The sequence below is a fragment of the Chiloscyllium punctatum genome, chromosome 7 (genome assembly GCF_047496795.1).
Source record: "Chiloscyllium punctatum isolate Juve2018m chromosome 7, sChiPun1.3, whole genome shotgun sequence".
NCBI classification, from domain to species: Eukaryota; Metazoa; Chordata; class Chondrichthyes; order Orectolobiformes; family Hemiscylliidae; genus Chiloscyllium; species Chiloscyllium punctatum.
In genome coordinates, this window is record NC_092745.1 from 61,079,891 (window position 1) to 61,301,904 (window position 222,014).

Sequence of the window (222,014 nt, forward strand, 5' to 3'; positions counted from 1 at the left end):
GAAATTACAAATGGATCTTGATCAATGGGCCAAAGAGTGGCAACTGGAGTTCACATTTATCCAAATTAAAGTTTTTTTTCCATTTTGGTAAGGCGAACAAGGACAGAATTTATACAGTTAATGGTAGGCCCTGGGGAAAGCTGTTGAAGAGAGACACCCAAGGATTCGGACACATAATTCATAATTTGCATCCCGCATACGAGTAGTTAAGGTGTTTAGCACACTTGCCTTCCTCGAGTATGAGTTGCGACATCATGTTGCAGTTGTACAAAATGTTGGGTGAGCAATAATGTGTACAATTCTCTTTACCCTGCCAAAGGATGGATGTTACCGGTACTGGAGGGGGTGAGTTAAAAAAAAAAATAGCCTGGGACCTTTTCCACTGGAGCAAAGAAGGTTGGGTGTAACCATATAGAGGTTTATAAATCATGAGGGGCACAGTAAGATGAAAAAGAAAGGTCTTTTCCCTAAGGTGGGGGAATTTAAGACATAGGGTGGATATTTTTAAGGTGAGAGGAGAAAGATTTAAAAAGGACATGAGATACAATTTAAAAAAAAAACTGGTTAGTGTGTGGAATGAATTGCCAGATGAAGTGGTGGATGTAGGTATTACTTAGTGTTTAGTGTTTAGAGACATTTGGATAAGTAAATGAATAAGTAATGATTTGGAGGAGCCAGTGTTGGATTGGGGTGGACAAAGTTAAAAATCACAACACAAGATTATAGTTCAGCAGGTGGTTGTGGAGCAGGATTGTAAGACATAATTTAAAGCAAAAAGTTACAGTGTCATGTAGCTGAAATATATTAAAGTTAGATTAAGTCTTGCACCTTTTCGAGTGGTTTTGCTAGTTTCGGTTCATTTAATATGTAAATCCCAGAACTCTTTTTAAGTCACATTCTCAAAATAACTTCAGGTTTTCTAACAAAATGTGTAATCTCAGCTCAGACAACGCATTAAAGGTGTGAGATTAAAGTCTGTGTCCCAATTTTGAGTCAGACTGGTTCTATTTCTCAAGTGGGATTTACAGAATCTTACATGGATTGACTGTAGGTTATGCAGTTTTTGAGCAAAATGAAATATAATTCTGCAAATACAGATTCACCCCATAAACTTGTGTGCACATGCAGGAGTGACTGTGTGTGAGAGATGGGGTGTAGGCCTGTGAGAGGGTGATGTGTGGGTGTGAGTATGGGGGTACATGTGGGAGTGTATAGTGCAGTGGGATCACTAATATAATGTGACATGAACCCAAGGTCCCGTTGAGGCCATCCGCATGGGTTCCGAACTTGGCTATCAGCCTCTGTTCAGCCACTCTGCATTGTTGCTTGTCCCGAAGTCCACCTTCGAAGATGGTCACCCAAAGGTCAGAGGCAGAATATCCCAGACCGTTGAAGTGTTCCCTGACTGGAAGGGAACACCCTTGCTTGATGATTGTTGGGTGGTACCCATTCATTCGTTGTCATAGTGTCTGCTTGGTCTCACCAATGTCTCTTGCCTCAGGATATCCTTGCCTGCAGCGACAACACAAAGTGGCCAAGCAGAGGCTGATAGCCAAGTCTGGTAACCATGAGGAAGGCCTCAACCAGGGCCTTGGATTCATGTCACACTTTTGGTGACTCCACTAAACAAACAAACAAACACACACACACACCCACCCTTCTCATGAACAAGCTCTCTCTCGTACGTGCACACATACACCCCCACACACCCCTCACAGCCTTACAACCTATCACATTCACACCCAGACTTTACCAAGCTCTCATACACAAGTTTATGAGGTGAATCTGATTTGCTGAATTATATTTTATGCTCAAAAAATGTATATCCTATGTCAATCCATATAAGATTCAGTAAATCCCACATTAGAAATACAACCAGTCTGATTCAAGATTGGGACACAGAGACTTTAACCTCACACCATTAATACATTGTCTGAGCTGAGATCAAACATTTTGTTCGAAAACCTGAAGTTATCTTGAGAATGTGACTTAAAAGGGGTTCTGGGATTTACATATTAATGAACCAAAACTAGCAAAACCATTCTAGAAGATGCAAGACTTAGTCTAAATTTAATATATTTCAGCCGCATAACACTGTAACCTCTTGCTGTAAATTCTGTGACTTACGATCCTGCTCCACAACCATCTGAAGAAGCAGTGCTTCCAAATAAACCTGTTGGACTATAACCTGGTGTTGTGTGATCGTTAACTATGAATAGGTAAGGTATGGAGGGATGTGGGCCAAATGCAGGCAGGTGGGATGAGTTGGACCAAAAGGTCTGTTTCTTTGTTGTATGACTTCTGGAGTTTTAAAAAAATGTCATTACCTATAACTTTAAACTTACATTGCTAGACAAGGCTGTATCTTCATTAGAGACCGAGAAAAGCTCCAGAGTGTTAAATATCTGTAACAAAATAATATAGACACAAGAACAAGCGTTAGGAGCAATATAATATGCTGAAGAATTGGATCAGTTAGAATCGGGATACTTCATGGATGCAAAAATGCATAGTGAAGAGGGCCATATGCAAAAAATAAAAACCCTGAAATTATTGATTGAGCCAGAAAAAGTGATGTTCACATTTATTTCATTGGCAGAGAGTGAGACAAGAGTGGTACTAAATGAAATGAAATGTAAAAACAGTTGGAATAGATGGGTATCTAGAATTAATGAAAGAATATTGCAGCAATTTTTATTAAATGCTGCAAACCTATCAGAAGAATGACCAGAAGCTGCACACAAAGGTGTTAGATGTGCCAAAATCAGCAAATATTCAAATATTTACAGAAGGAAAATACATTGAACAGGTGCTAGAATTTGAATCTTTAGAAAGCAAGTGTGAAGAAAACAGGAATATGAAAGGCTGTAAGAAAAGTCAGCTGCTATCCAGAAAGTGAATAAAAACCCTTGAGAGATACTTGTAAAGAACTTTGTGAGAGATATTTGTTATAGATGCAACTTTTACCTTCCAGAAAGAGATTAACTTGCTAAAGAGCTTTAAAATACAGTTTTAGCGGAGAACTGGTAGCAACAAATTAGAACGGTCTGCTGCCTCCCCAGTGCCAGATTCAAGGATCTCTAGGAGAGAATGCAGAATGTTCTCAAAAAGGAGAGGGGGACCAGCAGGAAGTCATTGTACACATTGGAACTAACAACATAGGAAGGGAAAAGTATGACATTCTGAAGGGAGAATATAGAAAGTTAGGCAGGAATTTAAAAAGGAGGCCTTTAAGGATAGTAATATCTGGATTATTCCCGGTGCTACGAGCCAAGTGAGGATAGGTATAGGAGGACAGATCAGATGAATGTGTCGCTGAGGTGCTGGTGCAGGGGAGAAGGGTTCACATTTTTGGATCACTGCAATCTCTTGTGTGTTAGAAATGACCTGTATAAGGAGGACAGATTATACCTGAATTGGAAAGGGGCTTGGCAGGATTTAAACTAAGGTGGGAGTTGGGAGCTGGGAGCTGGGAGCCAGGGAGATGGTGAGAATAAAAATCAATCTGAGACTGTTACAGTTGAGAAAAGAGGTCATCAAACAGTCAGGGCAGGCAGGAACAAAGAGAACAAGGTGGGATTGATAAATTAAACTGCATTTATTTCAATGCAAGAGGCCGAACAGGGAAAGCAAATGAACTCAGGGCATGGTTAGGAATACGCTTCTGTAATTGCTATGATATCCCAGTCCCATGTTTCAGGGATAGACAGGACTGTCAGCTTAATGTTCCAGGATACAAATGCTATGAGGAGGATAGAAAGGGAGGCAAGAGAGGAGGGGAAGTGGTGTTTTTGATAAAGGATAGCATTTATGGCTGCACTTGGGGAGGATATTCCTGGAAATACATCCAGGGAAGTTATTTGGGTGGAACTGAAATATAAGAAAGGGATGATCACCTTATTGGGATTGTATTATAGACCATCTAATAGTCAGAGGAAAATTGAGAAACAAATTTGTAAGGAGATCTCAGTTATCTGTAAGAAAAATAGGGTGATTATGGTAGGGATTTTAACTTTCCAAAAATAGACTGGGCCTGCCATAGTGTTAAGGGTTTAGATGGAGAGGAATTTTCTACGTGTGTACAAGACAATTTTCTGATTCAATATGTAGATGTACCTACAAAGGAAGGTGCAAAACCTAACCTACTCTTGGAAATAAGGCAGGGCAGGTTTCTCTTGGTTTTAAAATAGAAAAGGATAGATCGGATCTAAAAGTTTAAGTTCTAAATTGGAAGGAGGCCAATTTTGACGGTATTAGGCAAGAACTTTCAAAAACAGAGTGTGGGCAGATGTTCGCAGGTAAAGGGAAAATGAGATAACAAGAGTCCAGAGACAGAGTATTCCTGTTAGGGTGAAACGAAAGACTGGTAGGTATAGGGAATGCTAGATGACTAGAGAAGTTGAGGTTTTGGTTAAGAAAAAGGAGGAAGCAGATGTCAGGTACAGAGCAGAGATCAAGCAAATCCTGAGTGTGTAAAGGCAATAGAGGGAAATCAGGAGGGCAGAAAGGGGACATGAGATAGCTTTGGTAAATATGGTTAAGGAAATCCAAAGGGATTCTATAAATAGATTAAGGACAAAATGGTAACTAGGGAGAAAATAGTGCCAAAGATCAACAAGACAGTCTACGCGTGGAGCTGCAGGAGGATGGGTGAAGATACTAAACAGGTATTTTGCATCAGTGTTTACTGTGGAGAAGAAGAACAAAGAAGATATAGAACTGTAGGGAAATTGGTGACATCTTGAAAAATGTTCATATTACAGAGATAGTCGTGCTGGATCTCTTAGAACGCATAAAAGGTGGATAAGTCCCCAGGGCCTGATCAGATATATCCTAGAAGTCTGTGGGAAGATGGAGGAGAGATTGCTAGGCCTCTTACTGAGATATTTGTATCATCGATAGTCACAGGTGAGGTGCCGGAAGACTGGAGGTTGGCAAACGTGGTGCCACTGTTTAAGAAGGGTGGTAAAGACAAGCCAGAGAACAATAGACCAGTGAGCCTGACATTGGTGGTGGGCAAGTTGTTGGAGGGAATCCCGAGGGACAGGATGTACATGTATTTGGAAAGGCAAGGACTGGTTAAGGATAGTCAACATGGCTTTGTGCGTGGGAAATAATGTTTCACAAACTTGATTGAGTTTTTTCAAGAAGTAACGAAGCGGATTGATGAGGGCAGAGCAGTGCATGTGATCTATATGGACTTCAGTAAGGCACTCAAGAAGATTCCTCATGGTAGTCTGGTTAGCAAGGTTAGATCACATGGAATACAGTGAGAAGCCGCCATTTGGATACAGAACTGGCAAAGTTAGAAGACAGAGGGTGGTGGAGGAGGATTGCTTTCAGACTGGAGGCCTGTGACCAGTGCTGGATCCACTGCTTTTCATCATTTATATAAATGCTTTGCATGTGAACGTAGAAGGTATAGTTAGTAAGTTTGCAGATGACACCAAAATTGGAGGTGTAGTAACAGCAAAGGAGGTCATCTCAGACAATAATGGGATTTTGACCAGATGGGCCAATGGGTTGACGAGTGGCATATGGAGTTTAATTTAGATAAACATGAGATGCTGCATTTTGGAAAGGTAAATCAGAGCAGGACTGATATATTTAATGGTAAGGTCCTAGGGAGTGTTAACAAAGAGACCTTGAAATGCAGGTTCATAGTTCCCTGAAAGTGGAGTCGCAGGTACATAGGATAGTGAAGGTGGCATTTGGTATATTTTCCTTTATTGGTCAGAGTATTGAGTACAGGAGTTGGGAGGTCATGTTGTGGCTGTACAGGACATTGGTTAGGCCACTTTTGCAATATTGTGTGCAATTCTAGTCTCCTTCCTATCGGAAAGGTGTTGTGAAACTTGAAAGGGTTTGGAAAAGCTTTACAAGGATGTTGCCAGGGTTGGAGGATTTGAGCTATAGGGAGGGGCTGAACAGGCTGGGGTTTTTTTTCCCTGGAGCGTTGGAGGCTGAGGGGTGACCGTATAGAGGTTTATAGAATGAGGGGATGGATAAGATAAATAGACAAGGTCTTTTCCCTGGGATGGGGGAGTCCAGAACTAGAGGGCATAGGTTTAGGGTGAGAGGGAAAAAATTTAAAAAGGGACCTAAGGGGCAACTTTTTCACACAGAGGGTGGTGCATGTATGGAATGAGCTGCCATAGTACAATGAGTACAATTACAACATTCAAAATGCATCTGAATGGGTATAAGAATAGGAAGGGTTTAGAGGGATATGGCAAATGGGACTAGATTAGGTTAGGATATCACAGACGAGTTGGACCGAAGGATCTGTTTTAATGCTGTACATCTCTATGATTATGAACTGAAAGTTGGTTTGACAAGACAAGTCAGATCCTAAAATGTGACTTGGCTTGATAGACCACAAGTTTTATTCTGCTTTTCTTTCACTGAAGATCAATTACTGAACCAATTCAAAACAGAATGTCAGTTTGCTTTCAGCAAAAGAATATTAATGTTATTATACTAAGGAAAACAAACTATGTTGCACAATACAAAAATCATTTGAATAGGTCACAAGACAGCTTTTACCCCAGCCCCTCCCACAAACTCCAGTACACAGTCACCCTGTCTCGACTGTGAAACCCCTTGTTCAGCTGGCATTCACACAATATTTAGGTAATGTCTGTTCTTGAGTGATGACACAAGGCAAAGTGACATGAAGATTATAAGTCAAGGGCCTGTCATTACTCAAAGCACATGTATGATAACAGTAATTTTAAACAAATCACTTAATGTGAGAATGCATTTTCTTTTTTTTAACATTACCGAAAATAAAGCAAGTTTATACAACTAACCAGTCCATGCCAGTGTAATGTTGCATTCTAGCTTCCTCCCATCCATCATCAACTCTGCACAAAACCTTCATTTTTTTTTCCCTTCATATCCTTCTTGGGCTTTTCCCCCAACTACACACTATGGTACCAAGTTCTTACCTCTCTGAGTAAAGATGTTTCTTCAGTATTCTCCATTTCCTGGATGATCATGACCTATTAATTTGTTCTTCCGCTGCCAATGGGGACACTGAGGTTCATTTGATCTGAAGTAATTGCTCTATTTCTTTGTCCACAAATGCTGCCAGACCTAAGGAAAGACAGATCCACTTGATTCTGATTCATATACAGCAATTAATTTATTTAACACATCTTTTGTTTATTTACTTCTTGCACTTGCACTCCCCCTTTACCTTCCATCAACCTTTTATCTTTTAATCTTCCCTGCCTTCCATAGAGCTTCCATCCTACTTCATTTATTTTGCTGGAAACCTGTTACACTTAAAACTTTGCAGTTCTGATTGAAATCATCAATCTGGTGGCGTTGACCGTATTTCGCTCGACATGGATGCTAATGAGTGTTACCAGCGTTTCTTATTTTTCATTCAGGTTTCCAACATGCGCACAACATTGAGCTTTAGAGTTAATTTATTTCTATGTTCACAGGAATGGCAAGGAAGAGGGATTTCAGTTACTTGGACAGCTTGGACAAACTGGGCTTGATCTCCTGAGAGAAAGTTGACATGAGATCTGACAGAAGTGTTCAAAATCATGATGGATCAAGACAGAATAGATAGAAGAACAGAATATCAAATACCCCTTTCACCAAACTGTTCAATTTGGTGGAAGGGACATTGATTGAAATTAGCAAAAAAAAAAGGTTCTTTGTGCAGCATGGGGTTAAGATCGGCAATTCACATTTCAATGTTTGGTGAAGGCAGATTCAGTTTATGTAGAGGGAAAAGGGAAGGTAGTAAGAAGAGAAGAATTACCTCCTATCTATATATAAAAAAGATTATGGTTCTAATTCTCTCCGTTTTAAGAAAAGAATTAAACTGTGAATTGCATCTCTATCCTGGTTTTAGTTTCAATGAAAAGGTTGGTTTGTGCATTAGAAAACAAGAACTGGCTTTGATGGGCCAAACATCTTTTAATCTATCATTGTAACTGTCTCCTCTCATCAAAACCTTTCATAATTGTAAAGAATTCTACAGGGATGTGTCTCAATCTCAACCCCTGTTCTTCCCACCCCCCCCCCCCACACACACACACACACACACACACACTAAACTTATCTGTCACAACTTTATAATTCAGAAAAGAGTGAAGTAGCCCATTCAGTCTTTTGAGACTGAAAGTGTGGTGCTGGAAAAGCATAGCTGGTCAGACAGCATCCGAGGAGGAGAGTCAATGTTTCAAGCATAAGCATAAGCTCTTCATCAGCTCTCCTAACAAAGAGTTTATGCTTGAAATGTTGATTTTGAAATTTTAATGAAATAAATATGGTTTTATATTTTAAAGTTATTTAAAGTTCTGTTCACAATTTTAAATTTCTTTTGAACGATTTCATTAAAACATTTTTACCTGAAGACTTAAACCTCTACAGACAACCTCCCAAATTGAATAAGATAGTATTTCCCAAAGTTTTTTCCAATGATCATTTTTAATACTTTAGACTTCATGTAACACCAGAGTAAACATTAGGGTGTATGTGAGTTGTTGAGCATGATTGATGAGGGATAGCCTTCAGCTTACTGAGCAGTAAGCAGAGTGTGATAGCTAATGTTTAAACTGCACTTTTTAAAAGTATCAACTTTTCAGACTTTTGTTGCAATAGTTACACCTCAAAGAGCTGTCGATTAGGCTCCACCTGCGGTTAGGAAAAAAGCCTGAGTATTTCAAGTCTAAAGCTTGAAACTGGCAACCCTACACATACAGGTGGCTCTCTTATAATGCCATAGTTGCATTCCAGTGAAAGCCTGCTTAATATAAAATCGCTTAGTATAAATAAAGGAGCCTATGGAAAAAGTGGGGTTAGGGGCAGACCAGCAAAAAACATCACTCAAAAGTCTAACACAAAGTACAGCACAAGCTAAGTGAAAGTTGAGATCATATTTATTATGAAAAGTAAATTTAACAAATACATTTTAAAAATGTAAGAAAGCTGCTGCCTGTACAGTACCTCTCTAAGAAAGCCGCACTGTTGACAGCTGACATTGGTGCAAGTGCAGAACGGCAGGAAGACCGGCGCTGACATCGCGCATGTGCAGAGCAAGCACGCGAACTGATCCCTGCTGGAATTGTGCTAGTACAAACAAAGCTAAGTGTTCTCGAAAATACTGCTCCTAATTCTTAGCAACGTTATAGCCAAATTGCGCTGCCAAAATGTGCTCTATTCCACAATTACCTGTACCAGAAAAAGACTTGCAGCATTCCACAGGGCAGCAGGCTGAATAAATCAAAGAAAATTACAAAGAAATTTTAATTGATCTTAGATGTTTTCATCTCAAAGTAGAGAAGGATGAGAAACTTGGTCAGTATCTACCAAGGTGGGTTCCAGCTACCTTCACAAGATAGAGGAGCTAACAAAAGGGGGAGTGATGAAGAAAGTGACAACTTTACAAAGTGGATTAGCAGGATAGTAGCTGTGAAAAAAAAAGGCCTGACAAGCATCGAGTGTGCATTGGTCCAAATTATCTCAAAGCTTTGACAATATCTCACTACCCCCCGTCAGCCTCATTGAGGCTGCAAAGGAAACTTGCTGGTGCCATCTGATGTTTGCTGTAAGATACTACATGATGCATTGTGCAAGCAGCTGATGTATTAATTTCATTTGTGCTTTACATTCTCTTTTGTTGCTGTCATAATTTGTATGCTTTTCCTTTTCATATATGACCAACCTCAATTAGACCAAATCACTTTGTACAGAAGCATAAGTTTATAAAATCATTCAGGATGGAAACAGACCCTTTGGTCCAACCAGTCCATACTGAACATAATCCCAAACTAAACTAGTCCCAGCTGCTATCCCCTGGTCCATATCGCTCAAAACTTTTCCTATTTCATGTATCTATCCAAATGTCTATTAAATGTTGTAATTGTTCACATATCCACCACTTTCTCAAAGTTCATTCCACACACGAAACACCCAGTGTAAAGAATTTGCCTCATGTCTTTTTTAAATCTCGCTCCTCTCAACTTAAAAATGTGCCCCCAGTCTAGAAATTCTCCATCCGAGGGAAAAAGACAACTACCATCAACACTAGAGCAGAAAATGAGGTTAGCTGGAAGCAGTTTTCAGTAACCTTCAGGAGGCAAGGTTACACATGCTGTACATTTCCACTGCACCTGAAGTGTATCGATGCATCCACAGCATTCGATAATTAGGCTACTGGAGTAAAAGCAATCATGGATGATCTGCTAGTCTATGGATGTGGAGATGCAATGGAAGAAGCCAGATCAGATGAACCTCAAAGTGAAGAAAAAGATGCCATCAAAGATAACGAATGTAGGGTGTTATGGCAGAATGGTAGTGTCCCGACCTGGACCAGATGGCATGGGTTCAAGTAACATCTGTCCCAGAGGTGTTATAATATGATGATTGAAAATAATTTTCTTTGGAGGTCACAGAAGTCCAATCAATCATATATTGAGTAAAGGACTTTGCCTTGATCCAGATAAATCAAGAGCTGCAAGAGAGATGTCGAAACCAACAGATTTTAAAGCAGAGCAAGTTGTAGTTTTTGTTAGCTACCTCACAAATTAAACAAGAACTTTGCTAGAGGGTGAACCTCTACACGTGCTTACTGTAAACAGTAGAATAAAAAATAAAATACTGTGGATGCTGGAAATTTGAAACAAAACCACAAGTGTTGGAAAAAATTCAGCAGATCTGGCAGCATCTACAGAGAGAAAAACAGAATCAGTGTTGAGTTCAGTGACCCTTCAGAGTCTTTATTTCTGACAAAGTGTCACTTTTTCTCAATACAGATGCTGCCAAATCTGAGTTTCTCCAGCACTGATTTTATACTGCAAACTCTGTCCAGTGGTATTGGCACACAGATGAACCAGTTGTCACTTGCATCAACACCACCAATGATAACACTACCAGTGCTGAGGTACTCTGATGTCTATGATGAAGTCAGCTTGCCACGTGATGCCAGTGAGTCACAACCTGGGAGGATTCCTCTCACAGCAGGGACAGCTAGGTTATTAGCACAAACCAAACAATCTTCCTCAGGGCTGGAGAAGGAACATCATCCCAGGGATAAGCAGATACCAGACAAAACGCAAACAACTCACGTGTGCCATTAGAATACCTGAATGCTTTGAAGATTATGATGGAATGAATGTGCAGCAATGGTCAAAAATGGAACTAGCTAGAATGAAATTTGCAAACCATTGTGCAAGCAACCTTTTTAGTCTTCGAAAAGGGATAGTTTACAGAAATGCACTTGAATGCTGTGAATCCATAGGCACATGCTATTTGATATTGCTGCTTTCTGTTTAAAGAGAAAATGTCATGAAAATCTGCACAAGAAACACACACAAAACATTTTAAATTGGAATATTGTTCCGGGGTCTGATGAATGACCAGACATCCTGAGACTGTAGACTTCATGGAGATCAGAATTCCACCCATGTTACACCACATAACCATGCTGGAAAAGCTACTAAGTACTTTATGCTTGCAATCATGTTTGTACTTAGCCAAGTCAGGTGTATGACCAGTGGATGAATTCTAAGCTGCCAATTGCTTCTTGTACACTGAAGGAAAATTGAATTTTACAATAACATGTCAAATATGATCTGTAACAGAATTACATTGTTTTCAACAAAAGTCTAGAAACAGACATTTATTTGCAAGAGGACTACCGCATTAATCCAAAATGAACATTATAGAAATAGCCCTGGGTTTCACTTTGATAACCAAACATAACATGCTAATTGTATGTTTTGTGAAAGCTGCAAAGGAAACTTGCTGGTGCCATCTGATGTTTGCTGTAAGATACTACATGATGCATTGTGCAAGCAGCTGATGTATTAATTTCATTTGTGCTTTACATTCTCTTTTGTTGCTGTCATAATTTGTATGCTTTTCCTTTTCATATATGACCAACCTCAATTAGACCAAATCACTTTGTACAGAAGCATGAATTTAAAAATATTAATGGGTAAATGCTGGAAATGCAGGGTTTAATCAACATCCGAAAGAAAGCTTGTTAACAAGAATGAATGGAAATATGAACACACACTTTCACGACTTACACAGAGGTTAAAAAAAAAGCTAGAGAACTGACTAATCTTAGGGCAAGGCATCTAATAAAAACAAAGAGGATGAGTAGAAAGTATTGATTAAATGATGCCTGGAGCTCAGAAGTAATATGCCAAAAGGGAGCTCACAGGTAAAAATAAATTAACATTAGGAGAGCTGCGATTTCAATAGTGTTAAGGAAAAGGAGGTTTATAAAGTGGATATCCAGAGAGGTTGAAGGCCTGGTGTGAAGGGGTTGATCAAATATTTTCTTGAATCGTTTCCAGGAGATCAAAATATGTAAAAAGATCCTCCAGATATCGTAACAGTTTCACATGTTCAGCAAAAGCAAGCATCCACTGAAATTCCACAGCTCTAAATGGAAGAAATCCTTCACTGCTTAATGTGTTAAGCAATTGAAACAATGAACTCCAAGGGCAAGCTTCCATGTTGTAAGCTAATAGTTTGTTTAGCATTGCCTGGTGTAGCTCAAGCTCTCCACTTTGACATGCTACATTTGCTAGGCGAAAGTGAGGACTGCAGATACTGGAGATCAGAGTCAAGATTGGAGTGGTGCTGGAAAAGCACAGCAGGTTAGGCAACATCTGAGGAGCAGGAAAATCGACGTTTCCTTGATTCCTGATGAAGGCTTTTGCCAGAAATGTCGATTTTCCTGCTCCTCGGATGCTGCCTAACCTGCTGTGCTTTTCCAGCACCGCTCCAATCTTGACTCTGATGCTACATTTGCTGCACAGGAACATGGAGATGAAAAGGTGCACCATTACAGAGGAACTTCTATTGTCCAAAGGACAGGAGCAGGGAGTATGTCATTCGGTTAATCGAATACCAGATAACAGTTTAGCCAAGCATCAGGACCTTGCTATCTTGTTCAGATAATCTGAAATTCGAATAACTGAATGCCAGATAATTGAGATTCCACTGTATATTTAATTTCAGGTCCCACTTTTCAGCCAGCTGACCTCTTTGTTTCTGCTCACATCCACCAATGCCATGTTGTCAAGTAAAGCGGAAATCACATTGAGCAGCTTTAGCAGGCAGAACAGTTTGTTCGAATAAAAGCAAAATACTGTGGATTCCAGAATTTCCAATTTAATTGGAAATGCAGGTGGTTTAGTGGTGGAGGATAAAGAAGGAATGTAAAATGGGTGATCTGATGTTGGGGGATCAAAAAAACTTTGGTGGTGTGTAAAAGCATCTCTGGATATATTAAGAAAAGGAGAAAACATAGACAAAAACTGCAGTCCTAAGGAAGGGTCACTGAACCCAAAATGTTAACTGGTTTCTCTGCACAGATGCTGCCAAACCTGCTGAGCTTTTCCAAAAGTTTGTTTTTATTTCTGAATTCCTGCATCAGTAATTCTTCCCAATTTAAAAAAAATGCAGATGCTTTGGAAATCTGAAACAGAATGCTGGAGAAACTCAGGAGGTGTGGCAGCAATCTGTGGAAATAGAAAGAGTTAATATTGAGCAATTTTGCAATGAAGCACAATGCAAGCTCAAGGAACAATTCCTCATTTTCTGTCTGGACGCGATCTCAATATGGAATTCAATAATTTCAGAAACTGATCACAATATCTGTTCTCTATTTTTCTTAGGTTCTCTCTCTCCACTTGTGTGTTTAATTTGCTCTTAGTAGAGGATCCATTCTTTCCCTCTCACACTTTAATTTACAGCTACTTTACATCTCTTATTCTCTTTTGCCACTATTAACAACTCCTCTTGCACTTGGGCTCTGCCTCTGCCAAAAATATTTAAAAACTTCAAACACCTTTCAGATTTACTAAGTTTTTCCAGCATTCTATGTTTGAACCATAATTGCCATGTAAATTCTAGGTGTTAAGAAATACAATGCAGATTATTACAGATTGTATTACTTTTCAAATGTTGTATAGTAACATTTTGTTCAAAAATGCTTGTTCAAAACAGTGGAATCTTGTCTGCCAAGGGTGACATAGGCAAATAGTTCTCCCTCAACACTAAGCAGCAACATCTCTTGCTAGTGTGTTGCAATTGCTGTGGCCACCCTTGTTGTCTAAGCTTTTGATCCCTTCATTTATATCCCTAACAGTTCTTGTGTTGAAGGACATTTGGCTATTCTGGAAAATTTGTAAGCAGTAATCATTGGTACATGTAGTAGTCTGTTGGACTTGACGTGGTGCATTTGTAGAGTCTTCTCACTCAGATCTCTCTTGTATTTAGCATGTGGACCACTTCGCTTCAAAGACATCGTAGTGATGCCAACCTCAAATAAGTCATCAGTTTTCCAGGTTTCACAGGTTGAGTGCTTGATATTGTAGGTGGAGGCTCAATGTAAGTTCCACTTCATTCCAGCATTCTTTGGAATTTGCACAAAGTACCTTTTCAGTGAAGCTGAGGAACTGTTGGCTTTTATCTGAGCAGACATTATGGCCGACTTAGATAAGATCATGGCATTTCTTTCTGCTCAGAGGGGCGCAGCTAGACAGTGCCGATGCCTGATCTCGTGTGTCTTCTGTGTCAGAATAATTCATGACAATGCGTTAGTTGCATATTGCTCATTGTAGCAGCAAATCGCAGGCAGACTGTCTATTCTCGTTAACCCATTCATAGCCATTACATCTGAACAGAAGGGCCTTGCCTCATTGTCCATGCCCAAGCTTGCACTGAAATCCCCCAGATGTTCTAACTTAGGTATTTTATCGATAATGGCTTCAAGCCCTTTCTAGGCCTGGTATTTTGCCTCTGTAGTGATGCACAGTTACATAATGAAGAACACATCTTATGAACCTTATTTTTGAGGAAGAGATTCCTATAAATGAGTGTATTGAGTTTCAAACAGAAAAGACTCTCACTGCCTATGAAATCCTTCCCTGCTAGATGAATATGTAATAATTTTCTTTCAGCAAACTATGGTCAGTAAAACAGGTCTTTTGTACGGAAGTTATGCCTATATTCAGCTTCTCAAGTTCTCTAATAATTTTGTGCTGCCAATTGCCCATCAATTCATGTACGTTGTACTTACGTTCCAGCTCAAAGAATTGGCATTTTTTTTGTTTCTGTTTTCTGGTGCCATGGATTCCAACACTGGTTGAATAATGATTCGAAACTCGAGAACCTGTTGAAACAGATGGCCTATAGCAGGTCAGCAGCTGCCCAATGTAAAGTAGCTGGTGGCTGACAAGTGCAATACCATTGTCCTTCTCACCATTGGAGGTGCATAGCATCTGTTCTTAATGCCAATCACGTTGGGCTTATCATAGCTACTGTATTCCCTGTTGATACTCTACAGTCAAACTGCAATGTTCTCTCCAAGCTGCAGACTGGGCCAAATTTACAGAAGCACTGGGTCTCGCAAACATCAGATTCAACTTTTCAATCACCATAGTGAGTCCAAAGAAATTCAAAACATAATGTTTAGCGTCAGCTTGGATGTCGAATAGCCGGAAGCTAGAATAGCACATTCAATTAGCAGTTCAATTCCACTCCAGAAGTTCTGTCAGTATTTACTCCCTTACCCTTTAGCTCTTCTGAGGTATCTACAAAGCAATAGAGCTATTAAACCATAAGTGGGAGTTTAGTTAAATGCCAGGGTGTGCCCATACTGCTTGTCTAGGTGCCAAACCTCCTGAGTGTTGTCTTTAAAGTTTTATCCTTGGGGTGAGGGGCCCAGTCTCGTGTCACTACGAGGAGGAAGATTTGAGGACTTACTGTTGGAGAGGTTGTGTATTGATAAGGACTTGTTCATGTGCCTCTTTTTTTTCCACATTACTGCTGACGAGTAGGATAGGCTGAAAAAAAGCAAACCAGCAAATAAAAGCAGAAAGCATACTAACACTCTTCACTTATACACAAGATACATAAACATTGACTTGTTGGACACAGTTTACAAAAGTAACTCTCAGTCTGAAGTAAAAAAAAGAATCACTTAGAGATAAGGGGAGATGAACATTTCCAAGAATGAAAAGTAAATCAGCAGGAAGGTCCTGAAATGATCACAGAGCAGCAGTAAGTCTGAAATCACAGATATTGAAGATGATCGAAGAGAAGATACAATCAGGATTGGAAAGCTCCGAGAATTGAAGAAGACCCTGACTGATTTATACAATCACAAAGAATCTGCAAAAAGAGGTTAACTGACTGGGCAAAATATTGGCAGAATACAGAGATTATGAGTAGAATTAATTATTTTTCGAGAAGCAAATTTTTTAAATGCAGAGAAACTAATTAAAAACTGAGGCTGTAACAAGCAACACAAAGGGGACTTGTGCACAGGCATACCTAGATTTCGAGAGGACATTTGACAAAGTAGCAACAGACTATGACACTGATGTCCTTAAAATGCAGGATAGAACATGTAAATATAGTTTTACTTTCCTTTAGCAGATTGCACATTTAACATGGTAATTTCCCTTCAATGCAACATTAAAACATTTATATAGAACTTAGTATTCCATACTTGACAGTTTGTTTGGAATAATTCACTGTCAAACCCAATTTACTTTTAAGTGTTACATAAAGACTTTGATTCACTCCAGCTAAGAGCATTTATTATACAATGGCAGCACACACTCTTCAAAATGTCAGTCATCAGTATGCAGCAACTTACATTACACAGTGAATTTCAAAGCAAATGTTGGAGTAGAATTAAGTGGACAATATTCCTAAGTATCACAGATCCACCTCTATTAAGGTTTCCTCACAAAAGATTTGTTCATATTTATAATGATATACAGAAAGCAGATTTAATCAGTGACTGCAATTAGTATTGAGAACATATTCTAATGATAATCATAAAAAAGCCACAAGAAAATAACGAGAGACAAGATGGAGTGAAACAGAATTGTTTTTTTTGTTAACAGTGACAGTGTAACAGTGGAACCAGGATTTCTCAAAAACACTTTCATAACTTCAATGCAACTGATCCTGTTAGTTTTTAAAAAAAAAGTAGAAAATATTTTGAGGTCAAAACACAATGAACCTATATTCACTACAAAGCCATAAAGGTACCTGTAATTAGTTGTATGCAGAGCAACACAAACACAATCTTTTTTCCCATCTAGAGCATATTTTTGGGCCAATTTTCCTTTTCTTTATCTCTCATTCTTGTAAGATTGGATTTTACAATCTTATCAGCATGCACCAACTTCCAACTTGTTTGCTGATGCATTGCATTTTTAACACGAGAGCAGTGGAGCCAACAGTTTGCTGCAAAACATTAAAATCCAGCAATAACCAGTTGGGCTGAATAGCTTGTTTCACATTCTTTGTGGTGATCCTTTCCACCAGCCTTGTCTCATTCCTTAATTTCTGTTCTGCAAAGATTTACTTAGTATCTATTAAACAAGGTTGCACTATTTGCTTTAATGAATTTTACCGGTAATTTATTGTGCAACTGGCACTCCCTCAAACAGATTACACTTACACTCACTTCCCATCTGATTCATTGAATCCAGCATTTGACTATTTTCAGTCAACATATTCTTCTATGATGACAAATCACACAGTTCCAATGAGATGTAGAAGTCTCTGACCCAACATAATACCCTGTGCAAACAGGGCTTTCAAGCAATGAAGATTATGGAAAGACTTCTGGATGTTAGTAGAGTACATGCTATGGTGCACTCTGCTACATAGCTTCAAAAACTTTCATGAAACTAAATGACTGCTGCCAGTAAAGTTCAGAATATGAGGAAAGAGCGAATTACAGAAAAATGTAATTAACATTTTACACAAAAATGCTTTCAAACAACTCATATTTCCTTCACATTTGCTTCAAAATAATAGCAGCAGTTGAGAAATTAGGTTACTTCCTTACAATATTTTCCAAAAAGAGATGCTTCAACAAAACAACAAAAAAAAATCACTGAATCAGAACCTTTGATCAAATATTGACACAAAACATTCTTAAGCACAGCATGTTTAATACTACAAGTTCAAAATATATTTGATTTAAATGTGCATATTTCCCCACCAAAACATTTGGAGGGACATAACAGGTAATTTGGGAGGCAGCTACCAGAAATGCCAGGATAGACAGTTTAACAACTGACATTTATCAGCTCCCATGAGTTTTTTTTATTAACAATTTGTTTGATTAGAAATGATTTTTCTTTTATCACAGCTACCTCAGTTAACTACTCAGTCTCAATAAAAAAATCTGCTAATATTAATTATTCTCTCAATGCAATCAGCTCTACTGAACATGAGTGTCTAGTAGTTACATGTTCAAAATGTGATTTTGGAGAAGATTTGTAGCTCAGGTTTTGGATCGGATTGTAAATTTGCTCGCTCAGCAGGTAGATTTGTTCTCAAGATGTTTTGTCACTGTGCTAGGTAACATCAGTGAGCCTCTGAAGAAGCGCTGGTGTTCTGTCCCACTTGCTACTTATCTGTCTTGGTCTGTTGTGGTGGGTGATATCATTTCCAGTTCTTTTTCTGAGAGGTTGGTAAATAGGGTCCAAAACAATAAGTTTGTTAATGGAGTTCCTGTTTGAATGCCAGGCTTCTAGGAATTCTTGTGCATGTCTTTGTTTAGCCTGTCCCAGGATGAATGTGTTATCTCACTCAAACTAATGTCCGTCTCCGTCTGTGCGTATGGATACTAATGATAGTTGGGCATGTCTTTTGGTGGCTAGTTCATGCTCTCACATTCTGATGACTAGCTTCCTGCCCATTTGTCCAATGTAATGTTTGTTGCAGTCCTTGCTGGGTATTTTGTATATGACATTTGTTCTCCTAGTTGTTGATATGGAGTCCTCTAAATTCATCATGAGCTGTTTCAGTGTGGTGGTGGGTTAGTGGGAGTCAATGATGCCTAGGGGCTGGAGTAGTCTAAAGACATCTCTGACATGATGACCAATGTATGGCAGGGTGGCTCGTATTCTTGGTGTATTGTGTGGGAACCGGTGGACTGCATTTATCGGGTGCCCGTTGTTCCTGAATACATTGTACAGGTGTGTTTTCTCGGCTTCTTGTAGTTCCCTTCAGAGTCGAGAAAAATCACCTGCACAACGTATCCAGGAACAACGGGCATCCGATAAGCACAGTCCACAGATTCCCACACAAGACAACACAACACGCCCAGAAGTACTAGCCACCCTGCCATACATTAAAGACATCTTGGAGATGACGACCAGACTACTCCGGCTCCCAGGTAACAAATCTGCCACCACGCTGAAACAGCTTCTGATGAATTTAGAGGACCCCATACCAACAACCAGGAGAACAAACATCATATGCAAAATACCCTGCAAGGGCTGCAACAAACATTACATCGGACAGACGGGCAGCAAACTAGCCATCGGGATATGAGAGCACCAACTAGCCACCAAACGACATGCCCAACTATCAGTACTATCTATACACACAGAGAGGGACACCAGTTCAAGTGAGACAACATATTCATCCTGGGACAGGCTAAACAAAGACATGCACAGGAATTCCTAGAGGCCTGGCATTCAAACTGGGGCTCCACTAACATACATATTGATTTGGACCCCATTTACCAACCTCTCAGAAACAGAATGGAAAATGATATCACAGCAGACCAAGGCAGATAAGTAGCAAAAGGGACAGAACACCAGCCCTTCATCAGAGGCTCACTGATGATGTCATCAAGCAAGGTGACGAAACATCTGAGAACTCAGCAAGCAAACTTACAACCTGACACGTTCAAAATCTTCAAACTTGCCCAGTACAGAGGTCCATTTCTGTGCAAAGTTGACTGATCTCAGTCTGGACGTCAAAATCAATAAATGCAATTTGCTTACATTCTCCCAGATAGACACGTAGACAGGTCTGGGGTGAATGGAGTATTCACACCAAATGAGCGCAATGCCACCTGCTGTAGAATCACAGATTTATCACAAACTGCAAGACTTTGAAGTCCCACTGATTACCTTCAGCGCAGCACGGATAAAGGGCATGTAAGACCATAGTCAATTCCCTATGATCCTCAGAAGAGGCAAGAAATGATGAGGGAAAGGGGGAAAGAGAGAAATGAGGAAATATGATTTGGTATTTTCAAAGTTGAAAGTTCAAGATTCTACACAAACTTTAAACAACACTTAACATTTCCCTTTTAAAAAGTGAATATGTTTTATTAAAGACAAAATGAGCACTAAGGGCAACATTATTAGAATTGAAACATCTTCTGGAAATAAAATAATGCAAGTAGTTTTGAATTTCATCAAAACCAAGATCAAATGAATCATGTCAAATCAATTCTTTTGCTTCTAATGGTGGTATTCAAAATGAGAGCTTTTTGATTTTGGTGCACTTGTCGCCGAGTATCCTGTTTATTAATAAATAAAATTAACAATGTAATGACTTGACTTTCTACCACCAGCCCTTTACTTTCCAAGACTAGTAATATTTTGCTGTAATGGATTCTGGTTTTTCAATTGAAGTTCCCCACCAAAATCAAGTCTGGGCATACCTTTGTATTTACTACAGGAAATATCACCAGCATGCTGAATACAAAATAAAAATGACTGAATTCCATCAAATGCAACTGCAATATTCACAGATTCCCAGTTTGCGTTGATTGGAACTTTTACAATGGTTACTCCAATAAATACAGGCAACTGTGAGACTGCAAAAGGATGTTTCACCATAATGCTACAAACAGACTAACCTATTCTATAAAACAATGCACAATTGATGAGATCCAGGCTTATTTACTTAAAGCAGAGGAAGAGGAATAGGTCATTTGGATCTTCTAATCTGTTCCACCATTCAATAACATTGTGGCTGATCTAATTGTGGCCTTAATTCCATAATCCTGCCCCAATAATCTCAGTTTAACATATATCAAAAAGTTGTCTTTAAATTCATCTTGAATATGTTCAGTGTTCTACCCTCACTGTTCTGAGATAGAGAATACTAAAAGTTAACACCCTCCCCCACCCCATAAGAGATGCCTAATTTTCATTTTAACATGGGAGCCTCCTTATTTTGAAACTCTCCTGTTTCCCAATTTCTCACTGAAAGAACCATCCTTTCAGCATCTACCCTGTAAAGTCCTACCGAATCTCATGGTTAAATAAGATCACCACTCATTCTGCTAGATGCCAATGAGTATGGAAATCTGTCTTTTTACACAAGGTAATCTCTTCAGCGTAGGAGTCAAACTACTGAACTGCTTTGAAGTGCCTCCACTCCAAGTACATATTGCTATGTATAGAAAACCAAAACTGTACATGGTACCCTATCAGTCTTACCGATATCCTGCATGGTTTAGAAAGACTTTGCCATTTTTATACTCCAGCCCCTTTGCAGGAAGGCCAAAACTCTGCATCCTTATACATGAACATTCTGTGATGTATCCCAGATCTCACTGTTGTCTTTTCTAAGTTAAATATTCTGCTTTTCCATTCTCCCCAAAGTAGTAAATATTCTCATATTTAACAAATTGTTTGCGCACACAGTCAATTCACCTCTTTGCCTTACATTAAATTCAGGATTATGTCATCCTTAATTTCACAATGCAAAGTAAATGCATAAGCTAACTGTCTTCACCATTTTTCACACATTTGATTTTCTAGATTTAGAAGCTTCATTTGTCTCCTTTCTGCAGTTCGGAAGCTAAGTTTCTCTGCATTCATTTACTTTCAGCATTTGTATTTATTTTCTGATTTGCGCTTCCTAATTTATTAGTCTGTATTCCTGTTCAATAATTCATAATTTATTTCCTTTTACACTGTTCAAATTAATAGAACATTTGTTCAGTACAGTTGTTGTATAATACTTGCAGAGGAATGCAGTTAGAGTTTTAATTTCAAATGCATTACTTTGGAGTCCACCATACAGGCAAGATTTTGTTCACTTTTCATTCCTTTTCCACGCTGGTTCCTTTGGAGAAATTTTGTCATATGGTCTTGTCAGGGCTGGTGCTACTTTGCATCCTTGGTGATACCATCTGTGTATTCAACATGGATGATGCTCTCCACCTAATACCAACAGATTTTCCAAAGTTACAAAAGGTTTTTAAAGAAGGCGAGTGCTTGAAAACCTGTGCACAAATAAATAATGGACTGAAGATTCAGGATTAGCATTAGAACCGTGAATACAGAAAAACACACATGTCCTGAGATTAAAGCATGAAAATATTTTTCACAAGTGATTAATGAGGCTGTGATTGTAATGTTATATTCCTATTCTGAATGTTTGCAGTTATCAATTTATTGATAATTTTGACTCCACATTACAAATTGCACTTTCCCATGCAAAAGTCTCCCTATTCCAGTTAGGATTGATAAGGACATTCCTGAGTATTTAATTGTAAAATTTTACACTTCGGGTAAGAAATCTTAATGCGTGAGAACGGAATACTTCTAGTCTCAGGCACCCAGTTTAAACTCTTGTCAGGCTACAGGTAAAAGACAAAATGGTTTAATACAACACCTTAGCATGGTCTCTCAAATATCTCAAAAGATATCACATTATAAAGCATTCCAATTACATTACAGAAGAAATGAGAGCACAAGTATCATATTCGGTCCACCTAGACAGTTCTATGAGTCAATAAAATTATGGCCATGACTCAATTTCCTTTCCTGGCCCATAACCCTCAATTGTCTTGTCAACCAAAAATCTAATTCCTTCTTAAGTATATTCAATGACTCAGCAACCATTGTTCAATGGAAGACATTTCCAAAGATTCACAATGCTTGGAAGAATTTCCTCATGTCCATCTTAAATAGAAGATCCCTTTAAAGTTGTGTCCCAAAACACCTCAGAGTAGATGTTTCAAAAGGATCACCAACTGAACTGGAATATTCATGTAAATTCTATGGCGACAAGGGCAACATTCCCTCCACCACAAATAGTAGCAGCAGTATAAACAATCTATAGGATGCAATGCAGAAATTCACCCAAGATCCAGTCAGCATCTTCCAAACCCATAAACATTACAATCTAGAAGGACAAAGGCATTTGATACATACACTCTCTGCAAGTTTCCCTCCAAGCTACTCATAGACTGTCTTTCTTATCAGCATTACTGGTCAAAATCCTGGAATTCCTTTTCTAATGGCACTGTATCCCTACAGCAAATGGACTGCATCAGTTCAAGGCTGCAGCTCACTGACACCTTCTCAAAGGCAACTAGGGATGGGCAATAAATGCTGGCCGACTAGAGACACCCATATCTTATGAATAATTTTATTTTTAAAAAATCACCTCAACTCCAATGAGAAAAGGCCTCTTCCTTTCCCTGAAAAGGAATCCTGTCATTTTAGGAATCAGCCAAGTGAATCCTTTCCAAACTGCTTCCAATGCAATTATCTCTCTCAAAGTCCATCGTATTACTCCAGATGTAGCCTTACTGAGTCCCATACAGTTATTAATAAAAGTTTCCCTATTTTATTACAAGGGAATGGAGTGAAAAGGGTAACATTTCATTTGGCATCCTAAGTTCATGATGTAATTGCGCAGATTTGGGATTCATTTATAGGACAACCAGCTCCTTCTGTACCATGAGTTTCTGAATTTTCTTTCCAATTAAGTAATATCGTTTTTCTGTTCTTTCAACCAAATTATACCCCACTTGCCAAATGTTGGCTCACTATCTATATTGCTTTGTAGAGTCTGTCCTCTTCATAATTGCCTATTTTCATGTCTTCAGCTACTGGTCATTAATATGGATTGTAAATAGCTGAAGATCCAGCACTGATCCCTGTAGCATCAGTTTGCTAACTGTAAAATGGCCCATTTATCCTGACACCTTGCAGCCTATGAACTATCCAATTCTATATCTATGCTAATGCCATGGGCTCTTATCCTGTACATTAATATTTTATGTCATACCTTATCAAACTTATCAAATTCAAATTTACAAAACAAACTGGTTCTATTTTATCACACTGCTTGCTATTTCCTCAAAGAAATCTGAAATTAGTCAAGTATAATTTTCCTTTCACAAAACCATCTGTCTGAACATATTACTATTTTCTAAATATTCTGTCTCTTTAATAACAGACTTGAACATTTTCTTCACGGTAAACACTGCTAGCTGGACTATAGTTTCATTTTTTGTCTTCCTACTTTCTTAAATTGAGGTGTTATGATTGCAGTTTGCACTCTGCTGTGACTGTTGTTGAATCCAGGAAATTTTGGAAAATTGCAATCAATGCATTCACTATCTCTGCTGCCATTTAATACTCTAGAATACAGGCCATCAGGTCCAGGAAACTCATCAGCTTTCAGCTCCAATATATTACCCTTGCATCTAATGATCTGTTGGCTTTACATTCACTCCCTTTTCTTTCTTGATTTTCAACCATTCTTGGGAATTTTGTGTGTTTCCACAGTGAAGTCTGGTACAAAGTACCTGGTCAACGCTTCCATTATTGCTCTTTTCCGCCAGTACTAATTCCCCAATCTTGTGGGGGAACCAGAGATATTCCTTTTCTTTTTATATACTTGCAGAAATTATTATATTTTTAGCTAGCTTTTTCCACATTCTCAATTCTCCCAAAATTAAAAAAAAAATTCCTTTGTTATCTGGTCTGTACCAATGTGTGATCTTTATTTCCCTTCTCATCTCATATCCATTCAGAATACCAACATTGTCTCCAGTTCAGACAATTTACGCTACTGTTCCAACTTCTTACAAGTCAAGGCAAGACTTCAGAAACTCATTTCAACATAACCATGTTTTGATCATTAGCCTTGGTCTACATTCAAGCCCAGCTACTTGGGTAAAAGTGCATTTGTGCTGAGTTGGTCCACTGTGCACTCTCCCCACCTTCCTATTTTCATAACAAATTCCTTTTGCCCTTTTCAGGTGAAAATTCCAGAGCTTTTTCTAATGATTGAAGGAATCTTCCTTATATGATCATCACATCTTAAACAAACAGCTGTTTCCTGCTACTGCGTTCCACTTTCCTACACCGAATAGGAGGGATAGTATTTCAATAGAAACTCTTAACTTTGCCAAAATCTTAAGAGGAAGAACTTGTTTTTAAAAGGAAAAAAAAATATTTACCTCTTGCACCAATCATTTAGGCAGCAAGTGTCAACGAGTTAGCAGAAAAGAATCAAAATTAAGTTTTATGTTTATATTTATTACAGCGTTGGAGAAAAGAACCGTTTCATTCAAAACCAACCCAATGAAGACAATAATTTAGCGAATTTGTAAAATTACATTTGCCAGACTTGTCTTTTTTTCTCAGTTTAAAATGCACGATTTGCTGAAGACCGAAATCTACAGTAAAACACCAAAATTTCATCAGTATGTTCCAATCTGACTGCAAATAGGAGATTTACATACTTGTTCAGCAACTCTACAGCTAAACACAGTTAGAATGATTTTAAACACATCTAAAAAGGCAATTCATTTAGAAAGATCTTGCTATTCCCCCAACCCCCACCACCCCCCAAAAAACAAAAACAAAGTATGGTAACATCCCATAACCTGCAGTCAGCACAATAAACACAGTTGACGTTCCTGAAAACTCTGTAAAGGGGTGCAGAAAAAACATCCCTCAATAAAACATTAGCAACAAATATTGAACACAAAACTACAATGTAGAATTTTTTTTCTTTTTTATAACCAGACTACAAGGTAAGAAACACAGAACAGCTACAATGTTATCAAGAATCAGCACAAGGGTTGTCCAGGCAAGATAATATTTTACATAACTTGATACACATTGTATAGAAGTGGGTTTAAACAAAAGACCATCTACAGGTAGTGTAACTGTACAGAGATCCCAGCACGATTGTAGTGCCACTAAAACTGTTTATTATCCTCTCAATCACGTGTCTGCAGTTGTCTCTTTCTTGCGTACAAAGTTTTCCTCTGGATCGATAAAGGTAACAGAGGATGGAACCAATCCAGATTCGAGGTGTGAATGTACGTGTGGGCGCGGGGAAGGAATAGCGGGAGTTGGGGAAAAGATATACGATCCTCTCAATCTGCAACCCACTGCACAAATCATCGTTCAGCTACACAGGTATGGAACAAGCCACTGATTAACACCTTGCAACTGGAGAGGAGGGCTCACAGAAGCAAGAAAAAAAAATCTGTGCCACCAAAAAAAAGGTCTTCGAAAGTAAACCACATTGTGTAAACGTCCCAGATAAAATGGCTACAATATGGACAACATCGGATCTTATACCTAGACTAGCGCCTTATTCAGTTCAGCACAAAAATACACGGGTTCAAAGGATGAAGCAGAGGAGGTCTGTTCGGGTGCTAGAGGCGTTTACATTTTTTTTTCTTTGTTTCAAAAAGATGCGATGTGTAACGTACAGTCCTTCCAGGAGAAGGGTTTTTATGTCTTGAATTTTTTTTTTTGTCCTTCATGTTTATGGAATAAAAGAAGTTCAGCCTTTTTATTGCGTGAAACTCAAAATTGGGGTTTTGCCCCCAGTTCCTCGTCAACACGTTGAACTGCTTCTTGCATACGTTCTTTAATCTTCCAGAGGGCAGCCGTTTCATCATTCTGGTCCTGGAGAAGGGGGAAGGGGAAAAATCACACGCTCATCGTCATGCTGGGGGAATACTGAAAGAAAGTGACAAAGATTACATGGGTTGGAACCATACAACTTCCACCAGACCAATTCAGAAAATCTGGGTTCTACTAAACATGGCAGATCTGCAAATATAGTTGGCTGTTCAGCCATAAGCAATCATTCAATCCCCACCACCATGGAGGGAATTTAAAGACAGATTCCCCTCTCCTTCATACTGACAGAAAGCTGAGCAATCAAGTTATGGGTCTCCAATAACTGTAGGAGTTCCAAGCCAGGGGCATGAGTATAATTTAACCTTCATATAACCACCGCCCCCAGCCCCTCCCATTCTCTAATGTTTACCTCCTACCCTCTCCAACAGAATCAGAGCTCCACGCAAGAACAAGCTCGAGTTCAACAATTTAGTAAACATTTATGAAAGAATTGGATCTTCCATTCGGAAGAAAAAAAATTGTATCTTCAATTCAAGATCTTTTCTTGCAAACTGACTGCTGTGGGAATTTACTGATTGCTACTTTGAGATAAGTAATTCCCACCTTATTCACCTCAGCACACTACTGCATTTTGTGATCCCTGTAAAATCCTCACTGCAAAAAGGGAAAATGACCAGCACTTGGGAATTAAAATAAATGTCTTTTGTTAAAAATTGATTTTGCCCATCTCCATTTTCCTGTCCTTAATCTTTCTTCCCAAGGGTAATGACTCATTTTGTGCTTGGTTTCAAGTTCTGATAGTTCTTCAGCATTTCAGACTCTTATTAGAAACTAGGGATTCTTTTCATTAGAACACAATGTTTAGGTGGAAATTTTACAGAAGTCTTCAACAGGACAGTTTTGATCAAATAAAAGATTACAAATATTTTCAGCAAGTGAAAGAACACAATAGTTGAAACTATCTATTTTTATGGATTCTAATAATCATGGCTGACTTGAAAACAGAATTTGCTGACTATCACCAGAAGGGTGATGAGAAAGGACACTTTGTAAGAGAAAAAGAGAGTATATGGGGAATGATGTTTGCAGAGAGCAAACATGCTTAATGGACCATATAGTCTTGTTCTGTTCTGTAAAATACTCCAATCTTTTTAAATGGCGATAAAGTGTCACAGAAGCCTAATCCTATTCTTCCTTAATGACCAGACTGGTGTACTTTCTCTCCTTCAGCATGGAATTCTGGGGCAGATTGTAGCTGAGGTATCAGAAGCAGAGCTGAATCTCTGCACAAACTGAAATTTAAATCCAAAGCTATCCCACTCTCAATTGGTCAGTTTTCTGTTTCCAGTTGGAGGAATTTTGTGTTGGGCACACAGATAAAAAATGTTGAAGGAGACAAATGTTTTGCAATTACAATTGTCTCTATCACAGACAGTTTTATACAAAGCAGGTACAACTAACCATCAAACAACTGGTCATCTTGTAATTTTGAATAAATGTATTGTAACAAATATGCCAGTAAGGAAATTGAGTGATACAAAGAATTTCATTCTTTGAAATTATACAAAGCAAAATCTGCCATGGTTACTTGTAATATAAGCATTCTTCTCTGACCTTCACAGATACTCACATTATCATTTTGGAAGGAGTGGAGAAAATTGCCTCCTAATTCACCGTCATCCCTTGGAGTGCCTGGAGGATTAGTAATGCTGCTCATGTTGTTGGGAGAGTTCTGAAAATTAAAGAAATGATTTCCACTGTTAATAAAATTAGGGCAGTTCTCCCTGTAACGATACAATTAGTTTATCATGTATAGCAAGCAAAGCCAAACTACACTGCTTCAAAATCATAACTTGGAATTTAAATGGATGATGCTGCCTGGACAAATTTGAAATTTATACCTTCATCATGGTATGTGTGGCTCCCACCCCACTGTTTTCGATGTATGAGGTTGATTCGACTTTAATCTTAAGCATGGTACATCAGCTCACAGAGAGAGTGATGCAACTCAAAATTCTGGAAGGGCACCTATTTTTGAAAATGATTATTGGTAGGTCAGTCAATCGCTGGATTACATCTGCAATTCTTAACCCTTGGGTTTTAGTGCATAGAGTTGTTAGTTCCCCATTTCCCAATTGGAATGGTCCAAAGGTACAAAGCAATGTAGAAAATAGTACCAGTAGACCATTTAGCTCTTTGAATTTGTTCTTCCGTTCAGCTAGATTATGACTGACCATTCTCAACATCATTTTTCCAGTAACCATAAGAGAGAGAGAAGTAGGCCATTCAGCCCATCAATTCTATACCACCATTAAAGATCATTGCTGATCTAGCAATCCTCAACTCCACATTCCTACCTTTTCCTTAAAACCCTTGAAATCTCATCCAAAATATACTTAATTGTGGAACCACCACAGTACTCTTAGGTGGACAGAACTCCTAAGATTCACTGGTTTCCGAATGAAGAAATTCCTTAATTCCATTTGTGAATGATCTACCTCATTCTGATACTCAATCCAGTTAATCTAGGCAATCAGAACATTCTTCCAGCATCTATCCCGTTAAACCCTCGAAGAACTTTTCATGATTCAGAAATCAACTCTCATTGTTCCAAACTCTCCAAGAGTACAGGTGCAGTCTGCTGATTCTGTCCTCTCAGGACAGTCCCACCATCCCAGGAACATGTCTGATCAATCATTGTTAATTTCCTTTAAGGCAAGCATTTCCTTTCTGTCAATAAAGAGACCAAATCTGCACAAAATACTTCAATCCTTTTGCAATACAGGCCGAAAAACCCCCAAAAATCTGAAGCAGCAAGAATTGAAATAAGAGCAAAAACCTTTTGGAAAGATTCTGTAATTCAGGTGATTCTCATAAGTGGAAGGACAGGGCTAGCCTTTTGTCAGAACTGGAAGATTAAACTGCACAGAATAGATCATGTGGCCCAAGCAGTCCATGCATAGTTTCTGATTGTTCCATCATTTCTCATCTAACTCTGCTATCATAATTATCTATTCTTTTCTCCCTTACAGGTTTATCTAGTTATCGCTTAAGTGCATCTTTATTATTCGCTTCAACTACTCACTGTGGGAGCTAGTTCTTTATTTTTAACCACTCTTTGATAAAGAAAGTTCTTCTAAATGAACAACAAGATTTATTGTAGACTCATACCGATAACCTCTAGTTATGCATTTACCTACAAGAGCAAACTTTCTCGCTGTACCCACTTTCAATAATTGCCGACAACCCTATTTTAGGTCACCTCTCATCAGTCGGGTCCAGGAGAAAAAACAGAGGCAGCCTGACAATCCATTCAGGATAGGTAAACTGATGCATGTCTAATCTAGTAACATTGCTACCTTTCTTCGCTGCACTCTGTCCAATGCCTCTCTATTTGTTTGATAATATGTCCTTCTCATACTCTATGTTTTCTGATATGAAGCCAATTAGCGATCCACTCCCATCACTTGTCCCCTGACTCTTCATTCATTAATCTATTAGGGGCACCATTTTGAAGGCCTTTGCAAATTCAGGTATGTTACATTTCCTGAATTACCACCACTTCGTCTGTTATCTCCTTAAAATTATTCAGTAAGATAGGGTAAACCTGATTGTCCCATTTTTGAAATCCAGGCTGGCTATTCATGGTTATACTTCTCATTTCTAACTGTTCTTCTATTCTATTTAGTCAGAATTCCTCAGCACAGAAGGAAACTTTTGCAGCCCATCATGTCTGCACCAGTCAAAGACTGCACAAACCCCATTTTCCACTTTTTGGCCCATATCCTGGAGGCTATGGCATATCTATTTACTGCTTCAATGTTAGAGTTTGATTCAACCTTCTAGGCAGTGAATTCTAGACTCTCACATCCAAGTGACAAAATACCTCAACTCTTAGCCTTTTACCTTTTACCTGAAACCCACGCCCTCTGGTTTTTAGACTCCTCTACTAATGGAAAAAGTGCCTTCTGATCCACTCTATGTTCCTCTTAATCTTACACACCTCTATCAGATCCCCTATCAACCCTCACTACTCCAAGGAAAACAACCCCAGCTTATCAAATCTTTCTTCATAGTACAGACCCTTCGGCCGAGGGAGCATCTGGGGTCTGCACTGTGCCATCATATTCTTCCCATAATTTGGTAACCAGAACAGCATACAGTACTCCTGTTGTGGCCTAAACTGCATTTTATACCATTTCAGCATAACCTCCCTATTCTTGTACTCTGTGTCTCAGCTAATAAAGGCAAATATCCCATATGCCTTCTTAACCAATTTACCTACTGCCCTGCTACTTTCAGGGATCTGTGCATATTCACACCAAGATCCCAAAGGTCCTATCTTCCATTCTGCAATCCCTTGCCTTGTTAACCCTCTGCAAGTATATTACCTCATACTTTTCCGGGTTGCATTCCATTTGCCATTGCTATGCTGACCTGACCAGTCCACTGATATCTTCCTACATTTTAAGGCCACCTTCACTATTTACCACCCTACCACATTTCATCTACAACTGTCTTGATCATATCCCCTACATCTTAGTCAAAAATCATTAATGAACTCCAGCAAAGACCTCATTTCAGAGCCCTATGGAAACCCACCGGAAGCAAACTTCCTGTAAGAAAAACAGCCTTCTACCATCACCCTCTTCTTCCTACATCTCAGTTAACTTGTCACTTTTCCTTAGATCCCAGGCGTCTTTCTTCCTTCCTTGACCAATTTGCCTTGAGGGACCTGATCAAAAGCCTTGCTAAAGTCCATATAGACCAATCAAATGCATTACTCACCACCACTCTTGGTTACCCCCTCAAGAAAAGTCCAATTTTTTGAATACCACCCACAAATTCATGTTGGTGAATCCATATCTCTCCAAAGTGTATTCTATCATTCAGAATTCTTTCTAGTAACTTCACCACCACCAAAACTAGCCTGTCTGGCCAATTTCATGGTCGATCCCATCCTCCCTTTTTAAAAATAATGGTACAGCGTTAGCAGTCATCTAGCAACTTTGTTATGGCCAGAGGGGATTAGAAAATCAGCAAGACCTTTGATATTTCCTCCCTTGTCTTCCTTCAACAGCCTGAGATATGACTCATCTGGGCCTACACATCTACGCACTTTTAAAGTTGGTAAGTCCACAAGCACTCTCTCTTTCTCAGTTAATTATTTCTAACATTTCACTGTTCCCCACTGCAATTGGCTACAACCGCATTATCCTTTTCCATTGTGAACACTGATGCAAAGTATTCATTCAGTTCCCCATACATTCCATTTAAAACTTGAAATCCTCATCACACTCTCATTCCAAATTCCATGGTTGTCTACATGGTTCCAAAGAAGCTCAAAGCGGGCTTGTCATTCTGTGTGTCACGTTCTTCTGGCCATAATAATGATTTCAGAAACTTGAGACCTTTACCACAGTTCCCAGTTACTCTCAGTTTGTTTTGGTGATGTAGGGTAGGGGCATCACTGTTTCCAAAGACTGGGGAGATGGTTGTGTAATGTTAGGGATGATCATCCATGATATCTCCCTATTTTTTCCAATCCAACTCCTGCATGACTACAGCTAGCTCCACCTCTTCAGGTTTTCTGCACTTCTTTTCCCCTTTCTACTCTGCTTTATTCATTCATATAGTTTTTGGATACATTGTTTATTTCTCTAAATTTCACTTAATCTCACATCCTTTTGTCACATCATTTTAACCTGTCATTTAATCACTCGCACTCATGGGCAATCACAAAATCTCACATTTTCTATGCCACCTTGGTTTCCCTGACTGTAATCAGACTCAGGGCCCAGTATGTGGTCAGGTGAAAGACAGTCTATCAACTTGGGGTCCTTTTGGGAGATGACTTTCCTTGCACATTTAAAGAAAACTAGATGGTAATTTTATATATATAGTCAGCTGTAAATTACAGGAATGTTCCAATAAACTAATGCATGTTAAAGCGATTGATTTATCACCTTTCGTGAAACAAAATGAGAAATTTGCAGATTAGCTGTTCAATTCACATGCTATATCTAAAAGAAAATAAAGTACTTTTACCAGCTGTTCTGAATAAGTCTGAGGTACTAAACATTATACATTCATGTAGAAGATTAAATTCGTGCAGCCAAACATGAACAATATTGCACAGCATTTATAAAAGTGGAAGTATAATATTTATCTCTTTTTCAGCCACACTGTCCACCAATTCTAGTTGTGATTCCAGAAGCTCATCTCAGTTTATACTGAATAAATTTAAAGCTAGATTTGTACCTTAGGAATACCGTCCATATCTCCTGATCCTACGGATAGTAAAAAGAAACATTTAGTTTAAAATGTGCTTGTCTTTTATCAATCACCATGTCAGATAACACGAGATCATATTGGAAAAATATTGCTGTGAAATCCGTAGGTTTTTGCACCTTACAAAGTTCAAAGATACAATATTTAAATATTCCACACTTCCAAGTAAAGGAATCCACATTCTTCTCTTTTTAGACTATATTACCTTCTTGTCACTAAAGAAGTCTGAAACCTGCTCAGGGACAATGAATTCTATACTGGGTTCAGTTTAAACACTAATTCCATAAACATTATTTCATCATTACTTCTAGGAGGAAGTCAAGTTACCTAATGATCCATTCATGTGATGTGGCTCAATTCCTCCCATTCCACCCATTGGACCCTCAGAACCAGGCCCTAGTGGGAACTGAGGAAAAATAAAAGTTAAAAGAAATGAAAAATACATGCTCACAATTTCTTAGGTTAATGCAGTTGTGACAATTGACAAACCAACTGTTTAAGACAAGAGTTCAAGAGGAGTTTAGCAATGAACAAAACCAACACAAAATTGGAATGATTCGTAATTGCAATGAAAAGACAATACTAAAAAGATTCCCTGTGGGAATTGTTTTCTTTCTTGCAAACTAAACTTACATTTGATCGGCTTCCTCCAGGTGGCACTGGATTAATCATTGTGTACATGTTGTCACTGGAATTCGTTGAATCTGTATTTGAAGATGACAAAAAAGTCAACATAGGTAACGTCGCATTTATAGATACAGAAACACATTTGCATCACGTGTGCAAACAAATCCAAGCTTCTTGGTCTTAAACGTCATTCAAAACCAATGCTTACATTCTTGTAACCTTTATTGAGCTGCAAGTCACTTGGCATTGAAACAGTTTGTTTTGGCTACAGTGTTCATAATATAGTACTTAAAACACAGTAAAAGGTCTATTTGGTCAATTGATCCATACAGGCATCTCTCATCTTTTATCAAATGAACATAGCCTTCTATCCCTTTTGTACTTACCTGCCTTTGATTAAATGCATCTATACCATTCACCAACTACTAGACAGAGTGAGCTCCACATTCTGACCATTCTCCAGGGAAAGAAAATAGTCCTCCTTATACTTATCACCCTTAGTTCTGGTCTCCCCTGTAAGTAGAAATATCCTTGCTGCATCAACCCTCTCAAATTATTTCACAATCTTAAAGACATATCAGATCACCTCTTCGTCTTCTCCACAAATCCCTGCCTTTCAGACTTTCCTGATGAATATAATCTCTTAGCCTATAATATCCCGGTGAGGCTATTGTTTAACCTCCTCTTGTGTCTTTATACCCTTTTATATGTAAAGCAGATTATACAGTATTCTAAATGCTGTCTAACCATGGTTTAATGCAACTTCTCAGTTTGTCAATTCTCTCCATCTATAAACAAACACCATTGCTTTGTCTGCTTTAAAAGAATGATGTTAATTTGCACAACTAATGTTGCCAATGTATGCATTTATACTCTTAACTGGGGACCCTCTTAGCTCAGTGGGTTGGATGGCTGATTTACAACGCAGAATGATGCCAATAGTGTGGGCTCAGTTTCTGCACTGAGGCTACTAGGAAGGACTCTGCTCTTCAATCTCTTCCCTCTCCTGAGGCACAGTGACTCTCAGGTTACACTACCACCAGTCATCTCTCTCTAATGAGAGAGATGCCTTACGGTTTGGTAAGACTCTGACGATTTTACCTTAACCTAATTCACCTATTTTCACCACACAAATGCCCCCCAGGAGACATTGTTGAACTTAGAGCTCACAGATGGTTTAACCTACGATTTCCACCAATTCAGTTATACAACATAATCACCTAGTGGATTAATCTAAAGGTGCTGATAACTAACTTTGTATTGAAGGGGAGTTCAGGATCTTTCTGAAAAAGATCAAGAGCAGTGTTCAACATTTTAATTCCTTTTTCTTTATTATGAGTGTTGATTGTATCCAGTTTTAATTGTTAATGAACCTCAGCTTAAGGCAGAACAGTTAAAGGAACTCAAATCAATGAAACATCAAAGTACAGTACACTGTCAAAAGCCATTCCTTGAGACTTTTAGACCACCTCGTAGTATCTCTTTGAAATCAAAATTACTAAGGAAACAAAATTTGTAAAATGCAACCAGATTTTAAATATCATGGATCAAACTTTGCACTTGCCATTCACTTGTAACATTCATAATACTCATGGTGTTGCAAGTAGGTTACTGGTACAGGACATGAGGGCTGCAGTCTTCCAAGCCACTGTTTTCACAACAGACCCGTGATTAATCAGTAACTCATGGGATCTACTTACTGAAACCAAGTCGTGAGGAGTAATTAACTGAATCTCTTCATAAATTTATTTCACTGAAAGCAACTTAAGCAACTCAGTTAGGGGTTTATCTGATGCATTGGTAATGCCCCTTTGAACCAGAAGGTCAAAATTCAGGTTTCACCTGATCCAAAGTGTCATAACACACCTGAACAGATTGATTTTTTAAAAAATCCACAAGTTAAAAGATGATGTAAAGTCAGGCACTTTACACCAAGAGCTCTGGATGGCACAATCTGGTTAGCGAAGTGGTTCAAACATGTTCCATGGTTATAGAAACTAATAATTGCATACAGTGGTTTTAAAAATAATTTAAATGGTTCTTCAGTGACTCAAGAGAACCATTTCACGTACAATTAATTCAACAGAGTCAAACATATAGCTCAGGAAAAATATTACATTTCGCATAAATGTAACACAGTTCGGAAATGAGTTAAGTGTGATGTAGTGTGTTATTAAGAAAACATTGCTTACGATCAAAAGGTTATTTGATCCAATTGTACAATTAAAAAAGTAATTAAACCATGCAGTAAGTGCTGATGACACAAGTGAGGGTATTAGCTTGGAGTACTTATTAAATCCAACACATGGGGGAACTCATCAATAGAGAAAAATTATAACATTGCTCATACTGTTGGCCTTCTCGGTCAGTGACAAAATTGTGTGATCAGCACATACTGTTTGAACAAAAATACTTCTTCGGTGTTGGGGTAGAATAAGAGCAGACAAGTCTTTGATTTTTTTTTAAGAAAAGGATTACTGACTGGACATTGGTTAGATTAAAGTGTAGTGGGGGTACTTGTACAATTTTTACAAGAAACTTTGACAAGAATTCAGACTAGCATGTATTTGAGATTTTAACAGCAGTATTGAGACACTCATGGGTAAAATGTACCTGCTGGACTTGGCATTATCGGTGTCCCTGGAGGACCTCCACCACCAGGGGGCCCCTATGAACAAAACACACAAATCAGCCTCTCTTGAATTATTAAAGGCAGTACTTTGTATGTTGCTGTATGCTGGTATGAGGATTTGGTGTGTTGCTAAATATTCTCAATACAACATTACAAAGCAGCCTTCTGAAATATAATGAGATTTCTGAGAGACCAAAGGAACTTTGGGGACCATTCCAAATGTCAAATCAAATTTACATGTCTCTTGACTGTAAACGTTGCAGATCAACAATTAGAAATATGGTTGGAACATCTCCCTTTGATTAGTTGTTTTATTTTCGTGAACCCTTACCACAGAGGGAGACTTGTTTAATTTTTGTAACTTTTTTGTTGCAGCTAATACCAAATATACTGCCAAATTCAGTGCTCTGCATAAATTACTCATCAAATTAATAATATTAAATCTCACTATGACAATTTAACAATTAAAGGGTTTTTTAATAAAACATTCATATTTTCAAATATAACTGATGCACAATATTTTATTGTGACAGTTCCTCCAAAATTAAAAAAAGTTATCATTCAAAACTTGTAGTCTTTAGCACATTGTAGCATATTAAAGTAAAAGTCATTATTTAATTGATATGACGTCTACAGTTGGGGTCAGAGGTACACCATCCTTATGCTTTTTCAATACAATCATCTCCTTTAAAACTCAGATCCATGAGAATTTTTCATCAACTGCCCTTCCCTCTGTGACATCTTACAGGAATGAATAGAGTTAAACACCAGGATTACAGTCCAACAGACTTATTTAGAAGCACTAGCTTTCGGAGCACTGCTCTTTCTTCAGGTGGTTGTGAAGCAGAAGATCATGAAACATAGAATTTACAGCAAAAAGATTACAGTGTTGTGCAACTGAAATGATATATTGAACAAAACCTGGATCGTTGTTAAGTCTTTCATCTTTTAGAATGGGTTGTTGGTTTCAGTTAATTAATACGTAGAGGAACCTCAATTATCCAAAGGACACAGGCGGGGAGTATTTCGTTCAGTTAATCGAAATCCAGATAATGTAGCTTAGCCGAGCATTGGGACATCATGATCTTGCCAGATAAACCAATATTCAGTTAATTGAATGCTGGATAATTGAGGTTCCTCTAAATCCCAGAATTTCTTTTAAGTTGCCATCTCAAGATAACTTTTTTATAACAAAAGGTGACAGATCAGACAATGCATTAAAGGTGAGAGGTCAGAGTCTGTATCCCAATCTTGAGTCAGACTAGTTCTATTTCCAAAGTGGAATTTACTAAATATTACATGTATTGACTGCCTGCAGAATGTATCTGCAAATATAATTCTGTAAATACAAATTTACCCCATAGACTTATGTGTGTGCATGAGAGAGAGAGACAGAGAGAGAGAGAGAGAGAGAGAGAGAGAAAATGAGGGAGCGTATGCATGTGAGTGCGAGAGCATGTCAGACAGTGCATGTTTGCACGTGTAAAAGCTTGGTAAAGTTTGTGTGTGGGTGTGATGGAGTATAAGCCTGTGTGTGAGAGAGAATGTACTTGGGATAGGCAACAACGTAAAGTGGCCAAGTAAAGGCTGGTAGCCAAGCTTGGTACCCATAAGGATGGCCTCAACCGGGACCTTGGGTTCATGTCAAACTACATGTGACCCCATTACATTATACACACACATGCACACATACACACTGTTAGATACTCTCACACAGACCCCTCTCATACACACCCCACACTCTCACCCACCTTCTCACAGGCTTATACTCCATCACACCCACACTTTACCAAGCTTTCACACACGCAAACACATACACTCATTCTCTCTCTCTCATGCACACGCGTACACACACACATATATATACATATATACATATAAGTCAATGGGGTGCATTTGTATTTACCGAATTATATTTGCAGATATGTGCTACTTGCTCGAAAGTGCACGATCTGTAGGCAGTAAATACATGTAATATTTCGTAAATTCCACTTTGGAACAGAACCAGTATGACTCAAGATTGGGAGACATACAGACTCTGACCTCTCACCTTCAACGCACTGTCTGAGTGAGATATCACCTTTTGTTCTAAAGTCTTAAGTTACCTCAAGAAGGTGACTTGAATATAGGTCTGTGATTTACACGAGTGAACCAAAACCTGCAACCCATTCTAAAAGATGAAAGACTAACAACCACCTAGGTTTGTTCAATATCATTTCAGCTGCATGAAATTAATCTTTTGCTATAAATTCTGTGTCTTGTACTCCACAACTACCTGAAGGAGCAATCCTCCCAAAGCAAATGTTTCCAATTAAACCTGTTGGACTATAACCTGGTGTTGTGTGATTTTTAACTTTGTCCACCTCACTCCAACACCAGCTCCTCCATATCAGGAATGAATAGACTCAAGACTAAAGACTTAAAATTTCCAACAATAATCTTCAAGTCATCTACAGGAGCCTTTGTATTTTTCAACATCTACAAGCATTTGAACAGTGCAAACATGTTCAAAATAGAAATACATACCCCATATGTCCCAGGAGATGAGGAGGAGTATGGAATCTGCAAGTGAAAACATCAGATTTGTGAGATTTCAGGTCAAATTTACTAAACATCAGTGAAGCCAATCATAAGCTCTCCACAAGGATTATGAACATGGTTGGAGCAAAGCCTTGCATGTTCAATTGCAACCATTTACCTCAAAATCTAAAATAATAGAAGTTTAAAATCGACTTTGTAAATAGAAGGGAATATGTTGCATACAGGTAACAATTTGTTGTTTTAAATCCTCATTTCCATACATTATTTGTCCTAATGACCATTGTTCACATAAACTGGCAAAAATATTGAAAAATATTTAAATGCAGTGAATGAGAGACAATTTCAATACTCACTACAAACAATTTGAGGCAGCAATTAACAGATTAATAAAATTCCTCAAACTCATGGGGACTAAAGTGCTAGATAAGAATGCAAGTATTTCTCAGGCTAAGTCAAAGAACTTAACTGACTACTTTTGATGTGCTATCATTGTACCACAAAGTCTTCCAAAGATGATTTCTTATACTAAATATTCCTTGGAGAATTAATGTTTAGAAGGATCATGGAAAATTATTTCAAGCTTAATGGAAATGCTTGCAATAGATGGTTTAAAAGTGGGCAAAGTTCACTGTGGGCGTTGACGACTTTTAAAACTACTTCCTGTAAATTACATGACTTGCTTTGCTGTAGGTCCTTCCTGAAGCTGGTGCACAATAATGGACTTGAAGAAGTGCTTGTTTTATTTGGTTTTTCAGCTTCCCTCTAAGTCAACAAGTGGCATTGGGGAACAGAAGACAAACTGTCCAAGTGATGCCTCCCATTTCTGAAAATGAAGCCCTCTATTGAGTTCAATGCAAAATCTACTTGCTCTTTTGAAACAATGATTAAAGGAACAGCTCAAGATTACAATTCCGGGGGGAACCAAGATGGAGGCGAACTGATAGGTCTGCTGTGATAGGGCTCTGCACCAAAATCCAAGTAAGATGGGCTTTCACAACCCCCACCCCCCCATTAGTCATCCATAATAAAAAAAAAATCAATAAAACAAAGCAATACAAAATACCTAGAACATTTTAAACTCCGATTCTAGTGTTCTGGGAACAATATGATGAAGAATAAAGGAAAGGGAGCGCGAGACTCGCAGCAAGCAGGGCACTCCCCTACAGTGTCAGGCGCACCCGTGACCGTGGCCCCAACTCCAGTGGTAGCGTGACTGTACCTGTTGGAGCAACAGAATCTAGTCTCCAAGTGAAAATCGAATCGGCGCTTGAACCAATTTCCGCCATGCTACAGAAGCATGAGCAGGGGATCTGGATGCTGGATTAACACATTGAGGCAGTCGGACAAAAGGATCGTGGTGTCAGAGACTGTGGCAAAGACTCCATAGGGACGGATCCGAACACAAGGTCCAGGTTCAGGCCCTGTTGGGCCAGGTCGACGACCCCGAGAATCAAGGTCAAAAGGAAAAACTTACAGATAATCGGGCTCCCGCAACATAAGAAAGGAGAGAGCCTGGTCAACTTCCTGGAGTAGTGGCTACTGCAGCTTCTGGGGTTGAGTGTCGAGTCGGTCCAGGTGCATGTGAAGCGGGCCCATTACATCGCAATGTGCAGGTCTGGGTTGGATTAGCAACCCCGCCCAGTCCTAGTGCAACTCCAGAAGCAGCTGTTAATGGAAACCTCCAGAAGGCTGGGAAAAGACTCTCAGGTTCTGGTACACAAAGGGTCAAAAATTATGTTTTTTCAACACTTCTTTGGGGCTATAATTAAGAGGAGGAAATCTTATGAAGTCAGGAAGAGATTGAAAGATTTGAATATTGAATACTTTGCAAGGTAACCCGGCTTCAACAAGAGGGTCTTTTTACAATTTTGATTCAGCAGAGATAGCAAGGGATATTTTGAACTCTGAAATAAATGGCCTGGGTCAGACAGGCAAAGAGGAGGTATGAACAATGGCATATCCTGTCCTTTCGCATTTGTTGGTCCTAGAGGCCTGGCATTGCTCTGATAGAAAATTCTCCCTTTTCTTTTAGTAATTTTTGTTATTTGTTTGTTTCTTCCTTCTGGGTGAGGGGCGGTTATTTCGTTTATTGAATACAGATGGGGTTGATGTATGGAGGGGGTGAAGGGGAGTCCACTTTTTACTCTCACGTATGTAAATAATAGCTTTTGTTTGTTTCTGCATTGCTTGGGTTTGGGGTGCAGCCAAAGCTGGAAGGAATCAGGATGGCTGCAAAGTTTGGGACACCCCTACGGTTGAGGGGGGTGGGGGGAGAATCGCTGGTGATTTGTTGTTTACATGTTTGTTTGTTTAATTCAAGAGTGGTGGTCAGTTTTTTTTAGATTTGGTAGTATCTGTAGTGGTAGTTTTTCGATTCGATAAATTTTGTGCTTTCTCCACTTGGTGCACCATGAGTAAACTTCTTCCCCTCAGGGGGCCGCGGGCTGCTCTGGGCAGTCATGACTAGTGGTTTGTTTAAGAAAGGGGAACTATTCCCCGATCAAAAGAAAGAAGGTGCTCTCAAATCTCAGAAAGGAAAGGGTTGACATTGCCCTGTTACAGTAAACACGCTGAATAACATTGAATATTTGAAGTTACAGCTGGGAAGATTTAGTAGGGTATTCTTCACCTCCTTCAATTCTAAAAGCAGAGGAGTGGCCGTCACTGGTACAGAGGAACCTCCCATTCCAAATAATAGAGCAAATTAAGGACGAACATGGGCAGTTCGTCATCCTCAAGGCCTTAGTACACCGGGAAGAGTATGGCTTTCTGAATGTCTATTGCCCCCTGGCGCATCCCCTTAAATTCTTAACTGACGCAATCTCCAAACTAACAGCTCGAGGGTTGTGCTGTACAATTATAAGAGAGGACTTCAACAGTCTCATGGACCCTGAGGTAGACAAGATGCCAAAGGGTCTCTCTGGTATCTCCCTGCAAACCAGGCAGCTAGTGAACTTGTGTTGGGGCTGGTGGACATGGAGATGTCTCCACCCGAATGGTCGGGATTTTATCTTTTGCCCCAACCCACACAAGTGCCACACGAGAATTGATAGGTTTTTTTGTTCCATCAACCTGTCTGGATTTAATGCTATCCTGAAGGATTGGGAACATAGCCATTTCGGATCATGCGGCAGTGAATTTGGATGTTAAGATCAGGGGTACCGGAATAGACACTCGGCACTGGTACACGGATTCATTACTTCTGAAGGATAACAAATTTATATAGTAGTCCACAAAGGAGTTTACGACCTTCTGGGACATCAAATCGGGTAAGGCAAGTAACCCATCGATGCTTTGGGAGATCACCAAGGTGAATGTAAGGGGTTTAATTATTTCATACTCAGCAACCAGGAGAAGGCAGAATGAACAGCAGCAACGGATACTGGAAGCCTAGCTGAAAGTAGCCAAATTGACTTATGATGATAGACTATCTGTGAGTAAGTTACAGCAGGTCACACTCTCTGGGATGCTCTGAATTCACTGCTTACCCAGGCAGCAAAGAGGGAGCTCTCCTTTGCAAAGCAAAATTTTATTCGAATATGGGGAAAGCCAGGTAGATTATCTGGCATACCTGGCTAGAAAGAAAAGTGCCCCGCAGTCCATCATGTCTATTGGAAAGAGAACTGGCACTGTCACTTGCGAATCGAGAAAAGATCAATGCTGTACTCTGGAAATTTGTTGTGGAGTTATACCGGTCGGATGGCTGTGAGGATGGAGCTGCAAGAGTAGAATCCTTTTTTGAGAATCTGGATCGCCCAGGTATAAGTACAGAATAAGCCTCCATTTTGAATGTACTCTTAACAATACAAGAGATGCAAGAGGCAGTAAGGCAGCTCCAAAGTGGCAAAGCACCTGGCCCGGACAGAATCTTGAGTGAGTCCTAAAAGGAGTTCATCAACGTATTGATCGAGCCACTATTGGGTACGTACAATCATTCATATAGTCAGGACTGCCTTCCACCCTCTCTGAGGGAGGCCGCTATCTCTCTTATTCTAAAGAAAGGGAGAGATCCAGAGGATTGTCCCTCATGTAGACCTAACTTGCTGCTGAATGTAGATTTTAAAATCCGTCCTAAAAGGCTAGCTCTGAGATTGAAGGTATTGTCCACTACCATAAAGGAAGACCAGATGGGTTTTATCAAGGGTTGTGGCTCTTCCAATAATATAAGGACGGTGTTGAATATAATACAGCAGAGGTCAATTCCATACTTGGTGGTCTCCTGGGACACGTAAAGGTGTTTGATCAGGTGGAATGGCCGTTTTTTTTGGTGTCCTGGAATATTTTGGTCTTGGGACAGTCTTTGCTAGGTGGGTGGCAGTGCTATATAACGACCCAAATGCAGTTGTCCTCACGAATGATGTAGAATCAGACAATTTTAGCATCGGGAGAGGCAGCCGACAGGGGTGTCCCTTCTCACCGCTGCTATTTATCTCATTAATTGAAATGTTGGCGGAGGCTATTTGGAAGGACTCAAATTATGCTAACCCGGAAAAATCTGTACCTTGGCTGATACGAAAGATGAAATTATTCAGCACTTCCTTGGGTTTAAAACTAATTAAAAATAACAGAAGCCATGCCCGGGGGGTGGGGGGAGGAGGGTGGGGTTAGGGAGAATGCCTGACTTGGAGAATGGTACACAATTTCCTTTCCATTGACCACAAAAGGGCTTTCTTTACTTGGGTATTTTTTATAACCCACACTTTCCACCAACTGTACAGAGTTAACTTTGTGCATTTGTTTGATAGGATAGAATAGGATCTGCAACATGGGAGGGGCTACCAATATCATGGTTAGGCTGAATAGCCTTGATTAAAATGAATGTTCTTTTTATCTCTGGGTGGAGGATCTCCCAGACTCACGCGGTACCAAATAAGTACCCTATTGTCCTATGTGAGTGACTGGGCATGTATGGATTAGGCGTTGACATGGCTTAATATTGAGGCCTCTCAGTCAAAGTGCCCCCTCCTTAACTTGCTGTTTATGGACAGGATGAAATCTGTCGCCAAGCATTGTATAAGCCCGATCAAAGCATGGAGAATGATGAGGCAAGGATAATTTACACAAGACCTCACTGTTCACCCCCTTAGTTGGAGCCCCAGGATTTAGGCTGGAGTCAATGGATTCTGGCTTTAAAGCATGGAAAGTTAAGGGAATCTCCTGTTTAGGAGACTTATTTATGTCTTTCGACCAACTAAATCATAAACATGGGCTACCTAGTAGGGACCTCTTGCACTATTTTTAGATGAGGGATTATTTACAGAGATGGACCACACTTATTGCTCAGTCCTATAAGTCTGACATGGAGAGTAGAATGCTCCGGTGTTCGGGCACTTTCTCAATCAGTGCTCTATATCATTTACAGAGAGGGGGCACTTTGGAAGATGTGGAAAGACTCTACAGGGTCTGGAATCAGGAACTAGTAGAAATTTAATTTGAAACATGGGAGGGCATATGGAAGAATGTGAAGAAAATCTCAATATGCAAATAAAGCACAGACTATGTAGCTGAAGATTCTCCACAGGGCCAATAGGCCCCACAGAGTGATTAGCAAAGTTCAAGAAAGGAGCATTACCAGAGTGCCATAAATGTAAAATAAGCACAGGCACCCTTACTCATTGTCTGGTCCTGTCGTAAGATCCATAGGTACTGGGGTGCCATAGTGAGTGAAGTGAAGGGGATCCTGGGAATTGAAATTAGGGTGGACCCAGCACCTCTTCTTTTGGGACTGCTGAACCTGCCTTCACTAGGTGAACATGGAAAGAGACTATTCAACATTCTCAGGTATTGTGCAAGGAAGAACGTTTTAATGAACTGGATCTCAGAAAACACCCCAGGTCTCATGGGCTGGCATAGATTAGTGATAGAGCACGTTCTTACAATTTTCTTGAAACTGTGGTGCACCAGAAAACTGAACTATTTTATGAGACGTGGTGGTCCTTTTTAAATTATATAGACACTGACCTGTCAGCCATATTGACCAGGGCCTTTACACAGCTGTGAAGGCCGGGTTTGGTGGTCCGTGGGCCGGGGTGGGGGGTGTTGGCTTGATAACTATGGGTACATAACTGATGTTCTCGTGGATAGGAGCCTCGGGAGGGGTGTGTCAAGTGGTGTAATTTAATTTAATTTCAGTTAAGTTAACGCAAGGTGATTTTATCTAATTTGATCTAATCTGTTAGGTTAGGCTAGTACAATTTAAGTCAAGTTAAACTAATTTGCTTAGCACATGGTCATTTATTGAATCTTAATGTGGAAAGACTGTTTTGTACTTTGTGATACTTTGGTTTGTTCTGTAAAGTTGTAGGTAGTTTATTGTTTTTTTTGTAATCTAAGATTGTTATACTACTTTTTGTATTTTTATGATTTTGTAAAAAAAACCTTTTTCAATAAAAAGAATTACATTTCTTGAGCAAGTTGTGCCTGCAAGACTTCAGAAACACTCGAGATTAGTTTCTTGACTACATGGGCCAGAGCATCAATAACTATTTTCACCAATGTCCTTTGGGGAAGGAAACTGATTTCCTTTCCAGGTTTAGCCTATATATGTCTCCAGATTCAGAGCTATATGGTTGGCTTACCCTCTGAAATGGTAGAGCTAGCTTTCCGATCACTGTCAAGTATCAAGAAAAGAATGAAACTAGAGGGACAACCTGGCATTAACCTAGACACCGAAAAGGACAATGGCAAACACAGTCCTGTGGACCGCACAAAGTCCTCCATACCAACTTCTCGAGGCTTATGCCAAAGTTGGGAGACCCATCAGCAACAGCCTAACACAGATGGAGTAATACTTTATGGACTATATCCCTATCTCTGCCATCTTCATCACATCAGGACAGATCCACAAGAGATGATCGCACAGTATGTATAATTGGAACAAGAGATGCTCAAGGAGTCCTCCACACTGACCCGAGGGCCAAGACGACTCACGGCATCAGGTCCTACATTGCCAACTACAACTTGTTAAATAACACCCAACACTACTCTCTGGATGATTAATTGGATATTCCTCCACATTGAGCACCACCTGAAGAAAGAATTGATAGAGTACATTTTGTGCTCTTTTCACTGAGTGGGAGACTTCAACATCCATTATTAAAAATGGTACAGTTTGACCTTACTGACCGAGCTCTAAATGGCTGCTGGACTGGGTCTGTGGCAAGTGATGAGGGAACTAACAAGATGGAAATATCTACTTCATCCCCACTTTTTTACCTGTCACATATACATTTGTCCAGAAGGTCATTTATGAGTGACCACTGCACAGTCCTTATGGAGGCAGTCTTGACTTTGCACGGAGAATAGCCTCCATTGAATTAAATGGGACAAATCTTGAACAAATCTAGCAACTCCAAACTGGGCCTCCATGTGACACCACAGGCCATCAGTAGCAGTATTGTATTCAACCACAGTCTGCAATCTCATGGACGGGTATATTCCCCACTCCAATATTCCAAGAGATCAACATTAATTCAGTCAAGAGTGAAGGAGGGTATGTCAGATGACCAGAAGTACCTAAATATGAGCAATGAAACTGGAGAAGCTACAACACAGGACTCCTTACCAAACAGAAGCAGCAGGCAATAGAGGAAAGCGATCCCAAAATCAACAGATCGAATTTGGGGTCATGGTCTTGCCACAGTCAGCTATGATTGATAATGGAGGGACAAACAATTGACAGGAGTGGAGGCCCCTCCAATATCCACAACCATAGTTGAGTCCACCACATCAGCACAAAATACAAAATTAAAGTACTTGCAATCTTCTGCAGGCAGTGCTGACCAGCAGATCCAGCTTGGCCTCCTCCTGAGGGCCCCACCATCATAGATGCCAGTCTTCAACAAATTCAATTCACTCCACACGGTATCAAGAAATGGCAGAAGACAACAGACACTGAAAAGGCAACAGACTGCGACAACAGTCCCCTGGCCAAGCTGTTCCAATACAGCTACAATAGCAGCACTGGCCTGACAAATGGAAAATTGCCTGGACATATATGTTGCACAAAAGCAGGACAAATCCAATCTTGCTAATTACCAGCAGACGAATCTACTTTCAATGATCAAAGTGATGGAAGGGATCAATAGTGCTGTCAAGTGGCACCTGCAAAGGAATAACTTGGTTGCTGATGCTCACTTAGGGTTTCACCAGGACCACTTGGCTCTTGACCTCATTCCAGCCTTGGTCTAAATGTAGACTAAAGAACTAAACTCCAGAAGTGATACGAGAGTGACTGCCCTTGAAATGAAGGCAGCATTAAAATGACAGTCCTAGCAAAATTGGAGCCAACGTGAATTAGGGGGCAAACAGTACCCTGGCTCGAGTCATAACTAGCAAAAAGATGGTGGTTATGGTTATTGATCATCTCAGCTCAGTGACATCTCTGCAAAAATTCCTCAGGGGAATATCACTAACCCAACCATACTCAGCTGCTTCAATGATCTTCTTTTCATCATATGGTCAAATGTTCCCGGATGATTGCACAATTTCAGTACCCTTCTGATAGGTGATGGCTAATTCTTCAAAAATTGAAAATCTAACCATCAACCCTTGACATGCATTACCATTATTGAAAACCCCACTATCATATTTGAGGGTTACCACTAACAAGAACCTAAACTGGACTAGCCATATAAAAGGTATAGCTACAAGAACAGATCAGACACTAGGCATTCTGCAGTAAATAACTCACCTCCTGTCTCACTAACATCTGACAAATATTCACAAAGTACAAGTCAGGAATATGGTAGAATACATCCCAAATGCCTGGTTAAATGCATCTCCCACAACATTCAAGCAGCTTTACACCATCCAGGGCAAAGTAGACTGCTTGACTCCATCCATCAGCTTCACCATCCACCACAGAAACACAATGACAGCAGCTTATACCATATAGAAATGCACTGCAGTAACTCACTAAGGATCCTCTGAAAACATCTTACAAACCCACAAACTCGACCACTTAGAAGGACATAGGTAGTAGATATGAGGATCACAACCAATGAATGTATGCTCCCCTCCAAGCCACTCACCATTTCCTTCATTGTTGCAGGGTGACAATCATGGAATTTCCTTCCTAACAGCATTGCAGGTGACCCTATACCCAAGTACCGCCACAGTTCAAAGAGGCAGCTTCCCACCATCCTCTCCTGGGCAATTAAACACAGGCAATAAATGCTAGCTGAGCCAAGAACATATGTGAATAAATATTGAAAATTTATGTTTCATCCTTTTACACTCAAGAATAATCAATTGGTAAAAGGTTTTTAGAAAGCCAAGCTCTGCAGAAAAATATTTTTTCTTTTTTTAAAAATAACTAATTGTCGCATCTTCATCGAATACATTGTTTTGATAGTAAGCTAATAATTGTATTTATTAAGAAACCTGGTCAATAATCTTTGTTTAAAATCTGTTGCAAGGTATTTAATAGGCTAACTTGGTAACTGACAAATGCATTTTTATGTTGTGACTGATCGTAGTAATGAGTTTTCAGTTGTCACAAAACTGACTAATGAAAATAATGCATCTCTCAAACAGCACTGTGTTAATCATAGACTCTCAGAATCCCTACAATGAGGAAGCAGGCCATTCAGCCCCCTAAATCCATACCGTTTCCCCAAAATCATCCCACCCAGAACCAACCCTCTACATTATCCCTGTGACCCTGCATTTCCTGCGGCTAATCCATCTAGTCTGCACATCCTTGGACACTATGGGCAATTTAGCATGGTCAATCCACCTAATCTGCGAGGAAATTTACACAGACGTGGGTAGAACGTGCAATCACCACACAAGCAGAGGCTGGAATGGAACCTGGGTCCCTTGTGCTGTGAGACAGCCTTGCTAACCACTAAACTGCCCTATGAACAGATCACATATTTTAGCGACGTAGGTTGAAGAATAAACATTGGTCAGGACTAGTGTCATTGACTTAAAAGATTCTATCAGCAAGGGCAGACAGAATGTTTGTTAAATGTCTCATTTGAAAGATGACACCTCCCAATAGTGAAGTGCTGTCATAGTTCAGACTGAAGTGCGTGCCGTGATTTGGGATCCAGTCTCTGGAGTGGAACTCATGTTCATCTAATTGATGCAAGTTGATGCCACATCAATTGTAGCACTTTCAACGTCACTCCTGTTGTCACAAAGTAGCTACATGCTTTATGAAACAATTATTATTGTGCAATGAAGGTGGCTATCAACTGTATCACCTACCACATTTTACCTAATACCACCAAGGATCTACATTCACTTACCCATCAATGGAGTAACTACTTGAAAATGCTTTTTCCTACGGCAATTATTGCAGGGATCATTATCAACACAGACACTGGAGTTATAAAATCACTTATTAAATGCATCTTGCAGCAGGGTGAGAGCACCAGATAATTTAAGGAAAACGAAAACCAGTTCTTCTCATTAACTAAACAATGTTCTAGAGCTGGGATATTCAGAATAAGTACCTCAAAGACATCTGTTAAAGAGACAAGTAACGTTTCGAAGCTCCCAAGCACACAATTCATCATTTGGTTTTATAAATCATTCAGATGTAATCTGATCCTTGTGTGAAGTATGAATCAAGAAAGCTTCATGTGGAGAATGTGTAACGATCAAGTGGTTAAGCATAAGGACATTAATTTAAAACAAGACCCATGAAAATAAGGCAGTCAGTAATGCATCCAAAACAATCCATGAGGAACGGCGTTAATTGAAGAGTGGTTAGATTGTGGAGCACGCCAGAATATGGAATAGTTGAAGTGAATAGTACAGATGCATTTAACCAGAACCTAAAACACACAAAGTGGAGAGCTATGTAAATGCCAAGTGGCCTATTACTGCACATATTCTATGTAAAGGCATTCTGTCACCGCCAACAAAAAGGATAAAACTACAAGAACAATAATTCTGTTGTAACAGGGTCATTGCACTTGCTATATGGCAAGTGTAATAACTCTTGACTAAGAATTAAACTTTCAGTTTTCAATAGCTACAGGGCCTTTACAGGATATTCCAGAGTTTCATGGCAAAGCTCATCAAGCACCCTGGGAAAAGAAAGGCTGGATCAAAGTAACACTCATGCTGTTTCTAAAATCAATAAGGAATTGCCAGTTCAGCCATTTTGGATTTTAACAGCATCTTAAACCCTCTAAGCGTAGTTCTATCTATCTTCCCACTATAGAAGGGATTCATAAGATTCATCAGTTGTATACAGTGAAAAGAATTAGCATTAAATGTCAGAAGCCACAGAAATACATGCAGGATGGAACACTAAGCATGACAACAATTGAAAAAAAAAACAATTTGATAAGAATGAAGGCATCTCTCTTACTATTTGAAGAAATGTGAATGTAATTGATAATAGAAGCAAGGGAACAGAGTCATGACATGTAAGAACTGGAATTAGGATGAGAAAGGTCATACTGTACTGAATGATTACCTCCTACTGGAAAAGTAATCTGTAATAATTTTTCCTGCTGGACTGCCAAACATCTTCATGGTACGTGGAAACTAAAAAATGAAGAGCTCATCGTAATGGGCAGATGCAGGTAACATTTTGTTTGAATACATATTGAATCAATATGAAAAAGTTTCCCTAAGGATTAATAATCAAAATGAATGGCTTTCCCACCAATTCCTTGTTAAAGTTGATGGTCATTGAAAAGTACATGTATTCCGCCGTAGGTTTACGCCATAAAGAGCGGCCTGCATTGGATGGTAATTGCGCAAATCATTGCACAATAATAATTGTTTCATAAAGCATGTAGCTACAAGTCATATTTTTTTTAAATGATTTTTTAAACAGAAAACTCCATATTAGTTGAATACAGAATATATGCAACAGAAAAAGGATACCCCAAATTAAGTCAATTAGGTCGAAACAGAACACACCCTGAGGGCAAACTGATAGCTGCCTTTAAGGTTATGAAGGATTTGATTGGATAGACTTGAGAGAAAATGTTTCCACTTGCACTAATAAATCCACCAGGGTTTGCAGGAGTAACTTATGACAGTGGTCAGAATGCAGAACTCAATGTCACGGATTAGTTAAGACAACTAATGATATAGGTTCATTTAAGGGGAATCCAGATAAATAAACTGGGAAGATACAGAAGGACACAGGATTAGAGAGAGGTGGTAGGAAGCTCACGTGGAGCAGAAACCCTGTTGGGACAAAAGGTCTATTTGTGTACTAAATACTGTACTACTTACTGAGTTAGCATTGGAAGGATTAGGCCATGGTCGCCCAGCTCCTGGACCCCTGCAATGAAAATTTATTATTTACTTCCATTTATTTTCACAATCTATTAACGTACACAACCAGTTCTTACATCATTAGGTCTGCAGTGGTTTCAATAAATCCTTTACGTATCTTTGTCATAAATTAAAATACAGTACACCTACATTTACCCATAATTATATTTGAGTTCCAAACGCTTCAAAGTCAAAAACTTACTTCAATTTTCCTCAGTTAAGAACATGATCATATCGTGTCAAGTGATTAAAACTGACTTTCCCCACTTTTATCAATGACTTATCTGAACACAGAACAGACTTACATGTTCATCCCAGCCATGCCTGGACCTATTGAATTGGGTGGAGGTCTCATTGAACCGCCATAGTTCTGCAATGATAACCAAGGATCAGACTACCATAACGAGAAGAAAACCAGAGAAAGGGATGGAAGGGAAGAAAAACAGAAGGTTAGATAAGTTATTATGCAGGTCCCAAGACTTGTGCTCAAAACAAAACAGTACCAATTGAAATCAACAAGGTCTGACGCAAAAAGATTTTTTGGGCCAATTGCATACTCAACTGAATATTACAATCCCATGGTGACTTGCTTCCATCATCCTATGCCACCCCCACCATCTCTGATCTGAGTAGCAGTGGGGATTAAAGTCAATCACTTACCCAATAAATTCACAAATCACTACAGTAATTTTCCTCTACTCCCATCACTAAATGTTTTGCTTTTTACTGGCCTTGATATTTGATCCCAACAAACATTCACAGCTACTAAAATATTAAACAGTTAGAATTGTGATATGGCATATCAATTGTTTTCAGGCACTGAATTTTCATTCACAACTAGAAATGTTGAGAGAAAAAGTCCTGAGAACTGGCAAGATCACCTATGACATCTACCCAATCATGTGCATGTTTGGAAAATGCAATATTCCAAGGCAATTTAATAGAGAGAATAACAGAACACCAATCTGAAAGTGTTTAGATATGATTAAAGGTTTGGATGCAAAAACAGGTTTTGAAAAGAAAGAGACACAGAGAGAAAATTTCACAAGATTCAATAAATTTGAGCTGTGGTAGGTAAAATCTCTGTCACTAGTCACAGGAGAAGATTGATGAATGAGCGCCAGGGTGGAATCCTGAAGAACATGGGAGGGGAACTAAGTTTAGAGGAGGTTGCAGAGGTAGGATTGAGTGAGTTCAAGGAAGTTGTGAAGATGAGGCTATCAAAACATACATTAGGAATTAGTGCAAGTTTACAAGGACAAACATTCATAGTCATAGAGGTGTACAGCATGAAAACAGACCCTTCGGTCCAACCCATCCATGCTGACCAGATATCACAACCCAATCTAGTCCCACCTGCCAGCACCCGGCCCATATCCCTCCAAACCCTTCCTAAACCATATACCCATCCAAATGCCTCTTAAATGTTGCAATTGTACCAGCCTCCACCACATCCTCTGGCAGCTCATTCCATACACGTACCACCCTCTGCGTGAAAAAGTTGCCCCTTAGGTCTCTTTTATATCTTTCCCCTCACCCTAAACCTATGCCCTCTAGTTCTGGACTCCCCGACCCCAGGGAAAAGACTTTGCCTATTTATCCTATCCATGCCCCTCAATTTTGTAAAACCTCTATAAGGTCACCCCTCAGCCTCCGACGCTCCAGGGAAAACAGACCCAGCCTGTACAGCCTCGATCCTCCAACCCTGGCAATATCCTTGTAAATCTTTTCTGAACCCTTTCAAATTTCACAATATCTTTCTGATAGGAAGGAGACCAGAATTGCACGCAATATTCCAACAGTGGCCTAACCAATGTCCTCTACAGCCGCAACATGACCTCCCAAACTCCTGTACTCAATACTCTGACCAATAAAGGAAAGCATACCAAACGCCGCCTTCACTATCCTATCTACCTGCGACTCCACTTTCAAGGAGCTATGAACCTGCACTCCAAGGTCTCTTTGTTCAGCAACACTCCCTAGGACCTTACCATTAAGTGTATAAGTCCTGCTAAGATTTGCTTTCCCAAAATGCAGCACCTCACATTTATCTGAATTAAACTCCATCTGCCACGTCTCAGTCCATTGGCCCATCTGATCAAGATCCTGTTGTAACCTGAGGTAACTCTCTTCGCTGTCCACTACATCTCCAATTTTGGTGTCATCTGCAAATTTACTAACTGTACCTCTTATGCCCACATCCAAATCATTTATGTAAATGACAAAAAGTAGGGGACCCAGCACCGATCCTAGTGGCACTCCACTGGTCACAGGCCTCCAGTCTGAAAAACAACCCGCCACCACCACCCTCTGTCTTCTACCTTTGAGCCAGTTCTGTATCCAAATGGCTAGTTCTCCCTGTATTCCATGAGATCTAACCTTGCTAATCAGTCTCCAATGGGGAACCTTGTCGAACGCCTTACTGAAGTCCATATAGATCACATCTACTGCTCTGCCCTCATCAATCTTCTTTGTTACTTCTTCAAAAAATTCAATCAAGTTTGTGAGACATAATTTCCCACGCACATAGCCATGTTGACTATCCCGAATCAGTCCTTGCCTTTCCAAATACATGTACATCCTGCCCCTCAGGATCCCCTCCAACAACTTGCCCACCACCGGGGTCAGGCTCACCGGTCTATAGTTCCCTGGCTTGTCTTTACTGCCCTTCTTAAATAGTGGCACCATTCTGCCAACTTTCAGTCTTCTGGCACCTCACCTGTGACTATTGATGATACAAATATCTCAGCAAGAGGCCCAGCAATCACTTCCCTAGCTTCAGAGTTCTCGGGTACACCTGATCAGGTCCTGGGGATTTACCCCCTTTTAACAGTTTCAAGACATCCAGCATTTTCTCCTCTATAATATGGACATTTTGCAAGATGTCACCATCTATTTCCCTACGTTCTATATCTTCCATATCCTTTTCCACAGTAAATACTGATGCACAATACTCATTTAGTATCTCCCCCATTTTCTGTGGCTCCACACAAAGGCCACCATGCTGATCTTTGAGGGGCCCTATTCTCTCCCTAATTACCCTTTTGTCCTTAATATATTTGTAAAAACTCTTTGGATTCTCCTTAATTCTATTTGCCAAAGCTATCTCATGGCCCGTTTTGCTCTCCTGAGTTCCCTCTTAAGTATACTCCTACTTTATTTATACCCTTCTAAGGATTCACTCGATCTATCCTGTCTATATCTTACATATGCTTCCTTCTTTTTCTTAATCAAACTCTTAATTTCTTTAGTCATCCAGCATTCCCTATACCTACCAGACTTCCCTTTCACCCTGACAGGAATACACTTTCTCTGGATTCTTGTTATCTCATTTCTGAAGGCTTCCCATTTTCCAGCCGTCCCTTTACCTGCAAACATCTGCCTCCAATCAGCTTTCTAAAGTTCTTGCCTAATACAGTCAAAAGTGGCCCTTCTCCGATTTAGAACTTCAACTTTTAGATCTGGTCTATCCTTTTCCATCACTATTTTAAAACTAATAGAATTATGGTCGCTGGCCCCAAAGTGCTCCCCCCACTGACTCCTCAGTCACCTGCCCTGCCTTATTTCCCAAGAGTAGGTCAAGTTTTGCACCTTCTCTAGTAGGTACATCCACATACTGAATCAGAAAATTGTCTTGTACACACTTAAGAAATTCCTCTCCATCTAAACCTTTAACACTATGGCAGTCCCAGTCGATGTTTGGAAAGTTAAAGTCCCCTACCATAACTACCCTATTATTCTTACAGATAGCGGAGATCTCCTTACAAGTTTGTTTCTCAATTTCCCTCTGACTATTGGGGGGGGTCTGTAATACAATCCCAATAAGGTTATCATCACTTTCTTATTTCTCAGTTCCACCCAAATAACTTCCCTGGATGTATTTCCAGGAATATCTTCCCTCAGCACAGCTGTAATGCTATCCCTTATCAAAAATGCCACTCCCCCTCCTCTCTTGCCTCCCTTTCTATCCTTCCTGTAGCATTTGTATCCTGGAACATTAAGCTGTCAGTCCTGCCCATCCCTGAGCCATTGTTTCCATAATTGCTATGATATCCCAGTCTCATGTTCCTAACCATGCCGTGAGTTCATCTGCCTTCCCCTTTAGGCCCCTTGCATTGAAATAAATGCAGTTTAATTTATTAGTCCTACCTTGTCCCTGCCTGCCCTGCCTGTTTGACTCACTTCTGTTCTCAGCTGTACCCGTCTCAGATTGATCTCTTTCCTCACTATTTCCCTGGGTCCCACCCCCCCCCCCCCCCACCTTACTAGTTTAAATCCTCCCAAGCAGTTCTAGCAAATTTCCCTGCCAGTATATTAGTCCCCTTCCAATTTTGGTGCAATCCGTCCTTCTTGTACAGGTCATTTCTACCCCAAAAGAGATTCCAATGATCCAAAAATGTGAATCCTTCTCCCATACACCAGCTCCTCAGCCATGCATTCATCTGCTCTATCCTTCTATTCCTGCCCTCACTAGCTTGTAGCACTGGGAGTAATCCAAATATTTACTACCCTTGAGGACCTACTTTTTAAAATTTCTGCCCAACTCTCTGTAATCTCCCTTCAGAGTCTCAATCTTTTCTCTTCCAGTGTCATTGGCTCCAATGTGGACAATGACCTCCTGCTGGCCCCTCTCCCCCGTGAGAACATTCTGCACCCTCTCTGAGACATTCTTGATCCTGGCACGAGAGAAACAACACACCATTCTGCTTTTTCTCTGCTGGCCAGAATAACTTGTTATATCATAGGGTTTGGCATACAGTATTTCGAACATTGGAGTGTAATGAGCACAAGACAAAAGGAAGACAGTCAGCATGATACAACACTAACATAAATAATCAGATACTCTGCTTTGGTGGCAATAGTTGAGGAGTAAATATCTGCCTTGAGAATGCTTGGAATAATGTCACAGCAGCTTTATCAGTCCACCTAAAGGGGTAAATAGGACTTCAAGTTAACATCTCAAAAAAGGCACCGTATGGCATTGAAGGGTCAGCCTAGGTCATGTGCTAAACCTTTTGGTGTGGGAGTCAAAATCATCACTTCTGATTCAAGGATATAACACTACACAGCAAGGCCAGTCTAACAGGGATGTAGTCATTCTTCTTACTATTTTTCTCTAGATTAGAGGTACCGTGAACAATTGTTCCATTTTCAGATCAGCAAAAACAGATTTAACCTTGCAAGTGACCGACATATTCTAAACACAAAATGTAAGAACTAAATCATGGACACAGAGAAATTACAAAACGGGTGGCAGCTAACTGACTGTCAACTGGTGGGCACAAAAATTAACTTGGCATTTCAATACTAACAGAGCAGTACATTCAAAGAGCAGAAACTGAAATGTTGCAGCCTGTGTCCCTTACCTGCTGTCCCATTGGGCCCATTCCTCGTGGGGGAGGATTCATTCTCTGCATTGGTCCACCCATACCAGGGTGCCCTGTAGACGGCAGAAGAAACTATTTACACATCCTGAGCCCATAAATTATTTAAAATCTCAGTGGACTGTAAACACATCTCACCTTGTTGTCGCGTGGGATCCAATGTGTTGGGTAGCAATGGCTGTGCACCTGGAACACCACCTGGGGGCTGAAAACATTAAAACATTACTATATCATAACTCCACTTCCAATTGAGATGTATATGATGGCTTATATACAAGCTGTAAAGTGATAGGAAAGAAAGTTAATAGAGGGTTAAATAGACAACCAAAACATCCCACTCCCAAGTACATTACCACCTCAATTATCTGAATTTAGGATTATCCGAACAAGATCTCAAGGTCCCAATGCTTGGGTAAACAGCGTTACCTGAACATTCGATTATCCGAACAAAATACTCCCTGCCCACGTTGTTTGGATAATTGAGGTTGCCCTGTAGTCAGTACTTCCAGATACACACCTTCCAGTTATCAGCAATACAGAACTGTATATGCCTGCAATATGGAAGTCTAAAAAACCTATAGCTTTGCACAGAAAACTGACGAACAAAGTAACACAAAATATACAGTTACAAAATTACCCCAACTGTACTCCAGTTTTCTTCCAGAAAGCAGATTACTACCACCAGGATATGGTACCATAAGCTACTTGCCACTGTTTGCTACTTTGTCGAAGTCATCTAGACAGTGTCACTGTTTGAACTTTTGGGAAAATTACAAACCAATCCAATCCTGCACTCCCCTAATCTCAAGACAAACATTTTCCATCAATAGACATTGCACCATAACTTGGTATGGGAATTCTTACAGATTTTGTCCCTGCCTGACAGAATCATTTACATTTATAGCACAGGACACCATTTTAGCCTCAGCCAGAACCTCAAAAGTCAGTGAAACACACACACACACACACACACACACACACCTCTTACCGCTCAGATCAATAATCAAGTAGCAACTGCAGAATTACACTTGCCTGGTCCACAAGGCTCAACTCCACACAGAACTATTGGGGGACCTACGTCATACCCTAGCTCCAGTAGAAGAGAACACAATGAAAACAAGCTCATGACAAAACAAACAAAGACTGGTCTTAGGTTTTTAAAATTTAAAAGGTGGCTGAGTATCAAGGATATGACTTGGAAACTATTTTTAAAATAAATGCATATGAACCATTTGTTAGATTAGTGGATGGCATGTGTCTGATCCATTATCAAAAGAAATTTTCTCAACTCCCAAAAAATGATTTGATTTCAAACCATCACAAATCCAAACAAACTGATTAAGGATTAGGAAATCTGGCCAAAATAATTATTTTGGCAGCAAAGCAAACAGTGCATTGTTGCAGAACCATGAACTCAGCAACAATTCTGATTGGGGGCAACTTGTACTCAATGCTTCAAAACATATATATTAAAATCTACATTGAAAACACACATTGCATCACTAAAGATTTCCCCAAATTTGATAGTAAAAAAAAATTTGCATTGGAAAAAGCTTAACATCCAAGTTTTGCATAATCACACAACAAAATAGTGAACTCTACATTTTCAGTTTTCACTTCTGTTGCTATGACCCTATTTGTTTTACTGTATACGCTAGTCACTAGAGTATGCTCACTTCGGTGCAGTGCTGCACAGCAAAGTAATTCTCCTAATGCAGCAGCGCTCATGATACTGCCTGGAGATATTGAAGGCTCACCTCAGTTTCACAAGGCTCAGGAGAAATTTCTACTCAATGTCTCCACAATGTTATACATATTCGACACATGGCCAAACTAGTTATCAAATAATAGACAAAACTGAAATTCAACATTACTGACTTCATATTATGCTCTCCAGCTGGATTACTCCATTTTCTAAACAAAACCAAGCTGCTTTTAAAATTACACATAGGCAACACTAACCTGACCTGGGAAAGCTTGGCAATTGTCTGTTGCGATCTAACTGAAATAGGACATGTATCATTCAGGCAATCCCATTTTACATCCAACAGTTCCCACTATGAATGAGGACAGTGCTCCTAGAGGTAGAAAAGTCAGTGAACATTGCTGCTGCAATGTAACAACTGAATTGACAGTAAACAGTTTTGGCAGTTTTAGATACTGTCAAGGAAAAACCTCTGAAAATATCAAATTCACTACGTAAAAAAAGACAGACCAGGCTTGAAACGCAGCTAATGTTATTTGTACCTTCCTAAGAGTGTGGGGTCTCAGGCAATGATATCATAACTATCAACTAACATCCATCAAAGGAATAACAAATGAGTTTTATGCAACACAGTAATAAAAGCAGCATTTCACTTGGTCACAGGGTATTGGGAGCTTGAGCACATTGCAAGGACTGTGCTCATGCTCTGTAAATAAACCTGCTAACTGAATCTAGAAAAGCTCCCCATGTTAAAAGGATGACAGGGAAGCAAAAAAAAAAGAAACGCATCATCTTTATTTAGTATTTTTAAAAAAACAAAAGTTGAATTAATTTAACATTGTTGAAGGCATTTAAAAATCAATCCAGTAAATGTATTTATTGTTTTCAGTAGCTGGCGAAATTAAAAATATTTCCTGATGGGGTAAAAAATCTTTTGTGAAGTGGCAGGGCAGGAAATGCAGATGGAGACGGAGGAACAAGAGGAAATTACCTGGTTAAAGACATAACAGACCATAACCTGGTAGCAAATGCTCGGATGTTGAAATTGGGAGGTTTCCCACTCTTGAGCATCGAGTTACAGAACAGTAAAGGTGCTTAGTAGCATTCAGTTGTGATGCCACAACCAAAATAAGTCCTCACACTGCCTCAACTCAAAGAAACTGAAGATGCTCTCAAAAGTATTGGTTACAAGTCCCAAGACATACCCACCATGCAAGTAACTAAGGAAAACCATCTCTGTAACCAGACTTCCAGCTCAAATTCCTAAAATGTTTTATTGCTGTGTAGATGCAGTGGCGCATGTTTCAACATATATATTTACTGGAAGCGTAGTCTTTAGGCCACCAAATAATATCATATTGGGGCAGACAATAAACAAAGAAAGAACTAATGCCTGCAAAAATGGTACAGCAATTATCATGGGGGATTTTAATCTACATGTAGATTGGTTGAATCAGTTCGGTCAGGGTAGCCTTGAAGAGGAGTTGGTTGAGTGTATCCATGATAGTTTTCTTGAATAGTATGTAATGGAACTGATGAGGGAGCAAGCCATCCTAGATCTGGTCCTGTGTAATGAGGCAGGAATAATTAATGACCTCATGGTCAGGGATCCTCTTGGAAGGAACCATCACAGTCTGGCTGAATTTAGAATATAGATGGAGAGTGTGAAGATAAAATCCAATACTAGGGTTGTGAGCTTGAATAAGGGGGACTATGATAGAATGAGGGAGGACCTGGCCAAAATAGATTGGAAACAGTGGTGCGACAGTTGATGAGCAGTGGAGGACCTTCTAAAAAATTTTCAAAGTGCTCAGCAAAAGTATATTCCAGTGAGAAGGAAGAACTGTAAGAGGAGGGGTAATCTGCCATGTGTGTCTAAGGAAATAAGGCAGGCGATCAAAGTGAAAGAGAAGGCACACAAAGTGACCAAAACAGCAGGAATCTAGAAAATGGAGAAAACTTCAAAAAGGCCAACAGAAAGCTGCAACAAGAGCTATAAAGAAAAGTAATATAGAACATGCGGAAAAAAAAACCCAGCACAGAATATAAAGACAGATTGCAAAAGTTTCTATAAAATGATAAAGAGTGGCTAAAGTAAATGTTGGTCCTTTAGACGATGAGAAGGGGCATTTAGTTATGGGATATGATGAAATGGCTGAGGAATTGAACAAGTATTTTGCATCAGTCTTCACAGTGGAGGTCACTAATAACATGCCAGTAAGTGACGAAGAGACAAAGGGAGGTGAGGACCTGGAAACAATTATTATTATGGAAGAGGTAGTGTTGGGTAAGCTAATGGAGCTAAAGGATAGATAAGTCTCCTGGCCCTGATGGAATGCATCCCAGGGTACTAAATGAGATGGCAGTAATTTTCCAAAATTTGCTGGACTGTGGGACAGTCCCAGCGGATTAGAAAATAGCAAATGTGATCCCACTGTTTCAAAAAGGCAAGATGACAAAAAAAAAGGGAAGTTATAGACCAGTGAGCTTAACCTCTGTAGTGGGGAAGATGTTTCAGTCTATTATCAAGGAAGAAATAGCAGGGCATCTCGAAAGAAATTGTCCCATTGTACAGACGCAGCATGGGTTCATGAAGGACAGGTCATGCTTTCCAAATCCTTTGGAATTCTATGAAGACATTTCACAAGGTGGACAACAGGGACCCAGTGAATGTGGTGTATCTAGATTTCCAAAAAGCCTTTGACCAGGTGTTGCACATGAGGCTGCTGCATAAGATAAGGATGCATGGTGTTAGGGGTAGAATATTAGCAAGCATACGGGATTGGTTGACTGACAGGAAGCAAAGAGTGAGGATAAATGAGTGTTGCTCTGGCTGGCAATCAGTGACTAGTGGTGTGCCTCAGGGATCGGTGTTGGGACAATAATTATTTACAACTTATATAGATGGTTTGGAGTTGAGGACTGTGTGTACAGTGTCAAAATTTGCTGATGACACTCAGATGACTGGCAGAGCAAAATGTGCAGAGGACTGTGAAACTTTGCAGAGGAACATAGATACATAGAGTGAGTGGACAAAGGTCTGGCAGATGGAATACAATGTTAACAAATGTGAAATCGTACGTTTTGGTAGGAGTAACCACAAAATAGATTACTACTTGAATAGTAAAAGTTGCAGCATGCTGATTTGCAGAAGGACCTGGTGCCCTTGTGCATGAATCACAGAAGGTTGGTCTGCAAGTACAACAAGTGATTAGGAAGGCAAATGGAATTCTGTCCTTCATTGCTAAAGGGGTTGAGTTGAAAAGCAGAGGAGTAATGTTACAGCTGTACACGGTGCTGTTGAGGCCACACCTGGAGTACTGCATGCAGATTTGGTCTCCTTGCTTAAGGAAGGATGTACTGGCAGTGGAGGTTCATGAGGTTGATTTTGGAGTTGAGGGGGTTGGCTTATGAGGAATGGCTGAGTCGATTGGGATTATATTCATTGGAATTTAGAAGAATGAGGAAGGATCTTATAGAAATAAATAAAATTATGAAGGGAATCAATAAAACAGAAATAGAGAGGATGTTTCTACTGGTAGGTGAAACTAGGACAAGAGGGCATGGCCTCAAGATTAGAGGAACCAGGTTTAAAACTGAACTAAGAAGGAACTTCTTCACCCAGAGGCTCGAAGGGCTGAACGGCCTACTCCTGCTCCCAGTTCTTATGTTCTTAAGTGTCCCAGATTTGGAAATTCAGATGGGGAACTAATGACATTAATCTCTAAACTAAACAGCTCCATCTTTACAAATCTGACATTTAAACCAACTGAGGTTATAACTCAATATTTGCACAAGAAATGCAATGAACAAAATTGCACAGTCGGTTTGACAACAAACAACACAGCTCCCGTTTAATACAGTTTTGAATAAAATGGAAACATTTCAATTTTATTTAAATGATAAGTTAGGAATAGCGGATCGCCAAAACTCTGAGGCATCCATAGCTATGGATTTCAAAAATATAAAAGCAATAATCAAAAGAAAAGGGTGGAATAGAGTGAATGTCAACCTTTACATCTTGAGGACCAGAGCACTAGTAAGATAAAGTTCATGATCCACCAAAGTTCTGGTTAGACCACATCTGGAGGAGTATTGTGCAAAGTCTGTCAGCAACTTTGGCTGTGTTTGGCTTGGAAGAAACACAACACATATTGAAATTACTCCCAGAATCCAACAGAGATAAGGACATGGGAACTTGACATGCGTTCCTTTGAGAACAGGTAGTTAAGGGATAATTTGATCCCAAGGTTTAGGATTTGAAATCAAAACAAAATGACAGAACAGATAGAGAGAAACTTTTCTGCCAACAATTGGAGTTTAGGCTAAGAACAACCTGAAAGACAGCCAAGTTATTTAAGAGACAGCCAAGGAATATTTCTGCATGCAAGTGAAACAGAGTGGTGAAAATATCAAATCTATTCTCACAAATATGAGATTATAGCTCAATTGATAATTTTACACTTGAGATTGTTAGGTTTTTGCTAGACAAAACATAAAAGTGTATGTAGTAAAGAATGGTGGATGAAATTAAGTTAGTCCCACTCTTGTGAACTTTTAAAACAGGCAAAAGGGGTTGAATTACCTACTCTTCTTCAAAACTTCCTTTCACTCACTCAGTATTAAACAACCTTAACAAGCCAGTTAGCTAAATACAGTTAACACCATTGTGGCAGTGAGAGAAACAGTTGGTACAGTACCTGGCTTCCCATTCTGATAGGGGGCCTTGGACCTCCTGCGTATCGCGGTGACATAAAAGGCTGCAATTACACAGAATTGGTTAAGTCTCCAATCAGCTAAACTTCTAACAGTATGTTCTTACGTAAATCAAAGTTGAAAACCTGTAAACTCCTGCAATATTAAATAAATTACCAAAGTCAAAGCAAAGTAACCTGGCACTTTGAGGTACAATATCATATCAAACACTTTGAATTCCTTAACTTGTTGTGTGATCAGCACAATTTGCTACCCAAGTGGTATGATTCCGCATAAAAGGCCACGGAGAAAATGAAAATAGAGACCGAGTGATATGACCAGTAGGAATAAATTACTTGAGCTAACCCATGGTTGCATATTGGATCTGGACCAAAATTATGACGACTTTGTGACGTCATTGAAAGGAAAATCATAATTCACTTTTTAAACATGCTTTGCTTTTAACTATCTCAATTTCCCTTGAAGTGCCCTGATGAAAGCACCACAGCGAAGAAAGCTGTCTGACTGGATATTGTACCCTGACACTCAATTTCCCTGATCCTCCCAAAAAAAAGGATGGGGGATTGGGGGTGGTGATGGTGGTGCTTGTAGCTTTAACTTTGAACAACCCTGATTCATATAGTAGCAAACTGGCTGTGATAATTAAACAATGCACTACATTGTCAATTGTCAGGAGTGCTCAAAAACAGTAAAACAGCTCACACATTGATTTCTGGCAAATTAAGGCATCTGCCACTGCTGAGAAGCCACTGCTGCTGAAGCTAAACTTTGGGATGTTCAGATCAGTAAAGTTGCAAAGATCAACAATGAAACCCAGTATCAGTTCAGTTACAAAGAACTTGCCTTACTTTACAAATCTGAAGTGCAAACTAAGCAATTTTACAAATATATTTAAACAGATATTTTCAGACATTTCCTCTCAATAAGTAAAGCTACAATAAATCTAAACAAAACCAAAAAATACTGAAAATCTTAGGCTTTCAAAAAGAAAAGAAAAATCTAATTCAGAAGCTCCCCAAATATGTGAAATATCCACTTATGCACTAAATTCCAGCATACCATTGACCAAGATCGACAATTATATAGTCAACCAATTTTCTTGAATTTTTGTAAACAGACAACCATCTCCCAGAAAGAGAAGGGGAAATTTGCAAACAATGTAGACTTCTCTTGGCCACCTCTTATTGGCTAGTTTGTTGCAGCCAGAGGACAAAGGAAGGAAGAAAAAAAATATCAAATTTGGATTTCTTGCTGGAATAAAGAAAAAAACTATTTGTAATCACCAATAATTTAGGACATTAATTTTTTGCATCATAAAATTGTATTTATATACAGGTCATCAGGAGTATTAATGGCTTCTCGTCTGACTCGTGTTTAAAGGATTCAACACAAGTTAAATGTATACAATTTTGCAGGCTATGATTTCTCAATATGATGGACTCTGACTGAGGAACTTGGTTGGAAAGTGTGTGATGACATTCTTCAACACTGCAGAGTAAGGCGATGTAACAATCTGCAAGAATGCTATGAACAGGAATTGCACATTTTATATCGACACATGTACACACAGACATATACACATACCAATAACATAACTCAGCTGTCAACATTTCAAACACACGCATTTTTGGAACACAGTTACAAAGAAATGACAACGTTCACAGGTCCAGTATCAAGGCAGTGATCTACTCACTAAGGTGAGTACATAAAAAAGTAATTGCAATCACAGAAGGAAAAATTATAGAAAGGCTAATCTGATTATCCCAGGAGTGAACCTTCCTAACTCCCATGGATCATTCTGTCTTGACCAACAGGTCATTACTGTTCAAAAACAAAAAGTATTTGCCCCCTTCTGTCTGCAGTTGCACATGTTCCCATGATGCTAACGTGCCAGACTGACTTAACATAACCAAGTTTAAGACAAGGGTTTCACCCTGCCCAATGGCTCAGTGAATAAATGCACCACACAGGATGATACTGAACCATGTGGACTACTAAGTCCAAGGTTTAGGTTATGGACCATGCCAAGGCAAAGCATCAGTGGGTTGTTTTTGAGGGGTTGCATTTTGGGGGAAGAGGGGGAAAGAGGAGAAAGCGGAGGTGATATTAAAAAGGGGGTTGTGAGGCAAGGTTGGGAGAACTGAGATCAGTCAGCATTCCTGCTTTGCACTGGCTGTTGTGGAGGAGCATGTGCATTCGAAAATAGATGGCAAGGCAGGACAGGGCAGTTCAGAGCTTGACTGTGATGCCTTCCAGAGGCAAACAACCTCTTCACATTCATTAAGGATCAGAATGGCCAATCAGCAGATTATCGGAGAGGAACCAATAATATACAACCACGTCACGTGCATGCCTTCAGGAGAAAGTAGGAGAGCAATGGGGAAGAAAACCTGATCCTTTTTAAAAAGCATGAGGTGTGGGCTGATAAAAGGCAAAAAAAACCCATCTAATTTAAAAGACCTTTAATTGGAAGTTTCACTTCTGGGGACAACCTGATTAGGAGTCTCGTACGCAAGCTGACAGCAAGCAAAGTCAAATCATTAGTCGAATGTTGAAACTCTCGCCCTTTTTGAGTTAAATGAACCCAAGCAATTGCACCAGCTCATTACCTGATTGTGGGGTCCCATCATGTTGTTAGGATTGTGAGGAGGCGGCTGTGTATGTGGCGAGGGCTGAGAACCTGGGGGTCCCTGCGAGAGGTTAGAGAGCAGAGGAGGGGGGTTATAGCGTCAGCGCATCAAGTTGTAGAAGGCTCGGAGAACCGCAGAGCCACTCAAAGATTTTTTTTAAAAAAAGTGTAACAGCTGTTGCAGACCTACCATGTTTGTGCTTTCAACAAGTGTTAGTGTCTAGGCTGCTGCCAGCGACAATGTAGTTTGTTACCACGAGCAATTTTCTTAATTAACAGACATTAATTAGCCATTTAGCATTTCTGCAAAGCAGCTTTACCAAACATGAGTACCACTGTGATAAATAGTACTGATTAGAGGATGCCCTAATTAACAGCAACGAGCAAGAGAGAAAATGAAATTACGCAAATTAAAAGGGAGTGGAAGTTAATGAAGCCGGAATGCATTTGCACCTGTAGTTCTTTTGTGTTGGTGAGAATGGAACGCACTACAGAATTTACATCTCATCATTTCATTAAAAGACTCCTGTTGAAACGCGGTAAATAAAGCTTTTGGACCAATTAGTTCAAGACTGAGCCAACCACTTCCATTTCTCGACTGACAAGGAGCAGCTTCATAGCAAGTCGCTACACTTGCTGGCAGGTTCAACATCTTAAAAAATTCTGCAATTCAAGTTTTACATCTTAAAACTTTTTTGAACAGAAGGGAAAAGAGGTAGAGAAATCAAGACCAAAAAGAATACTCCTCCCTCACCTGGCCAATTAAATTGTTTTCAGCTTGCGCACAACCATGAAGTTGTTAAAAAAAAACATGTTTCACAGAAATGGGAGCAATCAATGACTGCAACCTTCCACCACCTTCAACAAATACCTTAAAATTGCACTGCTTCACGTTAATTCATTAGGAGTACTCCACTAATTAGATGCCTAAAGGAAACCTGTCCCTTCTCCTTACCTCTCCTCCTCCTGGGACATGGTTCCTTGAAGTAAACCTGACATGCTATTTAATCCTACAGCTTGACAACACCCAGTTCTGTCCTGTCCACACTTTCCATCAAGAGTCCTACAAAACACTCATAAGCAAAAGTCTGGCAATCCTCTCCCTTCAAGTTCAGTGTTGCCACTTTTTATCAGTGTACAACTTCTGCCCAAACTGAGGTCAACCACGTCATCAGAGGCCTGCGACAGAGCTTAGCATTTTCCTTATCTGTATGCCTCAGTGTCACAAACACAAGAGGTGGTGCATTTACTCACTGAACCAGGATGTTTGTTTTTTTTAAAAAGTGAATATTTTACTTATTGTAGTGTAATGGGAGAAAGCCCACTTAGAAAGAACAAGGAGGAGTAACATGTTTCCAAAGAAAGGGAACTAGTTATTTGAAGGAAAGACTTCCTAATTAAAAACATCCGGATTAAAAAGTCAATTTCTCTCATCCCACCAAGATAAACAAGTTTGAACCAAACAAACTATAACATACATTGTTTGATATGTAATCCTCTTCAAAGTTCAAATAAAATATTTCTTTCCTACAATATTTATTTTGAGGAATGTACATCTAGTCATTCTTTGAGGCAGATCACAAACCTATTTCTCCATTCTATACACAGTATTGGTTATGCGCCAAGTCAACATATTCATGTAAGGATTCAATGACTGACAGCTCCAATAAACTTGAAGACATATATGCAAGAGCTACTCTCAACATTAACGTATCTCTGCAAGCATTTGAAGAAACCTGTAAGACACGAACTCCCATGAAATCCAAGACCTTGCAAAACCTTTCAATTGGCAGCAATTTCTCAGGCGTGAATCAAAACCTCACACCACTGTGACCCCTTGCACTAATGCTTCTGACAAGTATTTCCCAGATAATGTAACTGCAGATGCAGCATCAAAGTAAACATTTCGACAAACATCACATCCTCCAGAAAACTCACCATGCAGGGGTGGGAGGGCCCAGTTGTCTGCACAACAAAAGCATTTTTAAAAACTCTGGCTCTCCACTTCCTCAAAGCCTCCCTAGAGATGCTGTATTCAAACACTGAGCACCGCACCTCCACAGATCAACGGAGAAACAGGATGCATACGAGACCAGCAGATTTTAGAAGGAATGCAACTGGTTTCAGATTACAAGTGCATTCAAAGAGTTCATAAATTAAAGACAATCTATTTCTAAAGTAAACCTATCCATGTTTCTACAAGTTAAGCCAATTTTCCAGTTTGGAATATTGGAATGGGTGTGTATGTGTGTGTGTGTGGGGGGAAGTTGAAGAGGAAGATTTGGGGGGGGGGGGGGGGGGGGCCATGATCAGCAACATGTTCAGAAAAGTGATGGATTAGTGGAAACTGAACTCATGACCTCACCATTTTGAAACTAGTTCAGAGCCTAATGTTGAACAAAGTACAGCATAATCTTGCCCATGTAGTAGCTGGGGCACATGGCAAAATGTAAACAATGACCCAGCATGCAGCACAATACAGATACGAACCTGCATACATGGTATTACATTGACAATGTAGAAACAGCCCTGCACATGATATTAAACAGACAACACAACGTACATGTAGCCCTGTGTTTGCAGTATTAACTCAATTTGGACATTTGTGTCAGTCTTATTAGGTGCATTATAGTCAGAGTATGGTCAGAGTACAGTTGAAAGGGGGCCCAAGTTTATACCATATCATAAACAGATTGATGCTTACATAAACTCTTAACAATTAAGATCTTGTTCATGTTTAATTATGGCTCTATTTTGAAGAATGTAAAGTACCTGAAAAATCATCAGATATGGATACACAGTGATATAGAATTGCATTCAGTGATTTCATTTTATTTTCATTATTAAATAGAATTTCAGTATGCCCTCCTGCAGACATTCTGTCAAAGCATGTCTAAATCATTGACATTGGTGGCAATAATCAGCATCAGCATATTTTGGTCCTGTGCGCTCTGGGTATTGTGGTACATTTTGCGGCAACTGCAGCACATACAAACTAAAACACAAGAATCACATTAGTAAAAAGTGCAAACACGCATGTGGCAGTGGACTATCAAATCTTTGCGTTGGCAATGGAATAATCTAATCTAACTAACCCATTGTTCCCTTCCTACTGTGCATGCAAGGTGTATATTACTGAATATTGTATGTAATACATCCTTCCACAGACAACACTTTGAAAAAATTCAGATTGGTGCAAAATCTCACCAGGATGGGCACAAATTTAGATATTGTATCTATTGTTCACTTCTTAGCAGTGCATCAAAAACCACTAGGGGGCAGTGTTGGCATATGAGCCTTGCTGCTTTGTTATTCAACATGCTGCAGACTAACTGCTGATGCATAGCAAACACAGCAGTGGACATTGATTTATGAGCAACTTTCCATTTCATCAGTGGAGGTTCAAACTCTGCATGGCTAGTTTTCATAGAAAAGAGAAAATCCGATTGCTGCAGCCTAAAACTTTCCAAATTCCAACAGATATAAATCTCCCATGAATTATTCTATACAAAACATATACCACAAACGTTAGAAATGCCATAACTTCATAGTTTATGATCTTTAAAACAAGGAAAAATTAAATAATTACAGTTACCATGCAAATCTGGAAAATGAGCATTGTCATGATCCAATGGGGGTGGGGGAAGGAAGATAGAGATGATAATACCAATCAACCCCAGTTAGGGTTGGCAGGGGTGGTTCTTTCAGGGCTCCCACTGCTATCACTATTAGTTATGCTATTGGAAGGCGCATTTATGCACATGTCAAGTATATCAACTGAAGGCTTAAATGCCTACAATGCCCTGACACAGAAGAACTCGCTAAGTTTGACTATCTGGGTTCATAAATGACAAGTGGCTTCTTCAGTGATATAATGTAGAACTGCCAATGCTTTGCAGCTCATTGGTGACAGCACATAGGAGACAGCAAAGCCATTTTCAGTGTTCTGTAGTAGCGAGGAACCAACCCACAAATGCATGCAACAGCCAAACTTTTATCCTTGATTCTAAAGATGCTCATAATTCTAAACAAAAACAATTCTCAAAACGAAGCATCAATTCAAAGCCCACAGTGGCTCACAGATTGAATGCACTACCAAACAAGCTGTTAGGTTCATCACATTTGGAATTGGCCAGTTTCTATGCTCTGTTTGTCCCAAGTTGATTGTACATAAGCTGAAACTTTCGTGCAACAACTCACCTTGAGGTAATGATCAAGGCAGAACACTGTCTGCTCTCTAATATCACTATCTAATAGCTATAGAAAGAATGAGAATATAAACTAATTTATTCTGCTGTGACACTACACAAAAGAGAGTCAAGAGGTGAAAAGAAGTTACTCTAGGGCAGAACTTGGTTAAACTATCACACACAAATTAGTTATCAAGGTTCAAAATATTGTCATTTTACAAAAACGTTCTATGGTGAATTGCTGTGTAAATTACAATGAGAACAACCAATGTAAACTTTACATGCTTCAATTATATCTTAGTGTTGCAGCATCTGCACTGGCAGGATGGTGTGAATACATTGCAATGAGTTTACACAAGCAGGTTTCATTATAAATATTGATGGAGATTATATTGAAAAAAGTGCACAAATGCAAAATGCCTAATTATTTCCAGAGAGAAAAATGTTCAAGGTCATGACCTGTACAATCCCCAAATTGTTGAAAAGCTTGTCAACATTTATCACCCAAACTCATATATGGAAACGCCCTGAGTCAATGGAAGAACATTCCTGCATGAATCAGCATCTCTAGAGATGGAAGAATCCAAAATTGCATTCTTTGTTTATCATGTAGTTATAATGAGTAAAACTGCATCCACATGGAAATCTTCTCTCAAGTCATCATTAAAACCACTCTTCACCACTCTTAAATCCTCTGGACAAAAAGTCTTCAGCAAAGTATCCAGCAGCGACAATGGGTGAGGGAAACTAAATTTCCCTCCCCACAAGGAACCTCCCTGCACGTGTTGATTAACTAAAGATGAAGATCAGAACTGTGCAACCATTTTCTTTGCCTACTTCTCCATACTAACAATATAATCCACTGGTTCACGTAGTCCATGAGTGTACAATGTAGACAATTCACACTTAGTATTACACAAATGTGAAGATTATTACCCTATGACAAGTCTATTAATCTCAAGATTTGCTGCAGTATTTAGCATTTGTATGGCACCTTTTATTAATGCAGGATATCCAGAAGTGCCTTCCTTCAATATGGTTTCTTTGGGGCATAATCACACTGGTAAATTTTAATAACATTGTTCATAGTATAGCACTATGTTTCTGATCTCTCTTGGACACTAAAGAATGTTTTACTATTTCTCTAGTTTTAATTTCTCTCGCAGATCCATTGGTTTAAAATTTTAGGAATAATTTTAGTGGGTCCCAGTCTGGGGTTTATGGAATTTCTTACCCCAAGTGAGATTAATACCAATTTACATATTTCCTGTGCTTGCATAATTAACACATCTGCCTGCTGGCTTTGTGCTGAATGTCATTTTTCCTTTTCCATTATGTGGCCCTATTAAACCTGCTCTCTGGTGAGTTGACTGCGTGTTTGTTATAAAATCCTCCTGAGGTTCTGACATGATGCCTATCACAACAAGCAGCATCTATTCCTTCAAACGTCATTTGGCAATGATAAAGGACACAGCTAAAAGCTGTATAAGAGGCTAATTAAAATTTCCAATTTGAGGAAAAAAAAAATCTTTAACAAACTTAACCCAGTCTACACAAGGTGATGTAACGGTTATCACAAAGCATTTTACTTCCTGAATACTCTTGTCTTTTTATTCCGCTCCCGCAGAAGATTTCAAAAAAATATCAGAGTTGAGGAGCTCCAAGCAGAAGGATCACAGAATCTGGGATTCTCATTCTTAAAGCAGTGAAAATTTACGGGAGATTTAAAGAGGCATTCAATACCATAAAGCATTTTGACAGGATTATAGAAGTAAATGTTTCTGCTAATATGAGAGCTAGTAACCAGAGGTCACAGATCTAAGTTACTGGGCTAAAGAATCTCTGGGATAAAGCAATTCTTGCAAATTTCAATATACAGACTAAACGGGTGTGAGATACATGTTGAATTAATAATTTTAAGGCTGTCTGATACTTACGTATGAAGAAAGAAGTTGGTGTGGCTGTGGGGAAGCAAAGAGGGAATTGGATCAATCCAATAATAATTGGAAGAGATCCTTCAAAAGGTCAGCAGGAAGCATGATGGACTGAAACAGCCTCTCAGTACTGTAGGACTGAGACTTTCTCAAGATTCAGACATATGGAGGAACATAATTCCACGGACATTGCTGTTTTTCATCAACTCATCCAAATTTTTGGGGGGAGAGCAAGCAAGAGAGAGATAACAGTGAGAAGTAGCAGTAGTAGTGATGGGAAAGAGGGGAAGTGAACAGCGGAATTTCAGATTATTCAATTTTATGAACAATGAATAGCAAATACAGTCAACTATTCTCATTCCTAATGCTGTTGCTGTGTGTACCAGTTTCAATGAACCAAAGAATTTTCACAACTATTCATGCTCGATATACCCATAATTCCTGAGTGGAAAATTAAAAATCAGCCAACACTGAACCACACACAAGAGTGCACAAACGATCGATTACATACTTCTTCACCACAGACATTAAAACCCTTTGGAATTGACCATACAAGGAGTACATCCCTATACCACAACCAAGATTGCATTTTAAAACTAACAGCCAAAAAATTCAAGGGTTCTTTCTCAGGTTCAGCAGTCACTGTCCCTGATAAAAGATCCTCATGTGGAATTTGTTGAATGAAAATCAGTGCGCAGTCAACTTTAGGTGGATGACTTAAACCTAACTGCACCTTTGGAAAATATTTCTGATTCTTGGAGACAGGATTTATAGACAAAAGAATGAAAAAGCACTTTTAAAAGCTGGAGATTGGCAGTATTTCGGGCATTGTGAATATTCAACTCTGAACATGGGATCATGTATTTTGGGTTTCTCTGCCAGTCTCAAATACATTTCACTTTGGTTTGTGATACATATACTGTAGGGGGTTTGTGGTGCAATGGCAAGTGTCCCTGCCTCTGAGCCAGGAGCTCCCAGTTTTGAGTCCAAATCCAAGACTTGGCCATGGAAAATGTGTTTATTATGGGATTGATTTTCAGTCTGTAAATCCGTTCAATCTGGCTATGACAAGCAGTAACAGAGAGAAAGTCTCCTGGTCAATGATGTTTGAAGCAGAATAGCACCCCACACATCATAGGCTCTAGTGACCAGTTAGAAACCTGTTCTGGAAAGCCTAGCCTATGGAAGTAGCCATAAATGCGTGCTTTGTCTGCCTCATGTGTCACTCCAGGCAAGAAATGCTTCAAAGTTAGAGTCTACATAAATCTTGGAAAGAAATAATGAGTAACACACAACCCACCATCTCCTATGCACATCAACTGGCAGCCAGTGTACCAACCAATCTTAAAATCTACTTGGGTTAGTGGAGGGGTTGTAATCCTTCCTTTAGCCCCAACACTCCGAATTCAAAAAATACAAAGGAAATATGTCTCATACATTAGCTGAAACCTTTTATAAATCTGATTCACTAAGGAAAAATAAATTCAAAACAGTTTCAAGAAAGGATGGTAATCTTTGTACCTGAAAGAATCCTGGAGGAATGGGGCCTCCTGGTATCCCATCATTTGGAGGAATGTTTCCAAGTACAGGACTTGGCGCTGCAGCTGCACTCTGTAAGAAACAAAAACACACCAAGGTTATAATTGACATTTTCTTACCCTCTCAGCCCACCTATAGGCAGATTATCTGCCAAATGCCAAATTTGCAATGCTGGTCCCACTGGGAATCTGTGGCAGCATTGTACCTGGGATTCATTTTCTTTGTTCAAACTTTCAAACGGCAACCTCTTCCCTTCTTTATTTCATCCTTATAATCTTCACATCATGCTTCCAGAATGCTTCTAATTCTTCTGAAGTACACCTCATACCTTCACCGTAAAAGAACAGCCATTCTGGGTGTTTAAATTTGGTTGTCGAATAGCCAGTGGAGACTACAATCAGGAACATCAGAACTGAACCTGTCCATGGGGGAATTTTCCAGTAGGGGTCACTGGAGAGTAATCAGTGGGAACCCAGAGTGATTTTTCACGTCTTAGCACAGAAAAGGGTTCAAATATGGGACATCTGTAGCCTATACAATTCATTACCACACCAAGTGGTCTCCTTACAAAAAGGAAAGAGATAAATTTGAATCTAATTTACCACAGTTCAGTTCTACATTGCTTTGCAAGCTCAACATCCACCGATCCATGAGCATTAAATGACAGTACTTCCATGTGAAGAACTGGTCCTCTCTCTCACACTAAATATCAATTTTTACTCTGATCCTCTTTACAAGCCTCTTGGTGTACTGAAAACAATAGTTTCTTCTCTCCTCACTCAATTGCAGAATATTATTTACCTCCTGAAGACCCTCTCAGATTCCATACATGTTTGACTAGTAACCTGGCTCTTATGTCTCTCCTTGGTCTGATTTGACAAAAGGTAGACGGTCCAGTACTGGGATAGCTCAAAAACAGATTGTAGCTTGGGAGAATGAAGGAACACAGTCAATAATCCGTGAAGTTGCAACTCTAACACATCACTGCCGTGTTTTCTTAATAACTCAATCAAAGAAATTTCATCTATGCCTTCACATTTCACTCGACATCTCTTGGTACCTCGTTCAGCCTGGCAAAAAAAAAGAATTCTCTGTTTTGATTGACCTTGGAATAAACAATAATTATGAGTATGAACAATGTCAGCTTCACAAAGAAAATATGTATTGATGCTCCAGCTGAGAAGTGAATTGGAGGCCCATAATCTGCCCCTCAGCGCAAAAGATACAAAGGAATGACTTTGAAGAGCGGCCAGGGAACTGACTCGTGTGTCCAAACCAACATTTGTCCCACAATCAACACCACCAAAGCAGATGATCTGGCCTGTATCACACTGTTACTTGCAGGAGCTTCTTGTGTACAAGTTGGTTGCTGCATTTCCTAAAATGACAAATGTGTCCAGAGTTCTAAAATTCCTTAATTAGCTGAAACATGATTTGGGTCATCTCGTGGTTGTGAAAGGCAGAATAAAAAAATGTAAGTCGTTCCACCACCCCCACAAAGTGTAAGCACCACTTAACTTCCCTATTTGCACTACAGACAAACTTAGTTTCCACCATTCTCAAATTTCCAGTTTACTTGAGCAATATTAACATGTTGGACCGAAGGGTCTGTTTCCATGCTGTACACCTCTACGACTATGTCACTGGAATGACGTACATATTGCTGGGTGATTGACTCAATGATACAGTTCCATTTCCAACAGGAAACTTACAGCTTATCATCAGATGCTGTCCCGGATCAATCTTCAATCCTAATCCACTGCCTGGACGTACACAAGTAGGAAGGGCATATCAAAGAAAGATTAGCCTTTGGGCTTTGATAACTTCAGCAGTCAAATGACTTTTGGCATGAAGAATGATCACTTGGGTAAGGTTCCCAACATTTGTTGGTAGCACATAGGAAACAGCACCTCTAGCAGACAAGAAAGAAACTGCAGAAAAGAGACTTGCACATGGTCCAATGGCCTGTCATGGGTGACCCCAACAGATGTTGGTGCATATACTTGGGTTCAAGAGGAGAGCTGGTATCATTTTTGCAATAAAATAATTTGAATTTTTTTCTAATCAAGTTACTGTTATCTAATGCACTCAAATTTCACACAAAAGGAAAGTCAATTGCTCTAAAAGAAAAAAAAACCTTTGCTAGCAGCATAATTTTACAACTGGGAGACAGATTTGCTCCTCAATTGACTTTTATTAAATAAAACTAAGCTGGTCAGCAGCATTATTTCTTTTTAAACAATAAAGGAACATGGTAAATGCACTGCAATTATTCTAAATCTGCACAATTTCAATCCATAACTTTTAAATTCAAAAGGGCTTTAAATTCACAATATAAATGCCTCAGTTCTGACGGATTTGATTCATTACCTTTTTATCATTTTTTTCCCCCCAAACTGTTGCTTTGGTTTAGTTCTGATTTTAAACCAAAGCAAACATCAGTAATTTAAAACAGAGACCCAAGTGAACAGAAACAAGTCAGAATAATAAAAACGCATTAGAATTTGGTTTTGGTGGAAGAAGAGAGAGTAACATCAAGAGACCAAATGATGTCATCATATGCGACGGACCAGGGTCATAAGAAACCAAATGCAAGGCGTTTTGCTGGAATAGTGGTGGGCTGGTGGACAAAAGGAGGGGATTTACCAGTTCCATTAAAGATGGCTGGAAACAGCATTTTCTTCATCTATCCATCCATGAGTGATTGCACTCATGTGACCATACTAATCTTTTGAAAAAATGGACCCCACTCTCAGTGGGTGAGATTTCTAAAGGATCATGACCATGACACTTAAATGAAGGAAGAAAAGTTTTTTCTATGTCCAGCGACTCTGGTCATGGACAACTTCAGAATCTATTTCACGGGAATGTCATCCGGGGCTAACAACTTTGATTTCCAAAATCCTAATCAGTGTGCTGCTCGAGAGGTGTGCAACTGTGAAAACAAATCGTAGCAGAAGCATCTATCTTCAGGACAGGTGGGATGAGAATTTGCAGAGGGTAGAAAATAAAAGAATAATGAAATGATTCTGTTCTGACTAACTATGTGCGAAAGAAAGTACAAAACTGGATCACCGTTTACAAAAATACTCAAACCTTGACTGAAGTCAAAAATAGAAGTAATAGTAGATTATGTCTGGTTGATGATCAAAAATAAATTTTTCCTTTCAAAACATTCAACAGTCAAGAATTTAATGTATAATAATTTATAACATTACAAACAGTGCCTAACTGACTGGGATATATTTGCTACAATCTGATTTATTGGTCAAGGGTGTCAGAAGAACAGAGTTCCTTCATCATTATTCAGGAACCCTCACATATTTAAAATATTGAGGGGAGATTGAACTGAACTTGGTCTGTCTCAATAACAATCAACTAAGCTACTAACCAACATTACAGAAGAAATTCAGCCACTCAGACAAGATTCTAATCCTTCATAATGGGGCACTAAGTCAACCAGACACCATCAGGTGGAAGTGAGAGTTTGGGGGATGATAAATATTGTAGAAGCCTAAATTTCACACTGAACCAGTGTAAGATTTTGAAGCTCCAATGCACCCTTACTCACTACTGTATGTGGAGGCAACATTAATGAGTCAACATGACAGTTACAACTGAACTGGCTTCCGCTGCCTCAAATGGATTTCCAAGAAATTGAAGGGCAATTCCTCCAAATACCCTACTGGACGGAAAATCCAATGCACTGACCTTAAACTGAGATTTCACATTTCATACCTTGATACCACATTAACCCTCATACCATAAAACCAGTTGTTCAATGACTCCTTCCCTACCTTCCTCTTGAGGATGACGTGGAGGAGTCGGTGTTGAACTGGGATGGACAAAGTTAAAAAATCACAACACCAGGTTATAGTCCAATAGGTTTATTTGGAAGCGGTAGCTTCCTTCAATCATCTGATCCTGTCCCACAACCACCTAAAGGAGCAGCGCTCCGAAAGCTAGTGCTTCCAAATAAACCTGTTGGACTATAACCTGGTGTTCTGCGATTTTTAACTTCCTTGCGAGGTTGCAGGTCCACATTAAGTGTCTCGGGCACCAACATTTATACTACCTCAAAGTGCTATTTATTCTTCATTTTAGCCTCGACAGGGAGGGCTGGCCATTTAGCAGCATGGAGGTCAGTCAACTATAAGTGTTGCCACGTAGTAGTTATGGCACAATACTGGGGCGACATCATGAAGACTTGACAAGTTAAATTTAATAAGTTTGATATCAGCCAGTATCAAAAGAGGTTCCTATAAATTAAACATGAACCTGCCAAGCATACTCAAAGCTCCACTCTTAAATCCATGCTAAAATAAAATGTATAATAGTTCTTACAGTACAAGGCCTATCAGGACAACTAAAGATAAGGAATGAATGTATTCTTGCCAACACTACAAATGTTTCAAGGAGATAGCAAAGAGAGAAGAATCCTGCCTTATCTTCTTTTTAGTCCAGGAGACCTTTGGCTATTACAGTGACCATACCGCCCAGTGTGTCTCAGAGTCAGTAAAGTTAGTACTGATGAAAGTCAGGACCTTCTGCACGTTTTAGTGTAACTCCATGCACAATACTCATTCTGTGCACCTCCAGAGCTTGAGAGTTTATTTTGTTTTGAAAACATTGTTTCCAAGAGATGAACAAACCCCAAGTGTCCTGCTTTTTATGTTCTTAAGCCATTACAATGCTGAGCATTTTTGATTTTGCGAGCTGGTTTTGCCCCTTCATTCTTGTCTGCGAAACTGCTTTCACTTGTGTGTTCAGTCGCTCCTTATTAAAATTAGTTGTTTTTAGAGGATTCCATTTTAACGTCTGCCCATCCCCCATTACTTCCTTTCAGTGGCTTGCCAGAGCTATGATAATCTCCAGCTGGGTCACACATGCCCTCCATTGCTTAGAGGCAATACAGAAAGGAGCGATACAGCCTCTTGTATAAGCAATAAAACTGTTCAATGCTACCTTTAAAGCATTTCTCAATAATTACAATTTTGTTAACAAGACAAATAGCATTTTAAAAAATCTACACAGGGAATTACTGCATCACTTTTTCCCTTTGCTTTCTTTTACAATCTTACAAAGCAGCCAGTACTTAGGCCATTAAATATTAAACACATTTCAGGAGATTGCAGCAGATACTGGGAGGTAGAATTCCCAACTGGTCAGACAGCGAATTGCCAGAAACTTGAAAAACAGACACACACCAGAACATGCAATTCAGAAAGTCAAGCATTGCAAACTTTGGATTCCTTTTGTGAACCGTCATCTTCATTCCACTCACTGAACATATTTGAGTTTATAAAGGGAAAATATCAGTTTCAGTCTTCACTAATAGCAAACAGTGAAACACTGGCAAAGAAAGTATGAATGCATAACAGAAAAGAAACCTTAACTTACACGTGCAGGAAACATAGTTGGAATGAAGTTAAAACTCCTAATGTTTAAAAGATCAAGTCAATGGTGCCAATCATATAAAATCAGCATAAGGGTTCTTGTGGCACTGTGATAGTGTCTCTATCCCTGGGCCAGGAGGCTTGGGTTCAAGTCCCAGCTGCTCCAGGTGGTGTGTCATTAGACCTTTGAACCAGATTGATTAGAACGCTCTAGAAAGTCAGATTGACCACCAAGGTAGATTGGTAGCCAACACCGAAATCCCCATCAACCCAAACAAATTATCGTCTGCCAACCTCAAAAAGGTACACAATGCAGTGCTGCTCCACGGGCACCCAAACCATCCATCATCCAAGTAGCCATTCTTCACAGCCAGGTAATGGGTTTTGAAAGATTTTGAAAGATATGCAATGTGTGCAGATATAATGGTGGAGGAGGAAAAAAATTACAGTTACAACCAATCACACACTCTCATATAGAATGATATACAACTTTATAGCAAATGTCATTGCAGAATAGCCTGGTTCAAGAACTTCAGCAAATATTTTTCCCTCCTACTCAAACGTTCTAAAGCACCTATTGCACCCCCTATTATCATTATAACTGGCAGTTCAGCAACATTACATTGTTTTTGAACCAGTATTAAACAAAGTTGACCTGTCTTTGTTAAAAAAAATAAATCTGATATCCTGCTTCACAAAAAGTGCATGACTCCCAGGTGGAGTTCACACTAAATTTCATGACTTATTGTTAGATAGCCTGTGACCAGTGGAGTGCCACAAGGATCGGTGCTGGGTCCTCTACTTTTTGTCATTTACATAAATGATTTGGATGCGAGCATAACAGGTACAGTTAGTAAGTTTGCAGATGACAACTAAATTGGAGGTGTAGTGGACAGCAAAGAGGGTTACCTCAGATTACAAGAGGATCTGGACCAGATGGGCCAATGGACTAAGAAGTGGCAGATGGAGTTTAATTCAGATAAATGTGAGGGGCTGCATTTTGGGGAAAGCAAATCTTTGCAGAATGGAAACACTTAATGCTAAGGTGCTAGGGAGTGTTGTTGAACAAAGAGACCTTGGCGTGGAGGTTCATAGATCCTTGAAAGTGGAGTCACAGGTAGATAGGATACTGAAGGCGGCGTTTGGTATGCTTGCCTTTATTGGTCAGAGTATTGAGTACAGGAGTTAGGATGTCATGTTGCGGCTGTACAGGACATTGGTTAGGCCACTGTTGGAAAATTACGTGCAATTCTGGTCTCCTTCCTATCAGAAAGATGTTGTGAAATTTGAAAGGGTTCAGAGAAGATTTGCAAGGATGTTGCCAGGGTTGGAGGATCTGAGCTACAGGGAGAGGCTGAACAGGCTGGGGCTGTTTTCCCTGGAGCGTTGGAGGCTGAGGGGTGACCTTATGGACGTTTACAAAATTATGAGGGGCATGGATAGGGTAAATAGGCAAAGTCTTTTCCCTGGGGTGGGGGAGTCCAGAACTAGAGGGCATAGGTTTAGGGTGAGAGGGGAAAGGTATAAAAGAGACCTAAGGGGCAACTTTTTCACACACAGGGTGGTATGTGTATGGAATGAGCTGCCAGAGGGAGTGGTGGAGGCTGATACAATTGCAACATTTAAGAGACATTTAGATGGGTATATGAATAGGAAGGGTTTGGAGGGATATAGGCCGGGTGCTGGCAAGTGGGGCTAAATTGGGTTGGGATATCTGATCGGCATGGACGGGTTGGACCGAAGGGTCTGTTTCCATGCTATACATCTCTATGACTCTATATGACTGCTTGGGACAGACGTGATGGATCAGACCATCTATTCCTCTCCATCATTCAGAGAAATACTCAAGATTTCCAAACAGACTAATTCAAGCAATGTGGATATCACTGGCTAGGCCAGCACTTATTGTTAAGAGACAACTATATCACTCTGCTTCTTAAGTCACATACAGACTAGACCAGGTAAGAACAACAGCTCGCGAACCAAAAGAACTTTCCCAACAATCAACAATGATTTCATCATCATTAGATTCTAATTTCAGATTTTTATTTAATTCCAATTCCACCATCTGCCTAAGGTGTCTGGCTATTCAGAAAGTGTCTGAGACACTAAACAGAAAGCCAAATGAAAAGATAAAACATTAAATCATTATAAATAGGGTGGCCAAATTTAATACTGTCGTTTCAAAATCATAACCTGCCCTACATAATCCTCAAGACCAACATTTTGCCTGTTCACAGAGTCAGTTTACTGCAGCACATAAGATAAACACATCGCAGCAATTCAAAGAACCATCTCAAGAAGCACCAATGAGATTCTCTGAATCAAAGCAAAAAATGTTGCAATACTTGAAGGATAAGACAACATCTGTGGAAGTGTTAATACACAATGGTGACAAAAGGCCATGTGTCTAAAACATTGACTGTTTCTCCCTCTCCATTTGTGCTGCATGCCCAGCAAGTTGTTGGAAAAACCCATCTGGCTCACTAATGTCTTTTAGGAAGGAAAATGCTGCCTTTATCTGGTCTGAATTACATGTGACTCTCAACAATGTGATTGACTCTTCGTTGCCCTCTGGGCAATATAATGCTAACCTAGCCAGCGACGCCCTCATCTCATGAATAAAATGTCGGGTTTTGGACCACAAGCTATGGGAACGATGGTGGATTGGTCCTGGTGGTAGGAACTGGGGGAGGCACTGCTTCTGACAGCAAGCTCAGCATTTTCCCTATACTTGGCAAATCACGGTGTATTTTGTTTTGGGGAGTGAGAGAGAGAGAGAGAGAGAGAGAGAGAGAGAGAGAGAGAGGGAGGGAGAGAGAGAGAGAGAGAGAGAGAGAGAGAAGGTGAAGGGAGTGAAGAGTATTACAAGCTTGCTATCCATATTCCTCCAACACACAGCAGTTTGAATGCAGACAGCAGAACAGAAATGGGTTCAGTCTGTCATCGATGATGGCTGTAAAACAGGTTTGGTTCTGAAGCGAATTGTTAGGCTGCATTTATAATTTGAATCCACTCTATTTTTGCATTCAGTTCATGTACACAGTACTCAATTACGGGAAGTGCTCAGCTCGCAAAAATCCTAGCCACTAGATCAGCTCTTTTCTCAAACCTTGAAACTGCCATTTGGATTTTATAAACTGGATATTCCCATTTGCAGAGCTCAGCTGGAGAACTGTACTTCATATTAAGGAATACTGAGTACATGGATTAAACGAAGAAATTGAATAGATCCAAATTATAAGTCTGCCCGAAGCAATTCATTTTAAATCCAACCCAAGTTGGAGTTAGTGCATCCCTTGTATACAACAGACTGAGCTTTTCAGATCTGCCTGAGGGAACCATGATAAAACCAGAGAACAAAACTCAGAGGGCGTAAAGAATTGCAGCCCTGAATTTTGCGGCAAATTATTGCCTTGGTCAGGATTCAATTTCTTGAACATTGATGCAAATCTTAGTAAATATTTCAGCCCTTAAACTGGTATTGAAAGTTTCTTTTGTGAAGAAAAACATTGCAAATAAGAACAGAAATGCTGATAATACCAAACAGTGGTCCTTAGGGCAAAGCTATCAATTTGTTCAGCAGCTCATTCACCACCTTAAAGCACCTACTCCCTCCACCACCAACTTAGCATAGCTGCAGTTAAACCTGGGCGATGCAATGCAGGATTCTGAATTATATTGTGCCATGCAACAAACAGGTCACACAAAACAGATGCTCTCTACAAGCTGAGCCTGTGTATAGCTGCACATCCTTAGAAGAACCATGCGATACAACAAAGGGCCACACACAAAGACAAACAAGAGAGAACACGATCTGGGTGCATGACCTACAGGTTGCTTTAGTCTAACAACAGTACCAACCTCCAGTGTCTAGAAGGAGCACCGCTCTGGAAGCTAGTGCTTCCAAATAAACCTGTTGGACTATAACCTGGTGTTGTGTGATTTTTAAGTGTCCACCCCAGTCGAACACTGGCTCCTCCACATCACAGGAGCAGAGCATCCAGCTCTACAAAAAACACCATCAGATCCAAATCTCCCCAGTTAAGAAATGCAATGCCCTGGAAATCTGTCATTGTTATTTCAGAATCACTGGGTCAAAGCCCTCTAATTTCCTTCTTGGTAGCACTGTGGATGCACCTTCATGGACAAATTGAAGGCTTACCAACTCCTGATAGCAACTGGAATGGGAAATAACTTGCTGGTATTGCTCTTGAGCACCAAGTCTTTTGAAATTAAATTTCCACAATTTCCTACCACTCGGGTAAATTTCTGTGTGAAAAACAGATATCAGAGGCATTATTACAATTTAATGTTTTGTTTATATTTTTCCCGCTTTCACTATTTGCAATAAAACAAACATTCAGGGATTACTGCTCCACTAAAACGAATTCCAAATTCCTAGAAGGCTAAAAGAACGATGATGCCAGAGGTTAATATCGATTATATCCCCTAAAATTTACTCAGATTTTTGGATTTCGATTTTCTCTCCTTTTTAATGCTAAAAATCAAGAAACTAAATGCCTTCAAATCAGCGTTCAGAAAATTCACTCACCAGTCCTTCAATTTTATGGTTTCATAAATGTTATTTTTGAAAGTAAACTTAAGAGGAAAGCATTTATCACAGAATAATCCTATTCGCAGAAACTGGATTTTACAAGTAGCAGTACACCTGGCATTGCATTCATCTGATTAAAAGAAAAAAAATCATTGTCTAACAGTACCACAGTAATCCAAGCCAAAGTCACTCAATGAACCCACAAAAGGAAAACAGGGCTTCAGTGGACAGATATCCCTTAGCCACCAATGAATGCAAACACCCTTCAGCACAGTACAGAAGCCATTTGTATCTATTACTTATATTCAGAGAGTGTTTTGTTCCAAGAAAAAGATTAGTTTGACGTAAAAATGTGCATGTCGGGGTGGAAAGTGTTGGTAAAGTGGATGAACTGTTCAACCTCCTCGTGGGAGCACGAGGCAGCGCCGATACAGTCATCGATGTAGCGGAGGAAAAGGTGGGGGGGTGGGGGCAGTGTAGCTGTGGAAGATGGACTGTTCCACATATCCTACGAAGAGGCAGGCATAGCAAGGGCCCATGTGGGTGCCCATGGCTACTCCTTTGGTTTGGAGGAAGTGGGAGGATTGGAAAGAAAAGTTGTTCAGGGTGAGGACCAGTTCAGTCAGTCGAAAGAGGGTGTCGGTGGAAGGGTACTGGCTGGTACGGCGGGAAAGGAAGAAGCGGATGGCTTTAAGTCCTTCGTGATGGGGGATGGAGGTGTACAGGGACTGGATGTCCATGGTGAAGATAAGGTGTTGGGGACCGGGGAAGCGAAAATCATGGAGGAGGTGGAGGGCGTGGGTGGTGTCCCGAACGTAGGTGGGGAGTTCTTGGACTAAGGGGGATAGGACCATGTCGAGGTATGCAGAGAGGAGTTCGGTGGGGCAGGAGCAGGCTGAGACAATGGGTCGGCCAGGGAAGTCAGGTTTGTGGATTTTGGGCAGGAGGTAGAAACGGGCGGTGCGGGGTTGTGGGACTATGAGGTTGGAGGCGGTGGATGGGAGATCTTGAATACGTTGGTTCTGCTCTTCTAAAAAAAGTGTGGTAAGTGTTTCCTTTGCCAGGTCGATGTCGATGGAGGTGAACAGTGCTGTTACGTCGAATGAGATCATTGTTTCGTCTTCCTCTATTTTGATGTTTTTGATTTTTAGGAATTTTAGAAGAGACCATCAGACACCCCCCAACCACCATCAATCACATTACCAACGAAAACATCATGAAGCTAGTGGACCTGTGCCTCACCACCCACTTCACCTTCAACAACATAATCTGCAAACAAACCAACAGCACACCCATGGGGTCTCCGCTATCAGGATTCATACCAGAAGCGGTAATGCAAAGACTAAAACAAACAGCCCTACAACCATCCAACCATCTGGGTCCGCTACGTAGATGACACCTTTGTCATCACAAAACGAAACAAGATAGAAGAGACATTTAACATCAACAACAACACCCTCACAGGCATAAAGCTCACCAAGGAGGAAGAAACCGACGACAAACTCGCATTCTTGGACGTCACAGTCGAAAGAAAGGTCAACGGAGAACTACAAACCTGCGTATACAGAAAACCGACAAACACTGACCAAATACTCAGCTACACCAGCAACCATACCAACACACAGACGAAGCTGTATCAGCACACTATTCCAATGAGCCACCACACACTGCAGCACAGACAAACTTCAAAAAACAGAGAACCACCTATACAATGTATTCAAGAACGACGGATACTCAAAAAATACAGTCCGCAGATTCCTCAAGAACAAACCACGCAAAGCAGACCAAACACAGCCAGAAACCCTAACCACCTTACCATACATCAAAGAAGTTTCAGAAATGACAGCCAGACTACTAAAGACCCCTCTGAATCCTAGTAGCACACAAACCCACCAACACTCTCGAACAAAAACGAACAAACTTAAAAGACCCAGTACAACCCATGGACAAAACCAACGTCGTCTACAAAATTCCATGCAAGGACTGCCACAAACACTACGTAGGACAAACAGGAAGAAAGTTAGCCACCAGGATACACGAACACCAGCTAGCCACAGAAAGGCACGACCCTCTCTCCCTCGTAGCCCTACACACGGATGAAAAAAACCACCATTTCGACTGGGACAACGCGTCTATCCTGGGACAGGCTAAGCAAAGACATGCCAGAGAATTCCGAGAGGCCTGACAATCCAACCACAACGCCATAAACAAACACACAGATCTAGATACCATCTATCAAGCCCACAGAAAACGAACAGGAAATGACATCACCACAAATCCCCGGAACCCCATCCAGGACAAACATATAAATAGAAAGCAAGAGACAATAGCTTCGCTTCACTTGGAGGTCACCACTGATTATGTTACCTAGCCAGGTAATGAAACGTCTGGATATCAAACCTACAGCTCAGCAAGCAAACCTACACCCTAGAGAACATCTTAAAATAATTTAAGACCTTGTAAAATGGGAAATCATAGTTAATTCCAAACCTTTCTTGTACATCCTTGGTTTTCATTTCATCATCAATGATGGAGCAGTGTTACCTGTGCTAAGGTTTTCTCTCTCACTAAAATTCTCCATTTCTCTGCTCTTTTAAGAAATTCCTTAAACCCCATCTCTGATAGAGCTTTTTGGTTGGATGTTCTAATATTTTTGGTCTCTTTGTAGTACAGAAACTGGGTGCTGTTGAAAGAGAGAGAGCACGAGAGAGAGAGAGAGAGAGAGAGAGAGAGAGAGAGAGAGAGAGAGAGAGAGAGAGAGAGAGAGAGAGAGAGAGAGAGAGAATGGTGTCAAACTTTTACACCATGCACCGATGAGGTCAGAAGCTTAAGAATCTGAAATCTCAAAGGAACAACAATTTATACTGCATGAGAAGACAATGTTGATTTACCTCTGAAACAAAGCAGTTAAATAAGCTCCATTTCCTTAATGTGTTAATTGAGAAATCCCACAAATTAATTCTCTATTACTGTCCACCACAAAGCCAATTTAATTTCAGTGGTCAATATACACATTGGAATTCCTACAGTTGTATAGGTTGGCCTTCACTATAATCTTCTAACGCGGGCCCGAGTTGTTTACTCACTGTTCAGGCACAATGCCAAAACGGTGTGCAAAGTTATCCTGTGTGATAATGGCATCCCCTGGTCAGGTTGCTGCATATAATGGGCTGAGAAGCAGCAAGAACTCAAACTCTGTTTCTCTGTCCACAAGTAGCCAAATCTGAATTTCTCTAGCACTTTTGCTTTTTTTAATTTCAGACTTTCAGCATCCACAGTATTTTACTTTTAGCCGAAAAACACTTGGTCTACTTCAGATTATCCAAGCAGGGGAAGGTACCTCGAAATTTGAGCAAAAAGGGAGGAAGCCACTCCATGCTGTCACTCTATATTACTAAAGGTGGCATTCTTCACTAACCAGATGCTGTCATCAACCTTAAAAAAAACCCAGCAAACTACATATCAATGTATAAGGCAATATATGAACTTCAGTGCCTGTGCAATGCCAGGTGTGCAGGACAATGCCCAAAGACTGACAGGTTGTACCATACCCTTGGGTCATTTGCATCAGGCAGAGTACTTGCTGTACTCAACCAGCCTACAAAAGTCTGATGTGTATTTAAACCAAAGCTTGGCTGTTAACTGTTTCCTGGTGTGCTCTCCATCACATCAACCCTTGCAGAGGACCTTTTTCCAACCAATGAGTACCACTTTCTCCAGCAAAATATAAGTTCTTGGTCTCTGAGATTTGATTTTCTTGCAATTCTGTCCTAACACATGGAATAGGAAAAGCTTTAACATTATGCCTCTTTTCCTCAAACAACACTTGAGTTTTAATATTTGCTCATATGATACTAAACAATGTTTTGCCATGATAAACTGGTCTATGAATAAAAGCTGTTATTCAGCACAGAAGAGATAAAATGTACTAAAACAAGGTCAAAAATCTCTACAGGTAGTTCTCCTATAACACGCATTAAACAATTTGGTTGCAATGTGACTAGTGAACAATGGACATTTTTAAATAAGATGAACTTTCGTTTGCTGTTACTCGGTTCCATCCCCAGCATCAGCACAACCTAACCTCAGGATCCTCTGTCTGCAAAATGCAAATTCAATGTGTTCAGCTAAAACAGGAAATACAATCAGCTCTGCAAGCCTTGAAACTGGGAACTGTAGTCTACATTTAGAAGGAAATTTATTTCAAACCAGGGGAGAACCTTTAAGAGGACTAGACTGGACTTCCTTATCAGCATCACATGGTCAGCTGGCTCACGTGTTTTCTGGTGAAGAGCTTCTCGAAAGGTACAGTGCTGTAGTCAGTGATTACATCTACTGTATTATTTCATTTAAATATATAATTTAGGATTTACTTAGACTGTGGTACCATTGATGTTAAGCTAACTACTATATTGTTTTGATTTTTACTGATATTTTTGGTGGTTCACCCGTAACCCTGTTTTTCCCATAGGCCCCATTATTTACATTGAGCGACATTCTATAACATGGTGTTGCCCTGGAACACAACTACCTGTACCATGAAACAAGGTCTGAAACAGTCTCTCTGATGAAATGCAACACTTGTTTTGCTCCAAGGTCACAATCTTTGATTTAGATGTATGGAAGTTCTATTTTAAAAAAAAGATAACCTGCAGAGCTCACTCCCATCATAGGAGTGATAGACAATACTGGCCCCCACATATCAGCTAAACCTACATATATTGGAAGGATGAAGTAATTTCAATCCCTGTGGGAGACAGACATGAATTGTAGGACAAGAGTTCTCATTACACTATAGAAGCCCTCCTGTACATTAAAAAGCAGTCATTCTTTCTGGGTGACATGAGATCTAGAGAGATGGCAAGCTGACTTTGGGAATGCTACAGCAAAAGACCCAGTACAATCTTATACAATGTCCATGCACTCAATTTCCTGCAGAGGTCACTGGATACAGATCAAACAATTCTTAGCTACAATTTCTGTCAAAAGCCCTCAGCAATGTACCTATGACAGTATCTAAAGCCATCATCAGTACTAACAGAAAGAATACACATACCTTTTAGAAAAACTGCTTGAAATTTGCAGTAGATTCTACAATGTTTACAAGCTGTCTTCACAGCCTTTTTTGAAAGGTCGTTCACAAATAATTGACAATTTACATAGAACATAGAACATAGAAGAATACAGCGCAGTACAGGCCCTTCGGCCCTCGATGTTGCGCCGATCAAAGCCCACCTAACCTACACTAACCCACTATCCTCCATATACCTATCCAATGCCCGCTTAAATACCCATAAAGAGGGAGAGTCCACTACTGCTCCTGGCAGGGCATTCCATGAACTTACGACTCGCTGAGTGAAGAACCTACCCCTAACATCAGTCCTATATCTACCCCCCCTTAATTTAAAGCTATGCCCCCTTGGAATAGCTGACTCCATACGTGGAAAAAGGTTCTCACTGTCAACCCTATCTAACCCCCTAATCATCTTGTACATCTCTATCAAGTCACCCCTAAACCTTCTTTTCTCCAATGAAAACAACCCCAAGTGCCTCAGCCTTTCCTCATAGGATCTTCCTACCATACCAGGCAACATCCTGGTAAACTTCCTCTGCACCCGTTCCAGTGCCTCCACATCCTTCCTATAGTATGGCGACCAAAACTGCACACAATATTCCAGATGCGGCCGCACCAGAGTCTTATACAACTGCAGCATAACCTCAGGACTCCGGAACTCAATTCCTCTACCATTAAAACCAGTACGCCATATGCCTTCTTCACTGCACTATTTACCTGGGTGGAAACTTTCAGAGATCTGTGTACATGGACACCAAGATCCCTCTGCTCTTCCACACTCCCAAGTATCCGACCATTAGCCCAGTACCCCATCTTTTTATTACTCTTACCAAAGTGAATCACCTCACACTTAGCTACATTGAACTCCATTTGCCACCTTTCTGCCCAGCTCTGCAGCTTCTCTATATCCCGCTGTAACCTGACACATCCTTCCTCACTGTCTACAACTCCTCCGACTTTCGTATTATCCGCAAACTTGCTCACCCAACCTTCTAACCCTTCCTCCAGGTCATTTATAAAAATGACAAACAGCAATGGTCCCAAAACAGATCCTTGCGGAACACCGCTAGTGACGGCACTCCAAGATGAACCTTTGCCATCAACTACTACCCTCTGTCTTCTTCCAGCCAGCCAATTCCTAATCCAAACCTCCAACTCACCCTCAATGCCATATCTCTGTATTTTCTGCAGTAGCCTACCATGGGGGACCTTATCAAACGCCTTACTAAAATCCATATATACCACATCTACCGCTTTCCCCTCATCTACCTCTTTAGTCACCTTCTCAAAGAATTCAATAAGGTTTGTGAGGCACGACCTGCCCTTCACAAAACCATGCTGACTATCCTTGATCACATTATTCTTATCCAGATGTGCATAAATCCTATCCCTTACAATTCTCTCTAAGACTTTGCCCACAACAGAAGTGAGACTCACTGGCCTATAGTGACTAGGATTATCCCTACTCCCCTTCTTGAACAAGGGAACCACGTTTGCTAGCCTCCAGTCCTCTGGCACTACTCCTGTAGACAAAGAGAACACAAAAATCAAGGCCAATGGCTCTGCAATCTCCTCCCTTGCTTCCCAGAGAATCCTAGGATAAATGCCATCAGGCCCAGGGGACTTATCTATTTTCACCCTTGCCAGAATTTCCAACACCTCTTCTCTACATATCTCAAAGCCATCCATTCTACTTATTCGTGCCTCAGTATTCATATCGACAACAATGTCCTGTTCCTGAGTGAATACTGACGAAAAGCCTCTTCAGCCTCCACACGCAACTTCCCATTTCTATCCTTGATTGGACCTATTCCTACCCTAGTCATTCTTTTATTCCTAACATACCTATAGAAAGCCTTAGGGTTTTCCCTAATCCTACCAACTAAGGACCTTTCATGTCCCCTCCTTGCTGCTCTTAGCTCTCTCTTCAGGTCCTTCCGGGCTACCTTATAACTCTCAATCGCCCCTATTTAACCTTCACGCCTCATCTTTACAAAGGCCGCCCTCTTCCATTTAACAAGGGATTCCAATTCCTTATTAAACCACGGCTCCCTCACACGACCCTTTCCTCCCTGCCTGATAGGTACGTACTTATCAAGGACACTCAATAGTTGCTCCTTGAACAAGTTCCACCTATCAATTACACTCTTGCCTTGGAATCCACACATCCTAAGTCATGCCTCAACGCATCATAATTTCCCTGCCCCCAGCTATAACTCTTGCCCTGTAGTACACACTTATCCCTCTCCATCACTAGAGTAAAAATCACCGAATTGTGGTCACTGTCCCCAAAGTGCTCACCTACCTCTAGTTCTAATACCTGGCCTGGTTCGTTACCCAGAACCAAATCCAGTATGGCCTCACCTCTTGTTGGCTTATCTACATATTGTGTCAGGAAACTCTCCTGCACACATTGCACAAACACTGACCCATCTAACGAACTTGAGCTATAGCTTTCCCAATCAATATCAGGAAAGTTAAAGTCTCCCATAACAATCACCCTATTACTGTCACTCTTCTCCTGAATCATCTTCGCAATCCTTTCTTCAACGATTCTAGGACTATTAGGAGGCCTGTAAAAGACTCCTAACAGGGTGACCTCACCTCTCCTATTCCTAACCTCAGATGGCAAATCTTCGTCCATCTTCCTTTCCACCGCTGTAATACTATCTTTGACAAGCAAAGCCACACCCCCCCCCTCTTTTACCCCCACCTCTGACCCTACTAAAACATTTAAACCCTGGAACCTGCAACAGCCAATCCTGTCCCTGATCTAGCCATGTCTCCGTAATAGCCACAACATCGAAGTCCCAGGTACCAACCCACGCTGCAAGTTCAACTACCTTATTTCGTATATTTCTGGCATTAAAGTACACACACTTCAAGCCACTCTTCTGTTTACAGGCACCCTCCTTTAAGATTGATGCCATATTCCTAACCTCCCTACACTCCAGGTCCTGCACCCTAAAGCTACAGTCTGGGTTCCCATGCCCCTGCAGAGTTAGTTTAAACCCCCCCCAAGTGCACTAGCAAACCTCCCCCCAAGGATACTGGTGGCCCTCAGGTTCAGGTGCAGACCATCCTGTTTATAGAGGTCCCACCTTCCCCAGAAAGAACCCCAGTTATCCAAGTACCGAAATCCCTCCCTCCTGCACCATCCCTGTAGCCACGCATTTAACTGTTCTCTCTCCCTATTCCTCGACTCTCTATCACATGGCACGGGTAACAAACCAGAGACAACAACTCTGTTCGTTCTAACTCTGAGCTTCCAACCTAGCTCCCTAAAAGCCTGTCTAACATCCTCAGCACTCCTCCTACCTACGTCATTGGTGCCAATATGGACCACGACTTCAGGCTGCTCCCCCTCCCCCTTAAGGACCCGGAAAACACGATAATGATTAACAAATCAAAAACGTGTTCATTAAGCTAATCAGAAAATCTCAATCTCAGAAAACACAAAATCCTCCAGAGCTTTTTCAGAAAGAATTCTATAATTCCTATGCATAACAGTTTCTCAAAGCAGACATCTTTTTGGATTATACTACAGTTTTTCCAAGGTCTAATTCACAAAAAGCAAATATTTTTACTGGTAGTCCCTGAATATCTGCCCGTTTAACAGATTCACATGTGCCAAGGCACACAGAGGGTACACTGCTTATGATGTTCAAGATGCATTTGAAACTGATCAACGTGCACACTGATCAATGTATTGAATGTAAATTGGATGAGAGGTCCCCAACCCACTGCAACAAAGCAGAGGCTTAGTCTGCTTCTCCAGTGTCAAAGATTGGGTCCCAACACCTCATGCAAATTACATAAAACAAAGTTACATTTACGTTGTAAATATGGTACATTGCAAAATTATTCCCTGGCACAATCAGCCATCTAATTTTTGAAGTTAGAGTATGTGATTGAATTAGTTGAATTTTGTAGTTTCCCAACTTTCTTCCCTCCTCCTAAAGTCACAGATGGCTCCAGAGATGCAAAGCAACCTTTGTAAAAAAGGAGTATCCTTCAGCTCAACTGCAAATAGAGACATACAAAGACAGACACTAATCGAGTCCACTGGATCATAGCCCAGAAGGCCATTTAGAATTCCTACCAGAGTCAAAAAACTTTTAGTATCCCAAAAAACAACTGTATGGGCTGTCTCATGATGCACTGGTTGCGTCTGAGACAGAAGCTTTGGGCTGGAGTCCCACCCAAGAAATTAATGGACATGGAAGATGCATTCATAACATGGCTAAAGCAGGATGTGTCAAAAAAAAAAAAAACCGTGGTGCTGGAAAAGCAAAGCAGACTCTTCATTCTGCCCGAAACGTCTACTCTCCTGCTCCTCGGATGCTACCTGACCTGCTGCGCATTTCTAGCACCACACTTTTCAACACTGATCTTCAGCAATTGCAGTCCTTATTTTCTCCTAAGCAGGATGTGTACCAATCTTTCCAAAATGTCTATGGCAAATGGTTAGAGAGCAAAAGTCTCCTGGTCACCAATGCTTGATGGGGGGGGGGGGGGGGGGGGGGGGGTGAAGCGTCTCGGTCTAGTGTTCAGTGGCAAACTAGAGTCCCATTTCCAGGGAAATATAACTGTGGGAACAGATGGAAGCATATGATTTGCCTGCTTCCTCCACCACTAAAAGTGGCAAAAGAGAAGAATCACTAAATGCAGAACTGGATGTTAACCCCGAAGCCTTGAACATATTGGCACCTCAACAAGCTGGGTTAACTGAAAAAAAAATTTTCTAAACATTATTTGATTTTGAAGCAGGTAGCAAAACTAAGTGACCCATTAATAAAAGCTAACCAACTTGAAATGCAAATTCAGAGTGCTCCATAAAGATGCTGCAAAGTTTAAATGACACAATTTAACAGTTTTGGGAGTGCAGCGTCTACATGCATTTTTTTCACAGACACAAGTACTTGCGTAACACCATTAATACCATGAAAGTGTTCTAAAGGTACTTCGCAGGAACGTTAAACAAAATTTGAATGCAAACATCATAAAGAAACCTGGAGACAGGCAACTAAAAACGGGGGGAGCAATGCCAGATTGGCAGAATGGCTATTTTATTAATCCAGAAACTCATCTAATATTCTGGGGATTTGGAGTCAAATCCTATCACGGCAAATAGTAGAATCTGAATTCAGTAAAGAATCTGGAATAAAGGGTATTTAATGATAACCATGAATTCATCATCAATTATCTGAAAAACCCATCTGGTTCACTAATATACTTCAGGGAAGGAAATCTGTCATCCTTACCTGGTTTGGCCTACATATGACTCCAGAAATACAGCTATGTAGCTGACTACTAACTGCCTTCTGGGCAATAATTGCTGGTCTAACCATAAGGGAATATAAAAAAAACTTGATCAAAGAAATCATTCCAAAGGAGAATCTTGTCGGGAGCCAGAGAAGGTCATGGAAGAAATTCTAGATTTTACCTCTTCAGCAGCTAAATGCACAATCACCAAAAATGAACAAGCTAAAATCAGAAAAGCTCCAGATGTCAGAGAGAGTCAGCAGGACAGACATCAACCAGAGAAAACCTTATACACACCTTTATAGACTGGTCAGGTCATCAATAATGTCTTTCTATCACATACAGACAAAACTGGGATATTTTAACCAGGTCATTACTGAACTTGTTACTGTATATCCAATCTTAATCTTAGATTTAAAATTTAACAATTGGCAGCATTTGTTACAATAACATTCACTATATCTTTCCCCTCGTAGCTCCTACATGTGCAGCATTAAGCTCGAAATACCACTTTCATTTTTAAGTAATTCATACCTCAGGGATTTCCTATCTCATCAGCACAGTTATGCTTTGACAACAGCTTTGAAAGAGTTCTCTTCTTTGCAACCCCCACTTTAACTCACTAGTAACTTCACCCCAACACCACCTTGAGCCATAAAACAAGTGGCCACTCTGAACATTAAGGAGGGTTCCCCATTTAGCATACCTGCATTGCCAAAAAGGTTGCTTCTTGCCCTGGTTTACTTTTCTGGCCTTGGCAAAGCAGCAACTTGTAGACATCTTTTCTTGATCTACTGGTGATAGGCAGGCAAATGGAGTTAAGACCACAATCATATTAGGTACAATCTTATTTTATGATAGAGCAGCCTCAAGAGCTAAACACAAGACTCCTGCCCCTATTTCTTACGTTCTTAGGAGAGGAATCATCCAAAAAGGTGTGGTGAGGTACAGCTCAGTGATCTCAGAGTATGAGAGAAAACGGTCACTGCACTCTCAGATTATGTCACCAAGGGACAGCATTCTGTTAAGTAACAGGAATCTGTTTTGACAAGGCAAGTGGCAGTGGGTATAGCTAGATGGGGAGGCTACATTGAGGGGAATGGTGTTAACATTCCTCCGCCAGGTTTTGGTTAAGATCGTGCTATCACTACTATCATCCACAATAAGTTAACAAAAGTACACACTGTCAGTGGAAAGGCTGATTGAAGAGGAAGGAAATTGGCAAAAATACAACCCGTTGGATACAAGCTTCAGCAAACAAAGTAGGATGGTGGCACGGTGGCTCAGTGGTTAGCCCTGTTGCCTCAGAATGCCAGGGATTCGGGCTCGATTCCAGCCTCGGGTGACTGTCTATGTGGAGTTTGCACGTTCTCCCTGTGGGTTTCCTCCAACATGGTGCAGGTTAGGTAAATAGGCCATGCTAAATTTCCCATAGTGTTCAGGGATGTATAGGTTGTAGACTAGTCTGGGATAAAATGGAGATTAGGAGGGGAATGGGTTTGGGTTAGTTACTCTTTGGAGGATCGGCGTGGACTTGGTGGGCTGAAGGAACTGTTTCCACACTATCAGGATTCTTTATAATAAAGTTCCAAATGGGGTTACTATTCAACAAGCCAGAGGCAAATTGCATAGTATTTTAAAAAGTCAACAAGTTGGCAGCCCACACAAGCCTCTACTCAAAAACCGAAAGAACTGTGAATGCTGAAATAAAAATAAATTGCTGGAAAAACTCAGCAGGTCTGGCAGCATCTGTGGAGAGAAATCAGAATTAACACTTGAGGTTAAGTGACTTCTCTGAGGAACATTAAACTTTGGATTTCAGTCCAAAGATAGTGCCAGATCTGCTGAGCATTTCCAGCAATTTCTGTTCAAGCCTCTACTCAGTCCGATCATCATACCCTCCCATTTCTTGCATGTTTACTTAGCTTCCCCCGAAATGCATCTATGTTGTTTGCTTTAGCAAATCTGTGAGCTAACAGGCTTGACATTCTCAGAACTTGCGTGGAGTAACAGCTTATTTTCTCCTAAGTTCCCTATTGAACTTATTAGTAACATCCCTGAACACTATGGGAAATTTAGCATGGCCAATTTACCCAACCTGCACCTCGTTGGACTAAACCCACTGGGAGAACATGCAAACTCCACACAGGCAGTCCCATACAAATGCTACCAATACAAATCGAACCTGGATCCCTGGCAGTGTGAGGTAACAGTGCTAACCACTGAGCCACCATGCTACCATCCTACTTTGTTTGCTGATGCTTGTATTCATCATGTCCAATGGGTTGTATTTTTGCCAAATTTCTGAGCTCTGTTCTCCTTTATAATGACGCATTAATAAAATGACCATGCCTTATGATTCAGGACTCAGCGACTGGCAGTGGCACACAGCAATTGAAAGCCTTTTGAGATATAAGCAGCACAGAGCATGATTGAATGTTTTAAAATTACACAAAAATATTCAAGGCTGAGTAGGTCAGATTTTTAACCATTAAAGGAATTAAGAGTAATGGGGATAGACTGGAAAGTGGAGTTGAGGATTATCAAATCAGCCATCTCATTGAAAAATGGAGCAGATTCGATGAGTTGAATGGTCTTCCTCTGCTCCTATATCTTCTGGTCATCTACCACTTCCCCCCACCTCTCCGTAGAAGGGATTGAACTGAACATCAGCAACATGCCTAGTATTCAGTCAATTATGGTGTTTACCACCGTGAAGATTTAGTTCAATCAGGGCTACCAGTAAATGGTGCATGAATAACTCAAATGTTACCTTCCGTAACATAGGTTTTGGAAAACCTCTATCCTATTGTTCTACTTTTCACTAAAAACTTAATGCATTAGTCTTGAATCAAAATAATTCAGTGTCTGCCTTTATCAATAATATCCACAGTGGATGATCAGACCCTACTGTAGCGTTATTGGGTAAACATGGACGTTAACAAGTTATGGTGTCTATAAAATTCTGCTTTTCAATCTAGTAGTTTAACACTTTTGGATGACAAAATAACACCCACACTATCACTATGACACAAACATAGTTCATCTCTTCCATCCAACACACTAGGATTCCTTTACAACTGTTAGAAATTGTACATAATTACATGTAAAGCTCCAACCATTTTATCTCAAGATACGGCCACCTTTATTTGCGTAAGTGGGCATAATAATCACAATAAAAACCTGGCTGCTCAGTTATACCTGGAGGAAGTTTTAAAATGAAACATTTTTCCAAAATTGCGGAATTTCTCCCTCTTTCAGTTTGCTGTCCTACAAGGTACAGCTTTGTGTGTCAGCCACTTTTCAACACTCCACAAACAAGAGATTATCCTTCAAAAGGTGGGCTTAATACTCCAGCCAGTTATGCTGGAAGAGCTTTGTAGCTGCACCCACTTTTCACATTATAGGGCATTTCAACCCGTTACTGGCTTACAAAAGAAGCAAAAAGCATAGAGGTAAGAGAGGTCAATTACTTGTAATGAATCACTGCCGAGGATCTTGGACTTTCTTGGCCCAGTTACCCATAAACTCCATCATAAATATTTCACAATGAAAGTGACCTGCTGCACACCAAAGGAACCTTGGGTGAGTCCGCTAGCCTACTGCCCTGGTGTACAGTTTATACTTGTCAAACAACTAGAAGTCATACATTTTGTAATGATACAAATCAAAAAGATATAATCATTACTGTGCTAAAGTTGTCAGAACACATCAAAACAAGAGGGATTCTGAGCAATTTGCTCCTCCACCTGAATATAATTTAATGTCATTATTTTCACCTTTGACACTAAGCCATTGTCATGAGTGTGATTTTTCCCCTCAACTGAATGTGATTGAGTACAAGCAACAAGTATTGCACTCATATCGTATTCTTGCTGCTGGATTACTACTATCCAATGGTTTGCTAGTTATAACAGACTTACATGTTTTGCATTCTAAAAGGTTTCTCTGGAGAACACATACCTTTGTATGTAAATTAGATAATGAACCCATACAAATGCTACCAATACAAATCGGCTTTAATGAGAATTGTTAGTTAATTTGGTATAACTCCATTTGCTATACTGGGGATCAAAACTGCCTGTGCTGATTGGATTGAAGGCTTCCTTGGCCTCCTGTCTCAAGGAGGCTGGCTAGGATTCTACTGCTTGGGGCTCTTGTGACACAGTGGTAGTGTCCTTGCCTCTAAGCTAGCAGACCCAGATTCAAATTCCACTTGCACCAAAGATGAGAGAAAATATCTCAGCTCTGCTCTTAAAACATGTCAGCCCACATCTCAATTCTGCCAGTATCCTAGTTTAAAACGAGCAATCTCTGAAGCTACTGAAGTTTACTGGCCATGTGAAAGCAATATTCCACAGGTACAGTAGAAGACTTGCTTGCATTTGTGGTTACACCAGAGTTTCCAAGTGGAATAGGAAGTGCTTTATTTTGAATCCAGCGCAATGGTGCATCTTACAAAACCCACCCGGCAGGCTGCTTCCAACTTGGATAAACTTGAAAGAGTCTTGTAGAATACAAGAAATTTTAAATTTTTGCCACCAACCTTTTTCTTTGATGAGCTTAGTGTATTTAAGTAAATTTTAAGTTAGCAATTAAGTAAATTTTGCAAAAACATGAACGGGTACAACATTTGTCCTGGGGCCACTTTTGTTGCGTAAATAAAATTTGTGAACAAAATTAGGTTCAAGCAGATGCAGTGTAAAGCCTGTATTCAAATTATACACTAATTGTGCTAATTGAGATAACAAGCACTGTTGAGCGCTCTACTCCAGTCAACAAGCGGTCTCTAATATTACTGCAGAGACACAAGCTGTTGGCTTTCATGTTATTGTGTTAGCCATTAAATGATTCGGAGTCATTAATTGATTTATTACTGTTGCCTGGAAGTACAGCATTTCCAATAGAGAATGATGTAGGTCGCAACTTCTAGGAGAAAACATGAGATAGAATGGTGTACTTACATTATTTGTAGGACCCCATTCACACAGTCCCATGACACCAGGGTACAAATGAGTGTGTTGATTTGGCTGCATATCCAGAAACCTGCTAACCAGTGTGGCATGCCAGCAGAAGGAACAAGCAGAAATGCCAGTTCTTTGTAGAGGGAAACCTATCAAGGCCTTCACATGTGCCAAAAGATTAATGATGCACTCACATATGCACTATTCAGACCACAACTGAGTATTCTCAATTTTTACTAAATGCTTAAAAGCCCTTATAGTGCAGTTTCTCTGTGCCCCAAACAACCAAATGAAATCAGAGACACATCCTCTCCCCAAACCCTAAAACACACTTATTCTCCCTCCCAATAGAAAAAAGCTGATTTGATTTTGTCTAGCTCCAAATGCATTCCTTAAATGACTCAAGAAAAATATCTTCCTAGCCAATATTTTAAAAACAAAAAAAAATTAGTAAGGTTATTTAGTGTTTCTTAATTCAATCTCTCTGAATGATGCTAAACTATCCCCAATCACGCAGTATTGATTCGTCAATTAGCCTAGAAAGTTTACATCCTAGGAAGTTTACAACTCTATCCAAAAGTCCATTCCATGTGTTGGTTACTGTGTGCAAATAAACGGTATTGGTTCAAATTTAACTGGTCTTTTAGTAGTAAAAGCCTGTGAATCTTTATTCCACTCAATTAGTGTTCAAGTATATTCCAGACTTACCTTTCTAGTTTTATCAGTAACGATCTTATGCACTTAAAGTAACTATGTTAAAGCCTCATTCCAAAACCAGAACTGTCCAGTGTTCTCTGATAGCGCAGTCTTATGGCTCTCTGTAATATTTGTCAGTATAACGTTTTGATCATGTTGAGCTGGCCACAACTGGACACAAGTACTGAGGCTGTCATCTGAACTGAGCACCACAGTTTCACTTCTTTGGACTTGTGGATATTTTCCAACCAACTTATTCAGAGATGATCTTCTCACTTGTATTCTACTGCTTTGACTGTGTACTCCGGGAGACTTTGATGGGCACCACTACACATTAGTTAAATATGAAGTCAATTAGACCAATCCCCTCCCGTAATAGAGTCATAGAGTCAGAGTCATAGACATGTACAGCATGGAAACAGACCCTTCGGTCCAATCCATCCGTGCTGACCAGATATTCCAACCCAATCTAGCCCCACCTGCCAGCACCTGGCCCATGTCCCTCCAAACCCTTCCTATTCATATACCCAACCGAATGCCTCTTAAATGTTGCAATTGGACCAGGCTCCACCACTTCCTCTGGCAGCTCATTCCATACATGTACCACCCTCTGCGTGAAAAGGTTGCCCCATAGGTCTCTTTTATATCATTCCCCTCTCACCCTAAACCTATGCCCTCTAGTTCTGGAATCCCCCACCCCAGGGAAAAGACTTTGCCTATTTACCCTATCCATGCCCTTCATAATTTTGTAAACCTCTATAATGTCACCCCTCAACCTCCCAACGCTCCAGGGAAAACATCCCCAACCTGTTCAGCCTCTCCCTATAGCTCAAATCCTCCAACCCTGGCAACATCCTTGCAAATCTTTTCTGAACCCTTTCAAGTTTCACAACATCTTTCCAATAGGAAGGAGACCAGAATTGCATGCAATATTCCAACGTGGCCTAACCAATGTCCTTTACAGTCGCAACACGACCTCCCAACTCCTGTTCTCAATACTCTGACCAAGGAAAGCCTTCTTCACTACCCTATCTACGTGAGACTCTACTTTCAAAGAGCTATGAACCTCCACTCCAAGGTCTCTTTATTCAGCAACACTCCATAGGACCTTACCATTAAGTGTTTCAGTCCTGCAAAGATTTTCTTTCCCAAAATGCAGAACCTCACATTTATCAGAATTAAACTCCATCTGCCACTTCTCAGCCCATTGGCCCATCTGGTCAAGATCCTGTTGTAATCTGAGGTAACCCTCTTCACTGTCCACTTCACCTCCAATTTTGGTGTCATCTGCAAACTTACTAACTGTACCTCCTATGCATGCATCCAAATCATTTATGTAAATGACAAAAAGTAGAGCACCCAGCACCGATCCTTGTGGCACTCCACTGGTCACAGGCCTCCAGTCTGAAAAGACAACCCTCCACCACCACCCTCTGTCTTCTACCTTTCAGCCAGTTGTGGATCCAAATGGTAGTTCTCCCTGTATTTAGTGAGATCTAACCTGGTTAATCAATCAGTGTCCTATGGGGGGGGGGGGGAATCCTGTCAAACGCCTTACTGAAGTCCATATAGATCACATCTCCCACTCTGCCCTCATCAATCTTCTTTGTTACTTCTTCAAAAAACTCAATCAAGTTTGTGAGACATGATTTCCCACGCGCAAAGCCATGTTGATTATCCCGAATCAGTCCTTACCTTTCCAAATACATGTACATCCTGTCCCTCCGGATTCCTTCCAACAACCTGCCCACCACCGATGTCAGGCTCACTGGCCTATAGTTCCCTGGCTTGTCCTTACCACCCTTCTTAAACAGTGGCACCACATTTGCCAACCTCCAGTCTTCCAGCACCTCACCTGTGATTATCGATGATACAAATATCGCAGCAAGAGGCCCAGCAATCACTTCTATTGGGATTTCTTAATCTATTGTAATACAATGGACTATGTTATCTATTTCTCCATCCCAAGTAAGGCATTTGACATGGCTAAACAATGATTAAGTTTAATACAGACAAAATTAGAACAACTCATTCTGCAGTTTGAGCTCCCTCTTCTGATTACATTTTGGAGTTCAATGAATTGCACATTGAACTCAGCTGAAGCATTAAAATTTGGAACTGTAAAAGGTGATTAATTATCTTAATTACTGAATCAACTCAGCCCCAACTTCATTTAAAATACTGAAGCAAAAGGGACTGTAGAAAGGAAATACACACTTCTGCAGACAAAAAAAAACTTTCCTAATTGTGCACTCCTCTTTCACTACATCCTACGATTTTAAGAGATACCTACAGAGATGACAGATGGACTGGTCATGAGCTTCCAAAAGTCCTTAGATTCAGGAGAAACCCCAGAAAATTGGCAAACTGCCAGGGTAACACCTTATGCAAGAGGAGAGGGGAAACAAGAAAAACAAGTAGCCAAAGGCCAGCTAGCTTAAAACCTATCATTGGGGAAGTCTACTATAAAGGATGGAATAGCAGCGCATTTAGAAATACATCATAAAAATCAAGCAGAGTCAGTACAGCTTCATAAAAGGGAAGTCTTGATTAACAAATTTATTGCAGCTCTTTGATGATGTATAGATATAAAGAGGGACCAGTAGATGTAATATGATTTGATATAAAAAAGGTGTTCATTGAGGGTATTGCACATCAGGCTACTCAAGAGCTCATGGTAGTGGAGGTAGTAATTTAGTATGGATAGAGGCTTAGCTAACTAGTACAAGTCAGATAGTTGGGATAAGGGAAGTGTATTCAGGATTGCAACCTGCAAGTAATGGTGTGCCACAAGAATCGGTGCTGATGAATGTGCTGCCCATTTAAGACTAAGATGAGGAGCAATTTCTTCTCTTTGTAAGTCTGTGGAATTCTTTACCGTGAATAGTTGTTGAGGTAGGGACGTAAAGTATATTCAAAGTGGAGATAGATATCTTAATCAGTAAGGGAATCTAGGGTTACAGGGAAAAGGCTGAAAAAAAATGCAACTGAAGATCAGTTCAACCATGATCTCATTGAATGGTAGTGCAGACTCAATGGGCCGAACGCCCCAATTCTGCTCCTCCATCTTGTGGGTTTTATTTTATTGTGACCTTACAACACCAGCTTCTGCCCAGACAACCAAAAGCAATACGAACAACATTTCTGGGGATACTCAACACTCATCATGAAGTAAAATGCTTGATGTGCATCACAGTGGAAAGAACGAAACCAGAGGGAGAATATGGTCAATTCCTCTCAACTTATACAACGGATGCTTTTATTTATGATTGGCAGGTTTGATTATTAATGATCCATCTGTTCAGAAAATGATTCCAATGCAAAAATAAGACTCCAAAATGTGAACAAACCGATTGATACTTGAAAGTAGTGTTTGGAAGTCAAAGCAAAAAGACTTCCAAATTGTCCGAATGTCAAAATGCAATCAGAAAGTGAGTCTTTAGTTTACAGCCTAGTGGTCATATGGCAGTGTACACAAGGCCTTTTTTTTAAAAAAAGCAAAGAGTCAAATAAAAGGAACAGTTACTATGCTATTTTCAGAAACTTCATACCACAGACTCTGTTGTATCAGTTTTCCAGTAAACATATCAGTTAAAAAAATTCAGGACTGTAACAATTTCACCAGATCTTGAATTTGGAATTAGTTTTATATCTAATCAAGGAAAAATAGCTATGGCAAAAAGTCCATAGATCTCGTGAAATAACGGAAAAAACTCCAGTTGCCAAGGACAAAAGCAAACTTTCTAATATCAATCAGACATCACAAAGTTAAGCACTTTAAACATCAATGAACGATTTTTCTCAGCAAATGTTAATATGCAGTATAGTCTCCTCCACTAGTGAAATTGAAACTGAATTCCTGTTCCTGCATAAACAGGGTGACACAGCATCATCCAAGATTGCCATACCCTGTCAACAGTGATATACTGTTAACTGAAGGTTTGAGGTTGTCCTGTTTTATAAAGATTGTCCCTTCACAAACATTCTTTATACTTCAACAAAAACCTTTTAACCCTGCCTAGCCAGTAGACTTTAAAAATGTCAGCCATCTCACGTATGACTGAAAATACACTTTCACAGTCATGACTTCATCTCAGAATCAAAGCAACAAGACTTTGTCCATTTTAGATACTTTGCCCATTTGGTATTCCTTTCATTGAAGTTATATTGACTTCTCAATCTTACAATGGTTAAGTCAAGCCCACATGTGCCCCCTCAGGTGCAAGTCAAAGATCCTCAGTACTATTTCCAAGAGCAGCAGAGGAGTTATCCTTGTTATCAATATTTATCCTGAAATCAACATCACAAAAACAAATTCATTGCTCATTTTCAAACTCCAGTTTGAAAGAGTTTCCTGTGTGCAAATTGGCTCTAACAGTTCCTGCATTGCAATGATGGCAATACTCAAAAGCCATTTTTTGGCTGCAGAGCACTTGGCCTTGCACGTATATGCTAACACATGCATGCACAACCCCCACAGGGGCACATGCAGACACAGTGGACATCTAAAAGACATTGCACATAAACAAACAATCAATCAGGGACTGCTGAAGTAGGAACAGTTTGGATGATTTCTTTTCCACAAATTTACTCTAATTTACTCTGCAGCAGCATATGTTTAAAAGGGAGGGGAAAAACATTAATAAAAACACACACTACATTTCTAATTTTTAATTTTCACAAACAGCCCCACTCCACTGGGTACCCAATAGGTAGAATCTCTCCTAATCACCTCCACTGAATTATAATTAACATATGCCAACAGCAATCAGTTTACACAACAACTGTAACATCTGTGCAAAGTAGTTTCCTCCTCTTGGGAGTTTTCATTCTGTTTCATATCAAATCAAGTCAGATCCCAATGCTGGATTTACATTATCATTTTTAAACCAGTTATGGTAGTAAATACAGATCAAATCACCAGATCTTGCTTAGTCAGCAATCCTGTAATATGTTCTCTTTTATATTTATGGATAGAACAAGCAATAATGGGAATCAGGTGGGAAAAGATAGAGATGGTGAAACGTGAAAAGAGGTGTCACGATAGAACATTAGTTGGATCAACTATCCTCTAAAGCTCCAGATAAACGTCACAGAGCTGTGAACGTATTGGCAGGGACATAGAATTGGCTACTGATTGGAAGACAGTGTTGAGATAAGGAGAGAACTTTCAGCATGGCAACCTGTAACTAGTGGAGTGACACAAGGATCAGTTCTGGAGCCATAATTATTTGTGTATCGTAATGACTTGGAAGAGAAAAAAGTGAATGCACTGTAGACAAGTTTGCAGATGTCACAGCGGTGAGGATGACAGTCTGCAGAGAAATATAGACAGGTTAAGTAATTGTGCAAAACGTGACAAATGAAATATAATCTGGGAAAATGTAAGGCTATGCACCTCAGCATGAGGAATATACGAAAATGGAGAATGATATTTAAATAGAGGAAAAAATCCAAAAATCTACAGAACAGAGAGATTTAGGGCACCCTGTGCATTAATCACAAAACCCAGAATACAAGTTCAACATATAATGAGGGGGGCAAATGGAACATTGAACTTTATTTCAAAGAGAATGGAAATATCAAATTAGGGAAGCTTTGCTAAAATTATACAAGACACTAGCGAGATGAAACCTAGAATACTGAGTAAGTGCTTTCTAAAGAATATACTGGCACTGGAGACAGCCTAGAGGAGTTTCACTAGGTTGATCCTGGTCTTCAGGGAATGATTAAAGGACAGATTAAGTAAGCTGGGCCTGTACTCATTGGAGTTTAGAAGAATGAAAGGTGGCCTTACGGAAACCTAAGACATTCTGAGGGTAGATGTGGGAAAGGTGCTACCCCTTGTAGGAGACTCTAGGCTTAGACGGCATAATCTCAGAGTGAGGGGGTCACATGAGAGAGATGGGGAGGAATTTCTTCCCTCAAAAGGTAGTGAATCTGTGAAATTCTTTACCACAGTCCTCTGTCAAGACTGGGCAATAACTATATTCAAGGCTCAGACAGAATTTTTAAATCAGTAAATGAATCAAGCATTATGGAATAGGACACTAATGTGGAGTTGAGGATTACCAGATCAGCCATGATCCATCGAATGGCAAAGCAGACTCGATGGGTTGAACGACCTGCTTTTGCTCTCTCATCCTACAGTCAGAACATGATGTGTCAGATGATGGAGTGATACCTTTTTCACTACAATACCGTATTCATATCTTTAACAGTGACACTTAATAATCAGAATCAGAATCCATGCTGATTTCTCGACTCAAACACAAACATACTTTGTTGAGATCAGTACTGCTTGTCAGGCACACACTATGTAATGGAGAGATAACAAAATTACTTGGAAATGTGATGGAGAAGAACAAAGGTCCCTCCCTTAAATGTTTGTGGCACAATTTTGAGGGGAGGCTGCAATTTTGAGAGACTTCTCAAGTTTATTTACTGGTGGCCAGATTGGTTATGCCATTTTTGCCCCAGAGAGATTAGTAGTTTTAAAATTTCTTTATATCACTTGCAGGTCAAAGTTTTATATTTATCCCAGAGGGTAACAAATGCACTTAAAGACCCAACCACAGACATGATACATACTTGGAAAATATTTTTCTCTTGGGCTAGATACTTGACTTAATTGATTCCACGTTAGGTCAGTAAACTGCAGGAAAAATCCTTATTAAGCAGACCTAAAGAGGTGTGAAAACTTAGTTCTTCAAAACACAGCTCTCCCTTTTCATACAAAGATATTACAAACAAAAAAAACACAATCAGTCCACCTTTGCTAATGTATCCAAGAAGATTCCACATGTTCTCCCTCCTTCTGATTCACTCAGTTGATCTAGTTGATTTTATTTCAGGGTTTGCCAGGTTACTGTGAAGTACATTTGACAACTTCTTGATACACATCCTACATTTGCCTTTAACTAATTTCAATCTGTGACTCCTTGTCCTACTCTGGCAGTTCTTCATACCATTCGCTTTCTCGCATACTTCCACAAGATCACCTTTCCGCACCACATTTCAAAACTGAAAAGTCAAGCTTCCACAGATTTTCCTCAACACCGATATCCATCACAATGTTCTCCCTTTAATTTCCATTCATGCTACACCACGTCCCTTATGGGGGCAGGGGGGGGGATAGAAGAGAGAGAGAGAGAGAGAGAGGGAGAGAGAGAGGGAGAGCAGGGGGTGAGGTGGGGGGGGTAAGAGAGGGGAGAGGGGAGAAGGGAGAAGAGGGAGACAGAGAGAAACCCACACTGCTAACTGTCACAGCAGTGAACCTGTGCTTTTACTGCCTTTGCTGTTTCGAATTCATCGCTGGATATCTGAGTGCGTCTGGGAAAATTAACAAACAGCAAAATTCACAACTGATCTTGGAGGAACCTGTTTGGGAGAGGTGACAGCACAGAAACAGATAAGGGAATCATTTTAAGTATTGCCTTGCTGTAAATCTACAATAGTGACTAAAGTGGGTTCTTTATTTAGATATGTTTCTGAAGTCATAAGTATTAAGTTAGCCTGGAGCAGTGTTTTGCAGAAGAATACTATTGTGCTTTTTCTAGGTACGTAGATTGGAAGAAGCAAAAATAGTAGAGTGATATGCTCTTCTGGTCAGATGTGGGAGTTTAGAGACAGTGTACAGGTAACTGAGGATCATATCTGCAATAAATGCCGCTAGTTGTAAATCCTATCAAATCGAATTGATTGGTTGGAGCGACAGTTTGAGACAATGAGGAATTTACAAGAGCAAAGGGATGGGATGAGATGGATAGCAGTTATAGGAAGGGACAAAAGCCGCAGATACAGTCACATAGATGGGGTAACTCCAGGAAAGGTGAGAGAGATAGGCAGTTAGTGCAGGAGTCTATGGGCTTTCCCCATTTCAAACAAGTTTGCTGTTTTGGAAAATGTAGGGGTGATGGATTCTCAGGGAAATGTTGCACGAACAGCCAAGCTTCTGGTACTGAGACCATAATGTAATGAGGGTTTTAAGCGATTGATTGTGTTAGGGGACTCTCTAGTCAGAGACACAGACAGAGGTTTCTGTGGCCAGCAGTAAAAAATTAGAATGGTATGTTGCCTTTTTGGTGCCAGGATCAAGGATGCCTCAGAGGGTGCAGAATGTTCTCAAGGGGGAGAGGGACCAGCAGGAGGTCATTGTACACATTGGAGCCAACAACACAAGGTGGTAAAGGATGAGATTCTGAAGGGAGAATATAGAAAGTTAAGCAGGAATTTAAAAAAAGGAGGTCTGAGGTAGTAATATCTGGATTACTCCCGGTGCTATGAGCTAGTGAGGTATGGAATAGGAGGACAGAGCAGATGAATGAGTGACTGAGGAGCTGGTGTACAGGAGAAGGATTCAGAGTTTTGGATCATTGAAATCTCTTCTGGGGTAGAAGTGATCAGTACAAGGAGGATTGATTGCATCTGAATTGGAAAGTGACTAATACACTAGCAGGGAGATTTGCTAGAGCTGCTCGGGAGGATTTAAACTAGAAGGATGGGGGATAAGACCCAGGGAGATAGTGAGGAAGAGATCAATCTACGACTGGTACAGTTGAGAAAAGAAATGAATCAAGCAGTTAGGGCAGGTAGGGACAGAGCGGAGAAGTTAGGACTGATAAATTAAACTGCATTTGTTTCAATGCAAGAGGCCTAACAGGAAAGGCAGATGAACTCAGGGCATGGTTAGGAACATGGGACTGGGATATCATAGCAATTATAGAAACGTGACTCCGGGATGGACAGGTCAAATACTACAGGAAGAACAGGACAAATACTACAGGAAGGACAGAAAGGGAAGCAAGAGAGGAGGGGGAGTGGCATTTTTGATAAATGATAGTGTTACAGCTGTACTTGGGGAGGATATTCCCGGAAATACATCCAGGGAAGTTATTTGGGTGGAACTGCAAAATAAGAAAGAGATGATCACCTTATTGGAATTATATTATAGACTCCCTAATAGTCAAAGGGACATTGAGAAACAAACTTGTAAGGAGATCTCAGCTATAAGAATAATAGGGTGGTTATTGTAGGGGATTTTAACTTTCCAAGAATAGACCAGAACTGCCACAGTGTTAAGAGTTTAGATGGAGAGGAATTTATTATCTGAAAGTTTTTGGATTCAGTATGCGGATGTACCTACTAGAGAAGGTGCAAAACTTGACCTACTCTTGGGAAATGAGACAGGACAGGTGACTGGTGTGTCACTGAGGGAGCACTTTGGGGCCAGTGACCATGATTCTATTAGTTTTTAAATAGTGGTGGAAAAGGATAGACTAGATCTAAAAGTTGAAGTTCTAAATTGGAGAAAGGCCAATTTTGACGATATTAGGCAAGAACTTTCGAAAGTTGATTGGGGATCATGTTCGCAGGTAAAGGGACGGCTGGAAAATGGGAAGCCTTCAAATGAGATAATGAGAGTCCAGAGACAGTATATTTCTGTTAGGGTGAAAGGAAAGGCTAGGTATAGAAGTAGATATAGGGAATGCTGGATGACGAGAGAAATCAAGGGTTTGATTAAGAAAAAGAAGGAAGCACATGTCAGGTATAGACAGGATAGATTGAGTGAACCCTAAGAATATAAAGATAGGAGTATACTTAAGAAGGAAATCAGGAGGGCGAAAAGGAGTCATTAGATAGCTTTAGCAAATGGGTTAAGGAGAATCCATAAGGTTTTTACAAATACATTAAGGACAAAATGGTAACTAGGGAGAGAATAGGGCCCCTCAAAGACCAGCAAGGTAGCCTTTATGTGGAGCCGCAGGAGTTGGGGGAGATACTAAACAAATATTTTGCATTGGTATTAACTATTGAAAAGGACATGGACGATATAGAATGTAGGGAAATAAATGGTAGCATCTTGAAAAATGTCCATATTACAGAGAGGTGCTGGATGTCTTAAAATGCATAACGGTAGATAAATCCCCAGGACCTGATCACGTGTACCCTAGAAGTCTGTGAGAAGCTAGAGAAGTGATTGCTGGGCCTCTTGCTGAGATATTTGTATCATCGATAGTCACAGGTGAGGTGCCAGAAGACTGGGGGTTGGCTAACGTGGTGCCACTCTGTAAGAAGGGTGGTACGGATAAGCCAGAGAACTACAGACCAAGTGAGCCTGATCTCAGTGGTGGGCAAGTTGGAGGGAATCCTGAGGGACAGGATTTACACATATTTGGAAAGGTAAGGACTGATTAGGGATAGTCAACATGGCTTTGTGCATGGGAAATCATGTCTCACAAACTTGATTGAGTTTTTTGAAGAAGTAACAAAAAGAGGATTGATGAGGGCAGAGCGGTAGATGTATTCTATATGGACTTTAGTAAGGTGTTTGATAAGGTTCCCCATGGGAGACTGGTAAGCAAGGTTAGATCTCATGGAATACAGGGAGAACTAGCCATTTGGATACAGAACTGGCTCAAAGGTAGGAGGCAGAGGGTCGCGTTGGAGGGTTTTTCAGACTGGAGGCCCACGACCAGTGGAGTGCCACAAGGATTGGTGCTTGGTCCACTACTTTTTGTCATTTATATTGGTTGTGAACAGAGGAGGTGTAGTTAGTAAGTTTGCAGATTATATCAAAATTGGAGGTGCAGTGGACAGTGAAGAAGGTTACCTCAGATTACAACGGGATTGTGATCAAGTAGGCCAATGGGCTGAGGAGTGCCAGATGGAGTTTAATTTAGATAAATGTGAAGGGCTGCATTTTGGGAAAGCAAGTCACAGCAGGACTTATGTAAGGTCCTAGGGAGTGTTGCTGAACAAAGAGACCTTGGAGTGCAGGTTCATAGCTCCTTGAAAGTAGAGTCTCAAGTTGATAGGTTAGCGAAGGCAGCGTTTGGCATGCTTTCTGCTATTGGTCAGAGCATTGAGTATACGAGTTGGGAGGTCGAGTTGCAGTTGTACAGGATGTTTGTTCGGTCATTTTTTGAATACCGTGTGCAATTCTTGTCTCCTTCCTATTTGAAGGACGTTGTGAAACTTGAAAGGGTTCAGAAAAGATTTACAAGAAGGTTGCCAGGGTTGGAGGATTTCAGCTATAGGGAGAGGTTGAATAGGTTAGGGCTGTTTTCCCTGGAGCGTCGGAGACTGAGGGGTGACCTTTTAGAGATTTATAAAATCATGAAGGGCATGGATAGAGTAAATAGACAAGGTCTTTTCCTTGGGATGGGGGAGCCCAGAACTACACGGCATAAGTTGAGGATAAGGGGAGAAAGCTTTAAAAGAAACCTAAGGGGCAACGTTTTCACGCAGAGGGTGGTGAGTTTATGGAATGAGCTTTCAAAGGAAGTGGTGGAGGCGAGTAATACTGCAACATTTAAAAGGCATCTAGATGGGTATATGAATAGGAAGGGTTTGGAGGGATATGGGCCAGGTGCTGGGACGAGATTAGGTTGGGATATCTGGTCGCCATGGACGAGTTGGACTGAAGGGTCTGTTTCTATGCTGTACATCTTTATGGTCTATGAAATGTGCACAATATTCAATGCATTAACTGACCAGAGCTGCCTACATTCAGGCCATTACTTTCTTGGGCTAGTATGCTGCAATTCACACATTTTCTTTTGGTGACAGCTGCTACACTTCAACTCAAGCTCCTTCATGAACATTCTACAGGTTTGTGTGTACATGGATTTTGAGGCAGGGTTTTCCTAGAATTAAGTAGGTAAAAACAATGACTGCAGATGCTGGAAACCAGATTCTGGATTAGTGGTGCTGGAAAGAAGTTTTCCTCCTCTCTCCAAAAGAATCTCAGGGAGTCCCTCTCCCACTGCAACTCCCAGGTCATTTCCTCTGCCCTGAAGCTCTTCAACCATGTCGTGAAACAAAGCTTTTATTCCTGATGAAGGGCTTTTGCCCGAAACGTCGATTTCGAAGCTACTTGGATGCTGCCTGAACTGCTGTGCTCTTCCAGCACCACTAATCCAGAATTTTCCTAGAATTAGATCATCCAGAAGATTTGAAATTTTCATCATTGCATTGCAAAAGAGCAGGATCTTGAATTAACCACTTCACAAAGAGATGCAAAGGACAAGTGTTTAAAAGGTTAAAATGATAAACGCAAACTTTTGTTTTATTTTATAAACTGTTCCCATTTGGATTCTTCTGGACAGCTCTGTGAAAGCTGCAGCTCTTCTCCATTCCTCACCCCTCAGGGCATTCTCCTTGAACTGCTGAGATCCTATATCTGGTGGCAACAGCTGAGATCAGTGGTGTTACATACAAAACCCAAGTAGATTAATAGGTTAAACCTATCAGTATCAGTGCAAGACCTCAGTAACAAAAAAAAAGTTCTTGAAATGCACTGACTAATGTTGATAGCAGTTTTCCAAGTAAATCATAACATTAATGGTTTGATAGCAGACATATATTTAAAAGTCCCAATTAATTGGGAGGTAACAGTGCCATCACATCTGTGTTTGGACGTAAAAATTTTAAATCTTAAAAAGGAACAAAGAGGTGGCGATGTGTGCGTCTTCCAAGAGAACTAAAACATTCACAACTGATAATTACAGGACTAAGATTTTGAGATTAAGCACAAGTCAGCTCTGATGAAGGCTGGACAGCCACATCATCATCTCTCTTTACAGATTTACCATCTCCAAGTTTCCAGAAAATCTTATTTTTATTTGATTTTCGGCATTAAAAAAAGTGTTACTTAAATACCTGCTCTTGGTATAACTGTGGCATTGTTGCAGTCATCAAGTTTTACACAGCATGGGACTCAGTGCCAGGGGCCCAGGCTCAATTCCACCCTCGGAAGACTATCTGTATGGAGTTTGCACGTTCTCATCTCTGCATGGGTTTCCTCCAGGGGCTCAGGTTTCCTCCCATAGTCCAAAGCTGTGCAGGTTAGGGGGTGGATGGGGCATACTAAATTGCCCACAGTATCCAGGGACAGATTAGCCAAGGTAATTGGTTGGGTTACAATGATAGGGTGTGGGCTGGGGCTCAGTCGCAATGGGTGAATGGCCTCTTTCCACACTGTAGGGATTTTATGATTTAATGATATTGGGCCCATTAAGGTAAGTCACTACTTAATGTTATTGTGCTCCTGAAAACCAATGATGTTAAGCTTAGTGACTAAGTGAATCACAGGTTTTCACTGAAAAAAAATTGGAATCAAGTTCTTTTAGACATTTCCTGCTCAGAACGTGGATGTACAATTTGAAGTACTGAACCCCAAAGACCAGAATATTGTGTATTCCTAGCAGAAATAACTTGCAAAATAAATCACTAAATACAAAAGAAACACTGCACAGTTAGTAGTTTGGGACGTTTTACAACAGACACAGCCCAGCAATTTCTGTTTTTGTTTGTTTCTGATCTCCAGTAACTGCCGATCTTTGTTTTATTTACGTTAAACAAATGTCATTATTTTATGATGTGGTGGAGGTGGGTCGACAACCCAGTTGGACTGGGTGGACAGAGTTAAAAATTACAACACTAGGTTATAGTCCAATAGATTTATTGGAAACACTAGCTTTCGGAGCACTGCTGCTTCTTGACGTGGTTGTGGAGCAGGATCATACGACAATTTATAGTGAAAGATTACAAAATCATGCAAGCAAAATTATATATTTAACAAGCCTAGATTGTTGTTAAGTCTTTCATCTTTTAGAATGGGTTACAGGTTTCAGTTCAGTAATATGTAAATCCAAGAACTTCTTTCAAGTCACATTCTCAAGATAACTTAAGGTCTTATATTTAAAAAAGGTGACAGCTCAGGCAATGCATTAAATATGACGTCAGAGTCTGCCTGAATCCCAGTCTTGAGTCAGACTGGTTCTATTCCCAAAGTGGATTCTACAAAATATTATATGGATTGACTGCCTACAGGTTATGCATTTTTGAGCAAAATAGAATGTATCTGCAGAGTTGAAAACGTAATCACCACAGGGAAACTGATAGTCAATTTATCGGACTGCACCCTTCAACCAGAAGACACTGAAGTCCTCAGCTGGGGACTCAATTTCTGCTCCACCACCAAAGTGGACCCCATTGGTCTTGTGGCAGACATTAAGGAATTCATCAGAGGAATGAGACTCCAGGAATTCTTCCAAGATGTCAGCAGTAATCCCAACGAGCCCATCAAGGAACCAGGACAGTCATCCCAGAGATCCATAGAGGAGCAACCAGAGGAATCGTCGATGTGGACCCCTCCAGAGGGCTGCTGCCCTGTGCTTGACATGTACACTCAAACAAACAAACAAACGTCAGGAAATGTGTAAATGCCAGATTCAACTGCTACACCCAAGGTAGAGCAAAACATCACTCAATCACAATGCAACGCTACCCATGCTCTCAAAACCAATCGCAACATTGTCATCAAACCAGCAGATAAAGGAAGAGCCATCGTCATTCAGAATAGAACAGATTACTGCAAGGAAGTGTGCCAACAACTGAACCATCAGGAACACTACAGGCAATTACCGGCTGATCCAACCAAACAGCACACCCATGAACTAAACACATTGATCCAGACTTTGAATCCAGTCCTTCAGAGATCCTTATGAACCCTCATCACATGTACTTCTTGTGTAGGGGACTTCTACTGCCTTCCAAAGATACACAAAGCCAACACACCAGGACGTTCCATTGTATCAGGCAACGGGACCCTGTGAGATAAGCTCTCTGGCTATGCTGAAGGCATCTTGAAACCCATCTATCTGGGGACCCCCAGATTCTGTCACGACACTACAGATTTCTTACAGAAACCCAACACCCACGGACTAGTTGAACCAGGAACATTCCACGTGACAGACATTTCAGGGGTCAACACCAGCATCGCTGTGACAGCTTCAGCACTCAATACCAACAACCAGTCTCCAAGAATCATCCTAAAACTCACTCACTTCATTCTCAACCACAACATGTGCACCTTTGACAACCAGGTCTTCATCTAGAGACACACAAAAGCCATCAAGACAAAATTTTCACCCGAATATACCAACATTTTCATGCACAGGTTCGAACAAGACTTCTTTGCTGCATAGGACCTTCAACCAACACTATCCACCAGATCTACTTCGAGACAACTACACAGTGGTATCAACGAGTTTCATCTCAATATCAGATTTACCATGGACTCCTCTTTAGTATCTGTCTCATTCTTGAACACATGCATCTCCATCAAGGACAAGCACCTTAGTACCTCACTCTACCATAACCCACAGATAACCTCACAATGCTACACGTCTCTAGCTTCCACGCGAAACATTAAAAAGAGCCATCCCATATGGGCAAGCCCTATGCACACAGGATTTGTTCAGATGAGGAGGAACATGACAGACACCTGAAGGTGCTCAAGGATACCTTCATAAGAACATGGTACAATGCTCAACTCATTGACTGCCAGTTCTGACACACCACAGTGAGAAACCGTAATGACCTCCTCAGGAGAGACACACTGGTTGCAACTGATAAGGTACCCTTTGTTGTGCAGAACTTCCTAGGAGCTGAAAAACTACGCCATGTTCTTCGTAACTGGCAATACATTTTCATGAGGATGAGCACCTCATCAAGACCTTCCCCAGAGCTCCAAACCTTAAACAGATCATTGTTCGCAGCAAACTGCTCAGCCTTCAAGACCACATCGAACACAACACCATACAACCCTGTCTTGCAGTGGTTGCCATGACATGTCAGAGTGTCAACACTGATATCATCACTACACACTTGGAGACACCACACACCATGTACGTGGCAGGTACTCATGTGACTCGACCGGTGCGTCTGTCTCATACGCTGCAGACAAGGATGCCCCAAGGCATGGTACATTGGAGAGACCGAGCAGAGGCTATGACAACAGATGAATGGACACCGCACAACAACCACCACACAGGATGTTCTCTCCTAGGCGGGGATCACTTTACCAAGCGTGCACACACAAACACACACACTCTCATACACACACACACCAGTCTATGGGATGAATTTGTATTATTTGTGGCATTATATTGGCAGATATATTCTATTTTTCTCAGAAAATGCTCAACTTGTAGGCAGTCAATACAGATAGTCAATCCATATAATATTTTGTTAAATCCACTTTGGAAATAGAACCAGTTTGACTCAAGACTGGGATTTAGACAGACTCTGACCTCACACCATTAATGCATTGTCTGAGCGGAGATATCAACTTTTTAAAATATGAAACCACACTTTATCTTGAGAATGTGACTTGAAAGTAGTTCTGGGATTTACATATTATTGAACTGCAACCTGTAACCCATTCGAAAAGATGAAAGACGAACTTCGGTTATCTGAATATCAATTATCCAAATTCTGGATTATCCAAACAAGATTTCAAGGTCCCATAAAAAACATTACAAAAAGAGGTAAGTGAATTCGGATTACCTGTACTGAAGAACATGTGAAAATCCTAGCAAAAAGAAAGAAACACAAGCACCTCAAGCAACAACAACTGGATTTTTATTTTTTATGTAACAGTTAGTTACACAGCTCTTTGCAAAAGTAAATGCTTTATTCCTTCCACTTTACTGGGCCGTTCATGAAAAAAATGGCAAAGAAAGTAAAGGCATGCGTGAGGCGGTGCTTTTGTCTTTCTATCACAACACTGAGTTCAGTGGAAACTGAAAAATGCTCGTGATTGCAGAAGCCATTCGGGACCTTGCTAAATGCTGGGATTTCATATATTTATCTGAGGGTAAGGGTTTAGTCCTTCTCAGTTTAACCTGCAATTTGCAGAATGCAAAGATTAGTTCGTTTAAAAAGCAGACTCATCAAAATTATCAATTTAAACAAACTCTCCTGTAGAGCACAGCGTTAGATCAGAAGGCTTCCCTTTTTTAAGGTCAAATCGATTATCCAAATTATCACTTATCCGAACAAAATATTGCCCACCAACTCAAGTGGATACTTGAGGTTCCTCTGTATATCATTTTGCTTGCATGACACTGTAATCTTTCATGATAAATTCTGCGTCTTGTAGTCCTGCTTCACAACTATCTGAAGGAGAAGCATTCCGAAAGCTAATGCATCCAAATAAACCTGTTGGACTACAATCTGGTGTTGTGTGATTTAACTTTGTAATGATTTTATTAACATTAAAATAAAACAATATTAACAAAGTCAACTTTTAACAAAACCCCTAAACTCAAGGAATAGAACGGCACTTCCTACAGGATCTACGTAAACCAGGAGGACAACATCTGTAAGGAAACTACTTGAACGGGATTAACAATGTAATTATACAACGATCCTTATGTTTCAACAGTGACTACTTTGCAATAATTAATTTGCTAAAATGCACTCTGAATTGTCTAGGGGCTGTGAAAAGACAAATTTAAAAATGCAAGACTTTTTCGGAACAAATGCAGAATCATTCTAACTAGCACATTAAATAAACGAAACAGATAAAGAAGAACCTGTAGACTTAGGGTGGCACAGTGGTTAGCATTGCTGCCTCACAGCGCAAGGGACACAGGTTCAATTCCCGCAGTGTGTGGAGTTTGCACATTACATTCTCCCAGTGTCTGTGTGGGTTTCCTCTGGATGCTCTGGTTTACCCCCACTGTCCAAAGATGTGTAGGTTAGGTGAATTGGCCACGCTAAATTGCCTGTAGGGTTAGATGAAGGGGTAAATGTAGGGTTGCTCTTTGGAGGGTGGGTCGGTGTGGACTTGTTGGGCCGGAGGGCCTGTTTCCACACTGCAAATAATCTAATCTAATACATTGCATGATTTTTCCAGAAGGCAGCTAACAAGGTGCCATAATGCTACACAATACAAGAGCTTGAAGTGTCAGGGATAACATATTGGCACTGATACAGGATTGGTTAGCTACCAGGAAGCAGAATAGACATAACGGATCATTTTGGGTCGGCAGCTAAGATTACAGGCTGCCAGTGGGATTAGTGCTGCAGCCTCAACTGTTTACAATCCATGTCAATGGTTTGGATGAAGGGATTGAATGCATATTTGCTAACTTTGTTGATGACATTAAGATAGGCAGGTTTCTGTGCTGTACGACTATGACAGGAAGTTGTGAACAAGATGAGAGACTGCAAAACAATAAAGAAAGGTTACTCATAAGCACGATATTTGACCAGAGAAAATTGCAGAATATTGCAGTACAAAAGGAACCTGGATGTCTTGGTACAGGAATCACAAAACGTTACATGCAGGTACAGGCAGCGATTAGGAATCATTGTAAAGGATATAAATATAAAATTTAAGAATGTTTTGCTACAGTGATTTAGGGCATTGGTGAGGTCACATTTTGGAGTTGTGTACAGTTCTGAGCTCTTCACTAAAATTATATAACTTCATTAGAAACAGTTCATAAAAAGGTTCACTGGACTGACTCCTGGGAGCAGGGTGTTACGCTGTGTGGGAAAATTAGATAGGTTGGACTTGTACCCTTTGGAGTTCAGAAAATCTTATTTAAGCACATCAGAGGCTGACGAAGCTTCTTGACAAGGTGGATGCAGAAAGAAATGTTTCCCTTTGCAAGGCAAAGACTTGCAAAGAACTCAGGGACAAAGTTTAAACACAAAAGGGTCGCCCCGGTTAAGACGCAGGCAAGGAAATTGATTTCTCACAGATGGTTGAGTGTCTGTGGAATTCTGTTCCCCAGAGATCAGTGAAAGCAGAATCAAAGGTGAGTCTAAATGATTCTTGATTTACATTAAAACCAAAAGGTCAAAAAATTGGCACAAAATGGAGTTGAGGTCATAAGCAGATCAGCTATGATCTTATCGAATAGAGAAGCAAGTTTCAGGACCTAGTTGCATGGACACCCAAACTGAAACTCCAGACACACTTCAGAATGCTTTGAAAAATCTCAGTAGATTGGTATTAAAACAAGAAATTACTTCATTGAGGCAAAGATTCTTTGATAAAGAAAAGAGACAAAATACAAGCTGTGTGCAATGAGCTACACCATGCAGACTTATTATTATGCAGTAACCCAAATCCTGCTGACAACCTTGAGAACACAACTACAACATGATTGCAGATTTTAAGCATGATGATTGCCTTGCCCCTGCACCCTCCACCACTTAATAAATAACATGTCTGGATTCAGGCATTTTTTTTTGACAAATGAAGGCTTCAACCATTTACTAAGACAAACTGATGCATGCTGATTAGCTATTTGTGAGATGTACAAAAGCATGACTGAGCAAGAATCATCCTCATTCGGGTTCCGGTTCCACATGTGACATCTGGCAGAAATTTTCCTGCACATCCAAACACCCCATTTACTGAGTCTATTGTTCTCGATGTGGTCTCCACTACATTGGGGCCACAGGAGGCCAACACGCAGAACATTCAGGGAACATCTCTGGGACACACGCACCAAACAACCCCACTGTCCTGTGGCAGACTACTTCCAACATCCCCTCCCACTCCACAAAGGACATGCAAGTCCTAGGCCTCCTCCATCCCCAAATCCAAGACACCAGACACCTGAAGGAAGAACGGCTCATCTTCCGCCTTGAGATCCTCCAATCACATGGCATCAATGTCGACTTCACCAGTTTCCTTACTTCCCCACCTCCACCTCATACCAGATCCTACCCTCCACTTGCCCCCAGGTCACCATTTAATGTGGAAGTCTAGCTATTAACGTTTTTGCCCAGATCTTCCAGTGGGTGAACAGTTGTTGCAGCAGCATAGGTAATATGCCCAGAAGGCAGGAAGAGAAAGATCTTAAGGGATATAGTGATGTACAGCATGGAAACGAACCCAACTCAACAATGCTAACCAGATATCCCAACCCAATCTAGTCCCACCTGCCAGCTCCCGGCCCATATCTCTCCAAACCCTTCCTATTCATATACCCATCCAAACACCTCTAAAATGTTGCAATTGTACCAGCCTCCACCACATCCTCTGGCAGCTCATTTCATACACGTATCACCCTGTGTGTGAAAAAGTTGCCCCTCAGGTCTCTTTTATATCTTTTCCCCTCTCACCCTAAACCTATGTCCTCTAGTTCTGGACTCCCCCACCCAGGGAAAAGATTATTTATCCTATCCATGACCCTCATGATTTTATAAATCTCTAAAGTCACCCCTCAGCTTCCAAATGGTGCAGCACGGTGGCTCAGTGGTTAGCACTGCTGCCTCATAGCACGAGGGTTGCAGGTTCGATTCCAGCCTTGGGCGACTGTCTGTGTGGCGTTTGCACATTCTCCCCATGTCTGCGCCAGTTTCCTCCGGGTGCTCCGGTTTCCTCCCCCAATCCAAAGATGTGCAGTTTAGGTGAATTGGCAATGCTAAATTGTCCATGGTGCTAGGTACATTAGTCAGAGGGAAATGGATCTGGGTGGGTTACCCTTCGGAGGGTCGGTGTGGACTGGTTGGGCCAAAGGGCCTGTTTCCACACTGTAGGGAATCTAATCGAATCTAATCTAATCTAACTCCAGGGAAAACAGCTCCAACCTGTTCAACCTCTCCCGATAGCTCAGATCCTCCAACCTTGGCAGCATCCTTGTAAATCTTTTCTGAATCCGTTCAAGTTTCACATCTTTCCGATAGGAAGGAGACGAGAAGTACACGCAATATTCCAACAGTGGCATAACCAGTTTCATGTACAGTTGCAACATGACCTCCCAACCCCTGTACTCAATACTTTAACCAATAAAAGAAAGCATACCAAACGCCTTCTTCACTATCTTATCTACCTGCAACTCCATTTTCAAGGAGCTATGAACCTGCACTCCAAGGTCTCTTTGTTCTCAGCAACACTCCCTAGGACCTTACCATTAAGTGTATAAGTCCTGCTAAGATTTGCTTTCCCAAAATGCAGCACCTCACATTTATCTGAATTAAACTCCATCTTCCACTTCTCAGCCAACTGGCCCAACATTATCTATTTAATTTTTTTAAAACCAAAGTCAGCAATTACATTTCGAAGAACAGCTATTACACCAAACAGAATGAGCAAGTTGACTGCTTCCAGAAAATTCCAATTAGGAGGACAAAAGCAAACTCATCACCTCCTACCAAGCCAACACAATGGACCAGAAGATGGGTTGTCCTACCTCAGTCAATTCTGAACAAAGGAGACTAACAAAAGGCACTACTGACTTGGTGCAAATGACTCCATTGTTATCTGCTTCAAAACAATGGTTTCAGAGGTGGGGGCCATCAAAATCTAAATACATGGTGGTTCCGCTCAGTCCAAGTCATGTGACTGAAACTGGCTTGTTTGAACTATTATAGAGCTTTAAGTTTTGTTTGCCAGATTGCCCATAAGACCTGAAGAGTAAACAGCTCCAGGCTTAGCTAATTGTCCATCTGATTTTACTACCTCTTAAAAATCTGATTCCTGAAAACAAACCAGTGTTTCACCTGTCAAGTGAACCAATTCTCAATTAACAATTATAACACTGTCAGTAATAGACTTCATCTGGAGTCCTACAAAATAGCAAAATCAACTGAAAGAATCACAACTGGACATCAATGTATTAGTTTAACCCTCAATTTGCTGATTAGTATTTTTAAATGAAACTTCAATCAGGTTTTGGGGAAAATGTACAAATCGCATACCTTTTAAAATGAGAAAATAAAATTTAAACCCACCTCCCTAATGGACTGGAAAGGAGGACAGTAACAATAATTAAATTCACCTCCCCTCTTATCTGTGACAGAGGATTTATGTATCAGGATCATTTTGACATAGCTGACTCCTTAGGAATTATCCAGGAAATTGAAACTTCCAAAGGGTGATTAGCTGGCATCTAGAACGATCAGAAAACGCCCCCAGGTATGAGTTAGAAACTTGGGAGGGTTTCAACTGACTTAGTATAACCATTTCCCAGGAAAAGGCAGAGGAATTAAAACCTGTTCAAACTCTTGGCTAACTACGCAAGTGACCCCACACCCTTCCAAACTCAGCACCAACACCAGGAACTACCTTCCCAACACTGTTTCCACTCAGTTTTGAAGCCAAACACCTACCATCTGATCCAATACCCCCATCACCAAGGCAACCCAAACCCTATATCTGCTGCCCTTTTTCTACTTCCGTGTCAATCGCACATGTGCAGGGAGCAAGTGAGGACTGCAGATGTTGGAGATCAGAGTCAAGAATGTGGCGCTAGAAAAGTACAGCAGCTCAGGTAGCATCTGAGGATGACGTTTTGCGCATAAGGTCTTCATCTGGAATGCCCGAAACATTGATTCTCCTGCTCCTCGGATGCTGCCTGACCTGCTGCGCTTTTCCAGCGCCACACTCTCGACATCTCCTGACAACTTTAATAGCAGTAACACTTTCACCTTTCCTGGTCTCCTGATCACAGATATGGATGCTACTTTTATTTTCTAAAGAAAAGTATTCTATTGTGACATGATAAGAGGCCAGTAGGTCCAGTAAGCCCTATGATGTGGTTTGAAAGAGGAACTGGACCAAAGTGTATTTGACAAATTTGGATCTGGGTGCAGGACTTGAAGATCACCTTTCTGAAACTAACTAATTGCTTTTATGCTCAGAGCTGGCAGGTTTTCAGATGTTTCGTCACCATGCTAGGTAACATCAGTGAGGCTCAAGCAAAGCTCTGGTGTTCTGTCCAGCTTTCTATTTGTGTGTCTTGGTTTGTTAAGGTGGGTAATATCATTTCCAGCTTTTTTTTTCAGAGGTTGGTAAATGGGATCCAAATTGATGTGTTTATTGATGGAGCTTCGGTTTGAATGCCAAGCTTCTCAGAATTCCCGTGCGTGTCGCTGTTTAGCCTGTCCTAGGATGGATAGGCTGTCATAGTCGAAGTGGTGTCCTTCTTCACCTGTATGTAAGGACACCAGTTATAGCGAGTCAGGTTTTTTGGTGGCTAATTGGTGTTACTGTATCTTGGCATCTAGTTTTCTGTCTATCTGTCCCACAATGTTCGATAGTCCTTGCTCGGTATTTTGTAAATTACATTCGTTTCGCTTGTTGTTGGTAGAGGGTCTTTAGGTCCATCAAGAGCTGTTTCAGTGTGCTGGTAGGTTTGTGGGCTACATGATGCCAAGGGGTTGGAGTAGTCTGGTAGTCATCTCCAAGATGTCTTTGATATATGGTAGAGTGCCTAGACGTTCTGGGTGTGTTGTGTCTACTTGTTGAGTTTATTATTAAAGAATCGGCAGACTGTGTTCATTGGGTACCTGTTTTTCTTGAATATGCTGTAAAGGTATTTTTCTTCTGCTGCGCAAAAGGTCCCAGGTGCTGCAGTGGGTTGTGGCATGTCCTGATGCAGCTCTGTTTGTGGCTGTTGGGATGATTGCTTCTGTAGTTAAGTATCTGGTCTGTGTGTGTTGCTTTCCTGTAAACGCTGATCTGCAGTTCTCCATTAACTGTTTGCACCACTGTGGCACCTAGGAAGGGGAGTCTTTTGTTGTTCTCCTAATCTTCTGGGAAATTTATGCCAGTAAGGATGTTAATTTTGTTGTTATCGGTTTCCTCTAATTTGTTCAGTTTTGTGATGACAAAGATGTCATCCTCGTAGCGGACCCAAAGTTTGGGCTCGATCACGGGGAGGGATGTTCATTCAGGTCTCTGATATTGGTAATCCCATGGGTGTTCCATTGATTTGTTGGTAGGTCTTGTCATTGAAGGTGAAGTGGGTAGTGAGGCACAGGTCTACTAGCCTGAGGATGTTGACCTTGCTGATGACATTGGTGCTGTCTGGTGTTTGTGTCCTTGGTTTGTCTAGTGGTGTGGTCAATGTTTCTTTGGCCGATGGAATAGGGCAGTTACATCATAGAAGATTATTTCATCCTCTTCTATCTTGTTAACTTCGATGATGTTCAGGAATTCTTGGGTGGAGTAGATGGAGTGGCTGTTAAGTATTTCAGTTTTTGCTAGTCTGTATGGTCAGTGTGGCAGCAGGTGAGACTATGGGTCTGAGGGGAGTACTTGCGTACTCCACAGGTAATCCATAGAAGCGTGGTGTGTTGGATCCATCAGGTTTCATGTTTCTTGTTAATCTGGCCTGAAGAATGAAGCTTCTACAATGTAGCTGTGATACTGGTTTCAAGCTGTGGAGTCAGGTCTATTGCCATCTGTTGGTAAGTGTCAGTATTTGCAAGCAGTGAGTTCATCTTTTCAACGTACTGTGTTCTGTTTAGGATGATAGTCATACCTTCTTTGCCTACTGGTAAGATTACAAAGTTTCTGTCCTCCAAGTCCTTCGAGGGTTTTCCTTTTCTCGATGTTGAGAGCATTCCCTTTCTTCTTCCTGCATAGTGTTGATGCCACTGTCTGACTAATGGTCTGCTGGATTTCTTATGACAGTCTGTTGTCTTTCAGGGTTGATTCTAATGCGAAGTCCTTTTTGACCAGGTCTCTGTAGTGGTAGTTCATCCCTCTTATTAGGACGGCTTTCTCCATGTCTGTTAATGGTCAGTCCAATAGGTTTTTAATCCTATTGAAGGACGCTACTTCGACTGGGACAACACATCCATCCTGGAGTAGGCGAAACAGAGACCTGCATGGGAACTCCTAAAGGCCTGGCATTCAAACCTGAACTCCATCAATAAGCACATTGATTTGGACCCCATTTACCATCCTCAAAGGAAAAGAACTGGAAACAATATCACCCACCTTCATACCAAATCACATAAATAGGAAGTGGGACAGAACACCAGCACTTCACCGGAGGCTCACTGATGATGTTACCTAACGTGGTGACAAAGCACCTGAAAACAAACCTGCCAGCTCAGGAAGCAAGCTTACAACCTGAACCTCAACCTGAGCAACAAATCTTCTCAAAAATTGCAAATTGTTTTTGTGTTAGTTTAATGGTGAAGAAAGCCTGGGAAAAAGCAGGCCTGGTGTGAGAACACTACTGTTATGGCCTCACCAAGCCATCCAAAGCAGACTTGCTACTTTCATCAACTTGAGCCTGGGAATTTGGGTCTTCCTGTCCATCCACTTTTTACAATATCAGGCTAAGTTTAATTTCGGATTGTCACTTGCTGGATGGGGCCCACATGCCAGGAGCGAGTAGCTACAAGCAAATACAGAGAAAGCATGATTTAGAATTGCTCTCCAGACAGCGAGATAATTACAGTTCCACTTTAAATGACATGCAGGTCACAGAGATGAAGTTCTGATTAAGAGGCAGCTATCAGCACCTTCAGGGACCATGAGACACTGCAGGTGACAGACACTACAGAGGCTTTAATAAAGCAGATTACTTAACCAGCTTAGATTTTGTGAATTGTAAACAGGTTAAGAGGAGGACTTTAATCTTTAGGATCTTGTTATAACTGCCTGAGCTATGATTTCATTCAGCTAACAGGGAAGCAACCAGCAGACCAACTGCAAACCAGGTATGCCTGCTTCCTGTAGCAAAGAACCATCATAGGTTAAAATGATCACTTCCTCAAGTTCAACTTTCTTGAAGTGATACAAATTCAGTATTCAGTCTTAGTGCATTCTTTGAGACAAAGGTACCTAAAGCTCCTGCCAAAAGGAGAGGCTTATCACCAGCCCGTCCTCTCTCTCACATCTGCCAGCTAGAGGTTAGAAAAAGCTACCACCCACTGGGCCACAGCTGTGAGCAAGTCAGTACACAGAAAAACAGAGGGAAAACATGCAAAAAAACATGCAGCTGACCTTAGTCTTGAACTGAAAATGCTTCAGACAGCAGGAGAAATGCCACACAATAGGACGACTGGCAATTGAAAGTATGTTTTTACTGCGGGTTAAGCTGCGAGCCATTTTGTCCCTTTCCTAATGGAAGCTATCCAGCTGGTAACTCCATTCATTCCATGATAGGAGATGAATTTTTAAAGTGACCACATTCAGAGCCATAAGTAAATCAGTGTGCCATCACCTGCTTAACCATGTCTAACCTCTGTCTAACACAACTGTAACTAAAGCACCTTGGCTGCCTGGTATGCGATTTCGACTGTGTGAATTATGTAACGTCGTAGCAAGGCTAAGGCAGTTATAAATGAAAACATTGTACACCAACTACATTTACACAGCATTTTCCATGTGGCAAAACTTCAAAGGCTGCTTTAAGGACTAAATTTCTCACACACAGTCATTGGTTTGGAGGAAAATCCAGCTCACCCCTCCATAATCAACTGTACGCAGACAGAAACATACGATAAATCAAGTCCCATTATTCATATCACTAGTGTGGATGACTTCAAAAAAAAATTTGGGCAAATCATTCTCCTTCCAAATCTAACTTTTCAACCTGGAATGTGCTAACAAAACAGATATTCCACAGGAGCAGCCATACGCAAAACAATTTTGGACATTAACTGTGCCCAATTCACTACTTTTGAAACAAATTATAAAGGTACATTTCTTGTCTTTCCACCTCCAGTTCAAGGCCAATGAGTGTTGATTGGGGATGGGGTCTCATTGTCAGTACAGTCACAATTAACAATGCTTTTAGCCTGGTCCAAGATTTCTTCCCACACCCTTAGTAAGGCTTTTCATCACTAAACCTCATCAAGCCACCAAAGCTGAAGAACGGAGAGATTTTCCTGCTTCACAGCCTGAGCCCCAGACACAGTTTTAGCAACAAGATGGCAGTTTTACAGCATTCTTCACAGCAACTGAATCCAATATCACACTCTTGACTCCGATTACCGGCACATATCAAAAATGTTAAATATAGCAACTTTCAGATCAAGTTCATTGCTTTGCCTCTCAAAGGTCTACAAAAGTATATGCATTCATTTGTGGACAACGCCAACTGACTTTAAAAATAGGTTTTTGCACCATCAACAGCACTACAGTTTTCAATAGCTCCATTGTGTGTTCTTGTTCTTTAAAAGAAAATGTACCTGAACGTCACATACCTAAATACAATAAACCAAACGAAGGACAGCAACCTGTGGCCAAAAGAAGAGAGATCCCAGTGTTTACAGCTAGTTTCTTCTCTCAATAACAGGAAACCCCTTTAACAAAGGGAAAAAAATTACGATGAAGGGTTCCAGTGCTATAAAAATTAACACATTAGGAAGAGCGAGAGGAGTCGAGTTAGAGTCAGTCATATGGCAAGGAAACGAACACTTTGGCCCAATTCGTCCACCCCGACCAGACATCCTAACCTAATCTAGTCTCATTTTCCAACATTTGGCCCATTTCCCTTTATACCCTTCCTATTCATGTACCCATGAAGGTGCCTTTTAAATGCTGTATTTGTACCAGCCTCCACCACTTTCTCTGGCATCTCATTCCACCCTTTGCATGAAAAGTTGCCCCTTGGGTCTCATTTAAATCTTTCCCTTCTCACCTTAAACCTATGCCCTCTAGTTTTGGACTCTCCCATCCTGGGGAAAAAAGATCTTGGCTATTCACCCTACTCATGCATCTCATTATTTTATGAATCACAACCCAGCGTTAGATGCTCGTTGTGGGGGGGGGGGCAGGGGGGAATAAAGAGCCCCAGCCTGTTCAGCCTCTCCCTATAGCTCAAACCCTCCAATCTAAGCAACATCCTTGTAAATCCTTTCACATTCTTCGTATAGAAGGATGACCAGAACAGTACGCAGTATCCCAAAAGTGGCCTCATCAATGTCCTGTACAGCCGCAACACGACTTCCCAACTTTTGTACTCAATGTTCTGACCAATGAAGGGCAAGTATGACAAACACCTGTGTCACTACCTGGCTACCTGCAACTCCACTTTCAAGAAACTATGAACCTGCACCCCTAGGTCTCTGTTCGGTAACACTCCCCAGGATCGTACCATTAACTGTATCCAGCTCGCCCTGTTTTGCCTTACCAAAACATGACACCTCACATTTATCTAAATTAAACTCCAAGTTCATTCTTTTAGTACGAAATGAGAACAATAACAGCTATGTCATTCGATGTCTGAAGCACTTGTGGTTTTATTTTAGCTTTGCAGTGTCTGTGCAGATTTTTGAGGAGTATAGTGAAATGGCTGGAGGGGTTACTCAAAAAAAAACCAAGCCTGATGGGCTTAGAAGCCTGTAGGTATTCTGAAAACATTCTCCAACTAGGAGAACAGCAGCGAGATGTAAAATGTGAGACTCTGGATACAATATTGATAACAGTTACAGGAATTACACTGCAAAGTGATTTTTAATCTGCTGATTTTGCTTAATCGAAGTTCACCACAGCAAAAGTGCTAACCATGACTGTAACATTAGTAAATACTTTGATAGGTTATGGGTGATGCGGAGGAAGCAAACAGGGAAAAAAAAAGGAGCAACACACAAACTTCCAAACTGAGTAGCTGCTTTGGTGCACAAACAGCACGGAAACAAGCAATACCACTCCCACACTAGGAACAGGAAATGTGGTCAGCACCTAGATGAGGAATCGACATAGAAGCAATAACACTTCCAACTAAGTTAAAAATCACACAACACCAGGTTATAGTCCATCAGGTTTATTTGGCAGTACAAGCTTTCAGAGTGCTGCTCCTTCATCAGGTAGCTAGGAGGACAGGATCATAGGACACAGAATTTATAGCAAAAGATCAAAGTGTCAAACAACAGATGCGAAGTACTAACAAACTTAGATTGCTGTTAAATCTTAATCATTTAGAATGGGGATTAATATGTAAATCCCAGAAATTCTTTCAAGTCACAGTCCCAAGATAAATTCAGATTTTATTTTAAAAAGTGACATCACAGCTCAGACAATGCATTAAAGGTATGAGGTTAGAGTCTGTCTGCATCCCAACCTTGAGTCAGACTGGTTCTATTTCCAAAGTAGGAATTTATAAAATGTCACATGGACTCGCTGCCAACAGATTGTGCGATTTTTGAATAAAATAGAATGCATTTGCAATAGAAATCTGCAAATGCAAATTCACCCCCAAGACCTTTGTAATCGTGTTTAGAGAGTTTTAACTTTGTTCACCCAGTTCAATACTGACAGCTCCACATCATGATCACCAACTACAATCTACTCATTCAACTTTTCTCTTTCAGACACAAAATTTACCTGGCCATGGAGGACCATGATCTTATGCTCTGTGAAGGTCTGGAAAGGGTCGCTGGACAAGTTTTAAAGTTTGGAAAATTACTGCCAGCATCTACACCACAGGCAATCACCACCTGTCTCCCCATACACAATAGTCACCAATGCTCCAACTATTGGGAAGAGAAGTTCCATTGCCCTGCCAACTACCTAGTCACAATTTCACATCCAACAGAAAAGAGGGCAAGGTGCATTATTGAGAAAAGGTGATTCAAGGTTCGATCTTTGGTCTGTGCAGAGTCGATGTTTGATCAGAAGGGTTACAGTCGTTAGCCTCAGTTGAAGACCTTTCCTCAATAATCTTCAGAAGGCAACCTATTCCAGAGTTAGTTCAAGAGAAAAATTACTAAAATTAAGATTTACAGATTTAACTGCATTATTAACTAGAAAACATCGCAGCTTCTGGTGAACTCCAAAGCAAAATGTGATTGTAGGCAATGTTCTGCAGAAATTCCAAGTTTCCATGTTAGCTGTACTGTTAAGCAACAGACTCCCTGTTAATCATGGAACTCCCATATTCCCATTTTCCAATGGCTGAAAGTGTAACAACTTAAATCTCAATCCTGCATCAAGCAATGAAAGAGCTAGTCTAATAGGTTTAACTTATCACTCATCTGCACTTAAAGGATGAAAAAACCCCAATGCTGGCTTGACAGACAAAATGAGCTGGGGCAATATCTAACCACGCTCCTAATGAGTGTTACTTCACAATATCAAAATATTCCAAATGGCATTAAATGGGGCAGCATGGTGGCTCAGTGGTTAGCACTGCTGCCTCACAGCACCAGAGTTCCAGACTCAATTCCAGCCTTGGGCAACTGTGTGTGGAGTTTGCACATTCTCCCCGTGCCTGCGTGGGTTTCCTCCGGGTGCTCCAGTTTCCTCCCACAGTCCAAAGATGTGCTGGTCAGGTGAATTGGCCATGTTAAATTGCCCATAGTGATAGGTATGTTAGTCACAGGCGGGTGGGTTTCTCTTCGGAGGGTCAGTGTGGACTGGTGGGCCTGTTTCCACACTGTAGGGAATCTAAAAAATGACAGTTATTCTCACACAAGATACTTGATGCAGAAAATGGAAATAGAACAACAGCACAATGGGGGTGATCAGTGCAGAGTGAGGTTATACTGCATTTTGGCTGGTGTATTGAGAACTTTATACATAATAGCCTATCCGTTCAAGCTGATGGGACAGAAGAGGGAAATCTAGTTTTCCATTGAGCACATGCTGTCTGTGGCTTGGAAATACGTGTACAGCTAGATGTAAACGGTCCCATGACACAAACTGGAGAGAAGCAGAGTAATCTTTATGGAGCAAGGTTTATCCCTGAACCAACATTATTTAATAGATAATTCAGTCAACTACTTCATTGGTTTCTGCTTGATGATTGTGTGTACAGCTACACAGCCTACATTGACTGTAACACATTTCTGATGTCACAAGACTATGAAAGGTGTTATTACGCTGGGCAACAATCCTGCATATCAGCAATGCAGTTCCCAAATTTGCCTTATTACTTACTGCTACTGGAACACAAGAATTGACCACAAAATCCCCGACATTTAAACAGTACATATGTTGACAATACAGCTTACATCATGACATATGGCCATGTGGAAAGGACCAAATTCTATTGTATAGAAGAGGCACAGAAATCAGACAGCAACCAACAAAAATGAACATCTCCATGCTATTTGTATGGTGCAGATGGTAGAACACCTGCTGCCAATGACACCCCTGCAATATAAACTGCCTTTTGAGCTGAAAACAGGAAAGGGTTTAGGGTGAAAGTGCAAAGCAAGGTCAAAATACACTACCCCACCTATGAGTAAATAAGATATACACATTTCTGGGAAGTGATAAAGATCTTTCATGTACCTTCCAATTAGCCTCTACCCATTATACAGATTTTAAATCTTCCAGCGTTTTCAGGGTAGGAGTTTGAGGCAGTTTAAACGCAGAAAGGTAGGTTTATTTTTTTAGCCTTGGACCAACTTTTCAACATTTTTAACTGCTGATGGACGTACAGGTCCCTTGCGCAGAGCCTCGATACAGTAATGTTAACCAATCAGCAGTAAGAAGAGGGGCACAGTAGGAGAGCTAACACCAAACCGTTAGAGGTCAATGTTGTAAATAACATTCAAGACCAGCTCCAGCTTAGCATTGATCACTTCAGAGTGTTGGGATGAGCTGGAGGAAAGGGAACCAAGTCACTAGTCATGAATTATTCAGGGGTTCCACACCGTTAGCTAGAGACTGCTTTTTGTTTAATTTTGAAACTTTCATTACTATCCACTCTGTGCCCCACTGGAGCTCAATATTTGTATCAGTTTATAAACTGAAACATTGTTTACGGATTTTTACAATTTCTTCATAAGCAGGGCTGCATTTCTTTAATTAGGAAATTTTAACATCCATCTTAAGGATCATCATTAAGGCACAAAAAATGCATTTTTAATACCAAAATGTCTAAAGTGATATTCAGTTAAATATATAAGTGCCCACTTCTAGTCTTAATGGTCTCAGCTAGGGCCAGCAGTAGGACACTGCAAATGGCTTCAAAGACCCACGCGAGAATAAGGATTTACAACAGATTTGTATTTGACAGTATCCAATGATTCATCCCACAGCATTCACACATGTGAATGTCTGCCCCAGAAAAGCAGAGTCCAACTGTCAAGTTTCCACAGTTGAATTGTTTTTAAAACAATGTCCAAGCAGATAGCTTAAATTTTACTGTTTAATATATACATCAAAACCTACTAGCACCTATGGAAATATACCAGGATCAGAGGGTTTCAAGAGTAGATAAGATGAAAATCACCAAAAAACAAGCAACATTAGAATCACTGGCCAAAATGCAGGAATTAGTAAACAGGAATTGGTAGCCTGTCAGCTGACTGGGTCTTTTTCCTTTCACATCCTTTGCTTGAAACGTTTTTTTTGCTATAGACTAGACACACAGGGGGTTCGAACAAATGTCTGCAAGTTTCTTTTGGAATGGTGCCAATAGCCAAGAGCACTGCCTAGAGGATTAGTCACACTTGCACAGTCCCACTGGTACAGACAGTACAAATACTGTAAGTACATAACAAATCTGCGTCAGGCTAGTCTTTAGAATGGCTACCTGGACAGCCCCATTAAAACACTGCATCTGATAAAGGGAGCAGGAATTGAGATGCAGCAATTTATCAGGATCCATTGTAAAAACTGCAGGAAGTGGCACCAATGCTTCAGTGCTTCAAACATATCGTATTCCCACTGAGGTTTGGGCAGTTCCTTGATGAGACTGTTCAAGTCTATCAATACAGAAAGTCCTTCAATTTCCCCCTCCCCCAAGGCAACAACTTTTACGATCTCTGTCCCATCAACCCTGACCAGATTGGTTAATCATCAACTCTGATCACTTCTCCCTATACAGGAATTACACTGATTGTTTTGCCTTCAGCAATAACAAAAAAACCTCCTGCCTTCAGTAACAGGTTACAAAAGGACAAGTGAAATGGAGCATGATGTCCCTTTTACCCTTTTCCGAGATTCAGCTTGAAGCTGATGAACACTTTCAACTTGTATACAGAGCAGTACATCTGTGACAGGATAATTATATGCATCTAAATACGATAGCCTAAGTCTTGTTCTCAAAACGTAAAACTGAGATTTCAGATTTTTCTCATAGTAACATGTCCCATAGTAACATGTCAACAATTCACAGTCATCCTGACATTCACATCAATTTATTACCAAACAGAATGCCCAATTATTGAACAGCGCAATGATGCTCTTAGGAAGCATAGGATTGCATGTTAAAAAGTAGTTGTTGTTTGACATGTGATTAGGACTTAAACTTTGACCTTTAGGGAACTACAAGACTTCAAATGTACTCTCCAGGCAAACAGTCCCACTTTCGTTTGAAGTGCTGGCAGAAGGCTGTATGTGCAGGCTAGGCACATGAAGTAGTTCAAGCTAAAAACATGCACTCCACAGATGTTGTCTCATCTATTTCTAAACAAGAAAGAATACCTTTACCTTCATTTGTACCATAAAGTCACTGTAGTCTCATTAGAGACACAAAACTGACATTTTAACCTGAGGATCATCATGCCTCAGTTGAGGGGAGATGTTGAGAAGGACAGTCCTTCATGGTAACCTCCGCTGATGCATGAACTGAACCTAAACTGTGGGCATCACTATGCACCACAAAATGGCCATTCAGCCAACTGAACTAACTGACCCCTGCAAAGGATTCAATTAAGCTGAAAAGTTGAGGAGCTGCTAAACAGTTCCAAAACATCAAGAAACTTGATGACATCCAGTTCCAGTGAAAAATAATAATCTTGATAGACAGTTCATCTATCAGCCTAAATGCCCATTCTTCCACCATTGGCACATCATAACTACAGAGCGCACTAGCTACAAAACATGGTGTAACCAACTCAAGGCTCCTTCAACAGCAACTCCAAACACACAACCTCCACCATCGAAGTGCAGGTCCCAGGGAGATGGGATCACATTCATTCCCAAGTCAAATCATCCAATCCAATTTATTTCATTGTACCTTCAACAGCTCTGGGTCAAAATGTTCAAGCTTCCTACTCAGTAGAATTATGGGAGCACTTTCAAAGTACCAAATACAGCAGTTCAAGAGTGCCCACTAATTCCTTGTGAAAGACAAGTAGTGTGGGCAAATGTATATGCTGACCTTGGCAGTGACACGACATTCCAAAAATGCTAAAATATAATGGATTTCTTCAAATTAAGTGAATTGAATTATATAGGAAACTCCAGGATTTTAAGCCAGCATGTGAACCTTGGCTCATTGGTAGAACACCCACCTGAGTGGGAAGACTGGATTCAATAACCATTTCAAGACAGTGCATTTCTGGAAGTCGCACACTCCATGCCGAACTGGAGATTAGACTAGATTGCTAGATTCATCGGTGGGGCAACCAAGGATTACAGAAAAAGGGCAGGAAAGTGGATATGAGGAAGGGTGAAGCAACCATGTCTTTATCCAAGACAAGAAGTCATGAAGTGAACTAAGATGGACTTTGTCTTAGTATTTTCTTATCTATGCTTCTGTTATTAATATAGGCACTGTGGTATGGCGACTTAAACACTTTTCACCTTTTTTTGTAAAAATTGTAAGGGACAATAAATTACTATTCTGTTTGATTCCATGATCCTATTGATTTCAGAACAGACTCAAGAGGGAAATCATGTGTCACAAACTTGAGTTCTTTGAAGAACAAAGAGGATTGATGAGGGCAGAGTGGTAGGTGTGATCGATATGGACTTCAGTAAGGCATTCAACAAGGTTGTCCATGGGAGACTGGTTAGCAAGGATAGAGCTCATGGAATATAGGAAGAACTAGCCATTTGGATATAGAACTGGTTCAAAAGGTAGAAGAAGGTGGTGGTGGTGGTGGTGGAGGGTTGTTTTTCAAACTGGAGGCCTGTGACCAGTGGAGTGCCACAAGGATCGGTGCTGGGTCCACTAACTTTTCATCATTTATATAAATTATGTGCATGCGAGCATAAGAGGTATAGTTAGTAAGTTTGCAGGTGACACCAAAATTGAAAGTGTAGTGGACAGCGAAGTCGGTTACCTCAGACTACAACAGGATCTTGATCAGATGGGCCAATGGGCTGCGAAATGGCAGACGGAGTTTAATTCAGATAAATGTGAGGTGCTGCATTTTGAGAAAGCAAAGCAGGACCTATATACTTAATGGTAAGGTCCTATGGAGTGTTGCTGAACAGAGAGACCTTGGAATGCAGGTTCATAGCTCCTTGAAAGTGGAGTCACAGGTAGATAGGATAGTGAAGGCGGCATTTGATGTGCTTTCCTTTATTGGACAGAGCACTGAGTATAGGAGTTGGGAGGTCATGTTGTGGCTTTGCAGGACATTGGTTAGGCCACTGTTGGAATACTGCGTGCAATTCTAGTCTCCCTCCTATTGGAAAGATATTGAGAGACTGGAAAGGGTTCAGAAAAGATGTACAAGGACATTGCCAGGGTTGGAGGATTTGAGCTTAAGGGAAGAGGCTGAATAGACTAGGACTGTTTTTCCTGGAGCATCGGAGGCTGAGGGGTGACTTTATAGAGGTCTATAAAATCATGAGGGGCATGGATAGGATAACTGACAAAGTCTTTTCCCTGGGGTGGGGGAGTCCAAAACAAGAGGGCATAGGTTTTGGGTGAGCGGAAAGATGAGAGACCTAAGGGGAAACTTTTTTTACACAGAGGGTGGTTAGTTTATGAAATGAGCTGCCAGAGGAAGTTGAGGAGTCTAGTACAATTGCAACATTTAAAAGGCATCTGGATGGGTACGTGAGTAGGAAGGGTGTGGAGGGATAAGGGCCAGGTTCTGGCAGATGAGACTTGATTGGGTTGGGATATCTGGTCGGCACAGACGAGGTGGATCGAAGGGTCTGTTTCCATGCTGTACATCTCTATGACTCTAAGAGGCTGAAATGCCTAATCCTGTTCCTTACAGTCTTATAGTCTAAAATGGTCAACCCATTCTCTGGCTATTGCGATGCAACTGTGTTCATGCCAATATTTAACTCAAATTTTAGAAAACAAATCAACATTTTAGTGATTTCATCCACTCTTTGTGGGACCGATTTGTGTGCAAATCAGTTTGTCAAGCTTCCCTAAATAAAACAGAGTAACTAAACTTCAGACATGTGACACTAACTGTGAAAGGTGCAAAAAAAAACTAAATAAATCCAAGTTCTTTTGCTGCATTTCTACAGGTTGCAATTGTGGCAGAGTTTAAACAATTAGTTTAATTCATTTGGCTCCCAGAAAGTGTCTTTAGATAAAAGTCCAAATGGACAAAGCCAACTTATTTGGTTAAGTGCCATACAATTGATCCTTTATCAAAAAATGTTGGTCCTTTGCAAAAGACTGTCAAAATTCAGAGATATTCATTTTTTCAGGAGAAACTAGGTGGTGTTTTTCCAAGTGCAAAGTAGAGTCTCTAACATTCCAGTGATTCATAGATCCCAGAATTAAAAATTCAGTTCAGTTTAGATTTTGATCACAAAAGATGTTCATCCTAAACATTCCAAATTGTCACAACTACAACTATAAGCTAAGTACTGCTCAACTCCACCTGCCCTACATTTGTGTAAACAAATGCCACATTTTCCTAAAAATTAATACCAACTTGTGAACACATACTTTTGCTAAAAAAGCATATTGGCCAACAGCAAATTTGTATTTGTATTGTACCATTCAAGTTGACAAGGTAGCTCTGTGCTTTAGCACTGTTGCCTCAGTGTCAGGGACCGGGTTAGAATGTAGCCTGGGGCAACTGCATGAAATTTGCACATACTCCACACGTTTGCAGAGCATTTCCCTGGGTACTCTGGTTTCCTTCCACAGTCTAAAGATGTGCAGGTTAAGTGGATTGGACATGCCAAGTTGCCCATAGTGCCCAGGGATGTGCAAACTAATTAGATTTGTCATGGTGTGGGCAGCATGCTCTTTGAAGGGTTGAAGGGACAATGTAGACTCGATGGGCTGAATGGCCTGTTTCCATGCTGTAGGGATTCTATGTCTCTATAATAGGTCATTAACATGCAAAAAAATTCCCAACACCCAATAAATTATTTGTGAAGCACAGTAACTTTTGGAAATCAACATTGTTGCCAAATACGTTACAGCAAGAGGCTACAATGTTCACCAAAAATCATGGCCCAGAACAATGTCAAATGTCCACTCCTAAACTCAACAATCATCGATCAACTTGCAACTAAAGATTGAACATGGGATCTCTTGCTATAACAACTTTATTACAATATAAAGGCGCAGACTAATTGTCTGTGCAAAGGCACATACAATTAGGCGTTATTACAACTGGCAAAATTTAAACGACATTCTTTTATATTTAATAGACACTTTGTATTCCTAACCAGAGAACCTGGAGGACAATGATATTGCATCCTCAGTTCCACCAACTCAATACCAACAACCAACTGAATCTGAACTTTCCTCATTGTTGTGACTCAATGCCAGAGAACAGCGTAACTTTTGGTCAGTTCCCCATTCCTCAGTAAGGTGTACATCTTCTTAAAGCAAAATAGTCAGATCCGGGGAGTTTGAACTAAAAGACAGAACTGGGAGCAGTTAGAAATGCAATCACTTTTAAAGAGATGAAATGGTGAAGGAGGGGTGGGGGTGTGAAAAAAGGAAAGTCTTCCAAAAGGCAGTAGTCATTGAACGACAAAATAGTTGTTGGGAATAGCCATAGTAATGGGGTAAGTAAAGATGGATGCAAGAGGTATAAAGGACAGAATAATGAACAATTGCTATATGAAAGCAGAAGCGAAACACACGTGGAGAAGAGAAAATCATGCAAAGCAAATGAGACAAAAATGGGAGGACATACAGAACACACTGAAATTGCTGAACTCAAAGTTGAGTTCAGAAGCTTATAAAGCACATAATCAAAAGACAGGCTGCTGTTCTTTGAGTTTTAACTGAACACTAATGTGGACTGAAAACAAATTGGGGAATTAAAAGGCCAAGCCATCAGCAGCTTGGGTAATGCTTGCAGACCGAGTGGAGGTGTCCTGTAGGACTGTCACCCAATCTGCTTTAGGCCACCTCAAGGTGAGACTGCATTGTGAGTAGCAATACAGCAATTGTGTCCTAAATTGCAAGAGATGCATGTAAGTCATTGTTTTGCCTAGGAGGAGTGTTAGGGACTTTGGATGGTTAGGAGAGAAGAGACAAAAAAAATGTAAATCTGTACTTGCACGAAAAATGCTTTAAGGAAAGGGGATGTGGTGTTGTGGGTCATCCCATAGGGAGTGGATTAAGTTGTCAGAAAGGAAACTGTCCCTTTGGAATGATCAGAAAAATGGGGGAAAAGGTAGCCCAAATTACTGCTTTGACTCAGAGCAATCATTTTCTCAATGACATTCAATCTCAAATGTTATGTCAAGATTGTATTAGTATGCATGTGGACATGAGAATTTAATAAACTTGAGTTTTCAACAGTTTTTTTAAAAAACTGTTTCTGTTGAGGTATGGACACATGGTTCATCACACTACTTGGAATATAATCAGTGTCCATGCAAATCTATCAGTGGAATGGAGAAGGCATTCCTTTAGATCTATTTGGGATAACACAATCATGAAGAATTTGATTTGTTTACAATTAGGATGTCCATTCTTCAATTGAACGTAGTGAGAACTCAAAAGCAGGATCAGACATACATGGCCTAGAGGCTGTGAGATGTCGACAAACTGACAAAAATTTATTTTCATCTTTGCTGGTCTGTATGTGAGCAAGTTAGAAAAACAAGAGGGTGGGGGGCAGCAAGAGAGAGAGGGAGAGAGGGGGGTGATGGAGACCACAAAACAGAGTATGGGCAGCAGGAGAGGGCAAGAGGGAGTAAGTCAGAGAGAAAGATATACATGCTTTGTTGCAAGATTGTTAAGCGTTAGCATACCAAGCCTCTCTGTGGAAGGCATTTCAGAATTCTTTCCCATTCAATAAAAAGGAATACAATATATGGCATAAAACAGGTGAAGGGATTAGAATGAGGACTGTCAGTCAGTCAGTTGACTTTTCAACAACGAATAAGATAACAATACAGAGGGAACTGGATTAAAGTTTCAGAGAGTAGGAACAAAGTGGCTGAATAAATGGCTGAGTGATAGAACGAGCGATTGTGTTTGCACCACACTGGTGATGCAGAAATGATGCAGAATGATATTTGAATATTGAATTTGGTGATGCTATGATCTTAGAGGCACAGGAAAGGGCGAGAACAGATGTGATGGGTCAGATGATCATTAATTCCTTGGCACACAAGTTGGAATATGTTGAGTGCTCCAGATCACTGATCAACGTGGTCAGGCTGTGTGCAAGTAACAGCTTCTTTCAGAACAAACTATACCACAAGGTGTCATGGAATTAGCAAAGATCAGGGCGTTGGCACTAGACACTATGCTCTGTAACAGCATTCTCATTATCACAGTCAGTGATGAGTGTATAGAACACTGCCCTGGAGCACCACTATTTAGATGCAACCCTTCAAAGATTTTCATTCAAAGCAGAAATGGCATCCTTGTATCAACATCAGCCATACTACCTACCCAGATGAAAGTCAACAGTTCCTCAACTTAATTGAGGAAACAATATCCAAATTCCCACAGATTGGAGGTCCTAAATACAACGTACTTTAATGCACCCTCTACAACATGACACACCATATGTAAAGGAAAGGTTATCAAACTGCTAAACTGGTTCACATCTATCACCGTGACAATGAAACCAGTCACCGAAGCCAAGCCGTCTGATCTTATTAATTACAGAGAGATCTGATTAAGATGATTCTGATGCACAAAGAGCCACTCAAAAGTAAAGTTGAGCAAATTTTCAGGCAGTGCACCAGTGCTTATTGTTTATATCTGTTCCAGAATATGCATCTGTCCTTTGACATGGAATGCCAGGACCTTACACAAAGAAAAACAATTCTTTTGAAAGCAAAGGCATGGGAGTTAATCTTCAACTGCAATAAAGAGTTGGAAAGATGCTGGAGCACTACCTCATTGTACCCAAGACAGGACACACTCCAGAGGCCGTGCTAGACTGGGGGCCCCCCACATCCTTGGGTTGCACACTCCCTCCCGGTGGAATTGAGGGGAACATTGGGGTCACTCAATCAGAGACCATCATAGCAACTGTGACACAGCCTAATGGAATTCTTCAAATTCAACATGGACTATCGCAACTCCCCAGAGTGCAGGAGTCTGACTGGTTATCAAGATATACAGGAGCTGGCCTTTATTTGACCGCCTCAAGTTCAATCCCGTGATAATCATGATGGAGCCCTGGGGAACGGAAGGGCTAAACACTGGTATCAGGGAGGAGGGGGGAGATAGGCAGTATATTACCTCCAACACACATCACAGCCTATAGGGTCATTTAATTTATTCTTCTATGTGCAATAGTTTGTGATCTGAAATACAGTCCTAAATCAAATATATTCACTCCATGGCCCAATTATTTAAAAAAAACATTGTGCCCCTGGAACAGAAACTATCTTACCCATGCTACCTTCTAAGCTGGAGAACGGCTAGTTGGCCACTGAGGCTGCTCAATCTGATCTCCCTGGTCACAACAATACAGTGGAGAAGATCAGCTATGACAGGGAAATACTGGAACTCTTGGGGAACCTCAAGGAAGTCAAAGAGTGTTGTGCACTGATACCAACATGCTTTGGCACATTCTTATTTTTGCTGCCATTTTGTCATCTGCAGAGAGTATCGACTTACCAAAACTGATAGGGAAACGAGGCAGAACAACTTTCCAAGAGCCAACGCTCCCAGAAGTTGGTCTACTTTGACGTTCCACATAAGCATTTTATATCAAAAAACAGTGGCAAATGGCTAAGTCCAATGCACGTACCAGATGATATAGCCACACACACAATTTCCTGTTAGTCGAGGCAATTTCACTGTCTGTCATTAGTTGGGTAGATTGCTGGTGAATCAAAATGGACATAAAGAGAATATTTCGGAAGTGGAAAATAAATGTTTTGTCTTAAACACACAAGGAACCCAAAGTTTTTAAACTAGTGAAAGGGACAGTGATTAGGTCTTCCAGAGAAGTTCAAAGAAATTAAGTACCATCATTTCACAGAAAGTATACTGTTCTCCGAAAATACAAGGCTGGAAACACATTCTCCAGAACTTTGAGACAACCACTGTCAAATTTCAACAAGTCTCGATTGGGTTCATGCCATTAAAGAAGAAAGTCAGAAAAGAACCAATTTGTTGAGCACCAGCTCTGGGAAGGGAGAGGGATTATGAAGGCTTTGAATGCACATTTAAAAGACAGCGGTTTATTTTTCAACCAAGCTTGAGAAAATAGAAGCACAATGTGAAATCTCAATCTTTGGAGGAATGAGTCGAAGCATAAAGAATCCAACCATCATCAGATTTATAGCCAGCAAGTCAGAGTAAAAATAAATTTATGGCATTACATAGGCCAAGCTCTGCTGTTCTGTTCCAACTTCTGTCACGCCAATTACTAGAAGAACAAGACAAACAATATCTTCTGGTCAAAATGGCAATAAAGAGCTAAAACTAGATGTTATCGCCAATAAGTGCTGAATGGGATCTGCTCAGATAACTTTTCATCAGTTCCACAAGGTATAAATTGTGCAGACCAGAATGTGCTGTTAGCAAGGAAGGAAAGCTCTTTCAACATATTTCTGGAGCTACAATTCCAAAAAAAAAATTGTAAATGGCCAAGCTCAAATGTACAGTCAGTTCTAATTCAGCCAAAACCAGCAAGGAAGCAGTCTTTATAGGAATACACCCAAAAAGGACTCACATGGGTTATCCATGGTTCACCCTCCCAAACCCATATTTGGAACTGAACTGATATATTGCAGGAAGTTTCATCAGATGCATTAAGAACGATCACCTGGTTAAACAAGATGCAGGACAAGGAGGCTATTCTACCAGGCACAACAATTTCTCTGCAGTAGGAGGAGAATTATTTTCCAGTAAAAGTATCACAAAGTGAGAAGTGGGAGCAATGGCTAATTTTCCACCAGCCCCTCCATAAGCCAAAGAAATATTGCAGCTTTCTCAACATCTCTAATTGAAGACAAGGACCCACCTGGCTCAGTATTACATTTGATATCAACTGCCATGACTACTATGGCGCTTAGTATTGCCATCCAGGCAAGTATTGCACTCAACTTCAAACAACATGCAAAATGAAAATACTGGTTTACTTGTGAAGCTAAACACAGCCCCTCGACTTGATTCATTAAATCTGACAGACAGAGCACACAAATGTTCAAAACACACTTTCTCAAAAGAAAGTTTCTAATTATCATCTTGCCAAATATACACCACATTTAAAATGAGCTGGTAGATTCACAGCCAAAAAGAAAAATTATGAATTTGATTTGCACTCAACAGTGAGAATTTTAGGAATTGGAAAAGATACTTTTAATAAATTTGTTCTTAATTGCCAACTCCCCCTTACTTCGGTCAATTGCCTTTCGAATCCATAAGTGCTTCTCCTCCAAGACACTTCCACTTGATTATTAACTTTACAACATTAACCCTACGCATGCAGGATAACGTACCCAATTTCCCCACGATGCCAAGCTGCGCCATTTCAATTTGTGCCCAACTACAGCAATTCTTTTTCCTTTCAACTCTTTTCACAATTCTGAAAACATAAGTTAGGCAATCTAAAGCTGCACTTTACAAATAAAAACAAAATCTTTATTAGGATCATGGTTTCACACTCAATAGCAAAGCCCACTGAGTTCACTCATGTCCTTTTTATGGAAGGAAATGTGCTGTCCTTACTTGGACTGGCCAACATGCGACTCCGGACCCCCAATCTCGTTGACTCTTAACAGCCCTCAGAAATAGTCTAGACATCCAATTGGTTCAAGGGCAACTTCAGGGAGGGTAACAAATACCAGCCTTACCAGCAAAGTATGTATCACATATAGGAATAAAGAAATTCAACTTGAATTTAGATCGGCAATTTTATCAAAATTATACTCATTTGGCTGAAGTAACTAAGAGCTGCTTGTACCATTTGGATCATTGACTCCATTGAACTATGTCTTGATGCCTGAAATGGGCTTTTTTTCACAAATACAATAGAAATAGACATAAAAAAACTAAGGAATTGAATGCCAAATAATCAACAGTAATAAGAATCAAAGACTACTTTGACATGCAGTTTTAAGATTTAAACTGATTTGATTTCAATTAACTTTCAATCCAAAAGAGTAACTGCCTTCAGGAAATGCTTTAGACCCACACAAGAAATATAACAAATTTTCAGGAGACACCAAGTTAGTTGGGTGGGCACGGTAGTTATAAAAGAGTAGAATTATGACAAAATATCAGACGGCACTAATAAACCTGTAGAGATTAGGCATATGATTAGCTAATTTACTCACTAAGTATGAACCCAGACAGTTTTCGTTGGAGGAATAAAGTGGCCACATACTCCTGGGAAAATAAATGTCCAAACGGGTTGAAGAGCATGGGGATCAGACAGTACAGGCACATGCCACTAAAATCAGTGATGCAGATTACCAAGTCTTTAAAACAAACACCAGTGGGTATTAATTTCTTCTAAAAGGGGTTCTAAAAGCAGACAGAGATAGTGTGCGCTCATCTTGATTGAACCTTGGTCAGAACACATTTGGTGCCAAGTAGTAGACAACGCCATATTATAGAAGGCTGTAACGAGGACAGAGATTGCTGGAGAGGCTCAGCAGGTCTGGCCGCATCGGTGAAGAGGTATCAGGATTGGCATTTCTGGCCCGGTGACTCTTCTTCAGAATCCTCATGGTGAGGGGTCACTGAACCAGAGGCATTGACTCAACTTCCTCTCCATAGGGGCTGCCAGATCTGCTGAGTTTCTCCAACCATTTCTATTTTTGTTTCAGATTTCCAGCTTTCATAGTTCTTTAGTTTTTTTATATATATATAAAAGACTGTCTTCCTGCATCTGTAGGCGGCTTTCAAAAATGCGATTAACGAGTGTTCAGAGACATGGTGTTCCTGTTAAGACTGAAAAGTAAGGCTGATAGGATTACAGAACAATGGATGAATAAGAATATTGAGGTTCTAAATCAAGAATAAAAATAAATCATATTAGATAGAGAACTGGGATCAACTGAATCTCTTTAAGAGTATAAAGAGTGTAGGGGCACACTTAAGGAAATCAGAATGGTAAAGAGGGGATGAGATAGCTGTGGCAGATAAGGCCAAAGAGATTGCACAAGTGCATTAAGAGAGCAACTAGAGAGAGAATAGGGCCCCTTAAAAATGTTGTCTTTTGATTTTTATGTTGAACATCAGGAGATAGGAGAGATATTAAATGAATATTTTGCATCAGTATTGCAGGGCCTCTTCCAGAGATATTTGTATCACTGATAACCAGGGGTGAGGTGCCAGGGGACTGCATGGTGGCTGATGTAGTGCCTTTATTTAAAGTTGTAAGGAGAAGTCTGGGAACAATAGACCAGAGTCTGACATCAGTGGTGGGTAAATTGTTGGAAGTGATTCTGAAAGAAAGGATTTACACACATTTGGAGAAGGAAGGAATGATTAGGGAATAGTCAGCATGGTTGTGTGTGAGGGAAATGGAGTCTCAAAACTTGATTGACCTTTTAAGAGGAAGTAACCCAAAAGAATGATGAGGGCAGAGGGATAGATGCTGTTTACTTGGACTTAAGTAAAGCCTTTGACAAGGTTCCACATGGTAGACTAATTAGTAAAGTTAGTTTCCATGGGATTCAGGGTGAGCTTACCAATTGGATACAAAGTTCACTTTCTGATAGGAGACAGTTGTTTTTCAGACTGGAAGCCTGTAACCAGTGGTGTTCCACAGGGATCTGTACTGGGTCCACTTTTGTTTAATATGCATATAAATTATTTGGATGACAATATACAAAAGGTATGGTTAGTAAGTTTGCAGATGACACCAAAATTGATAGTATAGTGGACACTGAAGAAGGTTATCTAAGATCACAGATCTTGATCAACTAGGTCAATGGGCTACAGAATGGCAAATGAAGTTTAATTTGGATAAATGTGAATTCATTTGCATTTGGGAAAACAAATAGGGCAGGACATATATAATTAATGGTAGGGTCCTGGGCAGTCTTGTAGAACAGGGGCGTAGTAGTTCAAATACATAATCTTTTGAAATTTGCATCACAGATAGGCAGGATGGTTAAGGTATTTAGCATGCTTGCATTCATTGCTCATACCTTTTGAGTATAGGATTAGTGGCATCATGTTGAAGTTGGACAGGATGTTGGTGAGGCCTCTTCTGCAGTAGTGTACAGTTCTAGTCACTGTGTTAGGAAGGATATTATTAAACTGGAGATTTATCAAAATGTTGCCGGGAACAGAAGGTTTGAGCATAAAACTAGGCTAGAATACTTTTCACTGGAGCAAAGGAAGTTGAGGGGTGACTTTATCAAAGTTTATAAAATCATGAGGGGCATGGATGGGGTGAACACCAAAAGGTGCTTTCCCTAAGGTGGGGAGTTCAAACCTTGGGGCTTTTTTTAAAAAACATGAGAGGAGAAAGATTTTAAAAAGACAACTTTTGGGGGGGGGGGCAACTTTTTTTTTAAAAACACAATGGTTTGTGTATGACATGAACTACCAGAGGAAGTGGTGGATGCAAGTACAGTTGCAACATTAAAAAGTCATTTGGATAAGTACATGAATAAGAAAGGTATGGAGGGATATGGGCCAAATGCAGGCAGATGGGATTAGTTTAGTTTCAGACCATGGTCAGTGTGGATGAGTTGGACCAAAGCGTCTGTTTCTGTGCTGTATGACTCTCTATTAAATACTAAGTGAAATTCATGCTCTAGTTCCTATGTTACCAAATCTAGGCATTTTAAACAACCTACATAAATGCTCAAGCTCTTTTAAAAAAGTTAAAATCCTTAAATAAATGAACTTCTCAGAAGAATGTGCTTCAAAAGAGAAGCAAATCCTCAAGTTTTTCCATGTGACTTTTTTGGGGGGGTGGGGGGAGGAAGAGGAGAAGTGGGGGAGTGGGGGGGTGGGGGGGGGGGGTGGAGAAGAGAAAGACACAAAGAGAAAGGAAAAGGAGAACAAGTGGACAGGTGTGGGGAAGACAGAGGATATGCCAACCTTGGTGGACAGGACATATATGTTTGTTGCAATTGGGCAAATTTTAATTGTACCACTAATCGCCACATTACTCAACTTGGAAATGCTTAATGAGTATGCAGAGGGTTTTGCATTACATCAAACCCATGCCCTATTGAGCTGAAAGGCTCAATGCTGCCTAGGTGCTTAAAGAATTGAAAGATATTTAACTTCCTCTTGCAAGCCTCACCACCTCTAAGAGCATCTAAAGGAGAGGAAATAAAATAAACACAAGTAATTCTCATGTTCAGAAAAATCAAATTAAATGTGATGCACATTAGCATTTTGACACTTCATTTAATTTGCCTCAAACTTATGCCTGCAGGTGTTTGAACTTCCAGTCAATAGATATTTTATTAGCAAGGTATCTTGAGAACGATCCAAGATAATCTGAGACTTACTGATGCACAATATTTTTGCTCCACATCAACCCACAAAGCGGCCATGGCTGCAGAGAGCATGTTTGTCCTCAAAAGGCTTCAAACACTTGGAAAAATTCAAGCATATGAATGACTAATCAGAGAAAGTTGACCCCCGTGCACATGTCAGAACTGTCAGAATCCCCAAAGAACCACTCCTCCAAAGACCGGTGTTCTCACACATTTGCTGCTAATAAGCTCATCAGAAGAATCTGGGGTAGGTGGGCCACAAGGCTGCTGGCCACAGGGGGAATACAAAGATGGGGAATGAGTGAGCAGTTTAACATTTTTCAACAATGAAATACTTAAATGGGGACCAGATAAATATTAAGTCACTGAGATAATGACGGATGTCAGTTTCAACTCCAGCAGAGTTCTTTGTTGTAAATCAAATCCAGTTCTGAGGAATATAGTCATACTAGTCTCAAAACGTTAGCTCAGTTTCTCTCTCTCCATTGACACTACCAGACCCAAGTTTTTCCAGCATTCTGGGTTTGTTTCAAAGTGTTTTATCTGACAATAGCGACGCCTATGTTATCCTCGGCAGTGCTGGTGACATTGTAGAGCTGGACAGCTGGTTTGTGAAGCACAGTCAGGCCAAAGTGAGAGATACACATTCTTGCACCAGTTGAGATTACCATGAAGGGCTCACCTGCTCAACTTGTTCCCTCACCTGAATCATGGTGACTCTCTGGTTAAACAAGTTCTCTTTATCAAGAGAACAAACCTATGGTCCTGTAGGATTAGGGCAATTTGACTCAGACTTGTACAGCATGAAAACAGACCCTTCGGTCCAACCCGTCCATGCCAACCAGATATCCCAACCCAATCTAGTCCCACCTGCCAGCACCCAGCCCATATCCCTCCAAACCCTTCCTATTCATATACACTTACTCCTTCATAACATACATTAGGGGGTGGATAGCACTTGTCAAACTCTGTCTGCTAAGTTGCAAAGTGTCAATATCTTTGGAAAACTGGTTTTGTAGCGTGGCATCCAGATATTCTGAAGGAATTCCTGAGACCTAATGGAATGTGAGAGGTGGTGGATGGATATATTAAGAGTTAAATGGATTTGAATTATTTGTATAAATACGGGGAGCTAGTCATCAGTGGACAGTGTTTTATGGCTTTAGTACTTTCATTACCAGACAGAAGCAAAGTTTGTTTTCTGGAATTGGAATGTGATAATTTGAACATGAATGAAGGTTTGGACAGACTTAACTTACCTGGATAAAACTTATGAAATAAGTTGAATTATTGCCTTTAAGTGTGGTCAGATTTTTGGCAAATAACAAGACTGATGACAGTGCCATGGAAGAGGCCATAATGGAATTCAGTAGGTTGCATGCAAGACCTCAAACGTCATTTGAAAGTTACCCAATTTGTGCTGATATTTAAGTCACTGGACAATGCCAAAGTATTAGGCATGGATGAGCTTGCTTGTTTTGAAGCAAGTAAATTTGGTCATAAACATACTACTAGAATAAATGTCAGAAGCATTTAAAAAATTCTAGAAAATCAATCCTTCCCAGTAGCACTCATAGCATATAGGGGCAATCTGTGATACAACAGATAATGCAGTACGTAGTGTTAAACTGGCAAGACTGCCAATTATAGAGCACAGGCAAAAGTATGAAAAGAGAACTGTAGCGAAGAGAAGACAACAGAAATACTGATAATTTTGAGAAGAAAGGAGAATTTGGGATTTACAAAAAATAAAATAACCCCAGATATGCTCATGGCGGTGGTGAGGCTACTCTGTTAATGTTTCGAATGTGATTCAAATTACCATTACACCACAAACTGCCCCCCAAATGCAACAATAAAGTAGTCATAACCACAAACGAAAGGAAAATTTAAAGATGAAGATACATATCAAAAGAGGGCACTACACTGGTCACAAGAGGTTTCAGCCCAGTGATGGCAGAGTCTTTCAAACATGCAGCATTAGATAGTGCATGCATGTCTATGATGTGCAGAATAGTCTGGCTCAAATGCTACCCAGACTCCATAATGACAACTGGGATAAATAACTTTACAACTAACACAACTCCCAAGGTGGGGGGGGGGGGGGGGGGGGGGTGCGGTGTTGATGACACACAAATCTTTGATTCAACAGCCTTATTGTTAATGAAACCATCGATGAAGATGGTAGTAGTCATGGATAACAAAACTATTCTATTTGGAAAGTCTGTGCATTTGTGATTTACACAATCAAGATACTGCTGCATTCTCTTAATGGAAGATAACATTTCTTAAATGGAGAAAGTATGATGTTGAGGTGGAGACGTTTACAAGTGTTAAAACACATAGGCAATTTGTTCACCTGATTCAAATAGTTAAAACTCTTAATAAAGAATTCAAGAATAAGGGATAGGCTGTATGATAAGATCACAGAAAAGACATCATGATGGATGGGAGTTTTGTAAGAAATAGCTAAGGACACAGTCACAGTCTATAGTAAGTCTACCCTTAGCAAGAGGCTCCAAGGTGGTGGCAATCACTGAATTAAAATTATGGGATAAAGATAAAAATGTTCATTTTGTACTTTGTAGATTTGGCAACCAGATTTGGTAAAAAACAATAATATCTAGTAAAGATTAAAACAAAAGGATTGTGGACAGGATCCAACCTAAACCACTGGAAAAACTTCTCACCAAATTTCTTTTTAGAGTGGGGTGAGCGTTAGAGAGTTTGTTAATGACAACTATGAACATAATAGTTATGCATTTGCAGCAGAAAACCCTTTTAGCAATGGGATACATGGGAAAAGAACATGCTAGTTGGCAAAATAGTTAACATTTTGGCAGATAAGCCAATATAAATCATCTGCACCAGCAGAGGTTATCCATGCAGAAAGGCCTTCATTAAAGTGAGTCTCAAAGAATTTGGCAAGTCTTAAAGATACAAGAGGAGGTTATTCAAAACCACTTTCAATCTGGGAAGAGAATATTTCTAATGAGGGAAGGGGTGGAAGATTGAAGAGTGTGGCAGAATGTTATGGTTAAAAACGGAAAAATAATAAAGCTTGGTAATTAGACTTTTCCAGTACGCTCAAGATTGCTGAGTATACCCAAATATTGCAGAGTTCAGAGGATTAAAACTGCCATAGAGAGTTCGTCTAATGGTGGCAGGTCAGTTCTGATGGTCAACTTTAAGCCATTGGACCCAAGGCTATCAAAAATGGGTACCAAAGTCAAATATTTACCATAAGAGGCCAGTCTACGGAGAAATGTGGGAAATGGGGAAAGCTCCTGGAAAATAAAAGCTGGATCAATGCAGAGGATAAGGGACAGAAGATTAGATTTATGGATTGGGAATATGAAGTACAAAGGCAAGAAAATGATGCATAAGCTCAAACAATGAGCATGGCAGTGAACTTATTCTGGAAAGATGACATGATCATTGGAAGATATCCTATTTAAAGAAGGGGTGGTCAAACTGTAACAGTGCAGAAAAGGGCAAAAACATAGAGGGTATAATTTACTACGGTCAAATATAGTATATCCCAGGAATACTACCAGGAGCAGAAGCCCATGTGATTGAAAAGTCTTCAGTGGCCTCAAACAAATTAGAAGGCAAATTAATAAAAGATACCAAACAACAAGAACTACGAAGTTGGAGAAAATTCAGAGAATAGACAGAGATATCAACAGATGACAACCAGCCTAATCACAAAAGGTCCGCGTTTATGGAAAAAGGTGACCCTTGTCACCTTCATAAATTTGGATTTATAAAGACAAAGCAAGATGAGTTTGGGCAAGGAAAACCGAGAAATCAGATACAAGGATAGGCTCACCCATGGCAATTCTGAAACCCTTTTCTGTTTTGTTAATAAGTACTTGAGAGTATAAATCAATTGATATTAAAAGGTGTATTGACATCAGCTGAAGTGGCGAGTGTGTCTTCATCTTCCAAAAAGCAAACGTGGTCGGGACATTCTAAGCTAAATAGATGTGTCAAGAGCCTAAATTCTGATTGGAGAGCTTGACACTTCTCAGTAAAATCTGTCCTATTAAAATTGGGTTTCTTCAGTTAAAAGTAAACACTAGCATGCTTTACTGTCATCATGAGAGCAGCTTTCAGGCATCTTTATGGTGCACATAGGTTTTCTGCAGGCTGGAGCAATGAATTTGAAGTATTGTCATAAATGCACTTAAAGGAGAATGCAAAGCTGCAAGTCAGACTTTTGGGGCCTTTGAGTACATTCAATTAGAAATCAGGCAGAATGGATCAAGTGTCACTTTGCATCAGTGTTAACCCCATTGCTAAGAGTCAAAGTACAGCTTCAGAAAAAGATGCAGTGGCCTCCAAAACTGAATGGAGGAATTGCGACATCAAACTAGACAGCAAACAAGTCCAGGTGCCAGTACTAGAGTTGAGAGCAACTATGAAAATTCCCAAGGTGGAGGCTATCATTTGTGCAAACAAACAATTGAAAAAAAAATTACAAATGCATTCTAAAGTTTCCATCATTGGGATAAGATACATGAAACTTATTACTTTGAGTGATGCTTATGTCAATCTCTGGTGGGTTCCCAAGTGCAGGAGGGTTTAAAACTTTTCCTGTGAGAAAGGAAGGTTGCCCTTTAGATTGGGAAGCTGAAAAGATCAGAAATGTTCTGAACTGTACCTTAGCCGCACAGACACTCTCACTCTTGGTGAAGCGGTAGATATTTTCTTAGCGAATTTATTGGAAGAAATTGATTCAACAGCTATGCCCAACAAGTGCTACATCAAAGATGAGTCACTATAGGTAACATATGCCAAACAAATTGAGAGTGTGAAAAAGAGACTTGGATTGATATAGTGATTTTTAAAACAGCTGGACAGAATGGAGTCTCCCCAAATTGAAATGGGTGAACAGCAGTAGTCAGCTGATAGTTACTTGGAACTTGCTGCTTTCTTTGTAAGATAGTCAGGCAGAGCAGAGAAGGGCACTTGGAAACTTAATGTGAGAAAAAAAAATGTGAATATAATCTGTCGCCACTTTATTTTCTTAGAATGGATCGATTTCTCTAAAGGGGAATCTGTAAGTATCTAAAATACAAAAGAACTGCAGATGTTGAAGTTCTCAAACAAAAGCAATTGAATGAAGCATCAGTGGACTCAAAATGTTAGTCCTGCTTTCTTCCCACAGATGCTGCCAGACCCGCTGAGTTTTGCCAGCAATTTCCATTTCTATTAGTATCTAATATGGTGCGAAGGAATGCCCAAGACCGAATGGAGTGAGGGAACGGGTGATGGATATTAAGAGTTAATTGGGCTCAAATTGGTTTTAAGAAATATGTAGAGCTTTTAATCAGTGGGGTGAGTGTTTTCTGAAGTGAGGCTATCTGAAGTAAAACTCTCAAAAATGTGCTATTTAAACAGTTCTCTTTTAGGATATACCACGCAGCAAGCATTTAAACATTTCACATAAGGATGTAAAAATTGATGAAAATCTAGTTTGTCCCAGCCTTATACAGGGCAAATAGACTCTACCAGTCAGGGCTGGTTAGCTAATTCAGCCAACAAATTCAATCTAGTTCTTGCACTTAGCTCCCAAGAGTATAGGTACAAGTGGAGTGCAGATCTCAAGCAGAAATTTTGAGACTCTATCAAAGGAAAAATATACTGGTATTTAAGGCAGTCTGCAAAAACATTTACTTGGCTGATCCGGGAATAAAGGGATTAAGGTTGAGCCTATACTGATTACAGTTTAGAAGAATGAGAGGTGACCTTATTTAAACATACAAGATTCTTAGAGGATTTAATGGGCTAGAAGCAGAAAGGTTGCTTCCCATTGTGGAATAGTCTTGGACCAAAGGGCATAATCTTCTAATAAGGGGCCACCCATTCAAGGCGAAAAGAAGCAATTTTTTCCTGAAGGGAGTGAATCTGTGGAATTCTTTACCACAGACAGCAACAGAGCTGAGTCATTAACTATGTTCATGGCAAGGATAAACCTATTTTAAATCAGTAAGTGAACTGAGGGTTACAGGGAAAAGACAGGAAACTTTGAATTGAGGATTATCAGAACAATCTTTATCTCATTGAATGGCACAGCAGATTTGATGGCCTGAACAGCCACCATCTCCTCCTGAATCTTACAGTTTTATAGGTGAGTTTAATGACGTGGGGAGGATGTGATTTCTTTTCTCCCTCTATTTGATTTGTTCACTATCCACCATCAGGCTTCTATTTCAGTACAGAAGGAGCTATTGGTGAGTAATGGATAAACTATTCTACTTCATAGTAGTTAGTGTAGTTAAATATCTTAGAGCAGCATAGCCAAGGGAAACGTACAGACCGTGGGCAAACATTGAGAGCAGTCAATACAGGGTATCTATAAATAGAATGTTTCCCTCAACTGGGGACTCCAGAACCTTGGGATCACAATTTCAGGAAAGGAAGCAAGCTATTTAAGACTGAGATGAGAGTTTTTCTCAGGAATTTCTTCAGGGTGGTGAATCCTTGGAGTTCTCCAAGCCAAACGTTTGTGGAAGCTCTATTGTTGATTAGATTCAAAAGAGAAGTTGGCAAGTCTAGGGATTTTGATTTTTTTTTAAAAATCGAGACACAGTAAGCATAAAGTCTGCATTGATTTATTACTGTCGCATGTACAGAGATACAGTGAGAAGTACTATTTGGAGTGCTGTACAGGCAGATCGTACCATACAAAGTGCATCAGTGTAGCAGAACAGAGTGTGGAACAGTGTTTCAGTTGCAGAGTTGTAGACAGAGCACAACACAAACATTTGAGAGGTCTGTTCAAAAGACTGATAACAATTGCAAAGCAGCTGCTCTTGAATTTGTTTGTACATGTATTCAAACTTCTAGATCTTCTACCCGACGAATGATGATGGAGGAGAGTATAACAGGGTTTTTTGAGGGAGGGGCCTTTGATTATGCTGGTTGCTTTCCTGAGGCAGCAGGAAGTATAAACAGAGTCACTGGATAGAAGGCTGGTTTGAGTGATGGACTGAGCTGTGTAGTTTCTCGTGGTCTTGGGAAAAGCAGTTGCCATACCACACTGTTCACAAATTTACAAATATTACATTAACAGATTTGAGTATCTGGGCTCATATTAAGGTATTAGATTACAAAAAAAAAGCACACTTTTATTGGAATGTCATGCTTCAAGTGATTCCAATTAAGATGACATGAGACCTTTAAACCCTCAGGTCATGTGCTATAAAACTGATGATATCATGAACATTTCTCAAAAATTTACTGACATGCTAACTGAGACATAACACTCCCCATTTTTGCAATGATAAAAACACATCCCAGCCAGATGTACATGGTTATACATAGGTACATGTATTATGATTGAATTGACAAAGACAAGTTCACAAAATTATCATTTCAAACTTCATGGTAATGCTTTGGAAGGTATGGTAACTTGTCCTGAACTGGTGATCATATCTTCTGGAGAGCTGCATGACGTTCTGTTACAGTGGCTTGTCTACCCTGTTATCTCATTGCTACTAATTGTTATGGTGGATAGAAGCATGGGGAGTGAGGCAGTGGGTGCACTTTAAACAGACACTGTCAATTTGATAATTTAATTTAGATCAAATTTATTCCATAAATATTCTATGTGTATTATCATATCTCACTGTCACTGGCTAGTGCAGCATTTATTGCCATCGAGTTGTTCTCTAAGATGGTAGTGAGCTGCCTATGGTACCACCTTCTCGACAGCAACTCAGGATGCGTAATAAATGCTGGTCCAGCCAGTGACAACCACATCCCATAAATGTAGGTTTTAAAACTATTGGGCACTGAATTACTCAGGGTGCAGTGACTGTTCAACACAAAGATGCAACTGGTTAGCTGCTACCTCACCACTCCATGGAAAATGCACATGTTAGTTATGGCTTTGTGGGTCATTGAAATGTCTCAGTTATTTTATTTTTGAAAAAAATGCATCTGTTGCGAATTTATGCCTGACGCTGTGCCAATTTAAATATTATGAGGTCTAGGATATTAATACTTTGCTTGTGTGCTGTGGCTTTAAGTTAAATGGAGCGACAATGATTATTGAAGTCCTATAATTCCAATTCTATACAAGTTCATAGAGTCATAGAGATGTACAGCATGGAAATAGACCCTTCAGTCCAACCCATCCATGCTGACCAGATATCCCAACCCAATCTAGTCCCACCTGCCAGTACCCTGCCCATATCCCTCCAAAACCTTCCATTCAAATGCTTAAATGTTGTAATTGTACCAGCCTCCACCATATCCTCTAGCAGCTCATTCAATACACGTACCAACCTCTGAAAAGTTGCCCCTTAGGTCTCTTTTATATCTTTCCCCTCTCACTCTAAACCTATGCCCTCTAGTTCTGGACTCCCCGACCCCAGGGAAAATACTTTGTCTATTTACCCTATCCATGCCCTCAATTTTGTAAACCTCTATAAGGTCACCCCTCAGCCTCTGATGCTCCAGGGAAAACAGCTCCAACCTGTTCAGCCTCTCCCTATAGCTCAAATCCTCCAACCCTGGCAACATTCTTGTAAGGGTTCAGAAAAGATTTACAAGTTTCACAACACATCTTTCCAATAGGAAGGAGGACAGAATTGCATGCAATATTCCAAAAGTGGCAATAACCCATATGTCAATACAAATACAGAAGGTAATGTTACTATGTGACTGCAGCACCTAATAAAGGAGTGAGAGAATGAAAATGCAGCCCCTGAAAACCAAACCCTTGAGAAAATCTAAAAAAAAAAGTGATGTGCCCCCCCCCACAAAAAAAAACTGATCCCCTGCTCCACATCAGTGAAGCTAGCCCATTCATGCTGCTCCTGCCTTCCATCGCTTTAAGCAGCAGTTCAAATAGTATAATAAACAACCTTTCAGTTACTTCACAACTCATCTTTTGTGGCTCTTTGCCAAGGCTTCCATTCCCCATGTGGTGGATTATACAACCCTCCCTCACACTACTTCCCACTCCAACTAAGGTGGGGAAAAGATTTTAGCTCGGAAAGATATATTCCCTTGCTCAGTACTCTTTTTCAGCCTCCCTGAACGTTAGTTATTTAATCAATAAGAAAGTGTCTGAAGAGCTTGTTATTCTTTGTGGGAGCTGCTCTGCTCCAACAAAAAAAGCACTGCAATACGCTGCTCAAGACAGAGGAGAGTGCTCCCATCTGCTGTTTCGAGTGCAGTCTGTGTCATATAGAACACAGACCCCAGCATCTGCTGTTCTCCACCCCTCTCAATCTGCTAAACTGGCAGTTTGGCAGGCATCAATCACATGACAACATTGACCACAAGTCCCAGCGGGATGCCATTTTCAAGTCAAACACAGCAGCCAGCATCAATAAAACTGACTTCAATCTTTTATGGTCCTACAACTGCAACAAGACAAATCACAGTGCACCAAAAGGAGGCCAGAGGGTGCAGGGCAAAAAGCAACTGGTATCCTGCTTGTCAGCTGCAAAAAGCATTCATGATACAAAATATTTCTAATTAAAGTTACTAAAGATGCCTTCCTGCAAAGGCCAAATGGGAACTGAAGAAAAAACAGTTCACGTTCCATCAAACGTATGTCCACAAAACTATTGCAGCATTTAATCACTGTGTTCATGCTCTTGTTCACTTTACAAGAGTAGCTTCAAGCTAAAATGTATCAAGAGTTTTCTTTGCTGTAATGTCAATTTGTAAGAAATTTAAAATTTTGATCTGCCTGCCACTCGTTGATTTGATACGGAAAGCACCGGATAAACATTTAATTCTTTATCTTTAACTGTCACTCCAAAAATACTAGTAAATGCAAATGTGGTAGAAGTTGCAGCTGCTGTAGTTCTGCCTATGCTGAGGAGACTCTTCCCTTTTTAACCCTTTGCAGACAGCAAGCAGTTTTCTCTTTGCTCAGGGCATAATTGTAGAGCCATGCAACACAGAAACAGCCATTCGGTCCAATTTGTCCATGCCATGTTCCCAAACTAGACTAATGCCACCTGCCTGCATTTGGCCCATATCTGTCCAAACATTTCCCACACATAAACATATCTAAAGCACTTTTAAACTTTATAACTGCATTTGCATCCACCACTTCCTCTGGCAGGTTATTCCACACATGAACCACTATTAAAAAAATGTTGTCCCCAGAACTTTTGGAAACTTCCTACTCTCATCTTTAAAAATATGCCCTCTAGTTTTAAATCCCCCACCCGAGTCAAAAGACCCTTGTTATTCACCTTATTTGCACCCCTCGTGATTTGATAAACCTCCTAGTAATTGGTAATTGAAACATCACAATTCTTACAAGTGCCTCAATCTTACTCCAATAATTGGTACTAGTCAGTTCAAGGAATGCATAATATTTATTGTGTTTCACAAACACTCCCTGATAATTTGTGTTGAAATAGATGATTGCTTCATAAAAACGTTGAGACAAACTGCAAGCACTCTGTAACTCTCTCCTTGCAGCATCTTGTCAATTAACCTCAAAAAAATATAAACAAAGCAACCAGAGTTAACAGAATCAACCAAACCGCCCCGTGGCCCAACATTTCAACTCCCCCTCCCACTCTGCCGAAGACATGGAGGTCCTGGGCCTCCTTCACCGCCGCTCCCTCACCACCAGACGCCTCATCTTCCGCCTGGGAACACTTCAACCCCAGGGCATCAATGTGGACTTCAACAGCTTCCTCATTTCCCCTTCCCCCACCTCATCCTAGTTTCAAACTTCCAGCTCAGTAACTGTCTCCTTGACTTGTCAGGACTTGTCCGACCTGCCTATCTTCTTTTCCACCTATCCACTCCACCCTCTCCTCCTTGACCTATCACCTTCATCTCCTCCCCCACTCACCCACTGTACTCTATGCTACTCTCTCCCCACCCTCCTCTAGCTTATCTCTCCACACTTCAGGCTCACTGCCTTTATTCCTGATGTAGGGCTTTTGCCCGAAACGTCGATTTCGCTGCTCGGTGGATGCTGCCTGAACTGCTGTGCTCTTCCAGCACCACTAATCCAGTACAGAGTTCATTCATAGTTATTCCCATACCATTCCTGCTTGTTTTTGAATACTGCCAGTCTCTGTCTAAAGCTAGGCAACAAAATTGGACACTGACTTATTCAATCAACTAGCATTACTTTCAACAACCACCAAGATGGTTAGCAAACATGCTCAGCAGGATATAGTAGTTATAAGAGCAGCCTACTGATTATCAGAATGATCAACCCACCAGAATAGTTGACTGATGCCATGACTTACAGCAACATTCTCTGGCATCTGGAACAGTTGAATTCTTAACCACCCAGTGATAGAAAGGACTCTTGGTTATAAGGTTCCCAAAGGAAAATAAATCAAACGGGTCACAGTGGGTGAAGAACTCAATGTTACACAATTCATAATATTAAAATAGACAATAGGACAGTTAACAAAATGAGGGAGAAAAGTGTCACATAGTAAGGTATGCCTTTCTGAAATGGAGCTGTGATGTCAGGTTATGTCCTGGCTGTCTAAACTCATTTTACAGTGTGCCCTTCATCCATCGACACATTCAATCCAGGTCAGGACTTGCCCTGAATATTACTCAGAATTGAAAAAAATCTCTTAAAAGTCATTTTCAAAAGTATTGACATGGTCACCCAATTTACTCCAGATGAGCTTCATGAGAGAGTTCTGTACTTCACAAACTAGATGGAAATTCCATCACTTGCTCCTCGACTTGATGCAGCTCAAAACCATGACACCAATTGGTCAGATTAAAGATGACTTCATCCACAGCAGTACACTCCAGCCAACGTCATCAGTCCCCTGCTGGATAATGACTGATGCAGTACCTGTTAAGAGTGCTTAAACCAAACCTTCATAATGTGCTAGGTACACAAGAGTCGCTACAGCTGCACCGATGTTCTGCACTACTCCCAAGTCATCTAATGGAATAAGTACAGCCAAACGTGACGCACATTTCCCCTTGCTTGTGGTACTACTCCTCGTGCAGGATTATCATAGATCTTTTCCATTACAAGTAGAACTGCAATTAACCACCGCATGGTTTTAAGAAAATGTTGTCAAAGTACACATCTGGTTCAAAAAAATTTGCAACTTGCCGGCTGGAGCAATTGTGCAGCAATGAGTGGCCACTGCTTTTTTAACCATGCCCAAAGCCCTACATTCACTATTTGTGCTGTAAAATGAAGATTGAAACTTCAAATTGCAAGGCTGAGCATTGGTGTAATAATCAGCTGCTAGCAACAAGAAAATTAACAGAATAAATATCCTCCTGTCTTCTCCTTCCACCACCCACTTACATGCACTCTAACATGATGATCAAGGATTTTCAGCAAACATTTTACAGCTCAAATGCTACATCATTGCTTTCATTAACATTTTTAAAGTTACCTGAACCTCTATGTAGATCTAATTTTCTTCTATACACTGTATATAAACATCAATTCCCATAAATACAATATTTATCCACGTACTGATAATGCTGTTAAATGAATTAAAATATTTTCAATATACATCAACAACTTCCTTAATAGGAGGGAGAGTGGGAAGTTACTCAAGCAGTAACACAGCTGGATGTGATACATTGCTTAATTACACCCAGGCAATGCAGACCCATGCTCTTTTGAATTTGAATTTCATAAAAATTCTGCTGAGCTTATGCTTTCAAAGTAATATTTTATAGGTGCTTTATTGGCATACATCATACATACTTTAAAAACCCTTTATTTAAAGGATGGACTTAAAATTCAACTTTGAGAAACTGGAAGAAATAACTGCACAGCCATTGAATTGAATTGCCTGAAAATTTAGGTCAACACTTTACATGATCAACTCTCTCAAGGTTTGGAACAAAGCATCCTACTGACAGTTTGTAGTTTAAGCTCCGATAGACATTACCGATTCGACACTCCAGTGGTTAAAAGGCAATAACTGTTGACTCTAACGCATGTCACAAAGATTGTCAACATGGGGCATGTTTCAACATATTCCAACTGGTGCAGTTACCATTTAACTGCTGAGGTCATGGCAAGTCTTGATCTGGAGTAGTTAGCCCCTCCCACTTTCACCTGAAGGAAAATCCCCAAGAACTGACATTCCTTTGCTGCCAAGCCCAGATTGCATTCCATCATCCAATACAGAATTGGTGGTTGCTTGAACTCATTTTTCTTCACTTACAGATCTTACAGCTGGCAGCAACCATAGCTTAAACACACTAGCTTTACTGAGATTGTTTTTTTTCTTTGCCCATCAGTTTTTTTGCCCCCCTACACCTGCATTAACAAACCTGACAGAGTTACAATACAGTTGCTAGATGAGATCTTGGGGAGCCAGCAGCCCTTGCACATGATACTTACACAAATCCAAATAGATTCCAGAAAAAGTTGGACAGCAACCAGGAGCAGGAACCCCAGCTGATTTTCTCCTCCTCTAAATATGGATGCCAAAGCCAACCTCAACAATTAATTAGGCAAAATTGCGCAGATCAAAGATTAAACCAAGGGTTTGCCTGCTATACCTAGAATCCCAATGATACAGCATAGGAGGAGATTCAGCCCTTTGTGTCTATACCAACTGCTTTTTCGAAATATCCATTCGCCCCATTCCCCAGTACCTTCCCTAATGCTCATAATTCTTTATCCCTTTTATGTACCCATCATTGCTCTTTTATTTAAAAAAATAGACTACTGAATGAGAAACAATATCTTAATCCCACTCCATAAAGGTGCATTCATCCATCAATGGAAGAGAGGTGGTCTTCACATTTCCTCAAAAGGTGCTCAACTGCTGCTGGAATTGCAATGATAGAAATTAGTCTTTACCTAGTTCCTTAACCAGGTGAGTTTGCCACTGAAGTTCTATGAAGCCTGATCACAAACTTCATTATTCAATTGCTGAGTCCATTTTCTGAGACAGCTGTTCATCACGTCTTTATACCATACCAGAAGCAACCTGAATAGTTATATTTTTTAGAAACAAAATGAATTGCAACCTGTGGAAGTGTACTTCTTTTTGGAAAGAGGTTGAGACAGTTTAGAAAATAAAGAACAAAGCACTTTGCTGAACTAACTTTTCCTGCTAGAACCAGAATCCTGTACATGTATATAGTCCTGTTGCAGACAACTTGACCAAAGTTGTCCATGTCCTCAAAATGCCTATTATACAAAGAGGCAAAAATACATTTCAGTACATGAAAACACCAACAAGACCAGTTACCCATTTTGGAGTTTTCAACCCAACCAAGTCATCACCTAACTTTAATGCTAGTTCATTTCAAAAAAGTTATCAGACGATCTCTTAGACCCATTTTCACCATTCACTCTAATTGCTTTCCTTTGCATTGTATTCCTTGGCTGGAACTCCACCTAACTTTGCTTTTGCAACTGTAATTTACTCAAACTCAAGAAATGTAATATTTTTATATTTGACAATTATTCAAAATTAGCTTGCTCAGACCTTTGAAAAAATTTACATTGCATACCATAAAACCTCCTCTTCAATGAAGATCAGTCCAATTTCTTTAACTTTGTCTCTTAACTTGCTATTGACACATTTATGAAAAGGCAACCCCATAAAACTTTCATCTGTAGGGCTACACTAGTGAAAGCATGTCACCAGACCAGTTAAGAGAATAAATTATACAAATGAAGGTGAGGAGACATTCACGCAAACCAAGTGTGTATGTTCAACGTGTATGAAATTTGGCCCCTCAGTGTCAGATGCTACCGTTAAAATAAAATGCAGCGGTCATAATGAGCTTTAAGGAAAAGTAATTTAAGTAGAACCGAAGCACTGGCAGGGAAGTTGAAGTTAACCAGTGATTAGAGCGGAGATTTTTCTGTGGATGGAGTGTGTATATTAAAAAAGCGAAGACAAGTAAAGGAGCGAAAGTCAGTGTATGACTGCTTAGATTACTTGTTAGAACACTGCATTTTTTATTTGTATTTTGGTTTTGCAAGCGTGTACTGTTATATGTTTGATATTTCAAATTATTTTTGCACGTTTCATTAATATTGTTACAACCTAAATCAATGTTGATACTGCTTTGTTTCCCCAGTTCAGGTGCTGGACAAAGGGTTGAAATATTGAAACAAATGCTACTACCTGAAGCAAATCCACAAACGCAAAATATATTAATTTATGGCTCTATGACTGAAATAAGTCTCCACAAGCTGATGTTTTACATGTTGGAGATGAGGTACTTTGTAACTAGTTGCTTATGCACTTGCAAAGATTAGAATAGAGAAAGCATCATCTGTTCCTACCAGAGATGCAGCTAGGGCTTAAGATTTTTTTTGAAGAAGAATGATCAATGTATTGGAAAGTTAAGTGGAGGATCGGAAGTTGCACTTTTAATTTTGCAATTTTACTTGAAAACAAGGAACATATCATTAATGTTCTAATGATATAGAACATTAGAAAACTGGGGCTGAGAGCACGCGGATACTGATCAAAGCAGTCTCCAGGACATAGCAACTGCCTCAGAAATAACATTTGGTCCCTCCATATGTTTTTTTTTCCACTGTTGTTCTCTTGGTGGTTCTTACAACATCACATTGCAGATTGGAATATGAGTACCATTTATGTTGGCAAGACAAAAGCAAAATACTGTGAATACTGGGAAATCTCAAATGAAGACAAAAGTGCAGCAAGTACTTAGCAGGTCAAACAGCATCTATGGAGTGAGACAAAAAGCAGCAACCTCAGCTTTGATGCCATTCTCAAGAGGGGTGACCAACTGCGTTGTCCATATCAAGTCAAGAATACTTGGAAAAGAGGATATGTTCAGTTACATTACTATTTTCAAGTATCGTTATAATGGTATAGTCATCAGGATGAAGGTTGTGATTTGTTTGCTGTTTATTCATACCAAAACCTATCTTTAAATTAATTGTTCATTTCTTGAGCATTCATGCCCTGTGCCAAATATGGTCCAGCAGCCAAAAAGTTTACCCTACCTTGATATATACCCTTAATTTATTAAGCATCTCAAGTCATTGGAGAATTATCAAAAAGGTGACACTCAGCCATTTAAGAGATAATAGGACAGATGTATGATGAAATGTTTTCAATATAAAATCAATATTTTCATTATGTTTTCATGGAGGAGAATATTAGTACCATCAAGTAACGCAGGGTAATTGAGTCAGAGATGTACAGCCTGGAAACAGACCCTTCGGTCCAACCCATCCACGCTGACCAGATATCCCAACCCAATCTAGTCCCACCCGCCAGCAACCGGTCCATATCCCTCCAAACCCTTCCTATTCATATACCCATCCAAATGCCTCTTAAATGTTGCAATTGTAACAGCCTCCACCACTTCCTCAGACAGTTTATTCCATACACGTACCACCCTCCGCGTGAAAACGTTGTCCCTTGGTTCTCTTTTATATCTTTCCCCTTGCACCTTATGCCCTCTAGTTTTGGACTCCCTGACCCCAGGAAAAAGACTTTGTCTATTTACCCTATCCATGCCCCTCATAAATTTTGTAAACCTCTATAAGGTCACCCCTCAGCCTCCAAAGCTCTAGGGAAAACAGCCCCAGCCTGTTCAACCTCTGGGAGAAACCTAGAACAATCACCACTAGGGAAAAAGTACTGAGCAAACTATTGGGATTGAAGGTAGACAAGTCCTCAGGGGCTGATGGCCTATATCTTCGGCCTATATCTTAAAGGATAGTACAGAGACAGTCATCCATTGGCTATAGTATTCCAAAATTCACTGGATAAAGGACTGGTTCCAATGGCTTAAAAAAATGTTAACGTAACATCTTCATTCAAAAAGGGGAGGCGAAAGGAGGAAATTATCGATTGATTAATTTAACGCATCATTAGGAAACTGTTAAAATCCATTAGTAAGGAAGTATTACCAAAAGTCAAATTACAATCCAGAGTGCTATGAAGGATAAATCATGTTTGACTAATTTGCTGCAGTTTTTGGAAGATATAGTAGGCAATATGAACAATGGGAATACTGTAGATGTAGTGTATCTAGACTGCGGGAAGGCATTATATAAAAGGTGCCACACAAAAAGCTAAAAGAAGGAAAAGATCACAGACATTTTATTAGCTTGGATCGAAGATTGGCTAACCAACAAAAAGCAGCATCAGGTTTAATACATTTGTTTTTGGTTGGCAAGATATAACTAGTGGGGTGCCACAGGACTTGGTCCTAGACCCCAACTATTTAACATCTACATTAATGATTTACAGGTGGGCATGACAGCCATAATTGCAGATGGCACGAAAATACGCAGGAAAGTAAGTTGCAATGAAGAAAGAAGAAAATTACAAATGAATAGGGATAGATTAGATAAATGGGGTAAAATCTGGAAGATAAAGTTAAACATGGATAAGTGTCAGGTAATTTTAGGATGAAGGAAAAGAAAGGCAACCTATTATCCACATGGAGTGAAACTTCAGATTGCTTTCAGCACAGAGCGATCTGGGTGTCCTTGTACAATAAAATGCAGAAAAATATTATGTATGCATAGATGATAAGGAAGGCAAATGGAATTTTGGCATTTATTGCTAAAGGAATAGAGTATGAAAGTAAGGCAGTTTGCCGCAAATGTAAAAGGCATGAGTGAGAAAATTCCTGGAGTATTACGTACAGTTTTGGTCCCTTTACTTGAGGGATAGGGTTGTATAAGAAGCAATTCAGAGAAGTTTCACTGGGTTGGTTCCAGAGGACTTTCTCCTCTGAAGAGAGATTGAGCAATTTAAGCCCACGCTCTCTAGAGTTTAGAAGAGTCAGAGAAGATTAGATTACTTACTTACAGTGTGGAAACAGGCCCAACAAGTTCACACCGACCCACCGAAGCGCAACCCATCCATACCCCTACATTTACCCCTTCACCTAACACTACGGGCAATTTAGCATGGCCAATTCACCTGAATTGATGAATCTTTGGACTGTGGGAGGAAACCCACGCAGACACAGGGAGAATGTGCAATCTCCACAGAGTCAGTCTGCCCGAGGCAGGAATTGAACCCGGGTCTGTGGCGCTGTGAGACAGCAATGCTAACCACTATGCCACCCACAAGATACATAATACTTTAGAGGATAATGAAGTAAATATAAGGATGTTTCTTCATGTGGGACAGTCCAGGATGAAAGGTCATAGTTGTAGGATAAAATGTAGCAGATTTAACTCAGACAGAAGGAGAAATTACTTCTCTCAAAAGAGTCATGAATCTATGGAATTCAATGCCCGAGAGTACTGAGGATACTGGGACATGGAACAAATTTAAGGAGATAGACAGATTTTTAAATTAGTAATGGGTTGAAGGGTTATTGAGAGCAGGTAGAAAGTGGAGTTGAGATGAGATCAGGCATAATTGTATCAAATGGGAGAGCAGGCTCAGGGGGCTGAAATTCCTGCTCCTAGTTCTTATGTACTTAACACTGATGAAATGGCAGTTCTTAAGGCAAGTAGAAATCTGGTGAAATAATTCAAGAAAGTTGGGGTACCCTATCCCTCTCCAATTGTGTTTTCTACAAAGTCTACCACGATAAGGGTATAGAAACTAAATGTTTCAGTTTTCCAAGTTAGGTCACACTTGGATTATTGCGAACAGTTCTAAGAACAAAACCTTCAGAAGAATATCTGGATGAGGTGCAGATTTACCAAGGTTTAACTTATGAGGTTATTTAGTATACATTAATTTACACAAACTAGAGTTATACTCCCTGGAGCTGGAAGGTTAAAGATGATTTTAGTTATGTAGACTGAAGAAATTGGAACTGTTTTCCATAAAGGAGCAAGATTGAGAGGAGATTTCATGGACGTTTTCACAATCACGAGAGGCCTGGATAGAGCAGACAGGCAAAAACTGAACACATTGATCGAAGGATCAAAGAACTGAGAAATTAGATTTAACGTAACTCGCAAAAGAAAGGAACTAAGAGAGTTTAATAAGGTCTGTGAAACCATTGTAAATTGTTGAAAAAAATCTCTGGATCGCTTATGCCCTTTAGGGAATGAATTTGACATTCCAGCTAGTCTGGCCTACATATGATTCAGACCCACAGCAATGGTGCTAGTTCTTAACTGCTCTCTGGTCAATTAAAGGACAAAAGTGCTGGCGTAGCCAGTGATATCAACATCCCATGAATAATGAAGTAGCAATGATATTATGAAGAGAGAATTTTTCATGTAGCAACACATTCCAGATCCTAGCCACTTGCAAGTGTGTGTAGTAGAGGAAGGGTCATTTGAAGAATTCAAGAGGAAATTGGATTATTGTCTGAAAAAGATGTAAAAAGGTAGATAGGAAGGAAAGGGTCACCAGGAAATGATGGCACTAGGTGAATCGCTCATCCAGAAAAATGGTACAGACATGATGGGTCAACTGGCCTCCATCCATGCTGTAACAATTATGCAATTCTATGATGATTAAATGTTTGATGAGATAGGTGTTAAGGAATCTTATGGGAGGAAAGAGAGGCAGACAGATTCAGGACATTAATTTAAGAGCTTAAGACCTTAGCAGTTGAAAGCAGAGTCAGCCATAGTGAAGCCATTAAAACTGGTGATGCTCAAGAGGCCAAAATTAGAAGCATATAGACATCCTGGAATGCTGTGGAGCTGGAATCGCTAACATTAGATCAGTTGTCAAGGTTATGGAGAGATTTGACAACACCAATTTTAAAATCTTGATACAATATTTACTGCTCAGCGTAATTCTATCAATACAAAAACGTTTAACATCAAGTAACTAGAATTGAAGACAAACTCTGGCCTTAGCAACCTCTGATTTGCATCAATTTAAATCACCACCAATTTAGTTCTGTACTTTACTTCCTTAGCTACAGTTAAGCACAAGTGATTATTTCATAAATATTTTAACTAAGTCCTAAATCTGAAACACTAAGTTTAAAAAAAAAACTCAATTGAAAAAAAAGCCAAATACTCCTACAATATTCCCAGGACCTTTAATACAGGTGAAACTGTCTGTAGCTTTCTGGAAATAGAGATAGAAAATAGTATCTGGTTAATAGCACAAATCAAAGTTAAGAGATTAGACTTGTAGCCCGATTACTACATATTTTAATAAAAAGCAGAAGGGAACTATTTCCTAAAACTAAAGTTACTACTGATGGTACTAGATGGTTGTACTGGTAGACAGACATTGTGGGAATTATACTTTGTGATTCAATATTCAATTTTGAATCAAAATGCATTACCAGTGTCCTGGCCAGTGTTTATCTCTCTACTGAATGTCATCAAAATCAGATTAATTGGTCACTCATTTCTCAACTGCTCATGGCTCTGGTGTGCACAAATTACCTGCTATGCTCGTCAAGCTAACAGAATCCAACTTCAAAAGTATACATTTTTGAACATGCTGAGGACATGAGAAGTGGAATCTAAATGCAAGTTCGTGATCATTTACACCATTATCAAGACATGCTGTCAATACTTCATCCTCATGTTACATGACTCAAATCTTTTTTCAGAGCAAAACTAACTTGAAAAGATAAAACCTAGTAACAGTGTTAATTGATTCTCCCCATAAGTCAAATAAACATTTTCACATCTGCCAGTAACCCTTTACTAAAATCCCAGCATCAACAAAAAGGCTACAGTTGTGACATTAATTATATGCAGCCATTAATATGACTGAGCAAAATATGAAACGGAAACTCTTAATTTGGTTATTATTACAACAATAAGTTAATGCACCTTTTAAAAGATCAATATCACCTGATCTTAACTGAGAAAATGCCTCTGCTCAAGTAAAGGGAGTGCAAAAGTACATTTGAATATCTCAAAATTAAAACTGAATTTTGCAACATTATACAAGTCTTTTCCAATTAGAGTAGAATCCTTAGATTGCCAAGCTTGTTTCTGTTGTGTTGCACTATAAGAGAAGCTGACGGCAGGGATCAAGGTTAGACACATCTTTAATGGAGTGGCTTCTTCCTGTTGCTATCTGCACTGTTCACTATGCAGACCAACCAAGATGGCTGATGCATATGTCACACTGCATCACTTCCTGTGACTATTTACATAAATCATAATTAAATCAGGATACTTGAAACATTCACAAGCACACGCCATCACATCAGTCCACTTTCACTGAATAAAAAGATAGTCTAAAATGAATATATACACACAAATTGTATGGAACACAAATGACAACGATAACACCATCATATGGAACAACTCTTAGGAACAACATTTGGAATATTACCTTTTGAGATGTTGCCTGTGCTTTTTGTCTCAATCATGTGAGTCTTTTACTATAAATTCTGTCCCCTATGATCCTGCCCCACTAGCTATCTGACGAAAGAGCAGTGCTCTGAAAGCTGTACCTCCAAACAAACCTATTGGACTTGAACCTGGTGTTGCACGATTTTTAACTTTGTAGTTGCAAACATACCAGTTAGCTAGCAGTGTATTCATGCTGAGAACGGATTCCTTCACTGTACCTCAAAATTTGGTATTCTCACCTTGAACAATCATAGTTCTTCACACACCTTTAATGCCACCAGTTTTGAAATTTCCCAAGTGGGTTTTAATTTGCCAATATTTTACTGGTAAGTGAGTTAGAATGCTCCAAATTCTCTGACTCTTACTTGGAGTTAGGACATTTTGCAGAGTATTCCAGAAGCCAGCTATTATCCACAGGAAATTTCAACTTTGCAGGAAATTCCTGCCAAGTCGGCTGACAGGATGTGTTTATAATCTCAGACCTGGAACTCGTGTATGCTTCTTCAGCTATGGACTTATCTTCCTATTGGAAGATCTGGGCCAATATTCTCAAATTTTGCTTCTCAATTAATAACAGGACACCACAGAGTCAAGAGATTGAACTTGTGATGTCCCTCATCCTCCTAAAAGAGAAATGCTGATGACATAGGCCTTTCTCCAAAACAGGGTCTCACAGTATTTTATCAATAGTGAAGACCTTCTTTTGGCATGAGAAGTATGCACTTGAGATTCGGGGCCTACTCAATGAGTTACAACCAGGACCAAAGTAGAAAATCCATAGCTCAATCGAGACCTTCAACGGTTTTTAGGAACATTCTTATTGAACCCAATAGCTTCAACATTCTATTTAGTTTGTTGACACCTGGGTTTGACAATAGCATAAAAAGACTCATCCTCCTATGGTTTTAGAACCATAGATGCAACAAGTAGCATGTTCACATGAGCAGGGATAAGCCACTGGACTCAAGAGTTCCTGGTCCTTTCAGTAGGTTATCTCAATATCTCATCACAAGATTCTTTTTTCTTCTAAAAAGTGTTCAGTTATCTTCCTAACACACTTTTCCCCACAACTGCAATGCCCCCCCTTAACCTGTGCTACAGTTTTCCCAATTATGCCGGGAACTTAGCAATGCTTGATGCATACATGGAGCCTAGACAACCAAACAGTAACAACATATTCCACTATGGGTGGCCAGACACTGAGTCCAATCTGTCAGAAGTGAAAGAAAGTGTCCCATTACTCATTTCCCATGAAAATATCAAGAATTTAGGATTGGCATCATTAAAGTAGACTCCACTTAAGCATTGCCAGAGGAAAGATCACAGAAGCGCTTCACAGGAGGCTCCCAAGCACTGAGGATGTCACCTAGACAGGGAATGAAACGTCTGCACCCGAAATTCCCAGCTCGGCGAACAGAACCACAACAACGAGCACCCGAGCTACAAATCTTCACACAAACTTTGAATGTTAGTAATGTCACCCCTATCTTGTCCAAACCACAAATATTCTTTTAAAAAAAGAAATTGACATCCTGCACAGCTCTTGTTGGCAAAAACTGTATAAGAGACTTGCTTCATATTTTCAAAACAAAAAAGTGGACACTAATACCATCAAAACTTACCAGCGATAAATTTTGACATGTACATAAACAGCAACCAGAAGAAACTGGGAAGAATTCAGATGAAAAATTAACAGCCAGTTTATGATGCTAGCTGGCTCCTTTAATGGCTAAATGCAATGACTCCAAGTAGCTAAAATGTACAAGTTAATGGACACAAAAAAAGACAAAACTATACCCTGCTTCGCATATTATTAAGCAGAAAGAGACAGATAGCAAGACACAGAAAATAGAAGGCCGAGATGTAAAAAAAACACCAAATACAGAAAATTTCTCTCAATGTCTATGCCAGAACCAAATTAGAAATTGTATAAGAACCAGTCAATTTAAATTCAATTAACAGTCATTAAAATAATTAATGCAGTCAACATGCATCAGCTACAGCTTGAAAATGAAATTTATAGAAAGCAACAGGGCAAGGGTTATCAATTAGTGTACAGTGGGATCTGTGATAGCTTCCTGCTGCTTTACATAGCTGGAAATCTGCTGAAATGAATTGCACATTCCATTGAGGATACGGACCTCACCTTTAACCAATTCTAAATGCGATTATTTTGATGTACAAGCATTTAAATTTTGATCCGGCACATATTAGGGACCAGATAGTCTCATCATGACCCATCAAATCTAGATCATCTTCGGAATCTTAATTCTTTAAACCTCAATCTCACATCACCACAAAAAAAGTCCATCTTGAAGACTCGTTCCTCAATTAAACACAATTGCTTGACTCCAGAAAATTTTGACAATCTTCAATTACAATCTCACTTACACATTGACACTTTCCATGAACATGCAGTTTACAGCAGTAAAACAATGATTACACTCAAGAATTTTGTAATTTCCATCTTACAAAAAATTACAACAATTTCTAATTGTTTGTAACAAACTTTTGGAAGAAAATCTGAACATTTTTGTTCAATGTCAAGAACAATGCACCCTAATGCTCTGGCACAATTTTTAAAAAAGTTTAAACTTTACAGATGATTTGGCACCAAATTCTGTTTCAATAGGAAACAGACATAACCAGCGCCCAGCACAGCAGCTGCAGAAACCAAGAGTTCATCAAGAGATGTTACAGTGACTGCATTCCAACTCCCATTGCTATAAGCAGAATGGTGCAGTAACATGGAAACGTGTTTAGGAAAATATATAATTGCAGCACAGTAACAGCAAGAATGCGAAATGATGCTCTGCATTTACCAGTTTGGATATTCAAAAATCCTGTGACAGTCAGCACCAGCACACTGGAATCTTCTGATTGTTGCAGTCTCAATTACAAGTAAAAGTTGACGAAGCTTAAAAGCTTTCACAGAACTGAGAATCGGACCCTACACCAACCTTTTCATATTTAGATTTGTGCAATTGTGTTTCAAATGGGTGTGGACTACAAATATAGGATGTAAAAGGGAAAAAATTTGTAGCTTTTATTAGAAATTTAATCCATTTGGCAATTTCCCAATATTCAACTTCAAAGAAACTTCTTCAGTACATGATCAGTCTTTCAAAACAAAAATCAAATCTCAATTAGTGAGCAATCTTTCCTCTATTTTCATAGCCCACTCCCCATTATTGATTACTTCCCACCACTGGCCAGTGACGCAACCTTGATTCAAGAAACACAGCTGCCAGATCAACAGACTCTTGACCACAATAAGTAGTCACAATAAGCTTTACTCAGACATTTAGTGCACAGGAGGCCACTATTCGGCACATTATGACAACACCAGTCAAGCTTTTCTCTCTTGCATGATTTAGCTTACTTCTACAGTTGATACCAATGCTAAAATGAGAATCTAATCTCATGAGCAACTCACCTGCAGTCAGGTAACCACATTTATTGTGTTTGTCTCACAGGTTCCCTTGACTATTAAGGAAATGTGAAGACACTAATATTTCTCAAATGGTTATCATTAATAGCTATTAGTGAACAAAAAACTTACACTGGCCATACAAATGACCTATAGTGACCACTTTTCTTCAATGCATAACTTGTAAGTAGTGTGATAGTTATCAATCTGCAGAACTCTTCATTATTTTCATTGGAAAGGAGGAGGTTGAGGGAGGACCTCATTGAGGCCTATAAAATCATGACAGGTGTAGAGACAGGGTGGATAGCAAGAAACTTTCTTTCTCTCCTCCACCCCACCACCCGAGAGAAGGACTCAATTAGTAGGGGTCACAAGTTCAAAGTGAGAGGGGAAAAGTTTAGGGGAGATAAATGTGGAAAGTTCTTCACGCAGAGGGTGGTGGGTGCCTGGAATGCGTTGCCAGCGGAGGCAAAAGGGATGGGAACGATAGCATCATTTAAGATGTACTTAGACAGATGCATGAATGGGCAGGGAGCAAAGGGATACATATCCTGAGAAAATTGGCAGCAGATTTAGAGAGAGGATATGTATTGGCACAGTCTTAGAGGGCTGAACAGCCTGTTCCTGTATTGTAATTTTCTTTGTTCACTACTTCATCAGGTGAGAAACAGTACTTCGAAAGCTAGTGATTCCAAATAAATGAGATTTTTAACTCCGTCTACCCCAATCCAACACTGGCACCTCCAAATCATGTCTTTTATATTCATGTTACATTACATAGTTACTGTCAAAACCCTCTCCTTAGTTAGCTAACAAGTAGTTTTCCTCTGCCACACATGGCAAAACAAGCCCTGTAGATCCCTGCCCTAGAAGAGGATGGTGACTACAAATCCATCTTATAGCAATCATGCAGACAACTCTTATAACAATCAGCAGCCGTATGGATTACTCATATAACACTTATTTTATCCATTAAATTCTTACAGCACATGTTTTTGCAAGACATTCAGTGACATCCACATCTTCAAGAGTTTTCACTTCCACTTCGTCCTCCTGCATATTCTCTTGTATCACTGAATTTCCATCATCCACAGAGCTAAAACAAATTCACCAACTATCCAGGAGCAGATTACCAGCATGATTCAAACACTTTAAACAGGAAAACTTTGCACTGAATCCTTGCGAAATAAACGGTAGTAAAATGACAAAAAAAGGGTCCATATAGTAGCACAGACAGGTTTTTGATCACCGAAAAAAAGTGATGATTCTTGAAGAGATCAAACTAAACTCAGGAGAAATTCAAGATGGCAGCAGTCTGAACAGTCTGCTGTGTTGGGCTCTGTGCCATACCCCAGGCAAAGTCAGATCCTACCTCCCACCTCCCCATTAGCCACGCCTGAGGAAAGTTTGTAATGTAAAGTAGGTACCTAGGACCCTTTTAAATTAAGATTTGACAGATTTTGAGCTGAACTGAATACATCCAAGGGAAAGAGAGCAAAGGGAACGCAAAAGACAGGGCACTCCCCTTCTATGTCAGGCACAGCTGTGACCTTGATTTCTGTGGTGGCGCCCTTAAGTTCATTGGAGCAACAGCATTTAATCACGGAGTTCGCCAAACTCTATGGAAAAAAATCAAGGAAGCGCTGAAACCCATTACTGCCATGCTGACAAAGCACGAGCAAGAGATCTGGGCTCTGGGTAAGCACATAGAAGCGATGGAACAGTGGACCAAGGCCTCAGAGGCCGCGAGGGAGAGCTCGGAGAGGCAGGTCCAAACCTTGGAAGGCCAGGTATGGCCCTGCAGGAACAAAGTAAACTACCACAAAATTAGAGGTTAAAAAGGGAAGAGAAAAAAAAATCTACTGATCTTGGGCTTACTGGAGCGTGAAGAAGGTGAAAACCTTGCTGACTTTCTCGAGAGGTGGCTTCTGGAGTTGTTGGGGCTGGAGATGGAGTCAGGCCGGGTGAGTGTGGAGTGGGCCCACCGGATTGCGATGCGCAAGTCCGGGCCAGCCCAGCGCTCCCACCTGATCCTCGTGTGACTCCAGCATTACAAGGAAAAGCAATTAATAACAGAAACAGCCAGACGACTGGGAGGAGATCCATCGGCCTTGGCTTATAAAGGTTCAAAGTTAATGTTTTTCATGACTTTTCTGGGGCCATAATTACATCAAAGGTCTTCCTTTTCTTAAAGAAAAAAATTAAGTGATTTAAACATTCAATAATCTGAAGTACTCGGCAGTGTTACGTTTCAATTATGGGGGACATGTCTACAACTTCGACTCAGTGGAAAAAGTAAAAGAATTTTTGAAGTCGCTGAAATAATAGACTTTGGCCAAGGGGGGAGGAGAAGGGAAAGACACATGCAATGGCATAATTATAAAAAATATTTTCTCTATGTTCTTTGCCCTTTGGGGGTCTGGCCTGATAGACTTGGTATTGCTTTGGTGTAAAATCTGGAATGTTTTATATTATATGTCTGTTTGGTGGTTATTAGTCATTCTATTGTTCTGTTTTGCTGGGTGAGGGGTGGTTACTCCTTTGATGTAAAGGAGTGTGTGGGGATGAGATATGGAGGGGGAGGAGTAGGCGTTCATTGTTAACTTGTAGGCGTGTAAGTAATATTTTTATCCCCATTGCTTGGGTTTGGGGCGCAGCCTTAACTAGAAAGTGCTAGAATGGTTGTGAGTGGATGCCGCTTATGGGCAAGAGGGGACATCTCTGGAGATTTGTGTTTGTTGTGTTTATTTGTTCAAGTCAGGAGTAGAAGTAACTTTTTTAGTTTTAGTAGTGTTTGTAGGAATAATCTTTAGATTTGATAAAGTTTGTTACTCCTCCACTCGTCGCAAATTGAATGGGCATCTTCTTTTCAGGGTACTGCAGGCTGTCGTGTGTGGTTATGGCCAGCAATCTGTTCAGATGGTGCTCCTGGAATATTAAAGGGGAGCCATTTCCCCCAATAAAAGGAAAGAAAATGCTCTCAAATCTTAGGAAGGAAAGGGCTGACATCGTGCTGTTGCAAGAGATTCACATGACTGATGGGGAACATCTGAAGTTACAGCAGGGGGATACCATAGGGTGTTCTTTTCCATATTTAATTCCAAAAGCAGAGGAGTGGCCATACTGGTATGAAAGAACCTCCCATTTCAAGTGACAGATCAAATCAAGGATGCGTATGGACGGTTAGTCATTCTCAAGGCTCTGATACACAGAAGAGTATAGCATCCTGAATGTTATCAAATCCCAGACACATCCTCTCAAATTTGTAGTTGATGCAGTCTCTAAATTAATGGCTCTGTATGATTATAGGAGGAAACTTTAATTGTCTCATGGACCCTGCAGTAGACAGAATGCCAAGAGGGCTGTCGGGTACACCTTGGCAATCTAGACAGTTCGTGGACGTGTGAGGAGTTGGGGTTAGTGGATGTGTGGAGGCGTTTCCACCCGAATGGGAGGGACTTCACCTTGTACTCAAACCCACACAAGTGCCACACAAGAATTGATATGTTCTTTGTTCCGTCAATTTGTTTGGACTTGGTATTGGCCTGCAGGATTGGGAGCATAACCATTTCGGACCATGCACCAGTATATTTAGATGTTAAAACCAAAAAGGTAGTGGAGTAAGCACGCGGCACTGGTGCATGGGTCCGTTTCTGGTGAAGGATGACACTTTGTACAGTATATCACAAGGGAGCTCACGGATTTTTTGAGACATCAATTGGGGTATGGCCAGTAATCCATTAGTGCTCTGGGAGAACCAAAGCATTTTTAAGAGCCACCAAAGCATAATTATTTCATAGTCAACAACAAGAAGGAGTGGGCAGAGAGAAGAGCAGCAGCGGATGCTTGAGGCCTGACTGAAGGCAGCTGAATCGGCATATTACAAGACCACCCGTGGTCAAATTACAATGGTTCATGGCTCTCCGGGCTACTCTGGACTCAGTGCTCACCCAAGTGATGAAGAGAGGGGTCTCCTTTGCAAAGTAAAGGCTGTTTGAATATGGGGATAAGCCAGGTAGATTCCTGGCCCGGAAGAAAAGCGCTCCGCAGTCCATTGCATCTATTAGGGAGAGAACTGACAATGTCACAATGAACTTGAGAAAGATCAATGCCAGATTCTGAGTGTTCTATGCAGAGTTATACCAGTCGGAGGGCTGTGGGGATGGAGAAGCGAGAATGGAATCAGTTTTTGAAAACTTGGACTTCCCCAGTATAAACGCAGCTCACGCCTCCCTTTTAAATGCACCTCTGACAGTACAGGAGGTGTAAGAGGCAGTAAGGCAACTCCAAGGTGGCAAGGACACCCGATCCAGATGGGTTCCAGAGTTTTACAAGGAGTTCATACACATGTTGGCTGATCCACAGCTGGTGATGTATAGCCAGTGCTGCTTTCCGCCCTCTCTAAGGGAGGCTAATATCTCCCTTATTTTAAAAGAGAGGGAAAGACCCAGAGGATTGCACATTGCAAAGGCTCATCTCATTGCCGAATGTGGATTTTAAAATCCAATCAAAGATGTTGGCTCTGAGGTTGGAGAAGGTGTTGTCCATTATTATAAAAGAGGACCAGATGGGTTTTTAATCAAGGGCCGCAGCTCCTCCAACAACATCAGGCTGGTGTTGAATTATTCCTGGATTGGTGGTCTTCCTGGATGCAGAAAAGGCTTTTGATCAGTTGGAATGATCATATCTCTTTGCTGCTCTAGATTATTTTGGCCTGGGAGGGGCCTTCACCAGGTGGGTGGCAGTGTTATACAAAGACACCAAGGCAACGGTTATCACGAATGGGGTTAACTCAAGCAGTGAGGAGGTGCAGCCAACAGGGATGTCCCCTGTCACCGCTGCTGTTTGCCTTGGTACTTGAACCACTGGTGGAGGCTATCCGAAAGGACCCTGAAATAATGGCACCAAAGGTGGGAGTTGGCAAACGATGTCTTTCTATTTTTTTGACAACCCCGAAAAGTCCATACCCCAGCTAATACAAAAAAATTAAATTATTTGGTTGCTTTTTGGGATACAGGATAAATTTCACAAAACCCAAAGTCATGCCCGTGGGGAGATTGGTGGAAGTACCGAAGCTGGAGGATGGAATGGAGTTTCCTTTGAGATGGTCACAGAAAGGTTTTCTCTATCTGGGAATTTTTATTACCCCTTACTTTCCGCAGGTGTACGGAGCTAACTTTGTGCAGCTGTTTGAGAGAATAAAGCAAGAGTGCAGTGATGGGAGGGACTATCCATTTCATAGCTTGGCCGTATAGCCTTGATTAAGACGAATGTTCTTCCTTGGCTGTTATATCCTATAAGGATGCGCCTGTTGTTATTATTACACAAACAGGTGCCGCGGAGGTTTGCGGGATAGCTTGGATCATTTATTTGGTGCCGTAGGTGCCCCCAAATTAAATTTACCATGGTGCAACTTCCACAGGATATAAAGGGGGGGGGGAAGGGGTGTTTGGGGGCCTGTTGTGGTCCGACCAGATCTGAAGAGATACCAAATAGGCACCCTGCTGTCATATGTAGACGAATGGGTGTGGAATGACTAAGTCAATATGGCTTGATGTGGAGGCCTTGCAGGTGAGATGTCCCCTCATAAACTTACTGTTCCATGGATAAGATGAGATCTGCAGTTGAGCACAGAGAATCCGAATTATTATAAAAAGCATGGAGAATAATGTGGCAGGAGGAGGGCAATTTGCTTAAGACTTCGCCGTTCACCAGGATTTAGACTGGGGTCAATGGACTCCAGCTTCAGAGCATGGGAGGGTAAAGGGATCACCTATGTGGGAGAGTTATTTGAGGGAGAGGTCTTGGACGTCTTTCAGCCAGTTAGGTCAGAAATACGGAATCCATAATAGGGACCTTTTCCAATATTTTCAGGTTAGGGATTACAAACAGAAAGTGACCATGCTATTGGCCCAGCTCTCCAAGTCAGATACAGAACAAAAGAGTGCTCTGGTGTGAGGGCGCTCTCTGTTAGTACCACATATCATCTGCAGAGAGGGAATGCCTTGGGGGATATGGAGAGACTCCATGAGATTTGGAATCAGGAATTAGGGGAAGAAATCTCATCCGAAACATGGGAGGACATATGGAGGAATGTAAAGAAAATTTCAATATGCAATAAGGCATATTGATTCAATTGAAGATCCACCACAGGGTTCATATGGCGTCAGAGAGGTTAGCAAAGTTTAAGAAAGGATCTTTGTTGAAATGTCCCAAATGTAAAAACAGTGTTGGCACTCTTACGCATTGCTTTGGTCCTGTTACAAGATCCACGGGTACTGGGGGGCCACAATGAGCGAGCTGGAGAGGATCCTGTGAATGGAAGTTAGGGAGGACCTGCGTCCCTCCTTTTGGGACTACTGAAACCTTCCTCTTTGGGTGAGCACAGGAAAAGGTTATTCAATATTCCTACACACTGCGGGACAGATCTTGCAGGGTGGCACAGACTTGTGATGGAGCACGTCCCTCAAGATTACCTGAGGAGTATGGTGCGCCACAGAAGAGAGCAATTTTATAAGACATGGCAGCCCTTTCTAAATTACATAGACATGGATCTGTCGGCAGTACTGACTAGGGCCTTTATACAGCTACGAGGGCCGTATGTGGTAGTCCGGGGATACAGGTACAATAATAACTGTTGCTCCCATGGACTGGAGTCTTGATGGAGGCGCAGTGACTGGAGTAATGAAATACAGTACAATGCAATGTAACTTAATTTTAGTGGATCGTAACTTAGTTATTTTATTTAATTTGAATTTATGCTAACTTGGGTTAAGAAAATATGAGACAATGGCATCTTGAAGAATAGTAGGCAGCTTATTGTCAATGTTACTGTAACATAATATAGCATGATATTATTTCTACTTTTCTGTACTTTTATAACTTTTGGTTTGTTTTGGTAAAAGAGAAAATTTTAATTTATATATATAAACCAAACTCAGAAGGCAACCACATGGGATTTCTAGCCCCGACACTTCTTTTGCCATGTAACAATTAAAAAGATTATTAGTGCCGCGAATACAATCCCACTATCGAGATAATGCAGCACACTACTGTTGAGCTTGGTCTCAGGTGGTGGTGGTTTCTGGATGACTTTGTTCTAGCCACACCCTCAACATATATAGGATGTTATCCTGCTCTTGAATTCCAAATTTTCTAAATAATGGATCCTGGTCTCAGCTGCGCTCTTCAAACAGAGGCAGTACTCCATGGAAAAGGTAATTTTTTTTTTAAGATTAGATTAGATTACTTACAGTGTGGAAACAGGCCCTTCGGCCCAACAAGTCCACACTGACCCGCAACCCACCCAGACCCATTCTCCTACATTTACCCCCTCACCTAACACTACGGGCAATTTAGCATGGTCAATTCACCTAACCTGCACATTTTTGGATTGTGGGAGGAAACCGGAGCACCCGGAGGATGACAATGGTTGACCTCTCATGCAAAGCTCTGGGCAGCACTCCATTTCAAATACTAATTTTGAAATTAGAAAGGGGCTGTCTGGACAAGTGGAACATTGAAAACAACTCTGCTTCATACTATAAAATGAAGAACAATATACTCGCTGAAACAGAGAAACAAAACTACATACAAGTGTCAAATATGGCTCCTAAATAGCATATTCAGAATTAGAAAATAGTTTGCTACAAGTATACTTTGTCAAAAAATTGATAATTGGCTAATAATCAGTTCCATTATTATATCCATAATTTCAAATTGAGCCCAGAGTCTCTCACCCACACAAAAGGCTTACACGCTCGTGTGCAGATTACCCAGACTGCTCATCCGCGGCCCCCACCAGAAATTTAAAATAACTTTTCAGCATTGGCATTGCTCAACAGTCTAGCGATTACATATCAGCCAAGCAGCAAGCAAATTCCATCTGTCATTTGTGAAAAATCATGCAATTCTAAACAAAGAGCAAAATTCTCAATAACAGAGCACATCTGACACAAGGCCCTACTATTTCCGGTTTTTAATGAAAGTATATTTTAATTTGAAGTATTTGTTTGCAATCATTCTGCATATTAGTCAGATATGAGAAATACATTTTCTTAAATTTGCAATTTATTCCATGAATTCTAAAGAAACAGGTCCAGAGTCTGTACAGTTTCTTTTCACGGTTCTGTGGAGTTTGGATTCTGTGGAGCTCCTAAGGATTGGAGGGTATTTGATGTAATCGCTTTTTTTAAAAAAAAGGAGAGGTGAGAACAGGGAATTACATGCAGGCTATCCTGACATCGGACATGGGGAAAGAGGCTGGAGCACACTATAAATTATTCAATAGCAGAGCACTTGAACAGTGGCAGGGTCAGACAGAATCCGCATGGATTTAAGAAACGGAAATCATGACTGACAATCTCCTAGACATTCCAGGATGTAATTCGTAAAGATGGTGGGGGGGGGGGAAGCTAGTGGATGTAATCTATTTGGATAGTCAGAAAGTTTTTGATAAGGTCCCAAATGGAGATTAGCATGCAAAATGAAAATGCATGAGATGACGGGGTAGTGCACTGACACGAACAGCAAACTGGTTGGCAGACAGTAAGAATAAATGAGACTCTTCCTGAGTGGAGACAATAACTAGTGGCGTACAACAGGGATCAATGTTTGGACTCCAGCTATTCACAATATATATTTACAGTTTAGATAAGAGGATAAATATAACATCCCCAAGTTTGCAAATGATTCAAAGCTGGGTGGGAGGGTGAATTGTGAGGAGGATGTAGAAACGCTTCAGTGTGGTTTGGACATGTTTAGTGAGCAAGAAAACACGTGGCAGATAAAGTAAAGCATGCACGTGCAACGCAACTTGGGTGTCTTTGCACACTAGTCGCAGCAGGTGGTGAAGGCAGCCAATGACATGTTGGCCGTCATGACAAGAGGATTAGAGTGGGTAGCACAGTGGCTCAGTAGTTAGCTCTGCTGCCTTTCAGCGCCGGGGACCTGGGTTTGATTCCACCCTTGGGTGGCTGTCTCTGTGGAGTTTGCACATTCTCCCCGTGTCTGCACTGGTTTCTAGCTTCCTACACTTCTTTTGTCTTGTAAGAATTAAAAAGTACTGCAAAAACAATTCCATTATTAGATTAGATTACTTAGTGTGGAAACCGGCCATTCGGCCCAACAAGTCCACACCGACCCACCAAAGCGCAACCCACCAAGACCCATTCCCTTCTATTTACCCCTTCACCTAATGCCACGGGCAATTTAGCATGGCCAATTCACCTAATCTGCATATGTTTGGACTGTGGGAGGAAACCGGAGCGCCCGGAGGAAACCCACGCAGACACGGAGAGAATGTGCAAACTCCACACAGTCGCCTGAGGTGGGAATTGAACCCGGGCCCCTGGCGCTGTGAGGCAGCAGTGCTAACCACTATCTAGGTGATGCAGCACACTACTGTTGAGCTCAGTCTCAAGAGGTTTCTGGACTACACCGAGCTCTAGCCACCCCCTCAACAGACACAGAATGTGAGCACCCAGGTTTCCTCCCACAGTCTAAAGATGTGCAGGTTATGTGTTGGTAACCATTTTACAACCTGACTACAGTACATTAACTTCCTTCTTCCAAGTCATTAATACATATTGCAAAAAGTTGCAGTCCCAGCTCTGATCACTGTGGAGTCCCACTCATCACGATCACCAACCTGGAAGTGAACCCCTTATCCCCATTCACTGCTCCAATTTTCTAGATTTTTATTACTGGTGTATTCAAGGCATACTCTCCTTAACTTTCACAAACATGCTTTGAAATTGTACATTCAAAGAAAAATGAATCCAGCAAACAAGGGGATGTCAAGCTTGTGAAAAATCAGAACAATCACAAACCAATACAATTGGAAAGAACTGTGAAATGGCTTCTTTTTGTGCTCTATTATTCAAGTACTCATAATCTACCAAGTATGAAGTGGGATTAACAAATCTGAATGATTATGATCCACTGGCCCATATCTATATGTAGCTCCTTTCTTTGCATATTCTATTTTGAAGATAATTTCCAGATGCGCAATCTCGCAAAATACACCTAAGTCAATTTCATTGATAATTAAGGACTATAGAGTATTCCCTAAAAAAAATGAAAAAAAAAAATCAGACATGGTTCTCATATAGCTTCAACCTGCTGAAAGCAAGTCTGAACCATGAAATAAAAGTTAAAAATTACAACACCAGGTTCTAGTCCAACAGATTTAATTGGAAACACTAGCTTGCGGAGCACTGCTCCTTCATCAGGTAGTTGTGCACTATAAGATTGTAAGACACAATTTATAGCAAAAGTTTACAGTGTGATGTAGCTGAAATTATAAAGAACTCCAACAGGTAAGAGACTTAACAAACAATCAAGGTATTTTTCAATATACAATTTCAGTTACATCACACTGTAAACTTTTGCAATAAATTCTGTATCTTACAATCTTATACTCCACAACCACCTGAAGGAGCAGCGCTCCAAAAGCTAGTGCTTCCAATTAAATCTGTTGGACTATAACCCAATGCTGTCATTTTTAATTTTGTACACCCTAGTCCTACACCAGCATCTCCAAACCATGAAATAAATTATTTGAAGCACAAGATCTAAAAGAGTTTCAACAGGTATACACAGAAGGTTGTTTCCCTGACCAAGTCTACAACTAGGGAGCACAGCTTCAGGGTAAAGGAATTACTATTTCAGACTAAGGTGAGGGAAACCTTCTTCATTTTGAGGGTGGCAAACCTTTGGAATTGTCTACTCCAGAGGAATGTGGACGCTCAGTTATTCAGTATGTTCTGTGGCTGTAACCAGAGAGGTGAACTTAGCCATTCCCAGATAGGCCAAGGTGTTTACAAAAAAGGAGATCACACATGCTTTGGTTTAAGAATTGACTTTCAACTGGCATTTTGTTTAGAACCAATCTGGGAACCTGGTCCATAGATTTACACTACCAAATTTCAAAATATTCATTGACCCTGCCTCCACCTTATTAGGCACAGAGATCAAAAACCATGCAACTCCCCTAGTTCTGACCTCACCCAGAAGAGGAGCCATCTTTTCCACATCCACTTTACCAAGCTTATTTAGGGTCTTATTAACTTCAGTCAGATCATTGTTTCCGCTAAGCTTCAGACAAGGCTATCCTAGGTTTCACATAAGCGACATAACAATTAACATGGGACTGACAACATGGTGAGGAGATTAGAGAGCTGCCGGACACATGGGACAAGATAAAAAGTACGTATCTAAATTGTAAGAATGTGACTGGTGGGGTCCTATCAGGATTTGTGCTGGGGCCTCAACTACTAACTGAACTTTATACACCTAAAGTAGCAGTTGCAGATGCATGTGAACACCACTACTTGCAAGTCACTACTTGGAAATATATTGCTGCTCCTTCGTGATCAGTGGCTTAAAATCCTGGAACAGGTTAAAAGTGCACCATGGGTGCAGCTCTGACACACAGAAATGCAGCAGTTCACAAAGGTGGCTCAACACCACTTTTTGAGGCAATAAATGCTGGCATTGACAGAATTATCCAAATTGAAGTGAGAGCTGGATGTTCGGGGTGACAAAGCAGACAGTATAGAGGAGAATATAAAATTATAAGGGACCATTGATTGATCAATTGAGTGAGCAAACTTGTGGTGGATGCATGTGAATGCAAGAACACGAGGGTGCCCTTATTTAAAAATGGCATAAAATAGAATCAGTGGGGAATCAAGCAGACTTCAAGCTCTACAAACACAGATCACTAACATGTATTCAAGTACAAAACAGAAGTCAAAAAGGCTAATGGAATTTTAATCATTATGAAGGGATGGGAATATAAAATGAAGGAAGTTTTGCTGCAACTATACAAAGCCTTAGACAGACCACATCCGGAGCAGTGTACAGCTCTGGCCACCATACCTTAAAAAGGATATGTTGGTCTTGAAAGGAGTGCAGTGCAGATTCACCAGAATATTATCAGGGCTCCAACAGCCACATTATGTGTTTGCACGTGTGCGCGCACAAGTGAGCAAGATTGAACAAACTGGCTTTGCATTTCCTAGAAAAGTGATAATTTGATTAAGGATTTTCAAACAGAACTAATAGGGTTGGTAGGGAAACACATTCTATTGGAGAATGGAGAAAAGAGGGGGGTAAAATATGTGCATGGTCTAGGACAGAAGATGTCCTTAAGGTTAAAGGAAAGCCATTCACGAGAGAAGCCAAGGTATACTTTTGTATGCAAAGAGTGAAAATACAGAAAACCCTACTACAAGAAAACAGTAATTGCTTGCCAAATAATAATGATGCTAAACCGGAGATTAAGTAGCCGAGATCTGTCAATGTGAAAGGGATAATGAGCTAAATGCAAGTGGATGAAGTTAAACACAGATCAGTTCAATGCAGAGTACGTTTCACAAGACATGGATGATTAATTAAAAATAGTTAAAAGACAACATCAAACTTTGAAAAAAAACATACTTTTGTCCAAAGGTGAGTGGCAAGTCAGATAATTGATCTGAATAATGAAAAATGAGCACAAGAGAAAGCTTGATCGAAATATAAAAGCAATCAGAGTTTCTACAGATGGTTAAAAGGCATCAAAGTGAACATTAGTCCTGTAGGTGAGTCTAATGAATTAATAATAGAAAATAAGGTAACAGAAAATAATTGAACAGGTATTGTCCATCACTAGAAAAGATACAGGGTGGGTGCTCATGTGATGCAGTGGTAGTGTCCCTATATCTGAGACAGGAGGCCCAGGTTCAATCCCACCAGGTAGAGGTGTCATAACACATCTGACCAGGCTGATTAGTAGCATTTCAGTGATAGCTGTAAATCAGGAAATGGAAAGGAAGGAAGGAATTCATGAAAACTATAATCACAGAGAAGTGGTATTGAACATATTATTAGAACTGCATGCTGACAGGCGGCTTGGTCCTGATGGGCTTCATCCTAAAATCCTAATAATGCAGGGGAGATAGAGCATCTAGCTATCTAGAGGGTAAAGGACATGTTTCACCTATAATAACCCTGATTAAAACAAACTTTTAGATCTTTTATGATGCTAGGTTAGTGTCCCAAGCTTTGGTCCAGGAGGCCTGGGTTCGAGTCCTACTGAGATAACGCCTGATTAGAAAATAGCACACACCTGTTCTGGAAGGACATACTGTCCTTGAGGAAAGCTTTATCAGAAGCCTCAGCAGTTCAGATGGGACCACTCCAGGGTTTGTGCACTGAGTGTCATTCATTCAGATTGAATTTTCATGTTTTCTCAGACTGCATTTAGGTTGAGGTAGACCAACGTTTGGTGTTTCAAGGAATATGGAGGCAGTAAGAAAATGGACTTGAAGTCCAAGATCAGCCACAATTGTAATAAATGGATGAGTGGGCTCAATGGATTTCACTAAGAGAAAGTGAGGACTGTAGATGCTGGAGATCTGAGTCAAAAATTGTACTGCTGGAAAAGCACAGCTGGTCAGGCAGCACCCGAGGAGCAGGACAGTCCATGTTTCAAACACAAGTTCTTCATTTTGAGTGTGGGAGAGGCCTAAGTGCCCATAGGCCTACCCCCATGTTCCTACTCAAGAGCTTATGCTCAAAATGTCGACTCTCCTGCTCCTCGGATGCTGCCTGACCAGTTGTGCTTTTCCAGCAGTACACTTTGATAATGGATTCAGTGACTATTCTTACTCCTGTCACTTGTTATCTTCTTGCATATCTAGCTCAAAAGGGTTAATTACCATTATTATATGAATTAGAGTTGCACACCCTGAAATATAGAACTTTCTAAGTTCTCAACATGTTAAGGGGAACTGATGGAGTAGATGGAGAGCATCTAGTTCCAGGAGTAGTCTAAAAATCAGAACCAGACATTTCAGAATTGAAATTAGGAAAGATGTCTCCACCTTAAAAAAAAAGCACAGGGCACGAAGTGCCTGTATCGGTGTTCTATGCAAGTTTGAACTCTGTCAATAGCGGATGTTAGATCACAAATGAGAGCGTTATAGAAAAAAATATCTTTGGGTAACAAAACCTAATAACTCATTCACAAAAACTGGATTTAATATGCAGTAAATGCATTTTTATTTGTGTTTAATATATAATATGCAATTGTACAGATACTGGGCAAAGAAGGATATATATAGGTTGCAGATCAACCATGATCTCATTGCATGGCAGAATGGGCTCAAGGGGCTAAGTTGGCCTCGGCCTGTTCTTGCATTCATTATATTCACTGCTCAGAACACATTAACTTCTAAGATGAGTCACCATTCAATTCATTGTAATCATTTCACAGTTCAAATGGAGTAAGCTCTCACACAAGGCTTCTCAGTGTAAAACAATACAACCAAGCAGCAAAGCACAATGTAAACTGTAACCAGATTTAAATACACTGCAAAATGGCAAAGAGCAGAGTTTTTAGATTAGATTAGATTAGATTACTTACGGTGTGGAAACAGGCCCTTCGGCCCAACAAGTCCACACCGCCCCGCCGAAGCGCAACCCACCCATACCCCTACATCTACGTCTACCCCTTACCTAACACTACGGGCAATTTAGCATGGCCAATTCACCTGACCGGCACATCTTTGGACTGTGGGAGGAAACCGGAGCACCCGGAGGAAACCCACGCAGACACAGGAAGAGCGTGCAAACTCCACACAGTCAGTCGCCTGCGGCGGGAATTGAACCCGGGTCTCTGGCGCTGTGAGGCAGCAGTGCTAACCACTGTGCCACCGTGCCGCCCACAAGTTCTGGGATTATGCAAGGCTTTCCTGTTAAATTTGTCTCCATTTAACACAAACTCAATTTTTAACCATTCATTTTCACCTTTCAATAAACCAAATGTGCATCAATTGCAGTCGAAAGTTATAATACATCAAAACACCCTGCATCCAAAACCATAAAAACACCAACGTCTCTTAGCCAACTTCCAACAGCAGCCCACATAAATCAATAGAGATACTCACTTGACCAGTTCTAATTATTTTATAGATACAAAGCAAGTTTGAGTGTATTCAAGGACCAAAACTCACCTCAGTACAGAAGAGAAAGATTATACAAGAGCAAAAAAGAATCCACACATGCGGATGTACAGTAATTTGTTGCATGATCTTGAGTAACCAACCCAAACAGAACTGCTTTTGTGCAAGCTGACAGCAAGTTAAACACTTGTCAGCTTCAATTAACCAACAGGACCTCCCTTCATACTGCATAGCATTAACAAATAAAATTCACACAATGCTAAATACAGTAAAGTCACCATACTCTTATCACAGGAGTGCTCTCTCAAACAGACATAACCAGTGGTGGTTTAACCCAAGAGTCACCACACATCAGGCAAAGGGAAAGGTGAAAAAGGAGATTCCTTCATGGTTACCTCAACCAGAGTGGGAATTGAACCCATATCGATAGCATTTCGCATTGCAAACCAGCTGTCCAGCCAAATGAGCTGACTGCCCCCCCAACACAGTACAGCCATGGAAAATAATTTAACAGCAGCACATTTAAACCAAATAGCTAATGATTGCACATTCCAAGATATACAAACCTTCTGCATTACTGCATCATCTGAAGAAAACATTTTTTGGACCTAACATTTGTCAGCTTTGGTTCAATGCTAACATTCTTTGAAACAAGACGTTCAAGTCCTTTTCCAGAAACTGAAGCACAATCTAGGCTGACATTCCAGGACAATAATGAGTGCTACACTATCAAAATGTTACCTTTCAGATGAGAAACCAATTGCTTCTCAGGTGGGTGTAAGGGATCTTGTGTCTCCATTTTGAAGGGCATGACAATCTCCCTGCTATTTTCTGGTCAATATTTATTTCTCAAAAAAAAAATCACAAAATACATCTGGCCATTATCACACATTGTTGAACAATCTGCTTGCCAGAGTTCTTGCATTGCAACAGTGAATTAATTAACAGAAAAGCACTCAGATATGCCATTGTCACAAACGATACAATGAAAATGCAATTTTTTGTAGCATTGAAGAAAATTTAAAACTAAAACAAAATTGAATGTTAACACAAAAGTTGTATAATCCAAACATCTCATCACCCAAGGACCCCTTTAACATATTCTACAACTTCGTAAGCAGCCTATTGTATAAAAAAAATCAATGAACTAATGTCAGGACTTCCATTAATAATCACAGTTTATATGTATCCGTCTATATAAATTCATGATCTGCGAAAATTTAGGGGAAGAAAAATGCCTTCTGATTTGGAATCAGGTCTTTTTTAACAGGGTAACACAAGTTTTCTTTTTAAAAAGAGTGGTATTGGAAAATGTAAAAGATAAATTAAGGAAACTGTTTTAAGCCAGATAATAATCAAAGGTCTGGAAATTCTCAACTAGTAGTTTGCTGACTTGACCTTTTACTCAAATCTTTGAGGCACATTACTGTTTCGGGTAATTTGAAGTAAATTGGGCACTGTTCAGGACCGATAGTGACAGCCTTAGACCATTCACTAGCTTGCATGATATACAGCAAGAAATAATCTGATTGTGATAGCTTTGATGCGCCCTATTTCAGCACCAAGCTTACCAGTAAATGGGTTTGGTCCTACTGACAAAGTTGCCAATAAGGACAATGTTATTGATGAATTTCTAAAATGAGAAACACTCAATTTGGAAAGAACTGAACATTACAAAGTAAAGAAAAACAACCAGCAATTAGATGCACTTCAGATTCAAGAACACAGCAAAATCCTTGATTCTAAGTTCACATTAAAACTATACCAATAGGGAGTTGGCTCCCTAATAAGTTGAGGACAATTGTGAAGTACACCATCTGGATGCAGTTATTCTGAAAGAGGGTCATCCAACTCAAAACATTAACTCTCTACAGGCGCCACCAGACCTGTTGAGTTTCTCCAGCAGTTTCTGATTTTTGTTGCAGTAAACCTGGCTGTCAGACAAAGGCCAATACACAGTATTAAGGTCCCCTAGTCTCACTTATCATTGTGATCACACAACATTTCAATGAGGAATTTTTAAACTTTGGTAGGTTTTCATGTAAAACAGGATGGCAGATCTATTCAAATCAATTTTAGATACCAGATGAGAAACAGTGCTCATTATGAAAAGAAAAGACACCAAGGACAAAAGCAAGCAAGAGAAAATCCTTTGAGCAGAAACTTCAGTTTTGAAACTGACTGACCAAACAAGAAAATGGTGAAATAAATAATTTTTTTGCCAGTCTTCTAGTCACCTGCCACAAACTCATGTAATATCTTATACTTATAATGCATCCTTCTCTATATTGATAATGAAGTGACTGCACATTACCAAAGCTCACAGAAACTTGTACTTTGATAGAAATGCAAAATCAAAGTAAGCAAATTAATTCTGCAGAGGTTTGCTTATAGGTTTATTCTAAAATGTGATCTGCCATGTGAGCTTTTGCCTTTGTAGGGTTATTTGTACCTGATGAAACAAAACTTCAATCAATTCCCACAAGGACTAAACATGAGCAACACAGTAGATTTAACAGACATTCATTATAGATCCAAGTATACGTATGTATTACCATCACAAGCACTTAATTTTCTGGGCTAATACTACAAACTGATCTAACCAGTAGTATGTAGTATGCTTGGTCAACATGTGATGCTTCAACTATCCCCAGTTAAGATGGAAACTGAGACCTTTGTACTACAATGACAATTATAATTATGTCTTTTAATGTTATATTGCATTTTAGCTGTAATATAGAACATAACAAAAGGTTGTAAAATCGCAGTCAGGAAAGAGACAGCAATTCAATTTGAGCAAGGTGAAAACATAGGGCAAATACAACTAAGTTTTATCAAGTCATAAACCAACATCCAGAGACAGACTTCTTCCAAAGCAGATCTCCAGACCAGGAAGAAACTTGGCTGATTCTTTCACAAGAGCACCCTATCCTGCATCTTCCAACTGGACCTCTTCCACAATTATCCTTTCATATCCACCTTGGATCACATCACCACATCCTTCTACCCATTCTTAGGAGGGTGGAATTAGCTCAGGGTCTACCTTTCCTCATCCTAGCTTCCCCCACCTCACCCCACCCCCCACTCTCAAACGCTGATGAGGCACTGGCTACATAAGAAGTTCCTCTGACCTTTATAATGCATGGCCATACCACAGTCCATTTATTTACTGGGCTGTGAACAATGCATGCATGCGTACATTCAAAAAATATCACTTTAGGAAAACTGGAATTGGCTGAAGCATATGTTTCGCACACTTACATGATACAACCTCAATTGGATAAATCAGACCTATTTCATTCCAACTCTAGAGGGCAGTAATCTGTCTTCCAGTATAATCAGGGCTTCATTAATTGTATTCCACCTCACAATGCTTACCAATTCACCCAAGTTACTCACAGTTGCCTCCCCTCCACATCTGTAACTTACACCAAAACTATATCAGTTGAAATTTTCTTCATCGTAAGGAATGAGTATCTGCCTTCTGAATGCAATATTAGCACCTGCCCAACAAGCAAGTGAATCTGAATTTAGCCCAACTGGACAGGATGAGAGTATAATGTTGAAAAATATGATGCTGGAAAAACACAGCAGGCCAGGCAGCATCCGAGGAGCAGGCGAATCGACGTTTCGGGCATAAGCCCTTTTTCAGGAAGGGCTTATGCCCGAAACGTCGATTCTCCTGCTCCTCGGATGCTGCCTGGCCTGCTGTGTTTTTCCAGCATCACCTTCTTCCAACTCTGGTCTCCAGCAACTGCAGTCCTCACTTTTTCCAGGATGAGAGTATATGCACAATGTTGGGTTTCAATTGTAAGCAGTTCATTTTACAAGAGTGGATGAACTCTCAGCCAGTCCATTGCTCATTGAATGCAAGATTTGTCACTTTCCCATCCCTGCCTGCAAGATATTCACCAACGTACACATCATACATCTGTTAAATTACAACCATTTTGGTATTCAAGTCCAGCCACTTGCCTTAATTTGTTCTTCACTAAAATTATTTATCTATAACTTCAAACCACATGCATTCAACAAATCACGATATAACAAACACATCAAGATCCTACCAGTGGCAAAGGAACTTAACACTAAGAGCACCTCTATAGAATGAAATAAGACTAAGATGGTTAAATGTTATAAACAACACGGTATGAAATAATTTACGTGGCTCACCACTGGCCATACTCTGCAGATTCTCAATACATGTCCTAGAAATTTAAAACATTAGAACTGCATTGTAATATAACTATCAAGTTGGAAGGGGAAGGGCAGATGGGGAAGGGAAGAGAGAACGGGAAGCAATGTGCATCATAGGTAAATATTTGCTGCCATTTTTTTCCATGCAAGCTGTACTCAAAGAAAAATCAACAGACAGATATGTTCAACGAAATCACACTCAAGTACTTCCCTTCCAAAAATAAATGCATTTACATGAAAAATCTCAAAATCTGTATACACAATTAACAGGAAATTTGTTATCAATATTCAAAATTATTTCTCACTTAAAAACCTTTCAAGGCTGGATCCTCAATTTTTTTTGAGGACAGGTGACATTCTTTCAGCTTTATTGACAGCACTTGAGGCTGCAAAGTTGGTGTTAAAATAAAACACATTGTGAAGTGTGTTTTAGTCAATTCCCTTGGCAACCTCTATGGCCATGCTCATGCATTTTAGCAACAGCAGAACCAAAAAACATATCAAGTAGCTGCATGTGTCAATAGGATATCATGAACATCCCACAGAACAGTCCCAATGGCCGCACATCAGGAAAGTGGCATAGTATCACCACTCACCATCTCCCTGAAAATACCTTCATTCACCAGCACAACCATATATACCATAACAATACCCATCTTCCCTTTCATGCTGCCCATCCACCCAGAGATGTCACTTGCCCTTAGCCCCACACACCCAATCACACTGAACAAATGGTATCCTTCCAAACTGGAGACACACTGGACCCCTGCAGCAGACAATGAAGTGGACAAGATGCATACTAGCCCTCACAACTGAATATATTTTACTGCTAATTTTAACCAAACAAAAAAAACCAGGTAAGATCCTACTTTACTTTGGAAGATTAACTGCAGGGTAAGAACATAAGATCTTCTAAAACATTTAGATTTCCCAGTGCAAAGTTTCTTGTTCATATTATGTATAAACATTGTTTCAGATTTGTCAGCACCCTGCCCCATCTGCATGGGTATTCGTTTCTGGTCAACCTTGTAGTCTATGCCTGGTCCTGGCCAAGCTCACCAATTCTTCGCCAAGGCGATGGCACAGAGTACAACTGCTGTGCATGTTTCTAAGTTGGGAACAATTATAATTCCTCCTGATTGCTATCTAAAAACTTGGTTGTTAAGCACGCACATGGGAACACTAAAGGAGGGTAGAATAAGGCCAATTTGACATGGCTCCCAGGTTGCATAACCTGTCAATGATCACTGTCAAAGCTCATACTCAGCAATGAAGTAGCTTTGCTATGTAACAGGTCAACAATGATTGTTACCAACAACTATTCCATGAACCTCGAAAGAGTCATTCTTCATCTCTAATCTACTCCAAATGAGCAATTCTTGCCTGAAATGACAGGAGGTGGTATTACAATTGTCCCAGGCACCCTCTTCTTATTGCTATTAAGCAACTTATTTGGTGATCTGCATGTGCACTCCTCTTTGGCTGGATTTAGTTTGGTTCTGATGTTATTTTCTATAACCAGTAGGTTGCAAATCCTCATTATTTAAACTCATAAGAGAAAGTGCATTGGAAAAAAAACACAAGAAAGCAATGGGCTGTCATGGATAACCATACCCTTTCAAATCATTAAACTCGGTGGGTGGGGCAACAGAGAGCTGGCAAATGGGGCGGGGGGAAATGTATCCACTTGAGCAAGGTTCCAATCCACTACAGATACCTATATCATCATAGGTCCATAGATTTTGGGGAGGGTTCTAGATATTTTGGCGAAAATACAAGGAAGAGATGTGAAATTTGAAAATGCAAACATGTCATACACAGAGATCCAACCACACCCAAGGTGCTGCAGGATCAAATTCCAATTGTACTGGCCAATGTGATCTGAAGTGCTGGCATGCACTGAAGGTCTTTCATGCAATGTACAGTTGTTCCACTGGCAGACATTCATGTCCTTGTAGATGTTACATTCCTTTTGAAAAAGGTGCCAAGAAAGATTTTGCCCAATGAGGGCAGCAGAGCCAAGCCAATTCTGTCTGTGGGCCAGAACCACAGCCAACTATTCCCTCCCTCGCTCAGGGGAACGAAGGGCAAATTTACAGATGACTGCATGTTTCAGACTAATATTACTATTAACTTGTGAACAACTTGCGAAAGATGCACATTGTTGAAACAATGCAGTTTCTGTATGAACGTGACCTGTAACTTAAGCCAGCCATGATCCACACCCCCAAAGCAAGGCACACTCCCTTCATCTAGTTTGAGGGAGTCTGTGTTTGCACAAATACTTCAATTTAGTAGACATCAAAATGCCTCCGTGAACCTAAAGTATAATTAACTTTCACAAAACAATCTTCCCACAATTATAACCAGTTTGGAATATTTGTCCCCTGGTGTTAGAATCAAGCAAGTTATACAAAATTGCTCATGGCTTGCACACAATAATTCAGATTGCAAATTTCCCAAAACCTCATTGGGTCAATGCAACAGATATATTGAAGTGCTCCTGTCATGAGAAAAACATTTAAGCATGAAAGCAGAGGCAGTGATTAGTGCCCATGACAAGTTTGGAGCTATCCAGAGACAGAAAGCACACTAGACTGAGTATTCTTTGCTGCAACACCCACTATCAGCGTAATTAATACATTTAGCACATTTCTGTAGACCTTTGGACACCTTCACGAAAGAAATGACTAGCCAAAACGGATGCAGACAAGACATACATTTTTCTACAAAGAGGGCAATCAATCTTAATGGACTACATATTAACTTTTAAAAATGCATAAAGATCTTGTAAATGCAAGTAGTGGCAATACATAGACATCAGATTCCATTTAAACCAAGTACTTTACTTATGAACATATATGCAAATCATGCTGGATGCACAGCTAAATCGAATAAATGTCTTCAGGAACAATTTCTTGTATTCATGCAAATCCTTCAATAAAAATGCCAAGAGTCTTCATAGACTTTAATGTTGCATTGAGGCCATAGATAAAAGGTTGAGTCATTTCTAGCTGCAATACAAATCTGTAAATTTCGAGAGACCTCAGAAGTATGAGGATATACCTCCATCTGTCCATTGAATATCACAAGTAGATCAAGCACATTACTCTGGTTAGGCAGTCTGTTCAACTAAATTTTAGATAGGCCAGATCACCCCAACAAGTTCCCTCCAGCCATCGTTTCCTTCTACCCATGGCCCTCATGCTGTCTGAAATTTCACTGCTGGGGCACAATTATGAAAATTAAAGCTATACACTTGAAAAACATAAAATCTGTGGAAAAGAGTGTACATTCTGTACACTTTATTCTAAGCATCTGATCTTCAATGAAGGAACAGCTGTTTTCCCTCAGTTCTACAAATGGTAATCAGAAGTAGCAAATATATCTTCATACTTTGGCCAATACTCTGAGTAAGCTGATCAGTATATGCCCAATTTCGGACAGTATTATGTTGCGTCAGTACACACTGGGAATCATTGCTCATTTTGTAACCAATTGAGATTTTCATCCCAGGATTTGGTTTGAGTTTGACTGGAAAGATTGGAAAGGTTAGTACCACTACAGCTTCACCACGCAATCCTTCATAAAAGTTTAATTGAAGGGTCCTGTGTGGATCAACAATCCGACATGCAAGTGCTTTACCAAAACATTGAAAAAATATGTCTGAGTGAAATCATGTCGAACTTCAAGAAAATAACTTAATTTATAGTGTTATCGTTATGAAACAACCATGTCTGTAGCCTTCTGCCATTCAAATTACATGTACCCAATGAATTCATTTCAGAATATTTTTAGGAGATAGCCAAAGGATTCCCACAACATTTAGAAAGTGTACTTTCCCTGAATGATACTGCAGGACACAGGACTGAGTCAAGTGTGCAGAAATGTCCAATTTTCCATGCCTGTTGTGTTACCTGGCTTCAGTAAAGGCAAATGAACAGCAAGTACTGTTACAATATCCCCAAGCAAAGTGCGGGTGAAGACAGGAGATTTGTAACAAAAATGTCCAAATTCCCATTCCTCACTACTATGCAGTGAACCCTGTAAAGTACACATGGCAACATCACTTGAGGACAAGATGCAATTGGGTTGCTGCATTCCCCTATTAAATAGCCTTCTGATACTCCGCAAAAGGTTACTGGTGAAGAAAAGCAAATTTAGGCAAGGTACTAGTGTCAAGAAACCATATACTTGAATACCTTCAGAACAGCAAGAGTCAGACAGACAGCAAGACAAGAAAAACAAAAATAAGGAATAAATAACAAAGCTGTGCATTGTCCATAAAAAAGCAGTCACATCCAAATCATAACAGCTCCAGACAAATACATCACTTTGTCCCATTCAAACAAGTTGGCAATAGATATGATTGCAGCAAACTTGGTTCTGAGTACAAGGTCACTTCCATTTTGCTAAATTCAAGTACTCTTGGCATCCAAACTAGACTTTAGGTCAGAGTGGTGCTGGAAAAGAATCAATGTTTCTGGCAAAAGCACTTCATCAGGAATAGAGGCAGGAAGCCCCCAGGGTGGAGAGATAAATTTGGGGGGGGGAGCGCAAAGAGTACAATAGGTGAATGGGGGTGGGGATAGAGGTGATAGGGCGGAGGGGAGGGCGCTGCGGATAGGTGGAAAGGGAGATTGGCAGGTAGGACAGGTCATGAGGACAGTACTGAGCTGGAAGGTTGGAACTGAGGAAAGGTTTGGGGGGGGGGGGGGGGGGCGAGGAAACGGGTGAAGTCCATGCTGATGCCCTGGGGTTGAAGTGTTCCGAGGCGGAAGATGAGGCATTCTTCCTCCAGGTGTCCTCCCTCCAGGCGTCGGGTGGTAAGGGAGCGGCGGAGGCGGCGGCCCAGGACCTGCATGCCCTCAGCAGAGTGGGAGGGGGAGTTGAAATGTTGGGCCACGGGATGGTGGGGTTGATTGGTGCAGGTGTCCCAGAGATGTTCCCTGAAGCGCTCTGCAAGGAGGCATCCAGTCTCCCCAGTGTAGACGATACCGCATCGGGAGCAACGGATACAATGACATTGGTGGATGTCCAGCACCACTCTGATCTAAACTCTGGTTTCCAGCATCTGCAGTCCTCACTTTTGTCTATTCAAACTAGACTAACCAACCTCATTTTGTATGCTACATGAACCAAATACAAGCAACAAATCAGGATCCCTGCTTTACCAGCAATCTGTTAGTAGATTAAGGAAGACAACAATCTACATTTATCCTGTGAAACATTTTCACTAAAATATTAAGTGACTTTATGCAGTCATGTAGAATATTAAGCCAAGAAAACATTGCATGTCTGACAAGATTCTCTCCTTGAAACATTAAACCTTTTCACTTAGATGGACGCTTTTTGCTTTTGTTTAAGGCTTCCGATTTACCAGACTGTTTATACATGGCAACGCTTCCTGTCCACAATTCCATCAGCACTTCACCATGAATACAAAGAAACCACTTAATTTTCAAGGGCTTGGTCCCCATCAAGGAATATTAAGGATCATTTACATTTTATTTTTGGGATCAGCTTAAAAACAAATACCACCACTTTAGGAACCAAGGTTTTTTTTAAACAAAGTAATTAAAATCATTTTGCAACGCGGCTTAATTTTTCACCATGTATTTTCTCCTCTCTCAAACATCACAAATCAATGTATTCTCCATAATTAAACATCAGATCCAATCCTACATAGACATTTCTAGTTTTCACCACCTCCCCAAATAAGTTAACAGCAGTCCATCTGCTGACGAAATGTTGCTGCCAATTTCTCAGTTAATAGATCCATGGGATAAACAGAAGGGAAATCATTTATATGGTATTCCTTCTCTCCTTTGTAGGCAAAAGGGAAACCAATATCAGATCTCTTTGGAGTCTTATTTTTCTCTCTTCACACAATACTTATTTTCAACAAGAAGCAGAAAACTTGCTAAATGAGCTTCTCAAGCTTGGAAAACCAACCATTTTTACAAACTGTCAGTACACACACAATTCATTAGCAGTGTCCTTTCCACCTTGCCCTTCCTCCAGCAAAGATTGACCAAAAAAATTCCACTGTAATGATACAAGATATACCATTCACACTGAGAAGGCAGACTGAAACAACAAGTACCTTGACAGGAAAGGTGGAAACATTAATCTCTAGATTCAGAATCATAATAGGTGTAATTGTTTGCAGCAATTTCAAGTTTAGCACATTCTAGACAAGTCTGAAATTGAGAAGAACGCTCAACATTTACTATAGAGAGGAAATAAACGTACATAGTTCATCCAAATTAACAAAGGCAGATATCTTTGTAAAAAAGCAAAGGTCCAATTGCTTCACTCAAAGATGAAAAACAAGCAGGGATACAAGCAAGTTCCCCTGCTGCTGCACCTTTTTAGGTTGGCTTATTAAAAAAAAATTACTTTTACAAAACTGGCATTCATGGCATGTCTTAAGTACACCATGATGATACAGAATATGTTTGACACAAAAGCTGGTCCTTTCACTTATTTCTTTGATTTCTCACAGGTGACCATCAAATTAGAAATCAATTATTAGAACTACATACATTCAGCCCTATAGTAAATCCAAAACAATTTTAAGCATTTTTGCAGGATGGTTAGATATCTTATATACTTGAATGCATATTTTCTGCATACTCTGCATTTTTTTAAACAAACAGTTTGGAATAAGCATTCTTACCTTCAATTCATGAAGCAAACATTATTTCACAGACACACAAATAGATGTCCAACCAAATGAGGAAACATTTCAAGGAAAGGTATCAAAATTCTTGTTCAGAGAAGGATTTTTAAGTAGGTCAGGAAGGAAATAGGTCTGGTCAACTCTTATTCTTTCATAGCATGCAGCTTTCACTGACTAGGCTAGAATCTGTTGTCCATCTCTAAATGCCATAGACAAGATGTTGCTGAGTTGCTGCAGTGTGCTCTAGTTATGCCCAAAGTAGGAAGGAAAACTCAGATTTTTGACAGTGAAGAAATAATGTTATAGTTCTAGGTTAGCTCGGTGAATTGTTGGAGAGGAACTTGGGGGCAACTGCTGCCTTTACTCTTCTAGCTAGTAGAGGTTGCAAGTTTGGGAAATTCTAAGTCTTGGTGAGTGGCTGCAGTACATCTTGTATATGCTCCACGCAGCTGCCACTGTACATCAGGATGGAGGAAATTACTTTTGGGGGTGGTAGATGGGTCACCAATTGAAAGAGCTGCTTTGACCTGGTGAGGTCAAGTTTATTTAATGTTCTTAGAGCTGCATTGATCCTAACACACTCCTGACTCGTGCCTTGAAATGGCAGAACATTTGGACAGCTATGCAGTGAGTTACTCTAAAGAACTGAATTCCAGAGGAGTGCGAGACTGTCTTTGACATCAAGGCTTGACAAGAGTACAGAATTGAACAGCCCGAGCAAAACTAGACTCATTAGGAACTGGGGTTAAGCTTTCTATTGTTTAGAGTCATGCTGAGTACAAAGAAAGATAGAGCCATAGTCTATAAGATAAAGATGTCTGTGGTTGTTGGGTGTCAGTCATCTCAACTCCAGGACATCTCTGGGTAGTATTCTTAGGCCAATCAACGTGAGTAGCCTCATCAATGACCTTCCCTCTGCCAGTTGGTCAGAATTGCAGACATTTGCTGAACAATTGCACAATGTTTAGCCTTACACGTGACTTTTCACATCCTGAAGCAGTCTGTGCCGACGTGCAACAAGACCTGGACAATACCCGGGTTCTGACTAACAAGTAGCATCTGCACCCAGAGCCAGGCAATGACCATCTCCAACAAGATGGAATCTAACCATTGCCTCTTGTCATTCAATGGCATTGTCATTGCTGAATACCCCACGACCAACATGATGGGGGTCACCATTGGCCAGAACTTAACTTTTACTAGCCATATAAATACAGTGGCTACAAGAATAAGTCAAAAGCCAAGAATCCTGCAGCAAGTAATCACCCCTCAACTTCCCCAAAGGCTGTCCATTTAAAAAAGGAACAAATCAGAAGTGTGATGGAATATTCCCCCACCTGCCTGAAATGACTGCAACTCCAACAACACAAGAAACTTGACACCATCAGAAAGATGCTGTGAAACTTGAAAGGGTTCAGAAAAGATTTACAAGGATGTTGCCAGGGTTGAAGGATCTGAGCTATAGGGAGAGGTTGAATAAGCTGGGGCTATTTTCCCTGAAGTGTCAGAGGCTGAGGGGTGACCTTATAGAGGTTTAAAATCATGTGGGGCATGGACAGGATAAATAGACATTTCCCTGGGGTGGGGGAGTCCAGAGGGGAAAGATATGATAGAGACCTAAGGGGCAACTTTTTCATGCAAAGGGTGGTGTGTGTATAGAGTGAGCTGCCAGAGGAAGTGGCGCAGGCTGGTACATTTACAACATTTAAAAGGTATCTGGGATGGGTATATGAATAGGAAGGGTTGAGGGGGATATGGGCCAAATGCTGGCAAATAGGACTAGATTAGGTGGGCACAGCTGGTCGGTATGGATGAGTTGGACGGAAGGGTCTGTTTCCATGCTATACATCTATATCTAGGACAAGGAGAAAGTGAGGACTGCAGACACTGGAGATCAGAGTCAAACAGCATGGTGCTAGAAAAGCAATGCCCTCATTCCTAATTAGGGGCTTTTGGTCCAAACATCAATTCTCCTGCTCCTTGGATGCTGCCTGACTGGCTGTGCTTTCCCAGCACCACACACTTAGACACTACCTAGGACAAAGCAGCTTATTTTGATTGGCACAACATTCACAAATACTCACTCCCTCCAGCACCAATGGTCAGTAGCAACTATTTCTAAGATGCACTGCAGAAATTTAAAGTTCCTTAGACAGCACCTTCCAAGCACACAACCATTACCACTGGAAGGACAAGGACAGCAGTTACTTGGAAACACCACCATCTGCAAGTTCTCCTCCAAGCCACTCATTAACTGACTTGGAGATACATCACCATTCTTTCACTGTCACTGGATTAAAATCATGGAATCCCCTCCCTAACAGCATCATGGGTGCACCTTCATCAAATGGACTGCTGTGGTTCAAGAAGGCAGTCCAGCACAACTTCAAGGATAACTACAGATTGGCAATAAATACTGATCCAGGGAATAATGCTCACGTGTCATGAATTTATATTAACCAAATTAATCTGGACTGAGAAATAAAGATTTCTTGGAAGCAGTGGAGAGAGAGGTCATAAGAATAGAAATTTGGAAGGGGAGAGTTAAAAGGAGATGCGAACACAAGAATAAGAATTTTAAGTTGGAGATCTGAGACCAAGCAGCTAAAGGCAGACAGAGAAGCAGGAGTGATGAGTGAATGGGACAGGACACACATTTTAATATGGTAACAGAGCAGGCAGGTCAAGAAAATAATTAGAATGGTAGGATTTGTGAATAGGAGAAAATGAGGACTGCATTTAAAAGGTATGCTGGAGATCAGTTTCGAACAGAGTGGTGCTGGAAAAGCACAGCAGGTCAGGCAGCATGCAAGGAGCAGGAGAATAGACGTTTCGGGCATAAGCCCTTCACCATCACATTTCTGAAGAAGGGCTTATGCCCAAAACGTCGATTCTCCTGCACCTTGGAAGCTGCCTGACCTGCTGTGCTTTTCTAGCACCTCACTTTTCAGACATGTAATATAACCTGACAATAAAAGGAGGAGGATATGGAATTGTCAGCAACAGCATTGATTGTGGTAGGAGCAAAAGGCAATGTCCTCCATCTTCCCAACACTTAATTGGAGGAAGCCGAGACTCAGACAGGACTGGATTTCAGACACTGTTTAGCAAAATGGCAGAAGGATTATGAAGTGATAATAAAGACAAAGAGATCAAAATGAAATCTGTTGTTATTACTTGCTCTGGACTACATGGGCCTTCAGATACAGCTGCATGGTTGGCTCTTACCTGCCCCCTCAGCAATTAAGGATGGACAATAAATACTGCTATAGCCAGATATGCTCATATCCAATAAATTTTAAAGGGCAAATTTTTGAGGCTCTTGTGGCACAATGGTAAAATCTTCACCTCAGAGAGAGGATCCAGGTTCAAATCCCACATGCTTCAAAAAGGTATATAATAACATCCCTGAATAGGTCAATAAGAAAATATTTTCTAAAAATGCTGTTCGTTTCCCCAGTAAAAAGAGTCGATTAGGAAGAAGAGGACAAACTGAAATTTGTATTTAATGATGAAATGCAAATTAACGACTGTGCAAGCAGACAGATTCCTGCCTCAGTAAACAGATAACTTGTATTGCTACAGGGGTGAGGGAGATGTTTAAGTGGACAGTTGGTAGCTGAGAAAATAAATTATGGAATAAGAGCAGTAAATATGGAGGTGAGGTAGTGGCTAATTTAAATAATAGACTCAGTGAAGAGAAATTTTTCAGAAATAGGTAAGTTGCAAAACGTTGATAATGCCTTCAGGTCAAGAACAGAACGCATTTATAGAATTATAAAAAAATCTGGAATTCAATAATTAAATGCAAATGAAATATTTCTGATCTTCAGGAGAGTTGAGAGATTTGTACTAGACTACAATATCTATTGACAGTCTGCCTGATACAGCAGTGCCGTCCCAAGTGAATTCCATAATGAACAGACAAAAGGAAGTCACTAGTCAGGTTCGGCAAGAATCTGGAATGAAGGAATATCCTCTTCTACAGAGATGTAAACAGAGCTTAGGGTCAGGACTAAACTGTGCTAAAGGCACTTACAACAGTTAAGATCTGATGAAGAGCTTTTAGTATGTGCTGACCAACCAGGCAGCACTGTGCGATAAATCCTTAACATCTGGGGAAGCTCAATTTTAAAAACGCGGTTCTCTTCCTACAGAAATCGCTCACATGATAAAGAATGCCAAATTTCACAACGCAGGCGCAAGGCCAGGCACTTTTCAAGACACCACTTAACAAGGGGTTTCAAACCACAAGAATATGTTTAGGCTTGCTGGGATTATAAAAACAGGTCACAGGGACTCTACAATTTAATTTATTTAGCACTTTTCAAAAATCAGCTACAAAAACCTAGCCAAGGTTAGATTTAGTAGATAATTACCTCCTCCTATTTACAGTACTGTGCAACAGAGTAGGCTACAAAAACTGTTTGATCTGCTGTGTTAGTTTAGCTCAGGCAATCGTGGGGACACTCCAAATGATCTCAATGGCTTAATCTGGAAAGACCGGGGACTACAGGGCAGACAGGCAAAGGGTGAAAACCAACCATTCGCTGATGATATCAGTTGGAAAAGGCATATGAGGAGAGATCAAAATCCACCTTAATTGCAGTATGGTTTATCAGGTGATATTTGCTTAGGTCCCCTCGGTTAAATTTGGCATTTTGGTGGCAAACACAGCCCATTTGCTTAGAAAAATGGGTTTTAAATTTAAGGTAACTTTAAAACCACGTCAGCCTGTACTTGGAGATGACGTTCAATGTGGGGATACACAATGCAATTGAATAGCATGACACAAAGCATAGTTGAGTCAGTATCTCAAAAATCTTCACTGCAGTAGTTACTTGCTGAAGCAGTTCTCTGCTTGAACCAATAAGCAAATGTTTCACAAGACCTTGAACAAACCCAATCAGTGGAAGATTGCAAAATCCTGGAGGTAAGATGTGCCTTAATGAAGCCCCCTCCCCCACACAACCAGCCCACGGTGCACCAGGGTTTAACGCTGAGTGCTCACTAGAAATCTCAGCAGGATCGTGGCTAACCAACCCTCCCCCGACATTCTAAACTCCAAACTAAAGAAAAATCAATCGAGATACACCACTAATTTTGAAAGCAAGCAAAGAGTTTACGATGTTTCACCAAGAGCACATAAGGGGCAGATGCCTGATTTGAATGGAAGAGTCTAAATAACTGAAGCTTTTTTTTTGTTGTTTCACAAAGCAAATCATGCTGCAGCCCCCAATACGAATTGCAAATTTCCCTCTTTTGTCTTCCTTTTGTCCTGTAGAAACAGAGATCGTGGAAAGAATTGGATGGAGGCCCAAACACCATCTAAAGCTACAAATTTGTTATTAGGATTTTTTTAAACCCCAAGGCTGCTGACCCCACCCTCCAAAACCCCACCCTATTCTCCCAGGAGAGAGTTAGACAGCTCAGAGTACAAATTGAAAAGCAATAACTGCCCCAAATTTACACAAAGACTCATCCAAGCACTGGCCCCTATTAGACGTGGCCATGTCATCCTGGGAGCACACAATGAGCAACATTCTACAAACAAAAGGCAGCTTGCAGTGGGCATCAGCTACGCCAAGCTCTGCAGACATGAAAAACAAACATTCTCTCAGCTCAAGGTTGGTTAGTTGTTTCGTGGAGGTGGGGGGGGGGGGAAAGAGAGGAGGAGAGAGAGAGAAAGAAAGAAAGAAAGACAGACGGGGGCGGGGGGGGCGTAGTTCTTGCTCCTACTTGCAATATTTTAAACCAGTGGGAGGAAACACAAATCAAGCACTGGATTCAAAACTAGTTGCTAACTGTCCTGATAAACAATGCTACTACCCCAAGGCTGCTCGCCTTGTGTGTGTCATCCCCTTGCAGGAAGCCAATCTAACATGTTGTCACTGTTTTTAAACAATTGTTTGATAATGCTGGATCCTGCAAACATTTCACTTCAACCAATAAGGCTAGAAACTTCTCAGATGCGTGTCTTAGTGTGAAAAATCTGCTAACACTCAGGTAAACCAGGGAAGGAAGGATGAATAAACATGAGAATCACTGCCAAGGCGCGTCTCGAAACACTGATAAACATTCCAGGGTCGTGGAGGAGCAGAGCTGAAAGTAACCCTTGGCTGTTGACGCACCAGTGCATCCGCTCCGCACATCTTGAATCTCACAGCCTTATGTCTGAGGACAGGTGACTTAAATCTCAAGCCACACAACAATCTGTACAGAAGATATAATCTTTGTCCTGGCTGAGGCAGGAGCTCAAATATTCTCTTAGCTCTTTAAAAAAAATAGGTTCCTTTTATAAATTGTCACCGTTGAGCTCAAATTGAATTGCTATTACATTCCAGTTATATCATTTTATGGCAAAGGGAAATAGATTTAAAGGCTCCAAAATGGAAGGCCTCAAAATGAAAAAGTGCCGGCAAGAACTTTTTTAAGAATGATGGAGGAACTCGACAATATGCTCATTTTCAATTGTTACCATTCATTCTATTATTTACTGCACACCCTATCCATTTCACTGAATGACTCAATACCATTGGTCCTTGCATTTGACAACTAGTGTGCAGTTTGGGTGCCACTTTTAAAAAGGATACAGAGAATTAAGCCATTTCCCTCCCAGAAGTCATGCTAAAGCTTTGCATTACTGGGACATTTCCATGTTCCACCCTACGAACCAGAGTTCATTTCTTCTTTCAAAAGAAAATGGAATAGTTGTTTGAGGGAGAGTTATTAATGAGAATGGAAAGTATGGGGCTATAGAGGCTGGCTGGGGCAAAAAAAAATTGACAAGTTTGTTGAGCTGAACAACATTCTTTTTTGCCTTTTAAAGCATCAATTCTAAGAACACAGAATATTCACTATTTTTGTTCATTCTACTAACAGTTAATTTTTAGCTTGAATGCTGACGTTTACATGAGTTCTTCAAGCTTCAAAAAAAGATTTTGATTCATTAACTGTAGTACAAAATAAGCACTGCAAGTCAATGTGTTCAGTCTAACCTGTGGTAGTAGTTGAAACACTACCTGTGGCCTCAGTGCCCTTCAGCAAAAAGAGGCAAAGTACAAAGCAAGGTATCTTCTCCAAGTCATAGCCAGTACACCTACAGAATGAGTATCAGATCAGCTTCTCCCATTATGCCACAGTCAATTAGATAGCTGACACACACACAATATACTAAGACAATAAAACAAATAGCCACTTTGATGTGTAGCAGGAGGTCCTTGTGGAACGAGATTCCGACAGAACACGGCTCGGTCATGGGGAGGAGGATTGGTGATGATTGACAGAAAAGGTTTCCAATTTCAATAATCACAAATATATAATATTAATTGCATATAATGCACAGTATAAGTTGTATTTTGCTGTCTGTACAATTATCAACATATCGTAACCACCTAGGCATCTATTAAGCTCAATTAATTACCGATCTCACTTCCAAAGTCAGAAAATTATGGATTCATGCAACACACCAGGACTTGGCTCATAATCAAGATGACACCCTATTGCAGCATTGAGGAAGTACTGTATCATGAGATGTGTAGTCCTGGTATCCTTTAGATGGTACCAGTTGGTTACCAGCTCCAGTGGTTAAAGTAAACGTCAAAATTAGTTAATTTCCTTATAGTTTCTAAACCTCTGTCTCAAAATCTAATGGGCACATCATCTCATGGTTGTTTGTGGATTCTTGTTCAGATAATGGTGCTCTATTACCAATGCACTTCCAAATTAATGAATGTGAAATTATCCCCCTTTAAAATGTGAGGTGCACAGATGACAAATAACTCTTTTGGTAACAATATCATTTTGAGGAGATGCTCCTGGAGGAAAGGGAACCCACGGCAATTAAAGCTCCTCGAGCAACTCGTGGAAATCAGAAACAATAATGTTAGGAGGTTCATAGATTTGTGACAACAGGCATTATAAGTGTCAGAAACCATATGGTGAGGTGGAAAAAAAAGAATGAGGTAAACCAGAATGTTGACAAAGTGTTACATATTTTGCAAATTTAACATATCCCAATTATAATAAGTCTGTGAAAAACAGAACGTCTTCATTTTGCTGACATCTTAATGCACTTATCAGAATGAGTGGAGCTGTTACAACACTTGCTGTGCTACACTACCTCAATTAAAGTAACCCATTTGATTGCACCCCATCTAACACCAACATTCAATCTCTCTACCAATACCAGTCGTAGCATCATGTCCCATTGACAAGATGCGCTACAACAACTCACCAAGGATATTTAGACTGCATTTTCAAAATCTGCAAACTCTATCAAGAAAGGGCAAGAGTAGCGGATATATCTTATCACAACTACTTGTAAGCTCATCTCCAAGCCATATATCATTCTAACTTGGAACTATGTGAAGAATTAGCAATAGTCAGTGGATAAAAATCCTGGAACTCTCAAGTAGCAATATTTTTATATTAATGTAACGATAACAAAAGTGGTGAGCAATAAATGCTAGTCCAGCCAGTGACGCCTACATACTGCAAATGAATTTTAAAAAGTTACACCCAAGCCAGCTTCTCTGCACTGTTAGCAGGCCATTAACAATTTATCTTATAAAATCTAGCAGTACTTCCTTCATACAATCAAATCCATTCATCCACAAATTCATAAAGAATGACATTTTTTTATTTCAGTGTGGAAACAGGCCCTTCAGCCCAACGAGTCCACACCGACCCGCCAAAGCACAACCCACCCTGACCCATGCCCCTGCATTTACCCCTTTACCTAACACTATGGGCAATTTAGCATGGCCAATTTACCTAATTCACACATTTTTGGATTCTGGGAGGAAACCAGAGCACCCGGAGGAAACCCACGGGGAGAACGTGCAAACTCCACACAGTGTCGCCTGAGGCGGGAATTGAACCCGGGTCTCTGGCGCTATGAGGCAGCAGTGCTAACCACGGTGCCACTGTGCCGCCCATTTTAATTAAGTTGATTACATAAAAAGGTTTTAAACAACTTGCACCAAAATCCCAATAAACTGACACTCTACTTCAACCCAACATGAGCTATTCCTTAACATTTGCACAGTTGAGGAACACTGTGCACAGATCTGTTTAAAAAATTCTCAAAGGACAAATATGAAAAAGATTTGTTCCCAAACTAAGATACATTTCCTTTAAAGATTCAGTTTAAACAAAATAGAAAGTGGCCGCAGTGGCAGACTACTTCAGCCAATTTTTTTTTTCCCCCTCTATCTCAAACGTTCCCTGCACCATATTGTTTGAAGTTGATGGCTCATTACTGGGTCCCAGTTCCACAATGTTCTTGGGTATTTTGCCCAAACAAGCATTCATCATGGATAGCTGTTGCCAAAGTCAGGGAACCAAAATGGGCTCAGATTAAGTACTCACCAATCCACACAAAATGCACTTTCCAGCAAAACTCATAAGAATCAAAACACCTTGCATCTTCTAACTCAAATGAAAATTTGGCCAATTTTAGTGCCTCCTCTTTCCTGCCTTTCCAAATGCAGCTGAATCCAACCATCAGCACAAGAATTAAACTAAGCTCAGCTACTTGTAGAGCTATTGGGAGAAGTTGTAATAAAATAATTTATGCATTGAACCATCTGTTGCATGCCTAACAGCCATACAATGCCGTATCAAGTGTTTACCTGCATCATTGAAACCATTTCCAAGAGACCAGGAGTACAAACACGGTCAGTTGCCTGGAACAGTTGGTCATTCATTGTCTTTTATATCAGCACCACCCAACCTTCACATTTTAGTTCATGTAGTCAGAAAAGTGGACAACATAACACAATGCTGATGGTACAATAAGGCAAAATACTGTGGATGTTAGAAATCTAGATGATAATGGAGAAATTTAGCAGATGTGTACAAAGAGAAGCACAGTTAACATTTTGAATCTATTATGACTTTTCTTCAAAAACCTAGAAACATACTGAACTCAAAACATGAATGCTGTTTTTCTCTCTCTCCCCACAAATACTGCCATACCTGTTGGGTTTCTCCAGCATTGTGTTTGCTCTGATGCTGCACTGTAACCCCAAGTCAGTCCTCCAAGTTAAAATATTAACCTGCCCCCACTCTTTCCAACACTAATTAACCCATTACACAGTTCCAGTAGTCGACACATTAACTTCATGATTCCTTTGTATTATTTTTTACTGAAGACTGCAAATATACAAGCCAAAATAATCTGATGTGTAATTGATGCTGTTCACTCAAGAATTCAGTCCACTTAAATACATTCTTAAGAAAAGCAAAGGGTGGATTCTTCTCCGTTTGCTCTCAGTTCCTTCCCATGTTGCACAGGATGTGGGCAAAGTGCTATCCCTGGTTATATTATTGAGTGTTTCAATAATCCCTGTACACACCTACTTAGTCTGTTTCCTATACTAGAGATTTCTGAAGTTTTCACAACAGAACTCTTTAAAAATACATTTCAAAGCTCATTCAGTGGCCCAGATATAAGCAACGAAGTACAAAACAGGAGCACCCATGTTAACTCCCACATTCATTTTGAGCTAGCTGCACTCAGTCAGGGTGATAACAGTTGCTATAATTGGCGTCAGCAATACAGTCAGAAAAGGAAACGACCATGACTGGAAAGTGCTTGTGATACTAGAATAACTACCAAAGATTCACATGGAGTAACTTCCAGAGTCAAAAAGCCTTCCAATAATATCGAGAAAGAGAGAGAGAGAGAGAGAGAGAGTTTGATAGGTAGGTAATTGCTTCTGTCATTTGTGGGACTGAACAGGAACTGAAAAGGAAAGCAATGAAGTTCTACCCTCTTAACCCTGGGGCATCTGCTGTTTGAACACTGAATAAGTTGCAGGAAGCTAATAATGAATAGTGGCAAATTTTAAAATCCTACAATTTCACATTCAAAACAAAATGCACTCTTGGTCACTCTACACAGTTTGTTTTTAATTAAAACTCAAGTTGAGCAAATTATAGAAAACTTATAAACATCCCAGAGCATTTTGATCATATTGTACATTAACACAATAAAAGGTGAGTGACAAACATCAAGATGGTTCATAATTTTCACTTTTTTTTAAAGATTAGATTTGTTAGAGAGTGTGGAAACAGGCCATTCAGCCCAACAAGGCCATACCGATCCTCCAAAGAATAACCCACCCAGACCCACTCCCCTACATTTACCGCTGAGTAATGCACCTAACACTATGGGCAATTTAGCATGGCCAATTCGCCTGGCCTGCACATCTTTGGATTGTGGGAGGAAACTGGAGCGCCCAGAGGAAACCCACGCAGATACAGGGAGCAATGTGCAAACTCCACAGAGTCACCCGAGGCTGGAATTAAACCTGGGTCACTGTCGCAGTGAGGCAGCAGTGCTAACCGCTGAGCCACCATGCCGCCCCAAAGATTAGCGCCCTTTTGACGTAACTCTTTTTAACCATGTCCAACAATTGAAATCAACAAAAACTCAATCTGGCAGTCACCTATCACCTCACTGACTCACTAGAGCAAAAACCCATGACAAATTAAACTGCAGTAGCTGCTCCATTTCTTGTCATTATGGTTAAAAAGCTCTTTCATGAAATGAAGTTCAAACCTCAGAAATTCAAACATACAATTACACACTCCTCACATGAATAATGGTATAGTTGGTGCATGTTACAGAATAAATTACACCAGACAAGTGGTTACAATGAACTTCACAGAACTCAGAACATAATGTTCAAGGCAAACTAGAATTCTGTAATGTTGAGTTGTTGGTGAATGCACCCAAAGTAAAACACCTGGGAGGGCTTTAATTCGATAAACTAAAGTCCTGACTATCTGATCTCAGATGGGACCTTGACATGACACTTTTACGTGTAGAGCTGCCTCAGAGACACATTGCTGCACAATGGTAGTATCCCTATCTTTGAGCCAGAAGTCCCAAGTTCAGGTCCCACCAGCTCTGGAGATGTACTATAACATGTCTGAACAGATCGATTCAAAAGTACTTAGAACTGCCTCAGAGAGCAAGAAAAAAAAATCCACATTCCGGAGCCAGTGACAACCAGGAAGAGATTGCAAGGAGATAATGAGCAAGCTCAGCTTAGGTTTAACCATTGCAGTTTCGTTGTCCTGTAGCCTATGATCATAGTTCACATATACACCCAAATCTGGCAGCTGTACAGCTATGCCCGAGCTCAAGTCAATAGCTTTGGGGCTGGCAGCAAAAAAAGTACTGATAATTGTGCATTTCAATTTTGAACCAAACGATTGCTCTGATTAAACGGGTAATTAACCCCAATTCTCACCATTGTATTCAACACACACAGCAGAACAGTGAAGTTAGATTACGTCACATGCATCACAAATAGCTGCATCGTACTAAAACATGGACAGTTGCATTGAATTACTGAAAATAGAGCAAAATGGTGATAAGCCTCAGCTAAATGCATCTATTTCAATGGCTCGGCAATTAAACACATTGGGTCCTATAGTATCCTATTGGGCAATCTAAAGGGTATCAAATCCAAATATCAGTCAGGTTATCTCTGTTGCTGCAATTAGAATAATTAGTTTTATGTTCACAGGCTAGAAGTTAAAAAAAAAGAGACAGTTTTAAGAAAGGTTCTTATATCCAGTGATCCCTGCCAGAAAAGTGTTTATGTACATTAGGTGAAAACAAACTTTACTGCTGTGCCCAGAGCCAAACTGCCCATCAACACAAACACGAGCTAGCAACTGGATAAAGTGCTGACTTCTGATGCGTGAAACCCTTTAAACTGGAGCTGCATTTGGGTCCCAACTTTGAGGTCTGAGAGAAAGCAAAACAGGAAATTGCTAGCAACGGAAATTTGGTACACAAGTTACACCATCAATTCACAAGACATATCCAAATCATTGTAAATTTACATAAAACATTTACTTGGTGTTTATTCTGATAATAGCTTGACCATATTTTAACTACTAGGTGAGTAGCAAGATGAGATTTTACAGTAAAGGCTCTGGTTGCTTAAAACAAGAGAGAAATAAAAACAGACATAGACAAAGCACTCAGCAGCTCAGGCAGTATCTATGGAACAACAGTCATAGAATCAAGCCTGCGATCTTTCACCAGAAAGTTGCAGGTCTGAAGCTTTTAACTATTTCTCTCCAGAGATGCCTGACTTAGTCATAGAGATGTACAGAATGGAAACAGACGCTTCGGTCCAACCCGTCCATGCCGACCAGATATCCCACCAAATCTAGTCCCACCTGCCAGCACCTGGCCCAAATCCCTCCAATTTTACGTGTAGAGCTGCCTCAGAGACACTTGCTGCACAATGGTAGTATCCCTATCTTTGAGCCAGAAGTCCCAAGTTCATGTCCCACCAGCTCTGGAGATGTACTATAACATGTCTGAACAGATAGATTCAAAAGTACTTAGAACTGCCTCTGAAAACAGAGCAAAATGGTGATAAGCCTCAGCTAAATGCATCTATTTCAATGGCTTGGCAATTAAACACATTGGGTCCTATAGTATCCTATTGGGCAATCTAAAGGGTATCAAATCCAAATATCAGTCAGGTTATCTCTGTTGCTGCAATTAGAACAATTAGTTTTATGTTCCCAGGCTAGAAGTTTAAAAAAAGAGACAGTTTTAAGAAAGGTTCTTATATCCAGTGATCCCTGCCAGAAAAGTGTTCATATACCCATTCATATACCCATCCAAATGCCTTTTATATGCTGCAACTGTACTAGCCTCCAGCATTTCCTGTGGCAGCCCATTCCACACAAGCACCACCCGCTGTGTGGAAATGTTGCCTCTTAGGTCTCTTCTATATCTTTCCTTCACACCCTAAACCTATGCCCTCTAGTTCTGGACTCCCCCCACCCCACCCCCAGGGAAAAGACTTTGCCTATTGACCTTATCTATACCCCTCATGATTTATAATCTCTTTACGGTCACCCCTCAGCCTCCGACTCTCCGGGAAAAACAGCCCCAGCCTATTCAACTTCTCCTTATAGCTCAAATCCTCCAACCTTGGCAACATCCAGGTTCAGATAGGATGGAGACCAGAATTGCATGCAATATTCCAAAAGTGGCCTAACCAATGTCCTGTACAGCCGCAACATGACCTCCCAACTCCTGTACTCAATACTCTGACCATTAAAGGAAAGCATACCAAACGCCTTCTTCACTATCCTAACTACCTGCGACTCCACTTTCAAGGAGCTATGAACCTGCACTCCAAGGTCTCTTTGTTCAGCAACACTCCCAAGGACCTTACCATCAAGTGTATAAGTCCTGCTAAGATATGCTTTCCCAAAATGCAGCACCTCGTATTTATCTAAATTAAACTCCATCTGCCACTTCTCAGCCCACTGGTCCTTCTGATCAAGATCCCATTGTAATCTGAGGTAACCTTCTTCGCTGTCCATTACACCTCCAATTTTGGTGTCACCTGCAAACATACTAACTATACCTTTGTTCACTTCCAAATCTTTTCTGTAAATGAAATGTAGTGGACCCAGCACCAATCTTTGTGGCACTCCACTGGTCACAGGCCTCCACTCTGAAATATATCCCTCCATCACCACCCTTTGTCTTCTACCTTCAAGCCAGTTCTGTATCCTGCATTCCATGAGATCTAACCTTGCTAACCAGTTTCCCATGGGGAACCTTGTCAAATGCCTTATTGAAGTCCACATAAATCACGGCTAACGCTCTGCCCTCAATCCTCTGTTACTTCTTCAAAAAACTCAATCAAGTTTGTAAGACATGATTTTCCACTCACAAAGCCAAAAGTAATTCTTGCATTTTCTGTTCTTATGTCAAGTTTTCAGCACTTTGCTCTCAAATCATGGAAAAATCTCAGGAGAGAAGGCAAGCAGTTTATTCAACTCTGGGCATAGATCATCTACGACAAAAGCACCTACACACAGACATGCAAGATGCAAATCCATAATTCCTTCAGGCACAGTAATGTGAACGTTATGCCTTAAGGGGCAGTCTTAATTGTAGTCTTTTTTAGAAAGTATCCAGTCCATAAACATTCAGAATAATTTGAAAAACCACATTTTATGAATCTGGCAAGTTGCCACTGAATCATGTGTTCCAGAAGAATGTCAGGGCTCCAGCTTCCAGTGAGCCTGCATTAGAATGATTTCCTAAAGATGATCCTGACTGTGCCAATGTGGAGATGTCTTCTGGCCTTCCTACAGAATCACTGGCCAAATGGCTGTGAAAATGACCACAGCAACATTCTACAAGCGCTTATTAAGAACGCTGTCAGCAACGGACAATGGGGAAAAGCAGTGCTATTTCAATTCCCAAAATTCTCTCCCTTTTGCAGTCAACTAATCATCCAAATGGCCATTCTTAATGCAGTTATCAAGGCAGTGTCAGAGACTAGCCCAATTCTGCTCTAATCAAATGTTCAATTTCCAGAAGGAATCATTATACGAGTAGCTGATACTATGCCATCCACTCAAGAGGTGGGCAGCCAAATTTTAATACCCTAACTTCAACCTCAATTAAGAACAGTTAACCCAGATTAGACCATGACTAAACCTGGAACTCAGTTTGTTTTTGAGCCACACCAAGCAAGGATTCAATTCAAAAACAAAGTCTCAAGAAAAGGTCAGGATTAGCAACCTTTGGGTTCTGACTGTGCACAAGCTTGCTTTACAAAAAGGAAAAATCTGATTTTGGGGTAAAGGCTATTTTTGCTCTCATTTGTAAGCAGTGACATCAATGGTACACAGCTCAACTGGTTCCTGAGTTCCTCGGTCATCTATGTTTCACTGAATATACTGTTTCACTGAATATATCTTATCAGAGTTGGGATTTCATCCCAGACCTTTTGGCCCAGAGGTAGTGACAATGTCACTGCACCATAAGACCCTTGGATCACACCTTACCAGGTAGCAACTTAACTTCACAGCCATTTAACAACAAAAACACAAATAGGAGCAGGAGAAAGCCATCTGACCCATCGAGGTTGCGCCACTACAAGATCACGGCTGATCTTTTTGTGGACTCAGCTTCAATTACCCACCTGCTCACCGTTATCCTTGATTCCTTTGGGGTTCAAACATCTGTCTTTGCCTTAAAACCATTCAACAAGGTAGCCTCAACTGCTTCACTAGGCAAGGAATTCCATAGATTCACAACCCTTTTTGTGAAGTTGTTCCTCCTCAACTGAATCCTAAAAGTTCTCCCCCTTATTTTCAGGCTATGTCCCCTGGTTCTAGTCTCACCCACCAATGGAAACAACTTCCCTGCTTTTACCTATTCCCTTCTTAGTTTTATGTTTCTATAAGATCGCTCCTCATTATTCTTAATTCCAATGTGTAGAGTCCCAGTCTACTCACTCAATAAGCCAGCCCTCTCAACTCCATGAATCAACCTAGTGAACCTCCTCTGCAGCCCCTCCAGTGCCAGAATGTCCTTTCTCAAGTAAGGGAGATCAAAAACTGTACACAGTACTCCAGGGATGGCCTTACCAGTGCCATGCATAACTGCAGCATACTCTCCCTATTTTTAAACTCCATCCCTCTAGTAATGAAGGGCAATATTCCATCTGCCTTCTTAATGACCTGCTGCACCTACAAACCAACTTTTTGTGATTCATGCACAAGGACACCCAGATCTCTATGCATAGCAGCATGCTGCAATTTTTCACAATAAATAGTCCATTTTGCTGTTATTCCTACCAAAATAGATAATTCTCCACTTACCAACATTGTACGCCATGTGCCAGATCCTTATCCACTCACTTAACCTATCTGTACCCCTCTCTAGATTTTGAGCCCTCTGCACACTTTGCACTACCACTCATTTTAGTGTCATCTGAAAACTTTGACACACTACACTTAAGATTTCCAAGAAGTATCAAGGACAACTAAAGCACCATAATTATAGTTCTGCTGGACAAACAGCTTACTTATCAAGAGGATTGATAGCAACATCACCCATGTTTTTAATCCTTTAAAACCACAAAAACATTGCAGTTAGACATTAAGTTGTTAAATCTCAAGCAAGCTTTGATTAATCATCTACTTTTTAGCTCAAAACTGTCAAGCCTTGTCCATATTTGTCAACTTTTGCATTCAAAATTAGTCACCTCAGATGCTATTATATTGCAAAGAAATAACTTTCCATGACAGCTGTACATTATAAACCAATATTTACTGAAAACTAGACACAGTACTCGACAACATTTGCAGTTGTGATTTTCTTAAGTTTAGCAATGAATGTTCTGAAAGTCCGTAAAACCTGAAGTTCTATATTCATTTTACACTTTTAGATAAAGTAAATCAAATGTTTAACAAACAAAAAAAACATAATATCATTCCACTTAGAGGCTACCTGCAAAACTAAAAACAAGAATAATTTGCAATGTCAAACTGCAAGTTTACTCATGTGTGCAGAATATACACAATGTTATGTGTCAAGTACACTTCAACAACACCTTTTCCAACTGGTTTCTCAAACTATTGTTATTCAATCAGGCGCTTTAGCCTGGCTCCAACCATTCAGTCCTACCTACAAGTTCAGTTAATCATCAACAGGTTGTTGTCACCTGGTCAACAAATAAAACCTCGTGCTAGGGTTATAAATTTTCTAGTCTCTAGCACAACAATGCTGAGAAGATGCAGCTCTAACTCTACTTCAGGTTGCATTAGCAAGCAGATGACAGAAACGTCCAACTCAGTTGAACCAGAGAGACATACCAATTAACTTTAAAATAAACAGCGCACTAAATAGTTGTGCTGTAAAGTTAGCACACCTATCCTGCTAAACTGTCAACATCCTGGGGTTACCATTGGCCAAACACTGAACTGGACTTGCCATATAAATACAGCAGCTACAAGAGGAAGTCAGAAGTTATGAATACTGTGCATGTAACTCATGTCCTGACTGTCCAAAATCTGTCCACCATCTACAAGACAAGTCAGAAGTGTGATGGAATACCTGCCTGAATAACAGCAGATCCAACAACATTCAGGAAACTTGACAACAACCAGGGCAAAGTAGTCTGCTTGTCTCGCACCACGTTCACAAACATCCAGGATTAATATATATTATATGGAAGATGCACTGCAGAAATTTACCAAAGATCCTTAGACAACACCTCCCAAACCCACGACTATTTTCATCCAGAAGGACAAGGGCAGCAAATACATAGGACCACCACTACCTGCAAGGTCCCTCCAAACCACTCTGTTCTTACTTGGGAATACAACACAGTTCCTTCACTGTCATTGGGTTGAAATCCTGGAATTTCCTTCTTAGTGGCATTTTGGATTTACCTTCAGACTGTGGACTTTGAACAGGTCAAGGTGGCAGCTCACCATCACCTTCTCAAGGGCAACTCGGGATGGGCCATAAAGGCTGGCCAACCAACAATGCCCACAATCCAAGAGTATTAAAAGAAAACACCATTGCATAAATGTTAACAGATATCCTGTATATTTCAAGATTCATGACGATTACGCTTAAAATGTCTACAGATAAGCAACCATTCAGACCCAACTGTCTAATTTGAAACACAGCTGTAAAGTGAAAGAAATGAATTATTGAAAAAGCCTGAAAACACATGACAACATTTACCAAAATAAGTGAATCCCACAAAGGCAGCTTACTTTTGTAGTACAAGCTTTACACTGAGGATGCAGTTTGCACTATTCACCATTCACTAACATGGACATGCCACTGCCACTCACCAGAAGGAAAGAAAACAAAGTAAACTAAAAATCTGCGACAAACTCTACTCCATTATGTATTTCATTTGCACTCTGTGCACAATCACTAAGTAACTTCAAAATAGCTTATATTAAAATCTATCGAGATGTCAATTTATAGAAGCGTCCACTTTCCTTTTCCATCACAAGGTTTATTTTATTCTTGATCTTGCACAATAATCAGTTCCATTCTGTGTCAAACATTTCCATAGCTTATTCTGAAATGATAGCTAAATCTCCAATAATCAATGCTGAAAGTTTCAATTCTAGATTTTGGAAACAATGCATGTTTATTTCACTGGACTTTTCACTGTACTGATATGCTCCAGGCACCTACCAAAAGTTACATGCACCAGTACACAATCTCCAAAAGGCAAGTGGCAAATAACCTCCACTTAAACAGATTAGAAGGCAAGGCTCATGTAAAGCCACAGCAAACCCAAAGTAACTCAAATTCCTTTGAAGTGAACTTTTAAAACACAAGGTCCACATTTGTATAATTGTTGTCCTCAAATGCTTTTTCACTTGCTTCATGTAATAAACTAATGATCACACAAATAGACAGTATTCTCAAAACCAAAATTGTTTCCTAATCAATCATTACCATTTCAGGCCAGAAAACCACAATCAACCATTTTCAGACTACACACCAATAAATTATGAGATTGTATCTCAAATTTCACAGCACTGAAATAGTTTCCTGTAAAGAAAAGCATCTGATTTCAAAACTGGCATTCCATTTGGCATACCCTGCACACAGAATTATTGAGAGCCTACAATTATTCACAGGAATTTTTGAAACTCACATAATCATGGAAGGCTTTCGCTTCACTTGAATGTTCACACGTGTCTCGCCTTTCTGGAGCTGCACAGTAAAGGTCCCAAAATACACTATAGGGAAGGAAAAAAGATCTGTTACTATTTCTTTCTAAGCAAAACAAAAGTATACTCCAGGCATGCACATGCAAAAAACATTTGATACTGTTTGTTAGCATAGCTCATTGTGCTGCAATACACTACGCTCAGGAAAACACAGTTTTCAATGATAAGCCGTATAAATATAAGGTGTATACTGGCATCAAAACCACAAAAGCAGTCACAACTTTAAGTAGTAGTTAATAAACTCTCAGGTTTAAAAAGCAACTGACTAAAGAGTATACAGTTGTATATTTACATCAAATGACAGGAGTTAAAAGTGGTAATAGTATTCTGTTTCTGTAATAACCAAATAATTCAAGACTCTCAACTTAGACTGTAAATACTAGCTGCTAGAAAACAATTACAATTCCAACGCATAACTTCTCAGTCCCTGTGAAGGCATCTGCTTAGTCCCATTCATAGTGTGTGCTGCACTTCACAAATCCCCAGGTTCCACCACAGGCCTCTACCTGCAGGTGCCCAACTAAAACATTTACCTGACTGAGCCCATAAATTTGCAAACTAGTCAAATCATTATTTTATATAATTAGGGTCCCATTGACAGCTCTCCAAATTGTACTACACACAATTCACAGCCATCAAACTGAAATCCTGCCTTATCGTAAGCAGACCTACTTGTAAGGGTTCCTAATTTCTAGTAATTAAGGGCAAGTTATTGAAAATATGATAAAAACCAATTTCGTAACTCTACCTTTTCTCAAAAGCTCCAACCTTCTTCAGAAAGCACATATTCATAAGGAGGTTCAATTTCACAGCCACTATCATCTGCTAAATGACAAGACTGTTCATCTAAATGGTAACAGCAAGCTATTCTACCACAGCCGTGTCATAGCCTCTTATTCTTAATAAACCCTCATCCTACCTTTACCCACCTCACAAAACACAAAAGCTCACTGCATAATTTAGTTCAACTATACAACTTTGAATCTCCCATACAACTGCCTCTTGAATGGCTCCCAAGCAGTTGCCACCAAGACTCAGTTGAAAGGCAATTCTAATTACTTTGTGCGAGATGCTAAGTGACATTGGTTCAGAATGACTTCTGTTACATTAAGTTTATGTTTCAGTCTGTCTACTGTGGTTCAACTATTAACTTTTTTTTAAATGGTATTTTGCTGAAACTCAATATTCTCTTGAATCCGCCTCCATTCAACACACCCTTCCAACAGGAGTTCATGCATAGTAGTCAGTAATCACTAGCTGGTCCTTCCCTCCCTAGCCTGGGGTCATGGAGGACACCTATGGCACCCCACTATCAAGGCAGAGATTAGCAAAAGCATAGATTGAACCTGATCTATATGATTCAAATCTCAAACAATGTATCTAGCCCAAGCATCTGCCAGGAAAGTTCGAAGTATTAATTCAGTGAAAAATATTAGAACATTGCTCTGCTAACAGCATTTGCCACCAGCCAATGCTGCTTCTCGGCCGACACGTAGGTCTTGGGTCATTAGGTAAACCTTACTACCTTTACGCAAGACCTCCCCATAAAAGTGTAGAGGCAGTCCAGAGCAGCTGCATGTTCTGTGCTACTTTTCCACTTTGAGTGTTTAACATGATAATTTTTTTTGGTACACAACCAACAGCTTAAATATAGTCATGTGATTCACACAATTATGACACATTGGTTCACATAGTCAGACAAAGCCCAAAGAAATGTTAAAATCTCTACAGAAGTACATTAAGTTCCAAACATCAACGGTCCACTGGGATTGCATACAGATAATTTTCAGCATAAAAATGTAAAACAAATAATCAGTAGCAAAGTCTGAAAAGCAGAACAAGTGAATACATCATCTTTTGGCTTTCATCAATCAAGGAACCCAAAATACTCGAGTGCAAATGAACAAAAACAACTTAGCTGCCATTTTTTGCAATCACTGTCCCTTTGAAGATTCATTTTTAACAATGATTTGGAGGTGCTGGTGTTGGACTGGCATGGACAAAGTTAAAGATCACAATACCAGATTCTAGTCCATCAGGTTTATTTGGAAGCACTAGCTTTTGAGGCACTGCCTCTTCGTCAGGTGGTAGTGCAACAGGACCAGAAGAGACAAAATTTAGAACAAAAGGGTTACACTGTCACTTAGTTGTAATGATATATTAAACAAACCTTCTTCAGAACAAGTCTTGCATCTTTTAGGATGGGATATGCTGGCTTAGGCTCTTTAATATGTAAAGGTGAGGACTCCTTTTAAGTTACATTTTCAAGGTGGCTTCAGTTTCCCTAATATTTTTAACAAAGCATACAATGACCCAAGAAAACCACTGACTGTCTAGAATTAGGGTGGACTATATTCAACAATATATCAGACTTTCCCAAAAACAAGACAAACAACAGCTGATCAAGTTACCAAGAGAGCAATAATAAAATGATGCACTTTGCACATTCACATAATTGTTTGTGCCTCCTGGTTACAAAGGTATTTTAGTGAAGATAGAAACTGAAAATTAAAAACTTAGATTAAAACAGAATTTAGATCGCGGGATTCTCAGTCTAATAAGTAACATGTGCCCGGTCAATCTTCAGCCAACTTGGGAAAGAGCTTTTGAGAACAAGGGTCATACACCAAAGACTAATGTCATAGCGTATCAAGAAATGGTGATCTCAGCACTCCATTCACTCAGATATGGACAACCTACATCAAGTATCTCAAAAGCAGTGGAAGAGCTCAACAAGATCCTTCAAATTCAGTGGCCAGAAAGGAACTCCAACAGCAGCATCCTCCCCAAAGTCAGCTTACCCAGCATCAAGGCACAAATCATTCAAAATCAGTTCTGCTGGGCAACATGCCATTTGTCTGCAAATACTGGATTTCCAAAGTGACAGCTCTAATTAGAACTTGGTCCCAGGAGATTCCCACGAAGATAGCAAAAGTGTTTTAAGAATATTCCCAGAACACCCCAAAGAGGTAAATCATACCCCAATTCCTGGGAGACCCTGACTCTTGACCAATTAAAATTGACACAGCTCATCTAGGAAGGCACTGAAAGCATTGTGGGGCTTAGAATTGTACACGTGTGAAGCTAAGGAGTGAGAACACAAACCTCCAAAACAACTCATCTGCTCAACCTTTCAAGCATCACCAGAGTAGTATGTGACAAAGTTTGCAGATCACACATTGGGCTGATGAGCCATCTCAGAACTCTTTCAACCAGAGTCTAAATAAGTCATCCCTGATTGTGGGGGGGGGGGGGGGGGGGGGGGGGGGGGGGAGATGGTAGAAGAGGTATGAATCCACCACTGACTTCAGTTTAGTTACTTGTGCGTAGAGGGATTTTGGATGTCTTATAACATTCTTATGTACACTCAATCGCAGAAGCAATTAATCCTTCATATGTAATACCAGCAAATCAAACCCTAGGAAGATATGGGCCCCAAGTTTGATTTGAAATAAAAACAGAAATTTGCTAGAGAAACTCAGCATGTCTGGCAGCATCTGTAGCGAAAAGCAGAGTTAATGTTTCAATCTAGCGACACTTCAGAACAAGTTTGATTTTGTAAATTTAGATTACTTACACAGTGTGGTAACAGGCCCTTCGGCCCAACAAGTCCACACCGATCCGCCAAAGCATGACCCACCAAGACCCATTCCCCTACATTTACCCCTTCACCTAACACTACGGGCAATTTAGCACGGCCAATTCACCTAACCTGCACATTTTTGGACTGTGGGAGAAAACCGGAGCACCCGGAGGAAACCCACACAGACACGGGGAGAACGTGCAAACTCCACACAGTCAGTCACCTGAGGCGGGATTGAACCCGGGTCTCTGGCGCTGTGAGGCAGCAGTGCTAACCACTTTGTTTAACAGTCAATAACAAATGATACTGTCTAAGGCTATCCAGCAAAAGTGGATGTCCTTCCCATCATGGGAAATTGAATGGGGGTGCAGGGAGGATGGAAAACATTGGCAAAAATTCCCTAAACTTAATTTGGGCATCTTGGCATCCAGCCCACAGTAAATGATGCAAAAAGACTAATTTCTGTCAATTAAGGCTGCCCAAAATGCTACACAAATGTACAAATAAGCATACAAATAAATGTTTACCAATATGTTAATTATCTGACCGATTACAAATTATTCAATATTAAAAATCTGCTTGCTAAGATGACAGCTGCACATCTCAGTCTGATCATATATACATATCACTTATATGGCAATAGAACTCCCAATTCACTAAATATGTCCAGTATGAAATTCTCTTGGATCTTTCCCACCCCCATATATTCCCAAGCAGCTGCCATTTCCTCTTTTAGTTTCAACAGGACTGTGTGGGTGGCTACATAGCTGCAATCAGCATCACTATAATCAGTTAATAGAAGGAATACCACTGTGGGGACTCCTCAATTTTTCACTAAGATGCTTAATTGCACCTAGGATGTTGAATATAGTATTGAGTGAGAGCAATATTAGCTCACCCTTCTGCCCTCAAAGCAGAGAAACCACCACATGACCCTAAACAAATAGCCAACAGTAAAAATGATGCTGATAAAGTAATTCTGCTGTAAAACTAAGCCACAGTATGCAAAGATTCCAAGTTCCAGTTTCCAATTTGTCTTTGGTTGATCTCATCCAGCACGATGGCACAATGACAATGTTTTCGGGAGTAATGGGTTTGAAGCTGTTAGTTAACTAGCCATGGTACCCATTCAATATTCCAAGTACTATCGCAAATGGACGTACGTGGGTTCTTGTCCAATGTCCAATTAAAAAAAGAAATTGCTGGGAAAACTTAGCAGATCTGGCAGCATTTGTAGAGAGAAAGCAGAGTTAACATTTCAGGTTCAGTGAACCTTCTTCAGAACTTTGCTTCTTCACTTCTGAAGGGTCACTGGACCAAAATGTTAACTCTGCTTTCTCTCCAAAGATGCTGCCAGACCTGCTCAGCTGTCCCAGCAATTCGTTTTTTTTTCTGATTTCCAGCATCCACTTTTTTTTTCTGTTTAGTGAAGAACCCAATCAAACTTGCCTGTATTACCAGATTAATCACTGACTACTTGGATGAGGAGCTGGAAAAACTGCTCCCACCCGTAGAACCACATCGAGCAAAAGCTGAAATGCTCAATAAAAGGGGACAAAAGTTGCAAGCCAGGATGGGATTCAACCTTCACAAGGTGCAGTTTTGCACTGAACCAACAACAATAACCGATCAAAAATAGTCAGGTTTCCTATCGATGCTAACAAAGTAACAAGAGGGTCCGAGAACAGTCGTTTTGCATTTTAAATCTACATAGTAAACAGTTACTATACACTGCTACCGAAAGTTCCAAATCAAGAGCAAAGCAACTCGAGTTTGTAAACGCTACGCAGTACAGTAACTTGGGGGGAGGGGAGGGAGAATACAGGTAACATTTTCTGTCTCTGCGATCTTTGTGAAATTATCTCATGTACTCTCGAAACCCTAGCATAAAGCTGCATGGCTCAAAACGCATCATGAAAACAATTTGTGTAAGCTGGATTTTAAAAAGCCCATAAATTATAAACTCGTTAACGAAAAGGCGTTTAATCAGCACCAAAACTTCCGATTTTTAACAAGAGATGCCTGTTGCTAGTAAAGCCCTTTGTATGGACCCCAGTATCAGTATTTTTGATACAATGTTGCCAAAAAGTTCCAAAAGAAAACAGAATAAAAGTATCCATATTTATTACTTGCAGCGATGATGGAAACTCTACACAAGCCCAATGTGGGACACTTAAAATTATCTACTTACCACCACCAGGAGTGTAAAAACCCAGGAGGTTCTCCTAATGTGATATTTTTCTCCCATCGTATCTGCAAAATTTAAAAAAAACTCAGAGTAAGTACGGAAGGAAACGGGGAGGGGAGGTGGTAAGAAGGGAGCGAGGGCAGGCTGCATTGAGAACTAGTCAGCTGAATGGATTTTTTTTGTTTTGTAGCCACAATAAATGGCAAAAGGTTAACACAATTCAAAATGGAGGCGAGATTGTCCGCCTGAGAAACAAAGGCTAAAGCGGAGTGATGGAGACATGCAGTTACCTCTGAGAGGAAGGTCTGTGCGGATTTCTGTGCCCCGACATGAAGCAGATATTCGTACACGTACAGAGCCAACCTGCGGGCGAAGGAGACACAAAGGAGCCGGTTACAAGGCTTTCTATTTATTACACGGGAATGCAGAGAGGGAAAGAGGGAGAGAGCAAGAGAGGAGCTGGGGGTTTGTCAGCGAGCGGCACTACACCCAGGCAGCCCCGCCGGACACAATGTTTCATTCAGTTTCTTTGGAGAAGCGGAAACCTACAGCGTGCGAGTCAAACATAAATACTAATGATAATAATAATGAAAAGAGATTTAATCCCCGCGATCTGCAGCGGCCGCTGTCTGGCCCCGGGGAGCCAGTTAAACGGTGAGCAAATTCCTTATCTTTGTTATAACAAAAATTAAACTTACTTTTCTCGAGCTTGCCCGTCCGAGGGCACCGCCGAACCTTTGCTTTTGGCGAACATGCTTTTTTGGGGAAGGAGCTGCCTGGCAGTCGGGCACCTGTCAAACCATCAAACCCGGGGCGACCCCATCGCCGCGTCCGCGCACGCAGCCCAGCCCCGGCAGCGGAAAGGGCGGCCGCGGGCCCCGCCCCCTCCCAACCAACCCGAGTGACGGGGGCATGGGCCAACCGGCGACCGCCGCCCTGCGTCAATCATCCTTTCAGACCAACCGCCACCTGGGACGGCCTGTCAGTCGGCCGCCGCTGGCTCCCGATTCCGCCAATCGATGGTGGGCGGGTGGGCGGGAGCTTCCCGCCAGAGTGACTGGCCAGTTTGGTTACAGAGACCGGCTGCGCTGATTGGTCGGCGGTTCAGATACATCGACAAGGGGGGAGCCTCGAAACTGTGCGCCCGGGAGTTTCTAAAACCCCCTCCCCTTATGCTATTCCGGGCGAGGGCGGCATTCCCCCTGCTCAGTGGCTGCTGTGAAAACCTGGGACGGAGTACAGCATTCACTCCAAACAAACACTAAACACAATCCTATTGTTTAACTCTCACTCCTTTCTCCTGGTGCATTCATCTTATGTAGTGCTT

The 222,014-nt window shown here is 40.4% G+C and overlaps 1 protein-coding gene across 8 annotated transcripts; it reads right to left on the reverse strand.

The window, feature by feature from the left end:
- Window positions 1-25,088: 25,088 nt before the first annotated feature.
- On the reverse strand, window positions 25,089-221,558 carry ssbp3a (single stranded DNA binding protein 3a). Of its 8 annotated transcripts, none has more exons than XM_072573742.1 (18): window positions 221,386-221,558; window positions 220,978-221,050; window positions 220,691-220,752; window positions 214,841-214,925; window positions 72,879-72,968; window positions 65,214-65,294; window positions 62,589-62,648; window positions 56,322-56,388; window positions 56,166-56,239; window positions 51,105-51,169; window positions 50,758-50,806; window positions 38,533-38,568; window positions 35,988-36,042; window positions 33,381-33,451; window positions 33,075-33,153; window positions 32,718-32,746; window positions 28,087-28,188; window positions 25,089-26,498 (listed from the first exon to the last, which is right to left on the reverse strand). In XM_072573742.1, exons 1-18 carry the CDS (start codon window positions 221,439-221,441, stop codon window positions 26,397-26,399), a joined length of 1,236 nt encoding a protein of 411 aa, XP_072429843.1. In that variant the 5' UTR covers window positions 221,442-221,558; the 3' UTR covers window positions 25,089-26,396. The 8 variants fall into 8 exon arrangements, with proteins under 8 accessions (XP_072429843.1, XP_072429847.1, XP_072429842.1 ...); XM_072573746.1 differs by having other exon boundaries at window positions 25,089-26,552; XM_072573741.1 differs by having other exon boundaries at window positions 51,105-51,193.
- Between the last annotated feature and the right edge of the window lie 456 nt (window positions 221,559-222,014).

Coding starts and splice junctions, on each gene's coding strand:
- ssbp3a (XM_072573741.1), bottom strand. CDS start 221,441: ATGTTCGCCAAAAGCAAAGGTTCGGCGGTGCCCTCGGACGGGCAAGCT. Junction 28,189..32,717: donor ATATGGACGGTATTCCTAAG/GTACAAATCTAG, acceptor TTTAATTTTCAG/AACTCTCCCAACAACATGAG. Junction 26,499..28,086: donor ACTCCTTCCAAAATGATAAT/GTGAGTATCTGT, acceptor CCCCTTCTCCAG/GACCAGAATGATGAAACGGC.